This window comes from Lathamus discolor, chromosome 6 (genome assembly GCF_037157495.1).
Source record: "Lathamus discolor isolate bLatDis1 chromosome 6, bLatDis1.hap1, whole genome shotgun sequence".
Classification (NCBI taxonomy): Eukaryota; Metazoa; Chordata; class Aves; order Psittaciformes; family Psittacidae; genus Lathamus; species Lathamus discolor.
In genome coordinates, this window is record NC_088889.1 from 55,914,041 (window position 1) to 56,202,398 (window position 288,358).

Sequence of the window (288,358 nt, forward strand, 5' to 3'; positions counted from 1 at the left end):
AATTTCTTTCAGCTCTGTCAGGATACAGGGTAATTAAATGCTCAGTATCTTGTCATAAAAATGCCACTTTTCAGAGGAATTGTCTTAATGAGCCTGTTTTTCAGTATAGCAGAGGCTCATCTATTAGTCGAGTGTATATTTTTAGAGCATGGCATTAGTTAGAAAAGCCCATTAGATCGTTATACAAGTAGCTGAATCAGCAAACTGTATCTGCTGCTATCCTGTCAAAGCAATAATGTTAACGTTATCAAAGTGATTAAAAGCCATTCATTCATTTTGCATCTGAGTTGACAAGTTCATTCCTGTAGAGGCATACAGTATGAAGTTGTAAGAAAGGAAATCAAAAAGCTCATCATATTGCTCAGCCCTAAAGATCCACCAGTGTGTGACAGACGCAATCAAAACATGACAATTGAGTGAAATATTGGATGCCTGTGTTCTGTCATATGGCAGTTTGTCACTGGCAAAGCAAAATCAGTCTTAGCCTGGACCTTTTTTAAGGATGCGCATCTTTATGCAGTGAGTTTAAAAAGCTGTGTATGCTTGAGCAGGGGCAGGGTTTCCACGAGAGACATTGCCCTTCAACTCTGGGTCACTCTCCTGGAGCTTCAGAGCAATGATAGTGCTGCTGGTCTTTCCTTGTGGGAGCTTATGGGGTGTGTTTGTCCAGTGGCTCCCTCCAGTCCCCTGCAGTAGCTGTTGAGGGCTAGGGTCTTCAGTTGCAGTTCTTGGCCTTGGCTGTGGGGTGGTGTTTGTCCGGTGTTATAGATACACAGAGTAAAAGTTGCAGGGTAAACAGGCATTGGCATCATGACCGTGACCTTTCTGAGACAGCTGAGTGGAGAGAAAGGTTCAGCTCCTGAGGGCTGCCCTGAGGAAACTGCTCAACAAACGTGCTTGTAAAGGGTGCAGCATATGCAGATCCTTCCTGTGGATAGGGTGTGATTGATTGTAAAATGTGTGGAAATTCAGAAGAGCAGCCTGTGGGTCTGAGACTGGAGCGACAAAATACCTGTTGGCTAGAGTGGGGGATTTGCATGTAGAGAGCTGTTTTCCACTAACAAATGTAAAGCAGCTTTGGTTCTGCAAATCAAATCCTGCATCAAGGAAGGAAAAGGTGCAGGGTGGGAAGGCCAGGCCATTACTTGGTAAAAATCCAACACCTGCTTTCACTAGTGATCCCACCTACTCAATTCTGATCAGCACATGAATGTATTAAATTGCATTAAGTCCCCCCTCCCAAATGTTACTGATCCACTGAGTTATCACGCTGGAGTCAATACGTTTAGCTGACTTTTTTTCCTCCACTCTGGATTGTCTTAATTGTTCTGGTGGCCCTTAATTATTGGTTCCTTTTAGTGCCATGAGTCTGTTGTGGTAAAGTGTCACTAATACTGTATATCTGGTTTATATGTCTCATAATTAAATCTATATGAATTTGTCAGACTTTTATGCTGTGTATGCTTGTGCATGCATGGTCAAGGGAGATTTGCCCTTTTAATGGTGGTTGTGCGTGCTATGCACATTTGTTCTTTTCCTTTGATTTCCATTAGTTTTGGGTGACATTTTTAATCCGCAAAGAAAAAAAGTGTAGTAAATCTGCTGGTTGATGTTTCTCCAGGGAAGAGTTTTTCCAGAAGCGTACCAGTGGTGTTCTCAGAGCCCACAAAGACAAATATCCATAGAAACGGGAGGTGGTTTAAGCATTCTTAGATATCTGTATCACTATGAACTACAACCTGGGGATCTCTCTCCCATTTGTAAGCATGTGCTTTCTAGTGACTTGGCCACAGAGTCCTCCTGCTCATGGAGTTTGTGTCCTCGTTGTCACTCTTCAAGTAAATTAATGATTGAAGCTGTTTATTATCTCCGCTAGCTTGCTAATATGAATCATGCAATAATTTGTACTGATTGTGAAGAAAAACAATTAGGAGGTGGCTGACTTAGAAATAAATGGTGAGTTCAAATCATCAGGTAACTGTGAGGGTTAAAAGACAGGAACAGCGACGTTCCATTTTGAGAAGCGAGATTTGAATTCCTGTCGTGGTTTAAGCTGAACCCAGGACCATTTCTGACAGGCATTTGAAAACGCACAGAATGGTTGTTAGGTTTGAACCGATAACTGTATCTCAGTAGAACAGGCTGGAAAAGAATTTGTAGTGACAGTGCTTTCTGTGCAAAATCTTTGCATTGATACAGGCATGAGGACAAACACCTGAATATTTTATACCCAAAAAGACAGATTTAATGATATGTTGTTGCTTTTTGTGTAGTTTATCTATCAAAAATCTGAGAATCCATTTTTATTGGTGATTTGCTTTGTGTATACCCTTTGCTGAGCAGATTGGATTATGACTAAACTGTGGTAGGTACAGCACAGGAGATTAATGTTTCACTTTCTGTGTCTGCCACAAGAGAGCAGTGTTGCTGTAATAAGCTAGGAGAGTCTGCCTCTGGTAGCTTAATTTTTCCATCAAAAAGTACGCCGAAGTACTGCAAGAGACATTCAAATACAGTACAACAAATCTTCGTGGAGCTCAGCAGGATTAGCAGATGAAAATAATGAATGGTGCCTAATTTCAGGGATTGAGTTTAAAGTTTCTTAGAGACAGAACCAATATGACTGTGGAATCCGTGAAATTACAAGGAGTTTGTACAAATTTCATCACACTACTGATAATCCAGAGATATTTGTTCCCACATTTGCCACTGTAATGCCACTGAAATCAGTGCTGTTTCCCCTAAGGGTGTGACTTGGTGGTGCATGCATATTTGTGTATGGTACAGCCGTACAGCCCCAGCCCACTGGGGAGGGACTGTAGTGACAGGACAAAGGGTAACGGGTTAAAACTTAAAGAGGGGAAGTTTAGATTGGATATAAGGAGGAAGTTCTTTACTGTTAGGGTGGTGAGGCATTGGAATGGGTTGCCCAGGGAAGTTGTGAGTGCTCCATCCCTGGCAGTGTTCAAGGCCAGGTTGGATGAAGCCTTGTGTGGGATGGTTTAGTGTGAGGTGTCCCTGCCCATGGCAGGGGGGTTGGAACTAGATGATCTTGAGGTCCTTTCCAACCCTAACTATTCTATGATTCTATGATTCTTCAGATCTGCAGGAAACAGCTTCCACTGAGGACACTGAAAGGTGAGGTTTCTCCAGACTTCTCAGGGCTGAGTCTAAGCTCTGTAGAGTCATGGACTGGAAGTTCTCTGTGGATGAGTTGTAAGCTTGATCGGGCTCATTAGCACCCAGGGTTGGCTTCAGTTTTAAACATGCAATTCAATCTGCTGGGCTGTGTCCTCTTGCAGAAGCTCAAAACTACTGCTCACTGCAGATGCCCAAATCCCACTTCTACTAAACAGGACTGTGCCAGCAGGTTTGCTGCTCCCTACCCTTTCCTGGCTGAAGACCAGAGCACAGCAGTACTTGAAACCCATCACTGCCAATTTCTCAAAAAAAAAAAAAAAAAAAAAAAGAAAAACCAAACCCAGAAAAAATAAAAAAATAAGTATTTATTTAGAGATTTTTTTTAAGGATTAATTTGGAAGTAATCAACCTGGAGTTGTGCGCAGTTTCTCAACAGTACAAAAGATAACTGCATTCAGATCTTGATCAAAATGACTCATTTTCCCTGAAATGTACTAGAAATCTTTTTTTATCAACAAGAATTCATACAAAAACCTTAAAGCATGTGCCTGACAGTCCCTGACTTGAGAGCCTGGACACTGATTTTAAAACTGCCACTTTACTCGGTGCTGTCAATGATCTCTTCCCATGTGACAGAAAACCTTCTATCTAAAAATGACAAGGCAAGTATGTGTCAAAATGAGGTCCAACAGAAGCCAGGCTTCAGCCAAAGAAAGCATGATGGATTACTTTAAAGGCAAGCTGTGTTTAAAGGAGGAAAGGACGTAAAGGGGGAGAAGCTGCTAGAAAAAAAAGAAAGAAGAAAAGATGACAAATGATCCAATCATGGAAGAATATTTTAAGCCTGAAATAAATGGAAGAGATTTAGTAAACTGCATTATCTCTTTGTGCCATGAAACGCTGAACTTAGCAGAAATAGATCTGCAGATAATTTGATCCATTTGGAGGGACCAACAAAAGCAGTTGGGTGAAAGAAAATTACAGGAGAGCATGGCTGTGCTATGTCAGGGTCTAGTGGACAAGACAGGTCACTGGCTTATCTCCAAATATGTGCTACTGGATGCTTAGGAAGGGGTAGCAGAAATCCTGTGTGATGAGTTTATGACTACTTTTCTCCTGCTTTACCTGTTATTCAGAAGACAAACAAGGAGAAGGGGTCAGAGAATGCAGGATCTCATAGGTTAGAATGAAAGCTGGAATAAAACGTGTCTGAACTGATTAGCCAAGTCAGTGCACTTGCTAATGTAGCCAAAACCAGCTTCATTTTGGCTAAAATTAGTTGTCTTATCTAAATATGCCATGTATCTACTATGCCTTCCACTTCCGAAATGTTATCGCAGCTGCACTGTCCTGCATCCTAAATTTAGACCCATTCATTCGACTGAATTTTCCAGTAGAGCTGATGGATGCAGCAGCTCTTTTAGAAACTAAACAGTAGAAAAGGTTAAGAATAGCATAATGCAGAGCTGCCATACCAAAATACTTGTGCTTAATCTGTGGTAGCTTTTACTGCCTTTAGTTCTGCTCTTGTTTTAAGGAGTGATTGTACAAAATGTAATCAGTTATGAGTGATGGTTCTGCCTTTTTCTATCATACTGACAACCGTCCTTGACACCCCATTGGTACAACAGTGTCTTTGACTTCAATCTGTGAGTCACACAAGACATGAGCTCTACTGGCTGTTTATTGCCGTAAGTCAATTTTGAACGTGAAACATATGCCTGATAGGCAGCAAGATGAGACCAAGGATTTCCAGAGCTTTATAGATCTATGTCTTTGAATGAGCTATCCCAAGTAGAGATTGTTTGGGATTTAGCTGGGTGTTTTCCCCACAGGTACATGAAGAAACAAGGTCACAAATTCTCTTTTTACAAAATTTCTTTCTACTCATACACAGTCGTCAGCACAACAGCCCCTATAGTATCTAATAGCTGATATGCTTACTTTAGGACTTCCCAGAATACCTCTGACTAAGCTGAGGTTTAAATTAAAAGCGCATACTGTTTTAATAGTTTCTGCTGTTAAATGGTTGCAAACTCCGTCTTTGTATTCCATCTAATCAAGATATAAGAGGTTAAAAAATATCTATACGATAGGTGAGTGAGGCTTTATGTTTAGATTAGTTAAAAGTTTTCTTATCATCTGATAAGCTGAGCCAAGTTTTGATACATCTTGAATTGTTGTTAGATCTATTAAAATGCATATGAAATGTTGAGTTTGTCATAATGTTTTTCCAGTTCATTCCTGATTATCACCTTAAAAACTTGGTAATGCGTGAGTGTAAAGTGCTAGTTTATAGAAACAAGTTGCTTTTTGTATCTGACTAAGGATGCAGAAATCTTGAGGGACTTGTAGATTAACGGTAAAACTATTGATTTCCTATAATGTTTACAGCTGTTTCCATTTTTGGAAACTGGAAACTCTACTGGTAGCGAGAATCAAGTTCTTAAGCTGGATTCCTAAGGTGATTTAGAACATAAAGGTCCTATGAATGGTACAGGGAAAGGGAAATAAAAAGTATTTCCTGACAGTTTGCAGCTTCTCATGGTGGCCAAGCCAAAGCAGTCTTTAGGCTCAGCTAAGTGGAGCGAACAGTGCTCAAAGTGGATTTCATGCTCACATGTCCTCCTTTGTGTTGCTGAAAAGAGAGGCTCCTGCCCAATGCGGGCAGTGGGACTCGGATGCCATTCTCAAAGTGGGCTGGCTGCGAGAGAGACTGCTGCTTTCCCTGCGCTGCCTGCTCGCAGAGAGAGGCAATTTTGTTGTCGTCTGCAATTTCAATGCTTTTCAGAGAGCTGCAAATTCCTTGTAGAAAAGTCATTGTCATAAAAGTCAGTTTTACAGGGAACAGTTGTAAGAGCTCGCAGGCGGGTTGCTATTTAAGCCAGCAGGGATTGTGTGGGGCTGCGGTAACAGCTGGTTTGTTTGTGGAGCTGTTTTAAAATTCACACTTTGATACAATTTTTTTTTTTAGTATTTCTTCTTATTTTCAGTTTGGATAAAAAGAAATAAAGGAAGAGCTGGACTGAGCATCTTCCCTAGGAGGTGATGAATTCTGCATCTTAAACCAAGCTGTTCTCACCTAAACTGGATTTAATGGTGATTCGTTTTCTGAAGGATCAGAGGGGTTTGATGCCTATCTGAACGCTGCCATTATCTTCTAAATCTCCAGGTGTAACCTCTGACCCTTCTCCTAGGCAACTCTCTGCTGACAAACCTGAAATCCCAGTTGTTAGCTACCTCCCTCAGGTTTTCAATTCTAATTCCTTAGCTTTTGGGTGAGCCAGTGAAACCTGGGTCCATTTTGCTGATTTCTGTTGAGAAGGGCACGCTGCCATTTTCCAACAACTTGGCATTCTCAGCGAATTCTGTTTTGTAATCACCCAGGCTAACACTCTGGAAAACAAGATTTGGTTGTTTCTTTCCTAAAAGGCAACCACGGTTACCTCAAGCAGTTCCGTGGCAGTTTCACAGTTATGGCAATCATTAGGAATTCTTTCATTCTTGATTGTACTTGCGTTTAGTCAGACATTAAATACACATTGCTCTCTGAAACTCTGCAGCTCTCTTTGTGCATTGTATGACCCCATACCTGGACCTTTAATCAGGCTGTGGGAGTGTTCTTGTATCGCACTTCCTGAGATGAAGAATAGGGCTCTGTAAGAGAAAATGACTCAGGATCAAAGATTAATAATCGCCCTTTAGTTGTTGCTTTTGCTATTTGCCCATTTCAGAATAAAAGGCATAGGATTTGAGGGGAGGGAAGACAGAATTTCAGGCAGTGTGAGTTATTCCTTACTGTATTTTTTAAGTACTTTAGTAAAAAAGCAAGAGGTTGGTAGAATAAGAACCGTGAGATGGCTGGCTCAGATGCAGAAGTCCATTTACAGCAGGAATGTTCTTGCTCCTAACAGCAGATCCAGATCCAAACTGTTGTAAAGATTTGAGGTGGGCTTTGGTTCAGATTTCTTGCCAGTTATTTGCTATTACAACAGCTACAGGCCCCTGCTGAGATCAGAACTTCCTTTTGCTAAGTAGCTCATATAAATTAAGAGGCAGATTCTCAATATGAAGAAAAAGGACAGAACAAGAGTGCAAGAAAGGAAACATTATTTTCCTTTGTGTACTTGTAAGATGACAACAGAGTCTGAAAGTTTATGGAATATTTGGGAACTGAACTCAAATATCCCCAGGCCACTGTTCAATCATAAGATATCCTTCCTGTGGTTTTTGTATTTACTGCATGGTTGGGATGAGGGTAGACTGAAACAAACTCTGAACTACTTTGTGTGCGTTTGGCAGCTCTTTCATGACCTTCCTTCTGTACGTGCTTCTCATTGCCCTTGCTCCCCATTCCCACACACTGAAATTTCAGTGCTGCAGTAACAAAGATGTTCTGAAAAATGACAGCTGACAGGTAAAGTAAAGGTCTCTGCCTGGCCTTTCACCCAGCCAGAATTTGTCTTTTTTGTCTGCAAGTAAAATGTAAACTCAAAGGTTTTTATTAAACTTTGCTTTCTGCTGTGCCAGACAAGTTCTTAGAAATAGAATAATTTTGGCTGTCAGCTTTGTGGAATTTCACCCTGAATTGGACATTGTTAGTTTTCATGCTTTATCATGTATTTCATACCCTTCTCCCCCCTCCCACCTTATTTTCTTAGCGCCCTGGGGTCGTGTGATTAAGCTGGAGTGCCAGATTTATTTTGTCAGAAAAGGAGATGCTTCCAGCTCTCATGAGGGTGGTTAGGGTCTCAAGCATGGGAATCTGGGGCTTGGAAATCAGAAAGCCCAGAAAATAAAGAATCCTAGATTATTATTATTATTATTATTATTATTATTAAAGATTTCTAAACTGCTATTGTTGGTTTTAGGGACTAACCCAAGTTTGAACATGTAGGCTTGGCAATACCGTTGTATATCCTGTTTCAACACAAGACCCAAAGTACAGTGATGTGTACAGGTCTGTGACCCCTTTATTTCATGAGAACACCAGAGGCATGAAGCAGGCGTTGCGCTTTGCTAGCAAAGGCCCTTACTTAACACAAAGTGGTCCACCACAGGGTGCTGAGCCTGTTTTAGCTGCTTGTCCCTCATGCAGCAAGCCCAGGCGGGGTGGGAAAAGGAGCAGGGGAGCAGTCAGGAGCAAGGAGCGGCCTAGCTGTGCTATCTTGACTTTCTCATGTGCAACTGATAAACCGAAGCTGCAAACTACATCAGCCTTAGGGGGTGAAACTTTGGCGAGACCGGATCATGGTGTTTGTATAAAAATGAGGTAAAGCTGTGAATGAGTGTGTTCAGGAGTGAATACAGGCCATGTGTCTTGCCAAGGTGGTGGAAAAATCTTTTTTCCTAGATGTCTTTTTTGTCGAGTAATAAAGGCAACCTCAGGCAAATTGGTTTTGTTTCCATTCATCTGTTGTATCTATTTTAAGGAGTACTCTTGTGGGAAGTTTTACCTGCATTAATAATGTCTCTTACTGTTGTCTTTGTCCTCCGTGTCCCCTGTCACTGAGAGCAGTGTGCCAGGATAATGGGAACTGGGGCATTGAGCACATCACAGATATCAGTAGGAATTATGTTCATGCATCAGAGCAAGAACTTCACAATGTTAGAAACAAAGATATTCTTGATCTCCATTACATAAAAGGTGCATTGTATTAAATTTATGTGGTCATTTTGCATTGTCCTCACATCCTTACCATATCAGTGAGGGATAAACTCTTCTTTCAGATTTACCAGACTCAGACCACAGAACCTGTGCTAAAAGTGTACAAAAGTTGACCTAGAATGTCTGCTACTGTCGGGTCTCCATTAGCACAGTATACAATCTGAATGCTGTATAAGACAGGAGCTATAGGGTAACAGTCTGTCAACACGATAACTTTGCTTAGAAAAGCTTTAGAAAGTGCTATTGTTTCTCCTGCTGTTTAAGACTTTCCTAGGGGTTAGTATCAGGGATCATTAGAGAATACACCGAAAGCATCTCATGTAGGCCAGCAGGTAAACTAACTTAATTTCAGTAAATTGGCTTGGGTAAGCAAGAAGAGAGGCAGCATCTTTTGCTAACCTTGGAGATGATTTTATTAACCTTGGAGCTGAAACTCATTCATCTCAGTAGGTGCCTGATAACCCAAAATGAATTCACACAGTCGCCATTAAGTAGAAAGCAAGGTCTTGGAAAAACGTTCTGGGATTATCATAGGTCAGCTTACTCCATTGATAGTCCCTCTAGTTTTATACACATACACCAAAACCAGACTTCATACTACCTTTTCCTCTTACTTGGTGACAGAGTCTCTTAATTTAGAGAGTGTGATGATGGCATCATCTGAATAGGACACCTCAGTAAGCCCTGTTCCCTTTGCCAGGAGTTTCGAGGAAATGCAGCTTGACTGCCTGCCTGCCTTCCACAGCATTCACTGGAGAAGCCAGTGATGCTCTGATACTGCCAGTGTGATGCACTAAGCTTTGCAAGGGGTGCATGTGCTGGTAGAAAACTCAGCAATGCACAGAGGGAAGACTTCACCACAGAGAGAGCTAGGGACTTCCTACTCAGCAGCATCAGGACAGCTATCCAGAGCAGTCTCTTTCAAATCCGGGTGCCAGGACCCTCTCACTTCTCATAGGTGCAGACAAATCAGACCCGTATAATGAACTGTGTGATGGTGTGCTTATGCTGTGTTGTGAAGAGTGATGAGCTTGGATGGTCTCCTAAAGCAACGGTAGAGGTCCGTGCGTGGAACAGGTACACTGGCAACTTGAGCTGTTACCCAGAGAGCCCATTTCATTGAGAGGGAGGCTGTTTTTCTGATGAAAACACGAGCTCTGTTTTTCTAGTGGAACTGCGTGTACACTAGAAGTGTTTTGCTGTGACAGTTTCCTGGATGAGTGAAGTGGTTCTGTTGTGCAAAAAGCCTTGAACTCCTTGTCTCACAGCACGCAGCATTTTATGAGTACATAATGCACACAGCAGCTCCCAGCTGCCTGCCTCTGACCTCACCTCAGCCTCCCTCAGTCAGACGACGTGCTAGGACTCTCCTATCTATCAAATCTGCTTCAAAAAGGCAAAATTACTGATGGTCATGGCAAGGAGTTTGCAGACTGTGGTTGGAAACAGTCTTGTGACTTTAGGACACTAGCAATTGGGTATAGCTGAGTAAAGCTTGTGATAAAAAGCTGTTGGCCAGTCTTGATATATGTTAGTGAGGCTGCACTGTAAGCTTTAGCTTCATTGCATACTGCTACTTTATGTTTTCTCTCTTCATAAGTGGTGCAATTAAATCCACATTCTTTAGCCATCTGATTTGCATGCCAAGTTTTTTCACATAAAGACCATTTTCCATTGGCTTGTTAGAAGCTGCACTTCAAAACGTACTTACAGGGAAAGAGGATGTATGAATTTGAACTAGTTGCAAATCAGGCTTTCTTGGCCCTACTCTATAAGGGTCAGTGTGTTCCTTTAAAAACAGATATTGTGAACTTCAGGCATAGGAAACTGGGAAAAATGCCAGCACAGGATAGAATGAAGATTAATGCAGGCAGCTCCTAGGCAAGTTTTCCACATTTCCTTTACAGGATGTCAATATGTTAAGATTATTTATTAATTTATATAGAATATTATTATAAAGGCTGCCAATAAAGACTCTCCTTCTTAGCCTAAACTGGTTATGTTTCAGCGTGAAGCTTCTCCTGCACAGAGCTGCTACTGTGCTGCGCTGTGTTCATGTGAAGAGAATACATTTCTGAAGGGATTATGCTGAAATTGCCCAACTTGTTTCCTTTTGTGCTTAAGTGAGATTTAAGTTTTGGCTTGTAGATGTGAAAAACAAACACACTGATTTGTTGATTGGCTTCCTGCTCCCAGGAAACGTTTTCAAATAAAGATGAAATCCTTTTCACGCTCTTTTGCTCACACTCCTAAATATAGGGGTGAGCTCCTGTGAACAGAGCCGAACCTGCTACATTAGGATAAATATTAGCACCTCACACGCACATGTCCCAGTTTTCTACGGATGCTCCAGTTTTTCCATTGTAGCCAATTATGTTTGAAACTAGCGGTTTGTCCCAGTTTCACTAAAATAACACATTACATTTATGAAGTGCCCATTATCTCAAGTTCTTCCAGCATTTTACAAATGACAAAAATATCCCTTAATACCTGTACATGCTGGTGGGAGATGGAGGTGGCAGTTGAAAATGGAATTACAAAGACAATAATAATGATAAGAAAAAACAACTGCTGGTACTTTGGATTGTTAGCACTAATGAAGAAGTTTGAATCTACTTGAGTTTTACAGGGTCTGAGATCAAATACTGAGTCAAAGTATACAAGAGCAGAAAAGGTTAAGATTCTTTCTTTACATTTCTGTCTGAAATACCTTTGAATTCAGGACAAAAATAGCCTGATGAGCTTTGCCAAGATTCCCTGTGGATTTCTATTACACCTCCTAGTAAAAATCCATTGTTCTAAATGCTTTTTAGCTATGGGTTTTCTTCACTTTTGCTCGATTTTATCAGCTTAATAAGAAAGCTACTGTTCTGTCTTTATTTGGCAAGCTGTGTCTGCCAAGTGAAAGTTCCTCACAAATTAATTACAGATTATTTCCTGCTTTGCCTGGCATTCCTCAGTAATAATGCCGTTTATTTCAGAATTCATGCATGACCCTTCTCAGCAAAGCTCTGTGGAGCAAAACCCCACAAAAGCCTGTCATAAGTGTATCTTTGACTCAGTGCTATTCAACACAACACAGTTCCATTTCTTATTTTCTTTATTCATTGGGTGAGACAGGATTATGCTTAATCCCTTCAACAACCTCATATTTGTGATGTGCTGGCATCTTTTCTATGTATTATGCTCCGTCAATTACTACAGAGGCTACTAGAGAGATGTGTATAGGACATTTCAAATTGTTGAGCTGGCAAATGTTTACTCCAAGTGGCTTTTGATTCCTAAGGAAATTCCAAGTGGATTTGAGTTGGTCCTTCACCATTTGCCTTGCATGTTGATCTTCTGTTGTGCTTGTTTTTTTGTCAGGGTTACACAAAACATTTATGTCAATGAAACTTAGGTGAAAAATGCCACCAAATGTAAATCAAAGTGTCTCACAAAGCAACTTCACAAATCACGCAGGTGTCTCTCCTGCCCATGTAGGAGCAGTGTTGAATAGTGTTATCCCATTTCAGAGATACTAGCAATTGTAGGTGGCAGCTTTAAGAGTTGCATTTAATTCTTTTCAACTTGAGAGTCCTAATATTGTTCAGCAGAAATGATACATCAGGTTGCAGAAGGCTAACAAGGAGCTGGGTTGTCTTTGCAATGGAAACAGCAGAAATACGGCTTGTTTCACACTGGGAAACCTCTCCCCACTTTGCAGAATTCCCAAAATCTCCCAGCAGGTTTTTAGGATGTGGGGAACTGTTGCTTCTCAGAATGAATCCATTGTTCTCTTCTCTCTTCCACCTCCAGGCATACGGAATACAGTTAGAGCTCAGCAAATATGGTGCAACTCTTTCCTGGGAATCCAATCCCCCTTCATGCAAAGGTTGGGTGGATATTGTACCCTTTGCAGAACAATCTACATATTGCTCCTTGGTTCTGAAACTCTGCATTTTTCTGCCTCTACCCTTGGCTCCCGATAACCACCAGATTCCAGCTGGAGTTCCACTGAATGGTTTTGAAGAATTCGAGGTAGAAGGAAGGGGAGTGAGGCAAAAGAGTTATCTAGTAGACAGGGCACTGGCCTTACACTCTTGAATGGTAACCTGCCCTTTAGGGTAAGCGACTTTTAATTTGTTTTCTTGCTTCTTGTCTAGCTTGTCTTTTTAAAGGCATATACTCTTCCAAGTAGGAATGAGCTCTTAGCACTCCTTTTCATAACACACTGTCAGTAGCACCTTGGTTACCATTCAGATCTCCAGTCCTGATAGTACCATAATTAATAGCTGATTCAGTCTTCCTGCTGCTAGGAATTGTGGATACATTGCCATCCCTGGAAATATTATCTCCCCTCTCCCTCTTTTTCCAAGATTGCTGCGTGTCAGGAAATGGAGTTGGGCTAGAGAAGGGGTGGGGTTTTTTTATATTTTTCAGTTTTTCTTTCTTGATTTAAATATTTTGTTATTCTCTGTGGCAAAGGAGACATTACGTGGCAGTGACTGCCCTGGTCCTGCTGGATCACGTGCTTCCCTCTGTAAGCTCCAGCAGTCCAGCCACGGAAGCCACGTAGGACATGTGTTGGCTAATGTGTAACCAGCTGTTTTCTGCCGTTCTTTCTGAGGCTCAGCTCTTTTGTTTTTATCAGGACTTCAGTGCTTTTGTTTTCTTTTTTACTTTGAAATACAGGATCTCTTGGATCATTGCATCCAGCCTACTGTATTATTGGTTTGTCAGTCCTGGTGCAGGCAGGGTGGCAGATGGCCATGCAGAAGATGCAGCATGTGACAGAGGGAAGTTTCTCTGCTGTGCTTACTTCCCATTTTCCTGAAGGCCATAAAGTACACCAACAAAGTATTCTATACTTTTGCCAATGTAGCCATACAGGATATGTGGATTTTATTTTTTTCATGTTATTAGCTGACACACAGTATCATCAAAGCTTTGTACACTAGACTGAGCCCCATCTGCAGACAATTGTACCATTTTGCAACCGCATTTTTTTAAGCTGCTTCAAGGTATGGGTCAAGTCTGAAGGCAGGATTTCCTTCAGGTCAGTTGTGGGAAGGAAGGTGATAAGGGAGGAGAGAATTTAGGTCGCTGACAGGTGGAAAGAGAAAGAAAGGTTTGGGTACCTCAGGTCACCTCAAAGACTGAGAAATGCCATACAAGGGGCCTGGGGAAAGAAGAGCATTTTTTTTCACTTGCAGGTAAAGCAGACATGCTGTTCAGCTCCCCAAATCTTTTCCTCATTGCTATGCTGCTGGCATGGGCACACTGACCCACTGTGACTGATAACAAGCTCTAACCATGCCCTTAGCTTGCCTCAGCTGTAGATGGCATTGCTGCGGTAACCAGACCCCCCTCAGTCGTGTGCCTTTGCTCCTTGTATAAAAACAAAACATCTGTTTTTTTTAGACTGTCTTAAATAATCTGACATGCCCCCACAGGAGGACAGCACTTCACCAAATAAGTTGCTAAACAAATTTAGTTACACTGATATCTCTTTATGTGAACAAAGCCTTAGCAGATGCTTAAGCTTACAATTTTCTAGAAAACACTGACTGTGACCTTTAGTATGCATCTGATTTTTCTTGTTCCTTGAAGAAGCCTTTCAGAGAGAAGCCTTTCAGAGCTCATTGCTTCAGGGAATGGGAAAGCAGGAAGTTGATCAACAGTTTTCTGACATTGATTTGCTGCCTCTTTAGATTACAGCTACTTTCACTGAGAGACTTTCCTGCAGGAGCTCAAAAGCAGGTGATAGGAATGACACTCCTGCTTAGGCAAATGTCAAAACAAGAGGATTTTCAAATGGCAGAACAAATTCAGGACATGTAAAACTAGCAAAATTCAAACAATGGTGAAAATCTGCCTGAGCCCCTCTTGTGTTAGGGAGGACCTGCATTTTTTGTTTTGCTCCCCTTAACTGTCTGAAAGCATTTTCCTCGTTGTTCACTATGTACTCACAAGTCACCCCTGTGAGACCTGTGCTTGCTGTGCTAACATTTATTGCACTGATTACTAGGAACGGCTAAGCTTGTGTCTGAATTTGAGGAGGCTGCCTCTTTAAAGTATCCCCAAGAATGAACCCTGGCCACAGAACCACAGCACATGCTGGTACCACAAGCTGTTTTCAACCATGATAGGTTCTAGGGGTGCCCAAAATACACAGAGGGATCTGAGTAATCTTTATGGTGTGCAAAAAAGGTGTGAAGTTCCAAAATTTCTCCCCCATACACTTCATAGCTCTGCCTGCCATTGTCAAATGTTTTGGAAGATTCATAGTACCTATTTTCTTTTAGGAAAATAGAAATAAGTCATAGAGTCCTTTTATGTGTTGGGAGACAATTGAGACTCAAGACCCTGATGCTATAGGCATCTCTATGCATAGAATCTTTGAATGGTTTGGGTTGGAAGTGACTTTAAAGCTCACCCAGTCCCAACAACCTGCCACAGGCAGGGACACCTTCCACTAGACCAGGTTGCTCAAAGCCTTGTCCAACCTGGCCTTGAACACTGCCAGGAATGGGGCAGCCACAGTGTCCCTGGGCAACCTGTGCCAGTGTCTCACCACCCTCACAATAAAGAACTTCTTCCTAATGTCTAATCTAAATCTACCTTGTGCTGTCTGGGCGAACAGCCTCATTGACCTCAAAGGTTGAATCTATGTACAGTTAAGCATGTACTTCAGCATCTCCAGGGCTGGATGTAACTTTGGTTGTCGTAACAGTAAATTTGGACAGACTAATTCTGCTGGCTGTATAGCAGATGAGATAAAGGACACATAGACTTGTTTTAAGTCAGGATGAAAAGAACTTCAGGGAAACTTGAGCTTATTTTTTTTATCCCCAGCACTGACTACTTGTGTTTAGTTGGTTAACTCCCTTTGGTTCGATCCCTGTGAACTCAGGTCAGCAATGTGATTAATTAATATTACTTAGAAGGGTTTGAGACTTATTAATATTACTTAGAAAGCTGGAATGTGCTGTGTGCTACTGCTACCAGTATTATTAGACACAGACATTCTGAACAGATTCATGACAAACCACTGCCTTTTCTTTAAACAGATAAATTGGTTACAGGTCTTTGTGTCTCTGTGTATCCATGTCTAACAGTCAGATTTTCTCCACAGAGTTTCTGCGTGCTTCCAAAATATTTGAGAAGATGAGATTTTAATACACTTTCTCAACAGTGATCAGGAGGTTCCCACCCCTCAAGGAATTAAAGGGAAAGGTGTTAGTTATTATTTAATTCACATCTTATTCACGTAGAATACTTTGAATACACAATTTTCTGTGAAATGTCATGCATGCTTTTATATGCATTTACAGTATGATTCAATATGAAGTTTTCATAAGGAATTGTATATTTGTCACAGCTGTGGTAAAGCAGCAATAATGCAATTGAGAACAGTATTGGGCTGTTGCAGTAATTTAGCATGGGTATTTGGAATTCTGAAGTATACTGGTTATCTGGATGCATGGCTTTTATTCTGGACTAATGAAAAATTAATTACAGTTCCTGATGTTGTATGTGCAGCTGTTTTCTCTCCAGAAAAAGAGAATCCCACTGGGGCAATTATTTAAAAAAAAAGAACACTGAAAGATCAGGGAATTGGCACTTGTGTTTGCAAGGATCCGAATAACTTCACAAGTAGAACAAGAATCCAAATCTTTAATGGTCCAATTGCAAAAACCAGTAACTTCAAGAGGAAATCATTAGACATGACCTTCTTGCAAACAGGAATTAATAAACTGTAATCTTAGGCTACAACACATTCCAATTAACATAATGCCTCCTTCTGATAGATGCTAGTTTCTATAAATATTATCTGCATATATAGTACTGCTAAGGAAACTGTATAATCTTGAATTCCAGCCATGTTTCTCCTGGGCAATATTTTTGCTATTTCTTACTTTTCCTTCCCAACAGAATGCAGGCTGACTTCTGGGTATTAGATTACATTTTAGCCAAACTATTTACAATGCCTGGCTGGTGAGGAAAAATGACATTTAACTTCAAAGCTGGCTATTTAATAAAAGGAATGTAATAATAATTTGTATCATCTGTCCATGAGGCTGCCATGAACCACTGACAGCTTTAGATTTTGTTGGCATATTGGCATACAAAAGAAACTGTGCCTTCTCTTGTGTCCCAAGATGCAGCATAAACCATGTGTGAGAAAAGCAGCAGCCACTTTAGAATTAATGGATCTATACTTCACCATGGCTAGTGTTATATTGGTTTTTATCATTAGAGATAACACAACTGTCATAGCGTGCAAATAATGAAGAAAAAAAAGAGTTTAAGAAAATGAGCACTTTGGGGAATCTCATTTTTTTCAAATAGAAATTTAACCACTTAAAAAGGCATATAGCATTTTTAACAGATGCAATGGTACTGCAACAATGGGCAAGAGAATCACATTGTCAAGCAGACAGCACATAGAAACATGAGATCAGCTTGTTTGTCACTTCTGCTGGTAGAAGTCCATTTCAAAAACCTGTATTTCAGAAAGCTGATCTTCCAAGGAGAAATATGGTCATGTAAGGAACAACAGCTGACTTCAGTAGCGTCCCAAGGTGGTAGAGATGGGCTGAAAGAGCTCAACTCTCCCGGTGTTCCAGTGCTCTCTTCTTGATGTTAGTGATGGTGATAAAAGTGCCTGAACTCACAGGGTATATTATTTTTTTAGAAACGAAGAAGAGCTATTTCCAAAGGGAGCACTATTGCTACTTAAAGTTGTTTATTCTCTGAGAAGTTCTCTGAGATGTGGTGTAGGATTGTCCCATACGGGGAAAATAAGGGTGAAATGGGGTGACAACAAGAGAAGAGACAAAGTTACATGACTTTTCCTTTCTGTCTGCACTTTAAAGTGGGTTCAGTGGCAGGAAGCACACTTAGCCCTTCAATTTGGACAGGACATTAACAGAGGGCTTTCCTACCTGGTGAAGTAGTACACCCTTCAAATGCACATGTTGATGAGCTTTAGGGGCTTTTTTGAACCAGTAACCTACACTACTTCATTCATTGTAAATGATATAATATTTTGTATTTGAGGAGTGCATTTCAGCCAGAGCTTTACAAATACTCATTAAGCCTCGAAACACTGCTGTGGAATAGATGAATAAATTATATGGGGAAAGTAATCATTAGAAACTGTGTTGTTTTGTCAAATGGTGCGCAGTTTTCATGTAACAAAGGACTTAAGCGCAGCAAGTCCTTGACACCTATTTTCACTTTCCTATATGAATATTCATTTGGCTTAAGTTAACATTTCATCCCCACGTCTTATCAGAATTAAAATTCATCCTCCTCTAACAGAAACTGTGCTGTTGCATGGCTACAGACAATGGCTGGCATCAAATAAAATTGTTCTTTGTTCCAAAACTATGGTTAGAATTCAGTGGTTAATCAGATGCTGATAGCAAACACTCAGTTTCCTTTATATCCATGTGACAATACAAAAGGCAACTCATATGTGGCTAGCACAAGATTCACTCTCGATATTCCAGCACGCTGGGCTTTCTCAAGATATCAATATACAGCTTGTCATTGTATGTCACCTTACTTTGAGTTGTGCTTCTTTCCCCTAGTGCAAAATGGTTGTGCACTGAATTCTATTATAGACATATCTTAAGTACATGTATCTTACATGTAACTACATATCTCACACTTGGCTAGTGCTACATGTTGTTCTTAAAATCTCTCTAGAATCCTGAAACAAGAAGAAAGGATGCTTCCAGGGACATATGGTGGGTTATCATATGTTTTTTTCTAAAAACCCATCCAGAATCTGACCCACTTTGTTAATATACAGATGTCTCTTGTTACATTAGCATCATCTTAAACGAAACAAGTTTAGTTGGCGTGCTCATACTAAGTAAAAAACAGTATAATTTTTGCTACTTATCTGCATGAAGCTAATATTTGAACGGCCAGAGTTCTAGGTGCACTTGATCCTGCTATCGGGTCTTTCTACATTGTAACTTACATGTTCACAGAGCCCAGGGTGAAAGCCTGCAATATCCTAACTCAACTTGTAGCTGCTTTATGAACTGTATGTACAATACCTGTTCATCTTGATCACAAGCAAAAAATAAGCTTCAAAAAGTAAATATTCTCAACTCAGCTACAACTGAAAATTTTAAAGCTCTTTTCCCATCTACCAAACTAATTATTTTCCAGATTTTACATGACCATATCATCATCAATACCATCAATATTACTCCAGAGGATGTAATGCTGATAAAAAGTGGACTTTTAATGTGATTTAATCTGATTTGCTTTAGCAGCAACAGCCCCAAAACAGGGTTAATTGGAGTAATGACCTTTGGTTGAGGCATTTCTTGGGAAATCCACCAGCAAGTGTAGAGAAGTGTAGTGAAGTGAAAAATCTAGCTTGTTATCAACCACTGGAAAAGCCTCAGGCTACCACTGCTACTAGTACAGCAAAGCTGCACCCTCCACTCAGGAATTAGCACATTCCCTACAGATTTGCATCTGATGGAAGTAGTTGTGATAGTTTCTCAAAAAAGTCTTTGTTTTCACCATGGCTTTGTCAAACCTGAGCCAGAAACATGTCATCTAAAGAGTCATTTATGTACTTGAAAGATGAGTACTGCTTTTATACTGTTGCCATGGGACAGCTATAGCAGGAAATGAGCAAAACACCCACATAATTGTTGTTGACAAAATACAGTTCCCATTTTATCAAGTGTAACCCCTATGTGATACGTTGTTAAGGCAGCCATCAGCATCTCAGTGAATGAAATAGTGATTTGAGAAGTATGCAGTGCCCAAAAGAATCATACAGTTGTTATGTCTGAAAAACAGAATGTGTGAAAGCCTGAGATGATATGGGAGTAATCACTGTTAAGCCTCTGAAGAACAATTAGTAGGTTTTTTTATTAAGTTTTCATGTTATGATTGACATTGGAACTGAATGAATCAATTTGTAAATCCAGATAACAGTGATCTAAATAAGTTATTGAGAAAGATGAAAACAGACTTCACAAAGTCTGTGGAAAGACTATACAGTGCTGAGAAAAACCTACCAATTTATCATTTTGCCAATTGCCTTGCTTTTGTTCTTTCTTTGTATTTAATCTGCTTAGCTACTATTTAAATTAGATTTCAGAGGAGTCTGTAATTAAGAAGTGGGATATAATTCATAATTTGTAGAGGTCACATGTATTAGGTATCTAAATAATAGAAGATATTTATAACAATGTTTTATATCAACCTTAGAGAGTTCAAACCATTAATCAGTAACAATGGAGAGATGACAACGTATAAAACTGAATCAGGTATAACCATATTGCAGTTTGATTAATATCAGGACATAACTTGCTGAAATACATAATTCTCTTTCATTGTGTGGTTACTTGCTTCACTGATTAAAAGGAAGTCTATGTCAGGTGGGTTCTGTTATGAATAGTAACAAATTTGTATATATTTAAAAGATAGATGGAATAGCCCTACAAAAGGAAGTCTCAAATAAGAAAGAATCATTTTTTGAAAGGTACTACAGCAATAAATGAAGGTTTCATTTTTAAAAATGTCTATAAAATGATTAAGTTCACTCAACATCTTTTTTGTACAAATTGGGTCCATATTGCTTATCAGTTTCAACATGTGTATTTTAAAAAGCAGGAATGAAAAGATGTGACACATATATCAGCATTAAATTACTGAACTATGTTTTGTAACCTGCTGACCTTTTTAGTGGCAAAGTAAGCTGAGGCACTGAGCCTATTTTGGTCTTCTCTGTGGAAGTCCACCTACACAGGCTCTAGAGGAATGAAGAATATATGAAGGTTAGGAAAGGCATCTTTTCTTCAATACCTTAACTCAGTCCAGAGTTAAGAGTTCTTCTCAAGAGTTTGCAGAGGGCTCTATGTTTTGAAAGTTACCTGTGTTATTTTGGATTAGTAGAAATTGCTCTCCAGTTTGTGCAACAATGAGCTGGGTTGCAGTTTTGCTGTGTGATTATTTATTTATTTTCCTCCTTAAATCAGGCAAAATAAAGTTTTATTTCTATCTCACCCTGTTTTGGGCTAGGGGGAAGATACAATCAGGTGAAGATATGCAGGCGGGTATTTATGGAACCTTGCAATGTTTGGGGATGGGGAAAAGATGAGCGATACCTCTCAGGTTTTTTTTGTTTCCGATTTTGTTTAACGTATGCCTTTCTGTTACTATAGCTACTGGCTCTGTCATGCTCACAGACGGATGCTTTATCACATTGCCTTTAGAAACAGACTGATTGCTGTTGCAAACCATCAAAGCCAGGAGTGGACGGGATACAGATATGTAGCAGGATACTGGAAAACCGGGGAAGGACCTGAGTCCAGCATATGAAAAGGCAAAATCAGAGTGGAGGATTGGCAAGAGGGCATACTTGCTAGGGTTGTAATAGAAAGCAGGAAGAAACCGGAAAGAAGTAGGATACTGGAAAACCTGCCATAAGGTATGTACACTTAATATTACCAGAAAAATCAAAAAGCCTGGTTAACCCTCAGTTACCTCCTTCTGGAGACAAACAGATAACCAATATCTTAGGTTCTCCTGCAATGAGGTCTTTGAAAGATGGTCTTGGAGACCACGGTGGGAAGTGATTGTTCCGACTGGCAAGAGATTATTTAAGAAGAGGGCTGAGACCTTGGTGAGTTATAAGCCTGCTTGGAAAATAATGCCTCTGGAAAGACATGTCAGAAAATGCTAAAATTGAATCTTGTCTGGAATTTTGTGTGGGTATAGTTATTAAAGGGATTCTGGGGTGAAGTTTGGCTTCTTGCAAAGCAAACAAGGAAAAAAATCAGGAGGAGCCTAGATAGTGAATTCTTTCAAATGTAATGAAGATTACTGGGAATATGTGACATTCTGCTTGCCCTGAGTGAGGTATGCAGTTGGAGGAAAAAAAAAAAAATAAAGACAAATATGGTAACCACTGGAAAAGGATAATGACAGTCATGGTCTATTATACAGAATAGGGGACTCAAAGCTGTGGAAAAAAGCTTTGATGGGAATACAGAAGTGAGGTATCTTATGTTAGTAGAGTGCATAATCATTGAGGAAACCTCAGAGAATCCAACAATTTGATTTAAAATGTCAAAGCTTTTGGTGTTACAGGTCAGAGATGTTCATCTTTCCATTTGCCTTGTTTCTTTAAGAAGGTTCTCCTCTTCATATTCAGATGCCCATGGCCATGGGATGACAGTGACTCTATTTGTGTTCATAAACAAGGAACACCACATGTCTGCTTTAAAACAAACCAAATGTTGATAGTCACATGTACATAAATGTTGAAGAACTGAGGGGTTCTCAGTGCTGCCAGGCCTACAGTGTTCTTTGCCAAAAAGTAAGGAAAAACCTCCTAATTGTTCATTATAAAAATCTTAGTTAAATTTCTGGAAATGATCCTGTAAGGGACTTGGCATGGAATTATTCTTCTGTGTTTCTCCCTTCTACAAATATCTTGAACACTGTACAGATATTTAACTATTGCCACTTGTGTTTAGAATGCTAAGGCATTGTGTTGTGACAAAATTATGATTATTTGTTATTTATTGATTACAAAATATACCTTAGTACAAGGATTCTAGGTGTTAGGTATGTAAATTATTGGGACTTGGTAAAATGCAAATGACAGAAAATGAAGAGAAGCAGTGACAGGATTTTGTTAAATATAGCAATCATAAAAGCTGGTGTGACAGAAAATTGTAAATTGACATAGTCATTAGGAAACATATTCATTTATTTTTGCTTTTGCATGCATCTTTGTGCATTTCAGGGAACAAGCTTGACGTGATTCCCAAGATATAAATCTTTTGGGCAATAGGATATTCAGGTGAGAAAGGTAATTGGATATATTCAGATATTAGCATCTGAAAGGTAAAATCAGCAGGATATCTTAAAAAATGAAGGAGATCTGTAGGAAAAATAAAACAGTTTTGAAGCTATCTTCTGGATTCTACAAAAGATACTTTCAGCATGAAAATACTTTTAAATACTGACAGTGATTTGGAAAAGAAAACCTTTTAACTAAAGATAATTACCATTTTCCTTACTCCTGGGAGAGTTCAGCAGGTTCTGGAAGGAGTCTGGATTTGTTACACAGCACGAGAGTTGCCTTCTCAGTGTCATTTTCCCATCTGTCTTGCTCAACAGTGTTACAGTCTTGGCTGATCCATGTGTGCAGTCATCAGTCAGATCATACTGCATAGAGTTACAGTGAGCCTCAAAACTATTCTTGTACAATATCTGACATGCTCCATATCTTCCTCAGAGGAACTGTGGATACAGTTTGAACTTGTTCATATTATTTCCAGTGGCTAGCATAATGAATAATACCTTTTTCTGTATTTGGAATTCCCTCAAAATAGATTTACTATTATTTAATCCTTCTTACTTTATGAACTATATTTATCTTCTGGTAGTCATAGAATTCTATTGCTTGACACATTCCCATGGAAATTTAGGGAAACATCTCAATCTATTGCAAACAAACCAGGGTCAAAAAATCTTATTTTGGCTAAAATTTCCCATCACTTACTTTACCAGTGGCATAAATTGCCCTGTGCACAAAATGGAAAAGATGTTTCATTTAATGTCAATGCTTATAAAAAGAGAACACAATCTACTGGTGACAATACCTTTCCTGTTCTATTCAAGATTTATTTGGCATTGCAAGCAATATTTATTTATTCATCCTGCCCTGGAAAGTATTTATGCTGGAAGTAGGTGATATCTTGATGATATGGTTTGCCTAACTTGTGCACCTATCTCGTGAGTCTTACCTTTGCTTGCGTCTAGGTCTCCTGACTTCTGTGGGTTGTGGGGTTCAATTGAAAACATTCCAGATCAGAAATGAGCATGTGCTCTGCATTTAGTCACGTCATCAGTAGTACCATTCTGCAAGTTGCTGTCTTTCCTCTTGTAAATAATAGAGAACTTTTAATTAAAATGTATGCCAAGTATTCTTTCTGTAAGCTAGATAGCCACTTGATACTGGTGCTATTTAGTAGATAGCCGGTGATGACAATTTTTGATGCCCACCTATTTCTGAAAACCTTAACATTTTGAATCAGTTTTTATTTTCAAAGAAACCTAGGCGAAAAGGGATCTTGTGAGATCATCTCTTCATAGCTCCTGATCTGACATAAAATAAGCATACTTAGAATCTCTCTAACAGAAGTTTTGTGTGGACTAGCCTTTAGAAATTGGTGATGAAGGGAATACCATGGCATTTCTACTTACTTCCTGTTTTAATGCTACTTACATTTAGGAAAAATTTTATGTAGTATCTGTCTTCAACTTTATCTTGGCATAAATCAAGCTGATATCTACTCATCCTGAAATGGATAAACATGGAATAAATTGAGGGGTATGTATTAAAACCCATTATGAACTATATTTTCATTTTGAAAGAATACAATAATCATCTTTTTGTTACATTGTTTGCTTTCCCTACTAAGTAAGGTAATATTTAGTTTTGACTTGAGTATTTTTAATTTGCCCTCTTCTTTTTGTAAACAATTTTTGGACCTCAGACTGGAAAAAAAAGTCTTTCTGTATATTGGATCAGCCTACAGCATGACACTGTCTCTAGCTTTGCATGACCATTTTTTGTTTTTTTCAGGTTAGTGAAGTGTTCTCTTGATGTCACTAATATTTTTATTCTGCACTGAAATACTGACATTAGGTAATCAACTACATATATTGTCTTTTGTTCTTTATAATTCATTTCAAAGAGAAGCTACCCAGATATGTCCTAAGTGGCTGAAGTCTACCATTTTTGAGGGTTCACACTTACAGCAATTTGGGACCTCAGCATGTCTCCTTGAGTTACCCAGGGACAAAGGAATCTATTATTCTTATTGTGTTACTTGTGGAATCATTAATACCATCCTCTTGAGATGACTTTTTCCCATGCTGTTTGAAAGTTCAACAGTGAAAGCTGTTTTCCCTAATTTGAACAAATACACCATAGTTATTCCTTTGTGAAGTTCCCCCCCCCCAAAATTTTTAATCTGAAAAAATATTGCAGTTTTGGAGAAATGGCATCAGAAATTTTTCTGGAATGTGGATTTGCCTAATATCTCCAAGATGTCTTTCCTATCTCCCTTATTGCTTGATTAACATATTCTTCTATCTTGATTTCTGGTCTCTTAAGCCCTTGCTACTGCTAGATGGGAATCTCACTGAACAATCTTGAAGAACAATTCAGTTGCACAACCTATATTTTGAGTGTAATCAGAAAAAGAATTGGGTAAATTGCTTTGAAATTGTATTGCAAATGAACTGTCTCACTGTGAAACCTTTTGATATTTTAACTCTCAGCTGTTCTGAGCAGAGTTGGTAAATCAGGCTAAAAGGCATATTACATATTTTGTGTTATGGATTATGAGCTTTCTTAACTGGGATTTAATAATTCAGATTCATTGCTTCTCAAAGGCTCTGCCTCTGTCTGGCCTTGCACCTATTATAGCTTGTGCTTGTCCTTTAAAAAAAGCACATGCCATGATGAAAAAGTCATAACTAGCATATGTATGCTTCTCTATGGTTTATGTCTCACAGTTTCCTGAAACAGCAGCAGCTTTTGACCTTGAATACCATCAAATTCAATTATATTCAATTCTCTGAAAAATAGGAATTAGATCATTAGAGTACACAGCAGCCTGAAATCCAGCTGTGATTCTGTAACCTCCTGAATACGGGATCTAATTGTGACTGATGGAAATGATATACCAGGGTTGTGGGGTTTTTTTTTGGAGATTCTTATATAGCATCTAATTTCCAGATCCCTATTCTGTGTTTTGTTGTAAACTTATAGCATATGAAAGGTTGAAAAAGTACAGGGAAACACATGGATCTGAATGGGACAGGGGGTGGTGATTTGTGTGGTAAAAAGGAAAAAAAAAGAAATGAGAAGGACTGGATATTGGCACTGACAGGGTGAAGCTGTGTTGTAAAGGCTTCAGAGAAAAAAAAGAGATGAGGTAGAAAGGATGTTCATATTAGTTGTTTGATTTTATTCTGGAAATAGCAAAGTGTAGATACAGATTTCGGTGTACTTTAAAATATATCACTGTTCTCCCAAGGCAGAAGAAACTTAATGAAGTCATCCAAAACAGTGCTCCCAGGGAATGCAGACAGAGCAAGTAACACTAGTAATGCATTCATATAAAGCTGCCAAATGTGGGTTCACACTTGCTGTATTTGGAGACCTCAGCATGTCTCCTTGAACTACCCAGTTATCAACAAAGGGAGCCTCAAATCTTCTTGTTTTATTAGACCTTTAATCATGTTGAATAGCATATTTCACTTCCTTTAGCTGAATTCCTGATATTGTGACTTGAAACTCCTAATTTAACAACAAATAGCTTTTTCCAGTGCCTCTAGAAAGCAATGAATGCTATGTAGTAGAAAATAGAAGTATCTGAGGTCAGCCAGGGAGGACTGGAACCAGAGCTTGAGCACTAGCTGTATGGGGGGAGGGGACGGACAACACCAAAACCAAATCCAGAAGAATCCGGTAATCTTACTAATGATTGATGCCTGTAGGCAGTCTTCCACCAGGGCTTATATCACAGACCTACCCCTGGATGAGCCCAACACAAGTCAGCTGGTGAACTTCAATGAATTTGAAGTAAGTTTTCATCTTGGTCTTAATTTTAGAAAGGAGTTCTGCAAATTACTGTAATAAAACATGCTTTTTCAATAATGCATTTATCTGAAATTAACATGTGTATGTGATAACGTGTAATGCTGCAGGCATCATGATACATCAACTCAAGACTTGGTCATACAAGGGTGATAAATTGAAATGGAGAGCTTCTAACTTGATGTAATGAAAGTATTTTTACCACAAGAACATGGGAATGAATTGCTAAGAGAGACTGGAATTTCCATCCTTGGAGGTTTTTAGATCCTCATCTGGGCAAAGGCCTGGGCCACCTGGTCTAAAATCGATGCTGACCCTGCAGGAAGTTTTTTAACTAGATGACCATTCTATTTCACTGCAAGAACTGAGTGAATCAATGAAATAGGAGCTCAGTTCAAAACAAACAGAAGGAGGTGATTCAGGTAAGATGAGTATTAGGGACACTTTGCTAGTGGCTATTTTGGATGATAGAAGTTATATGGGTTCTAGATCCGTTAGGGGTTACACATGGAAACAACACGTCGTTCAAGAGGTTTCTTAGCTCGCAGCTTCTGAAGGCAAGCACCAGATGTAGATACTAGAGTTAATGAAGAAGCTGGAGAGTTGCATATGATTGTCTGGCTCTTGTGCCCTTTCCTGGCACCTGCTCTTACTGAGATCTGAGACAGAGATAAGCATTTAATTTGACCTGGTATGGATGCTTTTAGGAGCTGAAATCCACAACACAATAATGTTTATTCAGTTAAGCTACTATTCACTATAAGCGGAGAACCCTATCTTGCCACAGTGGTCTAGTGGTCAAAGGGTAGTGGAGTTACAAGCTAACTTTGACGAGTTCATGCAGCTGACAGAGCATGAAAGACTTGCTTCATAACATCTTTGCTATGAGATAGTTTGTCTTATTTCTTCTGCACAGATCTAAATGCGCAATGACACTAAGGAACTTGTATTTGATTCACTTCATAATTGCATGAGAACTGCCCTTATTGCAGGTTCTGTGATAACACACATTACCAGATCACAACATTACCAGAATGACTCAAAATTGTTGGGGTTTTAAAGAAAAGCAGCACAAAAGTTCAAATTTTAGAAGTTTTTATAAAAATTTTGACTCTAGGATAAAGGACTAGAAGACAATCCTGCTTTTTAATTGTGCATAAACTAAAATTCTGGGAACTGTTGGAAGATGATCATATTGAAGAATTTTTTATGGTGTAAAGTCAGGGAAATTAGCCCACAGAACTTAGCAATAGATCTGCAGGTGTAAGACTCTGCTGGACTTTAACAAAACTCCCACCAAGCTCTTGATTTCAATCCCATGCTTTCTAATGTGCAATTGAAATCAAACCTCTTTTGAACATGTAGCCTGTAACATGTCCCACAGTAATGACTGGTTTTAGTGTAGTATAGTGTCACCTTCTCAAATGGTGACCAAAAAAGGACAGCCACACAGTGCCAGCCTGCATGTTGTCTGAAACTCCTCTGAAATAGACCAAAGTCCTCTCTCTTCCCATTGCTGCTGTTTTTCTTGCCTTCTAATTTATTCCGATGATGCCTTTCAGTTATTTAGATGAAAAAACATACATGTATTATTTCCACTGTACTGCAGCACTCTCCCCCCTTACATCCTCCCTACTGCATGGGTTCTCAGTCTCCTGCACAGCCATGCTGTCAGTTCTCTATTTTCCGTTACTGCTGTACTCTAGTCAAGCTCATCTGTCCTTTCCCACCCCTCCTTGCAGCCTGTCTTTCCTCTGTTTAACACTCCCTCCTACCCCAAGCCAGCAAACATCCCATTTCCTGGCTTTCTTTTTTTTTTTTTCTCATTGGAAGAAGTAGGGGCAGACTTCCCCACCCTGACCCTCTTGGCCCTTTGTCCCTCTCTCTCCTGCTGCAGTTACCACTCCTGTCAAGCCAAGGCACAGGCTGGGACTCGCCATTGCCCACTGCTTGGCATAGAGGACTAGAGGAAGAAGCATTAAGGCTCTGCTGTGCGGCAGCCCTGCCACAGCACCCCGTGCCTGTCCCGTCCACTCTGTCCCTACTGCATATTCCCAAGTAACCTCAGCTTTGCCTGAGGCACCCACCTGTCCCTTGCGCAGCTGTAGGTTCCCCCTGCACAAGCACCAGTAGAGACCTAATGCCACAGGTCTGAGCTGGGAGAGAGTAATGTGTAACTTATATTCACCTAGCAGGTTTTCTCATGTTACCATTTCCTCCTTTTCCAGGTCATTGATGAACACAGGGATTGGCACAGGTCCCTTGTGATACCAGCGACAGCTCTACTTTGTCAACTGCCTGCTATTGACTCTTCGCTATCTGTTAACCTTGACAGCGATTGTCCCCTGTACCTGAGGTTCGAAGTCCAGACGGTCTTTCCCTCCTCACCTTCCACCACTTGCGGGAGTGTATCCCGGGACACGGTAGAAATCAAGTACTAACACACCTGTACTTATCCTCCCCTTTGACACCTCCTCACAGCGGCTAGGGCTGGGGCAGGCGATTCACCCGGCCTCCTCGTGCAGCGAAGAGCGTCCCTAAGGATGTGCACCTTCCCCACCGGACCCTGCAGCCGCTCTCTCCCGCGCGGTACGCTGCTCGCTTCCCAGCCGCCGTGCCCCTGCGTCCCACTCGGTGTCCTGCGGCTCGGGGGCGGCCGCGGGGCCGCTACGTTCCTCCCGGGCGGGAGGGGACGAGGCCAACGGCCCTTGGCGGGACTCTGCCGGGCCGGGCGGCCGAGTGCGGGGCAGCGGCGGACAAAGCTGCCGGCGTCACCTCAAGCGCCCGCCTCCGCGGGCTGCCCGGGACAGGCGCCGGCCTCCTGAGGGGCAGGAGGTGTCGCCCCTCACCCGCGCCGGGGCGCCGCGCCTCCAGCGGCCGCGGTGGCGCTGCCGAGCAGAGCCGGGCGCTGGGCGCCGAGCGCCGGCCGCCAGCCCGCCCGCACTCCCTCCCTGGCCGGCTGGCTGGCTGCGCGCACGGCGAACATGGCGGCGACGGTGGGGCGGGACACTCTACCTGAGCACTGGTCCTACGGCGTCTGCAGGGACGGGAGAGTCTTCTTCATCGAGTAAGGGGGAAGGGGTGGGGGGTGGCCCTGCCCCCGCCGCTTCCCGCTCGCCGTTCTCCCTGCCGCCCGGCCCGCCGGGGGCCGCACGCAGTCACTAACAGGTGCATGTTTTCCGCTTCTCCCTCCCAGCGACCTGACCCGCACCACCACTTGGCTGCACCCTCGCACCGGGGAGCCCGTCAACTCCGGCCACATGATCCGCTCAGGTGGGTGCCGGGGGCGGCGGCAGGGCTGCCCCGCTCACGGCTGCTCCGCTCGCCCTCCTCACCTCCCTGCCCGCCCTCAGCGAGGCGCCTCGGGGCCGCGGGTGAAGTTCTCACCCGTCCTTCCCCGCTTTCTTTCTCTCTCTCCCGCCGCCTTGCAGACCTGCCCCGCGGATGGGAGGAGGGCTTCTCGGAGGAGGGCGCCAGCTACTTCATTGAGTGAGTACTGCCCTGCCCCGCGCCGTCCTCCGGCGGTCTATGGCGGGGGGCGCTGGCGGCGCGGCCCCGGCCCGCCCGCGGGGACGCCTCAAGCGTCGCGCTGCTTCCGTTCCCCCTTGCGCCCCCCAGCCCGGCACGTCCGCCGGTTTCGTTAATGATCAACGCGAGGGAAAGTGACATCGCGGTGGGTGCGCGGGGTCGGCGGCGGATGGGGAAAGCTGGCTGCGGGCAGCGGGGGGATGCGTGGATCCCCTGGCTGCTGCGCTGCGGCTGAGGCTGAGGCTAGCAACAGGTTTCCCTGGAGGCGGCTCTTCAGTTTGCTGGGGGTTTTGTGCGTTGGTTTGTCCCCCCCACTGCGCCCCCCTTCTCTCTTCCCGGTATTTAAAGTGCGGTTTGTGGCAGGTGGAGCGACGCGTTGCTGAGCGCGGGTCATGGTTGAAGGTGGATGGTTGGGTTTGGGTTTTATTTTCAGTGGCTCGCGGCTGTGGGTGCAGCCCTGGGAAGTTTTGCAAGCGAAAAGGTTTTTCGGTGTTTCTTAACAGACACGGCTGAACGCACGGAGTTGACTTGCCTGAGCTGGTGGTGGCCACTGCATCTTTCATGTAGCATATCTTATTCAGAGAACAGTTAAAAACTTGAGATGTTCTGCCTATTTAAGGCTCTTTTATTCTATGAGATGCAAGCAATTTGCAGTAAAATAGGGTAATTAAAAGAATTTCTTTCAAATGTTACATATGTAAGGCTTTTACAGGTATGAGCACTGATGTAACAGTAGAGGTTTAATCAAATCAGTAAAACTCGGTTGCTCTGTTGCACCCTGGATATAGAGTTGTGTGTCGCGATGTTTTCGCATTTTCCTTTGGAAATCTGAGTGCATGGTAAATTCAATGAAACTGACAGAAAGGTACTGTGAAACAGTGTATCTTATTGCTTCAGTGCAGAATCGGGCAGTTAACCCAGGCATAGTCCCCTATACCTGCTGACAGCTGTCTTGCAGATGTCTGCTTTTGAAATGCTTGTAGAGCGTACTCCAAAACCTTTGATGAACTTGAGGTTTTTGTAAAGATCAAACTTCAAAACCGTACTGGGTTAGGTGAAGGAAAACATCATTAATAACCTTGCATGGTAGGATGTTTATTAAATAAAATTTCCCATGATTCTAGAATGTTGGGTGTCGCTTTCCCTACGAAGGACAAAAATGGTAGTCAGTCCCTCTTTGGCAGAGCTAGAAAATTCTTTACAGTGCTGGTCTGGGCAGTTAGTTTAGCCCTTAATTTGTGAGTAGGAGATAACAGCAAGGCATTGGAGAGCAGTTGAATACCACTTATAGCATCCACCCTTTAACTGTGGCCAGCCTGTTGAAAGAAGGGAATAGAATATTCTTCTGGTTCCATAGGTGGACAGTGGAAGTCTCTATTAAGATAACTGTAGGGGTCTGTAAATATAGTGTAAACAGATCCTTTACACAGGTACAGCAACACAAACTTCTTTTCTTCTTAGGGATACATCTATGTGATTTTCTGTCCTTTCCAGAAGCTTACTAGTGCAATTTTAGAACAGCTTAGATGCCTTTTCCCAGCTGCTCTATTTGAAAGACCATTCTTATGCCTTGTTTGTCAGGAAATTACGAAACTTTAAATTTCTGATTGTTAAATTATAGTTGTGTGCAGCGCATTGCCATAACTTGTGCTAATAGCATTCTTTAGCTTGGGCTGGGATTGCTGCAGGAAAGGCGATAAAGAATGGAGAGTGTATTTTACAGAGTAATTGGATAAACTTGACTATCTCTAGCCAAGCAAAGTTTTGTGAGGAGCATAAATCTGTTCATTTGTACTACTTCAGACCAGAGATTCACCTGATACAGTATCCTCTTCAGCAGTAGTGCTTCCCACACGGCACTGCTCTAGCTTCTCTATTTTCAGCTCAGAGGCTTTCTGAGCCTAGTGGAGTTTCTCAGTTTTATTTCCGTGAACATATTGAGCTATCCTTGTGTTCATGTAAACATCAGCATCCTTAGATGAGGCTTTCTGTACCTCACTGCTCTGTTCCTTTCTCCTATGTTGTTTCCACGTGATGAGTTCTCAGCTTGCAGAAAAGGTTACTGGTCCCTAAATGCATGATTTCATATGTTGTACTCTTTGGTTTTCTGGCATTCCAGCTCACAAACCCGTGAGCTCTCCCTTGTAACTACCCAGTCCTCCTTATACTGGTGGCAATTTCCAGTCTGGTGTCATCCACAGAAATTTCATGAGCACATTGTCACTCCATGGCTACTGATTTATTGAAGAGTGTCAGGAGGAATGCTACAGATAACCCCTCTCTCTTGTGATAATTTCCACTATTAATACAACCTATTGTAGTTTTTCCTCTTTGGTCAATTTCTTTATGAATCTTATAAGTCATATTTCTATTTTAAGTATTATTTATTATTTCTTTAATGAAATTATTTCAATTTTAAATAATTTCATGTGGGACACAGTATCAGACATTTTATATAGGCTAACTCCACTTATGTAAGTGATTTCTGGTACCGCAGTAATCAAAACATTAGCTATAACATTGGACGTAAGCCATCTTTGACTTAAAATTAGTGAATCCTATGTCCATTTTCCATGTCTTTATTACTTTATTTGGTACTACAGACAACCTTGAAACATCACATAATAAAATAAAGGTTTATAAGGTGGTCAAGCTTAATATCAAAATCAGGTACACTTTTCTTCCCTTTCCACATACAGCGAATTTGAAAATTGTTGGAACTCCAGTGGTAGAAACTTTCCAAATTAATGAGCTCTGGTTTATAATGGTTTTTGTATCTTAGTGCTGCGCTATAGTTAAGCAGCTGTGTTGTAGTTTTAGGGGGACTATTTTCTGTTTGGTTATTTGCTTGAGCTGTTTATCTGAAATCACATCTCTTAGTTTTGCTTTGCTCAACTAAATAAACTGTGTTCTTTGTCCAGGCCTTTAAAAAGGACCCTCTGTCTGATTACCCTGAGGTTATTCTCTATACCTCTTGCAAAATTAAGTCATCTTTGTTGTGTGTGAATGAACAGAACCATACATTGGAGTGAGCTGTTGTGAGACTCTTAAGCAACAAAAGTGCTTTCTTGGCTCTAAAAATGTCTCAGTTTTCTACATTTTAGGTTGTTTGCCTATTTGGGGAAGACACCCACACTGACAGCACATGTGAATGCTGTCAGTTTACTGACAGATCTTTCTGACATCTTCCTTTTCCTTTGCTGCTTTAACTTTTAAGGTTGTAATTTATATTAGGAAGCCATCTATGAAGCTACATTCTAGTTCTTCCCATATATGTATGTGTATGTCTTCCTGAATGATTTTCTCTGTTCTTATTCTTCAAGTTTTCTTGATAGTGGCAAACTCTATTAGTGCAGTGCTTCCTTTTATCCTAAAATCACTAAATAAAACATTAAATAAATAATGTATAAACTGATTTTTCTCGGTCTCCGTTTAGTAGTTTTGGTAAAATCTCTATGTCTAAAAGTATCATGGGTATTGCGTTTTCTGATTTTGAGTGCCAGGGACAACTTCTGTTACTCTTTTCCATCTCATTTGTTTGTTTGTTTGCTGGTGTTTTTAAAGGATGTTGGATTTGTTGGGCAACGGCTTTATGTTACCAGTCACTGTAAAAGGGTTATTGCTGAGCATATGTGGAATTGAATGAGAAACTGACAATGCTTGGTCTGGTTTGTTGGGTTGCCAATGTGAAGTGGTAAGTGATTGGCAGACTCTTTCTGAGGAAGGAAATGTGACATGCAAGAAAAATAGTGACTGATGGAAAAACAGCGCATGTATGCATTGTAATGCAAGCTTTTGTTTCCATTTGCTTTTTATCTTTTTCTGATCATCCAGAAGATGTAGGGAAGTTGGAAAGCTTTGGAAGTCTGGAACGGTTCTTTTGTTACCTTCTTACACCTTTGAAAGATTGAGATGAGTGTTGATGTCAAAGAAGCCATTATTCCAGTATTAGATACCTAACTGGCTCGTATTAAAGTATGTTAAAAAAGTGTACTACTACTAGAGAAGTTGTTTTAGGATGCTGCAATAATACTGCACATCTCAAAGGTAATACTGCATTCAAATTGTAGCCTAAAATAAAGAACAAGAAAATGGAAATTAGCATTTAAATATCTGAAGTTAACCTGTTACTTATTTATGAAGTATTTTTTTGGTCCAAGTTGGCCTCTTCCTTAGTTTGCAGTGGATGACCAACAATAAAACTTTTTATGAAATCACCATTGTTCATGCAATAGTCTGTAGCTCTTTGCAACTGTTATTCTTTAATTCTTTTATTTAGGTTTTACTGTGCTTAGAAAATATGAGTGGTATGTGTTTCAAGTAATTGGAAATAGTAAAAGAGCAAAGAACACCCAAATTGAGATCTGCCTTTGTAACTTTGTTTCTGCCGTGCCAAATGCATACTTTCAGTACCAAGTCACTGAAAACTATACAAGGGCTCTGATTACCTGGTGTGGGCTATAGATGATACCCAACTGATGATTTTTTAATCACGGAAGCCCAAAAGGAAAGAGACCATCTGGATTATTGAGTTCAGTCCTTTTGATTATCTAAGAAGATTGGTTTAGAATCTTATTTATAAATTTAATCAACAGGTTTCTTCTGCCCTGCAGAAATTCTTGTCTTCCCCACTCCTAGTTGGGTATTGAGGACTGTTTCTTTTTCGTGGCTGCTTAGATGGGTTAAGCACTGCTTACTGTATTACCTACTTACGTGTTTCATGGCCTGTTGTAAACATAAATTGTGTTTTAGTTATTTTCTTGCTCTGTTTGCCATGATGGTTATTGCTGTACAAGCAAAAGCTACTGGAACACTTAACTACTGTAAGGAGTAGTGATGTCCTTCATCATGAGATCTTCAATATAGGTTATATCCTTTGTGGTTCCTGAACCCATGTTTAGATAAAAGGTCTCAATTAGTGTTTAAGTAAGTATATGAACCAGTACGAAATCCACCTGTGAGGGACTGGCCTGTGAGGTACTTCACTTTGATGTTGATGTGTATAACTAGTTTGAGTTGTGTGGCGTTCCTGAGGTGAAATAAAAATTATGTAGTTGGAAGCACATGAGAGCACACCAACCACGAGGGAAGATGTTTACATGATCACTGGCAAATTTGAGGACAGTTTCTGACAAAATGAAATGACTTTGTGTGCTGCAAAATGTCATGGAGAAGCTTTCAGGGAAAGAAGTCTGGACTAGTTCCACAGCAATGGGTAAAGCTCTAGTTTGGGTAAGTCTTGATGGGCACCATCTGCAGCAATCCCTAAGTTATGACTGATTACTAGAATTCAATCAGGAGTTGCCCTTGAGGGGATTAGACTTCATAGAGGTAATCTGTACTGGTGAAAAAGCAGACATGAAATTGAGAAGTGAAAGAAAAATGCTAGAACTGGCTTTTGTGTTGAAATAGGAGGGCAGGGAAACTGTCCCATCCTGCAGTTCTGCAGAAGCGATGGATGGTCTTGAGCGGCCTCTACTGGTTCACTGGCAGGAAATGAGGCAGCCAGAGAAAAGCTCCCACGATGCGGGTGAATCTGTGTTGGTGTTTATTGTTACTATTTTTTAATTTCTCATAAGACAGTGTTCCATTTGGGCAGTGGGAGAAAAAGAGAACTATATACAGTAACAGTAAATAGTATTGCTTGTATGAATTTCTTTATATCTCTCTTCTTGTCCTTTATTCTCTGGTTCTGGGCTTGATCAGATATCCTGTTCGATAAATTGCGTTCTCCTGGGTAGTGAACAGACCTGAGCTGGGGATATTGGACCTGCTGGGTGAATAGAACAGCTCTGTTTCATTCAAGTGGTGTAAACAAGTGTCCTTTTTCAGTGACAGTTAAAATGAGAGATTGTTCAGTAAAGAGTGAAGTAAATGCTGATAAATTTGTACTCATGCAGAGACTGCTGATGAGTGCAGACAGCAAAAGAAGTACTTTGTAGTTTAGCTCCCAGAATGCGGGAAAAGGGTATACTCATGCTGCCTGAATTTCAGAGCGCCCTCTGGAAAACCAAGCTTGGAACTGTGCGTAAGGAAAATGCCATGCACGGTTTGATTTAGTGATGTATATAAATGAAGAGTAATACTGTGTGCGTTCCTTGCAGGAGGGAGGAGTGTATAAGGGTAGGTGCTGGGTTTTGTTTGTTTTTAAGGAAAGGCTGCATCAAGAAAGTACTTAGCTTGGATTGTGAATCCTTGTTTGCCTTCCAAAATACTTGTGTTGGAAAACAGAATTTTGACTACCTGGAGGCCAGCAAGGATAGCATACACTTAAAGCATAATTCCCATTAGCTTGAGATGTTTTTTTGAGTGTTGAACACTTCTGGAAATCAAAGTTGGCTGGGAAACAGAGGAACATTCTTTTGTTCTAGTTGGGGTTATACGGCTTGCTTGTATTGTAGCTCAGAAACAAGGGTATGAACTGGTTCTTCAGAGCTGCCAGCATCCACATTTTGTTCAGTATGCATTCTAGCTTCTTTAACATGAATCTGTCTGTCATTCATTCAGCCTCTTTGCCAAAGTAGTGTCAGCTTCTGCTTTCATTGAACCTTTGCACAGGTGAACATGCACGTATGTTTTAGGAAGCTGCATGTTGCAGTGAGGGTTTTAATATTTCTGAAAATGTGTCTGAAATGTAGAGAGTAAAAATAAATACAGTTGTACTGAGTAGGTATTACTATAATCTTAAAAATAGCTTTAATAATATTGTGTTACATTTCAGACTGCTTTTAGAAGTGTGCAATAGTCTACCGCATTAGATGGGGAAATAATCTATTCAATGCTTTTAATTTTGTTTTTTTACCCGTCATCTACCAGAATAGAGAGAATCTCAAATATTTGGGATAGCAGAATCTTGATATTAATACTACAAGTTTTGTTGAATACTGGTGCTTCTTCAATATATCGGTAGCTGTTAAACACTCTAGCAACTGGACCTAGCTAAAAGGATTATCTGTCTGCGGGCAAATGTATCATGCAAGATGTTTTTGTATTTTATAATGAAGGAAACAAGAAAGTACCTTTTCCAGGCAAGTGTGGCAAGGCTAAGCAGTCTTAGCAAGTGCTTTAGTGAGAGAGAAGTGCATGATGTGAAGTACATGGATGAGTTTTTTTTCCTTGGTTTTTTTTTCCTCCCAGGTTCTATGCCCTGCATTTTCCCATCATCCTGTTTGCTGCAGAGGGGTTATACTAAAATGAGGGATTTTTTACCTCGCAACCGATCAAAGTTTGCCATCATCTCCAATATTTACATTTCATCGGTATAGATTAAGTGTACTGCTTCAGTATTGTACTGCTGCATCCCTGCAAAGGCCAGCTTGAATAATGTGGTGTCACATTTACTTAATATCACGTCCAATTCTATCCAGTATGACTGTACTTTCTAATTTACTGTTAGATCTAATTTCTTTTGTCTTTGCCTCATAGATATGCTTTTTCTTAAAAAATGGTTTGGTTTGTGGTGTTTGTTTATTTATTTATTTTTGACTTTGTCTTGGATAACAGTGAAGTATGGGGCTAAAACCTCGTTTTATTTCTAATTTAATTGTCTTTTCCTGCAGCATTATTAGACAGTTTTATGAAGTCTGCTTTGAGATACTGTCCTTAGAAACAGAACTTGTAATTTAAAAGCAGATTTATAATTAAAGATGTTAAAATCTAAGAAGAGTCTGGTAACATGCCCAACCCTTTTTTTTTATTGCCTGCCATGTAGTATTTGGCAGGAATGTCACAGACTTGTCTAGACAGGTGTAAAAACTTGTTACCAATATGTAGTAGGTATGTGCCTTTCTGCCTAAAGTTTTCTGTTTAAACCCTTGTTTTCCTTATTGCTTATCTGTATCTTTAAAGGTTTTATCTTTAGTTTAGTAGAAAATACAACCAAACCCACCAAAGCTTCTGGAATGAGTTTTGGATACACTGCTGAAATTAAGCATTTGAGTACTACTAGATTTCATTTACAATTCTTTGATAAGTGAGGACTTCTATTATATTTTATTTACTTCCTAGAGGCCAAATATCCTGAACTGAGATCAGAGTACTGAGCATTTTGAAAATACCTGTTGATTCTGCAACCTGCAGGTGATTTTTTTTTTTTCAGAAGCTCTGCATAGACTGATTGTCAAGTATGACTAAGCAGAAGAGCTGCTGTTAATTTTCTGCTTTATTTAATCTGAAAAAAAATGTAGTTACTGGCTTTTTGCAAACTGCAGTTGTTTCAAAATGTCATAGTTTCACAGTCATCTTCAAACAGGAAAAATGCTTGAGCAGCAGCTTGCATTGAATTTTGCGTTTATCAGTTCTTTACTCTTTGCAGTTACTCCCCTGTCCTTTTCTAGGCAGAAGAAAGACTCATTTTGATTAACGTAGAGTATCAATATTAATGTAATGGAGAGAAATGAAAAACTGGAATTACTTTGTTTATGAAGCAGTATAAATCAGAGTGCAAAAAGCAAATGTAATTTTTGTAAGTAAGTGTCTTTTTAGGCTAATTTTTAGGTGTTTTATGTGTGTGCTCTGCACGTTAACCTTTTAGGGCTTCAGTTCAATGCCTACTTTGGATCAAATGAAAAGAAATAAGGCTTATACTAATACCTCAAATAATATATCTCTTAGATCTGTTTCAGCAGAATGTTTAAACGCATCTGCAGACAGAACTATGCTAATGAGTGTGATTCATGGTATGTGATTTTCACTGATTGGTCAAGCAGCATTAGTAATATTTTCTTTATATTTTTCTTAAGATCAGGAGTTATAACATTAGCTGTTTGCATGGTGAGATAAGACTGACAAAATCTGGATGTAAGAAGTTGTTCCACAGAAGACATGGTGGTTCAAAACCATGTTCAATTGCCTGGGATAACTTAAAATTGAATTAATAAAAATTAGCTGCAAAATGGTGAAAACTCTTTTTCTTAAAGGATGGTTATCACACACTTCATCTTTATTGTTACCACCTCATGATCCTTTTATTATCCTTTTTATTTTTTATTTAAAGTGAGCAGTTTGCGAACATGCCATTTTTTTAATGTGAAGTTGTTCCTTGTTTTCCAGTTAAGACAATGATATTGTCAAGTGGCTTGAGTAAATATTTTTATTTCCTTCCTTGCAAATCATAGGTTGACACTGTTCTTTAAATGTTACTTCTGTGCTTTGTTAGTGCAGCGATTTATTCCTTCAACACTGTGCATGTTATTACTCCCAGTATTGAATTTTTAAATAGCCTGACCTCTTTCCTTTTGCTTTTCCACTTAGCTATGTAGTGAGTTGCAGTTTGAGCTCATTTATATTTAAAAGGAGAATAAAAATCAATGACTTATTTTTACTTGCCTCATGGGAAATCATTATATGAAATTCTTTTAATAAACAGATGACAGGTATCAAGTTAGGCTTTGGTATGCTCCTTTAACAGTGTATTTAGTCCTTTCAGTTGAAAAATGAAGTGATAAATCTTTACTTCATCATGGTGTTAGTATTAGTGTAATAGATACACTTCAGTGTCACTGGCTGTTTTTTCTCCTCTTAATGCTGACTTGTTTGGGAAGGTGGACAGTCTCCAGATGAAGAGTCTTGTGAGTTGCATTTCCCTGCCTTTGGAGACTATTGAATTGTCTAAGGAAATATTGAAAGAAGAGAATGGAGGAAGGATAATTGAAATTACTGAGGTCTATGACAATGTCCTCTGACACAAAAGTAAACCAGCATTTGCTTTTATAACTTTCAGTCAGAAGCAGTGTTCATGTTGGATACTATGGATTGTTTCAAGTTACAATAGCCCCTTCCCCTAAATCTATGTCCTCTTTCTTCAACTTTTGCTGCGTGAATACTGCTTATAAGGAAGTTCATGGTGTTTTGGTTTTTCAGTTGACCATGTGCAACAGTCAGCTATTGTGCCTGAAATCCTTGTCATTTCACTGGTTAAACATATGGTTCTGGTAGCATAGAGGTAGCTGGGTCATGAGGTACCTGGAAAACTGCAGAGATGAGCAGGTAAGGCTCAAGTGAACAATGGAGCTAAATGTATTAGCCACTGCTGGGGAGAATTAATTCTTGAGTGAGCGGTGGACAGGATGTAAAATTTAGTAACGTTGAAGGGTTGGAAAGCATTGGCTTAAACTAGCTGCAAATAAACTATTAAATGGTATTGATAGCTAAGGTGGGTTAAATACAGAAACCAAGGAGGAAAATCAAAGTTTGTGTGTATGGGTACTGGGACTTGAATAACAGGTACGAGGTCTTGGAAAATACGTGGGTCCCCCTTGCATTTCACTTCTGAAGTGAGCTAAAATAAAATGTCTCTTATTAGTATGTGATAAAAAATGATACTTTTTTTTTTTTTTGAGTGCTTCAGATAATTTTAAGTAGCAAATCTTGATTTAATTTTCTATTTTCAAGCTGATTTTAATCTAGAACCACGTAATTTTTTTCTTCATTCCTAGTGGGTCATAAGTTGCAAAAAGAAAAAGCAGGGTGTGTTCCTAGTATTTTTTCTGTGCTTCTGACATAGCTGTTAACTGAATTAGATGAGTAAGAAGAGGAAATATTTCCTCTGTGCCTGTCCAGAAGCTAAAGCAATAAAGAGACTTTTGAAAACTGTTTAGAGGTACAAGAATTACTTTATCACAATATGTTATGGGCAAGTTAAATTAACAAGGATGATGTTAAAATGCAGAGTTTGTGATACAACAGGAAGGGTTTGTGTTGAAATAATCATAGAATCATAGAATAGTTAGGGTTGGAAAGGACCATCAAGTTCCACACCCCCTGCCATGGGCAGGGACACCTCGCACTAAACCATGTCACCCAAGGCTCTGTGTGACCTGACCCTGAACACCACCTGCGATGGAGCATTCGCAGCTTCCCTGGGTAACCCATTCCAGTGCCTCACCACCCTTACAGTAAAGAAATTCTTCTTTGTGCATGCATATATTTTGAAAGGCTCCTGATATGGTGTCACATAAAGGTCTTGAAAGCAACTCTTGACACTTCATCTGCTGTTAGGAAAAAAACAACCACAACTGCCCCCCTCTCCCTGGAATTTTAAAGGCTATATGTAAAAAATGGTTATAAAAAATAATTATTAAAAATAATATTATTAGAATTTATCTTTGTCATTCTACATAAGATTGCTTTTAAAGTGGCTTCCATTTTTTAAGAAAGATGCAGGCTTCTCATCTTGGAAGATTCGGACAGTGAAGTTTTTCCCCTCTGTTTAATTACTTTGTATCAAAGTGCATTTATGTTAAAATACATTTGTAATAATGTAGCTAGCATCTCCTCCCCAGGCAAAAGGCTCAAGCAGGTCACATACTGTCTAGTGGAGTGTTTCTTTGTATCTCATGCTGTATTAATAAATCTTCTGAGATGTGAACACTTGCTATCTTTGTAAAACAACATTATAAATATGCTACTTATTGGGAAATGGCTTTGAGGGAATATTTCTGTAATGGGTATTTTTATTGATGCTAGGAAAAAACAAGTTGAATCTCTTTTTGAAAAGCCTTGGAAAATGGTGGAGCAATCCTGTCATAAGTCTTTCCTGGAATTTATGCGGTTTCAGCTACTAAAAGGTCAGTCTGAGATTTACAGTAAACTTTTAGCTTGCAGATGTTGTTCTGTTGTTTTCCTTTCATTTTTAAAGCATGGGCCTTTACCATTGATTGGGGTAAAGATTCTTTTCACTAACTCTACTCAGACTAGAGTCACTCTTGCAGTGAAGCTTAAATTAATATTTTTATTTTTAAGGTGGATAATCATGAGGATGGCTACTTTCTTGTCAACAGGTGTAACAATTAGGACTTTGTATTTATTCCCCTCCTGTTGTGTTTCAGATTGTCCTTTAGTTTTCTAGCTCTCAAGTTGATACCTCCTACACCCCACCCTCTGTGTTGAAAACAGTTTCTATAGGGCATGAAAAACAGCTTTAAGTTTAGGTAATGCTTCTCTGGAAATAAACTTATAAATGACTATAAGAAAAGCAGTTTTTAGAGATGTTCTGTTTTGGAATGCAGCTATTTGTGAGTTTGGAAGAAAGGCAGACCAACCCACACAAGTGGGATACTATTTAGTACATAATAATAATAATATGAGGGTTTTTTTGTATAGGCTTCTCCTTAGATTGCCTGCTAAAGAATCTTACCTTAAATGTCACAGCTGCCTTTTTGAAGTTGACTTGTATAAGGATATCCTGTGTACTGTGTTGTCTTAATTGCTCAGAGTAGCTGCAAACAACTAAGGGGCCTACAGCAGCTGAATACTTGCCTTCTTTACACAATTGGTACTAGGGGTGGTGTAGATACTATAACTGATGGGAAAAGGTTCCTAGTTTCAGGAGAATCAAGGTACTTGTGACCCGTGTAATCAATGCCATTTGTTTGAACATGCATACACTGAAGTGAAATTGTAAATGACAGACCTTCTTAGCATTCAAGTGCTCACCGGTTATGAGGAGTTATTTCCTGTAGGGGTTGGGAAATGGTGTTCTCTGCCAGAATGGGTAGGCTGGTGCTCTGGAGAGATTTGCTGAGTCAAGATGGGTGGGTACAGAGATTGAGAATTTCCTTCCAGGGTCAGAAGACAGAGAGACTAAGACAGCTGCAGACATCCTAAGGTATCACTCTGTTAGTGATTTGGGATAAAATATGGAGAGAGGAATTTTTGTTAGTATATTCCTAAGGAAGGCTGGTTGAAGAGGAAGCCTCACATGGCTTCATACTACTGACTGGAGACTTCTCCCTTCCCTTCTTAGGTGTGGCTTAACAGCTATTCTAAGGTAATAAGGAAACATTCTGATTTCTTTTCTTCCCCAGCCCATACTGCTCCTTTTATATGGGTGTGTGTGCATACATGTTTTTCTTATATTGTGCAGGCAGTGGAGGAGAACTGTATACAGCTGTATGGACTGCAGTGTTGGTAGGTTGGGATCTTGACCAGATAACTGTGTTTGTAGACCTTCCTGTGGCTTTGTTGGCTTTGTTTTACTGAGTGTCTGATAGTTAATTTTCCTTTTAGGTAGCAAGACAAGGATGTAGAAATAGACACAAGCTAGGATAACTCTGGGAGGAAATGGTGATTTATTGGTTTATAAAGGGATGAAAAGCTTGGTTGTACAAAAAAAAAAAAAAAAAAAAAAAAAGAGGCTGTTGTTGGGCTGTAATACCTGTAAGAATGCAGCTTAATGACTCCTGATTTTCTTCCCTTTGAGAATCTTTACTGGAAATGTGGCATGAGCAGAATGATAATAAATACCTCAAATCCTACTCATCTCCCATGTTGTCATGCTGTGTTAGTAAACTCTCTCACCATAATCCTGTGTGGTTTCTGAACTGTCTGAGCAGCTTTGCAGCATGGCTAGCAGGGCTTTGTCCTGAGGAATCTGCACTTATGTTCAGTGTCAGCGATGTGTGCGTTTCCATGACCATTGTGTGAAGTGTTCTATAATCTGGGGGGCCCAGACTGCTACAAAAGTATGGGTTTAGTGCATATATCTGACTCCTCACAGGGCATCTTGCATCTCAGCTACATACAAACCGAGTTCTGAGAAAAAGATCAGTGACACTTATCAAAAAGGGTTTAATTTGTAAAGTCTACATCTGTGCTCTTACAGGTGAAGTAACAGTGATTTCACTAAGGATTGAATGACTACTTTAAAAGACATTCTTTTTATAACAAGTATCTCAAAAAAAAAAAATCTTGGAACTTGAAATTTCAGTTGTAAACTTTGAAAATACCTTTGTATAAACCAAACACGAATGGTTTCTCTCTGAAAAGAGAATGTTTCAGATACTCGAATGATTAAAATGTTTTGTTATTTTCTATTGTCTGTCTATTCCAAGTGAATTTTTTGGTTTATAATAGCTTGTGAAAGCGTTGTGTGGGTTTTTTCCTCTTTTTTTAACTGTTGCACTGAGGTAAAAATACTGGTTGAATGTTTTCTTGTCTGACGAAAATGCTGTGGGTTTTTTTTTCTCTCAGATTTAACACTTTCAAACTTGCCTATCCACGCCCGCTGCCCAGTGCAGCGTGTATACCCCCACCAGCTCGCTCTGAGTACTTGTTACAAGCAAGCATCCGTGAAGTATGACCGTGCTCTGGGTTGTTGCAAATTAACTGGCAGCTGAAATACGGTATTCCTGTGCTTACAAACAATTGTTCCCTACTTGAACTGTGTCTTTCAAACACAAAGTAACACCTTTCACAGCCGACTGTTTTCACAGGAGCGGGACGAGGGAAACAAGCTGTTAGTGACTATCCTCATGAATAATCTGGCCGGCTGCCCAAGCATCCCGAATTGCCATCGGGTGGGAAAGTGCAACCAAGAGTGATCTGTTAAAGAATGTGCTCTTAACTGTGCTGTATTGTAGACGCAAGATGTAGATGCAAGACTTCCCCCTCCCCTGGCTAGGCATTAAGATTTTAGTGCCTGGTGAGGTTTGGCCTCAGTTGAAAGGCTCTCTTAGTGGTTTTTCCTTTCGATTTGCTTGCAAATGAACTACTAAATTAAAGTTATTTTTGGCAGACTAAGAGTTAAAAAGCAGCAAGAATAAAACCTGTGTGAAAGATGCTGCTTTCAAATAAGGCAACTGTGGCTGCCACAAGTCACTTTTCTGTTAACTGAAAAGTTTGCTGTGGGCTAGCTTTGTTCCATGGGAGAATAAATCTGCTCGATAGTTGTCTATGATTGTAGTTGTCTTTTGATTTTCCTCTTATGTCCAGTGGTACATTTCTGAGAATCCGTGATCTATGGGGATGAGAGTGAAGCAGCCTTACAAGTTGCTGCCTATTGTTGGAGATGTCAAAGTGCACAGATATTTCCCAGTGAAATTGTTTTTACACGTATTCCTTAATACAAGATTCAAACAGCACAGATTCCCTTTCCAGGAATGTGCCGAAGTGACAGTGCTCTGTTCCCAGAACAGCTTTCACCAGGAATTTTATTATGCTTAGATTTACAGGAGGGACCAGATGCTCTCACACTAAAACTCAAAAAATGGAAAATGAAAGAACCGCATAGAGAAACTGGGTTCAGGCACTAATGGAAACTCTGAACAATGCCAGCAGTTCTAGTTTAGCTTATTACGAGCTTTCCTTTCTCATTTTAGTTTCAAAATAAGCCTTGAGTAACACAGTCTTGCCTTAAAACTTACACTGAAAAACCCGGGGGTGGGATCTGCAGGGTTCTGCTGTGCCACAAGAGGGCAGTTTTGGTGCCAACTGTACAGCTACTAAGGAATAAATGTGCCTCTAAATGTCTCACTTTGGATAAATTAATCTTGAAAACCAGAATTGAAATGATGCATCATTTCTCCAAGCTCCTTAGTTTCATAATGAACAAAGTTTGAGATCTTTGTTTTCGTAGTTTACAGGGAATTGTTGAATGGGTTTTGTAATTACATAAAGCCTGAGAATTCATAATAGTTGTGTTAGATTAATGTTTTGTGTATGGTGAAGTTTATTTAAACGATCTGCATAGTATTGATTGCAAGGAATTAAGTTGGACATTGAAGAAAATAGGATGCAAAACTGTTTTCCTTTTAGAACCAGTAACTTAACGTGGTTCAGTGTGGAAGATTGTGATTATAAGAACAGTTTATCCTTTTGTTCTGTTTATATGAAATACAGGACTAATGAAACTAGGTGAAGTGTACTGTAAATACAGCAACATAAAGCACTTTAAATAGTGCAAGATATCATCATGCTATTTTGTGGAGTTTGCATTTTATCACTGAAGATCAGTGATACTGTAAATGGGAGAAAAAGCCATGCATAGTAAGTTCAACCTGCCGTTTAATTCAGATGCCCACCCTTTGTAGTGGGGCAAGCCAGTTTCAATAAGCCCTAGAAGACCTATCTATGCTGGTTGCTTCCTCCTTGTACATGAGGATGTCTGCCTGAGATTGCTTCATCACAAGGGCCTGGAACATGCATGTGCCTGTAACCTGGGAGTGCATATCCTCTTAAACAACACGGAGGCGTCCTCCAGCGTGGGCTCTTCTCAGCTGAAAGGCTACATTCATGTGCTTCAGTTGTTTGTCTTGATTCTGAAACTTGTCATGTGATAAGGGGGCTGTTTACTCATGAAAGAGAGTTGCAGGAGCAGGATGCCAGAAGAGTTTATCCAAGTTGGAATACGCCTGCCTTTGAGCATTCCTCAGGAAATATGGCTGCAAGGAATAGCATATAAACCAGATGAATTGTTCTGGCAGGTTCGGTTTGTTATGCCAGCTCAACTAATCTTCAGGGGCTTTCCAATCTCACTAAACACAAAACATAATTGTGGTAGGATTTTGTTTGTTTGTTAATTTTGTAGATTGTGGCAATGTAAGCTCATGCTCTTAGGTTGGTGGGCCGAACCTGGGATGAAGACATTAACAAATACTAGGAAAACAACATAGAGAATTTGGAAAGTTGATCCAAAAATTCTATTGCAGCAAAATTTGGCTAGATCGTTTTAATGTAATCTATTCTCCACCAAATTCACATCTAAAATAAAGAAATAACATTTCTTTAATAACTAGCCCATGCATTATTAGCTTCAAAGATAATATCAGGCCTTTGCCTGTAAAAACTGAAGTTATGGAAATACCTTTAGCTTTATTTACTTCAGTCACTTGTCATTTTTTGCTGTTGTGTTAACACACTAAAATACTCCAATTCATAAATAAAATTGTACTGAAATTGTGCCTTTAAAAGTCAGCAGTTTGCTGTGCATCAGGAAAACAGACAACTGTGTTTTTATCATTTGGTTCTGCATCATGTCTGCATGATAATGTGAAGGATGGTTGAAGCCTTCTGAATGCTTTATGTGGAGGCGTATGGTGACACCAATAATTTTTGTACATCAATTAAATAATGGGGATGCTTGTTTTTAATAATGCTATTCATTTGGATTTGGGATGGTTTGTATTGGGAAACATTAATTCTTCTGCTGATGTAGTTTTCCATTGGGAATTTTAAAAATTGTGTTGTATGTTTTCCCTGAGATTTATGTGCTTTTGTATATGATGTGCCTGGTTTTGAGGTTGGCTTGCTAATAATCAGATTACTTCATTGCTCATTTGTGGTTTTGGTTTTTTTTTTTTTTTCCTTTAAAAGAAAATTTACCTCACTGGCTTTTTTTAAAAAGAAAGTTTGTGCAAACACTGTTGTAATGTGTGTGCTTTGTAAGAGGAGGGAGCAAACCTGAATGTTTTCTGTTGTGTTTTTTCTTTTTTGGGGCAGTTCTGCAGTGCTCCTTCATTTGAGGTTGTTAAAAGAATGTTAATCTTTTTGCAGTAAGAAGGTGCAAGTGCTGGTAACTCCTGTTGTTTACCCTTAAGGAAGAGGGTTTCAGTTGTTAGAGTTTATTAACACTAGGATGGCGATTAAGAGCATTTTACTGATGTTTGTTTTTAAACCTTTCTAGCTTCTAGTTCCAAACTGAAGCTCTATTTTTTTTTCACGGTGTTAGGGGCAACAATCAAAAATGTAGAAAATTGCTGGGGATTTGGGGTTATACCTGCTTGTAGAGAGATTCTGTTAAATGAATAAAGGCCAAGTATTTGCAGTCTTTGGCTAGCCCTTCTTGGATCTATAAGGCATGTTCATATAAAAACTACTGTCATAATTGGCACCAAGTAATTATTGTTTTGAAAGTCTTAATTGAGGTTTGTATTGGATTACTCATGGAATCTCTGTTGTTTTCCTCTATAAATTCTGCTATAAATTGGTGTTGAACTGCAGGGGAAGCTGGTAGAAATCCAAAGGTATACACCTCTGCAAGAGACGTACTTGCCTGCAGATACATACATGACTTGGAACTCATATTGCCAGTAAAACACTTTTGAAAAACCCTTATGTCCTAAATCTAGAGTCTAGGAAGCATGACAGGTTTTGCTAGCTGTATTGAAAAACAAACATACCCTCCCTCTTCCCACACATGCACATGTAGAAATTACAGAACTTAACATTTGCTTCCGCGTAGAACTATGGAAGTTGTCTCCATACACGAGGAAAACCCATGCAGGTCAGAAGTCATGTTTTGGATGGTAAGCTTTTACAAAGATGTTGCTAGTATTGTAAATATTTCCAGTGGAGACCTATCCAACAAATCAAGCAGTAGATTCTGGGGAAGTTCCATTAAAACTTCATGGTTACTTCAAATTAGTAAAGCTCTTGCATGGTACAATAAAGGGCCTTTTGTAGTGTAAAGTATTTGCAGTCAGCCTTATTCAGACAAGACAATGATTGCTTTTGTTTGCATGTGTAATGCAAATGGCACTTTTCAAGTAAAGATGTTTAACTTCTAGTGCCTTCAGAATGGCTTTGGAAAATAATATCTTCAGCTAGAATGGTGGATTATTTGACTAGATTGTAATCTATAGACTGGATATTTTTCATAATAGAGAATTTAATATCAAAGCTTCTATAGAAAAACATTTGTTTGAAACATCTTAAGTCATAAATGTTTTTTTTTATGTTTTTGAACTGTTAGAACAGTGAATGGTGTGTGTATGTGCTGCCCAAGAAATTTTTACTTGTTTGCACTTTGTAACAGAAGAGGGAGATAATTGTGGAGGGTTGTGTGCAGAATGTGAGTGACTCTTCCTAAACATAAAATGTTTGGACATGAACTTTTCCAAGAAATTATTATGAGATTGTTGGGCTGTTTACTGGTCTGTGAATGAGTAAACATTAATCTCCTCTGTTACGGTTGCTGTATTACTTGGCATTGCAAGAAAATACAGTAGTGATCAAAACAAGCAATACAGCATTATAGGATATAAGTAGAACATGTCTACTTTGTGGCTTAAAGCTGGGGCCAAATCCTTAATTTGGCCACGATGCACATGTTCTTACTTGCCATGCTTTTGAATATGTCATATGCTGACATTCTGTTGTGAACAAAATTAGTGCAGAGAGCACAGTACTTAACTATGGGCACCATACTTTTGAAAAATCCTCTGTGTGAGGGTTCCTCTATGTCCAGGGTTTTAAAAAGGAGAAAGATATTTAAGCTGGAGAAAGTATCTGTTTGACTGGAACTAAATATTTTACACAAAGTGTGAGATGTCCCTGCCCATGGCAGTGGGTTGAAACTAGATGATCTTAAGGTCCTTTCTAACCCTAACTATTTTACGTATCTGTGATCTCTATGTTATTTATTATATTTAGTACAAATATAATAAATAACCAGCACAAAATAAGGTGTCTGTACTGTCTGTATGCTAGTTATATACATTGTTACAGATGTGGGCAGTTGTGTTTACTCTCCTGTTTTCCTTATGGTTATTATGGGAGGGCAAATCTTGAAATATAGTAGGTGATGTCTGGATTTGTTAATGAATATAAACATTATTTAGTGATGATTCAGCTGGTGATCTTGAGAGTACCTTTTTACAAAATGAGATTTCTTTAGCAGTTAATGTTCAAACTTGTTATTCATTTTGAGGCATTGGTTTAGGCCTTAGGTTTTTAAGCTAAATAATTAAATTAGTTGGTAGATTATTGCTTCACAATTTTGAATGTTATCAGAGTTGGGCTTCTGTCAGTACTTACACCTACCAAATTTATATAGCTAAGCTACTCAAAGTAAGGAAGTAGTTCTTGTTTATTTCTGAAGAACATAATAACCGTATGTATTTCTTAGGTAATTAGATCCTAGTCTAAAACTTTGTAGAAAGATAGTGTGTTGGTTTTGGTTTTGGTTTTGTATACATGCATTTAATTTTTTGTAGAAGACTTTAGATAAACTACCTTGCTATGGCTTAGATTAGCATGCCTTATGGTAGTACTGATGTTCACCTTTGTCCTGTCTTACCTCTTTTAATGTCACTGTAGTATACTTGTTGCCTTGCACATTGGAATTTGCAAGGTCTGTGTAATTGTTGCAGTAGCTGAGATTGTGTGCCCATAAATTTAGTTGCATCATGTGAATAGAATTAACTCTAATTATGTGTGCCTCAAAAGTTCCATTCAGTTATCTGAGTTGTAATCAGCTGAAAAAGTAGTGGAGATAGTGTGTTCACCAGCTACACAGAAGAAATGTAGGAATGTGTAAACACTGATCTGACTTATATTGGCAAGTGCTGGACCTCAGTTGCCTGCATTGAGTAGCCCTCCAGGACAAGAAAATAAAGAATTGAACAAAGATGGAATAGTATCAGTAAGTCAGAACAGTACTGACTGGCACTACAGGTAGAGGGAAACACATGGGAAAAATGTTACAGTGTAAAGGAGCAGGATATTTTATAGCATTTCTTATTAATTCTGTAGCTATGGATGTGCTCATTGCTCTGCTAAAATGATTGCTGAAGTACTCATTTCTTCACCACACTTCTGAGATCCACAACCCTTCTCTCCAGTGAGTCCTCCTTGTATATGTTTTTCCAGAATGTGTGTCATCCTTTCTGACTGATTTCCTACCAAGTTACCCATAAACAGTGAGTATTAGCAAATAAATGTGAAGATAGGAGGCAAAAATTGTGTGGGAGAGAGAGAGAAACTTTGAAGAACCATGTTTACTTGCATGCTAATAAATTAGCATATTTAGATGATCCATTGAATGATAATTAAAGGATTTAGTTTGCAATCTTTAAATCTCATGCATTGACTTTTTCCAGAAACTGTTTCTGTTATCTGAGGTAAGCTCACAGTATCTATCATTTTCTTTATATGAACTTTAAACAATAGTCTTTCAAGTATGCAGAGTGTGCTGACGGTTGTGAGAAACTGGGAATGCTTGACTGTCAAGAGTTCTGCTGTAAAACAGAGTATTTTTTAAAGGAAATATGATTTCTGGTCTGTGTAGAAAATATTGTACTTTAACATAGCCAAACATCTTGATAAAGAATTAATTTTTCAAGCTATGTGGAAATTGTAGGAAAGCCTGTGGTTGCCAGTACAGTTCTGTTTTTAATTTGAAAAGGTTGAGAATAAGTGAATAAGGGACAGAAAGGTATTTGGGGAACTGTCTTAAAGCCAATATTTTTCTATTTTTAATTAAACTTTGAGCAGTTTATGCTTGTTATGTGTGTGCATGCATTTCTGTCGGGAAACATAAAGTGAAAGTGGGAGCTATGTAGAGTAAGATTTATTATCAGGCAGAGTATTTGCTCTTCTCTATTTGCTTCTTGTTGGGCCTCCTACCCCATCCTCTCCTCTCCCTCCCCTTTCAGATTCCTTTTCTCTCTCTCCCGCCAGATTTTTTTTTGATTAATAATGTGTTAAACAATGCCATTCCAAACTAGGTATATTTATTTAGACATCTTTTCCTTCAGTGTGGTGACTAAATGTTTTGGGGTTCTTTGTGTGGTTTTTTTCTTTGAAAGTTTGAACCAACTGTAAATATTCAAGGTGACTTTGTTACAGGTACAATCAAATACTCAGAGTATAATTCAGTGTGCTTCCCCAATGCGTATTTGGAAGTTACACAATGTGTAATGCCTTCTTTTTTAAAATTCTTTCCAAATTGGAGTGCTGCTATATAGGACTACTGTACTCCCTGCTGATCTAGCATGAGCTGCTGTGCTGCCTTAGAAAATGGACAAATGCTCCTTGACATTTTGAGTTTTCTGATTTGGCATAGATAGTTCTAATGGTGTCCACTTCCTTTATACTCTTGGATGTTACTGACAGAGTCTGATCCTGAAGGCTCTTTAACAGAAGGTAGCAGAAGAAAAGCATTTCTCGGGCAACTTCATCTATCTTAAAGTTGACATCTAAAGTGTTGTCTTTCTTAAATTCATGTTACTATTTCAAAGTGGGTGATTGCTTCTGTGTTGCTACATTTTGAGGGGTTTGCTCATTTACTTGTGATAGTGTCTGTGATATTCAAAGTTTTGATTCTAAATAGAGTCTGAACACAGATTCAAATATTGTGCTGTTTTTAAATGTTCAGTTTGGCTCTAAAACGTATTCTGCCTGTAAGCTGTTCAACAAAGTCTCTAGTTTTGCTTCTCATTTGTGACAGTAGCTGCTATGAGCTTTCAGATTCCAAACAGCTAATAAAACACTGTCAGCCGCAGTATCGAAGTGAAAGACAAAGCACTGGAGTGATTTAAGTCAGAATAAAGCATTAAGATTACTGCAGTACCTATTTTGTAAGTTACATTATTAAGAGATGCTTCCTCATTTTTTCCTTCAATAGTTGTCTTTGTGTACCTTTTTCAAGTTATAAAAGTGCGGTGAAAAGAACCAAGACTTTTGAAAGCAACTGACCTTGGGTAGTTTTGTACTTTTGTCTTCTCTTTGGTACCATTTCCCAAGTCCACTCCCTGCACCCCATCCTAGGTGTGTGCATTGTGTATTCTGAGAAGTTTTAAATGGTGCCCTGTAAAGGTTCTTCTTGCTTCTTAAAATTTGGAATTAGTTTCTTTCTTAGGTTGCTGTTTTTGTTAGGGGGCTATTACTTGCTGGTTGAAGTAGTTGTTGCCACCAGACAGTTGGCCACTTATATGCAGCGCGTGGGAGTGGAAGGGTCAAAGGAATTAACATGTGCCCATTTCTGAGCATTTCTGTAGAAACAAAGGACAAGAAAAATAAATTATGTGCTTTCAACACTCCAGGACATTAAAGGTCTAATCTGAAGCTTGCAGGTTTTAGTGAGTTTTGGAATACTGCATGACTGAGTTAGAGGCCAATTAATTCAGCCTTTTCAGTTTCATTAGAAGAGTAAGTTGTGAAGTCCTATCCTGATTGCTGTGAATGAGAGGAACATGAATAGATAACCTAAGTTTCAGAAAGGGCTTAAATTAATCTAAAAATGAGCTGTCAATGAAAGGGATGCCAACATTTCTGCTGTATCTTTGCATCCCTTTCCTGACCAGTCCTGGAACACTTTTTTAGCAGTGCAATGCTCCAGCTCACTTCTGTGATCTAGCTGAAATACACATCCTATAGGAGACTGATTCAGCTAAGTAACTTGCCCTTCACTTTGCTGCATGGCTGCACAAGCACCAGTGCTGGCGCAGAGGAAGCATTGGGAAGGCAGGAAGTGGGATTGTTCTTTTCAGGAGCAATGGAATCTGTTGGATTTAAGCTCTTCAGAAAAGTGTACATTCAGTGGAGCTGCATGCCAGATAGGAATAAATAGAGCGCATATTAGCGATTTAGACCTCCCAGGAGATTAGACATTCCTTGAGACAGCTGTCTTTTGAGAGTTTGGTTTATATACTTCCCAGCTGAAGTAATTTATTTTATGTTGATTTTTTTTTTACATTCACTTACTTAACATACTTCTTACCTAACCTTTGCTTTTTATGCCTGTCACATCCCTAAGCAGAACTAAAATAGCTCCAGTCAAATGAAAACAATGTGTAATTAAATAGTTTTATCTGTGAAAGCTTACCTTGGATTTCATGTGAATTTTGAAATTAAGTTATTATGCCAAAACTCCTTTGACAGAGATAGGAAAAATTAGCAATTTACTAAATGACACCTGTGTTGGTGTCATTGGAAGAGCATTAAGCTTTTGTTTTAAAAAATGGGCACTTAACAAATGCTTATAGGCAATGTCTTATGGAGTTCTGAATACAGATATTTATGCATGCTTTTAATGTAGTTTAGGCTTTAAAGTACCATTTATGGAGTCTGCGTGTGATATAAGGATATATGGACACCCAGGCTAGATCACTGGTACGTTCTCTTACATATTTATGGGACATAGACTTCCCCGGGGACATGTGATAATGTTTGGCACTTGGTTTGTTTTGCTACCCTGTAAGATTGGAAAACTGAGTAAATTTGCAAATACTAAGCCATTGCTTTGGTGCATGGTGAGTTAGTTACTTTTGTAAAAAACTGGTTATTTTTATCCTTTTTTCCAAACAAGGAGCACAAAGGAACATTCAAATCTGAAGCTGTGGTGGGAGGCTGTGGTTTCTGCAGGGACACCACGTACATTCCGTCTCATGGAATGCACTTGGTATGACATTTAACAAAACGTTTTGCTTAACAGCTTCAAGAAAGACTGTCTTAATTGTAAAGATGTATGCAATGGGAACACTTACTGCAAGATGACATGCCTTTCCTACAGTTCAGTAGGGGACATTTATTGCCAAGGTAGAGAATGGGACTGTGGTGCTGGAGGGTGTTCTTGAAGTATTTGTGGTTTAAACCAAACAGAAGGAGGCATGCTCCTGTGAATCCCAGAAAGCAGAAGGATTACCTGGCCATATATAGTTCCTGGTGAGCAAATTGAAATGATTCAATTAAATAAGTAAGATGAATTGTTTATTGTTTGTCAAATGCTTATGTAGTCATGTTGAAAACTGCAGCTAATATGCAATCTTCCACTGTCTGCTTTTTATGCTAATATGGTGTTATTTGCAAAGGTCTAGGAAGAAAGCCTGTTATTGGGCTTATTGATCTTTGTGGTATTGACTGGCTGCAAAATAGCTTCTGTAAATGGCAAATCAAACTGATATTTCCAACTTGAGGTGGTGAATTAAGATGTTGTCCTACTTTTTCTTAATGAAATCCAACAAAGAGCATAGGCATTGTGAGTTGGTTTTTGGTGTTTTGTTTAGTTGTTTGGTTTTGTTATAACAAACCTTACAAAATATTTGTTAAACTGTAACAGTTTGACAAAGTATGTCTATTTTTGTGGTTTTGGGGAGAGGGAGAGTTGGTAACAGTAACTTTTTATTTCCAGAAAGGAGCTATATGAGTAGTATGTGGTAGCAATTGTGGCAATTATGTAATCACTGAGAGATAATTACAAATTTAAGCTCCAGTGTATCAGTTGTGAGGATTTCTAGATAGCAGAGTGCTGTTTAATGTACAAGTAAAAAATTTTATAGGAGTGATGGATTTCCTAAGGGTCAGCCTGTCATGCACTCTATTATCTGCATTTCTTCCTCACTGGAAACATCAGATGGTATTTAAAGCAAGATGACAATTGGTTTAGGTGTCTCTATTTTGATGAGGGGCTAGAATTTTCAATATTACAGAAATAGTTCAAAAGAATTTAATAAAATTGCAGAAGCAAACAAGATAATAAAAATTAAACAAAATATTTTCAGAAATGGCAGTCAGGAAGAATTTAAGAATTGATGTTTAAAAATGTGTTTTAAAGAATAGATGTTTAAGCCAAGAAAATTTCTTGATGACTCTGTAGAATACAATGGTGTGTTGTTATATCCATGGTTCATGAGTACTCCTGAGACACTGGGAGAACAGCAATACTGAAATAAAATGTAATGTAAAAAATTCTTATCCAAGCCTGTTTTAGAGCAATATTGTATATTTTTAAAGTAGAAATACCTTACAGATCTTCATGCTTCAAGGAGCCAAATGTTTGTACCTTTCTCTACTTTTGCTTTTTTACCTTCGTTAAAGCTTCATCTTTATTCCGAATGGGAACACTCAGCTTCTTGAAAGTAATGGAGGTGTGCTGCTCTTCTGGAGAGTGCAGCAAAAGATTTCTGTGTGTGAGCCAGGGTCTTTTTTGAAACCGCAGAAGCTGAACCTTCTTGAAACTGACTTTTGTCGGACCTGTTTCAGGTGATAGGGACAAAGAACTTAGACTTGGCAAAATATATTGAGGCTTTCATAGTTGTTTTTGTCAGCCTGTGTTTTTCTGCAAGAGCATGTCAGTCCTTATTAGTGAACGACCTTATTTTGATTCACTGGTTCATGGTTTGGAGACAAGGGCTATCTGTTCCTTTTTTCTATTTTCATGGTACTGCTTGTTCTAGAAAACTTAAAATGTGTGTAATAATATCTTGGTGTAAATTCTGTCTTTTGCTGTTTGTTTTCTGCATTTCCCTGTTGTAAGGATAGTGGAGAGGTCAAGATCTAGAATGAAAATTGTGTAATAAATAAATTGTGTTTACCTTCTCCACCCAGATCCATAGCTCCTTTTGTACAAAGCTGTTTTCTAGCCAGTTGGCTTCCCATCTTTACTGCTGTATCGGCTTATTCTGTCCCAGGTGAATGAGCCTGCATCTGTTCTGGCTGAATGTCATGATCAACATGGTCAGTGTATCTCCCGGACCTGTCAAGAGCCCTCCAAATGGCAGCTCTGCCCTTCAGTCTAGTGTTGTTTAAAACTGATTTTTGTAGTAAATTTAGATGGTTTATTAAGCATGGCTTTTGGTGAGCTTTTGCATTGGTTTCCTCTTTAGTTCTGTGTTATGAAGAATGGCTATAACTAAGTGTGGTAAATTGACAGCCTTAAAGGCAAGCCTGAATTTTAGCATCTTATTGCACTAGTGGACAAAGTGCTCATCTATTCTGTCTCAATTTGCTTACATAATATAGTATAAGTATGGAACTTTGTAAATTGGACAGAGAAGATGAATGCTTGGTGTATAGGACTTTTTGATGTGTATGTGTTGAAAGAATGGTAGATAGCTCTGTAAGTCTGTACGAGATTTGCTGAAATCTTCATTGTTCATTGTGCTTTTCTGTGTGCAAGCTAAAATACTTGTAAGTAAATACTTAAACTTTCAAAAAAAAAGCCTCTTTTTTTTTTTTTTTCCCCCCCTAATTGAACCACTGTTATTGAGGAACTCTGTTACTGTCAGTGATACTATAGCAAAACTTCAAGCCAAGTTAGAAATGCTGGTGCAAGCACCTGTGATTCTCTTGCTCTAATTATTCTTCAAGACTTGACTGTGCTTGGCTCAACTGCTTAATTGTACATGTGTGTTTTTTGATCTTCATTGTGAAGGACTACAACAGCTTTGTGAGAAAATCACCAAATAGGCTTTGTTTGTGCAGAGTTTACTTGAATGGAAGTTCTTGCACTGCTTATGCCTGCAGTTTAGATGGCTTGCTCATTTTTGTGAGGTTATATACTAAATTAGGGGAATGGAAATGGAGGATGCATAGAGCAGTTGAGAAACAGTGCAGCCAAAAAAATGCTCTTATTTTATGGAAATTCACTTTGAGTTTGAGTCTCTAGAAGGTCAAATTTTGATTTTGATTTTTTTTTTGGGGGTGGGGAGGGATGTAAAAGGATCACACATGCACAAAATGGTTAAGGCTTAAGAGTTATGAAAATATTCTAAGTAAAATGCAAAAAAAGAGAGGATTTTAAAAATAGCGTATTTGTGGACCTTGTTATAATTTTTCTGTGGAGTACAGAACAATGCCTGGAATGTATATTTCTAGAGTAGAATTGCATAATGATTTCTAGATTTACTGGCTCTTACCCTCTATTTATACCCACATATTTATATCTGTTTCCTGAGCCTGTTCAGAACCTGTTTTTTTATCTCTAACTGTAAATATCAGGAACATCCTTATAAGATGAAAGCAGGCATTCTTAAGTCCTTACATGATTCCAGGAGCTGGGGTTTTATAAAGTTGCATAAATATCACTTCTGTTTGCAAATGGCAGCAGTTTACTAGCTGCCAAAACCTTTTAGTTGCATTAAAGACATGGGTGGCCCAAAGTACTGCAAATGTGTATATCCCTGACTAATACTTCTATACATTAATCTTCTTGCTGAAGTGCTAATAAGCAAGTGCCTCTTTAGCCAAATATATTTTAGTGTGATTGTTCTTGTCAGCTGTTCTTAGGCTAAATCTGGTACTTAAATTGATTTGGTTAAAAATGTATTAATATTTAACATAATATTTATTTCTAGCATAGGTAAAAGCTTACTGAATCTATTCTCTTTCCCCCCCCCCCATTTGACAAATGCACACATGAGAAAATTTGTGCATGTCAAGGATTGTGCTTAGGTGCTTTGAGGCTTGAAGGGGCTGTATAAGCACTACTCTCTACCATGGAAGTATAGTATTCACAAGCCTTCACTGTTGTCTTCAGTCAGCCAGGAGAGGTGATTCTGCATTGTGAGAACAATTAAACGTTGGAGTAGGTTGCCTAGAAGAGGGGTCAAATCTCCCCTCCTGGAAATATTCAAGACTCAGTTTGGATGATCCTGGATCACCTAATCTAAGCTCTTGCTTTCAGCACAAGGTTGGACCAGATAATTGCCTGAAACCCCTTCCAGTCTAGGCTTTTCTATGTCTCTGTGATTCTTAACTGGGAAAGAGTAAGGCTTACACACCAGTCTTCCTCAGATTAGTTAGAGGCAGGATTTTGGGTATTGCTAGTTGTCCTTTGATGGATGAAGCAGGGTTTTCTTCTTTTTGTTAGATAGAGTTTGATCATTTGAAGCTTTTAACATACTTTTCTCAGCAGGTCAGGCATCCTGACCCTGTATGGGTTGAACTGCAATAGATTTTATACTTTTGGGATAATTTAATGATTCTAGAAGAAATTGTGATTCTTCACATTCTGGACTTAGGATCGTATCAGAAGAAGGTGTATTCTTAATGAAATTGTGAATAGTTGAGGCCCTACTTTACCCGGCATAAGATGCCCTTGTCTTTCCTCTTGTTGGAGAGACAGAAGGAGGAGATTCTAGTACTGTTGCTGGAACCAGATTGATGAAGGCAGGAATTCAGGTCAGATTCCTTTGCTAGACAAAAGGCACCACAGGTGGAAGATGATAATACCATGTATGTTAATTAATAAAAAAAAAAAAGTTACTTCCTAGCTGAGGAAAGCATCATGGTCTGTCTGAGACATCCAGCTGGACAGATCTTGAACTATCTTGATCCAAGATACATTGCCTGATTGGCAACATACATTGCCTGATTAGTAGCAGTATGTGTAAGTAGACTACTGTGGACATAAAGTAATTGTTTTCAGAATAGAAACAGTTTTTAAGTATTACATAATGCAATGCTTACATGACATGGGAAAACTATTTTTGTCTGCAAACTAAAATGGAAAGTTTAAAGAATTTGCTGACCTCTGTTCTATAATAACGCTTGTTAGCTCCTGCTTACTGCTTATTTGAAGGGCAGTTTAAGAAAAAAGAGAAAAAAAAGAAAGAGTTAAGTCTTAGTTTGCATAGTAGCTTAGCATGGTAAACTTGTAACAAATTATCTTCCAGTATGCCACAGGTCAAAGACTTCTTTTGAATATTCTTGATTCAGAAGTTTCAAAGTTCACAAGTGATATTTTCACAATTGGAGAAGCTTTCAGGCTTGAGAGATATAGAAGAATCCAAAATACTTATTGATACTCACAAATGGCCATGGATTCTTTGCATGAACATTGTTATGAAATACTAATAAATATATGAATTAACTTTTATTTCTAGTTTTTCCAGACAATGGGCTGGTGTCTGCAAGCGGGTATTGACTCAATCATGTCTTCTAATTTTCACCACATCATTTAAACTATCTTATAGACTGAATAATCTGCATCTGTTTCTGGGTGTTTGCAATTTGTTTTCTTCCTTTTTCCTGTACCTAGTAGGTTGCATTAGAAATAAAGAAATTTCAGGAGCTTTGTTTTAGTTCTGACTTGTATTAACAAGTGGCAATCTTGTGTCCGTTGCACTCCTGCCATTCCTATTGTTTGACAAAGGCAACTTTCCAGCACCTATAATAAATGCTCAGAGCAATGTAGAGATATTTTAATTGCCCCAACCAATGAGCTGGCTTCATTTGGAGCTCAGCTCAGATGCCTCTATACAAACGCCCGTAGCATGGGGAACAAACAAGTGGTATTAGAGAGGTGTGCATGTCTACGGGGGTATGATATAATAGGCATCACAGAAACATGGTGGGATGGCTCCTGTGACTGGAGTGTTGGAATGGAAGGTTACAGGCTCTTTAGAAAAGACACGCTCAGCAGATGGGGAGAGGGAGTTGCTAGTTATGTTAGGGATAGGCTGGAGAGTATGGAACTCTGTCTGGGGACAGGAGAGCAGTTAACAGAGAGTTTGTGGGTCAGGGTTAAAGGGAGAACAGCGATGGGAGACATTACTGTGGGGATCTGTTAGAGACCGCCTGATCAAGAGGACTCTGTGGATGAAGACAGATAGGAGCACCCTCACGCTTGCAGGCCCTTGTTCTTATGGGGGGCTTCAACCACCCTGATGTCTGTTGGAGGGATGGTACGGCCTGGCACAAGCAGTCCAGGAGGTTCCTCGATTGTGTGGAAGACAACTTCCTTCTGCAAGTAATGGATGATCAGGGGACTGGAGCACCTCCGTATGAAGACAGACAGAGAAAGCTGGGGCTGTTCAGCCTGGAGAAGAGAAGGCTGTGTGGAGACCTTATAGCAGCCTTCCAGTACCTGAAGGGGGCCTATAGAGATGCTGGGGAGGGACTCTTCATCAGGGACTGTAGTGACAGGACAAGGGGTAATGGGTTAAAACTTAAACAGGGAAGTTTAGATTGGATATAAGGAAGAAGTTCTTTACTGTGAGGGTGGTGAGGCACTGGAATGGGTTGCCCAGGGAAGCTGTGAATGCTCCATCCCTGGCGGTGTTCAAAGCCAGGTTGGACAGAGGCTTGGGTGACATGGTTTAATGTGAGGTGTCCCTGCCCATGGGTTTGGAACTAGATGATCTTGCTGTCCTTTTGAACCCTAACTGTTCTATGACTCTATGATTCCTTTCTCTGGTATCTTTATTACTGATTGATTTGTTTGTTTTTAAACAGAGCAGTCCCACACCCTGCAAAATAAAATGTTGAATAAGTTTCATGTAAATGCTTTGTGCAATGTATTGAACATGAGGCCCAGCTCATATACCTGTGTAGCACAACACAAGACATAGGCATTAGTTTTCAGCCAAAAGCAGTATATTCATGTCTGCACGATGATGTGCCTTGTGTCTTGTAGTGTTCCATCTTCAGTTGGTCTGGTTCAGACACTAGCTTGACTTGATTTGGCTCAAGTTTCTCTGTTTGTGCTACGTTTTACAAAGTAGATGTGCTCTAGCTTCTTGCAAATGACAGAGTACTTGATGTGTCCTGATCTGTTCCGCAGATACAGAAAGCTTTTTTTACGTGCACCTATTTGACATTTTCTAAATCAAGGTTATCTTGGATGATGCATGCTATTCTTGATAAAGTCTTGCTGAAACACTTAAAGGCTGCTTGAAATATTTCCTTGTCCCTTCTGGAAATACCTGTCACGATGTATCCTTGCATTGAATTTTGTCTTTCACTGCCATATTACAGTGGTGGTTTATGCCAGGGTACCTCCTGCTTACTGATCAGTTTACTGTCAGACATACATTATGCATTATCTCTGCATTTCTATACTTTCAGTTGCTAGATCATACTTTGGATCTAATTTTGAGTGTTCCATTTTCCTTGCTTTTTAAAACATTTTTTTTTAATTGTTTCCTACATATAACGCCTTCTGTCTGTTAATTTAAAAAAAAAATCTTCATGCTGTATTTATTGCACAGTTAGATCTCTGGAAAAATTAGTCTTTTCTGCTGGTCTTTAACAATGAGAGACAAGACTAGAGGAAAAAATTTGGGAGTGAAAGTTTGTCTTCTCAAATACACCTTTTTATTAGAAGTTTTTCTTTTTTAATTGACAGGCTGTCATACAATTCCCCTTGCTTCTTTTAAGTTGGTTGTAGGCTCTGCTATCACAATATGGCCATGAATATTTCATTATATGTTTGAAGAAGTGCCTTGCTGAAAATGGTGAGAGTCATGGTTTCTAATTACATCTGGGTATTTCTTTTACGTAACTCAATTGACCTCATCGTGTTTCTTGAATTAAAGGACTTAAAGGAACAAGAAGCTGTTAATTCAGATAGGGCTCCTAATATTACATTGTTGTTGTTATATAATAAACCCCACCAATGTACATACCATGAGCAGAGTCTTGATTTCAGGCTTTAATTTTTAAACCTAGTAACTTGTCTTTTAGATGTAGACCTTGGCTTTTTCCTCTGCTTGATGTGTTCTGTTTGTTGCTACTAGTAATGGGACAATTCTCTTCTGGAGCTCCAGCTGTTCCCAATCTTTGTTGCTCATTTGAAAAATCCTGTTAGCAGAGGAAATGTGGTAAAGATCTGCTTCTGTCTTAGCCAAAATAGGTGTACTATAAAAGTGTATGGAAAAGAAAAATGTGAGGTCTCTGGAGGAATAATGATTCTGTTAGTTCGGATGGGCTTTCTTTATAAAGCTGTGTTTTCTTTGATGTGGTAAATGTTTGCTGTGCAGTGAATGTATTGCTTAGAAACAAAGATGCTGCTGGTTTGTTTTAACCTTCTTATTGTGCACCCTCAAATTAAGATACGGTCAGTCTTTTCAGTCAGTGTAATCTGAGTCTGATTTGAGAAAATTGGTGTTAACCACCCTCCTTACTGTAGTGGAGATAAAACTGTCAAGACTTGAAAAGAGATGAGGAAATGTTTAACTTCAGCCAAAAAACCTTCACTGCTGCTTTTGGCTGTTACATTTGTGTGCAAGCATGTTTGTTTGCTCTGTCCAGGAATACCAAGCCATGTGAACTGCCAAGTTGTTCAGGCTGTGGTATTGCCACATGGATTGCAAAGTAAAATTTTGGAAGGAATACATTCATTCTGCATTTCACAGGTTAGAAACCCATTTCACTTGCGTTTCTTCTAGCTTCTGTTTTATCTAAATGAGACTGTTTTGTGTGTGTCTTGTGGATCTTTTTCCTTTCCTTCCGAATGTTTGTTCTTTCAGTCTTCAGCAACATCTAGAAATAGGGTGCATGGCAGTTTGGCATCTTCAGTTTGAGGGAGTCTCAAGATTGCTTCCTTTAAGGAGTTAACAATTAGTCAGAGATGGTGTAAAACTACAAATAGTTAAGGTTCTTAGGTGTATTTAAGCATGGCTAGTCAGTAACATGAAGATGAAATAAATTAAGATGCACTTATGATGCTTAAATTCTGTGGGGGTGTTCTAAGAGAGGAAGTGCTAAGCACACCTTTAAAGGCTGTAGACATACATGAAGCTTGGAACTGAGCAGGACAGTAAGGAGGTCACTCATTCTTAGTTGTCTGTCTTTTCTCCTTCAGGAGTTTACTGTCCTCTTGGATCAGCCAGCATGACTGTGTGTATTGTTTCTTCCTAACCTGGTGTCTCAGTGATGCAGGTTACTTTACTGCATGGTTTTAAAAAACTAAGTTTGTTTTGGTAGAATAAGGGTAAGGAACAACTATGAGTACAATTACAGTGGCTGATCTGCGGGGGATATTAACTAAACTTTTGAAGTGTGCAGTGATGAGCTTTTTGAGGTAGCAGCCTCAGCAATGCCTCATTTGCAGTATAGTCTGAAAAGAATGAATTGCACTAGTAGCAGCCTTTAAACAAAGATTTTCCAAGCATGATGATCTTTTAATCTTGAATCTGTTCTAAATAGACTTAGACACAAACTTAATTCATACAATTTATTTATAAGCAGGAATCTATGCAGATTTTGAACTAAGTGTATTTCATAACTTAAGAAAGTATAAACTGGCTATAAATACTTGTAATTTGTAGACTATGGAAGGTCAGTAAGATACAAAGCAAGATTTTCAGAATCCTTCTGTCTGGTTTTGATATTATTGTTACTTCCAGGAAAATAAAGGTGTCTTGGAGTCATGGTATTGTCCTCTTTATAATGCAGAAACATTAAAAGCAAACAGAACTTGATTGAAGATCATTCTTCAGAAGAATTTCATAGATCATGATTGAAACCTCTACTTTGTGATTCATACAAACGCATAGATGATGCAGTTGTCATAGACATTTCAAAGTGGAATATACATATAACACAAAAATCGAATGGAGCATATGGGGTATATGCATAAAATTATTGTTAAAATATTCTGTAGGGTGTTGCCTTTTCTTTCTTGATAGGTTTTACATGGGGAGTAGAATAATACTTGTATGGGATTCTGGGGACTAAATAAGAAGACTGAAGCATTGTTGAAATAGCACTTCGGAGAGAGAGAAAATTAAAAGTAGTGACCACTATTGCTGGAGCAGTTGAGATCTGACTGTTTTGTGTGAGAAGGAATGTGTGTCAGTTAGCACTTCATCAGAATGGTTTATACTGCCATCATGAGGAAATTTTATTGCAAGTAGCTGCTGGTTTCTTTCACCAGTGTAGTACTTGTTCGTGATTTATACCATTCAAAGTTAAGACTGTTGAAGCACCTTCTAAATTTCCTCAAGTATGCCTATGGAATTAATAGCATGCTTTGAATAATTTAATTAGTTTAAAAATATTTTTTTAAATCTTTCAAGCACAAGCATTTGCAAATAAGGTGAAGTGTAAAAGTGAATCTGGGTATGGCTGGCATTCAGGTTTCTGCGCTTCTGATGATCTTTATTTTTCTTGAAGAAATCCAGAGAATCCTGCAGTACACTTATCTTCTGACATTTTGAATTAGAAACCACAAGACATCTTCTGTAGTCTTAATATCCTCATTATGCTGGTTTTAGCCTCCAGTGCAGAAGGAAACATCTAGAATAATACCACATCATTTATGATGTGAAGTTTGCGATATATGTTTAGGCTGAACAAGCACTTGGAAGCTTCTATAATGGAATTGCAGTGCTTTTATCTGTCTTAGATGGCAAAACTAATCTGTTGGAACACAATTAAAGTGGGAATGGCTTTGACATTTTAGGCTGTTACATCAAGAATAAACCAGAATTTCAGGTATCATGTGTGATACTGTATGGCAGTAGTTTCACAGTCTCTGGTATCCCAGCTGTAATTTCTCTACAGTACCAAATGTGTCATGCATGAGGGGATTTGTTTTCTTGGTTTAGAGAAGTCCATTGGAGCTTTTTTGTGTCTTTAAGTACTTCTGGAGCCATGATAATTTTAATTTGAACTTCTTACAAAATTACTTTTTCTGTACCAAAAGCTTAAACATTATGAAAGCTGTTCACACAGCTTCACTTAGCTTCAAAGTGTTTCTGTATGCAGAAAAGCTGTTTAGCATATTGATACTTCCTGAGTCTGTTTCATTTTAGATGTCATACCAGAACTAGGAGACAGGCCCACAAATCATCACAGGCATCTTACATGTAATCTTGTCCTCTTTACAGGGCGTCAGTAACACAGATCCCATAGTTAAGGTTCCCATCTATTAGTTTATTATAATAGCCTTCTGAAAATCTGAAAATTTTATCTCATTTTATGCTTAATACTTCCTTTTTCACCATTAGTGTAAACAGTAATCTGTCTCCTCTTCCTTCTTTTTTAGGTGAGAAAGTTGTTTAGGTATAATAGAGTAACCATGAACTAAGTTTGAGATCTTTAGCTTGTTGAATCTAAATGCTGTGGGAAAAGAGGTGGTCCTGTTTCATGGGATTTTTTTGCAGTATATTTATTAACTATTCCCTTTTTATTAGGGAATAAATTAGCATGTAAAAAGTTGAGTATTTCTTGGCAATGAGGCAGTTCTGATTTTTGAAGAGTGATGAAGATACGAAACCTAGCATTTTCCACAAAGCCAAATTAAAACTTGAAACAGGTTGAGAAGAAATACTTCCGTGAAGATTGGTGAGGATTTTTTAGTCTTGTATGTGTATAAAAAAAATAATCTAGTTTGTGGATGCCTGGATATGATAAGAAGATTTCATATTATAGGCAGCTCCTAAATTTGAAAGTTGTCAGGGACAGAAGCAGCAGCTGAAGTACTGGGGAGATCACAAGGAATCTAGAAAAAGGGAGCAGGAAAAAAAAGTAAGTCTCCAGGGTGGTGAAGTTGTGATAAGGAGAACTGGGGGAATTTGGGAACAGAAGTGGTTACTTAAATATCCGAAATAAGTGGATAGAGCAATCTAAAAAACCACTACTTAGCAGATGTATTGAGTAAAAATTTCTGTAGGTAAAAAGACTGCTTGCAGGTGTTCTAAGAATTGATTTTATTAGTGGCTCAGTGTGGAGAAGGCATTTATGCCCGGTTCTGAAAAGTGAGCAGAAGGGTGTGACAGTGGGATTTCAGCAATTATGTGTACCACCGCACCAAGAAATCTGTCCCTTTCTGCCCTATGAGCAATGTGGGAACTGGTATCAGGTTATGTGAATAATTACTGTTACATTTGTATAAAACTGGAGAGTGCAAGTTTGTCAGCGCTGTGCAGCTGAAATACAACGCCTTCTTTCTGATGTTGTTCTAAACCTTGTATGCGCTTGTTTCTGGTTTGAATGTACCCCTAGGAAGTATGTCTGGGATGTGTTTGCTGGTGTAACGTTATGTAAATATTGCTTCAAAGCAAAAATAAGTTACTTGTGACTCATTAGTGTTATGATTCCAGCTTAAATATTTTGAGACTCTGTTATTTTGTTACAATTTGTGAGCACCTGCTAGTAGATGTAAAGTAACCAAAAACAAATGTTGAATTAGGATGGATTGCCACTTACTATATCTCATCATCTGGTAGGTTTTAAAAGGGACTTATATAGCATTTACTCCTAGAGCCACTTCTTTGCATGTATTTTCATTCTCATTTATGAGGTAAATAAGGAGTAATGGGAGTATTTCAGAAATGAAGGTTTTAATCTTGTGGTGATGAGTAAAATAAAAGCTTAGGAAAAAGTTTAATTCTCACACGTATGTTTGGTGAACTATAAAGGAAACTGAAGGCTCATAGTTTCACAGTTTTTTAAATTTTATTTTACCTCATTTTAAAATTGTATCCCTTAATAAAAAGAGCATAGTAATTTTGCCTTTTATTGTTTGCATTGCATTTTCTTTCAGTCAAAACACTTTTAAATGTATACTGTATGTAAATATAGCTAATAAATGCTTAAGCTATAAAGATGGACCTCTTCAGTTTTGTGTCATGCCTTGCGTGTTGCTGTTTTGAGCACAGGCATAATACAAATGCAGGAAACAGTGAAGATGACAGGAGCAGCAAAGAGCATTTCAATGATGAGAGTAAAGTTATAGCAGCTTAATGAAAAATAGCACCCCCTTCAGCCCCTTCCCTTCCTAAATATGGAAGGAGTTGCAGTTGTGTAATTTTAAATGATGGTATTTTCGAAAAAGCTTCTCTGTGTGTCTCCAGCATAACAAAATTCATCTAAAATACACGTTCTGTCCTTTGATATAACTGGCAGAGAATGTGTTGAATCTCTCAAAGACTGTGGGTTACCTAATGTATAATTTTAAATGAACAACTTTTTAGAGGAAAATAAGGCAAACACTTCTCTTCCAATTAGATTTATTAGGAAGAGCTTTAAGGCAAATCTAATAGAAACAGTGTGACCTAAATTACCATAACATGTTAGATAATTGTTTTAACACAGCATATTGTTGAGACAAAATTTAGTTACTGAGAATAGGGACAGTGCATTTTCTTACTGGTTTGTGTGGAAGTTTGTTACAGAGATGTTTTAAACTTGCTGAAGTTTTCGGACCAGAAGTCATTTTGTGATAGGCAGTATTTTGAAGAGAGTTTTAAAATAAAGCATAATAATTCCTGATAATCTTTGAAGTAGGAGTTGTGGAACATGTCAAGGCTCTTTCAATAAATTAAATATTCCACAAAACTGCAGAGATTTTTAATTCATACCTCTGAGCAGAAATTTACAGATTTAATCCTCCCATTCCAAAAGTGCTCGTTTTCTTAAGAACTTCCATTAAAATCATGCTTGCAATAACGGCTTCTGCTTTCACTTGAAGAATAAATTTGAGGAGGGATAATTTCTTGAATGATTATATTTAATTTGGCTTTATATAACAAGATGATTAACTTGTTCTAGATGGGAGGAAACCCAGAAGGTGATTGTCTGCAAATGTAATTATGCAAAGCTGCTGTCATCTCAGCCACAGAAGTTGTGTGGCCAAGGACTAATGTTGAGAGCTAATTAAAATAATGCATCATTGAAACATTAATTTCTTGGTTTTAGGAATTATCTGGGATATAATATCATAATTATAGTTTCTTGATACTTGGTATTTAAATTTATTGCCTTTCTCTTGAAATAAATATGCAAAAGACTGATGGCAGTAAGTGGATGTGGTCATGTTAGGGCATCTCCAGGAGCAAGTGGTTTTAACATTGGTGTAAAATCAACTAACACTGAACTTAAATCAGTTATGTAAAATGAGCTGATTGCGATTTGTTTCTCTTAAGCCAGTCTGAAGCACTGAAACCGATTTAGAGGCCAGGTTTGTCTTTTTTTCTACGTGTGGATGACCTGTTGGGAGGAAATGATGGCAGTGAGGCAGGCGGTATTCTGCTCTAATCATCTCCCCTCCCCTCTAATCATCTTCCCTCCCCTTTCATGCCTTTCCAAGGCAGAAGGAGTGGACTGAAGGCGTTAATGATTTTTTTCAGCAAGTGGGGAAAGGGCGAGCTCCGTCCTTTTTAATGACCCTGCTTTGCTTTTGAATGCTTATGAATGCTTTAGGCTTAATCATGAGAACAGTTAATGACTGACTGAAGCTGACTGTAACAGTGCTATGAGAAAGTACTATCTTAGGTATGTATCAGTGTTCAGTCCTTGCAGAAAGATTGTAATGTTTAAATTGAAACCTTGTGGGCTTTTATGTGTTTCATGTACTGAATGCCAGAGATAATATAGGGATTTTGTGCTTATTTCTCACTAACCCTTTTGAGTTTTCCATCCTGTAACTTTAAATGTGCCGTATTTACTTAGTACTATGTTTTTCAAAGTTTGCTTTGTGTTTAGAATACCTGCCTGAAAGTTGAGTACTGTTATCTTAAATAATTAGAGCAGTGCATGTTGGATATTCCTGGCACATACTGTTAACACAGGCTTTCTCTTAGTAGTTACATTCCAGTTTTGTGAAAGATCCTGATGAGAAAGGAAGAATGTTTTTTGGTCATTGTGGACTTTACCTTCAAACTGAGGATTAATTCTTATCAAAGAGAATAAATATTTATATTATTTCAAAAGTGTTTAAACAAACGTTATTATGAGGGATGAAGAGTGGAATTATTTGTAATGGCTTCTGAAGTAATGAAATTGATCTAGGAATCAAAAGCTCAGTTAAAAATGAAATCATGCTTTATCTTGGCTATTTTTAATAATGTCAAGTCATAGGTGTTACTGTCCTGGTTTGAGTCTATACCCTTTGCATTTTTATCCTTGTTATTCTTGGGGGGTTGGGGCGCGGAATGCACTTCTGTTTTGCCAAGCACCTGAGGTTGGTCAGGTGTTGTTTACATGAATCAGGCTTCAGAAGATTAATCAATATATAATTAGTGATTTTTATATTTGTGTGTGTAAGTCAGTGTAAGTTTTGTCTGCTCTGTTTTGCATAGAAATGCATCCCATGCCCTTGAAAAGCACATGGCCCTTGTTTCCTTGTACACTGCCATTCCTCATGTTCCTGGGTATTTTTGTGTTTCCATAAATCTCATTGTTCTTTTAGAATTCTCTGCAGACTGGTTTAAAAATGTGTCTGTGATTCAAATGTGTGTTGTATATTTTATCATTTCACAGTTAAGTTTAATTTCTACCATTTCAAGACTGTGTATGGTAATGGAAATCATAAAAATGTAACAGAATACAAAGGATTCCTTAGCACTATTTTTTTTCTGAGATTAAAGTGACCTACCAAAGAACATGCCAAAAGTAAAAAAAAAAAGTTCTTGCACCAGCACAGAATTAAGAGTTTAAATGACTGTTTAAAAAGACTAGTTTGAAATATTTATATTTCGGAGAATAGGTTAGATTTACGTCTTCTTCAGTTTGTAGTGCTGAGTTGCTGTATAGTGGCACAAGAACTGACCTAGCAAATGAAAAAGTTTTGCCATGCGAGTTAAATTTCTTAAGTTCAATGAGCAAATGCAAGTATGATAAAAAATGCCATCTGTCTAATTAAATGAATGTTTCTTCAGGGAGTCTGGGATGACAAGAACTATGTATACAATGTTTCTCTTTCAACTAAAAAACACAGGCTGCTTTTTAGTAGTCCAGGTGTGCCTGTGGGGACAAATAAGTAGAAGTTAGGAGAACTAATCCAAGAATTGATGGATACATTGTTTCTTTTTTTAGTGCTTAGATTATAATACATTAAGATGATAGTTATAAACAATCTTGAACTAATTGAAGTACAGAGTTCTCAAAGTATTTTGTGTAGTGTAAGGGATGAATTTGTTATCTTTCGTGTGTCTGAACTTTGGTGTTTTTTTTCATCCTCATAATGACCTTCAACTGATTTTAATATGCTGGAGTTGGTACTAAAAATATTTTATCAAGAATATTTCAGATTACTTATAACAGTGCTAGTAACTGAATGCAAGCCAGCTCTGGTTCAGAAGCCTTTATTAGGAAAGCTTATTTTGGAAGTGGTTTCATTTATCACCCTGGCCTCAGGAGTTTGTACACCCTAGTTTTTCTTTTTACTCTTGTTCTTTTGAGGTACATTGAATTACAAAAATGACTAACTTTAAAGTGAAATGACAGTGTTTTATTTGCCTCTAATTGTAACACTTTTCTGTAATCTGATACACGATTTTCACAATTTACAAGGTTACAGTTTATTTGCTAGTAAGGATTTTGAATAGGTTATTCTTATAGATTAGAATTTATCGGGACTGTTAACATCAAAGCTATCTGAGTTAAAAAGGACACTGTATGACAGTCCTCTTATATAGAAGACTTTGTCTTGTTATTTTTGATCATCGGGATAAATATCAGCCTTCTGTATTTGTAATTCTACAAGATGGAAATTAGATATTCTGGAGTTTCAAGGGCCAGCAAGGTGAAGTTTGGATACTATTATTATTTGGATTGTATTAATGAGTTATGTCTGTTTGAGAGAGTAACTTGCTACGTTCTGGTAGCTCAAGCAAATTAAGATTTGTTTGGGTCATGATAGAGAGGAACCTGACTTTTAAATTCAAAGTAATTTTCAAAATTCTTCATAAGATCATCTTTGCAGCTTCTATATATATTTGTAATGACTATTTTTATTAAATCACTTCAGCCCAATTTACATGCATCCATACTCAGTGAAATACTAGATTTCCTGTTTGCTTTTTTGTAAAAGTTTGTTCCTTTAAAGTTTACTTGGCTTACTCAGGGGGTTTTGTGGGGCTTTTTTTTTTTTTTTTATAAATTATTTTGGTTAGTTTTCTTTTCTGTATTTTCATGTCATTTGGCTGTAAATATTTGTCTCTATCCAGTATTCATTTTTAAGTAGGATAAAGTAGCTTAATCCCATTTCAGACTCTGCTTTTTTTTTTTTTTTTTATATATATATATATATATATATATAGTAACGTCTTCACGAATGCTTTTTTCTGTTCTTTAGAAGACTTATTTCAGATTTAAGAATATGGAATTATTTAACAGAGTGAGAGAATGTAATATGATTATGCGATTTTCTTTGAACTGAAATGTGGAATACCTGCTGATTCTACAGCACACCAGATTAGTGTGTTTACAAATGCAGCAAGCAGAAAATGGAATGATCTCTCCCCAAATGGTCTTTAAAGATAGTCAATACCAGGTACAGGCCTTAAAGATCTTTGTTCTGTAGAACTTTTTGGAAAAGTCTTGTGCAGATAGGTGAAGTTGAACTTCATTTTAGGAACTAAGTGGGATTCTGTTTTGATTTGTGCTTCTTTACTTTTTGTTCTTTTGGGGGGTGGAGGGTGTGTGGGGAGTGGAGTGTTGGGTTTTGCTTGTTTTGTTTTGGAGTTCTTTTCTCTTTCTGGCCAGTGATGAGGCTGGCATGGATTCACAGCCTTGCAGCTCTGATGACACTGGATTTTCAGGCATGTGAATCGTACAGCCTTTCTCCACCAGACTGGTGTCCCCAACATGAGCTTCCTCAGTGTATTTTTAGGCGACAGCCCTTATGACTGTGCATAGAATCATAGAATAGTTAGGGCTGGAAAGGACCTCAAAATCATCTAGTTCCAACCCCCCCACCATGGGCAGGGACATCTCACACTAAACCGTGTCACCCTAAGCTCTGTCCAGCCTGGCCTTGAACACTCCCAGGGATGGAGCATTCACAACATCCCTGGGTAACCCATTCCAGTGCCTCACCACCTGCACAGGAAAGAACTTCCTCCTTACATCCAATCTAAACCTCCCCTGTTTAAGCTTTAACCCATTACCCCTTGTCCTGTCACTACAGTCCCTGATGAAGAGTCCCTCCCCAGCATCCCTATAGGCCCCCTTCAGGTACTGGAAGGCTGCTATGAGGTCTCCATGCAGCCTTCTCTTCTCCAGGCTGAACAGCCCCAACTTCCTCAGCCTGTCTTCATACGGGAGGTGCTCCAGTCCCCTGATCATCCTCGTGGCCCTCCTCTGGACTTGTTCCAACAGCTCCATGTCCTTTTTATGTTGAGGACACCACAACTGCACACAATACTCCAGGTGAGGTCTGGCAAGAGCAGAGTAGAGGGGCAGGATCACCTCCTTCGACCTGCTGGTCACGCTCCTTTTGATGCAGCCCAGGCTATGGTTGGCTTTCTGGGCTGCGAGCGCACACTGAAGCCGGCTCATGTTCATTTTCTCATCAACCAGCGCCCCCAGGTCCTTCTGCACAGGGCTGCTCTGAATCTCTTCTTTGCCCAACCTGTAGCCATGCCTGGGATTGCTCTGAGCCAGGTGTAGGACCTTGCACTTGTCATGGTTGAACTTGATGAGGTTGGCACCAGCCCGCCTCACAAGTGTGTTGAGGTCCCTCTGAATGGCATCCCTTCCTTCCAGCGTATCAACCGAACCACTCGTTACTGGTCTCCAGCTGGACATTGAGCCATTGATCACAACTCTTTGTGTGCGGCCATCCAGCCAGTTCTTTATCCACCGAGTGGTCCATCCATCGAATTGATATCTCTCCAATTTAGAGAGAAGGATGTCATGTGGGACAGTGTCGAATGCTTTGCACAAGTCCAGGTAGATGACATCAGCTGCTTTACCCTTGTCCTTCAGTTCTGTAGCCCCATCATAGAAGTCCACCGAATTGGTCAGGCAGGATTTCCCTTTAGTGAAGCCATGCTGGCTGTCACCAAGCACCTTGTTGTTTTTCATGTGCCTTAGCATGCCTTCCAGGAGAACGTGCTCCAAGATTTTCACAGGCACAGAGGTGAGACTGACTGGTCTGTAATTCCCTGGGTCTTCCATTTTCCCCTTCTTGAAAACTGGGGTTATATTTCCCTTTTTCCAGTCGTCAGGAGCTTTACCTGACTGCCATGATTTTTCAAATATGATGGCCAGTGGCTTAGCAACTTTATTCGCCAGCTAGCAACTTGCATTTGCCAGCATGCTGTAAAGCTGAGGGAAGAGGTATTTAGTCCCTTAGCTGCCTCCTTCCACAGCCTGTGTGAGGGCAGTGCAAGGCCAACCAGACTGGTGATGAAACACTGTGTTATCGATGCTCACTGCTGCAACCTGTGCTGTGGCCCATGAACCTTTTGCTTTCCAGCAAGAGCAATATCCCTCTTCCAGCCTACTGACAGATGGTGAATTGCTGGTAATGACTGTGTGTGGCCAGGTGATAAGTTTGCTTTGTTTCCTGGGTGAGGGTCATGGGGGTGAAACAAAGTGAACCTGGTGGTGGAGCGAAACATTTCCTACTAGCATGGATGGTGAGGTCATCTCCCAGAGTTCATGTAGGTTAGAATCCAAAGATGTACAGTACAGACTGTTCATGTGCACAGGTACAGAATAACTAAAATCTGTGTACCTCTGTTGGTAGAGCTTAGGTGAATCCTAGAAGTTAGCTTCAGATTGCAGGTTACTTATGGCTAATTGTTTCAGCTGGAATTGCAGTTAGAGAGGAGGCAAGGTCTTAAGGAGGGTACTTCCCCTTCCTGTCTGTGTCATGGTCAATGGCTTTATATCTATGAGGTTTCATGAGTTGCAGTTGGTTAATTTACAGCCCAGGTATTCTCCTTCTGCCTCAGAAGAGATCCTGATGTTTTATTGTTGACCAGAATTTTTCTTTCTCATTCTGCAGATTTCTTTAAGGCAGAATGGCTTGGTTGAGAACACAGTAGCTGGATATATAGCAACTCCATTGTGATTTTAGGCTTGCAGGCAGGAGGATTCACTGCTCTAGTTCAACAGGACAGGGTTATCTCTGACAGGCAGGATGCCAGCTCTTTTCAGTTACACATGAATCAGTTGAGAACCTTTGACTGCAATGATGAGCTGTTTAGCTTCTGTCTGAACACTTGCTAAACAGTGAAGAAACATGCGCTGGTAATCTGACATTAGATCAAGATTCCACTTTATTAATCTCAATTTAAGTGTGTGCTTTATTCCCATATTTGCTATCATGCAATATTTGTGAGAGCTGTTGAGAAGTCTTGGCTGCCCGTTGAAACGTCTGGTGGTAAAAGTTACCTAAGATGTAGAACAGGTGAAATACTTACACGAAATTTGTCGGTTACAGCTCCAGGCTCCCTAAATGGTTTATTTTGGTCTATGCACTTTAGGTTTTTGCTCACAATTGCTTATTTACTCATCCAGCCTGAAGAAGGATCCTGTCTTTTGAGCACTCAGAGGAGAATACAAAGGGTGGAGCTTATACTTGTAAATGGGGAGTGGCAACTTCCAGGAAGAGTGGAAGAGGCAAGAGAGAAGGGAGATCTGCCACCTTCAGTTTTCACACAAAGGCTGAGAAGATGTGCTTTCAAGTACTAATGGTGATGTGTGATTAGTACTTGAGCTGTGATTTTTGACTTGGTGTAGAATTCGAATGCATAAGGTCAAGGGAGGCTGTACAGGCTGTACCATAACTGCTTCCAGCTGGAACAGCTTTAGGGTAATGCTGCTCAGATTGCCTTGCAAGTCAGGACCCTGGTGCTGATCTTCTGAGCATCTTTGTAGCTTACCTAGAAGTGAAGTAGCTAAAAGCAATTTTATGTTAGGGCTAAAAATATAATCTTGTTTAGATGGGAATTTAATAATTTTTTCTTTTTTATTCCAGATTGGAACAAACACATCATAAATATTATTTTGTAATCCAAGTAAGAATGGAAGGAGTAATGTAGCAAGCAGATGTCTCTGTCCTTGTAACTCCACTGTGGATTCATAGATACTTAAAGTAAATTCCAGGTTTTGCTTCAGGTGCAAGAATTTTTAAGATCTAGTTTCAGACTCTGACAGGAAGACTCAATCCAGATACACTAGTTCTTTAAATCTACCAAATAATGTACTCATTGTGGAATTCTTCCAGATCCAATGACTTTTTCAAGTAGTACTTAGCTTTTTATTGTATGCTTTCTGATGACTGATTCCTGGAATGATGTTGAGAACACACCATTCTGAACAAGCCTGTGTCTGTCTAGAGGACACTAGTTTTAAGCCGGTGCTGCTGATGTCTGCCTTCTATGTCTCTGAAGAGGAGCATGGAATGAAACAGGTTTGCTTTCACATGTGACACCTTAAGATTAAGCTTCGTGCAGAAATGTGTCTGTACCTGAAATAAAAAAACTATGGGAAACTATGCTGAAAAAATAAGTCTTAGCTCAGTTGTTTGACTAACCAGTTTAGAAGTGCAGCAGAGGTTATGCATTGTCAGTGAACCCACTAGTCTGCCTCAGAAAAGACTGAAAGGCATCTTCAGCAGCTAGATTAGATGGTTTGCTCACATAGATGTTTTTTCTCAAGTTCTGGTGTTGTTTTTAAGTCGTCTTTCCTTCCAGTGTTTTTTTGTTACCACTTTGGGTTTGAATTTTTTTTGGTTTTGTTTTTCCTTGCATAAATATGTAGCTAGTCTTTAGCTTCTTCAGTTTCAAATTTGCTGTTATTCTTTGGTGTTATTGAATATTTTCTTATTCTTGTGTTTCATGCTGAAAGGAAAAAAAGACTTTCCATTGTGTCTTCTAAGCACTGCTCATTATATCAAATATCTTTGTAATATGTTCTTTGTAAGTAATAATGTTATTTTCAAACCCCAAGTAATGATTTTCTCTGTATTCCCTATAATTTTTTTTTCTTTTTTCCTTATATTTTAATGTTTAATGTATTTCTTAGCAGGCAGGAAAAATACCAAATTTACTTTTTATGGAAGTAAATTATTGATTTATGGTATTGATGTTACAATAATTTCTACATAACGCTTATTCTGTTTTTATGAATACTAAACATTTTATATTCATTTTGATATATCATCACGTAACTGTCTACAGTGTGCCAGCTCTCACTTTGAGATTTGATGAAGTTTATTTAGGTTCCAGTAATGAGGTTAGTTTCTGTTTCTCCTTCAGTCTGCCTGTTTAAATGAATTTTCCATTAGTTCATCAAGGGTGCTACTTGTTTGAAATACCTAAAAGTGGTCATGAGCGTTCAGCCTATCCTTGCTCTTTGAAGTGCAGTTATACCTCAGTTAAGTATTGCGTAACAGGTCAGTTACTTCAGTATTAAGGTCACTGTAAATTCTGGAACACATATTATTTGAGTGTTAAACTTACTTTCTTTGTTTAATTTTGTTCCAGCAAAGTAGTAAGTACTACCTGGCACACTATGCCTAACAATACTAATGTAGTTACTTTAAAGTAACTTTCTTGGCACTAAAACACGGAAGTAAAATTCAAACAAACATGACTGCAGTTGGAATGAAACCCACTTGTCTCTTTCATTGGAGGTGATGTTTGGCAGGTATGTCTGGGTCCCAGTAGTTCTTTACTGTAATTAAACCTGCATGTGAAAAAAATTAAAGGAACACTTGGTAAATGTTTGGTATTGTTGTGTAGAGGCCTTCTTTTTGCTCCTTATCAGATTTTTCTCTTCCGTTTTTCTTCCTATTACGCCACACTTTCCCTTCTGTTTCCAGATCATTAAACTTGTGTGATGCTTTCCAATGAAGGGTTCTGCTTCTGTAAAGATAATCTTAAATTCAGTTTTTTGTCATCTCGCTTATCCCTATCTTTAAATGCTGTGTAATGCTGTCCACCCATCTAAAAACTATGTAGTTTCCACCACATTTTAAAATTTAAATGGCTTTTACATTTAAATTGAAATTTTGGAGCAATAGTGCTTCGGTTATGTTAGAGCTAGGAGCACGGGACAAAAAGAAAGCTGTATTCTGAATATTCCCACCTATCTTTTCCCTCAAATGCTACAGCTGTTTTATCCCTTCATAAATTTTTAATTGGAGGATTTCAGTACTTAATCACAAAAAAAAAAAAAAAAAACCAACCAAAAAAAACCTTGCATCATTCCTTTGCTGCCAGCCAGTATTTTCCTTATTATGTGGATAAGTTAGGCATTAAAGGGCTAAGTGATTTTTGCAATATGGCATAGCGAGCCTCTGGCAGCGTCTAAAACTCCTGTTTTATAATCCTGTAATCTGCTGATTTGACGTGAATGCTCTTTTCAGCTGGTGTATCAAATGGAAACACCCTAAATCCTGGTTGGGACTGAGAAGAGTTATTCTGAGATGAGAATTACTGCATAAATGTGTTAATGCTATGATTATCATTGTCAAGGAGTTACCAAATAAAAAAATGAGTGAATACACAGAGTAGAAATGTAAGTGCTTTAGGGATGTGCACACAAGATGCCTTAGGAGACCCAGCCACTGCAGTGTAGCAAAATGACTTACATGGCCCTCAAAAGATGTGGCAGTGGGGGTGAGAGCTAACAGTACTTATCCTAGCATCCCCAGTTATGTGACAGGGAAAGGTGTCTTGGACAGGTCTGGTAAGAGTTTTCCTCTCACATGCACACAGCTATTTTTGCTGTTAGTTACTTGCATGGTTTTTGTGAGATGTAGGGTTTGAAAGTAATGCTCCATACCAGACATAAGAGAGATTCTGCTTATAGAAGCTGCCTTTCCAGGTCTGTTTGTAAAAAATCAGCTGATACCACAACGTCATTTGTGCTTAAATTGCCTCTTCAAGCTTTTTCTTTACATCTGAGGGAGGTATAAAAAATTCTGTAAACTGATGTGCCTAGAATCTTGTTTGTTTTTCCAGACACATCAGTTGGGCTAATAAAAGAAAACCTACTTCTTTGGGCAAAATGTGCTCTCCTTGTATTATCCTGGCATGTTTATAGGCAGAAATTGGTACCATGAGCAATGACCTGTGGTATCTGCATGTTATTCTGTGTCGAAGTGTATGTTGCATTTCTTGTATGAACTGGCCTGGGATTCCCCAAGTTGTAGGTGGTCAGTTAATGGCCCAAGCCCTTATTCTGTAGCCTGTGATTGTTTGGGTGATTTTTGTGATTATTTTCCCTGCAGTTTCATCTCCCTTTGAAATGTTGTTACCATGTTTCACTAATAAACTGCCCTTTTTTTACACCTTGACGAATAGGCAATGGAAAACATTACTGTTAAAATGCTATAGAAACAGTTGAATTATTTGAATGAAAAGCTAAACATTTCACTGAGATCGGATTTAGTTTTAAATTTAAGATACTTTTCAGGTAGAAGAACAAGCTTACATTCTTTCCAAGTCAGACTTCGAATGGTACCTAGAGTAGTGGCGGACTTTTGTCCCATTTTCTACTAACTGAGATGTTGATTATAAGGTTGTGACAAACCAAATGAAACTGATTCAGTCTTTTTCCAAAACTGAGAGACAAAACAAGAGTAAATAGTATGTCATGGGGTAGAGCTAAATGTTAAATTCAACCTTCTAATGTTTTCCTGTGCAACTAGCACAGATAATGAAATAATTAAAAAATCTGTTTTATGTAATGTTTTGCATGAACTAAGCATGTGTTCTTGTGAGGGCACTCTACACCTTCTTTATTCCAGGAGCATTACTGTAGATAGATAATAATTCAAGTCTACTTGACATTAGTCATGCCACTGGGCTATACTGTAGCTACTCACATGTCTTCCTGCTTTCCAGCTGTATTTTCCTCTACTAAAAAAGGCATACCGAAATAAACTTTCACATAACTTACCATTGTACTGTATATCAAAAGAAATCTAGCTTTTGATATTTCTTTAATTTAAGCTGTAGTAAAATACTACAGGAATGCATGTGCATAATTTTATTTCTATAGTCAGTAGCTTAAATAATGTGGTTTAAGATCCCATCTCCCAGTCTTCCCTCCTGCTTTCCCATGGCTGAGAGTGTAGCGTGATAGGATTTGGTTTTTTAGTGGTGGAAAACTCAGTGTGATTTTTCACACTACTGTGACGTGCAGTCCAATCTGATGCTTATAAAACAGTCGTATGCATTGTGTATTTAACTGAAATATTTAAAAGATTTGTCATGAAGTTCAAGGTCGTGGATCTTGTGTATTTTTAAGGAAATTGTTGTCATGGGCTAAAATCGTGTTTCACCTGCAGTCTGGCTCCTCATTAGATGATAGGAGGGATTTGCGGCATTGGCAATAAGTTGTGCTGGCTCTGGCTGCCTGCCAAAGCAGGGCTGCTGTTTAAGGCAGCAGGTCTCGCTGCCTTTCGCCAGCCTGAAAGGCACGGGGCTTTCAGGAGGAATGCAGTGCAGGATTTTGTGTCGAGTCAAAACCGGCAGGCTGTCCTTGCTTTACTGAAACAATTGCGTGTTTATGATTTTGTAGTATGTGATGTCATGAGGGTGTTGGCTTTCAGGAATTTCACTACTGAGGAAGCAGTTTGAAATGCAGGCAGAATCTTCAAGACCTTCGAAAATGCACTTGGTTTCTTTTTAGTTAGCTTTGAACAGATGTACAGATGGATACATATACACGTATTTTTTTGGTAAGAAATTAACATATGGAATATAGAAGCAATTTAAGTGGATACAATACCTGAAGGCAATGTCAAGTCAGTCTGGATTTTCAAACTCTCTTCCTCTACCGGGATATCCATTCTACCAGGTGTCATGCAGGTATATCATGTTTTAAGTTTTATCTTTTAGTGCACTTGCATAGAGAGCTGCAGCATGATGCTTGTTTAACAGATATTTTGTTTCCATTTCTTTGTTCTCTGAAAAAAATATGAAATTGGAGAATTTAGAAGCTGAAAAACATTAATGCAGTTTTAGAATGCTTTGTGCCTGACTTAATAATTTGGTTTGCATTTACTTAAAGCAAATATCTTTATTTCAAACATACTAAATATATTGAGTGTTTTTCCAACGGGAAAAATGGTGTAACCTTGGAGATTTTTAAAGTGAGTTATGTATTCGGATGTATTCAGTTATTAGGAACAGGTATCTACAGTGTTGAGAAGTGGAAATTATACAGGTTTCTAGAAACATGACTAAATTTTATGTCTTTTCATGCAGAATTGCATAAGGCAAATAAACAGGAGTACTTATTGTCATTATGCTTATAAGATAATTTGTAAAAAACGTGCATGTGTGGAAAGGTGATAAATGCTAGCATTGTGATAAAGCTTAATCATACAAGCTTCTCAGTGTTTTGTCCTTTTGACCCAACAGTCCAGTTTTATTAAAAATCCTTCCTTCTGAGAGTGCTGTGTAACAGTTTCCTAGTGAATGGGTTGGATTCTAACCATGAAATTACTGTTCCTGTTGTGGAAGACTGTAATATTGCATAATAATTAGAGGGAATGTGTTACAAAATTCTTTGGCTGAAAGATCTCAGGTTTCTGGCACACCTTAATAAAGGAATGTAATCTCTGTTTATTGTGTCTAAAGCTGAAGTCCCTGCCTCTCATGCTGCAACAATAACAGAGGGAGGGGAAAATTGGAGTTGGACCAGGAGTTTTGTGATATTACTCATGTTTCTGTAGCACGTTTGAAGAATAGGATAAGAGAGTAAGTTGTTAATTAACACTTTCATATCCAGAGAATGAATATGGCAAATAATGGTTATAAACTGCAGCACACACAGTGGTGTGGGTTAGTTTTGTAAGGCTGCAGGATAGCCATTTGTGAACAGAAACAAAAATGGTTCTGCAGAGTTCCTTTAACCACTTTTCTGTGTGTTTCTTGAAAGAAATTTCTGCACTTATTTGCATATTTTTATCTCTGTAGCACTACGAGGCTTTCTGATCAAAGGTACCATAGGGTTATAGAAACCAGAGTTAGCTATTTAGAGGTCAATCAGAGTCATTGCTCATGGTTGATGTCCTTTGGCCTAACTTTGGAGAATGCTGACGTCTAGTAGCCTTTCTTTTTTCTGGTTTTGTTTTTGTTTTTATTGGTGATTATGGGCACAAATAAGCTGGAAATGTAATACAACAGAAATTTAGTAAAAAGCAGCTGATGTAAAAGCCTTCTCTTCTCAAAAGTAAGTTAGATGCTTGGTCAAACAGACACCTTTCCACTCCTATTTCTTAAGATCACAATGACCGGAGCCTGCCACCCAACTCCCTGAATTGCACAGTGGCCTTCTGGACATAGGGAAGGTCTCATGAGTGAGTACCAAATCCTCACCTTTCTGTTGTGAAAAGAGATTGAAGTTTCTGAACTCTTGGATCCCTGTTGTTTAACTGCATTTTGTGTTTTAATCCTCCCCTCTCTGTTTATTACATGTTTTTAAATAGTTATTCTGCATTTCAATGAAGCCTGGGTTTAATAAATTTCAGATAAGATAATGAGTTTCTGTGGTACAGAATTGAGAGTATTAAATACTGTTTTATGTATGTAGAATTGGGTGGACTTCCTTTCTTCACTAAGTCAGCCTGACTTTGCAACTTTGTTTCTGTTCTGATACCTATAAAAAGAAATTTTTTACATTGTGTAAAAACTACTGGTAACTTGGCAGCTCCAGCAATGTAAAGTTAGCATCCTGCTGTCATTTCAGAGCTCGTCTTCAGTGCAGAATTTTCTTTCAGAATGGTAACATATGTCAGTTTCTGTCTGGGTTTACAGAGACAGAACTGAATTATGACTCTTATTCCACTCTAGTTGTCATATTCTGGTGATTATTTTTGAGTAAAATAAGCAGGCAGTGAGACTACTGTTTATCGTAATTGGTTTGTGATCTCTAGAATGGGAAGCTAAGTTTGTATGTTGGCAGAGCCATTAATCTAATGGCAAAGACTGGGGTGGTATAAAAGTCTTGAACAGAGTTCTGGAAAAGGTCTTTCTTCAGGAAACTTTGTCTTTTGTGTAGAGAAGATGAATTTTCTAGAGATCAGAATTATTGTTGAAATTGCATGGTGTTTGGAGTGGATTGTATTTTGTGTTATGGATAAGGAGTAAGAGATTTGGTATGATATTTTTGTGGAAATGTAATAGGAAATATCGATGGTAAGCCTGTTCTGGAGGAGTGTGTGATAAGTGTCTTGTTCATTTCTGCCTTTCTAAAGGTTGCTGGGGACATTGTTTATACTTCATCTTGGAGATGACCAAGAGACAGTCTCCAAAACTAGGTCACTCAAGGTGGCATGGTCTCTTGGCTGGCTGTGAATTATGGAATTGCATAACTCAGGAGTTTTGCATGGGGACCTTGAGCCACATTGTAACTCATTTTTGGTGTCCATGAAATGCGGAATTGGAGTTTCATGGGAGCTTTTCCATATCCGGATAAAATTTACAGATTAAGAGAATTTATTCTGAGGAAGATAACAAATTTCTTGTTTCCTTCATGGCACAACATGGGAGATCTGATCTAGATATTGATTGTAGAAAATACTCCACGTGATTGCAAAAAACTCATTTGAATAATTTATCATCTTTGGTCTTTACAGGTTTGGTGTGTGACATACAAGTTGAAAGAAAATACTACTATCTCTGGTTCCTGTAATAGCAGCAAGTTTAAAATTAGTGTTAGTGGTTAAACCTTGAATGGTAGTCAAAGCATTCAAGTAAACCTGTTGTGTGCCATTTTACAGAGGCTGGAATGGCATTAGCCAGGTAGCTTGCATTTTTTCACCTGCTTAATTTTGTAATGTTACTTTTCCTTCATATATCATACAGTGTAGAAGGAAGTCTGTTCAAAAGTCTTTGAAAATATGCTTATAATATTTTGATTTTCATAAGCTTAATCAGTAGAGATTAAGAACAAAGGTGCTCATGTCTTTTTCCCAGTTATCCTGGCATGGCAAAAGACTGTTTTTCTAAGAACGTTTGCTATTTCTCAATGCTTTATTTTGCTAGAGGGAGATGGTAGCCTTATGAATTTTCCTTTAGCAGAGAGAAAAGGAAGAGATCTAGTGTCATAGTCATGTTTGACAAGGGAAGCCAGAGTTTTCAGCTCTACTGGGGTATTAGCAGATTGCAGGCATTTTAGCAAATTGTTATTGCTTTTGTTTGCCTCAAACCCACAATTCAAACCCATTTTTAAGTAGGAAGACTTTTTTTTGAGTAGGAGGATTTACACCTCTTTCCTCACATGGAAACATGACATAATGCAAAACCCAACCCTGCCTCAGCTACAGAGCAGTTGCTCTTGTTTCTGTGATGTAGATGGAGTTCTGCTGATGGGCTGTGGTACTCTTCATAAGATGATTCCTCTTTAGGAAGAATCATATTGTTTCTGACACAAATGCATAGGGGTCAAGACATGGGTGCTCTGCATAGCTGAGAGATCTGATCATTTTCGTGCTTACATTCAAAGTAGCAAAACAGTGTTTAGGGTCTGTAAGGGCTGTCATAGTGCTTAGGCCTAACCAGTATCAGAACCATCTGCAGCCCTTTATAATACTGGAATTTCATCTTCTAGGGATGTTGATGGAAACCATGTTCACAACAAAAGGCTGCTGTTCAGCTCAAGACTTCCTTGGAATCGCGCATGCTATTACACTTTTTCTGTCTGCTAAAAAAGAAGAGAAAAAAGCTATCCAGTGGGGGAGAGTGAAAAACTTGTAATATTGTGAATTGAAGATGAGTCATTGCATACGACCAGTTGATTCCAAATGCAGTAATGCATATCCCATCCAGTCTTAGCAGTAGCATAAATAAGCTATTATAATTGAAACTAAGTGACAACCGGATAGTGCTTAACTGCTTCTTTTGAGGAGGTAGCCACTGCCCTCTTCAAATGTTGCTCTGCAATTAACATCCATTTCTTAAATTAAAAAAAAGGGGGCAAAACCAACCTATTGTGTTTTAGATAGAGAAATAAATCTTGCTTACTTCCATGTTACAGAGTTTTCAGAGACAGCAAGTCTTTTAAAGAAGCAAAACAATTACTGACTTTTTCTTTGTAGCATAATCTGACAAGTTCAGTTAAACAAAAATCTTTTAGAAATAATGAGGTTAGGCAAATAGCAATCAAGAATAACAAAAAACATACTAAAATATTTGCTTGTTTGGTAGTGTTAACCAAAGTCCTGCATAACTATTTAATGTTGCTGTTCTGAATATTCAGCAGTATGCGTGTGTGTGGCAGGAACTTACAGTTGCATTTTTCTTGGAATAACTAAATCAGTTGAACAGAACTGCCTGTGTATTTTGTTCTTTGTTGGTTAAAAACGGTTCCCTTTCTCCCGTAGGGAGGAGAACAAGAGGAGGACAGAATTCTTGACAAAATTGGCAAAATATATGCAAGAACCGGGTGTGCTAAATTCAAGCTGGCCCATAGAATTTGTTTTTTATATATGCCGACAATAAAATATAACTTTCCTGTTAAGAAAGGTAGATCAATTGTTCTTAGACGCTTCTTAGATGGATAATTCTTTTTTCAGGACTTAGCAAGAACTAGTGTAGAAAGGTGATGCTGCTATCACTAGCTCCTTTATGTCTAAAAAGGAATATGTTAAATTCAGATTTCAGTAAGAGAGGGAATGATTAAAATCTGAAGATGACAATTTTCTATAGTTTATCCTCTGCAATGTTTAAAATGTGGGCAGGCTATTTTTATATTAAAATGGTTTGAACATGCTGTAGTTGCTTTACAGGAAAATGTAAAGTTTGCTTTTAAGCAAAAAACATTTTTTCTTTCTTTTTTTTTTTTTTTTTTTTTGATTTTCCAAGGGGCTCATGATTAGAATGTCAGCAGTTACTTGGGCTTGACAGAACAAACAACGCATTAAAAAGCTTCCCATAATAAAAGGTAGCTCATTAAGCAAGATTGAACTTGAAAAAAGAGTTTTGCTTGCAGGGAATAAATCTTGAGTACAGGCTGGTCTCTGAGAAGACAAAAATGGTAGAAAACCTGTTAAAGATGAGGCAGGTCGCAAGATCACCATCTCCAAATTTTGTCCAGAAGACACAAGCACAAAACTGTGAGTGAGAAATGTTGATTAAGGTGTGGGCTGGTGTTGCAGTTCCCGCCTGATTTTCCTCAGTTGCTTCCTTGGAAGAGCAAGGCTGGGTAAGAAGGCTTTTCTTCAGCAATGCCTCTGATACGGGAAGTCTCTTCTCTCTTCCTTATCTCGTACCTCTCGTCTTACCCCAGCATCCCTTTTTGCCTCACTCTGTTCACTTCCTCTCCCCTTATTTTTAATCTCCCCTGTTTTGTCATACCAGAACTGGAAATGGAAAACCTCAGGGCTGCGCAAGTGATCAGTAGATCGACACAATCCCATACGTGGCTGCCTTGTGATTTTCAGGACCAGCTGTGAAATTGCATGTGTATTGATACTGTCCCAGTGGTAAACTGAGACCTTGTGAAACAATTGGCAGGGGTATGTTCCTAGTTTCACCTGTGTTGAGTTATACTGGGTATTCCCTTGGCATGTGTGTCACTTCTGGCTTTCCTAACGCAGAATACCTTCTGGCTCCTGAGGTCTCTTTCCACATTCCTAGCGTAGGTCAGGTTATGCTTGCTGGGTAAGGGTGTAATCAGATGAATGGGTGGCAAATTGCAACAATTCACTATAAATCATTCTGTCAGAAAAGAGGAAACTCTGAGGGGAAAATGTGAACATTATGATAATGTTATCTATTAAGCGTCCTTAAAAGGACACAAGAGTATAAACCGCACATGGTGCAAAGCAGTAGCTCTGATGTGGATTAGTTTTCTCATGAATTCTGACTGAAACTTTGAATATTTCGGTTTGTTTTGTGATATCTGGAATTTCAGGCTCTTACACACAGAAATGCAATTTTAGTTCTGACGACACTGATACTTGGCCAGCAGAACCAGTTACAACAAGTTCTGCGTTACTTTTTTCTTAACAGGTATTTTCTAATATACTCTTCATTATTAAAAAAAGAAAACGTCTACTGTAACTAGAGATGCAGGTATAAAATCTTTTGTATTTTCATTATTCTGAGGATTTCAGCATGGAAGAGCAGTTTGTTTCCTTATTTTTTGGAACATTGTGCATTATTTCTGTTGTTTTAGAAAAATTTGTGCATGTGTGTGTTACAAAACAAAATTGCTCTGTTGGCATAAATACACACTGACTTGTTTTCCTGAATGATGATGGTTGTTCAGATTTCTGTTCAGTTCTTCTTTCCATTACTGTTTCTGTCTCAGCATTTGGCTAATCTGCTTATGGAATTATCAGAGTTCTTAGTTAAGTAGTGTGCTTCCCAAGATTTACACTGTAATTGCCTCTCTTAGAGTTGAAGCTGCCTGAATACCTCTTGGATCCTTTCAGAATCCTTACAGGGATGTGTCTGGAGGTTTTCTGAGATTTACTCTGTGTATTTGGGGGTCCAGGTTGTGCAGCAAATTGTACGTCAAAGAACCATCCTATGATGCCGAAATCAAAGAAGTGGTAAATGCTCCATCCCTGGCTGTGTTCAAGGCCAGGTTGGACAGAGCCTTGGACGACATGGACCTAGTGTGAGGCGTCCCTACCCATAGCAGGGTGGGTTGAAACTAGATGCTCTAAGGTCCTTTCCAACCCAGACCATTCTGTCATTCTATGATTCTTAATACGTTGGGTTTGAAATTAAATATGAAAACTAACTTTGTGTCTTAGAAAAACACCCTAGAGAGAAATACTGTTCTTTCTAGTATACGTAAAGGACACCTTGACTAGTACCAAATCCTGCAGTTAAAGAATGGTCCTAGAAATGGTCCTGGTTTGCACAGCATTTAGTTGATAATATGAAAATGTAAACTGGGAATTTGTTACAATTTGGTTTGGAGAAAAATGTTGAAGAGCTGGCAGGAAATTTGAAAAGCATAAATTTGCAAGTTTCTTCTTTATGCAAATACAAAACTTATTAAATCAGAAATGAGAGCACTGCAGAAGCTTGAAAGTTATTTTCAGAACAATTAACTATAGGAAAATTATAACCAATACAGTAATTTACGTTAAAATTTGAATAAGTGTCAGCTAATATTTGAATTATAACAAATTGTTAAATACAGATAGTATCTATGCAAATAAGAAGTAGATTATATTTAGTCTCACTTTTTATGCTGTTACTTTGGCAGGTGTATGATTTATGACATTGTTAATCCAGTTTTTTGAGTCCTGCAATTCATTTGAAGGACATCTTCCAGCACAAAATGAACGTAAATTTGAGCACTTAGTAAATGGATACTTATATATTCCATTTTTAGATTTTTTGTGCAGAAAATAGTCTACTTCTTTCTCACATGCTGAGGAGAGCCATCTTAAATTTAAGAGACTTAATTGAAACAGACGGCCAGTGCTGTTGACGTGTAAATGCCTCTGTACACTGCTGAGATGACTGCAATGCAGATAATGCTGATGGTGCTAGCCTTTTGAAAATTTACATCAGCTTTTCAGCTCCTGTAAGAGGTTTCATTTACTCATAACTTTAGGTGAGGAATAATCATCTGCTGAAGACAATTACAGTGGAAAAGATTGTAGTGGCTGAGACAATGACCTCATGTGGGGAGGCTGCCAGAGCACTGCATAGCCTTTCTGCTTCCCCAGTGTGTCTGTCTCAGATACAGCTTGCCCTAAGTGACAAATCTTATGGCATAGAGCACTTTCACAGAAATTAAGACCTGAGTAATTTTCAAACATCGTGGTGCGTTACTTTCATTCCTTGGAAACTCTTGGATGTCAAGTTATTATGTGTTGCTTGCCGTGACATTACTGATATTAGCCTTCCCTGCAGCTTTCTGCCTTCTTTCCCCCAAAGTGGGACAGTGTCTCTGCTGTTTTGTTTTACTGTTCAAATTCGAACTGTGCCTGTACTTTACTGCTCCTTTCCCTAAAATGTGGAAGACCTGTCCCTTTTCCCTTAGGGTTTACAGAGCCCCCTGTTAGAGGACTTGTACCTCTGAAGGGTTATTGCAACTTCTTGGAGCTCTGTAGCACTTCCCCTCCTCTTCCTTATTCTCATGTAAGTAATCCACATTTTACCTCCTCCTTTAACTACATCATCCATTTAAAAAATCTGTTTCTTGGCTCTCCTGTTAAACTGCATCAAGTTCAAGCTTGTCTTTCTTGCTTTAAGACATGTAGTTAGCTCTGTCCCCACTCTGGTTTCTTACCAGGTTACTCCCCTTCTGTTTAAGTCTATTCAAATGTGTCTGTAGTAAAAATTATTTGGTTTACACTTGTCTGCTGTTGACTACGTGAGATTTCCAGATTTAAAATATACCCTGGTTTGCAGAATTTGTAACTCTTCTTGTGTTAAAGTAATTACTGTTTCGAAAACTTAATTGTTTTTGTCTTTCTCAGCCTATTTTGGCTTTTACTGATCTCTCTCCCCTTCTCCTGTCTCAGGTAAAAACTAGAGTATTTACTTTGTTTTTTCTGCAGCCATTCTGTCTTTTCCATTGCTCTAGAAGTTGCCTGAAGTAAAGGATAAACTTGGAGCATTACCCATAATTGTGGAGTCTTTTAAATGTACCTTTGTCTTCTGCTGGTGTGATGGGAGGAAGATGGGTTCCAGGTGATGTCAGAGACCCAGAAACATTGTTCACAAGAGTTTCTCTGTTGTAATTGTTCACTCTAATGAAAAGTCAGCATGAGTATATCGATTTGAAGAAATGCATGTATGTTGTCTTGATGGTCAACTGGATTTTAATTAGAATAATTTTCAGGTGTGTCCACTTGATACTTCTGTTTTAGTGAGCTGTTCTGTGGTGTCTGAAGAGTGATATCAAGTGTTTTTAGAGCTTTTGGATGGGGAAAGATGCAATTGAGTCAGTCATTAGGATTCTGGCTATTCGTGTGGAAATCTTATAGGCAGGTTTATTTATTCCCTTGCTGTCTTCCCAAAGATGACTAAAATCCAGAATATTTAGTACATGGCCTGTGTCAACTGGTAATACTAAAATCTGAGTTCACAATTCACAATTGTTCCAGTTGAGGAAAAGCAGCACCTATGTATTAATGCCTAAGTCTTTTATGTTCCTTCACTGGCAGAGTGTTTTTTTCTTTTATGGATTTATTGTTGCTGTCTGCCAGGCTAGCCTTCTTTCCATGTGCTGAAAACATTAGGCAAATCTGCAGTGGATTTGCAAATGTAAACTTTTCTATTGCTATGCACCATGGGCCTTGATTTCAGTCCATTGAGCTTTCTCTCTATATTCTTTTCTGCCCACTCTCACCCTGCTGGGTCATGATTTGCTGTATTTCAGATGCTAAAAGCTTCTAAAGATAGCCCCCCTCCCTTTATATTCCTTTAAGCACAAGCTGTTCTGAAAACCTCAGTTGCTTAAATGTCATAATTCTTCATAGTTAAAAACCTAAATTTTCTTACCAACTAAACCATTGAATATTTTTACTTAGTAAGCTTTCACAGTCTACAGCAGTGGTTTGAAAGAAAGTTCCTATGTAGTTTACTAACGTTAACTTACATTAAAATACTCTTCTAAAATATTCTCTACTCATTCTAGATTCAGCTTGAATTTGATAGAACATGGTTTTGCAAAGTTCACAAGCATACTGCCATAATATACTGTCTGTTGTGGGGTTTTGGTGTTTGTTTATTTGTTTGCCTTTTTTTTTTGTTTTGTTTTGGGTTGGTTTTTTTTTGTTATGACTGAGGTTTTGGGAATTGGAAGCATTACAGATATGTAGCAAGTTGCAGAATTTATTCTTTCGTACTTCAGTACGGGGTAGGTCGGGAACTGCAGTAAGTGTTTGTGGTTAGGTTTTTTGAAGCAGTGCTGTTGCCTAATCTGTTCTGTTAAGTAGTTGTGTCCACATGAATCCATTCTCTGATCTGTTATTTTTAAACTATTGCCTCTTCATTGATTGTTTTTGCAGTTGTGAATATCCTCATGCTGTTTGTTTTTCCTGACAGTTTATTCAACTCATCATTGCATCACATGTAGCAAGCATATTAAGCGCAGCTTGAACATCAGCCAGAACTTTTTTAGTGGAATGATCATTGTTAATCTGCTGATCATTGTTAAGTGCACTGATGTGAAAGTGTAGATCTGCAAGTGTTAGGACATATGTCTCAGTTCCAAGCAGTAAATGTTTATATACTTCATAGAAATCTGATGCAATATTGGCAACCTTTGCTGGAACCCAGCTGGAGGCATTGTGCATTGTGCAAGCTTTTGTGGTTCAAGTAGAATCACATTCATTTAGAAATGTAACTCAGATGGCTGAATTTATTTTTTTCAAAGAAAGGTTCCCTTTCTGGGCAGTGAAAAGAAAAACTGATTTAGAGCGAATTCACAAACTCATATGGCATCAATTGTCCTGTATGAATGTGCAGAAAGTAGTTTGAATGTAAGGGTTGCTTTTACTGGGCCATTCTGTCAGCCTTCTGATGCATGACAGTACGTATCTTTAAAACCTGCAAGTCAGAACTGTTCAAACGATGGGTACTCAGTTCTAAGGATATCCTTTTGAGCTTAAAACATTGTCATTAATTTCCAATTGGCATCTGTTGCTTTCTTTCAGCTGTTGATATATTCTGGATTCAAAGTTGTCGTGATGGAGCTCAGGTCATGATGCACTTATTTGTGCATATTGCTGTGTTCTTGTATGGAGAATTCTCATGTATACAGAATCATAGAACAGTTTGGGTTGGAAGGGACCTTAAGATCATCTAGTTCCAATTCCCTTGCTGTAGGCAAGGACACCTACTAGACCAGATTGCTCAAAGGCCTGTGTAATCTGTCCTTGAACACTGCCAGGGATGGGGCAGCCATGGCTTCTCTGGGCAACCTGTTCCAATGCGTCACTACCCTCCCAGTCAGTAATGTCTAATCTAAATCTACCCTCTTTCAGTTTCAAGCCGTTACTCCTTGTCCTATCATTTTACTTTGTGGTAAAAAAGTCCCATTCCAGATTTCTTGTCGGTCCCCTTTAGGCACTGGAAGGCCTCCCCTGAGCCTTCTTTTCTCCAGGCTGAACAACTTTTCTTGAAGTTTTCTTTGGTGATAAAGGGCAGAAAGCAGAAACATGAGATGTCGCTATGATAGAGGTGACTTTGCAATCTTCGTATCAGACAATGCATAGACTTTGATGAATATTTTCACAAAAATTCCACCATAATTCTATTACCTTGGGCAGATGTGATTGGTAATTTCGTTTTGCGTAAACAGGCATCCTCTTGCACTCTTCTGGAAAAATGCTGACAAAGTAGTGAGGGCAGAAGCAATAACTCAAATGGTGTTTGCAAAGAAATTAAGGTTGTTTCTCTGCATCCTGAATTCCTCTGTCATCATGCTTCCCATCCAGTTTGCTCTTCTTATCCTTAGCCGTAATCTGGGTTTCTTGTTCTTTTGTTTAAATGAAAATGGTAATAATTTAGTTTTATTTTTGTTGCATGTAGCACATTTATTTTGTGAAGTACCAATGTCATGCAAGTATGTTCCGATGTGTACTTTGTTGCTGCCTATTTGCATCACTGTGTTTTGATGCTAGCATGTGAAATTGCATGGGAATCTAAACTGACAGTAAATGTATGGAGTTGCTGAGTAATGGCTAGGAACCCTCCTACTGAGAGTATCTTCAGATTAATCCCTTGAGGATTTCTTTATTGCTTGATTAGTGAAGAGCAACAGATTTTTAAATATCGTTTGTTGTGAATGTAGAGCCAAAAGGGCTTCAAGGTGAGAAACAACAGATAGTGTGTTTGAATATGCTGATTTTGTGCAGTAAACAATTGAAGAACGTTTTCTCTAAATATTAGAAGTACTAAGTACAACACAAGATGGACTATTCTTCTATTTGCTTCTTGGAAAAAGGTGGTTAGAATTTTAACTTGGAACTTGCTTTCCCTGAAGTTATAGCGTGTGCTGAATTTTTGCACCCTTCAATCTCTAATATTTGTATTTTGCTTTAATATGCTACCTTGTCTTGTATAACACGTATCCCGATGTTTGGGAATTTGGAATTTCTTTGTGTTTATGATTTTTTCAGGAAAATGAGATAATGATTGAAATACTTTCAGTAGCCCTTGGGCTAAAAACAGGTAGTCTGATTAATATTGCTGGTATCTGGAAGCTGTTCTTACTGAGTCACTGCTCCCTTCTGCAAGTAAAACTAGTGTTTTTCTTTCTGATCCAATAGAAATTAAATGCTTTTATGTATAGTACAAGTTGTAGCAAAAAATTGGAATTACTGGCTTTTATTTGTATTTATTTTTAGTTTAATATTATGAATTCATGTTGATAGTTGATACTGGCTTCCATCACTTCATAATTTTCTCAGTAAACTTTAAAATATCAAGAATCCAACATGAAAGTGTTGCAGAGCACAAATGTTATTAGATATTGCTAATAGATGAGGTCTGTTTCCCAGAACAGAGGAAAGCCAAAGATTGCAGTGATGGAATCTTTCTTCTTATCCCTTGTATGTATTATGTATATGTATATCATATACAGTATATGATTAAGGTTGAAGTCAAAGTGCTAAAGATAGTGAGCAAAATGTTTAGAATGATTTAAGCTAACAATTAGGTAGTCAGCAGGATTAAAGTTTATTCCTTTATTTTAGATACAACTTTCAGGAATGCTTCATTTTGAGTTAATTAAAAGTATAGTAAATCTCCATGGAGCTAGGATTATTTCTTTCTCACCTGACTTGTAATACTGATTAAGCTTTAAATAATGTAGAAACAAATTTTAGTGCCAAAAGGAAATTACAGCTATGAGATATAAGTGTGCGTATAAATCTTTTTTTTTTTAATTACAATTTAATAGTTATCTCCAAAGATATATCTCTAACCCCACTTTCACAGTGTGGATTGCTCATCTTGAATTCTGATTTAAATTTTTTTTGTCTAGAAAAGTTCAACAATGTTCATCGTTGAAGTGAAGTCCACTGCATCTTAACAAATTAAGTATTCCATAACACGAATAACTTGCACATCTCTGTATTTCTTCCCAATAAGCACAGCTATGAGTAACCAACTCTAAGACAAATAGCTGGTTCTGACACTTCTTAAAAAGGCTTGGATTTCTCAAGTGATACTGGCAATTGATACCACTTGAGGCTTTTGTGATAAGGATTGATTACATTAATATTTCATAAAAACCTCTATTCAGTCACTATATGTTAGTGATTTACTGTGTTTATTAACCCAGTCTGGATTCAAGATACTGACATAAATAATTCCACTAGTCCTCCAAAATAATTTGGTCCCAGCAGGAAACTTGATTTAAATCAGGGTTGGGGGGTAAAGCCTCTGCAGGTTTTGATAATTAACTTCTATAGTGTGATGGTTTAAACAAAGTAAATACTGGTTATCAATGCTATCGATTTTTATATAGTTGATTTTTCTAATCAGTATACATGCCAGGACTTTTTTTTTTTTTTTTTTTTTTTCTGATTTAGAACAGTCTGCCTATGGAAGTTGTGTTAATAAGCCTGCCCTTATTAAATGGTGCATTTGAGAAATGCAATCAGCACTCAGCATTGCTTGCTCATGATTTGGAACAATATGCAGAAATAAAGGGCTTTGACTCTATGCCACTTCTTGCCCTTGCAGAAATAAGTAATTCAAAACTAACTCTTTGTAGAACTTTTTTTTTTTTTTGGGTTTTGGTTTGGTTTTTTTTTTTTTTTTTTTTTTTGCTTTTTAGGAAAAATATGTATGGAATTTCTAAGAACAACCAACTGTATTTTTGTACTTTGCTACTTGATTGAGTGCCTTAGCGAATTCTGGATGACAATAGAAATTATGTCCTTGATTTAGAAAAAATGGCAAACCAAACCATTCAGCTGCTAGGAAATTAAATACTGAGAAGAAAAAATTTTTATATTCTGTATCTAACAGCAGTGGACTTATTTAACATGTACTGTTCTTTCTTTTTCCATCTGTATCCTTCTAATGATTTAGGGATTTAGGCATATTTCTGTGCAGAAGTTCTTGGGATATCATTGCTAGACAGATTTGAGGCTTCTGTAGTACTAGTGAAGTACTTTGCTTCAGTGCTGTTTTTGACACTTTTGATCAGGTTCGCTGAGTATATGTGATTTTAGTGAAACTGTTTATTTGGTTCATACTTTAATTCCTCAAATGCTCAATTTCATGCTTTCTCCCAAAATTTTGAGTTTCCTGTCATCTCTCTTACATTCAAGAGATCAATAATTAATTCATGATTCTCTGTGTAACACTACCTTCTCGTTGATGTGAAGATCTTACTGATCAATAAAACCTTACTCTTTCTTACTGTATGGAGCACGTATTCTCCCACTGAACTTGAAACTTTTCAGTATTAATGCTTTCCACCTGTCCTTCTTGAATATTTGTTTTAGAAATCTGTCACCAGAAGTGCTTTTCTAGATTGAATCCATACTTGCTATTAGGACATTCTGTAATATCAAAGTAACCTTTCTTTGTTCCTGTGTGTTTTTCTTCTGTTGCTTTCTTTTGGTCTTTGTATTGCAGTTCATCAAGCTGCTGTGGTTAAAATGTTCATCTAGGTTTCGTGTCCTAGAGAATTTGAATTCATTCTCATTAGTTTTCTCTTCCTCGTCATCTTTTTTTGTTGGTTTTTTTCTTTTTTTTTTCTTTTGTAAACAGCTGTTGTTAACTTGTTTCGTTGTTCAAGCAAGGCGATTGAAAATATCACCTATTCACATATTCTGTAGTTGTTAAACATTTCTGTCTCTGTAAATGTACACATCAGTGTATAATAGAATGTCTTTTTGGCATCCATGAATACTTAAGAATCTGTCTGAATGTAACTGTTACACTTCAAATATGTATGCATTAGTAAAAAAACATGGGAGGAAGAATCCTTCCACTTTACTGCTTAGGATTGCATATATTCCATATGAATTTATTTGCATAATCTCAATTTACATGCCTAGTCGTCCAGGGTGGTGTGGTGTGGTTTTTTGTTGTGTGTGTGTGTCCGTGTCCCTCATCCCCTTATGGTGTAAACAAATGTCCTTAATATCAAAATAAGAAGTAATTTTTGTTCCCTGGGCAAACTAACTACATTTCCAGTTGATTCATATCCCCTCTTTGTAGCTTATAACACTTTTAAGCAATGTGATTACTCTGAAACCTGATACTAGGTTTTCTGCCATTTGCATTTTTATCTTCGCTTATATATTGCATCATATGAGTGAGTTTGGGGTTTTTTTATGTTTCCTGGTCAGACATGTCATGGTAGATTTAGGCCAAGAAGTAAATTTTCTTCATTTGTTCCATGATGTAGCCTGATGTTCCAAATGTACTTTGAATACAATTGTCTGATGACAGGCTGTATTAGCTGAACAGCTACAAATAATAGCAAATTATGAGATTATCAAGAGGTATCCATTTGCCAGCTTGTTAGAGAAAAGCATTGCTGTGTGGTCATACAAAATAACACATGTAGTTTGTGTTTTGTGGTAGTATAGGGAAAAATTACCACCAAGTGCTTCCCTCTTTATCCCCTTGTATATTTTTGTCAGGGAACTGAAGTATTTTCTAATCTCCAAGATTGTTTATGCACACTGTGACTAATGAATAGCCCTGTCAAGTTAGGGGTTTCTGTTAAAGAATCTGCAGGATCCAAAACATGATGGCTTTTTTAATTTATTTTTTAAATAGTATCTGGCATATTCTTTTTAAAAACCCCACAACAGCGCTTAAATTTGTCTTTATTTTCCCCCAAAGCTAAAATGTAGCATTCTGTTGGGGACAGTTGGAAAAGATATGAGATGCTTCATCCACTGCTGCGTCTCCAGTCTTTCGCAGTTAATCCCTATGTGGTGATCCTGAGTTAGACAGCTCAGTCTCTGAGAAACTTAGTTTGCACTGACATGAAAAGAGTTCTGCCAGCCATCCTAAAATTCATATTCACCACAGTATTTGATAAATAGCAACCGTGAAATCTAAACATGGGGAAAAACTTACAGAGCAGGATGTTTGAGGTGAAAAAATCCTATTATTCTTGAAATCTTAAACTGTGATTTGTAGTGTGGTGGGGTTTTTTGGTTGGTTTACTTTTTTTCTCTTTTTAGAGTAGAATTTTGTTTCCTTCGAACTGTCAGCAGAATGAATGTCAGTAATTAAAATTCCCATTGTCTTCTCTAGGCGTGAAAAGGTTTTTGTTGTTGTCATGGTGACAGTTGAGTGACAACTTCAAAGTGAGTAATTGCTGCTGGGAGCTTCGTTATGAACACTTACAATGTTTCAGAAAGGATTTCAGGACGAAATAGGATTTCTTTACTGGGCTTTCAAAACATCTTTTTTTAATCTGGTGGTTTTGTATAAAGAAATAGTGTCTAGATGACTTTGTTTCAGAAGGTTCTTCTTAAAAGCCATGTGAAATCACTGCTAATTGCTTTTTCTTGCCCTGCTCTGATGAGAAGGGCCAAATTCACAGGAACTATTAGCTGATAAAGTCGTTTAGAATCTGCAGTACCCTGCAGGTCCTCTGTACTGAATTGTTTTTGAGCACCCTTTTATGGCAGGGGTGCGTATGTGTTTCATCCTAGAAAATGCATGTTGTGTGCATGTGCAGTGCATGTGCAGTCCATGTATATCGTGTTGTATTTACTGCCTTTGGATGATTTGTAATATGTTTCAGATGCTAAGTTTTAATGAATCATTCATGAAAAGAATAGCATTGGATTATAAAGGTTTTCTGTTTTTCTTATAGTAGTAGGTAAATGATACATCTTTTTTTTTTTTTTTTTTGTTAAAGTTTCATTGTGCTTCTGTTCGCCTATTAAGTAATCCAAATATTTTCAGTTAGACTTTCAGGTGATGCCATTGAGAGGTTTGAGATATGCAAAGGCTGTTATTGCACTGCTGTAAAAATCCTTGGAACCTGTGGCATCTGTCCCTGCATAATTTTTTTCTTTCTAATGAAGGTATCACACTTTCTTGTTAATCATTTAAATGGTATTTTGTTTGGTTTAAACTATGTTTTGTGCATGTGTGTTTCATTTTCTAACTAGCAAAATTGCTTCTGGTACTATAGTCGTACTGTCCATTATAATTAGTTTATGTTAGAGCTTTTGATGTGATGAGTTGTTTCCAGGCATTTTAATTCAAATAACATACAGAGTACTGGTTCAGAAAATACAGTGGGTGATTCTAGTTTTGTCTTGACTACAGAGAAGAGAATGCACACAGAAGTTTGTTATTTAAAGAAAAATAAACTGAAGTATGTCACAGCAAAGTTTCTTTTAATATGGTCAATATATGCATTATGAAACAAAACAGGTTTGTGATCCAGTCAGCAAATGGTATGATCTTGGCCTTTTGTGTAAAATAACCATATTTCGTGATTGAATATGCTGATAAGGGCCTATAACCCTAAGCTCTTCTGTAGTCTTCTGTAGGAAATCTGCTTCTTGCCAGTTAAATAATGTGATTAGACATTTAGCAACAGTAGATTAGATGGACAAAAGCTTACACAAGCCAAGAAAAATTGGCATCTTACATGTTCTGCCTTAATCTGTATTTTGCTATCTGCATTGTGGTAATTCTTGAATTGTGATCAGGAAGTGTTGCTATAATTCAGGTGTTTGTGGATACTTAAGTAAATTAAATGGATTTAGTTGTAATAAATGTTATTCATGCTTTTTAGAAGTATTAGCTGTTAAAATTTGTTCTTGGAAACTCCCCAGTGGAAATACTGAGATGAGGTAGTACAGTTTTCCCTCTTAGGTCATTCTGTGTTTTCAGTAAGAAGAAAACATTTGTGAACAAAACCAGCTCAATATATAAAATCGTATTGTGACAGAGGTGAATAAACCAGAAAGCTCAAAAGGGATGTGTCTTGAACTTCAGCTGGTTTTTTGGGTTTTTTTACGCTATAATGTGTCTCTGCAATCTGTCTGCTTCTAATTCAGAAATTCTATAGTGACCACAGGGCTAAGGCAGGCTGGTTGGACTAAAACTGAAAATCCTGTTCAGAGGTGAATAGTTTAAGGTGTCTGGGAGTGGGAAAGCCTCAAGCAATATGTGCACAGCATTGTTGTAATATTTGGAGATAGGAGTGTCTGAAACTTCTCATTTACAAAATACTGTAAATACAGGCCCTGGGAAAATTTAAGACGAAAAGTTTTCTAAGAGTACTGTATAATGGAGGTTGCAGTAGAAGTGGTGCCGTGAAGACTGAACTGAGAATTCCATTTTAATTATTTCTTGAGAAGTCTGCTAATTGATACCATTGAGATTTGTAGAAACAACTGCTGCTGCTAATGCCCCACATTCAGCACTGAGAGTATCTTTCATTTTAAAGTGTCTGCACTATTTGGAATCTCATAGGTCCATTAATACTTTGGTTTTAATTCTTGATTTATAAAATATATAGTGATCTTGATTGTAAAAGTTGTTGATTATATATGAATATGTTATAACATGGTTATAAAATGATTATAATATATTTTTATTAGTTACTGTGTGCAGAAAAGGGCAGGATATTTCTTTAGAGAGCTGGAATTACCTGTATTTCCAGCTGCGGGGAACAGTTGGGAGGTTAAGGAACAGAAGAGAGCATCTCAGTTGTACAGAATTAGGAAGTAAGGAAAATCCCTGTAGTGCTTATATGACTTCATTGCTGGAATTTGGTTTGCCTGAGGTAAAATCCTGTGAAAAGCCAGTGGCCTGGGCTGTGTGTTTTGCAATGCCACATGCCTGTTGAAGGATATACACTTTCTTGCTTGACCAGTCCCTCGTGGTGATTTTAGGTAGTAGCTGGTTTCTGAGCTTTAATGATCATTTTCCTGTAATAGAACCAGAACTCTTACGAACTTTTAATTCCTCAATGGCAGCTGCATGTAATTAATTTTGTCGCCCTGTACGCATGCTTCTACTTGCACGTGCTGGACCTTATCGCTCGTGCATCCTCACTCTTCTTTGCTCAGCTGTTTGCACTGCAAGATAGCATAACATGAAGAGCAGATAAAATTAAAAATCTCTAGCTGCCTTGAAGATGTTATGAGAAGAATTTATGGAATGCCTAGTTCATAAAATACACATAATGCTTGGATACTTTTATCAAGTGTAGGAAATCTCGAGCAATATGCAATACAGTTGTTACTGATAAGACTATGTGCAGACAATCTATGTTAAGTGTGCATAATTTTAATGTAGGTAAACACTGGTCAAAATACATTTTAAATTAACTTCGTGAATTTTCAGTGGGCAAATTGTAGCTAGCAGGTTGAGGGAGGTGATTCTGCCCCTTACTGTGATCTGGTAAGACTTCACCTGGAGTACTGTGTCCAGTTCTGGGGCCACCAACATAAGAAGGACATGGACCTGTTGGAGTGAGTCCAGAGGAGGGCCTCAGAGATGACTGGGGGGGCTAGAGCACCTCTCCTATGATGACAGCCTGAGGTTGTTCAGCCTGGAGAAGACAAGGCTCCAGTGAGACCTTAAAGCAGCCTTCCAGCACTTAAAGGAGGCCTTCAGGAAAGCTGGAGAGGAACTTTTTACAAGAGCATGCTGTGATAGGACAAGGGGGAATGGCTTTAAACTAGAAAGAAGGTCGATTTACTTTAGATATTAGGAAGAATTTCTTTACTGTGAGGCTGGTGAGGTACTGATACAGGTTGTCCAGAGAAGTTGTGGCTGCGCCATCCCTGACAGTGTTCAAGGCCAGATTGGACAGGGCTTGGAAAAACCTGGTCTAGTGGAAAGTATCCCTGCCTATGGTAGGGGTCTTGGAACTAGATGATCTTTAAGGTCCATTCTGGCATAACTACGTTGTAGTGACATTACTTCCTAATATATGCATCCCATTATATTGACTGAATTTTAATAGAATCCAGATAAAAAGATGTGAAATGTGTGGCCTCCAGCTTATCAGTACACTGGTTGTGGAGCTGCACTGGTGCTGGAACTATATAATGCTGTAATTATCATATGGATTGAGGTAGTTTGTTGTCTGCAAAAACTTCTCAACAATTATATAAGGTAATAATGGAAATAGTGTAAACTTGATATTTTAAGTGGCCTCTTTCTCTATTCCACCAAATACATGGACACATCAATTCGAGAAGCATGTAATGACTTCAGGTTGTGTAAACTGCTAATGCAGCTTAAAGGACAGTCCCTGAAAAAGCTGTTATTCCCTTGTATTTATTTGTTAATATTCTTCTTAATGATTTAATGAAAGAAATCCTTAATATTTTCTCCTCTTTTGTTGGGAAGCAGCAGTTAGAAAACTGGCATCTTGCACGTGTCTTTGATACATGCCACTGGCATTAAATGAAGCTTCCTTGCTTTCAAAAAGAATTGGTGTTACGTGTCATGTATATGGATTTTCTTCTTTTCTTTTTTTTTTTTTTTTTTTTTTTTTCTCTCTTAAGAATCTGCTCTTAACTGTAGCTGGAAATATTTTTAAAATGGGACTATGGTCCTTACACTTGCTATTTTGTGGGGTAAAAATGGTACACCTGTTGGTTTTCGTCCTTCAGACAAACTTCTTCAGAAGACTCTTAAGAAATGTAATGTGATTCTTGGCCCTGTTGTCAAGCATATTTTTGTTTGTTTGTTTGTTTGTTTCCTGCAACAGCACTTCCAGATAAGATGCAGGCAGGTGGTCTCACAGTTCACAGCAAAGTACCTGACTGATTTCTTATTTCTGTCGCCCTTTGCTGTAGGGCATCCTGACTAATCAGAAAAAGTGTTGGAACTTCAGTCAGTGACACTGCTTATTTTCTTTAAATCATGTTACTTAAAACAAAAATATAACAATTTCCAAGTAGAACTCTAGTGTGTTTTTTCTTTCCACAGTAACTCTCAATTGTCATTTTCTAACGCATCAGCAAAACACCTTTTGTGTCTAGTTCACATGCAGACAAAATTTACGTTCATATCAATAGCAATATTTGAGAGTGAGAACAGGTATGTAGGTATGTAAGGAATGTAGGACCAGACATTTCAAGGTGCCAGAAAGTTTGAGCTGCTTTTTCTTAATGTCTCAAAAATACAAGGTTTTACTCTGCAACCTGTTCATGTCAAGAATGTAAAACATGCACATGGTATTTGCAGAATCTGTGAGCTGTCTGAGTTAAATTCAGAGGTATTAAAACTTAAAGTCATGCGGTGTAACATGAAGGTCCCAGAATGCTGGATATAAAACAAAGTGTGTTGTACAAGATAAGAATAATTAATTAATTTTATTTTTCCTAGAGAGTATCTTCCTATTCAGAAACGGGGCATTTTCCCTCCCTTCACTCTCATTTGGCAGGCATTTGCATTACGATGTAATTATGTCTTTCCAGTGTTGTACATTAAGATGAATGAATATTGCAACTCATCACTTCTGGAATTTAATCTATTGTATTAGCATCATTAATTTAGATTCTTACATTGTTTTCAAGGAACAGTACTAAGAATAGAGTATGTGGTACCACAAAAGCAAACATAATCTGGGGCATGTTAGCCTGAACTTGATGTTTCAGTGCAGTTATAAATTGTACCTGGGTGAGTTAAGTTGATAGCAATTAAGTGGTAAGTAACTGAGCAGAAAGATTTTGATTAAGTACTCTAGGGAAGTTAATCTTGGAGTGTTTTGGGGTTTTTTTTTGGACTTATGTCTAGAGATGGAAGATTTCAGATGGCATTGATTGATTCAGTTTTGAAGAACTGGTCTGGCAATTTAATCTTGCCAAATAATTTCGACAAACTTGCTTTCTGGGTGTTATATTAGTGGTTTAGTGGTGATCTTGGCAGTCCTGGGGTAATGGTTAGACTTGATCTTCAAGGTCTTTTCCAATCTAGTTGATTCTATTATTCTATTTTTGCCCCAGTATGGTACAGAATTGTATTGTGTTTTAGAGTGTGTTACCTCACAGCTGTGAAAAAGTACACTAGTATAAAAGGCAACCTTATTCTTCCCACATCCATATGCTTCATACTTAAAGTGAAAAGAGTGATTAATGTAGCCAAAATGTTGTCTTCAGAATAAAGGTGATTTTATGTTTGATATAAGTATTCCAAAGGACAAACATCTGTGCGTTGGAAGAGATTTGCTGTAAATCTGTAAACAAACTTGGGAAGCAGCAGCATGTCTTGTTGAGCTAGATTCAGAAATTTCAGCCTGTTCTTGCCTCTCAGGTTTATTGGAACTCTTTAGGAATTGAAAAAAAATGGATGTTGAAAAAAAATGCAGCTTTTGCTAGTATGTTTTGCAGTATCACCCCAGAAGATGCATCTGAGGTCAAGACTCTAAATTGGTAGAATAAATCTTTTCTATCCTTAAAGTCTTAAATTTTGATAAAATGGTGATTTTACAAAAATAGGATTACTCAACAAGAAATCTGCTTCCAAGCTAACACCTGGATACTGCCCTCCCAAATCCCAACATAGTAGTGCCAAAATCATTAACTTCTTTTATCCTTTAATGATGCAGAAAAGCTTACTGCAGTTTTTGTAAATTTAGCCACTTCTTCCTCTTTTTCTTGTGGGGGAATTCCAATTCTCTGTAAAGATGCATTTCCAAGTCCTAATCCAGTATCCAAAATAGCTGAAATGTCATCACTCAATGGATTCAAATTGTTTCAACTTTATAATGCAAAACTGATTAACATAACCTTGAAGCAGAGTCCCTCTGTGAGTCAGTGATGACTTATTTGGCAGAAATCAGTCAATCTGAAGTCTTACTCTTCTGTGCTACTTACAGATTTAGTATTTTTTTTCAAGTGCTGTAATTGCAGTGTTTATTAGGTTATGTTTTAGGAATAAGCATCATTTGTTGGTCACTTTATTAGTATGAAGTAAGTATGGGCAGCAAATGTTCAGAGTAATGATTCGTGACAGTGATTGGTTCCGATAGCTGATTGGGAGACATTAAAATAGAAACTAATCTGAAATTAAGTTTCTGTATGTAGAACATAAGAAGAAGGTCCTCGGGAAGAAATAAAACAGGGTTTGCCCAGTTACTTACTCATCTTTAAGAGGAGCTGTTCCCTATCTGGAAGTTTTGACTTTCTCTAATCAGAGAAAATCCCAGAGAAAGTGAATGTGGCAGTCACAGCTAACCAGCTTCCAAACCACAGGTGTGGAGCTTTTGTTGGAGGTTATTGCTATAAGCTGCAGCTTTTTCATAAGCACGCCAAATTCATGTGTCAGAATGAGAGACCAAATAAGTAGCTGTACAGACGAATTATTTTATTTTTTGTAACTACTTAGGAAAGCAGATAGGATGCTTGCAAAAGAGTAGTTAGCATATTTTAGTCATGCAAAGCAAAAAGCAAACAAACGTAAGTACATTTTGTGAAGTTAAAGCTAAAAATTTTTCATGTAGCATACTGTCCGAGGAGGTAGAAAGAAATCTTTGCTTTGGTTTCGATTGCTGTCATGCCAAATGTAGTTTTGCAGAGGAGGAGAAAATCACAGAAATTCTTGAGAAAATTCTTAACAATGTTGTGGTGTGTTGGTGGTTTAATTGTACTGAGGGGTCAGTGTGCAAAGCAAAACAAACACACCAAAGACCCCCGCAACTGAAATCCTCGTCTGCAAATAATTAAATTGCTAGATTATACATTTATCTAAGTGGCCTATAAAACATTGTGCATGTTCACTAAGTACTAAATTAAAATGCAACTGAAGCATTGAAAGCATGAAAAGCTGCTATGCTGCATGTAATGCTCCTGAGCATATGTATCCATATAATATTCATCATGTTGTGCTTGGTTTTTTTTTTTTTATTTATGTTAAAAGTTAGCATTAAATAAAACCATTTTTACTAGTGCTGCTCTGAACTTATCTGGGGTGTCTAGCTCGTAGTCTGGCTCTACTCACTCATGTGCTTTGGAGCACTCTGTTTTTGATCTTGCTGCATCTGAAGGGCGAACAACTCTTTTAATTCCCTGAATAGCGAAGGACTGTTTTTGGACTATATTTCCAAGAGATTACAGAATTTTCTGTAAGTGGAAGACACACATTTTTCAAAGGCATTCTGTCACTGTATGTACTGTTAAATAATTACCTAAAGAGCAAATATTATTTCATGTGAAGTTACTTCACCTTCATAGCTGCCAAGTTTCAGTCACATGCTTGTTAGAGCCTTGCTCGGCATTGAAAGGATTTAATGCAGGATCTGAAGAAGGTTTTGGAATTTCTTTCAATCTCTAATCCTGCCAGCGCTCCCTGTCCTCACCCCAGGCCTCGTCAGCATTGTGAGAGCTTGCCTGCTCCCAGATCCTCTCGCTTTGGGGTTGCCCTTGCCTGTGTGTTGGCTGATCGGAGGAAAGCTGCTTGAGCGGTGAGACATGAACTAGAGCACTCCAGAGTGCTCTGGCCATGTTATTTGACAACAGCAAACAGTGGAGGTGCTGTGAAGTCAGAAAATGAGCCAGCATAGAACTGTCCTGCCAGGTCACTGCCCAGTTTGGGGAGATGGCCGAGAACTAGTCCTTGCATTACAAAGGTGAGAGGTGGGTAATACTGGCTGGGCATATTTCTCTGATATTCAGCTAAGAGAACTCTGTCGTGGAGTTGTGTAGGCTGTGAGAAACCCAGCGATAAAGCAGCAGCAGAAGCAGTGCTGTTGTGCTCTTGGAGGTGTTATCTGCACAGGCTTCACTTTAGTGGGAAAGGAGTGCTCCAGTGGGGGCTTCACTACAGTGGAGCTACAGGACGAGAACCAGACAAAGCAGCCATAACGTGCTGCTCAAGTGGTGCAGGAGGAATGTAGCTGATAGCTCTACTATATATAGCCATGTATTAAGAACTACCTTTTGGCTGCATTTTGCTGCAGCCTTGCGCCCTGAACCAAAGTTAAGGAGCCTGATTTCGTCTGATTTAGCTGCTACATTTGGCTGTTGACTTCCAGTTGTTGACTTCCAGTGAAAGGTGGTAGTTGCTTCATCCTTCCAGTTACTTTGACAAATAATAACACTCGTCATGCGTTTAAGGGAGTGGTTTTCATCTTTCCTGATGGGATAATGTGGTTTCACATGGAGTCTAATTCAGACCTGATTTTGAAGATTCATGCTGGCTATCCGGTAATGCCTATTGATGTCTGCTGATATAAATGAAACCTCCAAACCACTTCATAGAAGCCCAACAAAGTAGTTTTAAAAATGTGTTTGCTAGCTAAAGCTATTTTTGAGATGGAAAGAGTGAAGATTTGTTTCTTTATACGTTCCTCGTGCTGTTTTCCTTAGCAATTAGATCTTCATATTGTCATCAGTAGTGTCTACTGTGGGCTTTTTTTCTGAGCTGGCTGTTTGGGCACTGTTAATGTGTCTACTCAGTGACATTAAGAAAATGCAAATGTTTCTTCCGTGCCTGGGTTGTTTTCAGTACTGCTTTTCTCACAGCTGTCTGATTGTATTTTAATATCTTATTCTCAAATTTTCACCTTCTGGTCATGCAGTGTGTTGAGTCAAGGAATTAAACTGAGAATGTGATTATATGAGAGTTTTGTTAAAGTTTGTTTATGTTTGGTTTACATACTTAGATATTCAATACGCTAAACTTAGCATCGTTTCTGCCAATAAGGTAAATTGTTATTAGCCCATAGCTACAGGTTATGTTGTGACTTAACATGCTTTGATTACTTAGTGGTGGATTTGGGGGCTGGGGAGGAGACACTGGATGACTGAAAATAGTTGCCTTTGTTCTGCAGAATTCATTCATTGGTTTATGTTTAGCAAAGAACATCCTGGCATTACACACACTAAAAATGTTCATTTTCAAAACAGTTTGCTTGGGTTTCTGCATTTAGTAAAATAAGGAGTATTAAAACCAGAAAAGTTTTAGAGATTGGAATTGTTTTATCCAATGTTGAAATTCTTAATATCTTAACGGGTTTTGGTTGGTCGGTTTTGTATAAATTTTTTCTTAGTAGTGTTATGTGTTTTCCGTTTTATAGATGCCAAAGGGAATACTTTATACCAAAATTTCTGTGATTGTTTGGAAATGTCTTAGGAGTTTTCCTGCATGTCTTGGGACTTGGAGCCACGGAGTATTTCTGCATCTCCATAAGGATGAGTTATTTCTTTGAGCAAGTTTGACTGAAGTCATCAACAACTGATAGCTTTTTTTCTGTTGGTATTTTTGAATTTAAAAGACATTTGTGGATAATTTATAAACTCTATGCATAATCTAAAAAGGGAATCTTCTGTGTCTGTTTTACAGTTCCAATCCCTAAAATGTTAATCTGGAATTAGTTTTAGGCTATGAATTGCAGTGGGTTTCTCAGTACACAGTGGGTAACTTCTGTGATAGAAACATTTGGGGAAATAACATTTTAGTAAGGTTTTATCCACTATATAGCTTTGGCCTAAGAAGCATTTTATATGGTATGTGGTATGAGTGTGATTAATACACAGTAATTGATAGTAGCGCATGATTAATCTCATTGTTAAATTTTATTTTAAGAATTACTAGTCTTTGACAGTGCAAATAATCGCTTAAACTTGGCTCTGGGTTGGCCTGGATTTGTATGTGACTTATAGTAGCGTTCTGTGAACTGATGCTAGCATCGTGGTTTTCATATGTGTCAATATTCCAGTGTGGTATGTGCTGGGCTTCTTTGGAAAGGAAAGAAACCAGTAGGTGTGTAATTCAAAGCAATGAAGAGTCTGGTACTTGTTGCTGTCAGCAAGATTATCTTGTATTACTAGTCTTTTCAAGCAAAAGCTTGATGTTATGTGCCTTTCAGGAGTACTGTAGTCCATTTTATATGAAGATTTGATGAGAAAAAATGTTTTACAAATGCATTTAAATTTGGAGGAGATGCATCATGTTTTATCCAACATAGTGAACTGAATGAGATTGGGGAAGGAGAAACTCCTCTTAAACCGTGAGGAATCACACAAGCCAAAGGAAATAACTTTGTTGCCATTTTTTTTTTTTTCTGGCTTAAGCTGAATATGAATAGAGTTTGAAATGTTCCAGAATCAACCACAAGATAGGCTGAAACAGTTAGTTACTAATGAAGGAACTTTTATTAGCTTATGTGCCAGTAAACATGAACAGCCAACCCACATGAATAGGTGTGCACTGTGGGAATTGTGATTTCTTCATATTAAACTGTACTTCAGCAAATATAATACTAATGTCCTTGTTTATTCTTTATCCTGGTGTCTGAAGGATTACAGTCAGTACCTCAACAGCATTGTGAAGCAGTAGAGGATATGAGTAGGGCTAGAGAGGGACTGAGACAGACCCATGCCCGTTTTGAATGACCTTAACTACAGGAAAAGCATTGGTTGGAACGTGTGTCCTGTAAGATGAGAAGCACATAGCCGCAGGAACTCGGGCTACATAAATTCTCTTCTTTCATGGAATACTTATTAGTAAAATGTAGACTTTGGATGTAATTATTTGGTGATAAAGTTAATTCATGGTGTTATTAAAGGTTGAAGGAAGAGACCAGGTAATGCTATTTTGAGTTTTTCTCCCTATGTGATGTGGAGTTTTTGCATTATTCTATTCTGTGAAACTTGTGTGTGTGTGTTTTGTTTGCATGGGTTTTTTTGGTTGTTTTTTTGGTTGCTTTGTTTCACTTCGTGGTAGAAACAGGAATTATACCCAACCTTATGGTAATAGGACAATTTCATTTGGGTGAGACCTGAGGAGGTCTCTAGTGCTCCTGTTTAATGCAAGGTCGGTAGTGAGGTCAGACAGGATTGCTCAAGTCTTTCTCCCTCAGGTGTTGAAAACCTTGTGGAGACTGCACAACCTCCCTGGGCAACCTGTTCCAGTACTTTACCATCCTCGTGATACACCTTCCTATCCTCATGGTGAAAAACTTTCTCCTACGTGCAGTCTGAAGCTCTCTTGTTTCAGTTTGTGCCTGCTCTCTCTTGTACTCCCATTGTGCACTAATGTGAAGAGACTTCTTGATTACCTCCTTGCAGGAGGCTGCTGGTGGGTCCCCCTGAAGCTCTTCTTTCTCCAGGCTGAGCAAAGCTGGCTCCTTCAGCCTCTCCTCAGCACTCCTCACTGTCTTGCTGCTCCTATGTTGAATTTGCTTCAGTTTGATGATGCATTTCCAGTACAAAGAGCTTTGAAATTAGGTCTTCTAGACTGTAGCCCTGAGAGAACTTGATGGATACCAGCTGTAATTCTTTAATTCTGTTATAGCCGTGTGATTTTGTAGGAAAACAGTATTTGTTAAAACTTCATTCCCATGGTATAGGTTGTAGATAAAACATTTCAATTTTAGGGAAAGGGGTAGTGTGTTTCCATATTGTCCAAGCACACACCACATGGCAAGGTTCAGTCTGCAGTATTGTCCTCTGATAATCACTTTTTCTTACTACGCATCAGAAGTGTGTTTGTCTTAAGAAGCTGAAATCTGTCTTCATCATTAAAAAGCCGATAAAGAGGAAACATTTCGAGGTTATATGTCTTACATGGCAGAGGCATAAAGTTTTTTGGAAGCTGTTTTATTCAGTTTTCATAGATGTTGTATTAAATTGTTTCAACTTTTTTCACTGTATGGCTTGTTATTTAGATGAAAGCTGAATGCTGGAAAACTTGTCTTTGTTTTCATATTTAGAACAGTGTGGATCATAGTGTCTATTATTATGTAAGTCTTTGCAGCAAAGTAAAATGTGTTCAAGTAGGACTGGTGAGGGAATTTAGTGTCCACTGGGAATTTTAGGTACTATGCATATGAATATTTCTTTTATTTTGAACAGTTTTGTTATGGCTTAAAAATTGAAATACTTTTTTTGTGTAAAGCTTCCCTTAGGTACTTTTCCCAAAAAACTATGCTTATATGGCAATCCCTGTTGTCCGGCTTCCTCACCAAACTCTTTAAATTGCGGTTGACATTGGAATTTAAGGGTATGCTACTTTTACCCAGGGTGTTTTAATCATATTACTTAGTGATATCATAGAATAATTAGGGTTGGAAAGGACCTTAAGATTATCTAGTTCCAGCCCCGCTGCCATGGGCAGGGACGCCTCACCCTAGACCATGTCTCCCAAGGCTCTGTCCAAACTCTGCCAGGGATGGAATCGTTACATTTTTTGTTGTTAGTGAATTTATTAATTTAGTTTGTGTATCAGATCCAGAAGAAATAAGTAATGTCACGTGTTGCTCTCTGTATGTTGTTGCCTTGTGGCAGGGTTGGTTTATAGCAGCATTTCACGTCTAACTGTTCTGCAACTCTGCTACTGTAAGGTGGTTACATTAGGTTTACATAGTTCTTTTGTGTGAATGGCTTTAAGGCAAATGCTGCTTTATGTGTAGTACAAAATTGAGTAGTGAAAAAGTTAAGTTGCTGCTTTCCTGTCATACCAATGACCCCCAGTGGAAAATCAAATACCACCGTACTTCCCAAAATGTTTGATTAAAAAAACAAATTTACTTTCAATGTGAGCATCTGTCTTCGGAGCTGCTGAATGGAATTGGACTGCTGGGACCATTTGTCCCAAACCTTTAATCCTATAGAAGTCATAGTTATTGCTGAAATATCTGTGCCAGCATTGGACATGAGAGTGGGGTGTGTGTGTATTTGTGTGTGTGTGTGTGTATACACATATATAGGCATATGTGTGTATATATGTTTATATCACAGATGCCTGTATTTTACTGTTGAATCTACTCCTATTTCTGTTTCAAACTGTAAGCTTTGGCTTAGATGTTCGCATGCTACTTGTAAGGAATGTACAATTGATGGAGTCTGCCGTTCACGGTGTGACATTAGTGATGTTTCATTGTTTCTAAAAGATTGCTTTTGTTAGGTAGTAAAGTTCCAAATTAATTTAGATAGATAGTTTTAAAGGTACTAGATTTTATTTTGGAGTTTGATGGAGAATTACCTGACAATCTTCAAATACTTTAGTGGGAAAGAAAGGAACAGTCTTAAGTGAGTTCCAAGCCTGAATTAGGATGATGTGATATAATAATGTGAGGATATACCTTTATAATTTAATTTTTCTGTGATCAGAGGATTTTAAAATTTAATTTTCAATTTTGAAGGCAGAGACTGTAATTTTCCTAAAACTGCAGAAGTAAGGAAATAGAATCAAATTTCACTTTTCAGGAATGTTCTGTTTTCTGAGGAGTTCCTTGTCTTTAAAACTTTAACACACTTCCTTATTTTCAAGTTACTCGAATGTGGTTTTTTTGAGTTAATAAAAACCTGATGATGCCTTCTGATATGCATCAAAAGGAATTGAGAATAAGCAGATGACTTCAGCCTGTATTACTTATGGAAATCAGTGATGATCCTGTGATGATAGTGTACTCATCTTTTTATCTATTCTTTTAGTGATGGAATATCTCTGTAGTGATTCTGTGGCATTTTTTGTACTAGCTTACCATTGATTTATTAGATCTGTTCTAACAACGATGTTCATTAACAACAAAACCTTTCCTGCCAATATTACTATTGGGTAGTATAAATTATTTTCGGTAGTTCATTAAGACAGGAAAAAAAAAAATTTACTTAGTTCCGAAGAAACTTGCAGTTCATTTTTTACCTTATCATAAGTGAGCTAGGTAGAAGGAAGGGTGCTGTGTAAGAGCATGACTGTCAGTTTACAATCTAATCTGATGTCGTGCTGGCTGTCCACTTAGCTGACTGTATAAGCACAGGCTCTTGAGTTGACTGATTGTAGTCACTGACTTTGCTGCTTAAGATAGTTACAGAATTGTATTCTCACTAAATAACTAAACATTTGTGAATTCTCAGGGTGATAGCCTAAGGAGGATGTGAGATTTGAAAGAATCACTTTGTGATTCTCATGCAGTAGTTTATAGGTTAAAACACTGTATAAAGGGGTGAAATTATGGCCTTAAGAAGGTCTCCCAGACACTGATTACAGTGCAGCAAGGGTTATACTGAAATTCTGAGGAGACACTCTATTATTTTGAAATGGGGATAATGTTTAGTATCTTGAGAAGATGGGGTTTTGTGTGCTTCCATCTTGAAGTGGTGCTATTGCTTGTGTAATAAAATTTTTTTTGTTTTGTTGTCAATTCTTCCAAATTATATCTGTATTACACTGTGTTTTTCTTCTAATAACATTATTTGCAGAACTTCTGATTTTGTTGGACTAGTCATTGATATTCTTTCTAGCCAATTCTAAAAGCAAGTATCTAAAAGATACTCAGAAGGCAATGCTGGAATTATTTTGAAGCTATTAATGTATTTCAGAAATATTTTATGAAATAAAGCATAGTATGCCTGGCTGTTTGCCTGGTCGGATACAAGCACTTTCTACTGTTTGGAATAATAGTTTCCCTGTTGAACAGCAGTTCTTCACTGTATGAGTTCTGCTTTTATACCAGTAACTCCCTGTAGAAGTGTGGGTGCTCCTGCATAGCTATCATCAATGGGAATTCAACATAAATGTGTTCACGCTTATCTGGTCTTGCAGGTAAGTGTAAAAACATCAGCCTATATGGAAAATAAGTACTCTAAAAAAGGCTTATAATTTATAGAACAGTCTGTCCAATGACAACATGAATTTTTCTTGCAACTATAGATTTGTTAATGTGATGTTGATTCAATCAGTAGTTGATTTGTACGTTTCAACTTCATCTGCTTGGGCATGTAGATTACTCTAGAGGCAATCTATAAACTTGCTTGACTTCAAATGAAAGGTTATCAGCATCAGTCATGTCCAAAAGTTAATTATTAAAACTTGGCTTTGAATTGAATACAAAATGAAATAAAACTTAAAAAAAAAAAAAAAAAAAAGAGAAAAAACCACAACCCGCTGAATAGGTGAAGTTGTGTTAAAGTCATGTTAGTTAGGAGTTCTGCAAAAGGATCCATGCAGTTAAAAATGCCTGCCTATGTCAATTGCACTGTAGGAATGGAGACTAGATTGTAATTGTGTTGTTTTCCTGTGCTTAAATCACTTAAATTTCATCATATTGGAAGTTAGGTTAGTGCAAACGAAGGATAGGCAATGTAAAATTTGCAGACTTGCTTAATCAGCACCTGAGAAATGTTTTAGGATGCGTTCTCATGGTGAGCAGAAAGGTGTTATCATAAGATACAGGTGTCTGTCTGTGCACTCCCACTCAGCAGGAGTAAGCATCCACTTTGTAAGGTTGTCTGGCTCTACTCCCTGAGCACAGGTCCAACTTAAAAATTTACATGACGTGCTCAAACAGCATGCTTTCACATGTGGCTAATGTTAGCCAGATAACGCTGTTCACATCTTGAAGGTCTTGATTCTTTCCAAACTGCTATATTCTGTAAGTCTTAAAGCAGTAGGTGACTGCCCACACTTACGTCTGTAAATGTTGTGTACGCATGCTGTGAAATGGTAGAATTTGTCTTGTAATATCTAATGAGAAAGAATTGGTGTTTGAACTGTGACTCTGTTATGAAAAGTCTGAGTTTTAAGTATTACAAACTGTCTGGTTTAAGCCCAGGCCGTAAGTCAGCCGCGCAGCCCTCTTGCTCACTCCCCTGCTTTCTTCCCCCCACCCTGCTCCCGGAGGGACGGGGAGGAGAATCGAACGAATGTAACTTTCACAGGTTGAGATAAGAACAGTCCAGTAACTAAGGTATAACACAAACTGCTACTGCTACCACCAATGATAATAATGATAAGGGAAATAACAAGGGAAGAGAATACAGTACCATCCGTCAGTACCCAGCCCGACCAAGCAGTGAACCATCCTTTCCAGGTAACTCAGTTACATCCTGGGCATGACGTGCTGTGGTATGGAATACCTCTTTGGCTAGTTTGGGTCAGGTGTCCTGTCTTGGCTTCCTCCCAGCTTCCGCTCCTCCCTGGCAGAGCATGAGGCTCAGAAAGTCCTTGGTCAGACTAAAACATTTGAGCAGTAACTAAAAACATCGTCATTATCAGTGCTGTTCCCAGGCTGAAAGTCAAAAACACAGCACTGCACCAGCTACTAAGAAGGAGAAAAATGACTGCTACTGCTGAACCCAGGACACAAACCAAGAGCAAGCCGTGGAAAATGGTGTTCTGTAATTTTGAAATTCAGAAGTACTTTTTAATGGTCTGTAGTGTAATTTAATAATGATGGTAGCGGTAGATGCTGGTGAATGTAATTTTTGCATGAATTTTTGATGTTTTCATACTTGCTTTGCCTTGGTGGTTAAGTTGATTAATAATTATACAAAATCAGAGTAATACAAAACTGTTAAAATTAAAAGATGATTACTAGGGAAAATGGCATAATTTATCACACAGGAAATTCATAGTTTTACTAGAAAAGTTAGCTTGGCATTTCACATGCATGGTGGTGTACCAATACAGGTTAAACAGTGTTCCGAATTCGCATGGTGAAGCATCATAAGCTTTCCCAGTTTTGTTTTCTCTAGTGGGAGATAAAAAAAAAAGGGGGGGCATGAAGAGTAAAGCAGCACACTGTGTACTTTTATTAAGGCTCATTTATTGTGCCTGTTATAAATGGTAGATTTCTGGACAATAGAAACACATTCAGCAGTTGCTATTTGGAGGAACTACTGAGAGGCTTTATTGGCTGATGTGTCTGGAGAGCAACTGGACTAAGTCTTTTCTTGGTTTGTGCTTGGAAAGGAAAGAGAACTTTCGCTGCAATAAGTTTACTAGGTCACTACCACCTGGAGACATTATTGTAAATATTTTTGTGTAAGTGGGTACTACTGTGAAGTAAATATTTAAAGGGTATGAAAACAACAAAACCCGAAATCTGAATCTATAAATCTAATATTACAGTTTCTCTTGTTCTGATCAAAACGAGGTACTACTGATATTCTTAGAATATGTCTATTTAAATACTGGGAAGGCTTCAAAGGTGTTTTAAGATTTAAATTATATTTGCAGAGAAGGATGGAGGGAGCAGCAGAGAATGACAGAACAGAATAGTTTCAGTTGGATAGAACCTCTGGACCCCATCTGACCTAGCCACTCCTGTTCAGAGCTAGGCCAACTTAAAGCTGGAACCAACTTACAAGTTTGATTCAGTTGCTCAGGGTCTTACCTGGCCATGTTTCGGACTTTTTCCGAGGATGGAGATTCCACGGTCTTGCTGGGCGACCTCTTGTGTGTTTGACTGCTCTTATTGTAGACAAAAGTCTCCCTGCTATATAATTCCTTGTTGCAGGGCATTAGCCATCTGTTGCATAGATTGTTTTAAATAGTATTGCTTATTCTTAATGAATCCTATGAGGCAAAACACTTAAAACTCTCACTTTTCAAGTTCAAGTAAACCACTGTGTGTCTGTAACACTAACTGTTAAGTGTCGGTGGTTTAATTTCTGTCTTCCCAGCCAAGTCCTAAGTATTGAAGCTACAGATTTGCAGAAAGTTTTGGTGTTGTATGCCTTCTCCTTGGCTGGGAATCACCATATGCATTTTATGTAGTAGAGAAATTATCCTTCTGTTTCACTGCTCTTACTATTCAAAGTGCAAAATTTGTCCCAAAACGCAGTTCAGATATTTAAGAAATGTTTACTTTCCAGCTGTAACTTTTATTATTGGCAAGTAATATTTAGTCTGTTAGTAATCGACTTGCTCTTTAATTCCAGCAACAGGGCTAATTCACTTTTGGAAGTCTTGGCGAATTTATTTCATAGGAAATAATAAAACATTTGTAAAAGTAGTAGTGTGGTATAATGGGTAACTTAATTTCCTAAATAACCTGTGATTTACGAAATATAATCCCTTTTCTTAATCTTAACTGAAGAGTGAGTTGTTAAAGACTAGAAGCCTTCAGATGAGAGATTGTTGATAGTTTGTTTGCCTCTAGAGAATAAAGCTGACAAGGTACTTTCTTTTTTAAAGCTAACAAGGTATCTGCATTTTAGTTAGTACTCCTAGCCTAAATATCAGAGGTTAAACAGACTGCTTCAGTCCTGATTTGAAAGGAAAGACTTTCAGCTTAAAACGGGGCTGTGGGATAAATATTATTTTTATACTTACGTATTATTTTCTTTGAAAACATCTTCAAGTTTCTGTTTGTTTCTTTGGATGTATACCCAAAATTTGAATATGATCTCACATAAAAATGCTTGTTTAGAAAACAATACTTCTCAGTCCTTTTGTGAGAAAAATGTGATGGTTGCTTTGTACACGTTGCACTGCAGGCTTAATGGAAATACTTTCTCCTGATCTCTGATTTCAAAGGAAAACTGAAGAGTTAGAAACCGCAAAAGAACTTCATTAACCCACCTCTGTAGCAGAGGTCAGTTCTCACCAGCCTAGGGAGTGAATGCTGTTGCTGGTGCCATGGGGTAGTTAATGAAGTAATATCTTGTTCACAGTTTTTAGTGGCTGTAGGGTTAGGATTTTTGCAATAGGTGAGGCTGGAAAAAGTCCTTCCGGTGTAACATAAGTTGTCACAGCTTTCAGTTTATTATTGAAAATGTTCACTTTATTGGTCCCTTATATACAACATCTTGTAGCAAGGCATATTGGAAAAAGGGGTGAAAAGTTCATACACAGAAAACATCCTCTGCCGTTCATGGTGAAAGTGGGACTTTATGTGAGCAATTTGTGGGTTGATTGTGATTTGTTTGATTTTCTGGTGGGGTTTTTTATTTGTTTTGGAGAGGGTGGTTTTGGAGGTGTGTGTGTTTATTGCATTGGGTGATTGCTTTTGGTGGTGTGTTTTGCTAGGTTGTGTTTGGTTGTTTTAAATCAAGGCATGTTCTGAACTATTTACGTTTGAATGTTACGGCTGCATGAGCTGCTTGATTTTTAGCTGTCCTTTACTGCAAGAGTGTTATTGCTTTGGAATTTCATTACTTTGAAACCCTGAAATTTTTTTTTATATCTTACTCTGCTCCTCGTGGAAATCCTGCAGTGCTAGACAGTTAAACCCAAATCTTCTCTAAAATGAAAAAAAAACCCCCAAAATTAAAAAAAAAAAAAAAAAAGAAAGGAATGATGAAATATTCATTTTTGGCTCTTTGAGGTCTTGTTCTGTTTGTTTTCTGAATGTACTCAATAATATTTTTCTGCCTTTGATGGGAATTCTAGCTTTGGATGTTGTTTACCTACCTATTGTGAACTAAACCCATAAAAAATCAGAAACTTAAATAAGTGAGCTCTTTGTTCATTACTTTTTATAATTCTAAGTGTCCTTAACTGCATGTCAGCCACAACCTTTATAATTCTAACCAAAGAAAGAACTTTGGTTTCTTATTTCTTTAAAAGTTGTGATTTTTATAGGTTTTCATAGATGTTTCTTTTGACAGGCCTGCATAATAAAGGGCTTATGACGTATGAGAATCTAGAAATTCTTATGTTCTCTATACAATTAATTGAAATGATTGACTTTGGAGAGGAGGGCAGACTATCAGTTTATCTTGAAGTAAGCTTTCTTCACTGTAAATTCACTCTGTAAATCACAGATAAAATAATTGTCTTTAATGGATAGCACTATTTCACTGAACACTGCAAAACATCTAGATAGTACTCTGAAGGGACAGTTGATGGAAAATCCAGACTCTAATTCAACTCAGATGAAATATTAAATTATGTTGTTTTATATTCGCCATGGAGCTGAACAGCTAAGGTTATATGAACCTCTGCATTGAGGTGTAAGGGAAATAACATTGAAGAAATACCATACTAGAGGAAAAAAAAAAAGCATGAAACAAATGGCTTCTACAAAATCTGTCGGTGATCTTATTAAATATTACAAATTGTGTAAAATGTCAAGTGACATTTTTAATTATTTTACTGGTTCTAGTCTGTGACATTTACGGAAGAACAATCAGTAATTTATGTGGTGTAATTTCTGTGTTAGTTTAAATAATTTGCTGACCGTCAGGTGTAGATAATCATAAATTCAGCTGTGTCTCCCTAACTAAGGATTGCAACTAGCTTACTTTTAAAACATTAACCTGTTTAATAATTAAATGGTACAGTGTGTCATTGGCAAAGTCAACAAGAATGCAGGAAGGAGCTGAAAACATTTCTTAAAAGTACATCAGGAATATGTTTCATTTCTGGAGTAGCAGCAGCAAAGCTTCAATGTAAAAAGTTTTTCCTTTTAGAGATCATAGATATATTTTGCCGTATTTAGCAATATTAATTTCTTTTTTCTTTTATTTATTTTTATCTTTTTTCCCTTTCAGCCATAATCAGCAGACCACGTCATTTAGACATCCTGTGACAGGACAGGTGTCTCCAGAAAATATTGAATTTATTTTGCGAGAAGAGTAAGTAGTTTTACCTGCCGTAGTTTAGTAGTTTGACAGTTCTTCCTTTTGTAGAAAAAATATCATTGATACGGTTTATGCTTAAAAATTTACTTCTCACTGTGATGTTTTTGATTTTAGCACTGTTCCATGTTAGGGCTTCAGAGAAAATCTTTACCAGATCTCTAAAAAAACCAAAACCAAACAACACCCACTCTTCCATAAACAAGCCAAAAAAGCAATATAAATAGGATACTTAGGCAATGCTGCTTTAGCCTTATAGAAATATCAGACATACGGAGCATAAACGTAAAGTGTCTTTAGAACAAACTGGTAGGTTTGTACTGAAATTGAAATGCACAAAATATTACTTGTTTCCATTATAATTCTGTGCTTTTCTTAGGTTTTAGGTTTTCTACATTCCCTATCTTGGGGCTGGTATTTATAAAAAAAAAAAAAAAAAGAAAGAAAAAAAAGGTTGATTAGGCATTTTTCAGTTTATTCTGGAGCAATGGAATAACATCCATGGGTTTCCAGCACATTTTATCTTGGTTGTCTGCTAAAAAAAAAAAAAAAAGAAGAAATGCTTGTGTTCATAGTGGTGTATCTGGGCATTTGTTGGTTCATTGGATCACTCTCTGACTACTCATGTCATCCTTGCTGCATACTAGATTGCTCCTGTAATCCCTTGTGTAATGGGATGACTGGATATCTTCCCATAGATGGAGTCTAGGAGACAGTTTTATATTACTTCTAAAACCACTCCAAAGGGCAAGAGAATGGGACAACACCAGATAGCTTTTCCTTTTCCAGCCTAATCTTCCAACACTGTTTAAGCAGCCCCTTCATGTGTCTCAGAGGCTGGCATCAGGCTGTAATGGCTTAGATTGGTGGTTTGTATGGCTGACCATACAATTCTTAATGCTTTATGTTTCAAATCATGTGACATCTAATTTGCTTTACATTTCATTTAAAGCACTGTAAAATCAAGGGAAAGGAGGTCCAGAGAAGGAGCATGCAAGACTTCCAGGAAACTGAGGACAATGTCTTGTGGACTTGGAGAGGAAAGAAGTGGAGCATGACTGTATAGGTTTCTGCTCAGAGGTTCTGGAACAGCCTTGAGAAGTGCTTCTCAAATGGTTTAAAAACCAAACCAACCAACCCAAAACAACAGTAGTAAACCCCCCCCCCCCCCCCCAAAAAAAAAGGCAAAAAACAACACTGAACTGCCCTTCCCCAAGCCCAAAACAAGTCCAAGGGCCAGTGATATGTTAAGGCACCTGCTGCGAACCAGCATGATATAGGATGTTGAACACATTTTGCAGTGTATGGAAGAGGCCTTTGCACAAAGACTGCAGGACAGCTACTGAGCTGGAGGTCACCCCAGGTATTACATGGTATGTGGGTGGCTTGCTGCTCGGAGGGGTTTGGCTCATGATAGGTGTCCAAAGGAGCTGCTCCAATTCATTTAGTGAGGAGAACATATATCTTGGAATGGAGCAAATCTCAAAGGCAGTCTGGACAGCAGCCACTGTGCATCTGTGTTCCAACTTCCACCTGTTAATTGATTTTTTTAATTACTCTGTTGTAAAGGTCCAATCAAATTTAATACAAAGATTTGTACATGTGTAAGGAAAAACAGGTGTTTGGCTGGAACTCCTTTGAGTGCCTCCCTGGGTTTGTCACACTTCCCTGGGTTGTTTCTGCTTTTGTAATCTTAGTAGCTGGTAAAATATTACAGGCAGAACTGAAAGAACAGTGTGCTGGTGATGACATGGTTTTAGTGACTTTTTGTGTATGTTAGAATTTTTTATTGAAGAGAAATGAAGGTGTTTATTTGGAGGGCAATCAGATGAATGGGCATAACTTGTCATCTCTAGACTTCAGTTACTCATACTGAGGTGGTATCAAAAGCAGGAAAATCTTACAGTCTAGTAAGATTAACAGAGACAGGTGGTTTTATTCTAAAAGAAGAGGAAATGGGTGAAAGGGTATAGAGAGGAGTATGTGAATAGTAACTACTCAGGAGACAGTCATTGGAAGAACATTTTTCTAAGCTTTATTATTGGCCTGAAGTACATAGAGAGTGTTTTTAAAATTAGATGGTTTTAATGTATCAGTTAAAATTGCTTTAAGGTGTCATTTTCAAGTGTGTGGGAAGCTCTGGTTTCCTAAGTTTTGTACTGCTTCTATGCAACAGTGTGGGTTTTACACCAGTGCTGTTTATCACAGTCATATCTGAATTCCTGTCAAATGACACTGTTGACGTATTCTGGATGTCTGCTGAAATCAAAGGAGCTATTAGCACCTCCCTGTCTTTAGGCCCAGGAATTGTAATGGAATTGCGCCATGTTTTCGGTTATTTTCCCTCAGGCGTCAGGGATTTGTATGGAATTGGTGGTGGTGTGTGTTTGTATGGATTGTGTATTAGTTTGGAATCAGTGTTGCAGATCATACCTTGTGATGAAATGACTTTCACAAACAGAACACAGTTGAAGGATAGTCTCTGGATTTACAAGGTCTGTGGAAACTTTCCATCGTGGGATCCTTTTGACCAAGCTTACTTTTGTCTTAAAGAATCCTCTCTGAAGTAGTAGGATTTCATAAAAGGCAATTTGTTCTTCAGCGCTGTTGTGATGTTACGAGTTGATTCCAATTTATGATTAGTGACAGATCCAGGAGCGGGTACCAGATACTGACTGTGAATTAGTGGCGGGTGGGGTGGGGTGGTAAGCACAAACTTGTTCAGGCTGCAACAAACTTATCTATTGAAAGGACACATTTAACATCAGAAAAGTAATTTGCAGTAATTAGAAATGACAATGTGTGGACTGCTCTGACCATTTGTTATCCAGTAAGCAATCTTCTGTCAAAAAGATTTGAAAAGTTTTGGAAAATTATACCAATAAATAATGTAATTTTAGCTTGATTATGAGTCAGTTGTGAACCAGATGCCCTTGCTTCACTTGATCAAATGACAACTGCATATTTTCAGTAGAAGGCTGAGACTGTATTTCATTACTGTTTTCCTAAGGCATTTCCCTTTTTAAATAATAGCACATCCATTCTGCTTTTTAAGCCAAAGTCTGATTTCCTTGACTCCTTTGTAACTGGAGGATGAAAACAAAGCATATTGCCTGGAATCTGTAACTTGAGCTGCGTTATCTTTTGCCCTGCGGAGAAGGACTTGGGGGTGTTGGTCGATGAGAAAATGAACATGAGCTGGCTTCAGTGTGCGCTCGCAGCCCAGAAAGCCAACCGTATCCTGGGCTGCATCAAAAGGAGTGTGACCAGCAGGTCGAAGGAGGTGATCCTGCCCCTCTACTCTGCTCTTGTGAGACCTCACCTGGAGTATTGTGTGCAGTTCTGGTGTCCTCAACATAAAAAGGACATGGAACTGCTGGAACAAGTCCAGAGGAGGGCCACGAGGATGATCAGGGGACTGGAGCACCTCCCGTATGAAGATAGGCTGAGGAAGTTGGGGCTGTTCAGCCTGGAGAAGAGAAGGCTGCGTGGAGACCTCATCATAGCAGCCTTCCAGTACCTAAAGGGGGCCTATAGGGATGCTGGGGAGGGACTCTTCATTAGGTACTGTAGTGACAGGACAAGGGGTAACGGGTTAAAACTTAAACAGGGGAGGTTTATATTGGATATAAGGAGGAAGTTCTTTACTGTGAGGGTGGTGAGGCACTGGAATGGGTTGCCCAGGGAAGTTGCGAATGCTCCATCCCTGGGAGTGTTTAAGGCCAGGCTGGACAGAGCTTAGGGTGACATGGTTTAGTGTGAGGTGTCCCTGCCCATGGCAGGGGGGTTGGAACTTGATGATCTTGGTGTCGTTTTCAACCCTAACTATTCTGTGATTCTATGGTAAGGCTGCCGGACAGGTGTCAGATTTACTTTAACCACATTGTTACATGTGCACTCCTTTGAAAAGTCTATGATACAGTTACTTAGGTTAGGTGTATGTAATGTTTACATTTCTTCTCTTTTACCTTTCTTTAAGTAACAGACCTTTAATAATCATATACCAAAAAGAAGCAGCGTGCGCTTATAGCCATGTATTGAATTGTACCTGTTGCTAAGTACTAGTAGTTGTGTATTAGAAGCTTTGCCATATATCTGTAATGGTATGTTTGCAAATGAGAAGATAGCACTTTAAAGTTAAAAAAGGTAAGATTTTAACATAAATATAGAAAAATAGGTAAAAAAATATTTTGTGCTTAATCCAATGAGAGTTATCCTCTTTTTTGTGTGTTTTTCATGCAGCTGCTAAAGCCCGTGTATCACCTCTGTGGAGAGAGCTGTTTTATTTTGTCTTTCGCGTTTGGTTACTACAGCAGCAAAAATATCAGATGGAGAGAATGGAGGAAACTCAGACAGCCCCCAGAGAAATATCTGCCATGTTTACATGTATAGAAATACTAGGACAGATAATTTTTTTATCTAGTTGAATAGAAAATTTACTAGAATTAAAACTAGATTGACATGATATTTTTGAGTCATATGTGTTTCCAACAAAATAAACTTTTTAAGTTGCTGGTATGAATGTGGATCTTCTAAGTCACAGAATCACAGAATCCCAAGGGTTGGAAGGGACCTCAAAAGATCATCTAGTCCAAGCCCCCTGCAAGAGCAGGGTAACCTAGAGTACATCACACAGGAACTTGTCGAGGCGGGCCTTGAATATCTCCAAGGCAGGAGACTCCACAACCCCCCTGGGCAACCCATTCCAGTGCTCTGTCGCGCTCACAGTAAAACAGTTTTTCCTGATATTCACATGGAACCTCCTATGTTCCAGTTTACACCCATTGCCCCTTGTCCTATCACTGGACATCACTGTGAAAAAAACCTAGCTCCATCATCCTGACACTTACCCTTACTCAGATCTTTTAGAGAGAAGGAGTGTGTTCTGTTGTGAGTATTTTGTTTTCATTATGGGCTACTTTATTGTTGTTGTTGTCATTGTTCAGTGTTTGTTTTAATAAGCCAAATATTGGCCTTGTAGCTATTTTAGGTAGTAAATGATTTCTGTAGCCTTACTAGCATTGTTTAAGTAGAGCAGGATGTTGCTTGACAGGAGGTACAACATGAAGTGTTATTTTCAAGTATTTTAAAATATTTACAAGGGACTGGAGCTCTGAATGTACATACTCCAATTTGCATATGTACGCACACCCTTGGGGGAGGCAGTAAACAATCTGTCCTGAAAATAGACAGAAAACATCACTATGGGGAAGACAGAATGGGCTGTTGGATAACAGATGTTATCAACCATCATTGGTAATGGTGATTTGAACAAATGTTTCTGAATGCAGAGAAATAACACTATAGTCAGTTATGTTTAAAGATGAATCTGTAAATACTATCAGAACAGTGTTAACTCCGTTAACAACCTGGGATATTTCAGGTAATTCTGCATATTTTTATTTGCTTTCAAAACCAGACTGAGAATATTAATTAGCAATTAAGAGACTTGAATTCTTGAGTTTTGTTATGTTTTGATTTCATGCAACGAATCTATTTTATCCTTGAGATAGCATATGCAAATAATTAAATTAATTTTCAGTATTGTTTAGGGTTTTCTATTACATATCATGTACTGAAAGTTTGGATCTCAAGTGTTGGCTGCCAGAAATGTTTCGTAGGAGAATAATAATGTGTTTTCTCTTTCAATGGACTTGCTGTCTCTTTTGCTGGCTATTTGAGTTCTTCCTCATGGCATCAGCCTCACATTTTTTAAAAAACATCTTTTCCCTTGTGAATTTGAAGTTCATCATTAATCTTGATACTACTAGAAAAGGACAGCTTGATTTATTGGCAGTGGTCACTTTCGGTAGCAACTAGAAGAGAAACTGCTTAAATGTCAACATTACAAATGCTCGGAAATTGAGTTTATTGTTCTGTATTTCATTATGATTTTTTTGATAGTGATGGTCTTGTTAAAAACATATAAAGCTTATCTTTCTCTCCAGTTCTAAATTTTTTACTATCTTTCTTTAGCTGCAGTATTTTAACCTACATTGTAACCTTATCTTTTGGAATGATGAAAATCTGTTCAATCAGAGTTGAACTTGTAGATTAAAACCATTTCTCTGGGGTTATTTTTCTTCCCATATTAATTCCCATACAAATAATTTATTGGAAAAATTAATTCAAATTTGTTGAAATTTAAATGTTATTGTTCTTTTTTGTCTTTCCTGAGACAGTTGGTTCTCTCTGAAATAGCTACTATGTAAAAGGAAAAAAAGTTATTTAACCAGGCTATCTATTGTCTGGAAAGCCTATGGATTTTCTGATCATGTATGTTAAATCCTCACCCCTCTTCCCCTCACTACTTTCTTTCCTCTCTCCTTGCCACAGTGAGTATCTGGACAGTATCGTGTGACTGTCCTATGGAACAAAACTCAATAGTTTGTGGTGGGGACATTGTAAAGAATATAAACCTTAAGGAAAGAAGAGAAATTTTGTGTCTTCTGAGCCCAAACCTTTTCTTTGGTTATGTTTTATTTTCATAGGTTTGCTACTCATTTCTAGTGGCCTTATTAAAGATATTAAGCCTAATGCTTTCAATTGATCTTGAAACAGATTAGAAGTCTCTGTCACATCCCTGTTAGTGTTCCTCCCTTACTGAAATTCCTACTCTCAGTTTAGTTGCCTTGAACAGGGAAATGGAACCTTTTTGATGAATAAATATTAAGAACAGCCAAGTAAGATGCAGGCATGTTGCAAGTCTTAATTTTCTGTCTGTTTTGAAAGTCTATGAAGTGAAAAGGGAAGAAGTAAAAACTGAGTCAAAACCAGATAATAAAACTGGTTGATCAACAGAAATAGCTTTGTCAGCATTAGATATGGGAAGTGTCTTAATCTGCCCTTTGCTGAAACTCAATATTCCTAAAGCTGATTAAACACTGAAGTAGCAGACTAACCTATGGGATGTTAGGCAAATTGACTCAAACTGATGTAATGAAGCTCTTGTGCATTGAAGGCTGGCCAGGGATTTTAGGGACTTGCTGTAGCTTGTTCTCACATTTTGGGCTTGGACTTACATATAAAAGTTAGAAAGAAGGGATTCATGCCAGATAAAGGGAGGCATAAAGGAAATGTGATCAAAGTTGTGTTATTTCCTTGCAAGCTTAATTGAAACTTTGTGGTCACAAATGGAAAAATGTGCTTTCCCTGACACCAAATCACCTATAAAAGCTTTTGGACAAACAATTGTTTAGGTTGTACCTGAGGAAGAGCAATGATGGCAAACACCTTGTCCTCAGCTCAGCCTTGTGCTGAGCTACCACAGTCACGAGTTCTTCTTCTCTGTTCTTATGAGTGGTAACTGCTCACGATTACTCTGTATTAAATGGCTTTGGTGACTTGCTGAAATAGGAAAAGGAAAATCATAGATGTTTAATAGTTTGATTTGTTTTGTTTCCCTGATGTGACTGTATTGCCACTTGTTCCTTACATATAATTCTCTAAACTATGTTGTTATTTATTTTGAAAATGCTGCCTGTGGGTTTAATTGACAAGTTGGTGTCAAGCTTGACTGCTGAGGCTTCTCTTCACAACCTGCATGTGGGATTCCACGGGATTTTGCACTACTGTTTATATCCCCATTTTGGCACTTGGGCATTTGTTCTGAATTCTTACACATTGAACAGATACTTATGGTAGGATTAATCTCATCTATGATTTAAATGGGTGTCTGCATCTGAGCTGGTTTCTTAAATCTTTGTATGACTCAGAAGTTATTTATTTATGATAATACCTGCTATTAATTATGCCATTTCACTTAAAATGTGTTTTAATAATTCATTTTTCAGTATGAATCATATGTTGGGCAGATTTAAAGATCTAACATGAAGTTAGTGAAAGATCTAACAGTAGGCTAGTCTGGTATTAACTAAAAAGTCTGTTATTGCAAAGCGCTGACTCCTATCCTTCCCTCCCAGTACTGGCTCTTTCACATGTTTGCAGCCAGAACTCTAAAATTGGCAAAATTTTGTTTCTCTGCATTAGCTTTATCTTCTCAGAGTGGTCTTTTTTGTATCATGATTCTCTGTTAGGTTTGGCAGGTTTTTCTTCGTGATACATAGAAAAATGCCAATCATCAAATGTCACTGTCAGCATCTGCTCGAAAAATACTGGAATCAAAATAATAGGAGTGGTACAAAGGAAGTTGTGGATGCATGGGAAATGTTTGAGTAGCCTGTCATTCATTTGCTCACTGTGATTCTTAAATATGAAAAGGCAAAGATGACTGTTTGAAACAATGTGGTTTTGATTATCTTGTTTTGTTTGTTTTCTAGGCAGAATTCATCTATGTCAAAGCAGCAGATAACGCAAAGACCTTCAAGCATGGTCAGTGAAACATCCACTGCAGTAACTACATCTGCTGTTGATACAAAACCTGTCTCTAAGGTAAGGGAAAAATGCTATTGTTTCAGCTTTGTGAATAGAACTTCAGTCACTTTAATCCAGTCATATTTTAAACCTGATTTTAATATGGCTATGGGCTTAGACTGGGAGTCTAATAACTTACCTCAAAGAAGAGGTGTAGGAGCACTGTGTATCCACGTGATAGTGTTGAATGATAATTTGAAAAATAGTGATTATTGTGAGGCTTCTTAAGAACAGAAGTAAGTATATGTAATACTGGTATTCCAGCAAGTCTTTTGACAGTCCAGTGTATATGGCAAAAGGTTCTGCAGAATAATAGGAATTATAATTTGCAGTTATTACTTTTCCATGAAATCTTACTGCTGTTCCTCTTTAGTAACAACTTGGATCCCTTTCTGCCATCACTATAGTGCACGGGTAGGGCGGACACCAATTTCACACATAGAATGCTTAATAATAGAAAAATCCATTATTTATCATTACAAAGGGCCTGTGTTTGTTATTGCACAAACTGTAATCAAGCACTGTACTTGAAGTGTCAGCAATTATCTTAATGCTTCCTTGAGCTTGTGCTAAGTTACAATAGGAGGGGGTTGAATACTGTAAGAATTAGCAGAAATAAGATTTCTTAACTTTGTCTGCAGTTTTTCAACTTCTCAGTTTTGTTTTGTTTTTTAACTGCAGTAGTGCAAACCTGTTAAGTAATTTAGTTGAAGATAGGACTTTGCCAAATTGGCTGCAAAGATATTTTTATTGAGTTGGAATCACTTAAAATCTAATGTTTTGATATGCTTGGGTGAATATCGGAGAAGATTAAAACAGTTCTATGAAAAGCTAAAAAAATAACATAATAATTTTTTTCTTAGCTCCGAAGTGTATAGGATGTTGGATCAACACAAAGATTGTCATGTGTCAAATCTCAAGAAGATATTTATCTTTAATGTGCTAAAGTTATCACTTAAGTTAATATGATGTTATCACTGAAAACAGTAAACTTAGTAGGTTACCCAAATTACTTGATCCATTTCTTTCTGATGTTCTAACAGTTGAACTTACCAAAGTACTTGGGACTTGGGCACTTGTATTTGCTGTATTTATCCTCTTTATTCTGATTTTTTTTTTTTTCTGAAAAAGCAAACCCCCAAAACCCCAAGCCAGCCTCAAAGGCAGAAGGCTTGTTTTTTCACTCTTCAAATCAGCAAACTTAATGGGGGCCTGGTACTTTACTTTCAGCTGGGGATTTGTCTATTGTTACACTTCTGCCAAAAAGCGTGCATCCTCTGTCACCTGCCCCTCTGCTTCCCTTTGTCAGCATATTTGCACTGATACGATCAGGCTTTGCAAAGCAGTGGGATCAGAAATGGTGACTGGATAAAACTTACAGGGTCATCCACATGCTAAAGGCTAGTTTGCTGGAGATACCAGAACTGCACAGCTAAAGGAGGTGGAGATGGAGAGCTAACGTCCGTCTTGTGCATGCTTTGTTTCATCACTGCATGTGTTTCCAGGCTCGAAATCACTCCTGGAAGAGCTGGAAGATCTATTGAATTCCTAACGCAAAATTAACTGAAGTGAGCTGGTAATGAGAACAAAGGCTCTAAAGTGAATAACCTGTGTCCTCCATTTTGAGGTTGATTCTTGGCACATTGAGAGTAGATTTTAAGATGCTTTTTTCTATTTCTGAATGTTTTCTTCCATAAATTCTATAATCATTCTTTCAAAGACTGAGTTCCCAGATGCACACTTGAGGCACAGTCTCAAAGCCAGAGACATATTCTGTTTGTCATGGCAAACGTTTCTAGCTACCCATAGCTAATTATTATCTTTTACTAAATGCTTTCAGAATTTTGCCCTGCAAATGCCATCACAAAACTGTGTAGGTATAGTGTTGGAATCCCAGCCAAATTCGAAATGATTTTTATATAGAGCTATGCACACTGAAGTAGTACCAAATCAGAAAATGCAGGAACAGGTATGTGGCTTTCCACGTGATTCTTCTGCAGAAAGTTGACAGCTAAGAATTAATCCATTTGGGATGGAGGGTGAAGGTAAGCTGTCAACTGTACAGCAGATTTGTCATTCTTAGTTCAAGATGAAAGAGATGAAAACATCTGGCTTGCTTGTTGCTGTGTTCAAAGCCTGAATTTGGATTTAATAAAACTTCTGAAATAAGTAATTTTGTGGAAAGAGAAATTAGCGTGATCTTTCGAAGTGTCGCTTGTACCATGTACAACAGAAAGAGCATGTTGGAAAGAACAAAAAGAAAAAAGCCAAAATGAGGGTTATACTTACCATAATGTCATGTTTCACTGATGTGCATATAAATATACAAGACTTCATTCTGTAAGACAGCTGACATGGGCTGTTCTGCAGAAATGCACATAGATTCTTGGGGTGAGCCCCACCGTTTTGATGCTGACACTAAGTTGTCTGCAGACTTTATACAAATGCAGTCTACCCTTCCTTTTGAAACTTGAGGAGTTGAGAGAACAAAAAGAAGAAGGACAGGCTGATAAACTACAATTGTTGTCTGTCCCAAAGATCTACTTGTTCACTGCCAATTCAATTACATTATTAACCATGTTAAAAGCCATTTATATTGATTACAGATGAAGGATAGGTAGGAATAAAGATCTGTTTCAGTACGTTTGGAATTTAGTCCGTTAAAGCATCTGATGATCTGAATGGAAACTTGTTAATGTTACTGTGCTACACAGCACTTTGGCCAAGTCACAAGCATAAAGGATGGCAGTGTAGTGCATTCATTATTACTTACATATGTTGATACGCTGGAGGGAAGGAATTCCATCCAGAGGGACCTTGACGTGCTTGTGAGGTGGGCTGATGCCAACCTTATGAAGTTCAACCATGCCAAATGCAAGGTCCTACACCTGGGTCGGAGCAATCCCAGGCACAGCTACAGGTTGGGCAGAGAAGAGATTCAGAGCAGCCCTGAGGAGAAGGACTTGGGGGTGTTGGTCGATGAGAAAATGAACATGAGCTGGCTTCAGTGTGCGCTCGCAGCCCAGAAAGCCAACCGTGTCCTGGGCTGCATCAAAAGTGGCGTGACCAGCAGGTCGAAGGAGGTGATCCTGCCCCTCTACTCTGCTCTTGCCAGACCTCACCTGGAGTATTGTGTGCAGTTCTGGTGTCCTCAGCGTAAAAAGGACATGGAACTGCTGGAACAAGTCCAGAGGAGGGCCACGAGGATGATCAGGGGACTGGAGCACCTCCCCGTACGAAGACAGGCTGAGGAAGTTGGGGCTGCTCAGCCTGGAGAAGAGAAGGCTGCGTGGAGACCTCATAGCAGCCTTCCAGTATCTGAAGCGGGCCTATGAGGATGCTGGGGAGGGACTCTTCATTGGGGACTGTAGTGATAGGACAAGGGGTAACGGGTTAAAACTTAAACAGGGGAAGTTTAGATTGGATATAAGGAGGAAGTTCTTTACTGTGAGGGTGGTGAGGCACTGGAATGGGTTGCCCAGGGAAGTTGCGAATGCTCCATCCCTGGGAGTGTTTAAGGCCAGGCTGGACAGAGCTTAGGGTGACATGGTTTAGTGTGAGGTGTCCCTGCCCATGGCAGGGGGGGAGTTTGAACTTGATGATTTTAATGTCCTTTCCAACCCTAACTGTTCTATGATTCTATGATTCTACATTTTGAGAGTGTGTTTTGGGTGGATTCTGTATAAGAGAAGCAATTGAATTGTCAGTGGTGCTGATTGTTGCAAGTGTTTTTCCAAGATGAGCTGGTGAGGATTACAACAGTAAAAAAAGAATGGGTTTAGCAGTTGAGAGCAACAGGCACTGATGCCAGCTCTGTGAGACTGTCTGAAGCTGGAGTGTAGAACACAGAGTTTAGTTCAGGGCCACTGTAGATGAATGCTCAATATCAAGAGCAGGAATTTCTTAGTTTCAATTTTAACTATGTAAAAATAAAGGATTTTGTGCTAGTTTTCTTAGAGATACTGAAAGGATTCATGAGTTCCTTCATCAGTGAAAATGGGATTATTTTCAATGGAAGAGATTATTTTCAATGGAAGAGACTATGATTTTAAAAGGTGGGCGTCTTGTGGGATGGTTTTTGGTGTTGTGTTTTTTTTTAATTCCGTGTAGGTTGCAAGTTAAGTGTTCTCTTATGTGTACATATTTGCATATTTTTACCAAGTTACAGTCTTCCTTTCTGCTGTTTAGAAAATCTGTTCCAAGGGGAAGGCTGTCTACATTTGGTTGGGGTTTTTTTTAGGTTTTTTTTTAATGTCCGCTTTAGAAAAAACAAGAAATTCCATTTTATAATTAAGTTATTATCTTCCCTCTTCAGCTAGAGGTTATTGTAAAGAAGAAGATGAAGCAGTGATGAAAAGGGGTTTGAAAATCTTGGCTCTTGACATTTTGGGACTTTTACAAAAACTTACGAGTCATTCACAAACAAGCCAGCATAACACACGTACTGAAGTCAAAAGCAACTTCTTTGTCTTCAGTGATACAGGCAGCTGCTCTGACCTGCGTTTTCAAAACATGTGACAATGATTTCAGAATATTTTAAGTTAGGAAAAGGCTACTGAAGTACAGACAAATAGTTCTAAAAATATAATTTTTTTTTAAAACTGTCCTTTTATTCCAGCAAGGTGTGACATTCAGTATCTGTTACACTGTCTTATTCCAGAGCATAATGAGAGGATTAATACTGTAGATGATAGGAAAATGTTAATTATATAAAGCACTATAGAATTATTCTTTGTTTCTACTATGGATATTATATTGATATAGAATACACACCCTTAGGAGAACTTTTGCTTCTCCTATGTAATAGAAATTGTTTGGTCTTTAGACCAAGTCCAAGGACAACTTTTTTTTTGTGGTCTGCATGTTTTATTTTTATTTTTTAAATTAAGTAAGGTCAGAGAATCAAACTGCTTGATCACTGACAGGGGATCTGATAAAAAAAAATCAAATTTGAACCCTGCCGTATGTGTAAATCAGCCATACTTTAGTTGTTCCTTAGTTCATTCATCCTTCATAGGATAAATATGAGAAAGAAAATTCTGTACCTTTTGTAAGCTGATTTCTGTTCAGGTGCAAAGCAGAGATTTTTGACTTTCAAAGCCTTAAATAGTTTGGGCCTCGTAGTTTTTCATCACCCTTGTAATGTAGCTGTTACATCCAACATTTTGCAACAGGTTTTTTAAAATCTTGGCTCAATTGATTCTCATTTTTCTCAGAGGAAAATGCGTATGGCTTAGCCTGACAGTCTAGAGCTTGGCTGTCCTCTTTATGTGGTCATTTAAAGTGATATTTGAACACAGGTTCACATTTGAAATATTTTCAGTAGCAAACACGAAATCCAAAATGTCTTTTTTCTTTCTTCCTTTAGTGTCAGATTTGCTGCTTGTAGATCTGTGAGTTAGTACTGAGAAGTTTTGTGGTCATAATTGACATGCTGTATTTTCACAAAGCTCTACAGCCTGCTAGCTGATGCCTTAGCACATGCATGGCAGAGAAATGGGCTGGGAGATCTTGGTGATACCATTCTCAGCTGGCTTTTACAGTGAACTAGTTCTTGCCAGCGGAATGGCAGGGGCAATGGCCGTGACTAAGTCTTGGCCAGACTCCTCTGAGGTATCAGGTAAGGTGTCTCCGAAGTGTCACAGCATTTCACAGAAATGACCATGACGTGCAGCTCACCTGACTTCTCAGCAGAGCATAAATCAGCATGCTATTTCCTGGTAAACACACCTCAGGGAAACTATCTAGTAAAATCTGCCCTTTGATATCTCCTTACAAATGTTAAATTAATGTTGCTGTTTTATATGCTATAGCACCAAAGAAAAAGTGTTTTTTTTTTCTTACTGCTTATTGCCATTACCTTAATCCTGCATTAAGATGTGTGCTTATGTCTACTGAAATGTGTGAAATTCAGTGCAGCTTGGTAAAGTCTGTCATCAAAATTATCAGAATCCATTTAAAATTATCATATTTTGCTAGCATGTTATTATATATGCTGTCTTCTGATACAGATGTTGTTTGACTGGCAGGAGGCAGTACACTAAAATATTTTTATGGTGTCATAGAATCATAGAATAGTTAGGGTTGGAAAGGACCTCAAGATCATCTAGTTCCAACCCCCTGCCATAGGCAGGGACACCTCACACTAAACCATGTCACCCTAAGCTCTGTCCAGCCTGGCCTTAAACATGGCCAGGGATGGAGCACTCACAACCTCCCTGGGCAACCGATTCCAGTGCCTCACCACCCTAACAGTAAAGAACTTCCTCCTTATATCCAATCTAAACTTCCCCTGTTTAAGTTTTAACCCGTTACCCCTTGTCCTGTCACTACAGTCCCGACGAAGAGACCCTCCCCAGCATCCTCATAGGCCCCCTTCAGATACTGGAAGGCTGCTATGAGGTCTCCACGCAGCCTTCTCTTCTCCAGGCTGAACAGCCCCAACTTCCTCAGCCTGTCTTCATACGGGAGGTGCTCCAGTCCCCTGATCATCCTCGTGGCCCTCCTCTAGACTTGTTCCAACAGTTCCATGTCCTTTTTATGTCGAGGACACCAGAACTGCACACAATACTCCAGGTGAGGTCTCACGAGAGCAGAGTAGAGGGGCAGGATCACCTCCTTCGACCTGCTGGTCACGCCACTTTTGATGCAGCCCAGGATACGGTTGGCTTTCTGGGCTGCGAGCGCACACTGCTGGCTCATGTTCGTTTTCTCATCGACCAGCACCCCCAAGTCCTTCTCCGCAGGGCCGCTCTGAATCTCTTCTTTGCCCAACCTGTAGCTGTGCTTGGGATTGCTCCAACCCAGGTGTAGGACCTTGCACTTGTCATGGTTGAACTTCATAAGGTTGGCATCAGCCCACCTCACAAGCGTGTCAAGGTCCCTCTGGATGGCATCCCTTCCCTCCAGCATATCAACCGGACCACACAGCTTGGTGTCATCAGCAACCTTGCTGAGGGCGCACTCAATCCCACTGTCCATGTCAGCGGTGAAGATGTTAAACAAGATCGGTCCCAACACTGATCCCTGAGGGACACCACTCATTACTGGTCTCCAGCCCGACATTGAGCCATTGACCACAACTCTTTGTGTGCGGCCATCCAGCCAGTTCTTTATCCACTGAGTGGTCCATCCATCAAATTGATATCTCTCCAGTTTAGAGAGAAGGATGTCGTGTGGGACAGTGTAAAACACTTTGCACAAGTCCAGGTAGATGACATCAACTGCTTTACCCTTGTCATGCCTTGCATCAGATTAAAGTGATTGTTTCCAGAGCTGCTGTTTGCTTGCATCTGACAGAGCATCAGTACCCTGACCACCTGGGAGGAGAGATTCAAACAAAGGAGTGGTATTGTAGGAAGGAGAAAGTGAATCTGGACAGCTCTTTCCTTGCTGTGAGAGCAGATGTAAAGGTGATTTGTGCACCTGAGGTTCCTAAAGCAGCTGAGGTAACAAACTGTGCTGAGCTTGGAGGAGAACAGGCAGATTATTCATCCAGATATTCTTGCTGTCTTTTTCACAGACCGATAGACTTTCCTGGTTTGTTTTTGAAATAGTTTTGCTCACAGGTGTTAAAACTGAGGTTGCAGTAAAACACAAACCATTGCCTAGTTTGTGATTTCCACTTGCTGCCATCTAGGTTTCTTCCTTAACAGTGTCACTCTGTCTTCTCCTTTTGTTTGCAGGATCAAAGTCCAAGCATTTATTAAGTTATCAATGTTTGAATTTGAACAGGAAGGAATACAAAAAACAGCCAAACCCCTCTGGGACAATGAAGAACAAGAGTAGGATTCATGTAGAATTCATGTAGAAGAAGACTTGTACCATGCTGCAGAGAGAAATGTGCATGCAGCTCTTGTAGTACAATCAAAAATACTTCCCAAGCGTACTGAAACTTCAGCAGTGCTGCCTTTCTGACTTGACTCACCAGTGCTGCTGCTGTTCAGCTGGGAGTAGGCAGACCATCCTGACACTGATACGCTGATGAAAGTGGAAGATTGACTTTGCTATGTTGTAAATATCGTCTATTTACTTGCCCTTGTAAATGCTATAAATACTTTGTTACTGTGTAATGAAGTATGAATTATTGCAGTGAGGCTATTTGTAATAAGAAATCAGTACAGTTTTAAAACCTCCACTACATTATACTTTTTTACAGGTTGTGAAGGCTGGAAACAAAGTTCATAGCTTTGGAAAGAGGGATCAAGCTATCAGGAGGAATCCCAATGTTCCTGTTATAGTAAGAGGCTGGCTACATAAACAGGTATGCATGTAATCTTCTGTTTCTATCCATATACCATTGCAATCATCAAGCAAAAGTAAGTGTCTTTCATGTAACTGCAAAACAGAAGCATGAGCATTGGTGATGCAAGGCAGCATTGGGTGCTCCCACAAGCTCCTGTCATGAGGGGCTTGTGCTCAGCAAGTTTGAAAACCAAGTTCTATGTAGAAGTTTGATTCAGAAGTGGAAACAATGATAAATGGACATGACCATCATGGTTAAATGTTGAGGCTATAATTTTGTTGTCTAAATCTTGTTATTTTCCCTGTTTTATCCTGTCAGCTTGCTTTCATGCTGATCTTGATCTCCCTCAGAATGCACTGTAAACCTGAGGTTGGCTGTAAAGGCCGTATTCCATTTGCTTGCTTATGCCCTTATACCCTGATCAAAGGCTTAATTCTAACCCGTATACCTTTTGTTCTTCGAAAGCTGGAGGGACAAAATGGAGGGAGACAGGGATCCATTCACTGCACATTGCTGTGATCCATGACCAGTATCCAAGCAAAGGCCGGATTATAGGATTTCACTCAACAACGAGAATTTTACAGCTGCTGCATCTTGAACTCTTAAGCTGACACAAGCACATTCTTGCATGCAAAAAGTAAAACAAACTGTTGTATGAGAGTACTTCACTTCTTCTGATTTGGCAGTCTGCGTCCATTAGATTATCACCAGAGATTCAGGGGCTAGGTGTAGGGATGAGGAGGTGTGAAGGCTGAAAACTGAGTCTTACAATTATGATTCTACATAGACATGAAATTGCTGACAGCCATTGGCTTCCTTCTGCATGGAGAACTGCTGTCAACTCTCTTGACATCCACTACCCAAGTCCATTAGTTTTCAGGACAGAATTAGAACTCAGATACACTATGTGTTGACAGCATTGTAGCATAAAAAAGGAAAGAGAAGAAAGTACTTGCATACTTAATATGACTGCAGAAATAAGGGAAATAGTATCTGCAACATTGCTGTAGCTATTTCCTGCTCTCTTCTTACATCTACTTTTAACCACTTAAAGCCTGAAGACACTTTCTGTGCTACTGGTTTCATCAAGGCCTACCTCAGCTGAATAAGTTGTACTTGCTTAAGTTATAGTCTGGCAATTTTGCAAGCTTCCAGCATTAATTTGAATGTAAATATTACTCATTTTGACAAGATGATAGATATCTAGAGAAAGAGACGTAGATCTTTACCTGCATAGTATATTATATTTCATTAAAATTTGCACGTTATGCAGCCTGGTTTATTTCCTAAGGAATATTTGATTAAATTAGATTTTAAGCACAGGTAACATATGGGAGAGTGACTGTAAAATTATAGGGGATGATTGAAATCTAAGGTCATAATTCTCAGTGGTGTAGTGATTTTCATCTTGGTGTACGGGCAATCTTTGTTGGAGTTTGTGCCACCCAGATGCAGACTTTTTTTCTTTCTTGCAGATCAGTCTATCTAGATAAAATGTGTTTGTTGTGTATAAGGTTAATCTGAATGCTGTTTGGGATGCAAATTTAATTACTTAATGAAAATTAGCAGTTTGAATATTCTACACTGATTATTTTATAGCTGTATGTTTTGCCTCTTATCTTTCTTAGTACATAATATTTTGCTAATAAAAACCACTTGTTTTTGCAATTAGTACCATATTTAGGTAAACTTCTGGTAAACTATCCACTAGTACAAAATTGTTTGATAAGATGTTAGCTTTCCTTAAATGAAAAGTATGTCACATTTCTTGCATTTCAGGATAGCTCTGGAATGCGATTATGGAAAAGAAGATGGTTTGTGCTTGCTGATTATTGTTTATTTTACTACAAAGGTGAGTAGATGCTCACTCTTTTGTTTAGTTCACCTGTTCAAATCTCATTGCAAGCATAAGCTAATTGAACTCTTCAGATACTGTTAGGTATTCTGAGAATATGCATAGTGAAACAATTACTTATCCGTATGTCTTTAATGGAAAGCGAATTTCAGGCCAGAGCTGGTGAACAAGGGGGTGCTGTATGATCTTTTGTCACTTAATTTATCCTTGATAGATGCCAAGTTTTGCGTTGCAGAACATTTGGCAGCAATACCAGTTTAAGATTTATTCTGTCTCTGGCTTGTATTGTGTTGCCTACTTGGTTGCACTTGGACAGGTGATTTTTTGAGAATGCAGTATGGCCAGATCATGGTCAGGGCATTGGTTCAGCTTTAATCCAGGGGTCAGTGTAAGGGTGAGAACTTCTGAATCCAGTATTTCTACCAAAAAAAAATTAGATGTGATCTTAGGCTGAACTAGGAATAATGGATTGCATAAGCTTATTATTAAAGTTTTGAATACTGTGTAGTGTGTTAAAATTTCTGGGAAGCAGTATGGAATATGAAACTCAAATTCATGCTTCTAGGCACTGCATTTCTCCTGCTGATCCATGTAGAGCCAGCAGAAATAGAGGTTTCCTAATTAAAGCAATTAACCTAGATGTAAAATGCTAAATGGAAGGTCCATCATGTTATTCAGCCTGTCAGAGTTCATTTGTCACAATAAGCTTTATTTTCAAAGCATATTCTTCTGTATGAATTTAAAAAGTTACCACCCAAAAAAACTCCATAAGAACCCCCTCCCCCCAAACATTTTCTTTTTTAAAAAAATTCAATCTTCTTTCTTTAAAAATAAAACATTTTTCTCCATGTACCATTGGTGTTGAGTCATAAAATTCAGGTCAGGTTGGACTTCAGGAAGCGTCTAGTCCAAATGCCTGGGGAAAGCAGGGTCAGGAAAGAAGTCAGCCCAGGTTGCCCAGGGTTTAATCTAGTCAGGCATTGAAAACCTCTAAGGATGGAGATGGCACAGCCTCTCTGGTCAGCCTGTTCTGCTGCTGCCCTGTCCTAATGGGGAGAATGCTTTCCTTTATATTCAGTCTGAAGCTGCTCTTTTTTCTGCTTAACGCCTGTTGTCTGTGTGCTCATAAAGGAGAATGTATTGTTACCCTACTGTAAAGTGCAGTGAATTAGATTCTATTTTTTTTATTCAACAGACAGCAGAGAAGAATCTGTTCTGGGCAGCATACCATTGCCTAGTTATGTCATATCTCCAGTTGGACCTGAAGATCGCATAAGTCGCAAATTTTCTTTTAAGGTACAGTTACAAAGCTTATTAGCTAATCAGATTTTATAGTGTGTATTTGCATTAGAGAAACTGCTGTTGTAAACAGAAACATTATCTGCTTTCCTATTTATTTTTTTTTTTTTCAAAGAAGACAGGTTTATTGACTGCCTGTTCAAATGTGACAGCACTTTTTTGTTGCTTATGAATTGACATTCATTAATAACATGTCTATGAGTAAAGATCCTGTTTCTAAACCCAGAAATTAGTATTGATAATTTGTTCCAGTACTGTATATGGATTGAAAGGAAAGTTGTCTCTTTTTCTTTATAGAATACTTGATCCCATAGTGGACTGATGGTCATTTGGGTTTGGTTTTGTTGTGTTTTTTAAAAAAATAAACTCATCAGCTCAGTTCTTGCAGTTAGAAAATGACAACACTGTAGCTTTTAAGGTTTAATTTCCTCATTTCAAGGGGAGAAAGTGGAACCAATTTTTTTCTCCTTTTTTGGGAGGGAGAAATAGTTGTAAATGACATGGACTTTTTCAAGAAAAAATACTCTGATATAGTTTGAGGTTGTTTTTGTGTTTGGGTTTTTTTAATTTGTTTAATTTACAGTTCTATGTAATAAAAACATACTAAAATTAAATAAAACATGCATCCCTTCTTGAAAGTGGAAAAACCTGACTCCAGTTGATTGAATTGCAGCAGTAAGGCAAAGTTTAGAAACCTCAATGTACATTGTGTGTTTAAATTCTACTGATACTTTGAGCAGAAAACCTGTTCTTGTATCAAGCAAATGAGATATGTACTTAAAAATAATTTAGAGATCAGATTTTGATCTGGTACACTTTAGGAGATCTGGAGGGAGACTTTCCATTTGAAACTTTTCTTAACTGAAATTCATACGCTCAGTTTACACTTTCTCTTGCATTTTGATTTTTGGAGTGTTTTAAAATTATAGACTGCCTTTTATTAATTTTGATTCTGTCTTCAAGTGGGTAATGGTTTTAAATTTATTACACAAATATTAACTTGGGAAGTGTGTTTAAAAATGACCCAGTGCACTTTGTGGAAATGTTTATTGTGCTTTTTCAAATGCATCGAACATGTGATAGCAGAACAATCTATAAAGGAACCTTTGTTTAAGAAAAACATTCCACTCCCAATATTTAGTGAGGATAATTCATAACGCCCTCCTCTTCTAGAGCCTTTTCCTAGGAGGAAGCACATACTAAAAGAGGAGGACCCAATGTACTTCTAGGCTTCTACTTCTCCTGAATAACCAGGGAAGGTTAGTGCAGACAGGAAAGGAGATAAAGTAGTGATAATATCTAGATGCTTGAGAGTTAAAAAAAAAAAAAAAAAAAAAAAATCTGCTTTTTATTTTACTGGAATGGTGTTTTTGAATGATAAACAAATGTATATTAGGACTGTTAATCACTTGAACACTATCAGTGATAATGGCAACAAAACCCCTACGTGTGGTATGTGTACATGCACACACGTTTTCCAAGTAGTATGTTCTGTAGACAAGCTTTGAAGTCACCACTGCCAAGTTGTGCCTGTCCTTCTCTGTGGAGTAGAATCCATGCTGTGATCATGGTTAGTCCTTTTCAGAAACAAGTGCAGACTTACCCTAATCCTTTTAGGGTATCACACCCATGTGAGCTCTACCAAGTCTTTAATCTGAGTCTTTTTCTGAAAACCAGCATGAGCCAGTAACTTGAGACTTTCAGCACTGGGTCATTACTGAAAAGGTGATATATAAATAGGGCAGTGATTGCAAAAGGAACTTTGTGTAGAAATCTATATACAAAATGCCCAACATACATTTCAGGTATTAGTTTGTTGGGTGAACCTTAACTGTGCTTTAGGTGTTTGATTGACTACAGACTTGATGCTACAGTTTCATTTTATTTAGAATCAACTCCTAGGGCAGCAGGAGGATTTTGTTACATTCCTGTCGCATGGCCCCATCCAACACTGACATTCAGTGGTCATGGAGTTGGCTCTGGGTACACAGTGGCAGGAGTACTGGCATTCTATCACTCACCAGCCATTACCTATATCTAATCTCTTCAGTACACTTTGATATCCAGAGCCTAGATGGACATTCCATCTCATGGCATAGTACAGCCAGAAATAGAAAACGCAAGCAGATTAAGCCCAAAATAAAGATAAGACTTTTTTGCATTGAAGTCCTGAATGAGTGGGAGAATGTGCCATGTCAATTTTTACATTTGTCCTGCCATTTATTTAGATTGCTGTAAATCCTCTGTTACAATAGCAGTATTGGCTACCATTTTAAGAAGTTGCTTTAAGTTACAATGAGTTTCTGATGCTAGGGAAGCAGTCAAGCTGTAAAAAATGTCAACATTTTGGTTTGTAGAACTAAAGGAAGGAAATTTACTTAGCAAAGACATGGATGCTTTTTGTATATGGTTCAGTTACAACAAGTTTTTGTAAAATACATGCTCTCTAGGATGTATGTTAAATCCTACTAACTGTTAAAATGTACACCGTAGGAGTCCTCAGAATTCTTTTCCTTTCATATCCTGAGGCGCAGCTTTAAGCTTTTGTGTCTCTTCAGGTGTTTAACAATTACAGGCCTGCAAAACTGCACACAGGCTGCACAAATGCTATCAAAAACCTGCTTTGAAGTGTAGCAGTATGTATGTTAAATTGTTTTATTTAGAAACCCTGCTTTTGAGTGTTTATCTTGACAAATTTTTTCACATGGTTTGTCTGTCCCAAGCAAAGTGCTGTGACTAGCTGTAAGCTACTGTCATTTTGCTGTGTGGCATCTTTTTAGAACTCAGGATCCTTGCTGCATATTTAGTTCAGTAGCTAACATCTTAAAGATATTTAATCTAATTGTTACATGTTTTTAATACAGTAATTCTTTGCTGATAAAAATGTAAGGGGGCACAAATTCAATGGATAGATTCTAATGTGAAAAGGTGTGCACAACATCAATATAAAGCTGGAAATGCTCCCTGTCGTTAATAGTGAATTGACTGTACTATTTTAGTAATACCATATTTTTAAACATAAATTATATCAATTTATGTTCATGTCATCACAGTCTCTTTAGAAGGCCAATTGTCCTCAGTCATAAAAACTGCTTTAATTGGTCTTGTATATGTTAAAATATATAAGAGAATACTGAAAGTAAACTTATTTATATGAATCTGACAGTAATACAAATTGAGACAGATGGGAGGCCTACCAATGTTCCATGTAAAGAAAACAGAAAACTTCATGCAGAGGCAATGTATGCAGGTATATGTTTATATCTAGGGGTGTTCTGATCCTGTTAGCATTGGAGATACAAATTACTCATTATTTTGAATACTACCTTTTAAATTTTTTCCGGGATATACTCATTCAGCCTGAGGGCATTCAGACCCTAGGAAGTCAGGTGGGATCATTACTTTTAGAAGATGCTATTACAGCTTGATTTTAAACATCTTTTCATTATTGGCACTCTAAGACTTGCTAATGGCAGTATCCACTCATTGCTTAGACTTGCTGGGACCAGGGCAAACTTTTTATCTGTTTCTTTGATCTCACTGGTTTTCCTAAACAATGTTGACATTGTTTGTTTATGTTCTCTGGGTCATTGTTGCTTCCTTAGGCTACCGTAGGGCTTATAAAAATTCTCTGGGTCTGGGGATTCAGGTGAAGAAATGCCAAGGGCTATGAATTGGAGGTGCCATTTTAGGATTTGGAAGAGAGAACCTTTTAGCTTCTAGAAGTCCTGAAAAAGCTTAATATTATTTGCGAGCGAAAGATGAATTATAGTGTGCTGTTGTTGTGTTTATAGTGATGGCTGAGAGTCTTGTTTCAATTTTTGCTCATAAATGGTTCATAAATATCAAAACTCAGGAGAAAGAAGACTTTCTTTGTATGTTACAACTTATCGAGAGGACAAACTTTGAAAGATTACAGTTACTAGAAAACTCTTCACCTCCCCATCTCTTTGTGCCCATCTCATGTGCTGTGGCTGCTTCTCCTCAGAATTTTGAATGACTGGAAGTAAACATAACAGCTCTAGGCATTAGTTACTTTTAGTACAGTCTTTTGTTAAGTATTTTCTTTGGAAACATGAATCTTTTCATGATTTTAACTTGTTTAACTTTTTGTCCTTGTCTTGTCCTATTGATATGCTCTTGGGGTTTATTGTCCATTTCTCCTTCTGTGCATTATGGGAGAGAGACTGCTTTTCTTCTCAGTCTATCCAGATTAAGGCACCTGAATGCATGAATAGGTACCAGTATGATTTTTTCACTGTTGTGTGTATGGTGTACGTGTACTGTGTTTGTAGGCTTTTTAGTATGCTATAGTCATCCTAATAGCTACTGCTTTAAAAAAACCACCACCACCAAAAATCCCTTCTAGCTTGCGTCTGCTAGCAGTGGCAACTGCAGGACATTGGCACAAAGTGGCATTCTTGCATATAAAACATGCTACTAATAAATAACTGAAATATATTTGAACTTTCCTGTAACCAGTTTTATATATGATGAACTTCACAATGTTGTGTTTGCTGATGACAACACACTATCTGCATTACCCCTTCTGAAGCTACGAATGTTTATGGCTGTGACAGCTTCAGTCTCTCAGGGGAGAACGGTGCACCATACTTCACATTTTTATACCGTTTTCACTTCCAGCCTTTTAGGCGATGCTTTCAGCTGTGCTCGTCATGCACCACTGAAAGAGAGCCTCAGAGGTGAATGAGTTTTCTTGATCAGGACATAGAGGTCAATTAAAACAGACAGCTGTTCTATCCATTTATTGTTGTGTTATGCAGTCTCCCTAGTTAAGTTACCCAAGGTTCTGTTTTTTTTCCCAGCAAGTATATAAGCAATGAATGGTAGGGTCCTACTGTGTCATCTGCAGTGGGGCAGTCTCATTTTCAGCAGGAGTCACTTCACTTCTAAATTCTAGCATCTACTTCTATGGGCTGAACATGGTCTGTGAAGGAACCCTGCAGTCATAAGATCTAACATTAAAATCGCTATTTTACTTTACATCTGATGCTGCTAATTTTTAGTTTCTTCTTTCACTGGATGGTATCTATAAATGGCAATGAATTAAATACTCCTAAACCATATCTCTTCATCAGGGGACTAGCAATAGGACAAGGGGTAATGGGTTTAAACTTAAATAGGAGAAGTTCAGGTTAGATATAAGGAAGATGTTCTTTACTGTGAGGGTGGTGAGGCACTGGAATGGGTTGCCCAGGGAAGTTGTGAATGCTCCATCCCTGGTGATGTTCAGGGCCAGGTTGTACAAAGCCTTGGGTGACATGGTCTAGTGTGAGGCATCCTTGCCCATGGCAGGAGGGTTGGAACTTCATTATCTTAAGGTCCTTTTCAACCCTAACTATTCTATGATTCTGTGATTTGTTTTGACCATTTGTAATGGTCTCAAAATGGGGGAAAAAAGAAAACCCCAATACCAACGAAGAAACCCCAAAGAACTCAACCAGGCAAACATAAAAAAAAAAATCCTTAAATTCCTAAATGCACAGTTGATCAGGGCTACTGATTTTTATATGTAACTCATGGCTTGGTTTCCTCTGTTTAAGACAGGTAGCTCATGGTGGGAAGGGAGAAGAAACCACCTTGTATTCCCTTAGCAGCCAAAGCTTTTGGGGAACCAGACACTTTCTCTTAGCAGGGGAATCCCTTAGATTTCTCTGTGTAAACCCTTCCTCCTCTTCCTTCTTTCCTCCTCTTTTTTTTCTAACTGGCTGTTTTGCTGCAGTCTCAGCCTTTCCACTACTGGGGTGATGGCAGGCCAGGGACTGACCCCTCTGGAGACTGTAGTACCAGAGTTTTCAAAACAAACTGAGGCTTCCTTGCTTGAAGTTCAGAAGGGAAAGGCCACACTTCACACATTCACAGAACTTAAAGCACTGTAACAGCAAGCAAATATTTTGCTCTTTGGAGTTGTTGATATGGGTCTCTAAGGTTATGGTAATTTGGAAAATTGAGGGTAAACAACTGAAATTTTAACATTTAGGGAGGCCTGCGCTGGATTAAATAGCTTGGGTTTTGTTAAAACTATTGCTGTGTATCTGAAGCCACCTGTGATTGTAGAGTGTTTGGGTTTGGTTTGTCTGATTGGGTTATTTTACTTCGGAATAATGAGAGGACCATTCATTTAGGGAAGATTTGTGAAAGATATTTAACATTTAACATTTAACAAAAGTTGTAGACAAAAAGTTGAGAGAATTTTTTTTCCTTTAAAAATCTCCAACAACCCAACCCTGCCTCAGCAGTGTTTCAATATCATTAGCTTTTGTGTGGGGTAGCAGAATTAGTTTTATAGACAGCAGTTTAAATTACTAATTTTATTTTAGTATCATTACAAGAGCTTTCAAGCCAACTATATTCTCTTCAGTATTTTGGAAAGTAAGGAGATGAATCTTTCCCTGTTAAGCTGAAGTACATCTATACAGTAACTTTGAGAAAATATAAGAAAGTGTTTCAGGATTGATATGACTTAGTAATAGCCCTATTATTAAGTAGATAAATGTGGATGAGATTTGATTAAATTAAACTAGCCTAGTGTTACAGACATTCTACATTGAATACACTTGAATATTGAATATAGAGGAATTTCCAAATACCTCTAGTTTGCAGTGGAATTTCATAAATTATTTTGGTGTGCAGAAATACTTGCCAATATTTTATGTGCTGTAATAATTCAATCAGTGTTACTAAGTGTATCAGTAAGTCTTGTGGTTTTGCAGCTAATATAGGGGTTCAAGTGCATGCTTTAACCAAAAGCTCCTAACGTGCATTATAATCAGTTCTTAAATAAGCAATTTAATTGCTTGAATTGTAAGATACTGTCTGTGTTTTGTCTGAATAAATTGCTTTATTAAATGAGCTGGGAAAATTGGCTTGCTTATGCATGTCTCAGTGAGAATTTCTTTAATTTGTTCTGTATGGTATTTATGGCAAATGAAATGTATCAGTTAAGTGAAAATGAAAAGCTGAAATTTCTTACTATGAAAAACAGATGCACTGCACTTTTAGTCCTAATAGTGTGAAAAAATGATACGGGAATTTCAGTAAAAATCAGAGAGTGCCTTTAGAGTTTGCTGCACTAGCCCATTGTGGCAGTGTAACAGTTTTACCCAAAATTCAAGAAACAGTCAAGGAACCTGAAAAGGTAATTTTAAAGGTATCATGAAAAATTACAGTAAATTTTCGTGGGGGGGCAGGGGGAATGAAAGGGCTCTCTGACTTCTTTTTAATTTCCTTTACAGGCTGTTCATACAGGTATGCGGGCATATATTTATAATAAGAATTCTGTTATTGGCTCTCAGGCAGAGCATTCAGGGATGCGGACATACTACTTCAGTGCAGATACCCAAGAGGATATGAATGGCTGGATCCGGGCTATGAATCAAGCTGCCCTTATGCAAACACGTTCTTCTTCACTCAAGAGGCAAGTTCACTACAGAAATTGTTAGCCTGTAAAATTTTTTCATCTATTTTATACATATATGTAAAAATCAGATTGGTGATTTCTGAAAGTGTATGCAGGAAAGCTTTATGCATACATTTGTAAATGTGTGCGTGAAACTCATTCCCATTTTAAGGAAATAATTATTTTTAATTTACATTCTGTTGCAAATCAATTAGTTAACATAAATTAAGAAAACCTGGTGTTCAGTATTTGTGTGTACACTTAAATTGTGTGCCCACATTTAGTGACATGGATTAATTTCTGTGTTTATATAGTTTTTTTAGGGAATTACAGTTGAAAAGTTGCAGGTCTTCTGAGCAAATTAATACACCTTTAACAGCCAGTTGGTAGCCTTGAGGAGAGGAAAGTCAAAAGGGAAAGAAAGAAGAATAATGAGTTGTTTCAAATGAACTAGGACTTTTAGAACTAGGATTAAAATGCTGTTAAGAGTGAAAGAATTTAAAGATGGGTAAATTGTAAGTACATAATTATGGATATGAAGTAATTTCTGAAGGTATTAAATGCTTATTTTTCACTTACTTTGGTGGCCTTTAGTACTTGTAAAAGGCTTTTTTGCTTTTTTTCTGTGTAGAAACAAAGCACTGTTACAAAAGGAGGATGTCCTTTGTCCTGTTGTTCTTAATTAGTGCTAGAGGCAAACAAATTCAGCTGTGCCTTCTTGTGCTTCCAGTTTTTCCCTTTTCTTAAAATTGATACAGCCTTCTTGATGTTTTGACTTAGGAATGTGATTCTTTCCCTACAACTCCTTGTGAAAGAAGACTCTGTACTGTAAGGCAACCTTGCTTTTAACCATTGGGGCTGTGAGGATTAAAATGTCAGAGTGCAGTTTCTTAGAGTATCTTGCACTGGTGCTTGCTTTTTACAAGTAAAATATAAGCAAAGGACCAACATCTCTCCCACAGCTTCACATCCTGTATTATTTAATATTAAGTGTTTCTGGATTTAAATTCCAAAGAACACGTAACCCGTTACCTGGTTTTTTGTATTCTTTATAAGGATAGAAATAATTGAAAGAAAAATCGGGGAAGTCTGGCACGTTGGAAGTATTGATCCAGTGTCCCTGCCCCTAGTCGACTCTTCATTTTGAGACTGAAGTGAAAATAATTGTTTGATGGCTCCCACTCAGAATTTGCCTTCGATAAAGCTATAAAGAAGCTGGACTTAGTTTCAGAGAAGATGAGGTGCTACTCTGAGATCAATAATACTCCATTGAGTTGTAAGAGAAAAAGAGAAGCTTATCACTATAAGCAGATGAAGAAAATGGCAAATTAAGTGTGTTATGTGTCAAAACCAACATAAATCTTTCAAGATCCTTAGACATTATATAATGGCTTGTAAGTTTATATCAGTGTTTCTGGCACAGGTTTTTGGAAATATTTATTCAGTAAGGTAAATATTCAGAATGGTGTCCATTGCAGCATGTATTAGGGGTGATGGAGATTATTTTTAATTTTATTTTTTGCAGGAATAGCTTCAAGGTTAGAAATTCGCTGGACAATGATAGTACTGACTCAAATGCAGATACTCTTCTGTCCTGTTGGCCAGAAATGAGTAGTCCCTTAGGCATCTACAAAGATATGAAAGACTTTTTTTACTTTGCAGTGAGGAGTTGGCAGTTTGGTTTTGTTTTTTCTGGCTTTCAGTGTTTCCTAGGATAGAAAGACTTTCTTTTTTTCATTTTTTTGACACAATATGGGACAAGTTTAACACTTCTTTCATACATTATTAGTATTTTCAGTCATTTTTACAGATGCATATAAATGATTTCTGCTTCCTTGATAGCACTGTAAAGATAAATTTTGTCTTAATTGGACTGATAACTGAGTTTTGCTGAGCATATCTATCTTACGTGTCAAACTAAGCAGAGCATGGAGAAGGTGCTTTTGCGGGTATGTTTTCTAAAATAGTAACAAGACCACATCAACCTTTCACAGTTAAGCAGTGTTCATTATTTTCTTTTCAGAGAAACTGAAAAAGTGGATCAGCAAGCTGTTCCCCAAGTCAATCATGTGGATGCCTGTAAAGAATGTGTGAAGGCAGAGATTACAGCAGATACAAAAGAAAGTTATCAAAAATCGGCTGAAATGGTTGGATATGATAAGCGTGAGGAGATAAGAAGAGAAAAAGCAGAGGAGGAGCGTTATATCCACAGAAGAGAAACTACAGAAACTAAGAAGGAAAAGGCTAAGCATGCGTTAACAGAAGCTGATTCATTATTTCCAGACTTAACGAATGCATCATGGTCCCATGTATCTCACTCTCAGCCAGCTGAGAAGAATGGAACACTTCCTAGTTCATTAAGTATGAGTACTGGCCTAGTGGAACAGAATGGTACCAGCTCATATAAAAGAGGGTTTGTTCCCACAACAAATCCAGATAAACAGATTCAAAGAAAAAGTAACATGGCTCAAGTGGAGCACTGGGTAAAAGTCCAAAAAGGAGACACAAGAAGGTTAGTAATAAGCCCATCTTTAAATAGACTGCCAAGTGGCATTTTCTTAAATGCAAGGAAAATGTGTATTAGTAATATGTTTAGTGCAAATCAGAATGATCTATAAGACAATTTACTTACTCCTCGAGTGCCGAATGGTATTTTTGAAATGTTTATCTCATGGGAAGGTTCAGTATGGAATTGGCTAATCAAATCCCTTTAATGTTCTCGCTATATTGCAACTAGAAAAAGTGAGATTAAAGTGCTTATATTTTTTATTGCTTTTAATCACTATAGTTGCTTAAAACTTAGAAAAATTTGCTACAGTTGAAAAGCCAGAAAGTGAAGTGCAGCCCCCAGTTACTTCTTATTCATAAACAATTACACAATACAAACTATCCACTTAAAAAATGCTGGGTTATTTTTTTCCTCTGCTTTCTGTTCCTGTCCCAAGCATCCATTCAGTCTTCTGTATCAGATCACTGTACTCAGAGTCACAGCGTGTGCGTCATACCTTAAAAGGTCTCCGCATATTCATTTAGTTAATGAAGAGGTCTTAGGATGTTGCCATGGTCTCCAGGATTCTGATTTCCCTTTTATGTTGATGTTTTTCACATTAAAAGTGCAGGCAGTAATGAGGCTTGACTGATAGCTAAATAACTACTGTTTTCTTCCTAATTACTTTTTCCAGTAAATCAACTTTAGGTGTGTATCAGGTGTAGTGTTAAGATAGTGCGGTTGTAGGTGCTAGGTTTTGTTCTAGGTAAAACCAGCTGCTCAGCTGGAGCTGCTAAGCATTCAGTGAAACTTCAGAGGAGTTAACTACAGTTACGTAACCAAAATATACCTATATATAAATAGAGAAATTTTCTTCTTACCTTAACAACTTAGTTTATGTTCTGTTTTATCTCAGTTGACCTTGTTTTCTTTGTCTTTCCCTGCCAAATGCTGTTATATTTGCTATATTCAGAATAAATTGCACATTACCTTCCTGAAGATTGATGGATAGATCTCTCAAATGACACCTTCTCTTAAGCTGCTGAAGTTGTTGCAGTGCATTTAGCTGATCGATAGAAGTTGCATGCTAGTTGTCAAATGTCTTCTTGATTACAGGATATAGAAATTTAAGATAGAGATGATAATCTGATTGACATTCCATTTTCATTTTAATATGTGCATTAATTTCTTAATGCTCCATGTTGACTATTTCCACCTGAAATATTACAGATGAAGAACCTCTGAAGAATTAGAAGCCTTTATAATTTTTGAACACAGAATAAGTACAGTTTTACTTGTTTCCTGTCAGGTGTATAAAGTTACAATGCTTGCCAGCAAGTTGATTACAAAAGGAAGAACCCTTCACACAAATACAGCCGTTGTTTGTGTAATTATTTGCAGGGATTGCACCTTTTATGTAGATATTTAGATATTACAAATAGATATTTTACTTGCCCTTTTTATAAATCACTCAGAACTGTTTGCCTATTTGGAGATTCACTTCTCTTGGACAATGACACTACAGTCACATCCAGTGTAGTCATCTAACCCTACTCTGTTCTCAGTGAAGGAGAATACCTGCTTTGATGAGGTTCATGCTAGCCTCTGAGAGTGATCTGGAGTATTGGAAGAAGGTTTGAGAGGAGGCTTTTAGGAGATTTCGGTTTTGAGTAATTAAAGGTCAGGACCATTAAAACAGCAGCTGTCCAGAAATTATTAGTCTTTGAACTGATTCCTGTGCCTGTATTGACATAGTGAATGGATAATTGTAAAAAATTTGCTATTTCTAGCAGTTCGTTTGCACTCACAAATATATACAGAAATCTGATAAATGCAAGCTTAGTATTTCCCAAATAAATGCCGTCATGTTGAGGAATTTCCTTCCTTGCTGCAAATACAGTGTTAAACATTTCTTGGTATGCAGAAATTTCCATTCCTTCCTGATCTGCTTAAAGAAGAAACATGTCTGTGTTAGCTTCTGTGCATTCCCATGAATGGGCATAGTGTTTCCAATAATTGTATTTGTTTTCTTTTGAACATTTGTCTTCTTTTTGCAGTATCTACTGTGTGGTTGCTTCCCATTGCAGACTCCTAATGATTTGCATGGCCAGTAATCATATAATATGGCATGAAGCCATTTTTCACTCTTCAGTGTCTGCTTTCTTTTTTATATTCTTTATACTTCATTATTCAAGTGATGGAGATGCTCAGGAACAGCTGCTTTTGCTCATTTTTACTCTTGATCCCTGAGAAAGCAATTGTCCACAGTCAATTGTGGACTTACTTGGGTCATTTGGGACACTGTTCCTTTCCTATTACTAGGAATTGGTATATCATCTTAGTGCCTATTTTTATATAATGCTTGAAGCCTGTCATCTTAGCTGGAGGCTTCTCCCTACTTCATATACTGAGAAATTGCAACCTGCCTATATGTAGGCAGTTGCCTCTAAAGTTCAGCTTTGAATATGACTTTCCCTATGCAATGTCATGCATGTGCACTTCCCAGCTGCTCTGAGTGCTGTTTCCATCCAGTTTTTAATTCCTCTTGCACAAATTCTTCCTTTTCTAAAAGAAAGGCATGATTTCCACCGCCACCCGTGCAAAAATAAACCCTAAACCCTTCAAAACCAACAACAAAATAAACAAAAAATCAAAACAGACCAACCAAAAATAAACAAAAAAACCCAACCAACCAAACAAAAAAAAAGAAACAACCCTCAAAACCCCAAAACAAAGAACCTCCTAACACTCATGGGGTCTTTGATTTTTTAGACTGTTTTGGCTCCTAAAGCTGCTAGTCCTGATGACTTTATTGACTCGCATTAGTTCTGGGCTGATTTCAGTTCTTTACCCTTTCATGTCCAATTAGAAAATAACCACGTACAGATGGTTTGCAACATATTCCCTGCCCATGGCAGGGAGATTGGAACTAGATAATCTCAAGGCCCTGTCCAACCCTAACTATTCTATGGTTGAATAGTTTGTCAATGCCTTCATAAAGGCTGCATCAGTTTGGTGTGTAGGAATGGTCAAGCTCTCTTCCCCATTTTTCCACAGAGAAATCACCAAAAGGACCTGTCATGCCTGTCTCAGATGTCATTTCAGGGCATAACTGGCTCCAAGCTTTCTCAGCTCTCATTCCTATCTAGAGAAAACACATTTCTACCAATCACTGTGATTTTTCATGTGGAAAGAATTGGCAGTACAGTGCAGAACATACAGAGTACTCATGAGGTAATGAGCTAGGCAAAGAGGTTACTTAACCACTGAAGGCTGTTCTTTGGGTTGCCTCTGTTCATACTACCTGCCTGCCTTCACTGTGAAATTTGAGATAGTACCGATGCTCTGTGGTATGAGAGAAGAGCTTTTACAAATCTGTAATCCTCCATGCAGCACAGAGTGGTTATTCTCCTTTTTGTCATGAGGAATTATGTATCCTTTCAAGAGGCATCCATATTTCAAGACAGCCCAACAGTGCCAAATCCTGCAAATAGAAGGAGGTGGGGGCAAGAACTGGGCAGCAGTTACTGGTATAAATTCTATTCCTCCTGCTTCTGTTAATCTTGGATGCTGAACAGAGATGTTACTTTCCATCCTGTCCTTTCTTTTATGTGGAATTCTTGCAGAGAGTGATGAACGTGATCTGAGTTTCTGCATTTGTGGGGTTTTTTTATTGGGTTGTTTGTCAGTTTTGGTTTTGTTTTTTTTTTTTTTTTTAATATCATTGCTCTGTAGCAAGTCTAGCAGAACAGTTTCTGTCTGGAGATCCTGAATTAATGGAAGAATGACTGCATCTGCAGAGATCCCAGATGTTTAACTGGAGAATCAGAAATTAGTTTATGCATGAGGCTACGGAAAGATTTTTACTTCAAAGTAGGAAAGGGAGCTAACTACGGTTTGTCAAAGCTTTTGCTATCTTAACTGCCTACTAAAAGATATAATTTCTACAGTTTAAGTATATGATGGATGCAGTATTAAAGCCAGGATGTAAGGCCTCTTTATATTCTAGTTTGTTAATGAGTTTTGTTGCAAAAAATCTTGTTGCTTAAAACAGTAGAAAGAGTAGCATTAGGTCAGATGAAGGTAAATCATACAGACCTGAGGACTTTGAGCTGTTTCTTACCTTCTTTTTGCTTCATTTATGTGAAGAAAAATTAGCCGAGATACTCATTCTGTAGCTTGTGAGATTTCCTCTTGCCCATCAAGGTAATTTTTTCCGATGAGCGTGCATGTGTTGTTCGTGAACTGCACCACCTAGTGGCTTTCGGTGGAAAGAAATATTTTTGTTTACAGATCTGCTCTTCAAACACAACTATAATTCCTTTCTTCATGTTCTCGACATTTTTTTTTGGCCTAAGTACATAATACTGCTGTCCTTTAAGTTTATTTCTAGTAGGTCATCCTCGATTAGACACCGAGTTAAAAGCCTGTATTTATACTATTTGCATCTTTGCATGAATACAGTGTAATGATTTTGTGCAGGGTAGATTTCATTAATATTACTTTGTTAATATTTTTGTAAATTCTTTTTAAATAACTCTTGTGTGTTGTGTCTTGTAGCGTCTCTACTAATGTTGTTAGAGATTTTGTATTTTTTCTATCATTCCCTCCTGTTCATGAGTGTATGCTAAAATTTGCCCTTTTTTACCCTCTCCGTTACAGCCTCGCTTCTGATCAGACTCTTACACGTCAGGGTCCCAATCCACCTTTTCCTGAAAACTATCACACTTTGCCAAAGAATACCAGGCAGCCTTCAGGGAGCTCACCGCCACCACCAAACCGCAATTTGCCGAGTGACTACAAATATGCTCAAGATCGTGTCAGCCACTTGAAGATGTCCCAGGAGGAAAGGAAAGCAAATAAGGATGGAACTGTGTGGCAGCTGTATGAATGGCAGCAGAGACAGCAATTTAAACATGGCAGTCCCACTGCCCCACTTTATGTAGGTTCTTCAGACTTTATTGATCGTGGTAAGTCAAAAAGTTCATTGGATGTTCCACGATCAATATCTGTTCCACCCTCTCCGTCTGATATTCCTCCACCTGGACCTCCAAAAAGCTTTCTCCCAAGGAGACCACACACTCCTGCAGGAAGGCTTACAGTTAAACCATCTGATGAAAGACAGACTATAGACGTTCCTTTTGCTGGATCGCCCAGGAAGATACGAAGTCATGCTGTGAAGGTTTGTATGCAGTATAACTGATTTCAAACTATTCTACATGTGGTGCGATCCACTGATAATTTTATTTAGTGATTTTTCATTGCACACAAGATAACGAAGTTAATACAGTGGATAATGTTCTCCCAAAGCTCTTTATCTTTCTGATTCTTTCAGATTTTTTTTTTTCTGGAAAATTCATGGCACATCACATTGAATATTTTTATTCAAAAACTGGAAGGCATATGTTTATATGTATAAAATATACAAATTGAAGTATTTTAATGTATAGAGTAGATAAGCAAGAATTTAAAACTCAGCAGGATGAATTCTTCATTGATTATTTACTTATGCTTGTAGCCCTCATTGTTTGCCGTGTTTGTTTTCTCTGTATGTTTCTCTTATTGCAGTTAGTTTTACAGCTGATTCAGATTTTAGTTATGGCTAAAGCCATAATAGCTTTTCATGCATTTGATAGCTAAAGCTCTTTGCAGAGCATTATCGGTAGGCTAACCAGAATCAAATAGTCTGAAACTTTAACCTTCTTCCGAGTTTCATTGTGGTTTTGTTTGTTGTTTTTTTTTTGTAAGCACTGTGCTGTGTTGTAGGCACTTCGTAATCAGAGGTGACAGAGGTTTCCCTGTTTGGTACTCCATGTAACTCTCCTTGCCTAAGGAAACTGGGGAAATTCAGGATTCAATCAATGTAGGATTTGCTTCTCTTGGTAGCTCTTACACTGGAATAAGTGAAGATGAAAGCCTCTGTATTCTTTGACAGAACCATGGGCTCTGATGGCAAAAGTATTTGCAATGAAAGAGACTTGTAAATTCAGATACCCAGCATAGGTTCAGAACCATGACTTCAGGTTTCGTGGCAGTTTCATGCATAGTTTAGACTTTTTACCTAGCGTATATGTGCTGTAGGTGTCAGATGTCTTTCAGCATTTACAGATGTATAATACACCATCAGAAGATTAATTAGCGATGTGCAGCACTGGAAATTAAATTATTTTTTTTCATGCCTGGTATTGGTTTCTCCGTGTGTAAGTTGAAGAAGCATTACATCCCTTTCAAAGGAGTGTACAGCAGTCTTTTCCCCTCCTGTGTAATGATGCTGCATATATTTTACTCATACAACTCTTTTATCTCATCCTGGTTTTACTAATATAGGGAAACACAGTTTTCCTCATCTGTAAAACCTTTCAGTGAAACTTCTGCAAAAGTTTCTGGAGAAAATGCCCATGTTTCTGTATATAAGCACCCAGTGTTATTTTACATGTAAAGGTATATGTCTTCAGAATTTTGTGATACTCCCTCCTCCCTGGAATTCTTTATTAAATTCCATTCAGTTAGATTAAAAAAAAAAAAAAAAGGCAGAACAAAACAGGATTCAGTGAAATTCAGGTTCAGGAATAAAAATAAATCATGAGACATTTAGTCTGCCTTGTAGAAAGCCATTACAGTTTAGCATTAAGAGAAGCATGGAAGGATGGATGTGCAGTAGGTTTTCATAGCAGAAAGGGGCAGATCAAATATGATTATTTAAAAAAACCAACAGGTATTAATGGAACCCATTGCCACAAGGTGTCACTCGTGTTAGTAGCTTAGTGTTCCCTGGGTAAAAGAGGCCATTCGCAGTTGCTGTGTGGAGTTCAAACCTGCATAAGCACACCAGCCTTTCTCTGGGAGACATTAGGGGTGTGTGTGGGGGGGACTTTATAAGTATTTTCTTTACCTGCTGAAAGCCACTTTGCATGTTCTGCTGAAGCATCTTGTGCTGCCAGAATCCACTGATCTGCCCAGCATCGTAGGTGCTATATTTGTGTTTGTTCATTCGTAAGTTTTACATAATCATCAAAGGTTCTGGCTGGTCCATGAATGTTACCCTCATCTAAGCATGCCACAAATTCAAATAGGGAATCTGTGGCAGGGGTGTATATCTTCTGAATTTTCCCTCAAGTTCAACATCCGGCTCACTTGAGACAACCCTTACAATTCTGGCTGTGGCTTCTTACAGAGCTCAACTCATATTGATCGGCGCTCTATGCCTGCCATGGGCTACATGACACATACTGTGAGTGCACCCAGTTTGCATGGCAAGTCGGTAAGTTGAGAGAGCAGATGCTTTTCCCTTTTCCTTTTGTGTCATAATAGTACTGCAATGAAGTTTTAAAATACTGCTCATTCCATAGTAGTTGTATTTTTATTAAATAAAATATTGCTAACTTAGAATCATAGAATGGTTCAGGTTGGAAAGTACCTTAAAATCCTCTAGTTCCAACCGCCCTGCCGTGGGCAGGGACGTGTCACACTAGACCATGTCACCCAAGGCTCTGTGCAGACTGGCCTTGAATGCTGCCAGGGATGGAGCAGTTACTGTTTCTTTGGGCAACCTGTTCCAGTGCCTCACCACCCTCACAGTAAAGAACTCCTTCCTTATATCTAACCTGAGCTTTCCCTGGTTAAGTTTGAACCCATTACCCCTCGTCCTATTGCTATAGTCCCTGATGCAGAGTCCCTCTGCGGCATCCTTGTAGGCTCCCTTCAGATACAGGAAGGCTGCTATGAGGTCTCCACGCAGCCTTCTCTTCTCCAGGCTGAACAGCCCCAACTTTCTCAGCCTGTCTTCATATAATTTGAATGAGAGCTTAATCTTACCCAGCTCCCAGTAAAGCCTGTAGGAATTTTCCTGTTATCTGCAATGTGAACAAGGTTGAGCTGTCTGTTATTACAGGACCCAACATTTTTATGTTTATTTGACCAAATGCAGAGTTAATTAAATAATTGCTTAATCATCTCAAGTAACTGCTTTCTGGGCACTGAGGTGAAAAATGTAATTACATTTACTCTCCCTGAAGACTGCTAATTTCCTCTTTACAATGTGTCTAAATACCTGCAGCCTGAAGAGCTAACATTGCTTCTCATTCGATTAAGGAGACATCAGGCTAAGTTGGCTAGTATACGAAATTACACAATCGCACAGTTACTGCAGCACTTGCCAACTAATTCCACCTATCAGGTCAGCTGCTGCGTGGCTCATCTGTGCCGTATGACATTTTGTGACTCTGCAGATGCTTTATTAGTGGCATGCTTGAGTCTGTGCTTTCTTGCCCATTCTTTGGCATTCTACAGTTCCCAGGTTTATTTGTGTTTTTTCTTTGTTGCTTTATTTGCTATAAAAGATGAGCATTTTAAGTTACAGGGCACCCTGCTTATGTTTCAGTGTTATGTATACTTTCTTTTTATATTATTTCTGAAAATGCTGCACATTCAGAAGCGTGGGTTAAAATACTAGAAAAGTTCATTTTAAAGCAAAACCATTTCTTTGTGCTGCTTTCATGATGAGATTGGCTTCCTGTGCCACATGCTGCTTCACCTGCCAGTTGAAATGTATTAGCCGGTCTATACATTCATATGAGCTTCTAACTGTGTCAGTTCTGCAGGTGAATGTTGGTTCATAAAAGCTCAGGGGCATCTTGGATTATCAACAGTGCTCTCTATTGCACTCATGTATGAAACTTTTAAATGTGAGATCAAACAGAAATGTACTTCTAGAGGTCTTTGGTTCATGTTAGAGCCTCAGAAATGGAGCCACCTGGGAACAAAATGTGGTGACTTGTCTTGGAATCGAAGGCTTTATGTTGGCCCAAAACTAAAGCAATTTTTTTTTATTTGGAAAAGTTTTATTTCCCAACTTACCTCACCCACAGAACAGTTGCACTAAGATGGCAATAGCAACAGGGATTTCTCAGAAAATGGGCAGACTGTCTAGTCTCAGCCAAACTTAGAAGCTGATTGGACCAGAATTTTAAGTGAACACCTGTAAAGAAATGCAAGTGTGATCTATTGATTTTATGGCATAAAAGGTTTTCTTTGCTTTTTAAACTACACGTTGTTATTGGCTCAGAACTTGAAAAAAAGTTATAGTTGTGTTTGTCTTTTAGTCAGAATTTTAGTGTACCGAGGATATAAAATCTTGTCAAAATAGCAGTAAGAAATTTAGGAATATCGGGGCATCTTGGCTGACTATAAGCACATTTGCAACAGTTAAAATTTGTTTTGTTCTGATATTCCAAATAAAAAATACTTTTGAAAAAAGCAGAAATAACTTTTTTACGACTTCTGCGCATGCTTTTCTTGAAGTAACTGTAATGAAGATGTTGCTAGATAAACGTAACTATAAAATTAGGGTGATAGCAATTACAGGTGAGCCAATGAAAAAGAAAGATCAAGTTGAATACTATCCCTGAAAAGACAAAATAGATTCTCTAATCATGTAGTTGAGATCTTTTTCAGTATATTATTCACTAAACTTATTTTGTACTTTTCCCTGAATAAAGGAATTAATATCTTAAAATGTGTATGAAATATGATCAAAAGTATTCTAATGATTTGTTATATGATGGCTTCTAGTTACATCTGATGTTCAGTTAGGTGGAAGTATTTTTCTTCTAAAGAGACATATTGTGCTGGAGGACAACACAACTTTTTCAGTGAAGGGATAGTCAGTGGAAATTGATCTTGAAAAAATAACTTTTGAAAATGTACTGTTTCAGGTAGTTACCCATGTCATGAGAAATGGAAAACTCAAATCTGTATGTTTGGAGAGTGGGCATGGGGCAGTAATATTCTTGGGAAACGTTTTGTCCATTTTTCAGCTGTAAATAGCAATATGCTGGTGGAGCAAATGTGCTTTTTTTGTGTACTTCCTACTCTGTTATTTTGTTTCCTCTTTCATCCATTTTCTTATATATAACTAATCCAAGTATTCTAAAATTGTTTCAAATACTCAAATACATCATATTGTTTTTTCCCTATGTACTTACCTGAAGGCGGATGACACTTATATGCAGTTGAAAAAGGATTTGGAATATTTGGATCTAAAGGTAAGATTTTATAGGAGTCTACTTCCATCATTTTTTTTAAGCCAGTGATCTTTTGTGTGTCATCTTTGTACCTGCAGGTTTTCAAATCACTGTCTGTTGAGAAATGGAAACTCTGTATCTTTTGCCATCACTGTTGTACTTAGGATATTGAGTGTCTTTGTTGTAGCGCCTATACCATTAAAGTGCAAACTCAAAAACTGTAATTGCTTCAGTTTGTACGAAGAACTTGTGTAACTAGTAGTCCAGAGGAATGATATGTGGGTAGTGAAATCAGATAAAATTGGTTGGACATGTTTCACTTCAGGCCTTGCTTTTCTTATGTTTGTGGCTTTGCCAAATGTAACTGTTTCCCAAGCCATCAACTGAATTTTATGATAAATTCCAATTTAAAGGGGCCCACACTTCGAGAAATTTATTAGTAAACATAGTATTTTGTCTGTTATTAAGCACAAGAATTTTCACATTTAAAAGTGTCCACAATTTAAGTGTTATATTCTTAGCAAACTTATTAGGATGGGGTTTTAAATATTTAGTGGATTCCATCCAGACTTATTTGTTGCAGTCCTGGACATGAAGAGTTATTTGGTCTCCCCGGAGCTCCCTTTGTGCCTTCCTATAGCATGTGTAGCACCTGACAAATCCTGCCAAAAAGAGAAATGTATGAGGGATGCCTGACGTTTCTGTGAAAAGAAACTTAATTTTAGCATTAGTTCCCATTTGGAAATCTTGACAGTCAAAATGTCAAATGTGTTTCCATAAGAATGATGTAATTTTTCAAGATGGGCAGTTCTTAATAACCTTCTTTTGCTACTGGTCTGGAGATGTAAAAATTCACATCAGGTTGCTGAGAGACTAAAGAGGCCATGTGAAACTTGAGAAGGCATCTGTATTGGTTACGTTTGTGTTTTGCCACTAAATGTAGAGATTCTTTGTTTTGCACTGTAAGGAAAAAAATAAAATGAAACTAAGCAAATTACGTATTGATTTGATAATGGTGGAATATGGCAAATTCACAGTTAATATATGTGGTATCTTTCGTTTAAGACACTGAAAGCTTAGACAGAAAGCCTATTAATTCAGGTCTCTCTTTTAACTTCATTGGGCTTTGAGTTAGACCTAGTCGGATAACATAATTTCAAATAGGACTGAAGATTTTAGAACTGGAGTTAAACTTTTTTCATTTCACTAAATCCACTATTTCCGAAGATCCCTTTAGAGCTTTCAGAATATAACTTTCTAATTTGGAATAGTGATAAATTGCGTAATGCATGCTATAGTACCAAACCTGACTACAGTAACCTGTTACACAGCATTTAGTAATTTTACTCACCTGTTTTGTCTCTCCCTTGCTCTTATACTTTTCTATGAGCTGATTTTTTATTATTTAAGAGTTTAAAATATTATCTAAGAAATAATTCTTATGTTAATACCACGATGATACTGTTCAACGTTACAGTGAATTATAAATTAAGGATTAATGAAATAAAAATGCTGTACAGATACTAATCCATTTCAGTAGTTTTCTGTTGCACGTGAGCTAGTTCTGACATTAAAAAAAAAAAGTCTAAAGGCTGTGTACTCACACTATAAGGAAAAATTATTGATACTTTTGAAGTTGCTAAATACCATACATTCTGGAGGTTTCCTTTAATAATATTGCCCTTAGATCGTGAACATTTCCCCCCCCCAAAAAAAAAAACCACAACAACAAACTTTTGCAATGACTGTAATTTGTTCTTCACTAGTGAAATAAGAGTATGTGGAGCATGAAGGAAATGGTGTACCTGTAAGCTAAATTTAACCTCTTCTGCAGATACTTTTCCACAGCTGTTTCCAAAGTTGTTGGTTTTTAATCTCTAAAGTGGATAGACCCTGTATTAGAAAAGCAGTAATGAAAAGCAGAAGAAATAAGACTGTGCTTTTCCACACAAGCTTCCGAGATGAGTTTGCAAATAAGGTGAAACACAAGTGCTGGAGCAAACTTCCCTTTTCATGACTATGAAATCATGTTCAAGCAGGCTACAGGAGGGATGGATGGGCAGCCTCACTTCTGAATAATTTACAAACATTCCTCAGCAGGAATGGATGAGGAATAAAGGAAACTTTGTATAAAGTATAAATTGTGCAACCAGTTGAAGCAAATCTGTGGGCCTTCCCAGTGGTTCAGCAGTGGTCTTGCTTTATTCTTTTGCAGTGATACTGTAATATCTGAAGTTGTTTAGTTAAAAGAGGTTTCCAGTGCAGGCTGGTGTCACACATAAAATGAAGGAAATAGTGCATGGCAGGTACTTGTTATGGGAGGAAGGGTTAGTGTGATTAAAATACCTTTTTTTTACCGAGGTTTTAACTAGGTTGCTGACATGACCAATATAGAGCTCTTGGTGCAAGTGTTGCTACATATTGCATGACAGAGAATTTCGTGCTGTAGTTCCCAGCAGTCTTGAAACTGCAATTGGACATACCTGAGCAAATTTATTTTGTGCTGTGTGTTTGTGTGTGTTTTGCAAAAGTAAAGAAGTCCTATGGTTGGATGAGCGATCTACCCACAATATAACAAGATAGGTATATCTAGTTGTAGCTTCCATAATGGCAGATTATATTATATACACTATAAACCTTAAGATTGGTGTGACATAAATGCATGTGATCATGGTTGCTCACAGAGTGTTGAGTTGTAAGGTTTCGGGATTTTAATTTTTACATCTATAACAAGCTATTACTAAACTTTTGTTTGAAACAGATAGAAAATAATGGACCTCTGATCAACATGATATACAAAGTGCTGAAGAACTCAGCACAAGGGTTACTATCCAGTATACATGTAAGACTGCTTGCATCTGAAATGTGCTCATCCCATTGCTTTTTAAAATAGCAGTCAATGTTTACACATTCTGGCTTTTACAGGTATCTTATGGTAAACAATAACGCTTTTTGTAAGATTTTACTTTTTTTTTCCTTCCTCTCCCCTCTTTTTTTTTCCCACCCTTTTGGAGTCTGTATGCAAAATTATGGCTGCCCTTAGTGTTTGGTTTCATTTTATCATCTTTTGAAAATTACTGTGTCAAGTAGAGGCTCCTACGTGTAATTTTGAAAATGTGTAAGCATGCTAAATCTTCATTATGTTCTCATGTTCACTGCTTGATAATTAACAAATTCTTTACATTGCTGAGTATGCAATTTAGAATATCTTCCAAATCTGTAGGCTCTGTTTTTTACGTTAATTCTGTTGCTTTGAAAAAGGCTTTTGCATTCTCTTAGCTTGCAGGTAATCAAATATGCAACATTTTTACTTTGATATGCTAGTATTTATGCTTATATTTACTTGTTGCTATTATATGTAGGATACATAGGATTTAGCATTTAAATAATTCCATTAATACTTTTGAAAGAAAGGATTTTTCTTATATGAAACACATCTTTGTTGAAAAGGAAACATCTGAAAATTCAAAGTTTTGAGACCCTGTAAATGCTTTCTGTTTTGGTGGTGGGGAAGTAACATTTCACCACATGAAACTTAATAAGTCTTTGAATGGAGTCTGCCAGTGGAGGAGAGAAGACGATAACCATAAATGATGACCATACTCTTCTGTCTTAAGCCTACTTTATTGTTTGAAAATAGAGTGTGGAGATGGCTAACTTCATATAACGTATTAGAGAGAAACTGAGGTTGTATCAAAGATTTATTTATTCTTACAGCAAGAATTAATGACTTTAAGAAATCTAGCATGATCCTGTAGGTGCATGTTAGGTTAATAAGCAAACCATGTAACTTCAAGTCTGGAGATTGCCATTTAGTCAGTACAAAAGCAAACTACCCCTTCTACCCCACCAAAAAAGCTACCAACTTCTGTTCTTGTATTGAAACCTCTGGTCTTATATTAATTTAAGTGAATATTACTTCATAAACTCTTAACTGTATATGACTAGAAATATACCATATATGACTACTATACTTCTAAACACTAGATGTTTCTTTGGAAAGATAGTATTTGCTTTAATTAATTCTTAAATTCTAATATAATATTAAGTCATTAAAGTTTAAGGCTTTAAAAAAATGTGTGATTAATGGACTGTATTATACTGCCATTTTCTTAACTTCATTTATTCACAAAAAGGGTCCCACATAAACAGTGGAAATAATAAATGTTATAAACAGAGACAGACATGCCTTCATTTTAAGATTGCTGTTAAGGTTGGAAGTATGATATAGTATAGTTTCTGTATTGATTTAAAAACTATGTTATGTGAGAAGATAATCTTCTCACCAGAATTGGAATATGAAACCAGTGATTTATGATATGAGAGATGTGGTATGTTGTAAACATGTCAAAATAGATTAATTGCATTTAATTCCACTGTAGCATTTTTATAACAGTCTGTCTTTAATAAAATTTACCCTGTACTATGGAAGAGACTATACTTTGTAGAATGAAATACTTGCCAAAAAGTTGTATTTTTAGTCATTAATTAATGCTGTTATTCGTGCAACCACACATTTAAAGGAACTATTCAAGTCCTTTGGCTTCAAGAAACCTATTAAACCTGAACTGTTAAAACTATTAGGTTTTGCAGGAACAGAACCTTCATAACCATAGACAGGTGGGATTGTGCTATTTCGTACAGAATTTTAAGCTGCTGTAAGAGTTATTAAATAGCCTAATATAACCAGTAAACCTTTCTGATACCGTTTTTTAAAATAAAACTAAAACCATATTTGAAAGTACTTTTATCCGACATTTGATTAATCTTTGTTAATAACCATGAATATTTAACAAAACTTTCCATTGCTGAAGCATAATTAGGTTTTGCTTGCAACAAATTTCTCACATCTTTAAAACCTGTTCCTCTTAGATGACAGGGCGTGACACATTAAAAGAACGAAGTACCAAACCTGTCAAAATTGCAGAAAGTGATATTGATGTAAGTATCAAATGCCACTTCAAGTTCTTGTACTATTTTGGCTATTTATGGTGTACTGTAACATGTTACGTTCTTTGGGGTCAATATTGCTAGTGGAGACTTTTCTGCTTGATTTTTATTATCTAACATTTATTCATATAATTTCATTTTCAGGTCAAGCTAAGTGTTTTCTGTGAGCAGGACAGAATTCTGCAGGACTTGGAGGACAAAATAAGAGCTCTTAAGGAAAACAAAGTAAGTAGATTAAAAGGTGGTTTATAAAATAGTAACGTGTATCTAATGACAAAATAAGGATTTACAAACAAAAAAGTCAAATTGCTAAATGCTGCTTGTATTGTAGTAGTTTTCTGTGGACATGTGTGTAAACTTACATAAGGCAAAAATCAGTTTCTGTGGTAGGATTGAGTATCTACTTCTAGAAAACATGATTTTGAAAATGAATGTTTTAAAAATGTATACATTTACTTTTCTGGCCATTATGAAAAATTGGGCTACATACACTTTTCTGTGTAGTTTTGCATTATGTCTTGATACGTATATGGCTAGAGGCTGAGTCATGTTTCATTTGCAGTTCTTCCCACCTGCACAAACATTGTTTGCATAAATAGCAGTGTGCTGCCATACTGGGCTCTTGCTGTAACATGTGTGGTGATTTGTATTTTGTTTTTTTCTTTAAAAAAAAAAAAAAAAGGAAGAAAAGAAAAGGAAAAAGGAGTGAGAGAAGGGAGAGAGATTCAAGCTTGTAATTTCAGAAACCTATGCTGGTTTAAATGTAGTGCTGTGAATTTAGTTATGAGGATTATGACTAAAATACTGGAATATCTTCTGTGACAAGTTTGTAATTGGAATCCACCACTTTTCCTCTGTGCTTGTTAAAGTCAAATAGTAAACAATAACAAAATGCTTTGCCTTTCCCTGTCTTTCCTTGTTTTTATGGCTAATTCAACTATAGCAGTGCATCCTTAAATAAACAGCTAATGCCGTGCTGTCACAGTTCTATACTGCTTGAGGGGATTTTTCTAAAACTGTAGATTTAAGTTTTGTACAGACGGTAAATAAAATTCCCCTCTCAGTGCTTTGTGTTTTTCACAATTTTGGCTTCTTAATGGAAAGATTTAATGGGAAATATCAGATAAGTTTGGTTATAATAGTTAATACTCTTGCAGTTTTTAATTTACGTCTTAGTCTCTGCAAGAGAAGGCCAGTCCTAAACTCTAGTGGCTTATAGGAAAGACTGAGAGCATGGAAAACAACTTTTACATTCCCACAGGTTCATCCATACAAAATTTTCATGTAAATACTATAAGCTTACTGCCACCTTCTTCTTTGTTAGGATCAGCTGGAATCTGTTTTGGAGGTTTCGCACAGGCAGATGGAACAGTACAAAGACCAGCCGCAACACGCAGAAAAGATTTCTTACCAGCAGAGACTATTGCAAGAGGATCTCATACATATCCGAGCGGAAATATCTAAAGTTTCAACGGTGTGTGGTTTGTGGTTTTTCAAGGAAATGTTAATTGAAATACCAGTTAGAGTAAAACTGTATCGTTTGTTGGATAGGGCAGTTAAAGCCTGTTCTGAACTGATTTGGTGAAGGTACAGGATACTAAACCAGAACAAAAAAAAAAGTTAAGCAATCCCTCCAGCTTTCCTTTTCAGTGCTCTTCCCTACTATCCCCCTAGAGAAAGCTAAAAAACCTTTTTTCTACCTTTTACATTTATGGATGGAACATAAATTGAAAGTCCTTCCGCTGGTCCTTTGAAAATATATATGTGGTTCCAGTGTATTTTTTCCAGGGAAAAGGAATTGGGAAAGTCTGTTGAATCTGTTGATACTATGACTTAATAAAATTCAAGTGCAATTTGACATTGAATTTTTATTAATAAAAATACAAGAATTGGCCATGAAAGAGAGTATATTAAACCTGAGTGTTTTGTACTTACTGTGTTATTCTTACCTCTTAATGAGACTAGCTCTTCTTAAAATTGTTTTTAGAATTGCATGAACACCTTTCCTATAGTACGATCTGACCATAAAAATCCCAGTATTATTTAAATGTATATATGCAGGTGTTTGTGCCTGTCTTTCACAGACAGCATTTAAAATTTAATTGTGGGCGTAAATAGCAAGTAATTGTAGGAATGGCTGTACTGCTCCAGTCCAAGGCTCCTTCTAGCCCAGGGGTCTGGCTTCAGCAGTAGGCATCAGCAGATGCTTAGAGAAGAGTAAGGATAGGAGAGGTGAGTACTATTTCCTGTCACAACCAGTCCAGCTTCTAGCTATTTTCTGTTCATAGAATTCCTGAGGCTGGTATTATTTTGTCTATTTAGTAATCCTCAGTTTATCTCATTTCCAAGAACCTGTACTGTCCCCTATTAATGTCTGTGAACCTTTTGCATCCAAAACATCATTTGGCAAGGTATTGCACAGATCTTTTCCCCACTGAGTGGACAGACACTTTGTTGTTTTTTGGGGGTTTTTTTGAGGCTGACTTGTGCATGTTTCTTGTGATAGAACCTTCCTCCTGCATAAGAAAGGATGGGGAACGGTCAGTCATTGTCTACTCTCTCCATGTTACTCATGGTATCATAAGCCTCCATTATTTCTACCTCTCAACTCCCAAGTGATCTCTTTTCCAGAATTCAGAGAAAAAGCCAGTTCCATCATTCCTTACATAAAAATGCTCCAGACACTTGATTTTTCTCAGTTTGGGGTCGGAAGGCAGACTGTGGTGCTATGGATGCTGGAAATAATGAGGGTGATTGGATAGCCTTGTTTTCTAGGTGTCTGCTTGTGTATTCACTTATAATGCCATTACAACACAGTCTGTAGGACTTTTAAGGGATAACATGCTTTGTGTTTCAGAATGTGAGTTCTGGTTCAGGTGACTGGATTTTAATTATAAACATATTTATTATTAAATAGAGAAGTAAAGGAAAAGGAACTGGAATCGACTTGATTCCTCCATAACATATTAGTCATAGTTCAGATTCTATTACATGCCAGTTTTATGCTTAAGAAATAGTTTTGTGTAAGGAAGCTCTCCAGAGGTTTTACAACTAGGGATTCTTGACTTAATCTTGCAAGCTATAAAGTGTTTTGAAGTTTATCCTCAAGCCTAAGCAGAGGTGTAGGCTACAAAATGGATTTTTCTCTTATTTTTATAATAGAATACCAGTATCTTTAGAACACTTTGCTGCTTAATTAGTGAATTTATAGAGGTATTATGAAATTTATTGTAACTTTTATATTAGAGTATTCCCTCTGTTAATAGGAAATGGAAAATGCTTGGAATGAATATCTGAAATTAGAAAAGGATGTGAGCCAGCTGAAAAAAGCCTTAGAGGAAAAGATGAATAGTTCATTGGTATCTCAGGTGAGTCCATTTCCAGATGCTGGTTTTCATATGAGATGATTTTGTCTGAACTTGAAAGCTATCATCTGCTAAGAGAAATTCTCTGCAAGTTTTGCACTGTATTCAGCTGTCATGTAGTGTAGTTTGCCAAGTTCAGACACTGTCACAGCAGAGCTGTGCAGTAGCTAGCTATCTTCCAGCATGTGTAATAGTTTCTCATAAGTTCTCTATGCAAATCTGTCATTATTTTATTATGTTTTCATTACATGCTGACATCTTGACATTGATAACGTATTTAATTTATAGCACTGTGCAGGACTTCTTAGTCTTCCATTTATTTGATCTGACATTGCTGGCTTCTTTACCCATTTTTGAGACATCAGTCACTGGCTCAGTATTGTCATTACTTGTTCTTTGTCATGTTCTTCTATTTATGGAAGATTTATCTCTGCAGATTGTTTTGTGAAGTGGAATAAGTGTTTAACAGCCATCAGTAATTGAAAGGCATCTCAGTTTTAAATCAATTATTCAGTTTCGAATTTTACAAAGAAGCTTTGTTTGAAGCTAAGTTATTCTGGTTGCTGAACTGAATGTGGCACACCAGATTATTTCTACGTACCTGCTTACAACTGGTGATTTTATTATTAAAGCAGGGAATACAGTCCAAATAATTTTTCCTGTGTTTAAGCAGAACAGTTTTATTTAAATGATTAAATATAAGGAACAAAGTTAATGTATATATTTTGCTGAAATCTTAGCCTACTGTTCCAAATACCCTGACCAGAAGAACTCACTGGTTGAAATTTATTTATTTGCAATAAATATCAGAAACAAATTGAAGTCTGTTTATTTTCACTATTAATGGATATGTATTTTGTGACAAAGCAAGAGCTGTAAAACTTTCACTTTTAATTGCGTCATGCTTTAAAGTCCATTTTCATTCAATTATGGGCAGTGGGGGAGTCATTCAGTTTCTAGAGCGAAAATATTGTGTAATTGAACTCAGCTGTAGAATCCATCCCCCCAAATAATCCCAGGGGTATTTTAGAATACAATCTTCCCTGTATAAAATTATTTTGATTAATAAAGGGAAATTACAGGCTTAAGCAAAATACACTTTGTTAAAGTAACAATTTCCCATTCTGCATTGAGCATGCTTAAAATACTGGATGTGTGGTATGTGATTCAGCAATGCAGTGAATTAACAGAGTTAATTCAGTTTTATTAACACCTCATATTATCAAGTGCATGCATAATTTGAACAAAATGCACATGCGCACACACAAGCATGCATGTTGTGTGTTTTGTGTGTGTATGTTTATGCATATGTATGTATGTATAGATATGTTTGGCTAAGATTTAAAAATGTGTTTCTGAATACGTTTTTTGGAGATATTAATGGCAGCTAATTATTTCAGAAAGTACTAAATATTCTTAAACCTATATTCCTTCAAAAACATCTTACTTGAAGTATCCATAGTTAGAGGTTTTTTAATCTCTGCCCAAGGGTATGTAGACTCGAAGTCCTTTATCTAGTATTTTCCAACAGCACTACATTAATACATACTGTATTTAAAAAAAATGCAGTCTTCCTGGAATATTATTAGGAATTCTGTAAATGTACAGGCTTGAGTTGCTGTAGTAAACAGTTAGTGTTGTTTCTGTATAGCATTAATTAAGAAGTTAAAAATTGAATGTTTCAAGCAGCTTGGTCAGAGTAAATCTAGCTTATAAGTGTAGGTTCATTGTCTTTTGCTTAAGGGTTGGGGGATCTGAGCATGCTGAAACGAACTGAGATGTATTTTGTCAGTGATAACTTTTTAGCTGGTGTTTCTCCTCTGGTTTTATAAATCATTTGAATTATGTTTCTATGTGAAGGAAGTTAGAGAAATCAATTTATCTCTCCAAGTTACCTTTTAATGCTTGCCTATAAAGTATATTTATACCCTTTTGTAAAGAACAATCTTGGCTTTTGTAATTTAAAACCAAATTCATCTGTTTATCTTTTAGATCTAGCCCATTTTTTATCTAAAATATTCTCTTCACATCAATATTTAACTAATGGGAAGAAATAATATTAGAAGATATCCTGGGCTTCATATATTACTAATAGAACATTTTCTGAGTGGTTTCAGAAGCAGGATTTTTTTGTACTCGTAGGTTGTTTTGTTGTGTTTGGTTTGGGGTTTTGTTTTTTGTAACCAATTCTGAGGCTTGATTATTGTAAATCCATCATTTGGTTCCTTGTAGTATGATTAATCTCAGAAAAATGAAATGAAATGTGCAAATTTATAGTTTGTATCCTGGCAATCTTTCAAGATAAGTCCCATCTATCGAGTGAGTTTACTACAGGCAAATGACGTTTTCCATCATATAAATGTTTGTGTTCTTGGCACCCTGCTTGCTGATCTGTAACCTGGCTGAACATATTTTCTGATCAAAGACAGAAAGTGGAAAGCAATTTATATGCCTTCCTTAGCTCTAAGAGGTGTAAGAGCTTTTACTGAAGTTTTTCTCTTTCAGGCTTATAGGATTAATTAGTGGTTATTTTGCAGCTCATGGCAAGTGATGGATTTCTAGTTCTTGAGCAGTTTGTAAAGCAATTCTTAACTGGAGTGTTTCACTGCCTTCTGCTTTCCTTAATAATACTGGGTTTGTCTTGATTTTCCTAAGTTTATTCTTAAAGTAAATTTTTGAAAGCAGAATTACTAGGCTTTGATGAAGTAGATGAGAATAGCTATTTACGATGCTTGCAGTGAACATCTGACTTGAAGTGGTGGCTTCAGTAGCCAAGGCCTCTAGCTGCAAGATGCAATCAAAGGCAGAGTCAAGACTGTAAACAGAGCTTCCCTTTCTTTCCTCCTGGAAATCTTGGTAAAGCAAATAGGATGCAAGATGACACCATATCCTGGAACAGCAGCAATACATTGTTTCAACCTGTAATACATCATGTCCAGTAGGCCTAGCAACTCACATATAAGCAGAAATTAAATTTCTCAGCCCTTCTGAGTTAGTTCTGGTTTTATATTTCATCCAATAAAAGGAAGTGCATGGCAATATTTAGGGTGACTATACTTATTTTTTGCCTTTTTAATGTTGGGCATTTCCCCTAAATATATTAAGATGAGTTTGGTATAGCTGCCTTCACAGTCTCAAGTGTGATAGTATAGGATTTAAGAACAAAATTCAAATGAAAATGTTCTGTAAGCTCATTTTGTGCAAAACATTAAACTAGGTTTTTGTAGCCTGCATAAGTTTGTAGAAAAAGAAGTAGAGATATTTCTTTCCCTGAATCTTCCATAGGAAGTTTTTCAAGACTCAGAAAATACTCTAATAAATTTTATGGGCAAGATATGTTTTTTGTGTTGCTGGGTTTTGGTTTGGTTTTTGGTGTTTTTTTGGTTTGTTTTGGTTTTTTTTTTGGCTTTGGTGGGTTTGGTTTTGGTTGGTTTTGTTTTGTTTGATTGTTTTTTCTTTTTGATTTCTAATTTTAAAGTAATTATGTAACTGATTTCGAGACTTCTAAGTTTTTATGTAAGTTCTGAAACATTAGTTTGGTTTTGATACGAAAAGGATAAACCCATGGTAAAATAACATGGAGATATAATTGCCTTTTCTGTTTTTTCTTTCACTACAACCGTCAGGAGAAAACACAAATACAAAAAGACTTGTGGAGAATTGAAGATGTTACAGCTGGTTTGAGTGCAAATAAAGCAAATTACAAAACCATAGTAGACTCTATCAAGAATCCCGGTAAGCCGAACATAATCAAAGCATAAAAAATATGCATCTGAATCTGTGGGTCTGCACAAATAGTCTAGAAGTTTGTTCTACTGCAGAAAATCCAGTTAATTTTGCTATAGGTAGTATCAGTAATCTCTGTTGACTGATCATGTTCACTTGGTGGTTTTTTGTTGAGGTGGCAAAGAGTTTTTTAGCTGGTTTTTTTTCACATACTGATGAACAAAAATGTAACAAGCCATAAAAAGGGAACAATAATAATGGTCTAAATTCTTCAAGTTTCAGAAAGAGCTGCTGTCACATGCCAGGCTAACACCAGCAAAGTATCTATTCTGCCTTCTGCCCAGGGGCTGCTCTCTGCGTTGATGTAGTTACTTTCTCCCTTCCTCCCCTTTCAGGGAGGTGTTTGGTGGGCAAAGCAACAACATCAGCTGTGGAAGGCAAAGTGTGTGTGGTCTGCATTTCAATTACCTTACGTTTCAAAGAAAAGACCTAATCATTGGGGCAGCAAGACAGTTAATACCTACTGTAAATTCACTTTATATGTAAAGCATCTTTGCTTACCTTTTACATACAGAGATAAAATAGTTCTGAGATGGTGAGATTTTGTTTAAGGTATGACTATGAGTGTTTTGCCTTGTCCAAATCTGTAGGCATCATACAGAATCTGTGGCATGGGGCCAAATGCAGCCTATGAACTGATATCATATGACTCTTGGGCTTTTCCTTCCTTCCCTCCCAGTACCATCTCCAAGGAATTTTACTGGATGATATTAAAGTGTGTGTTTTTATATTTAGCCTGAAAGAGTTGTTTGAATCCTCATCAAGAAGATGTTTATACCCTTGCTGCAATCTGACAATCAAACATTTTTATGTCAACCCCCCCACCCTCCCCTGTTTGTGATCAAAGCAATGTGCAGAGTATTAGGGCTGTTTTATGAAGTCTAAGGATGTTAATTGCTATTCTTATGAAAATTATTGATAAGAAACAACACCTAACGCATTTGCATATTTCTCCCTTAGAGAGAAAAATAGTGCCTTCATTTTCTCAGCCATCAGTGCCTTCCTTACCAGCTTCTCTTGCAACTGCGGACAGCAAACTTTCAGTTCCGCAAAGCCCTCCACCCAGTCCTGTTAAATCCTCTCTGGAGGTTAGGCTGTATCCACAGCCTTATTTCCAGACCAGAACACAGCACCAAGCACAGCAGCTGAAAAAAATCGAGCCACCTCTTCAGTCACCAATTAAGCTCAAGCCAAAGGTTGTAAGTACTGCTCTTGTGAGATCCCTTCCCCAAGATTTCCATGTACTTCTGGCAGAAACAGCGAAGGTTTCATGGTTACAAAGTGCACACAGCATGGAGGCAGAACAGGGAGACTCTTAAGATATTTGTATTGAAACTGAGCAATAGCACTTGCAGCAGAAGAGATACGTGCAGAATCTAGAGTTTTATGTAGTAGCCATATGCTGGTTTAGGACATACCAATGCAGAATCTTCCTTGGTAATGCTTTGTGGTTGATTAGTTGTTTACTTTCTTGGGTCTTGTTTGCTTTTTAAAACCCCAAGCTGCTGGTGTGGTTAGAGGAGAGCATGCTAAAGCAGTCACAAGTAACTCATATAATGTAGTAAAATTTCAATCAGTTTATGCCAGACTGTTTTCAGACTGTTTGCCAAAACCCTGTGTTTTTATGTTACCAGGAAGATGAAGCACCGCCCAGACCTCCTCTCCCTCAATTGTACAGTCCTGATGATCAGCCACCAGCTGTTCCACCTCTCCCGAGAGAAGCCACTGTCATAAGACACACATCAGTGAGGGGCCTGAAGCGTCAGTCAGATGAAAGAAAAAGAGACAGAGAACTTGGACAGTATGTAAATGGAGATTACAGGGTGAGCACTCATACATCTAAACACCTGCACTTTAAAGATGTGTGAACCTATTATAGGTATGAACCTACAATAAAATATATTACCTGTCTGTAAAACGCAAAGACCTCTAGGTCTTGCAATAAGGAGAGGGATATAATGGCAGAGCGTAATGGCAGAGAGAGATCTATACCATGTAATAATGGCAGAGAGAGAATTAGTAATCCAGAAACAAAGCTTTAGGATTTGTTTTAAGATTATTAAGACTTGATGTTTGTGATTTCATTTGAGCTGATGAGTATTTTTCTGTATAGGTGGAACTGCGTTCATACATGAGTGAACCAGAACTAGCAACAATAGGTGGTGACCTCAGCCAACCTTCCAGTGTTTTAATAAGCTCTGACAGTAGATACCAGACATTACCTACCCGTGGTAAGCCAGGAATTTATGTAGTTAATTTTTAACAGTACTTGTAGCTGATTTTTAACAGTACTGTGTACGTGGGAGCTTTTCTCTCCTAGGAGTTTCTGAAGACGGTCTTTGTCATCAGACCATTATTTTTAGATTAACTATACAATGCTTTGAAAGTCTAGAGATTTTGTTCATTTTAATGGTTTAATGTTACAGACAACCAGACTTCTGCAAAGCAACTTAATATATAATGCATAGCAAACCATGAAATTAACTGTTAGAATGTTTCCTGTATTCCGAGTGATTTTTCCTCATAATTTCATTGTGATCTTTTACAAACTCGAGTATTTTATAAAAACACTTGTATTGTCATTGAAATAAAAGCAATAAAGAATATGAGTACAGTACCCCCAGACACTAAATGTGACTTGACATTCCATCCCCACTGAGCTACAGCCCTGTAAGTTTCACAAATGAGGACAGAGGGGATACTTGGGGAAAAGAAATTAATTTCTTAGCCATTCTATTCTTATTTCTTTCCTGTGAATGTTGAGGGTTGATTTTCTTCATAGATGTGATTATTTGTATGGCTTATCTACTGTTGTACAGCTGAGTTCACCTCGTACCTCATGTAATATAAGCTTCTAAATTACTGTATATCTTTCTGAATTTTGATCAATAATGACCTGAAACCTTACTTTGGGCTGAAATAAAGTTCATGCCTTTTGTAATCTTCAGAACTGCAAAATGTGAAACATGAGCTAAAACAGTAACCAGAATGTTGCAGGAAAAGCATGGTAACTTAAACATCTGACACTTCATTACATCTGTAATTTTGGTTTTAAGCATTCTCTTTTTCCTTATAAAGGTTTATCTGGATCAACTTCCAGGTTGCACCAATCATCCACCATTTCATCATTTGCAACACTTCGAAGGGATAGGTCCAAGGTAAGTTGTAAATTAACATCTGAAGGCAAATGTCTGAACCATTATAAATATTTAAGCCCAGAATATATTTTGCACAGCAGGAAATGGGATTGTAGTAGCGTGGGAGAGGGCAAACACCTGTGATCTAACACAATCTCCATTTTCACTTTCTTAAATGAATTGGGAAGACAGACAACTTAATGCATTTGAAATAGATATATAAAACAAGGTTTAGAACCAGAATCAGCACTATTAACAGAAAATGTGGAGTTGAAAAGAACAAAATCAGGTTAATTTAGTAATAAGGTAGGATAAAGAGTTAAATTTTTGTATACTTCATATAAACTATTGATTACAACATGTGTTTTGTGTGTCTTGTGACTTCTACAGGAAAGACCAAAGAGTGCCTTGGAACGTTTATACTCTGGAGACCACCAAAGAGGCAAGATGAGTGCAGAGGAACAACTAGAAAGAATGAAGCGACATCAGAAGGCATTAGTTCGTGAACGCAAGAGAACTCTTAGCCAAGGAGAAAGGCAGTCTGTTTCATCTCGGTCTTTCATCAGGCCAATTTCTGCAGACATAGGCTCAGTATGTTAGATATGCCTTAAAAGGACTAAACTAAAAATATCTTTGGGTTTTTTTTTCCCTAGCAAGCACTTTCACTTGAGTGTGTGTGATGCTTCTAGTCTAATTAAATTAGTGTTATACAGTATGAGTTAAGAGAGTGAATAACAGATGATCTTTTCTTACTAGTAGTTACAGTGTATGTAGCAGGTTCAGCAGGTAAGTTGGTCAGAGGTTAGTGTGCTGAGTGGAGATGGGAGTATATTGGAGTGATTTCAGAGACATGGTTGTTTTTTATTAGGATTGTATTTAGCAAGTGTAAGAAGCTTGTACAGTTTTAAAACTGCTTCATAATGGAATGGGCCTTTTAGAATGTTCTTTTTCACCATGGGTATTTTTCTTTCTAATTCATAAATCAGGCTGCAAGATAGTCGTGGTAATATCAGACGCAGGTAGTGTTTGTTTTTGTAAAAAAGCTGATAAATGTATAATCAACTTTAATCATGCTGGTTGGAAATTTATGTAAGAGCTAATGTGTTTGATACAAATTCTTCTTTAAAGCTCAAAATGTAGAATATTCTAATAAGGCTCAAATTTAGGCTGCTGAAGGAAAGGATTTTTGTTGCGTTCTGAGATAAAATACTGTACAGATAATAAGTTTGTAATGATACATTTTTGGATACTAACCAAAGCAATTCTAATTGGTGAAGTTACCCAGTCACTCACTTGGTGCTAAACCAAGATTGTACTGTAATTGCACTTATGCTGTGGTCTCTTAAATTATTTTTTTATTTGGTCCACTAGAGCTTTAGAATGATCACCTTGTTTTACCTAATTCATTGCACAAGATCTCTTGCTTTTAGATTTGTCACTCATCATACCTAATGCCTCTTTTTTTTTTTTTCTTTTGTTTGCTTGGTTTTAATTTGCAGAATTTTGTAGTTAATTTAAAATTTCTAACTGGACTACTCAATTTTTACCAGGCTTAATTGCATTTAGTATGTGTATCAACTGCTAGCATTAAAAACCCTATAATATTCAGCCTTTCATTCCCACTGCTCAGTAGCACTAATTTACAGCCAGTTATTTGTATTTACTTTCCCAGTAAATACGAGTGCACTACTGGGAGACATTCATCTATTTTGTCTTCTGTTTTGCAATCACAAATTTATTAAAGATAGCGCATAATGTTCGGGAACCTGTAGAACTATAGTATCACTCTTATTTGCATATTTGAATGAAAAGTAAATCTGAGCTTCTTATGTTTCCTGATTTACATAACACACACAAGTTGAATTTAAACATTTTTGCAACACTCCTTATTAACATTTGTGGCAAACGCCTTATCTATAAATTTGGGTGCCATCTTGGTCTTTTTCTTGCTGTAAAAATTTAAAATAGAATCTTTGAGCCCAAGCAATGTTTTGTAGAGCTCATCTCTTGTACCTATAGGGCTTCAATACACAAAAAGCATGTTTGATAGCACAATTACTTACAGCATTACAATTATTTAGCAGCCAAAGTGGCAGACATTTAAATGTGTAATTGAAGTGCTGCTCAGTATGTAACATTTGCTTTAAACATACATTGTATGTGTAACTCTAATTTTTAATCGGTCAGTTCTCAAGTGTAGTATGACATTTTAAGTATTGATCACAGTACATGAATTTATTTGTTATATACAATGCCTTTTTAATGTAAAAGTTGCAACATCAAAGCCAATAAAAATTCTGCTTCGTAAGAATGGTTTGATGTTTTTCTTATCTATATACAATAACTTGAAAGTAATACTGTGTATTTAAAATATACTATGTCAATCAGGCCTGGTTCGAATATGAGTAGAAGAATGAGTCTGGAGTACTTGTATGAGAAAACATTTTTTTCTCTTTTGAATTCTGTAAAGAAAAAAAATCTTAATTTTTGAGATATAATTGCCTTTTAGCTATTTAACTTTTTTAATATAAATGGAATATATGTATCTTCTGAGTGAATATTGAGAGCTTGTGCATGAATAGGTTTCAATTAGATTTGTTAATGCAGGTAGCATAATGAAGTCTAAGGACTTCACATGGAGTTCAAGCTTCAACCAAAGATTTGTAGCAGAAATCCTGGGGATACTTTAAAGAAACATAATTATTCTATCATTCTCTTATTGATACCCTCAAATGCTTGAGGGGATAATTTGTTTGTTGTTGTTATTTTTGTCCCTTCTCTTTCCCACTGCTTTTAATACCGTGCTTCAAATCTGTATGGCAAAGCCGATGAGATCTGCTGGATGGAATAATGCTCCGACTGAACTTAATTTTTTGAACAAAAAAGTGTTGCTAGTGTTCTTAAGCATGAATTTATATGCAGCTGCATTGTGTGCAGTTGTGAAGGAGCTACTATGCAATGATTTGGGAACTAAATTATGCTGCTTAATTTTAACGTTCTGAATTTATTATTGCTCCGTATTTACCTTGTAAAGACTATGTGAAAGATTTTTTTTATCCTTGCAAGTAGTTAGATACTGCGTTTACTAAAGTCAGAAGAGCTTAGAAGTTACTAAATTTTTATTTTTGAATTCAAGGCAAGTTAATGCTAGTACATACAATACTGTCAGTTTTAAATACCAGGTATTATTCTATAAAGATACATAACATTTCCAAGTTTTAAGTCTCAACCTGCAATATAAATACCATTTCAGTGTAGTGATTCAAATTCACACTGCACTGCCTGTTTAGAATGCCTAGGACTAGTCTGTCAGTCTGTAGACTCACTTGTATTGACGTCTGGCTTCCAAAAGTGTTTGTGTAGTTAGTTCCGTGTTAATCAGCGTATGTGAAATTGTGATTAATGTATTTGTTAGAATTTAATACTGCTGAACATTAACTGCAATCTCAAATAATCCTCCGAAATCTGTGTAGCATAGCTAAATACCAGATTTCCCACCTGTGTATGCCAAAAAAGAGTTGTATTTTCTCTTTCTTGTCAGTTAAGGGGTTTGCTCTGTGGATTCTTTCAACAATATATTGCAGCAGTAGTAATGTACATTGCTACATGATGCATTTGGCAGTATGGTTGAATGCTGTTAATTGTTTTGTATCTATTACCAGTGGAAACGAGAGCAAGAATTTGATTTGCAGTTACTTGAGAGGGCAGTTCGTGGAGAAGACAAGGATGAAAATGAATGGTTAAAAGTTCAGCCGGCAGCAGTGACAGAGACAGACCTGGAACCTCAAGACTATGATTTAGATATTAGCAGAGAGGTAACAGTCACAATTTTTTGCCCTCTATTCTATGCCCCAAAATATGAACCTTTCGAAGTTTTAGGCAGTGAATTCTCTTTTATTTCAAAGTTAGCTGGAAGTTTGAACTAAAAGGAGTCTTTTGGGCATTAAAAATTTATAGCCTGGCACTTAGAACTTCTGCCAGGTTTGTGTTTGTGTTGTGTTTTAGCAGAAGAAATTGAAACGTTGGCTCTACTGTTTGAAATATGTATTTCAGGAAAAAGTGATTAAGTGAGGGAATGTTATATAAATAGAATAAATAGGGGAAAAAAACCCCCAAACATCCAGAGTGTTTGAAAATAAGAAACAGCAATGAAGGAAAAGTTATTTCCACGCAGCTACCTTACTGTTCATGCTGATGGTAAAATATGGCAGAGAAGAGGGAGAGCTGCTTTATTCTGGTCAGAACAGAAAACACCTTTCTGTCAGCTTTTCAAATTACTTGTTGGGTGTTCTTGCCAGTAATTCTTTTTCAGCGCTTCTAGCCGAGTAAATTACTTGTTTGAAATGCGATTGAGCCATCTGGTGGAAAAGAAAGACTATAGCAAGTGGAAAGATTTCAGTAGGTACTGTGCATTGTGTAAAATGCCACTGTAGACTGAAAATCAGTAAAATTATAGTAATTACACTACTGAGCACTTATACTCTTCTGAAAGATGTTGGCAATTTATGATTTTATAAGAAGAGATATTTGTAAGAGATGGAATCTGTGAGCAATTAGCTGTTGATCTCTATGAATTAATGTATCTTTCAATCTGTACATTTTCTAGAGAAAATGCAGTGCTCCTGTAAACTTCAGAAACTGAAAATATCCTTCCACTGTATCGCCCTCCCTTGTTGCACTCTCCTATTAATTTTTTTTTTTCCAGAAGGCCTGCAGGGCTATGTGAACCACATTATACATCTGAATTAGTACCTTAAGCCTACAGTAGGAAACATTTTTGCTTATAGGCATTTCTGTTCTACTTCAGAGAAACTGAAACAAGTCTGAAGCTCTGAATGTAAAACTTTTCTCAGGTTACCCAGGTTGTCTCCTTTTCCATTTCATGTACCCATCCTCTTCACCTTACAGACATTTCTGTACCTGAGGTATTTCTATGTCTCCTATGGAAATGTACTCAGTTGTGTCCTTAAAGCTAATAAATCTGCTGTTCATATGGTAACCGAGTTTGTTATTCTCGAAGTGGCAGGATGAGCTGATCTAGCTTATTTATAGCATGGAGATACTTATATAAATTTGTTTAAATATATATATATGTATTATATATATATCTATAGAGCTCTGGAGAGGAGTTGGATTTGAAAGTAAGGCAGTGTAGTGGAAATATAGGATTTTTCAGGAAGTGTTAGCCTTGGGTTTACTGAGAAAGAAGTGTAAAAATTTGAGGTTGTGGTTTTAATGTGGTTGAGTTCGCATGACTGTACTGTGTGCTTTGGGCCTATGATTGCCTGCAAATTACTGAGCCTAATCACTGGGGGTTAGGTCAGACCACTTTACATATGCTATTGAATTAATGCGAGCTAAGATCAGTAGTGAAAAATTTAGGATTATTTTTATTTGAAGCTTTGAATTTTGAGAACTTGCCACTGCATGAGCGTTCCAGCAAATATCCAAAGAGGACAAGAAAAGAGGGCTCTCATTTATATATTTTTCTTTATTCACACATGCTCTATTTCTGCTTTTCAAAAGTAGTATGTTCTGTATAATAAGAATTGGTCTTCAGAGTCCATTTGCAAACTGAATTTTCATTGGGTGATTTAGTTCTGTTACGAGTAACAAAACTTTCCCACAATGAAACTGATCCTAACAAAAACTTGTTGCTAGCTTTTGTAATGTAATCATATTAAAATTTTCAATCTACAGGGTTCTGTGTATGCAATGTGTTGTTAAAATTGCACAATGTTAGTGTTTTTCTGGGTCAGTTCCCTAGGCAGCTTTTGAATACCTAGGATTTCAGATTTTATAGTCCAGGTATTTCCTCAGATGATTGCAAATTACTGTTTGCCTTTCCCTCCCCCTCCTTTTTCCTCCTCTGCTGCTCATAGAAGAAGATTATACAGTCTCAAAAGAACGATACCCCTGGTCAAAACTTTAGGTGATAATTCTGTTCAGTTGTAGGAAGTCCTTGCTGGCATGACATAAATAGCATGACATTAAAATCTCAGGTTGTCCAGTCAGTCTTGTAGTGGTTGCTTCTTTGTACTGTAACAGCTTTAGGCAGTGTCCAGCTTTGGGCTCTGTGCCTGAGCTGAAGAAGGGTTCCTTGTTGATTCTGATTTCTTTTGTAATCCCTTTAATATTTGTTCTTCTAAAGTAAAATGAATCAGAGGTAAAAGACACTTAAAAGGGCATCAGCTCGTATCCAGAGGGAGTGTTTAGCATCAGGTACATGTACTGACTGTGAAAACCCATGCTTTAAAAAAATTGAGAATTCATCTCAATTTTTAAAAAAATCTTTATTATTAAAAAGTTGATGCTTTTTTTTCCTTCCACAGTTGTCAAAACCCGAGAAGGTTGCAATTCCAGAACGCTACGTTGAACTAGAGCCAGAAGAGCCTCTTTCTACGGAAGAGCTGGCAGCAAGGCAGCGTAAAGCAGAAAAGATAAAGAATATTCTTACTAAATCAAGGTCAGATTTTGGTGTTTTTCCTAAATCTTATGTAGTGCCTGGTGTTAAACACTGGGAGCTAACTTCATACAATAGTTTAATTCCTATTGGATTATCTAAGTGTAACGTGGCTTTTAGAAAATGCACTCAGAATTTATGTAGTATACTTAAAGCTCCTTTTTAAAACAGGGTGACAGAGATAATGACAAATCTTGTAAGTGTCCATTTTCTTGTTCAGATCATGCTAAAATAGTAGCAAGTCCTTACCAAACAACTGGTAAGTGAGGAGGAAGGAAAGGCCAAATCTGGCCAAAAGCAGAATAAAAGTCAGCGTGAAATCAAGTTCCTGTTGTCTCCAGAGAGCTGGAGTTCTGAAAGAACACTTTTGGCTACTTACAGCTAATGTAGAGTCAGCAAAAACATTCAACAATTCGATTACCTCAAATATCTGCTGTCTAAGAGGCTGTGCCTGAGTACAGCCAGGTTATATGCATTCTCCTCCAGGCACTACAAAGAACTTTTATTAACAGCTTCAAATAAATAGCATTTTTGGTAGTGCTTTCATGTAAACACCGTATTTACAACAAAGGACTTTCAGATGTAATGAAGGCTATGCAGAAATTGTAACTGTGTAATGGCTGCACCATTTGTCTCTGCTGTAGTCATTAACATACAATATCTGACACTGCTTTAGAGAATGTTAATAAAATACGGAGCTTGATAGATGAGATCTGAAAACTGCTGTATGAGTTCAAGCTTGTTCTCATCTGCATAGTGGATTCTTCTTTACGTTTGTGAATGCTAATGTTGTTTTGCACTTTCCCACTAGTATGCACAATCTACAGCCTACTGTTGCCCAGGACAAACACAACTCAGTTGATTTAGATTCACAGCTGCAAGAGCAGGAGCGCATCATTACCATATCATACGCTTTGGCTTCTGAAGCCTCTCAGAGGAGCAAGGAGGTGGCAGGTAATACTTAGTTATTTACAAAATAACAGCTATTTCTTACCAGCTTCTAAAGTTGTGTGGGGTTGTTGCTGAACTCCTAGCGAAAGAGAGACTTTCATATTCAAAATAGTGAAAAGTGTGTATAGATAACAAAAGAATTACGTTGAGTATTTGGCCTCTAATAGACAAAGCGAAGATGTATACTATCTACATATCTAGAAGCCAATATGATCAGTAAGTTCAGAGCTTGGAAACTTGCTCTTACTAATAATATTAAAAAATATAAATTTCAATTAATTAATATATTAAATAAGATATTTCTATATTCATTTTTAAAAAGTAAATTGAACTGTCACTTAAAGAAATCAAGACAAAGGAATTTTTAAATTTTTTTAACAGAAGGCTTCCCTGGTGTGGTGATGGAGATTAGAGTGCAATCATTTGCAGCTTGAGCTCTAAGACAACAGGCTAGAAAAGACATTGTAAAATAGGTACTGGCATGTTTCTGTCTGGTGTCCAAGATTAGAGGTCAGAGCAAGACGCCATGCATGAATTCTGCTTGATGCCTGGAAATTAATAGATCCTTTGCAATATGTTACTAAAAGTGATAATTTCACTCTTGATTGCTTTACAGTTGAAATAAGTAAAAAATGTCTAGAGATTTGTATCACACAGTAATACACGCAGCAGCTATTCTAGCAGGTATCTGACTGGTCATTTATAACTGGCACAGTTCACTGTTCCGGCGGAGAATGGAAATAATGGAAACTTCAACTATGATGGAGAAAAAATACGCACATTTCTCATCTGAAGTTGTCAGTTTAAACTTATGGCACTTGCCACAGAAACCCCTAAGACCTTCCCATTAAAGACAGATTATTCCAATATCCAGATGCATAACATGCATCTATGGTAACAGACTGTTGATTGATAGTGGCTGTATACTCACAGATGCAGTGGCAGCTAAACCTGAGGGGAATGTGATTCTGAGGGGATCAATTTCAAGATACATCTTGAGACTGCAGAGTTCTGTGGGTAATTGACTGAAAGGGATAAAATGATTCACTGAGGAGGCTAGACATTATGAAAAACCTAAAACAAGCAAACAAAACCAGAACTGTAGAATCTTGGGAGCATTTCAGGAATAACCTTTTGGACATTCAGGCATCTGTTTCAAAAGCCTTCTCTTCAGGCAATCTAGTCCCAGTTCTAGAAGCCAGGTCCTTGTAACAGAGACTCACACTCCTTGGTTATGGAGCAAACTCAAACACAAACTCCTTGTGTTTCATGAGGTATGACCCAGCACAGCATTTTGCCACATGAGTTCTAGCTTCTACTGGGAAAATGTAGCACCAAAATCCAGATCAGCCAGGATGAATGCTGACCATACTTGAAATTCTTCCTTTGTGTTAGTACAGGAGCAGAGTGCCTGCCACACTAAACAGTCTTCATCTGGCTAGCTAACCTACTTCTGGTGTGCATGAAGTTGCAATAACTGCACACTACTGAAGTAGATTTAATCTTTTTATGTTGTATAGTGAATGTAGTAGCTATGTTTACTAAAGGGCTTTTTGTTAATATTTTCATTTTTGTATTGTAACTATTTCACAAGTGCGATCATCACATATTCTTAGGTATCCATAACCACAGGAATCTTCTTAATTCTTTAGTTGTCCCTTTCAGACACTTAAAAAACTCTAACATAGTGGCCAGTTTGATTCTTTAAGGAAGCAGAAACCTTTATGTGCATGCACAATGTTCCTTGCCACACTTGTGTCTCAAGTCTTCAGTTTTTGTAGCATGTCTCGTTTTGATTTCAATTATTACTTACTCCTTTAAAAACAAACACCTTTCAAGGAATTCTAAAAAACCCAAAACCCACAGTGGTTTGATTTTGATAGAAAATATACAAACCATAAAAAGAGTTCAGGTTTTTTAGTTACAGCCTGCTTTCTGATGGTCTAATGTGATCAAAAGGAAAAGCATTTGATGCTTTGCACATTACATTATACATTCTCATTTATTTGAATTTCACAGATTCCTTCACATTTTTATTTTTGCAGTTTGATTTTTAAAGTATGGGTTGTCATTTGCTCCTTGTTGACAAAGCAGACCTTATCTGAATACCCCAAACTAATTACTACATTTTTTACAAAGATTTGCTTATAGAAAAGACTGTGAAGCTTAACTTTTCCCATTTTTCAAGAGGAAGTAGTTAAGATACTATGATAATATAAATCTTTTAATATAAATTGTACATTTATCTAGTCCTTGTAAAGTAGCATTTTAGAGTTCCTCTGTTCCTAGTAAGAAATCAACCTTCTAAATGGAAATCATGCCAAGAATCTGGAAGATTAAAATCAAATGCAGGAGTATCCAGAATTGATTTCCTAAATTGTGTGGTTTGGAATTAGGTCTGCCTTTGGCCCTCCAAAATGTGAAAGCAGAATTTAAGACTGAGTTTCAGTGGCTTTAGTTTTATGATTATTGACTTTAAAAACTATGCCATTACTCATTTATATAAACAAGGATACTTTTAATCAATGTATTCTTTATCCTGAAGTTTTCATCTGAGACCTGAAAATGATTTACTATATCAGGCACTGTACTAAGCAAAATATGTAATTTTTCGGTAATTTTTCTATATATTCTTTCTATTTCTGCTCATTGGCATATAACAAGGGAAATTTTGAAAACCTGTACAACCTGAAGTGAAATCTTGAAATCAAATTAGCAAAGAGAGGTGCTATTCCAAAAGTGCAGTTATAAAAGCAGGGCTATATTAGAGTATATCAGTGCTGTGTGCCTTAAAATGTTCCAGTTAAACTTTGCCTTTAAGATAGATTGTCCATATTATCATCAAACAGGAATGTTTATTTTCATAACTTATGCAAGTAATAGAAAAAAATAGTAGGTAGAAAGGTTGTTGTTTAAATTGTGCTCCATGTAACTATAATAGTGTAACACCTCATTGCGTTACTAATCAAGTTTCCTGTTCATGTGGTAGAAAATTTAAGGTCACTCCATTTATAATATGAATGTTTGATTGTGCAGTCTAATTCCTGTGTGTGATCCCTTCTAGCTCAGCAGTTGACCTATCCATCTAAAGCACCCTCACCTTCTGTACCACAGCCACCTCACTCTCCCTTAAGCAATGGATTTCACTACACATTTGTTTAAACACCTTAAAAGTAAGAACTAACTGCTCTTGGCATGTCTGATTTGCCATTGTGCCTTTGCTGTGGCTTGCTAAATTTTAACATTTTTACTAAACCTAAATTAGATCCAAATGAACGCATGCATCTATTTTTCAGAAACCTATTCTTGTAAATACTGCTTCTAATGAGCTAACATATGGGCTGGTAAAGTCTTCAAATAACTGCTGTTGCTTTACAGATAAGATGCTTCCATAATCTTACTGTGGTGAAGGAAAGAGACATCTGTACTCTCAGTAGCATGGGGCCAGATTTTCAGCAGTGGTTTGTACTCTGGTGGCTAGTGTTTGTGACTCCTGTGGCTAATGTAGGGGTGCATAGGTATTTGTGCCTGTGTGCGGCATATACAGTTGCTGCTCAAATGAATCCAAAGTGCAAACTCATACAAGCAGGGGATTCAGTTGTGAACTGGTGTCTTACACATGAACTAACATCAGAGTCTTAATTGAGGTGAGCTGAAAATTTGGCCCTTCGTAACTAATTCTACAATGTTGTATATGACTTTTTTATACCTTTGATATGGTTTTCATTGAACTGTGTAACAGAAAACTTGATATTTGTCTCAAGTTACTTTGCCATTTCAAGTATTAAAATTGTGATAATTTCATTGTCCTTATAAAAGAAGCATATCTTCTCTTCCCTGTAGTATTTTCAGGATTTTTTCTCTTTGAACTAGGAAAACCTGTAAATATTATACTTGACTGTGAAGTGTGCCCCTAGTTAAGGCACTCACCAGGCTTCCATAGTTTCCTTTGAAATTATTCTCACCGTTCTGATTTCCTTGGGCCTAATTTTATTGCCTGATGTTGGACAAAATGGTAAAACATAAATTAAGTAGAAAAGAGGGTTGATTGAGTGAATAACTCAAACAGCGTTAACCTTTAGATACCTTTGTTTTCATTGTCACTGATCTGAGTCAAATATCTATGTTAAAAAAAAAAAAATCTAAATAAAACTGAGCACATACAGGAAAGGCCCAAACAGGCAGTGACCTCCTTTATACATGGCCTGTGAAAAAAGATAAATTTACATCAAGAGGTGTATATAGACATTAGAAGCCTCTACAGAGCTTGAAGGAAATAGATATTTGCTTTTCTGGTTCAGTTTATCTTTCTGAAAACCAGATTCTACCATTTTTGTTGGGTCTGAATAATACCTGACTCATATCCAGGGATACGCTAGTTGATTGTCACTATCACTTAAGATCTTTGCCTGTGAATAGGGTACTCATGTGTGGCCTCAAGAACCCAGAAAAATAACCATATGATCCCAGGGTATTAGCTTTGAGAAAGAGCTTGGACCAGATGACCTCCAGAGGTCCCTTCCTACCCCAACCATTCTGTGATTCCAAACTGACTTTAAAACCTGTGTATCACATGTCTATATAAACATACATACATGTGTACGTATAGTTACATATTTACATATATATATGAAAACATAAATTTTCTTCAGGAAAAATGTGAAGAGAATAATTGCAATAACCAGTGATATGCAGGGGTCACAAGAGTTTGAGCATCAGTGGCATCATAAGATAATCATTCACGTGTCCATAGGACTTGTTCATTCTGTCAAACTGCAGAAGGCTTTAATAAAGAAATGTTTCCTGCAATTGCTTACTGCTTGGCTTAGTGAGCTCATTTGAATATTTAACCATGTTTTATTTCACTTCATGCTAGCCAAAGCAGTGAGTGAACACTTGATGTAAGACTCAAAACAAATCCCTCCTAGTGGCACCATGTGGAAGGAAGAGGAGATTCTTTACCACCTTTCTTGGAAGATGCGCATCGGCTGATGACATGTTCTTCTGGAAATACATTGAGCATAATAGGAGGATTTTCTATGAAAATGAAGAGATTTGCAAATAATTTTATTTTTACTTCCGTTTAGTTCAGACTTTTTATATGAATAAATGGCACTTTTAATAAACTCTGTAAAATACTGACAATGTATTTTTAGAACAATGTATTTTAGATTTTTTTTTTTTTTTAATCAAGGGCTGAATTCATTTTAAGAGAAACTACTTGCATAGATATTGAAAGATGCTGTTACTCCCCCCTCAGGCTCAGATGCACAATGTAAAGTTTCATGGAAAAAGCAAGAAAATTTGAACAAGCTAGAAGCACATTCATAGGTTATGTGTAGAGCTAATGCAAGGGTGCTAAAAGGGTGTTTTGGATTGAGTATTTTTGTAGTTAAGCACCCACCCTTTTGCCCATTAAGTAATACATTGCAAGAACTTTTAGCTTAAATTTCTAAACATCGGTAACCACTGTATAGCTGAAGTTTCCAACAAAAGCCATAATGGAAGCCAGTTTTAACTCCCATTTCCTTTTTTGATCCCATATGATTAACTTGGTAGTATCGCTACACAGTGTGCTTGGGACCCCTAAGAAACAAACAGCTGGCAAATTTTAGTTTCTTTGGAAAGATGTGAAAGAAGAAAACTTTTAATTAAAATATGGGAAGAAATGAAAAAAACAATAATAGCACATGTTATTTCGCTAGTAAATATATATTTCTCTTTTGAATTCTTTTTTTCAATAAACATTGCAGTATGATGTATTGGCTAGTATTTATCCTGGAAACAGCAAAACTAATGTAATGTGGCGCCTGCTAATTTCGTATGTGTGGTCACCTGTTGCTCAACTTTGCCAAACTTTGAAATTCAGTGTTTTACTTATGTACAGAGCAAAGGGTGAGGTAGTTACCTAAGGAGAAAATACGATTAAATGAATTGCCGCAGCTATGTTACTTGGAACTTGTGTATGCATTGAAGGCAAGACATGCAAAAATTTCCCAATATTATGCAGTTATTAGTTGAGTTCAGCTCTGGATGAGAAATTACTGAGAAATACTTCTGCAGTATTTTGTGAAACCACTAACTTGTTTATTTGTTGTATCCGAGTAATAGCTACAAAACTCTTGAAAATGATTGACCTACAAGTTTCAGACTTTAAGACAAATCATATTAACACTATGCTCAGAAATATTCTTAAAAGTATGTATTTAGCTAATGCAATCTACTTTACCTCAATACTGCCAGTATCAACTTCAGAACCTTTTGCCAAAATAATGATTTATTTTTGCCTTTATAAAAAGTTTTGAAAGCAGAAATGAGTATTTTGCAAGAAAACATTAATTTAAATAAAATATAACAGTGTGGAAAATGGTATATGTACAGATTAAAATATTAACATAACTGCCTCCTTTTGCCTGTGTCTTGTCTGCCATCTTAGCAGTGTTCATGTAGTTGAAAATCCAGAGTCATTTGTGCTGTTACGTTTTGCTCTGCTTTGGTTCAAATGCTGCTGAAGTTCCCCAATTTTGCATGTACTTCACTGGCATTTGGATCAGGTTCCCCCTACACCAGTGTCATCTTTTTTTTTTAGTTAGAGATGTTTCTTAGCATTTGATTTCATCTCTCTTTATTCTTGAATAGAAGGATTTTCCAGGGTTGTGTTCTATACATAATGATACAATGCTGTCCTTTCTGTCTCATAGATACGTATGTTTGTCTGATACATTCTTAGCCATTTAGTTTCTGGTGAAATAAAGTACCCAAAGTAACTTCAATTTAAAAGCAGACAAAAACCTGGAGGCATCACACAGTAGCATGTGCACTGTATGTGAATGGGGTACTGACCAGCAGGGATTTACATGCTAACAGTTCCCTCAAATTACACGAATTTGATGGAGACCAGTGGAAATGTTTGATTCTTCTGAAACTTAATCTCTGGAACAAAATGTAAAGAAGCAGTTAGGAGTATTTCTGTGACTCTGCGAACTTGAGAGTGACTATTTGAGACTGCGAGTACTTGACCTTTAGATGCATGCAGCAGAAATTCAGAGCTGAGCTGCTTATGACATGCTTGTCCTGTTTCTCAGGCACACAAAGGAGCCTTTGACCACATGTTTCATGGCTCAGTGAAACTGCATTCTTTGTACAGCAGCTTTGTTAGGCAGGAGGGTAGCCTATATGCCCGTAATTGTGGGTGAGGAGCTCAGCCCGTGGGATCTTGGACTACAGCAGCCATTGACTCCAAATTCTGTCTGCTGCCCTCACAAGGAAGGGAAGGGATTGCCCTCACAAGGAAGGGAACCCTTTTGCTCTGCAGGTTGTGGGAGATGTTGATTTTCTTTAATCACATATACAAAATCTGCTCATACCAGCTTGCATGAAAGAGGAGGATTTTGCTGTATATAGAATCATAGAATAGTTAGGGTTGGAAAGGACCCCAAGATCATCTAGTTCCAGCCCCCCTGCCATGGGCAGGGACACCTCGCACTAAACTTCAGGTTGGCTTTGTCCAACCTGGCATTGAACACCGCCAGGGATGGAGAATTCACAGCCTCCCTGGGCAACCCATTCCAGTGCCTCACCACCCTAACAGGAAAGAGCTTCCTCCTTATATCCAATTTAAACATACCCTGTTCAAGTTTTAACCCGTTACCCCTTCTCCTGTCACTACAGTCCCTAATGAAGAGTCCCTCCCCAGCATCCCTATAGGCCCCCTTCAGGTACCGGAAGGCTGCTATGAGGTCTCCACGCAGCCTTCTCTTCTCCAGGCTGAACAGCCCCAACTTTCTCAGCCTGTCTTCATACGGGAGGTGCTCCAGTCCCCTGATCATCCTCGTGGCCGTCCTCTGGACTTGTTCCAACAGTTCCATAGTTATACCATTAACATTGTTAACAAAACCAGTCTTTCTAAAGGTTTTGGTCTGTGTCTATAGGTAATCCCGTATTTGGGAAAAAAATCATGAAGATAATTTTTCTTCCAAAACTTTTTATTAAATGTGTGAAATGCTGTTCTCCAGTCCATTTCACACATCCATCTTTTTTGCAGTGATGGGTGTAGCTTTTAAATAATGAGGGTTAATTTTCCTATACTTACAGCGTTTGGTTTGGGTCAGTTTCCTTTTTCAGTTCTGTTTCTTTTAATCAAAAGGTTCTTTTGTAGGTGTTAAACACAACTCCCTAATATTTATGTCTACTTGCAGATCAGTATCATTTTGGCCAGAAAGTGGCTTTTTTTTTCCCCCACCTATGCCTATTAAGTGTAAGTGTTTGGGACTAATTATAATTAAAGAAACAGAAACTTGTTAGAAAGCAGCATCAGTTCTTCTTTTGAAGGCACTGTTTTCTACTTGGTGTTTTGTAATGTTATACCAAGCAAGAATGATGCAGACTGACTTCTGTTCCTGTATGCATCTGGTTTCAATTTCTTCAACTACAGTTACTATGATTTTACTGCTGAGCTCAGTTTATAAAGCTACAGCCTGATACTCCTAAGTAGCCCTGCTTTCACCTTTTCGGACTTGCCCAACACCCGAACGTCCCCCACCCTGTTTCTCACTACTGTTCATGAGTTCATGTGTTTTGCTGGGCTGCTAGGAAATCCTGGTGGGCTCTAGCGCTGGTGCTTGTCTTTGTGCATCTATATAAAGCTATTTATTTTGAAGGACTGGACAAGTAATGGAGGCATCCAGAATGGTTTTGTAAAAAAATCCAAACAAACAACAAGATTAAAAGGTTTTGAGGGAACAACCGTATTAATAGACTCTATTCTGGGAAGTTCCTTATGTGTGGAACTAAAAGCTATTGAAAAATACAACTGAAGTTGTGTGCTGCTATTTCAAAAGACTGTTTAAGGTCCCGTGAGGTGGTCTCAGGTACCCCTTGGTCTCTGGAGAGAGACCTGGGCTGCTGTTTGAGAAAGCAGAGCCCACCCGGTGTGGTCTGGTATTGTTTCCACCCGAATTTTCCCACCTGCATCACCTGCTCCTCTGATCTGCAGACCTTCAAATGCATGTGTGTGTGTTTTAGATTGGTGCCTGTTCCCCTCCGTAAAACCACAAATTTCCCAAGTATCTTAGCAATTAACGCCTGGGTGTTACATGAAGGAAAGACCAGATTTGCTTGGTGTCGAAACTTGGAAGATACAGAAGGCACGGTCTGATGTTACCCCTCTGATTTCTGGCTGTCTTTGGGTATTTTAAAGGTTTTGCTTGTGCCGCATGTGTTTCTGTGTGTCTGTGTATTGCATAGTTATAAAAAAAGAACAAAGCCATGCACAAGAAAAACATGAAAAAATGCTGTATTTTTTACACCTAGTAAACATTCCCATTGGTTATTTGGCTGTATTCAAAAGGCTAAGATTTTTATTGCTCTACTAGCAAAAGCAACCTTTCTTCATAGTGGAGCAGTACAAAGAAAGAGCACAAAAAATACACACATCACAGTGCTGAAATTCTGTTTGAACAAGTGTATTGATTGGGTCTGACCCCTTTACATTTTTTTTCCATTATTTGAAAAGGTGCATCTAACTGTAGCTGAATTGAACCAACTGAGATGAACTTTCCATGAAAACTTCTGGAGATACTTCTTTAGTTCAAAGCTTTGGAATTTTAAAGAGCATTTTTAATACAAGTCTGTTGAGGTATTCTGTGCAACAGCCATACTTTGAATGTTAAACTACAGGTAAACCTAAGAGAGAGGTAAAATTATAAAGCCTGCCGCAAAATTACTGAGAGAGGGCAAAATAACTTCAAGTGCTAATTATAAAAGTGAATAAAAGCACAAAGTATTGCATATGTGCACATTTGTGCAGTGTTTACTTGTTATTTACCTGTCAGTGCTCCCAGTTGCCTTACAGAGAGCCTCCAAGGAAAACACCTGGGAAACTGAACAGCATTTTTGGAGCAGTTATTGATGAAATAACTGCTATAAGACATAACCTTGAAGGACAATGATGTTTTCTTGTTGCCCACTAGAAGAAGCCTTTACAAGGAGCTATGGTATAAGAAAGCACAAAAGGAAGAAAGGGATTAAGAAAACAAAGGTGAGTAGTGAGTTTGTAGGAAATAATGGCAGAGAGGTATCTGCAAACAAGACTGAGTAAAAATAAGGCTGAGGGTGAGCGTGGAGAGCAGTCCAGTGGTTAGAAGTTAAAGACAGTATAAAGGTTGAAGGAGCTGGAATACTTAGAAGCAAGATGTTTTAACAAAGGGACTTGACCTAAATTGTGGATGGGGAGGTAAGAAGAAGGAATAGCTGGCAAGTGTGAATACAAGTCTGGTATCCTAGTACAAAAAATACCTTATGAATGGGAATCACCAGACAGTAGAGTGTTAATGGTGGCAGTGGGTGAAGGAGAGAATCACTGGTGAGTCAATGTAGTGTTTTGGTAATGGGACAGTCACCTTTTCTGTTGCCAGCTTATGGGCTCTGTTCTTTTAAGCCAAATTGCAGTTGAAAATGGCTAGCATGTGTGAAACTCTTTTCCCTGTAGAAACACCTTGCACCAGTGCCAGGGGTGATGAGGGTCAGTTCTCCTGGCACAGAGCCTGGTCCAAGCAAGGGCTTCTGTTTGTGCGGTTGTGATGTGTTAGTGCAAGACAGGGTGTTGTGTGGCCTGCTGCAGCCTCTGGCCGCAGTTCTGTTATGTTATCAAGGGGTTCGGGCTGGCTTGATTTGTATCTCTAGAGCCGTAATTGAGAAAAGCTTTAGCATTGTTTTCTGGTTCATCTCTTGAGACATGGGAGATTTTTGGAGGTTTTCTGAAACCCTGGCTGATGGCTTCTGCAAGATGTAACCCTAATGAAACGGCTGGTGACTCTTCGTTACAGTGTTATACCACTCTAGGAGAAACAGCTGAGACTAGAGAAGTCCCTGCTAATTCTGTTTGTCTCTTGTTATTGTATGGATTGTTGGCTTTTCTGACTACGTAGTTCACACTGAACAGTTCTATGTCTCTGCTCTGCTTCTTCTGTATTGTGCCTTTGGGCATCATCTTCTTCCATATGGAACAGGATTTTGTCTTCTGCTCAGCACAATTGTAGGGTGTCTGTGTATGGGTTGGGGCATGAACACATATGCACACACATTGAGCCCATTCTCTTTGGTACTGAAGGACAGAACACACAAAAGCTGAGGGACCGCAGCTGAAATGAGCAGCAGAACTGGCTGCTCGGCTCGTTTCCCAAGTCCTAACCTGGCTGGGAGTCTCGGGGAAAAGAGAGCAACATCTTGTGAGTGTAGCTGTGTCCCCTGGGTTTCTCAATGCCCAATGTGTGCCCGAGGATGCTTCATTTATCTTCACTGAACCCAGTTTAGAAGTTACTTGGCAAATTATTTTATCTGCAAATTTTGTTCCATATCTGGGTAGTGGCTGCATGGGTTGACTACTGAATAAATTTGATCTTTAGTTTGTGTGCGTGTTTGTGTGTGAGCAGTATGGATTTGTTATGTTAAGAAGTCTTTTTGACAAGAAAAAAAAGAGTTTTGGAAAGAGATGTTCTGCTACTGCATCCTTACAAACACATGACAATTACTAGATTTTAGAGGGTGTCATGGAAAGAAAGAGGCTTGGCCCCAACCAGTTAAGGATGAAAAGCTTCACCTGCATTTGCTTTAAAGCTTTAGCAGTAAATACAAGGCTGAAAAGGAACCAGGTTATCAAACCTTTCTGCAGTCATTAATACAGCTTGATAGACTTGCGATGAAAATTTACTTACTATACACCACTTATGGTAATGCTTTGAGAGAATTTCTCTGCAGGTCAGGGTGGGCAGCTGTGGAAAAGTTCAAAACAAGGAAGTTGGTTTTGTTGGTTTTTTTTTTTTTTAATATGAATCCCTGGATTGCTGGACTGAAGATACAAAAGCCTCTTCTGATGTGTGTTACGTTCCATTTCTTTTTCTTCTCAACTAGATCTTCCTGAGCTATGGACACCATAAATGGTACTTGATTTGGATAGGTAATAGCACAAACTTTGTGTGACCTAATTCTGCATCTGCACATCAAAATCAAATCAAATTAGATTAAATCAGTAAGAAGTACTTTATTTCATGCTGTGGGAAAACTAAGGAAACTTTACCTGTTGGGATGCTGTACACTTGTGTGCCACTCATGCTGTACACTTGTGTGCCACTCATGTGTACCACCTTTCTCACGAGAAGTGCAGTTGAGGTGGCAGTCTTAAAAGCAGACAAATCCAACTTCTGCTTTGTCCCTTCAATGAGGGTACCTCGGGACAGGTCCCTGCTCTTAGTCCCCTGACAGCTTCCAAGAGGCTGATGCAAATAATTGTGCCAGGCTTTGATTATGAGTTATTGCACTGCCACTTATTCTCTTTGTCTCCTGCAGTTTACAGAGGCAGCTTCAGTGCATAATTTAATCCTTGTACTGGGGACTGTAGCAAATCCACAGAGATTTCTACCAACCATCCTCTCTGGCATCAGAACATGTGCATGTCTCCTTTGATGTGAATTCCCCAACCAGAGCCTTAGAAGGACCTATAGCTTTGAAGCTGGCCTATAAATTGTGCTTTCAGGAATCAAGTTGTCAGCCTCCTCTTCAGGAAGAAAGGGAGAGTAAACTGTAAAGCAGTTGCATAAAGCTACAGGGCAACTTATAGATCTGGTTTTCTTGGCCTTGAATTCCTGTACAATGTTGAGAATCCCTTTTTGCCTGGCTTAGCATCACTTTTTGTAACTGCAGGACCCTGTGGGCAGTGGTCTGTGATGGTGCTTGTCTTGAGGGGTTCCCTATGCCAGGGCAAATGGAAGGGGGACAGGCATGCTGGGGCTTGTGACCTGTTCAAGTGGTTTCTGTTTTCCAAAGACAAGCACTGATAATGTGCCTGCACTGGCCTTTGTATATGTAAATTATCTGCATGGTTTACAAACACTAACTTACATCAGATGTTTCCTATGCCGCAGGAGAACAGGCAGACTTCCGCCTTTCTATTGAGATGGAAATAAGCTGGTCTTTGAGTTGAGGAATTTCAGTGGCCAAATCTAATTTGAAAAGACAAATACAGTTGCCCTCTTCAGGATTTGATGCCTGCTTATGTGTTCTGCTATCATCTCTGGGAGCTCTTTCTATACCAGCCTGAAAAAGTGAAAAACTGTCTAGAATCAACCAATGACACTAACTTTTTTTTCCTGTGTTCTCTGTCTCTGATAAGTACAAGAGCTGAAACCATTCTGCTACTGTCCCTGCCACTGCTGCTAATGCCATTATACCAAACATTGCTAAAACTGACCATGAATGAAAACATTTACTGCACTGATCAGCCTTTCTCTATATACAGAGCAGCTTAGCCAGGCTCCTTCACAGCTAAATTGGCAAGTTATTAGTATGTTTACAAATATTACACAGAAACAGACTTGTGTCTGCTTCTCCTGGGTCTTTCCAGGTTGGTTCCACCATGGAGAAAAGCCCTAAGGGGAAGTTTTACTGTGCCCTTGCAGGCTAATGGAAAAGCAGCAGGGTCCTCAGCCCAGCAGAGAGAGTATGCAGCAATGGATTCCATTGCCTCCTGAAAGTGAGTTAACTGCACGCGTGCTGGTGGGGAAGGTCAGAGATCCACATGGATGTTGAGCAGCTACAGAAAGAAAGGTTGTGAGAGCTCAGGGACAGAAGGCAGAGGTGTCAGTGTATATGCAGCATTCTGCAGCTCATGCCTTAATTTGGTAATGGCCCTTAAGGCAATAAAAGGCAGCAGCTGCAGCTAGAAGAACTTAACAGTGAAATGCTGGTTTAAATAAATGTAGCTTAAGTGTCTAAATAGGAATAAAGTGGTATCAGTCTATTAGGCAACTTAATCATTTATCTTTTGGGGAGGGTGCCTGTCTTCCTAGAAAGAGCAGCTTTCATAAGTCATGGTGAGGTTTCTTCAAAACATGTACAAGGAACTTTAGTTTCTATGTATTAGAAGCTGGTAGTATCAGGAAAACAAAAACAAACTCATACAAATCACTGTTAGTGACTGCTGTAATATTGGTCTTAAAACCAAATTACTTTTCCAAGTTTTACTTCAAAGAATTACTTTGATAAACTTTGTATTAAATGCAAATATAGTAAACCAATCAAAATCTACACTCAGTTTTTATTTACAATCATACTACTTTTATTTTTTCCATATTCCAAGTTCTCCCCCAGTAAATGATGCTGCTGCCGTGTTTACATTCAATAAACCTATACACTGATAGTACATGCTGCTGCTTTCACATAAGCAAACTGGCTTGCATATGTTGTCTGCATGTCATAAACTTGTGTACAGACATGGAAGATTCTCCACGAGCATCCAGAGTGTTTCCTGAAACACTGTTGTGGCCAGGGGTACAGATCAGCTGTTCTGCTCTCCCAGTACAAAGAGGCAGTGGATGTGTCTGATGTACTAAGAGGAAACTAAGTCTAAAAAGTTACAGTATTTTACTAATTACTTGAACACAGTAAACTACAAATTTGCAGAGGAATGGGTGTGCTTAATTCTTGCTGGAAGGAGTTACTGGAACTCCTGACTCCGTTACCAACTTTACTTGAGAGGTACAACCTTTTTTGTGGTAACTGACTCAGACGTCCAAGGGATGCAGGACTAAAAGGAAGAAGGGCTTTAGTACTTAATTCTGTATTCTCTGTTTTTAAAAAAGCTACATTTTTTTGCATCTCTTTTTCATTATCAAAGTATATCTTCTCTTTCAAAGTAAATTGGTTTCTTCATAGAATCATAGAATAGTTAGGGTTCTTCATGACAAGTTATTGTTCATAACAGCTCAGTGCTATAACCAGGAGACAGTAATTCAAAACTCGCTCCTTTCTACTTAAAGGTATAATGAACTACAGCTTATCCTGCTCCTTATAAAGCCAAAGAAGTAATTAGAACAATCTGTTGTATTATGCATTTCTACAAAATCTTCTCCTGTGCAACTGCTGTAAGACCTCAGGTGGACGCAGCGATTAACAATGTCACAACATTGAGTGACTTCTCCTCTTAACCCTGTAAACACTAGCATCTATAGACAAAATCATTGCTTAAAGCTTTAGTACATCACAGAATGGTGCTGATACCAGTATTTTACAACTAATGCAACAGCAAGTAATTCACATGTAATCTTAACAGTTAAAAATTCAAGACTAGGGTACTAACTAAAGAAACCACTAACACGAAGTTTCCTTATCTGGTATGGAATAAGGGGAGGGAAAGTTAGGTAACATTGCAGAGACTGGGCAGGAACAAAAAGTTTATTACTCCATCTAGTATTTTATATGCTTTACACAAAAACCAGTAATATCACTGTGCCTGTAAAAATGTTATCCATGGCAACAGAAAGCAAATACTACTTTGTCATCTAATAGGGTCTTTTTAAAATCATAATACAAAGGTTTGTGCTGTAGCAGTCCTCCACTTTGCACTGTAACAATAAGGCTTACTGTACTTGGAATACAAAGCTGTTACATCTGCAGTTATGAACCACTGGCTTTAACAAACATCATTTTATAGTTGCTTTTTGCTTCTTTTTTGCTTTCTGGAACCTCAGCCTCAACATGTTTTTCAGCAGCTTGTAGCTCTTCTGCAGACTCCTCTTGTTCAGACTCAGAGCCACTTTCGGAGTCCTCTGAACTCTCTTCAGAGGAGTGTCCAACTGCCTCTTCATGTTCTTCACTTTCCTGAAACTGGAAGTTCAGATTATGAGACAGATAAACCATTATTTCCTGGCAACTCCACTGCAGCTTTTAATATTTCACAGTGAGAATGTTTTGCTTAATGGCTCCTTTCATTTTAGTACTAGAATGGGCTCTATTGCTAAACCTAAGTCCTTAACATACAAGTTAGTATACAGAAAGCAACTCCACTGAAGTGGTTAACCATATACCAACCATGACACTCATGGCTTCACCAGCCACACTCTTATTTAGTTACAGCAGAAATCCTAAAAGCACCATTAAATGAGTTTGAAAAGTTTCAGGTCACATCAGTTTAGTAAATACTTACTTTGGTATATGCAGTACATGACACCTGAACATTTGTCATGGAGAAAACATAATGAAATGAACAGCTATACCGCCAAGAATTCACATTTGTGACTGATCCCTGAAATTAAGTTTTGCACACTGCAGCATGGGGAATGCTGAAGTAATCCAATGATATTGCTATCAATAACAAATGACATTTTGTTCATGGTCCTGACAAGCAATGCCTCCATGGCTGTAATATTAAGAATTCCCAGCACTGCACAGGTGGCTTTACTCACTCTGGAAAAATAAGCTATATTTTTATGCAGTAATTGGTGTTAATAGGTAGCAAAAAAATAATTATTGCATCTTTCAATCAGCAGATGAAGACATGTTCCAAATAACCTGATTCTCTGGGTTTTGTCACGCTTCCTGCTCACTCCTATGGAATTCCCTACAAGTACAAGACCAGCTCACTGAAGGACTCTATACAGCACATTCCCCTTGTCTGACACCTCTATAGCCAGTTCCGTTTCAGGCCCAAAGAGGTATGTGCCTCACCACAAGAAGCAGCTACGACTAATTAGCTCTCAGCAACAATGCAGATGGTTATCCTGTCTTCTTATGTATTACATGGCAAGACCCTGATTTAATATCTTTGTCACCTTCTGTCCTCATCAGTCTTGACTAGTATGGAGTATTACACGTCATATCACTTTTCAGAACAATAAGAAACATTAATAATTTTCAGACCACCACAACATACACAATTAGGGGTAAAGTGGCTGCAGTAAGTTTCTTTTATAAATCAAACTGCAGCAGTTTGCCAGCAGCTGTAGTGATGGATTTTTAAACCACGTTATCATCTTGTCTTAGCGGACTGAAAGGCAAATCGTTATGGAAATAAACAACTTACTACCTCACTGAAACCAAGTCCACAATGACGGCGGTTTCGTCCAGACATCGTGCTGTCCATGCTTTGTTGGTACTGAGACTCCAATTCTTCATTCATTTTCTTGTCTTCTTCCCCTGCATTGTCCAGTGTACTTTGGTTATGGTTCATTCAAATTAACAAAGACATCAAATTACAAGAAGTCACATTTTCAAAGTTTTAGCAATATATTTGTGAAAAAAGCTTAAATCTAGCCATCTTAAACTACTGGACTGAGTATTACTGCATACAAACCATCATATTTATAAGCAATCACATCAGTGTGCAAGCAAAACTGCTTTGATACAAAGATGGGTTTGTAAGTTTCCAACAGCTGATGCATTCAGAGAGATGTGCTATGCATGGCTTTATGTTCTACTAAACCAGGTGAATGTAACCAGTATGGCTTCTCTGTACTTCCTGAGAATGCTACAACATGTCACAGCAAGGAAAAAGTTTCTGACCTTCACTTCATATGATTCTATGATTAAACCATAATATATAGCAACAGAAGTTGGGACAATACTACCACTCTCATATACAGAGATGTATCTGAAACTGTTTTATGATCCTGAATTACGAGGGGTGGTTACTACATCTCTGTGTTTTTCCCATCTTTAGAAATTAGCAGAAAAACTGGTTTTCATGAGCTACTTCTACATGCCCTTTTTACTTACTTGAGTATGCAAATAAAAAATCATTTTTACTGGGGAAAATATGGTCTAAAAAAGCTAAGAAACCTTTTCTTTTAAAGGGTAGGAATCTCTTAATTCTCTCTCAACAGGCCTGTAATAGTCTAATTTTCAATTTTTATCTCTGTAAAATTTAAAAAAAAAAATAAAGCCTGTATTGCAAATTAGTATTTCCTCATTTGGAAGTTAGAGCTATGCGTTATTATAAAAGGACAATAACTGTATGATGGACAAGAAAATGTTAAGAAAATAGCTATTCTGATTTTTTGTGAAAAAAACACCATCTTAACTTTTTGCTAATGACAAAGCAGTAGTGATTTCTTACGGATCCTCAGGGCAAACATCATCTCCTTTCTAGGAAATTCAGGTATAAGGAAGTGATTCTCAGTCACTCTGCAAGCAAAGAGCAGAACCTGGAACAAATCCCCAGGCTTCTTTTGGTGTTTTGGCCCATAGATAATTTTTCAACTGAAAAATTACTATTGGAATGTATCAGGGAAAGGAGCTTTCTGGAACTCTGGCAGTTGCTATTCTACACAGCTTTATCAAAGCTTCTCTCACAACAGTCAAGCTCAGCCTGGTTTCAATGTATTTTGACTTACTACCTGAACAAGCATGACAAGAAGTTACCATGGTCATACATTATATGACATCAAATTACTGCTGACAGCCAAGATGACCCTGCAGATCTTTTCAGCTTCTACCTCACTACTTTAAGGCAGAGATCTTTCTATTCAATAGGTAATCAGGTAGGGGCAGAAATCAAGCCTGTTGTTTTCCATGCCCAACAATTTAAGAGGTGTCAATATTCATTCCTGACTACAAGGAAGAAGTATAATACTGCTAGGTACCAATGGCAATAAAGCTTTACTTTCTTATTTTGACAGCAAAGTAAAACTGAGGACCTATAGGCTGATTCCCAGGGCACTTGTACACAAGTTTAACTGACCACCAAATATGTTGCTGAACCTGGATTTCAGAAGACAAGAAAGCAGTTAGAGAAACAGTCAGCAATCTAACGAGAACTTAGGAACTTCTACAAATCCATAGCATGAACTGTCTTGAACTCCAGCCACAAAATCTGAAGTCTCCCTGCAGTATCTATGAAGCTCAAAGTACTGGTATGCTCCTAAATAAGGGTTAGATTTCCAACTTTGTATCAGCTGTTGGATAAACTGACCTGTCCTGAAGTGAGAGGTTGATCTGTGGTCTCCGATAACAAGGCGGCCAGTATGTTCTTTCTAAAAGAAAAGGCAGTTTGTTTTGGAGCTTTAGGGTGCACTGATAGCTCTGCCAACATTCTGGAAATCTTGAATGGAAAAGGTTTGCTGCCAAACCTTGACAATGAACTATAGAACTGTAAGTTACACTAGCTCACAACTGCTGCCTCTTGATGAACTTGTTTCACCTTCAAATTTTCTGACAAAGTAATCCCAATGACTAACTACTTCTTACTCTTCCCACATCCCAAAGCTGGTATTTTTCTATTTCTAAAACTATTTTGTTCTGTTTCTTGCCACTGATAGGAAAACTACACTAGACAATGCTGGACATGTGTCAATTTCGGTTCTGACCTCTCTTTCACTGGCACTATGCAATACTTCAGTTGGTGCAGCTCACAATGATCCTGCTTTTAGACTGGTCACAATATCAAGCAAGACCTTCACAGTGCTCATTAATTAACTGGTTCAGCAGTTGTTCATTAGCAAATGTGTTCCTATAGGTAAGAACTGGAATTACATAGCAAGCAGCATTAACTATCCAAGCAGTTATTGTTAAGATTAGTGGTAGTGGGATGCTTTAATAGGGCATTATATTCCTGTCCCCTAAGAAGTATAACTTTCACCTCTTTAATACAGTAAAATATTTTACCTTACAAAAATACTCTTCAAGCATAATAAGCTAGTACAAGTGAAAGTATATTTCTTGTAGGTATGTAGAATTGCAATACTAAATATTTTTTAGATGGAAAAAGCACAATTTTATTTTTTTTTTCCTCAAATGAAAGAAAATTTTACAGACTTAGTGTGCAGGTTTGTTGATCTATAACAAGTTTTATTAGCTGGTCTGAAAGGATGAACGCGTGGGAGGAAGTTGCACGGCAGACACTAGACTATTTAAGACCTATGTTTTGCCTTAAACCGCTGCCGACATAAGACCGCTGCGGCTGTGAAACCCAAATCCTCCTTAAAGCAGAGTCCCAAAGCAGAATTGCCTTTGAGTGTTCTCTTTTTCTTCTGAGAGCACTGCGGCCTGCAGCAAGCCTCCTAGGGAGGTTTCGTTGCATTGCAAATATAAAACCCCACGGAGCGGCTGGGGGGGGAGGGGAACCTTCTCCCACTCGGGTTCCCGTGTGCTCGCGGGGGGCAGCGGCGCGTCCTCACCTTCCCAGCACCCATGAGCCGCAGGAACTTCTGCTTCCGCTCCTCGTTGCCAAGGTCCGCCGCCTCCCAGCTCCTGGAGCCCTGCGGGAGCACACGCTAACTGCGCCCGCCCGCACCCTCCGCCGCGGTGGGCCCCGTGGGCCCAGCTGCCCCGGGCAGCCCCTCAGCCCCCGGCGCCGCTGTTTCCCGGACGGCTTTCAACGCGAGGAAGACGGCGTCCGGGAAGGCCGCGGCCTTCCCTGCGTCCCGCGCAAGGCTCGGGGACCGTACCGGGACTCCGCCACAGTTTCCCTCCCAGCCGCCTCCTCCTCCGCCCCCCTCCCGCCGCCCCTATTTACATCAGGGGAGGCTGTTCGCTTGCGGCCGTGGTGGCCCTGGGACTCCCTGGCCGAGCTCATCGCTGCGGCTGGGTGACCAAACCCCTCTACCGCCTTCCTGCCGCAGCCGCTCCCTCGTCAGCGGCGGGTCACAGCGCCGGGTCGGCGCGGGGCGCGCCGGGAATGGTAGTTCTCACCAGGCTCGTGGCGTCACGGCGAAGGCAGGTGGGGACTACCCGTCCCACAGGCCTCCGCGGTGGCGGCGCTGGCGGGGGCTGTCTCTGCCTCCGCCTCCGCTCTGCAGAGAGGCGCTGGCTGGGCAGCTGCGAGAGGGTGGCGGGAGGCGGGGAAGGAGAGACGTTACCGTGTCGGTGCCTGTGGAGTTGCAGTCGGTCACCGAGGTTTCGCCTGGCTGTGGCGTCAGGCGCGGCGCAGCTGCCCCTCAGGAGTGAAATGCTGCTGGGGGAATGAGGGGAGTAAAAGGGGCTCCCGGCCCGGGGGTTGTGCCTCTGCCGTCCTGTGATCGCGGCCGGGAGGCTGCTGGCTTGAAGCCTGAGGTAATCCCTGCTATGGGACGGCGAGCTCTGACCGTCGTATAGGCAGCGGCCGGTCCCCCTGGGTGTGCTGCTGCCGACGTTTCAGGTTGGGTTACAATCGCCTTGGAGGCAGCGGTAGTACCCCGCGCCCCCTCCGCGCTCGCTTCTCAGGCAGCGGTCGTGGCAGCGAGGACACCGCGAGCTTCCGGCCGCTTTCCGCACCTCAAGGCGCCTCTCCCAATGGCCTTCTTGTAACGGTCTGTGTCCCGTCAGCGCCAGCCTCACCAGAAATCTCACCACCACACCCGAGTGGCTCCCTTCCCGCAGACCGGCACTGCCACCTCGTGTGGAGAGCGGCAGCTGATGGCCTGTGCGGAATCCTGTGTCTGGAGCCCCAAATGTTTCCATTTAACCCTTCAGTTGCTCTGGTCTTTCGCTGTCACTGCCATTCCTGGAGTCCCAACTCCACATATGCCGTGTACACAGCAGAAATTCACTTACTGACCCCAAGTTAGTATTTCCTCACATACCCCTGCTTCAGAATTAGATTAATTTGAGCGGTTTGCCATTGAACATTAATATTCTGGAGCTTTTGACTCTTGGATTGGAAGATGTGCGCAGTCACGCTTTAGGTCTTCTGACCTTCGTGTGGAGAAAAGCCCCTTCTGTTTTCTTTCCTCAGTTACAGTGGCTCTTTCCCCATGATAAAATTGTAGAAGTTCTACTAATGCCAGGAAGTGAAGGTGCACATGCTGAAACAGTGTGTGCCAATTCATGTTGGCAGCTTAAACCTGTCTAGTTTAAGATTAAAGGTGGTTGCTTAAGGATTTTCGAAATTAACACGAGGTAAACTACTTGAGAGGAAAACAGGTATAAGCGTACATTAAGTGTATGTAATCTCACTGAAACCTCCTTAACAACTGATTTAAAACAAATTCTTACAATTTTCTTGTTTAGGCTAAGAGCTAAAGTTAATGTCTTAAGATCTTTTTTGAGTAGTTGTCAATCAGTATGTTCATGTTGTCTGTGTGCATAAAAGCAGTCACTTCAGCCATCGACTTCTCATCTGCAGCAGTATCCATAAATTATGTGTGCTTGTTTCCTCAGTCTTCTTGTGTGCTTTGCACATATGTTATAGGTAGTCAGAATATGCCCCAAATTTTCAGTTCTTCTCAATAGTTAGCTTGAAAGAGCTTTCTTTTAAGTAGCAACAATCTAGGATGCATTTCTTTGCATCTGGTTGTTGGGTTCTTGGGGTTTTTGTGGGGGTTTTGTGGTTTTTTTTGTTGTTTTGCTTTTTGGTTGTGTTTTTTTTGGGGGGAAGGCTTGTTTGGGGTTTCGTTTTTGCATTTTGTTTGGTTTTGTTTTTTTGGTTGATTGGGGTTTTTTTGTTTGTTTGTTTTTGTGGTTTGTTTGGCTTATATTCTTCTAACCACAAGTTTTTATTCTTATTTTTATTGATTTTGTAACTACAACTATTAAATATTTTAGATTTCAACCAGTAAGTTTATCTGCCCACCTGTATAGCTCAGTGTTCTATCAAGGAAACTTTTCGATTTTTTTTTTTTTTTTTGGAAGGTTAGAGGGAAAGAAGGAGGCTGAAAGAAGGAGGAGAAAGAAAGTAGGCTGTTCCTGCTAATGCCAGGTGTAGTCATTTGCAAAGGCAAGAGGACCACACTCTGCAAAGAGTGATCAGGGGCAAACAGAGCATTGAAAAGATACCACAAAAGTCCCATAACACATAGGTCTACACACAGTGTAAAGATACCAACACACCTCATAAAGGACTACTGTTCAGTTCCTTGCAGGTAACTTCTCTTTATGCTGAAGAAGAGTCCACTCTTGGGGTAGGTGATGGTGGTAGATCTGGTTTCTTTAACTTGCTTTTTGCTGAGGTGATCTGGCTGCTGGTCAGAGCTGAGTTAATCTTTCAGACAGTTTGGGGAAGAACCTGCAGTAGCTACCTTCATTTTTCTGTATGCAGTTTTCCTATGCTCCCCCTGTAGCAAATGGAAAGTTCCTGTAAGATTTTTAAAGTTGGGCTTCTGATCTGTCTCTCTTTGAGAGGAATCTTTGTGCTTGGGGAATGAGCTGCTCCTAGCTAAATTTCCTCCTTATAGAGTTGAAAATGTGTCACTACAATGTTTTTTGTGTGTATGGCAATTAAGCTTTTCAGTCACTTTGATACTTTTTAAGAGGTTCCCTGAGTCTTGTTATTCAGATGTTACCCATTGTTCTTTTGTAGGGCTGAAATACAGTGAAAGAAGAGTTGATTAAGAAAATATTCTGGAAGATGGAGCACAGAAGTTCAGCAGATCTAATAATCTAGAGGTGTCCTGGGTAGGTAGATTCAGAGTTAAAGACATATGTAGGCTATCATTATTTTTATTATTATTTATACAGAACTGCATTAGGACAATGATGTTTAAATTCTTGTTCACATATATTGCACTGCTTGAGTGTGTAAAATCAAATGGAAAGGCACAGCTGTTACACCTGCTTTCTGCAACTTCTGTAGGTATTGTTTGGCAATGATGAAGAGTGGATGGGAGCATTAATATAAGAGAATGGCATATTTAAAACTTTAAACCTCATTTTAATGTATTTAAATATATAGCATATTACATAATGACTGTAATAGATCAATTTATATTTTGGTATTTAAAAATTATTTCTAACTCAAGGGGAGTAAAAATGCAAAGCCTATAAAAGTAATATAAATTTAAAACCTTTTTTTTTTTTTTTTTTGGAATGGTATCTAGGAACATTTTTAGTCTGTTGACTTAGTAGAAATTGTGGTAATCTAACACCAGTAAAATTGCACCTTTTTTTTTTTTAAGTTAAAGTTTTATTACAGTTTCTGTGGGGTTGTGCCTAAAGACCTGTTCCTTAATAAAAACAAGTGTGAAATTTTAGCTTCATGGCTACACAAAGTTCCCTTATGGGACAAATTGAGAAGGTTTGCCTTTGGAAAAAAAGAAAAAATGTGCAAGCACTTGAACTCTAAATCAGCTATCAGAATTGGGTCTATAGTTGTGGCTTACTGTTAAACTCAGGTTGTTTTCAGGGCAACTAAAATGTGCTAATGTTTATGTGGTTTGGTAATTTTGGTTTTGTTTACATTTTGAATAATGATATGCTGATGATATTTTTGTAAGATTTTTTTTCTTTCCCCCTCTCCTCCTTCTCCCTCCCCCACCCTCCTCCCCCCCACCCCCCCCAGTTTTAGTGCTCATTTGGGATAAAAGTGTTCTAGTTTTGCAGAAAAGAGATACCTTGGTAAACAAATACATCCCTCACACTAAATGGCATCCAGCTACTCATGGGTTAACTTAAAATGAAGTGGTTCAAATGCTAACAAAAATGTGGAGTCTCTCAGTAGCAGGCTGGTTATGTAAAGGTTTCACTTATCTTTATTATAGATATCTTTATATTACAGATAATTCTGAGGATGTGTGACTCATGAGCTGTATATAATTCCAGTAACACTAGTAAATGATAAGAAAGGAGTTCTGAAAATCTTGTCAAGCTAGAATTCAGTGTTATATTTGCTGTATTGTTTTGAACAACTGGGAAATAAAATGATTCACAGGAGAACAAGACATGTTGGGTTTCTAAGAAGGAACCTTGTCGTCTCCAGTCTGTGATACTGTTTGAGACCATAAAAAAAATACGCATATGGATCCTGGGAAGTATTTGTGTGAATTTTCCACATTTCTTTGACATAGCCCCTCTGAAGATACTATCCTGAAATTAACATTCAGTTCACAAGTGAGATTTTTTTTCAGGAAGCTGAAACTGGTTACAGTGCAGAAATTAAGACCTCAACTACATTAATGTCTGTCAATATAGCTAAAGCACAATAGGGAGGAATGTTGGTGTTGGTAGAAATTAGCAGAAATAGTCAACAAAGTGAGAGTGAGCTGAGGTGAAATGACAAACAAGGCAACAAAGTTATTCATTGTCATGTACAGTTGTACTCTGTCTTAGACTTTTCTATACATTTCTGTTTCTGTAGTGACCTCCAGTCTGTGGATGGGAACCATCGCTGGGGTTGAGGGTAGGTGGACACCAGCTCTATAACAGAAAATACCAGAAAAACTTAATGAAGATTTTCCCTTTTTTTTTTTTATCCTCAGCAATCTGTATTATAAAAATTTTCAGGCAGACAACCACTTAGGAAAGCTAGGTATGGGAAAGCTGAGGCTTAACTAGATCTTGCAGAAGCAGTTTCATATTTGAAGGACCTGATGTAGAATCTTCAGGTTTTTATTTGACTTTATTTTTTGTTTAGCTCTCTCTGTAGAGTTAGGGTAGATTAAAGTAGAACTAGGTCCAACAGCCAAAAGATGTTTTTCACTGTGTAATGCAATAAGGATGTCTTTGCTGTGCAGTGATCAACTATGCTGCAGTAATAAACCTGTCACATGGTGACCAAGATATTGGACAGTTCTGGCTTGGAAGCCATGGTTTCAGAGTTGACTCTTCCCCTGTTATAGTCCTGGATCCACCCAAGGCTAAGTAGCCTGTGGCAAATTATCTCACCTTTCTTTTTTATCACTGAAATGAGGACAATATTTCTACATTCCACTGTTAAGAATTAGTTGAGAGTTGCACAGTGTGTGTTCAAAGCAATGTATAAGTGCTAAATACTTGCTATAGTGTAATTGGACTACTGTAATTTATAATATGCTGACATTGGCATATAAAATAGGATCAACCTCTTCTCAAGTGCTGTAAAATTTTTAATCGTTACTAATGAACTTATGATACTCAAAGTAGCTATCACTGTGAGACAGGGAATGCTGCGAGTATCTCTAGGAAAGCTTAACAAGGAAACTATCAATTTTTTATTTTTTTTTTATTGAAATAGAAAAGGTATGTATGTACACATGCACCTACTTTATGTGCACAGTTTAAATTTATTCTGTTTTAGGCAGAAAGCTTTATTTCTTTAAAATAGAAACAGGATATTACTCTAGCATTTCAAAACTGTTTAATCTCTTCCAGCATATTTTAAGCTGACAATGCTTCCTGTTTTCTGACCAGATTTGCTTAGTAGTTGTCACTGCAGTGTACAGATGTTGCCCCAGAGAAGAGTTGAAAATGTTCTGTATATCACTGGAGGTGGGGAAAGAATTTTTTTTATTGAAATCTGACTTATGTAACACACTTACTTGATGTGTTTTAGTGGTTTGATGTCTGCCAGAAGTTCAGTTCCAAGCTCTTGCTAAGTTTTGTTTTAAGGGGTTGGGAAAAAGGAGAGACAAGCTAAGAGCAAACAAAGAGATGTCAACAGAAGGATTGCTGAGAAGGTAGCATCAGTTGAGGGAAGGCAGTCATAGATGTTAACATTTTAAAAGCCCTTTCAAGGACTAACAAAATAAAAGATAGAGATGTGCTCACCCTGAAATGGCTTTTATATTTCTGAACCTGTTATAAAAGCTTTTCTTAGAACATTTCCCTTCTAAAACCAAAATAGTTTCTATCATAAACAAGACAGGCAGCGCATCAATACAAAGACTATCTTAACTTACTTTTATTTCTGGGCTAGCAGAACAGGCCATTATTCAATACCAAAGGAAAAGGAATTGTTGCCTCAGTTTAATGAATGAAGAAAACAAAGAATGAAGAAATTATGTCCTTGAACTAGTACTATGCAAGCTGCCAGTATAATTTCATGTATTAGGCTTTGTCCTCAATACAAAGATTTTAAAAATCCCTGTATTTTATCATCATAAAAGGTATGTTAGGACACCTTTGTCTAGGTACAGCCATAGTGGAGACACGACCCAGGTAGGTTTTATACAAGTGTATCAGTCACAGCCAGCCAACCATATATCTCTTGGAGTTGGTGTAAAACCAGCTACAAGAAAATAAGGAAATATAGCACTTTGCTTCCCCTAAGATTTTACATCATATTAGACTGACTAGGCCTCTTCATTTACCACCATATATGGTACAGTGCTAGAATATTGTACCTGAGTAAAAATCATTTTTATTGCAATGAAGATACAGCTTTATATATCTCACTTTCCCTTCTTTTTCTTTTGTGCTTGCTAACACATAAAAGCACCAATAAAGACATTTCACAGAAAGTGTCTGCCAAATACAATAATTCTACTGTGAGTCTGAATGATGAGAAAAAAATGTTCAGTATTATCAAAATGAATTGTGTTTGTTTAGAGTGAAAACTCAGTTGTTACTTCCTTTGGTATATCTTCCTTTGGTATATCTTCTGTTTCATTCATCTGTGGTAAAGCAGAATACTTTAAGGAAAAGGGGATCTAACATCTGCTTCTCTTAGGGAATTTAAGTTGTTGGGCAATATGAAAATGGCATGGACAAACCTTAACATACTTCAGTCACTAATACTCTGAACAAAATTAATATTGTCCTTTTTTTTGAGTCATGCAGTCCTGTGAAAACCAATCTCTGAAGTCAGGTTAAAGATGTCTGTATACAGAATTTGTCAATTCATATGATTAATTATTCTTGTTCCTAACACCTTCAAATCTTTAGCTCTATTGGCAAAGAGAAATTAGAAGGAAATGTAATTGATATGGGAAAAACAGTGCTCTGTGTGTTCTCCTTCCTAATCCTGTGTGATTGTAGTAGTTGCTCCTCCTTAGGGACTTCAGTAACATTTGTGGAAATGGTAAGGGGAAAGGAGTAAAAAATTACATCAAGTGTCTTTATACTGCTGGTTTTCACTTGCTTCAAATTGCTTTGAGAAAGATTTTAAAGATTTGAAAAAAATGGGTGTGTTAAAACTTTGGAGTATCTGCATAGCTCCCAAGTTAGACTCCTTTTTGAAAAGAAGTGTTTCTGCTTAACATTCATTGTCAGCGGAGCACATAGATTTTTCATGTGCATCCAATGTTCAAATAAACTTTGAAGACTGCTGAAGATTTTTCTTTTCTGACAATATCTGCGTCTCCATGAGAGAGCTACACCACAATACTGTCTGCTGCCACTGCATCAGAAAGAGATTTTTCCTCCTGCAAAAGCATTTTAATACATTTGTGTCCTGACAGTATATATTCCAAATATGTGATTAGTCATTACCCTTCTTATTTACAGGAGCTTATAGGAGGATTAATCAGGTCCAGCAGCCAGCTTGTATGTGTTCTGGTGACTTGCGTTTCTTAAAACGTAGGCAGCATGTCTCCTTGGCAATGCTGATTTTTGCTTATTTTAGCTACTGGAAGATCTTTACATACAAAAGAACATACAAATACATATTGGCTTTGTCCATGTAGTGGACTTATGGATTATTAATTGTGTATCCATCATGGCCTATTGGCTTTGACTGACTGTAATAAACACAAAAATAAAACACAAAAAATCATTACCCACTTTTACCTGTTTAACACCAACATCTTATTTCTTACGTAAGGTCTTTAAAATTAAGGTAGTGATCTTTTCAAGCTGTACACTGTTTAATAAACTATAAACTATCTGGCAACTTTGCTGAGAACCTACAGTGCTTTCTGCCTATACTGAAGTTACTTTACCATTTTGTATTTTCATATAAGTGACATTAAGTTGCAGGTGCAGTAGTGCAGCAATTTATGTACATTTTGACTTCGAGCATAGAAATTTGTAGCCCAAGCATCAGGATATTTTTAATGGTCTGAAATAATAAATTTTAAATAAATTAACCTAGTCAGGAAAGATCATGTTCTCTTAACATCATGATATTTATGATAAGTCTGAGGCTGTCATGGAATTGTAGTATCCTGCCTAGAGGAAGGACAGTATCATTTACATTAGGACATATACGCACAGTGTGCTGATAAGAAAAATATGCTGTTCTACTGAGTTTATGCCGCCTTCCTGGTTGGTTCGATTTTTTGGTTTGTTTGTGTTTTTTTTTTTTTGGGGGGGGGGGGTGGGGGATGTTTTTTGTTTGGTTTTTTTTGTTTGTTTCTGGAGGCATAACAGGTGCCCTTTTCTATTTTTCTATTTTAAGTAATGCATTACTTCTAAAGCATTTAGAATTTGAAGTGAGAAGGCTTAGTATTCATGCTGTGTGTGATGCTGCATGATGCTGTTAATTTACTAGAAGTAAGTTCTGTACAAAACACTGAAGCCTTTGTTTAAATAAAAAGCTGAGAACAGCAAATGTAAGGCTGTATACTGTCCATAAAGTTCAGAGTGAGATACTCATAAATATTCCTGTATATGACATTGTTAAAACTGGTATGTGTATCATACAAAATCCTATCACGTATATCATAGAAACACAGAATTATGTAGATTGGAAAGCACCGCCAGGGCTCGTCTGGTCCTACCTCTTGCTCGATGCAGGTCCAATTAGAGCAGGTTGCACAGGGACATCTCCAGTCAAGTGGGAATACCTCCAAGGATGGTGATGCCACAGTGTTTCTTCACAATCTGGCCCAGTGATTGACCACCCTCAAGGTAATTTTTTTTCTTTATACTGAATTGGAATTTCCCATATTTCAGCTTGTGTCCATCGCCTCTCATCATGTCACTGTGCACCTCTCTGAGGAACCTTGTTCCATCTTCCCTACACCCTCTTAATTAGGCAGTTGCAGGCAGCAGTAAGCTCTCACTGTCCCCAGCCTCTGCAAACCCAGCTCTCTCAACTTACTGTGTATCATGCTGCAGCCTCCTAGTTGCTTTGGTGTCTCTGCCGGACTTGCTCCACTGTTTCAATATGTGTCTTGTACTGGGAAGACCAGAGCTGGAGGCATTGCTCCTGACGCAGTCTCACAAGTGCCAGAAAGAGGGAAATTATCAGGTCCCTCAATCTGCTGGCAGTGCTCATGTTAAAACAACCCCGGATGCTGTTGGCCACCTCCGCTGCCAGGGCACACTGCTGGCTCGTGATCGTCTTGTTGTCCACAGGGACCTCCATTTTTTTCTTGCAAAAGGACTTTCTAGCCAGCTGGCCCCAGCCTGTATTGTTGCATGGAATTATTCCATCTCAGATGCAGAACCCTGCATCTTAATATATTGAATTATAATTGTAGAATTCACTGTATTGAGTTCTAATTTTGTGCTAGTAAGAATTAATAGCTTTGAGTGTGTCATTTGGGAATGGCAGTGGTGTGCCTTCTAAGTAACCTAAATAATGCAGAATTATGCATAATATGACTCATTTTTGGATAGTCAGCTCAACAAAATCACCTAAAGCTGATGATATATCAGGTGCATCCTGAGATAAATTAATTACAGAAATCATAGTAAATTACCAAAGAAGGGATAGTGAATTGTTTCCTGAAAGCAGATAATTTTTTTAGACTAATGATGCTTCATTTTTGGTTTGTATATTTATAAATAAAGTAGGCTATGCTAATTTGGAACCAAAACCAACATTACTTTGTGGTTATTCTGTTTATTGATCAACTGAATATTTAACTTTTTTTGTTAGATTAATATAGTGTGGAATATTTTCACAAATGAAAAGGTTCAAAATATACTTTATTCTGAGGATACTAAAACACCATTTAATATTATGCAGTGTTCTCATTGTGCATTGAATGGTTTCCTAGAATAGTTGTTCATGACTAGCGTGCTTTCATGTGTACATAAATTCTAAAACTAAAAGCTAACTTAGCTTTTTATATCATAAGTCTGTTTTCAGAATAAAATTAGTATCTTATTATCTAAGAATTTTAGAATTATATGATGGTTGGTAACAAGTGGTTTTGGTTTAGTTTTTTGGACAGTCATAATAAGGTAGTTTTCTTTGTGGTGTTAGCAGACCCCCTTAGGGGTAACACAAATCTTTACTTATACCTTTCCCCCACTGTTAATTCTTTTTCCCTTTTAACTATCTTGGAATTTGTCAAAACGAGTCTGGGAGCATGAATTCAACAGTTCTCTGTCCATGGTCTGCTGCAGCTTTCTCAAAAAGGCTGTATGTTCACAATGTTACGAAAATTTGGCTTATTGTAAATGAAACCTCAGTGCCGAGGACTCTCAGCTAGGAGACATTACACAGAAACCCAGCATTGCTGGTGCTGCCTATGATTTTCAGCTGATGAACCCCTTTACTAATGAAGCATGCAATCCTAATTTGGCATGGGTCAGAGGTAGGACGATCTTCTTGCAGGTGAAATGTCATTTGCCACATTTTGCAGAATATTAGTCTGAACCTATATTTGGTTGGCACCTGTGCTCCAAAACTGGCATCCCACCTTGTGAGAAGGCAGAATGCCACTCTGACAGATGGGGAGGAATGCAAGCATGCCAGCAAACCAGTGTATGCATCAAGGGGTCACATTTCTCTCCAGGAATGTTGAAATACCGGTACATGCAGAGCTTCTGTATCTGAGGCACACGTGTTTCTTGGCAAAGACCAAAGTTCCTGCTGAATATCTTGGCACAGTACGTAAGGAAGCTTAGTGAATTTTCATGGCTTTCATAGGGTTTCTACACCATGGGAGCCTGCATATAATTTCTGCTAAGAATGGCCCTATGAATATAAACAGAAGAGGGAATATATTTTGTAAATTATTCTTTCTTATTAATAGATTAAGAACTGTTAAAATGCCATCATAGCTTTCATGGATAATGACTCTTTTGATTAGTTAATGGTTGGTTTATCCTGGTCTGAGAGCAATAGAACGTGTGGTTTGGCAATCACCCTGAAATGTGAATATCACAGCTTGAACTTCTACAATTTATTTCTTGTATTTTATTTTAACTTAAAAGTAAATTCTGGGATCCCATCACACTTTTGTGCCTCATCAAGAAATTAGGGATTTTTATTGTGTTGACCCAAATAATATAATGTATTACAATTAACTCTGGGGCTTTCCTTTCTTTTGCTGAAGGTAATTCTGAATAGTTTATTTCAGTGTTTTTACTTTTTTGCCTCCAGAATTACTGTAAAGCTTTTCTATTTCATCCATTACAGCACAGTGTTTTCCACATTTCAATAGCTGCATCAACATGAATCCTTTATAAGGACCTTAAAAACAAACTTTGCCAAGTCCCAGAATACAGAAGCTAATTCACATCGCAATACTCAGCTGCCTCATGAATAAAGGCGAGTCTGTGCCTGACACTTTGAAGCTGTAGCTGTTAAACCATACAGACTATTTACCTCAATAAATCATTATAAGAAACTAAGGTACAATTATACCCACAGAGAAATAGAATTCAAAACACTGATTTATGTGGTTCAGTGCCTGTTCCCTTTTCCATCATGTTTTGAATTTTATGCATGTTTGTCATCTTTGGCTGCTTCCATGTATCTTTAAACTAATGGGTCTTGCTTTTTTAACATTCCTCATTAGGTTTGTTATTTTACTTTGACATACAGACATGATTTGCACGCTGTACAAAGTTTTGCATTTAAAATTAACTATCTAATTTCTTATGCTATAGACCAAAAATGGAACATGTGAGTAATTTGTTTAAACTAACATACACCCTTCTCTGGTTAATTTGTGACCATCTAAGCTGAAATTCCATATTAGTTAAGAATTTTTTTGGTGTTTATTTCTGGGATCTGAAGAGAAACACTGTGCAAAGGAATCTGTCATTGTGCTTTTCAGAATATACATGCTAATCTAAAGGGTTATCATGGAAGTCACATGAAGTTATATTTGGAGTTAGTGCCTCAATTTCTTTATCACTTGAAGAGGCACAATGAATCTAATAGATAAAAACTAATAGAATGAAAGCGCTGTCTCAGAGGAAGGAATGGTGGAATGAAACCGACAAATAATTCCGTATGAAATAGTAGAAGTAAGGTAAATATATCTAGTGAAGTCCGAGAGCAGCCACAGACTCTATTAGGCCACCCAAGCCTTTAAGAGCATGCAATGTTGTCCTTGTAGAGCAACAGGGTGGGAAGTGATTTAATAACCAATAAATGTTCCTTAATAAAACTTCAGAAAGTTACAAAATATTTAAAAGCAGATTTAAAATATGAAGAATAGTAAATACACTACAGTTCCAAATGCTTTATGCCTTGCTAATAACTTTCAGCACTGATGCTTAGATGGATCTAAACAGTCCTGAATGAGGGTGTATCATACCACCTGTCTGATCCCAGTGATTTGGATTATAGTAGCAATTGTCTGTGCTGTTGAGAGTTATAAATCCATCATTATTTCTGAAGTGATTTATAACATGAACGTTTTTAGACCATGTGTAACATTTATGTATCTACTTAAAAAGGATATATCTTTTGAAGACATGTTTGGTCATTTCAGACTATTTTTACTGTACACTGATTAACAGAAATTAGATTGAGAAGCCTAAATGCTCATCTGCAAGTCTGTCTTTTCATTATCTTGCACTAAATTTTGTAAGATACTAAATTCATACATAAATATGCATATATACTCTGTATAGACTACATGTGTAACAGCGCATGATCTTTTGAATGCACTCTGTTCTTCACATCTATACCTAACCTTACACTTTGATGTGTTTTTTGCCTCTCTGAATCTACAGGCATTTTGTGAGGAAATAATATTATACCTATAATTTTCTATATGCCAACAGTGTTGTTTATCCAAAATAGAAAACTCATATAAGATATTCCATAACCTGTTGCCCATTATTCCGGGAGTGAATAACATACTGCTTTTACTATGACAGCATTTAAAATGTTTCTGGTATTTTACCCATATAGTTGATACTGTTTTTATGTTACTGAAGTAGACTTATCAATGGTGGTAGAATTTAACAAATCCATGGATATAACATCCTACTATCAGCTGTTGTGTTTGTACAATGTAAGACCTGTTGTATTATCCAGACAAGGAGACAAAGATAGAAATCTGGGAACAGAAAAGCAGGACAGCCACTTGTCTCCAGAAGAAATAGATAGGTATGTATTTCAATCTCATTTCTGATAGAAACACATCTGCCAGTTTGTATCTCAGAAAACATTGATTTCAATAGAATTTGACAGTGGGGCAGTGTCTGAAATGTTTCAAGTGTTATGAGCTTCAGAAAAACTGGTGACTAGATGGGAAAAGAGTGATGCAAAGTGTTCCTCCCTGTGTAGCTAAGCAAATGCGGCGGTATCTATAGCCAACAAGGCAGCTTGGCTTCAGTTCTGTATGAACCATGCGTTGCATCTTGCCCAGCTCCTAGCTGAGCACCCAGCTGTGTTCCCTGGTGGAGTGGTAAAGGAAACCAGAGCTCGTGGTGTTATCCGTGGTCAGGGGAAAGTGAAGGGAAAGGCCACAGCACATACATGCAGCAAGTGGCAATTATTGTGATTGGACCCACATGAATGTGGTGCAGCACAAATAAACTGGTAGCCACACCATGAACATTTCTATTGCTGACAGAGGAATTTGTTCATTAAAACAATTTATATCTGCTGAAATTCTGTTAATTAAGCTATTTATTATAGGCCTTTAAAATAACTAAATGTTTTTCCTCTGTTGTTAGTGTCCTAGAATGGAGATCCCTGCTCAATAATAAAAATAGCAATGTCATCAGTGATTAAATTTTATTAGAAATTTCCATTGAGAAAATTTCAAATTATTAATGTTTCACACTGTTTTTATCATTCAGTGCCGGTGCTACCATGTAGCAAAGAGCCATATTTTGCAAAATACTGAAAAATCTCATCCTAAGTTGTAAGAAATTCTGGGACGTTTTCAACACTTTCTGAAATTTCAAATGTTTACTAGGATTTTTTGGCTGAGGTAACCTTGTATCTTCAGTCTTTCAATTTTCTAAGCAACAAATATAAGTACATCCTCAATGCTATTTAAAAGCATCCAAAGTTAGGGATTGTTTATTGTGAAAATTGAAGCACCTTCTCAGCTATGGAGATGAAACTTAGGAAGCTGGTTCTACCAGTACTCATGCCATTTTCTCTTCTAAATTCAGATTGACCATTATATCTGTCACGTTACATCAGCTTTAAAGTAGCACACATCAAAAATAAGAGTATTTACATTCCTAATGAAACTTTTAACCAAATTTCCAAAGACCATCTGTTTACTCTTTCAGATATTCTGTTCTAAACATGGATTCTAGAGCAGTGTAAGTACTCTGGCTATGAGTTCTGCTGTACTGAAATAATCATGCGGGTGTAACCAGGATGTGGATGCAACTGTAATAGTATAAAAGAGCCCTATTTGTCTTCCCTAACAAGAGGAAGTTCACGCATAGAAAGCAACCTTATGAGCTCATCACAGTACAGGGCTTGAGCCGATTAAATTAAATCAGCATAATTAATCATATCTTTTGTTATCTCATTGCATGCTTAATGATAAACTTGCTTAGTTTACAAAAGACTATTAGTCTATCACTCAGATAGGGAGAACAATTTCTAAATAAACTTACTAAGTTAATGATACAACTCTGTATGTGTTAAGAAGGGCAAGATATGTCCCAGGAAAGCACTGTGAATGTTAATCTTCAGCACCTGAACCAGTTTGTTGAGGTTATCTGGCATGATTTTTTTGTGGCTAGTTTGCTAAAGTAGTAACAGAAATGAAGTACAGTTTGCTGCACTTTTTTTCTCAGCTTTTCTTCCATTACCAGATGCCTTTCACTCACCACAACTTTAAGTTCAAACAAAGGTTCTTTAATTTTAGCAATGATTCTTCAGGACATCCAGGGATTACATATAATAGATTGTGCGTATAGCATGAGCAAACAAGGCATCAGTAATAACCTTCTAGCATGGTTTTATCTGGATGTACTGAATTACAAGGAAAACAGCTTTGGATTTTTTCCTAAGTCTCATGGATCACAGATTGCGTGTTTAAAAGTGAAAAGGGAGTAGCCAGACAAAGGAAAAGAAACAAAATAAAAAGCCTTAAGTTTGCATGAGTTACACTATGCTGAAATCCTGACCTCAAATCAATAAGAAATCCTTTTTCTGACACATATTGAGGGATTATAGACTCAACATTTTAGAGGATGTGTTTGAACAGCATTGACATCAAAACCTTCTGAAAACACCAGGTGGATTATGAACTGTATACTGTTTATATCTGTAAGTATAAGCAGCTGAAGAGTTGTTTCAGTCTGTGCTACAGTTTTTGCAAGCGCGCTACATTTCTTAGGAAGTAATTATTAAGGAGCAGGGAGGTGTTTATGTTGGTAAAATTCTGAAGGCCTAAGGACTCAAGAGGTCAGTTTTCCTTGCAGTTATGCTACAGACATTGTTTGTGAATGGGGTAAATCAGGTCCTTGTTCTGTATCTCTGTTTCTCTGTAGGTACTGCAAAGATGGTATACTGGTAGCACTTGATGGGATATTACATGATTTGTTTTATTGTTTTTGAAAGGTGCATGCAATTAGTTTTAAAGATACAATATGGATGCTTCAGATGTTGGGATTTCAAAAATATTTCATAATGGGCGATGCTTCTCTTCCAAAAGGTGGTATCTTTCAGTAATTAATGCTTAGGGAGTCTGATAGCCACACTAATGGCATGCTGTTTAAGTATTCGTATTTTAGGTGTAGCAATATGGGCTGATCTCTGCATTTTAAACTGATTAAACAGATTTGCTGCGAAGAGTGTTAAAGATACTTCAATGCAGTAGCCATTTATTTGGGTATTTTGTGAACTATGTTAACATATTTTAGGACATTTGGAAAAGTGTTTATCAGACGAGCTCTTGCCATATATTCTGAGATTTAAGAAAGGGAATAGATCCAAATGTGTACTAAAGTAAAATCAAACAAACAAAAAAACAACAACAAAACAAACAAATAAAAACCCAAACAAAAACCCAACATGAAAATAGAAGGAAAGGAAAATGACTATAATAAACAAGCCATCGGACTCTCTCTCACATCTTGGGGAAAAGCTGTAATATTTGATTTAGGAGACACCCATTTGAGAAAGCCTTTTGCAGTCTGTACAGTGTCCTGTCAATTATTTTAACAGTTCCAACCCTCTATTGCCTACTGATGGCCAGCTGTCATGGAGAAATGCAGGTGACCTGGACTTTTAAAAAGGACTGTAGATAATGAATGTCTATTGTCTCCTTGATATTTAGGAGGAAAATGTTTTGCATATTGAAAAAAACCCTGTGTGATGTACTTGTAAAAGGATATTTGTAATATTCTTAAAATTAGTCTTCTGTTAATTTTTCTGTCAAATGCAATAGCAAAGAGGTTTACCAGTGGCAGCAATCTTGTTAACATAAATCAGGAGAACTGTGGACTAGTTAAAGAAAAAGGAACAGCACTGGATCTGCTGTTATAATATTCCTTCTGTTTGACAAGTCTAAGCATTTTATTTCATATATGTACTTTCAGGTTTTAGATGAAGGAATGTTCTCCTTCAGTACCACTGAGAAATGGGATATTTAGTTCTGTTTTACAGTCATGGTACTTTAAAAAGAAAGTTTTAAACCTCGATTTGCTCATGTCTATGTCAGGATAAATAAAAACTTTCTGTTTTAAGGACTGACAAAGTTCAAAAACATTCCATTCCTGATCAGGCTTTAGCAAGTAAAGTTTTAGCATGTCCAAGGCTGTTTAAGGGGAACTTATTTGGAACTGTTTATTGTTCTGGCCGGTGCCTTTAGGCAACAACAATAACAGCAAAATCTCTTCTAGACAAAACAGCGAACATATAATTAGGTGATACATCTATTACAGCAGTGGGCCTGCAGAAATACGGCAGAAGAATAAGGATAGGTTATATCTAAAAGTCTTACCTTTGGTTGAAAGACTGTTCTGAATTTATCTGTCAGGGAAAGTAGGTACAGCACTGCAGAATTCTTTCAGGGCTTTGGTGGCTGTGGTAGTATATGGAGGTCCTCAAGAGAATAAATAATTTACCCTGTTTGGCATGTCCACTGAATGGTATTGCCATTATTTTGGACTGCCCTTAACAGCAGTTTGATGACTGTGATACCTGTGCACATGTGAAGCAGAAAAAAGATGTTGGTCAAAGATTACAACACAGAGGCAAGAAAGGAAGCTTTGTCTGAAGCTGTGTTAAAGCACGGTTCTGGGTTTTGGACTGGGCTTTGATTTCCTTATTTGCATGTGTTTTTTGACCTTTCCTGAGAATACATACGAAGTACTGATTGTGGTTTTGCTTTGACCACCACAAAAGCAGTAGCTTCTGTCATGGAGGCAAGGTTTAGGATTAGAAAAATAATAAATGAAAGAGGCTGCTACACAGTCTGACATAGGAAGAGTGTGTCAGAAAGACCATAAAGAACCCAACTTCTTTTTTTGCTGTTCTGTCCTCTGTGAGCTATTTTTATGATAGCGATTGATTTCACTCCGAAGTGGTAGAATGCTATGAATTGTTTTTTACTTATGCAAGTATTATTTTTGAGATTACAAAAGTTAAAGCAGTTAAAATGATATATCTATTATTCAGATAGAAGAAAAATGTTTAGTTTATATTAGTGGAAGTCTGCTGGACAAAGGTTTTTCTTTAAAAAAATCTGTATTTTCCTAAGAAATCTGAATTAACAGCTAGCAGGAAATTACTGTGGTTAAGCAAGGTATTTTTCACTTTCAAAAGGTTTTGATTTCTTCAGGAAGTATACTTATCAGATACTATATATATATTTGTTTTCCTGTGTCTTCATGCATATAAATATAAATGTATACATATATATATATATAATCAGTTAAGAATGCAAATGTGTGTGTACTCTAATGCAGTTATTATAGTGCAGTGGAATTATATGTATTGTAAGCTATGTATTACTTGTTAAGTGAATGTGTGAAATAAGAATTAGGAATACACTGAAGACAGGATTAATGCTAGCAATTAATTTCTTTTGACATAGTTATGTGATCCCCATATTAAGATGTCAAAGGAGTCTTTCAGATTGTATTTTCTTCCTTTACTCACTGGATGAAAATCTGTTACTTTTTTTTTCATACACACTGAGTGAAAAAAAGCTATTAGTAGCAAGTAAGAGACAAGCTTATATTGTTGTCTTGACAGGTGGTGCTTGGGACTTCCTGCTTACCCTACTAATGATCAGATTTTAATTTGAAGAAGTGAGTAAAGGTCCTAAATATCTTTTTTATCTCACTCAGAGTTTTAATAAGGCCTAAGACCTGGAGAAGGGCAAGCAAAGCCATACGTATACAGACAGGAATTCTTTTGTGTTAGAGGACAATGTGAGATCTGGTGTAATTTGTGGCTCTGCCAAGGTCTTCCTCTGCGACCATGAACCATTTGCTTACTTTCTCTTTGCCCCACATTCCATACTTTTATTGAGGCGTTACATTTTTTCCTCACACCTTCTGTCTCTCTTTTCTGTTAAACTTCAGACTGTTCAGGACAGAATCTACCTTTTACTGTGCATCTTCTCTCTAAATGAGCAGTGCCTGGCAGAATGGGATGCAGTTGTGAGTTGGGTTGTCTAGTCTGGTCATTCAGTAACACAGCTAAAAATGGCTAAATTTATTATGCTGGATTCTGAATGTTGAACTGTTGACCAATTGAACAGAGATAACATGATCTTTTAGAGATGTGATGAAATTAACATATAGGCAAAATCTGTTTTTTATTTTTGATGGTAGTTTTGTTGTTTGTAATGTACTTTGTTGTTCAATTTCATTTTGTTTCAATTAAACTAATATTTACAGTATTATTAAAAGACAATTATTTTAGTACTTTATATTTTTTCTTGGTGAAAAAAGGTAAATTCTAAATTTAAGGTTATTGATTACTGGTTTGGAAGTGTGTGATAATATTTTGAAGATAATTAAAGCTGAAATATGAAAGGCAAATATTGTAGGATAATATTTTTTTTTTTGCAGTCCACTTTAATGAAGTCTCTGTGTGCAGTAGGTATTTGGAAGCGAGGGAGAAAGTCATTGATAGTGAAATTGTTTACTTGACTTATAGAGCACCTTTCTAACTTTAGTTCATAAACTTCTGGTCAGAAAAATTTCTTGAAAATGTTTTTCTTGGTGAAGGCTAATAAAGCACAGTGCCTACTGGAATTATGTACATCTGTTATTTTTGTATGTTATGAGTACCAGATTGGAACCATAACCGTTTCCATTTTAAAGTACAACTTTTCAACATGTAAATACGCAGCTACTGTATTTTTAAAATTACTTTTGTATCCTAAGACACCAAAAGACATTCTGTAACTATGTATAATTTAATTAAGAATTCTCAACTTCAGATGTTAAAACTTATAATTCCTGAGAAGTGTGCGGGAAGTATGTATATTGAAAGTACTTTTAATAGTTGTGCAGAAAAAAAAGATATTTATGCCTAGTACAGGACAGCATGCATGAAAAATTAACCTTCAGTGTAGAACAGTTTTAAGTTTACCCCCTGCCTATAAGCAACTTAGTTCATATTCTTGCATTGTAAACAGTTGATTTGTAATCCTGGTGACAACTTAGGATGGAGGAATTTGTCTGCATTTCTCTTTGCTGTCTAGAGATTTAAATGTATATGTCTTTCCTCGAGAGAGCTAAGATTTTGAGTGAGTTGAACATGACTCCAGTCTGTTTAAAAAAAAAAAAAAACACAACAAAACAAAACAAACACCCCAGCCTTAGTTTCTAGTGTCCTAGTATGTTGATTATCTACTTCATGGTTTTTATAAGGCAATTCCTACTTGCTGCACTGATATGCATTTGTAAACCTTAAATTCACTGTGATTTTTTTTTCAAATTTATTTCCTTCTTTTTGACACCAAAACATCTAATCAGGAAAGGACATAATTCTTAGGATATTACAAGAGGTGAGTGACAATCCAGCAGATTTTAAAAGATTGCTGATTACCCATGAATTCTCCCAGTGACCAACATCCAATAAAGAGGACGTTTGATACTGTGAACTGATTACAAAAGGAGACCAGTGATAACCTCTCAACTAGTAGCAATCTTCTACATTTTAGGTAAGGAATGTGTTGCTGTTTTGTAATACTATATGTGATCTAATAAATTAGGGTGGTTACTTCATAATTGTGTTATTGTAATGTTTTCTGTATGCATGTTGTGATTTATTGTGATGGTAGGACTGTGAGGAAGCACGTTGGGTTGAATGGCTGTGTGGTATACAGTCCTGTGTTCAAGTTGTATTGTCAAAGCCCGTGTTTCCTTTTCCCAGCCTCAGAGGTGCCATCCTTCCCTTGCCATATACCTTTCCCTTCCCAGGATGCTTTCTGCTTGCCCAAGAAGACAGAAAGCATGCCATAGTAATGCTGCTTACAACACCACCAAATAATCAATATACATCCAAATTGGATTAACCCAACTATGCTTTTATTATCTCAACCAACTTAGCTTTTATTATCTCAAACAGGGCAGGCCAGTAATGAAGGCTTCAGAGAACGAATTTCTTACCTTCCCTTTCCTCAATATCTATACATAGGGCCAGGTGACAGCCATCCATAAACCTATTTCTGAGAAACTTTTATTGCTAGAAAAATGTCATCCAATAGTTCTCCAAATATGAAAATGGATAGATTGCAGGTGAATTACTTCTGCTCACTTTTCTAATTCCTTTGACAGCTGTTTTGTAGCATTTTCCCCTTGAAGTATCCTTTACAGTATTTTTTTGTGGTTCTCCACTGCTGTTCTGCAGAACAGGCATTTATCACATCATGTGTTCAAATATTTGTGTTAACCTTTAACATACCTTGACCATTCTACTTAACTTTTGGAAATCTTTTTATGCATTCGTATCACTTATACTAATTTCCTAAGTTATCAGCAGAGGACCCTAGAACATTTGTAATTTAGTAAGGGAAGATACTACAAAAGTAGGAGCACAAATGTATCTGTAAATACTGGTTTATCCTAGTTAAAATCCAAAAATCTGCCTGCTAGTCGATGTATATTCATGGGAACAGAAATTTCACAGTCCATGTGTCACTTTGTTGTCTGTTGGTTCTTCATTCTGGGCCTTTTTGGCAAGTCAGGCGGTCAATATCAAACATCCTAATATTTTCTTAGATGTTTTTCCCAAAATTGGTGACAGTTTTTATCTTCCTTCTTACTAGTACAAGCAGATGGGAAATCTAAACCTACTAACTAATATCTATTTATTTATGTACTTTGCATACTAATCAAATGTCTCTATGGTTTCGGTCAGTCTCCATGAGGCTGGCCTTACTGATGTAATCAGAGTTACTTGCAAATACCCTGTTCTTTCAGGAACATAACATGCCAATCCTCTATAGCTTCCTTTCAGCTTTTGTCTATAATTTCCAAAGCTTTAAGAAAAATCTATCTTTTACAGAGGTTTTTTTTTCTTAATATTGTTACTGTAGCCAACATATTAGACTTTGTTTCTTTTATTTATAGTGTGACTGCAATATTAGAAATATTTTTGGTTTTGATTTTATTTCTCCTTGAATAAAGATTTTTCTCCTTTCTTTTAAATTCAGTTTCCCAGTACTTCATCATGTCTACATAGTTGCCCTTACACACTTATGCTAAGTCAAATATGTTTTTTCTATAAAAAGTAACAAAAGATTCATGTTTTTGTGGATGTGAGATAGCAGAATTTAGATGTTTGCATAAAGAAAAAAGTCCTGTCTTCTGCATTATTAATTTTCCAAATGCTAGCTCCTAGTGTTCTCAGTTTCAGTCTTTTCCAATCCTTCCCAAAGCTGTGTCTACCTTATCTTCTCATCTCCATAACTATTTCATTGCAAAGAAAAAAAAAAAAAAGGAAGTAGAATAATGTATTTTATAATGATGATGATATGGAGTCCTGTGAACTACAAATAATGCTTTCTGAAGCCACTGTGAATGTCTTTCTGTCGGCCAAAAACTATACAATGAAGGCTTAGAAAGTAAAAATATACTGAGAAGTGTGGTCTGTAGAGCTGCAATATTCCAGTCAGGAATGATTTGTCCTTGCCTGTTACATTCTACAGAAACTCTATCTGAGTTTTTTAAGACCATGTTCTTTTTTCTTGCTTCATGCCTCATTCAGTGTGTAAGTGCCCTGATTTTATTTCTTTGGCATCTTGGTAATTTCAACTCTGTATACTTACTTATTCTATCATATTGTTTTCAAAGAAAGAGCAGAGGTTTTAGTGGAAGCTTGTAAGCGGTCAGGCTGGCTCTGGCTCTGGGTCCATCACAGCTGGAGTTGATCTAAGTTTGGGCTGCTTTGTCCTCTTCTCTATTGCCTCTGGCTCTGTGTTTCCACCTTCTGTGCTGTGCTGGCACTAACTCTTGTCTGATCATTCTGTGAATTGCTTCTTGGAGCAAATCTGGCTGAAAAGTATTTTTGTTTAGTTGTTTTTTCACTTTTGTGGGGTTAGCTTCCAGACAAGTCACCTCCCTCAGCTGGCTCCTGCACACTTATGTGGGTGTTAGTGCTGATGCAAGGGAAAGAATAGAAATGCTTAGTTGATTGATAGAGAAAGGATGCAAGGTAAGGCTTTGTCAGCCTGAATGTTTGTTGGTTTAAGATGCCATAGGATCCTACCTGCAGGCTGCAATTCCACTCTTTCTTTAAGCTGGTATGATCTCCACACCAGGACCCATTCGCTCATCACTGTCCCCTCCTGTGCCAGCACTAGTTTTTGTGTAGCTGTGTTACTCCAAATCACAGCAGATGTCCTCTCTCTGTCTCTCAAATCCAGAGCAGTTTCTTCAACTGACTGAATATGTAGCCACTTAATATTACTCTGGCAGTGAGGATGAGGAAAGAAAAGTAAATTCTGTGGTGCCAGCCTTCATGCTTTGTAAAGTAACCATTGAATTGCAGCTTGTGAAATATATATATTACATTTTACAAACGAAACCAATCTGTTTAGCCTTGATATGACTTCTAAGACTGTTCTTATATGGAAGATTGTTTCCCCCTACCTCCTCCTCCAACACATAACTCCCAATTTAGGTCTTTTGACAGACACCTGTAAGTCTGTGTCAGTATAAAGCCCAGATCTGGCATTGTTCATATTCCAGAAGTTAGTATATATACATATGTATATGTACTCCATTTGTATATACATAGAAAATTAAGAAAACAACAGGGTTATGAAAAACATGGCTTTAGGAGATTTTAATTGAGAAATACTTTTATATGCTTCCCTGAAGTGTGCAGCTGAAGGCATAGGAATGGAATAGGCAAACCCGCCTACGGTGTAAATGATTCCTTTAGCATTTTACCTAGGTGATGGCCTGCCCCAAGATTCCCATTCTCAAGTAACACAAAGCAGGAAAATGACAAAAGGTAAATGCTAAGACCAGACAAAGATTGCAGTAGTTGTGCAAAACAGAATTAATCTCATTTGCTTTAGTCACAAGAAGATAGTTATCTAGCTTAAATTAGTTGTTTACAAGTCCTTTTTAAGTTCGGGAGAAAGGGACAGACTCCTTCAGTGGCTGGTTTGTTGCTTCTTATTCAGGAGCAAAACAGAGCAATATTGAAACATATTATGGAGATACCTCTCTGTATGTATAAAGGAATTCTACACAGTTAGCTTAGACTAGAGATCTACTTTTCACTTCCCAAATGAGATACAATTGAGCCTCAATGTTAGTTTATCACATGTACAATTTTATTCCCTTTAAGTATAGAAAACCTTTATATGGCTAGCAGTTTTTCTGTATTAACAAATTTCAATTATTTCATCAATTTATCAGTTACTCTTTACAGACAGAACTACATCCATTTTAAAGAACTTTTAAGTTTGTACGAAGTGTATTGATTTGGTCAAGAAAGAAATTCTAAGCAAACATCTGAGAAATCAATATTTTTAATGTTTTCATACACAAAAAAATCTAATTAAAATAATGCTGGAAACTTTATTATGTTTTTATCATAGCTTGGTTATTGAATGTAGAGCTGTTTATTTTGTCCAGTGAGTATGTTCATGAAACCTTAATGAATTTTTAGCATAAAGCTTTATCTGGCTAATAATAGGACATCATCTGCATAAGTGTTCTAAAAACCATAAGGTAACCAGATCTTAAGGAGTAGTATCTCTGCATCTAAAGGGCAAGAGTCTAAATCTGAATGTAAGTATAAAAGCTGGAAAAGATTGAACATATGCTATTTCCCACCAGCACAATATTAAATGCAATTATTTTCTTTCTGCTAAAATCTTGAATATATCTTGCAACACGACCTCAGAGAGTCCCCTGCTGCTGTTGATTATAGTGAATCCCACTTCCTGCCACCCAGTAAGTCTTTGCAATTTTCTCTTTTTCGCCACCCTGTGGAGATAAATAATGTATATTAATGTGAAAGTATCAACAGTAAAATCCCTTAATATTCTCCATAAAATAAAGCTTCTCTCTAAATCAAAGGATTTGTATCTTTCATTAATTTTTTTTGAGGAAAAAGAAGCAAGTTCTTAATGTAAAGGCTTTGAAAAGTTTGACTCTCACTCTTGGAAAACAAGTGTGCCAAATACTATATAGGAGAGAGATGGGGGGTTTCTAGAATTGAAAAAGGATTTGGTGTGGTGTACTACATTTAGAGTGCAGATATTAGTCTTTTCCTAACTTAGTCTTTCATTAAACAGGCCTTAACAAATCTGTGTTCCACCTCCTTTGACCCAGAACCATAGAACATATGTCAGAGTACTTTGTGTTGTTTCTTAAGAACTGATACCTGTGCTAAACACAATGATTACAGAGGATATTTTAAAAAAGGTTCATCATGTGTGGCTACAGTAGATGCATGCATTCAAATCTGATACACTGCTAATTACACACTCGACTCTTCCCAGTTTCATACATTAAAAATCGAAACATGACAAATTTTCTTTGCAACTCAGTTCTAGAAAGGACAGGAAAAAGAAAGGCAGAAGCTATGACAGCTTGAATACAGCTTTACAATCTAGGTTTAGGTTTCAGTGTTTAAGTGGAAAACCACTGTACTAAAGAAATTGTTGCTTGCTGATCATAAGAGTTGGGGATTTGGGGTGTGTGTGACCATATTGTTTCTGAAGTGCTCTCCTTTTACTCAGTGTATTTTTCTTTTTAATTCCAACTTCCATGAGCATGGGCTCCTTTGCTGTACGTTTCCCAATTTAGATTTATTAAAAACAACTATAATGTCCACCTTGGGCATACCTTTCTATTGCATACATTAGAAAGCTAATTGATAGGTGTGTTCCAAACATAAAAGAAGAAAATTAAAAAAAAAAGAAAACCCCACAGAACAGAAACCTTAGTCACAGACATTTCAGATAGTTGTCTGAGAAAACTAACCATTCCATATTATTAAAACACCATCAAGTTAACAGCAAAATACTGAGACAGAGACAAATTGTGTCCCCTCCTCTGTGGTTGTGGCAGGCCAGCATTCAAGGACGCAGCCAGGAATACAGTTTCTGTGGGAAGAAGGGGAGGGTGAAGGGAAGATACCTTTTCTGTCTCTGGGCTGAGGAACATGGTACTAGAAAAAAAGGACAGTTGTGAGCTGCATTGTACTAGCTGGTTTGGTACTTGGCATTAGTGCAGTACAAGCACAGGCTGTTTCAGACTGAGGGAGCGACTATTTTCTTCTTTCACCTCTATCTGCTCTACCAATAACAGCTGATGGGAAGCTATTTTCCCCATAGAGTTTTTTGAAAGGTAGACAAAATATTTTCAATTATGCCTTGCTGCTAGATTTCTGTGTAAATAATTTGTGTTACAGTAAAAATCCATCCAAATCAGGAAGACTGTTTGATACTTTCAGCCCCAATTCTATAAACATTTATGTGCATGTTTAGTTTTAACTGTGTGAGCAGTATCCATTTGGGTGAAGTTAAGTATGGCTGTAGCTGCAAGTTGGAAACTTGACCTACTTTGCATATCATTATGTATTTAGTGTAATTTTAGTCTGAGAGGGTAGCCTGTAGATGGGAAGTCTGAGTTGTGGAAGAGTCCATCGAAGAAATGAAATCTGGCCAACTAATATGAACTAAGTATTTTTGCACTTTAGTGTAATATATTCATTCACAACTGAATAAGTGGTAGGAATAGCATAAGCACTAACAGAAATCAGAATTTATTCAGTGTCTGAGGCAAAAACCAAAACCAACTTGGATGGTGGCAACACGCAGGTTAACATAAATACCTTTTATGATTAGAACTGAAGGTTTGGGAATTATTTTACACTTTGCAAAGAGCTTTTTATAGAATCATAGAATCATAGAATAGTTAGGGTTGGAAAGGACCTAAGGATCATCTAGTTTTGAAAATGTATATACAATAAGATAGCAAAATTTTGTTAATGTCAAGTCAGTTATGCATCCTTTTGCTTGTACCTGAACATTAGAGAAGCAGTATTTTAAAAAAATCTTTCTATTGAAGGTGATATAAGGCTTTAAGCATGTGAAGCCTGAACCTCATTACTAACTTGTATGAGTATTTTTACACATTATCTATTCCATTAATGTAGTTCCTGATACCGCAGAAGTTTATATGCCTAGAATTATACATATAATGTATATGAGTGAATAATTCTATTAGAGTAAATTGGACTACTACAAATGTGTGAAGTGAAATGTGCATATGAGCCTTTGCAGGGCTGGCACTTTTAATGGTAATCTTGTTACGCATAAATATAATTGATATTTGAGGAGTCTTTTATGAATTAAATCTCCCAACAGTCTCTTTCCATGTAGAGAAATAGAATAAGATGAAAAGTCCCGAAAGGGTAGGCCCCATCTTTTCAGAGACATATGCCCACATTCGCATACATCCAATATAAGCAGATATGGATCTGTCTAAATTGAGCTTGAGGCATGCATTCTTTGAATTTTTTCTACTCAAGTGACTTGGTGAAAGTGACTTGTTCAAAAACACTCTGTAGGTTTGTAGCACAGCCAGGAATAGAATCCCACATCTCCTGACTCACAGCTATAGACCAGACTTCTTCCTAAATCTGTGTGAAAAGTTAATTTGCCATGTTTCTATATGAAAGGGAATTTATTAATATTGTTGCTACCTTCCAGTGTTTCATAATTTTTTTTATATTATCCCATTCAATAAAGGTGTAGAACTAAATGTGGCCTTACCCTGGGTAGATGCAGAGCATCTGGTTTATACAAATGGTTTCCTACTAAAAAGAAAAACTTAGAACTGTAGATTAAAATGCACAGTTCTTGTGCTGTTGCAATGTTAAGAAGTCCTCGTTGTTATGAATGTGCATTATGAGTATATTGTACACAGTCCTGGTATGCAAATGTGTAGCATTCAGAGAAGTGAAATAATTCTGTGTTATTATTATCTTTGTAAATTGCATCTTAAGAGTTTGCTGAGGACTTTACGATGGCAGTTTTCTATAGTCACAGCCATACAGCACAAAGTGTTTCTTTCATTATTAACAATAACTGAGCCAATGAAAATGCTTTTAAATATACACCAGACAAGCAGTTATCCAGCTCTTCCTTCTCACCATCCACAAACCATCTTTTAGCATCTTATAAACGAGCATGTAAAATAGCTTTGTAAACATCTGCTTTTCATTGTTAATTGTCAGGGAAAACTAGAGATTTAAATGCTTCTTTTGTAGCATTCCTTAATCCTATCAGAAAGGATAGCTCAAGATGCTTCTCCTTTCTTCAGTGCAGATATCTTCTCCAGGCTATGGATTTGCTTTTTTTTTTTTCCTTTTAATATTGATACTTCTTGTTTACTTATAAACAGCTTGTTTTGTGTCTCATTTTGGAAGGTCTTGCATATTGTAGTCTGTGGAGCAACTCAGTAAATTTAAACAAAAGATACTATGTAATTATTGATTACTGTGTAAAATGTGTTGAAACGACATTTTTTCCTCATTAGGATCTGTTTAGTATTTTCTTTCATGTTTAAACTATCAGATTACATATTGTATCATGCATATTCAGTACGAAAACAAGTGTACATGTTCATACTGTCCTAAACCAGCAAAAATAAAGAAATAAGTTTTATACTGCTACAATACAATAATTATTAAAAAAAAAACAACAAACAAAACACTGCATTTATTATGGTTAGCTTTTCTGTTCTAATAATCAAGTCATTAATGTCAGTTGAGTGTGTCTGGCAATGATTTACCTAAGGTAGCATTCATAACACACAGTAGCTGCATTATACAGGAAAAATAAATCTATTCGTGTTACATTTCCTACCTTTAAATCTGTTTGTTTTAATCTTGTATTATGTTTCTGGGTTTGTAACATTTGACTTTTTGCTGCTTGCACACACTAAAGAACATTCATGGTTTAAAACTATTTCATGTTTTATATTTCTTGAACAGGAATAAATATTTTTTTACATATTTTTCCAAATCTGCTTCATTGGGAAAAGATACAGATTGTTTGGGGTTGTGGTTTGTTTTTTCTTTCCAGTTAGAGTTTAAATGTTTCCATAGCTTTCGGGTTTTAATTTTGGTGGTTTTGAAGTCAAAGTCTGCTTAACTACTTTCTCCAGCTTGGTTACAGTTTTAAAATAATTTAGAATTCTCCCTGGTTTGTTAATTAAATAATAATTGAAGGGGGTACTGTTGCCTATTTATATTTTTATTCCTGGTTTTCAATACTTACTTCTACAACTTCTTAAAAGAATTCTTAAATGGACCTCAGCATCACTGCATGTAAAATTAATTGAAATGACATATTGTTGCAGTTTCTATGACAACCATATCATGATGCCGATGCTCTCAAAAATTTATAAACTACAATTTCAACTATGCTAATACCATCGAGTGGAGCTAACACTTATTTACTTAATATTCTTACTAGAATTAAGCTTTCAATACTTCATTAAAAAAATCAGAAAAAGGTGTACGTCAGTGTTTTTCATTTGATGTTGGTTTTTTGTAAGGGAGTTCTGATTTTTATGAAAACATTTCAAAATTTAGCTCAGCTACATAATGTTGATGAAGAGCTTATTCACTCAAAACAAAGAAAATGTATGTCATCAGTCATAAACTTTTAAACATGACATTCCAAAATAACTCTTACAGCGTAATCCACTGCAGTTGATTTACAAATAGTCTTGTTTTGCTAGTGGAATATTTAAAGCCAATTTATTCCTATTCCTACTGTCCTGGATACTAAACCTCAGATGCTTGTGATATGAGAGTACTGATTCACTGGCATGACTTACATAGAGTCACAGAATCATAAACCCCCTAAAAATATCTATATGTTACTGTCTCATTATACTGTAAAGGTTAAAAAGGTTTGCCTGGTAACTGGAATTTTTTCTTTTTTTTTTTTTCCATATTAAATATATACCTTTAGTATAATCATGTTATTCCATCAATCTGCAGGCTTTTAGAAGTTAGCTGATTTTAACAGTTTGACAGGGAACTCTATTACTCAGGCAACACTCACACTGGAATCAATGAGTGTTTTAGTTGAGTAAAAAATTTAGGACCAATGTAAGATGCCTTATTCAAGTTACTTCATAATTATATAGATTGCAGTGACCTAAAAAATAGTGAGTTTTGCTCTCAAAACATAGTTATTTTATTCAGTCTAGCTTGCACTTATTAAAAAAGTGTGGTTTCTATTTAAAATGCGTGATTCTCAGGTATATGAGTTATTGATCATTGATTCAAATAGGAAATAAAACACCTTGATCTTCAGTCATTTGTCTTAGGAAGATTCCAAAGCAGTCAAATCACATTTACTTTACCTCAGTCTTAAATTTGATATTATGTTAGAAAAACGTTTTATATAATTGAATGTTCAAATATGTTGAGATCATGTCGCATTTTAGTTTTTAGCAGTCTGAATACTTTCAGCAGTTTCTACCCAATGTTCCTGGTTTAGTAAGCTATATTTAAACATGTTTTGAAAGATTTATACAGTGATTTCCTTCTTAGTCAACTTTGTTGCAAGAAGTTACTACTGTGTATTTTGGTTAGAAAATGTAAAGTGTGCTAAGAGGTGATCAAAGGGAAGAGACAGCCATACTACCCGTTCAGTATGCCATGATATTTATAAGCTCTGGGTAAAATGGGACAGTCTGAAACGACTTTGCACCCCAAAATTTCTTTGTAGACATTTTGTCTTATGCCTTTTTATTTTCTAAACAGCTTATCCTTTTTTAGCATCATCATTTTGATCCTCATAATAAGAAGCAGGCACTTTATATGCACAGGACTTGAGCTTCTGTGCAACTGACAATGGCATGAGCCTACAAGATTAGGCCATATTATCACGGATCTACAAGAATATCTTAAAGTCAATGCAATTTATAAATGCACAGCAGTAGTAATATGAAATGCAAAATAATTGGCCTGTCTTGAGGGTTCCTTGCATTTCTGTTCATGTGGCTTAGTGGCAATGCATTTATTTGCAAGGTGGACCAGTCCTTGGGTCAAACAAAGCTTTGTATATTTTTTCTAGCCTTCAGGGTTTTGTGGGTTTTGTTTATTGGCTTTTTTTTTTTTTTTTATTTTGTTTTACACAGTGTCTTGTTTGTAGCATGATAGCTTGGTCAGGAACTTTAAAAATTACACTTTTTTGTTGGAATTTTTTTTGGGGGGGAGGGGTGATGGAACAAAACTAGGTAGGAATAAATACATGTTATAATATAGTCTATACATTACTCTGTTGAACTCCAACACGTGCTGCCATTGCCAGTGAAAAAAGAAAAGCCCTGTGGTGTGCTGATAAACCTGTACAATACTTCATAGGAGCTTGCAGTCATCATGTTAGCAAAGGTTTTTCTGTAACTGAGATTCTAGGGAAAAATATTTAGCAACCTTTGTGTTTATACCACTGACCTACAATTTACTCTGAACTGTAATATAAAATAGGACTGCTGTTGGCTGTAAGAGGGTCTTGTAGCATGTGTCCCCGCACAACTCCTCAAATGTGTGGGTACAGACAGGCCAGCCTAGCTTCCCACCCATCCTCATTCACAAGCTCAGCTATTCCCAGCTCTGATTTCCAGCTGATAATATCAGTATAATCCGGAAGGCCACACAGGGTCAAGGAAGAGATGCCTCAGTACAACTGCGATGATTGCTGTAAGCATCTCTTGTGTGGCTTTGGGTTACTTCTGAAAAAGTATATTTAAAATCAGTGCTAATCTTGAACTGCTTTTTCAGTTCAAGTTAACAGTGGGTTAGGGTCATCCTATTATACAGAGATGGGAATAGAAAAATTCTTGAGACGACAAGTAGGCAAATACAGCTGTTAGGTGAAATACCTGGAACAGGGGGAGCAGATGCATTGCAGTGGAAATGTCTGCACCTTCCACAGCCATGCTACTGGTTTTCTTCTTTTACTCCATACCTTCGAAGTATCAGGTATCCAATCTTAATGTGATTTCTAATCACAGCTGCATGTAATAGCTTTTTCTCCCCCCCCCCCCCCCTTTTTTTTTTGAGCTTGTTGTTAGTGTTGTTGAGATTCATTTGCAGAGCTTACTCGGCCAGTGCAACTTGTGTCCGAGAGTTTGGTGACTTCACCTCTGTGGGTGCAGTTAAGTGCTTTTCTGGGTGCCAGAATGCCCTGATGTGATGATGAATGCTTTTCCAGTGGCTGGGGAAGAGCTGCTAAAAGTCCCATGAGAGAAGCTTTTCCTGAATTAAGGCTTTTTATGGGAGTAGGGCTAGCAACAGCAACGTATTGTGATGCACTGTGCCCCTATATGCCAGGATCTGTCTGCTAAAGCTGATCCATACCTATAGCTTTTTTTGTGCCTGGAATGTGCCTGAGAAACTCACCATACTGAGTCTTGCCAGCAACTTTTAGCAGTGTGACCCCAAGTACTGTTCATGGGTAATAACAAACTAGTCTGTCTTCTTTTTTTTTTTCGTTTTTTTTTCTTGTTTCCATTCCTTTACATTAAGGGGAAAAAAAAAAAAAAAAAGAAAAACAAAAAACACCACCAAACAACAACAACAACAAAACCCCAAAACCACCAAAACCAAAGAAACAGCCACAAACTCGAGTGTAACATAAACCCCAGCCTCTGACTCGAAATCATCTGAAAGACTTGAGACACAAAATCCTCCAGGAAAGCCTGGGCAGTGCAAGTGGCCTGGCTGTGGCCGGGAAGGAGGCAGAAAGAAGCTGCAGAGAGGAGCCAGCAGCGCTTCCTGGCACACGCCCGCGAAAGAAGCTGCCCTTGAGCGGAGACGACGGATGCGTTTGCGGGGCGAGGTGCCGGGGGAGAGGGGCCTCGGAGCGTTCCCGCATCCGCCGAGTCCCTTCTCGGGGGGAGAAGGCTGAGCTCAGCGCTAACGAGAAAGGCAGAGGAGGAAGAGGGACTCTGGGCAGACTGCTAAGGAAACACCGTTGTTGGGGTCTTGCTTTGTGTATCCCTATCTCCCTAAATTCGCCTTAAGTTCTACCCTTCTGTTCGTGTGCTCGCCCGGGGCGGAGAAGACTGCCCGGCGGCGTTCCTGCGTCGTAGCCACCGGCCCCGCGCTCGCCGGCAGCGGATTCTTCGATGACTTTCGCGCTGCCGCAAACGCTGTTTGTTTTGCTTTGCGAAGTGCTAATCCGAGAGCTCCTTGGCTGGCGGTTGCTCTCGCTGCTTTATTTGCACTCGCCTCACGGTGGCGTTTTAAGCACATAAACAAAGCCCAAGTGAGCGGGAGAGAGGCAAGTGTGTTTTGTAGTTTACCTTTATTAGAATAACAGTTCCGTTAATGCTTTGGATAAATCAAAACTGTCTATTAAAGCGGTTCAAGTATAGGAGATGTGCGATGCTCTACGTCAGTGGAAGGCGTTTTAGTCTTCCCGGCCGGCACAAAGCCCGGATTAATTAGGGCGAAAGTCTCTTGTCATCTGAACTGCACGCTCTCACCTGGGGTTGGTTTCTCCCTCTCTTTCTCCCTTGTCTCTCTCCTCCCCCAGCCCCCCAGAAGTTTACCGTGAATGTGATGGAAAGCGTAAAGCAGCAGATGCCGACGTTAAACTCCAGCTTGACTTGAGTGTAGCGATCTGAGAAGCAGCCCTGAGCCACCGCCCTCATTAACACAGAAGCATGCCCCTGGGACCTGAGTTACCCGGAGAGAATAAACACAATATAGAGTCGTCTTACCTCCGAGCCGAGAGAGTAACGTTAGAGGTAGGAGAGGGCAAAGCGTGGCTCTCCTCCGTCCTACCTCGGCTGGTCTGTGATGGGCTGAGGCAGCGCTGCCGCCGCCTGCCCAGCTGGGATCCGCTCCCCAGCGCGCTCCCTCCGCCCCCCGGCAGGCAGTCCCCAAACTCAGCCCAGCGCAAATCCAGAAGTCAGGGGCAGCGTTTCCAGTCCATCTGTGCCGGTGCAAATACCCCATGGCTTCTCCGCCAGAGCGTGGAACAAATCTGCCGGTTGCCCTGAGTTTTTCTCAGGCTTTATTGGCAGTGTAGGAGCAGGTAAGGCGGCTGCTTGCTGCCAGCGATTCCCGTTGCACTTGCAGAGAGCAGCAGAAGCCGGTGGGAGTGTGGTCTGCGCTTCATTAGGGAGGGGGGAACGGACCCTGGAGGTGATGCAGTGAAACACTTCTACCTCCTTGCATTATGATTGTTACAGATCACGGGCGCTCTCCTTTTGTAACATTCACTTCAAGCATTCTCAAATCCAACCGGAGTAAGTTCTGATCCTCCCCTTTAGTTTACATTGGGGTTGTCAAAGGATTAAATAAATGAAACTTTATTTGACCGTGGAGTTTACAGACCCTGGGATCCCTGCGCGCTCTGGCCTTATTCTAATTCTATAGCGGTAATTACCCTTCGTTTCTTTAAGTGCAATAGATTTATTGCCTTAGAGACTATGCACAGTTTGATTGAATTATTCATTTTTTTTTCTTTGGTGTAGACTGCATCTGGGGACTGATGTGACGTGTAGATTTTTTTTTTTTTTTTTTTTTTTTCCCCAGGAACAAAGGGAATGTGGAAATGAAAGAGAGAGGGAGAGAGAGGCTGGCAGATGTGATGAGATGCGGTGAAGGTGTATCCAGCTTGGCACTCCCACTCCTCTCTTCTCCTCTCATTGCAGCCCTGGGTGACTCTCAGGCTAACACAAACAGCTTTTCTTCCGCAGCCTGCCCTCTGTCACTGTAAGTACAACAGCCTTCTCTTATCAGCATGCAAATTCCAGCCACACACTACCTTAGCCTGGTGTTTGCACTTTAGATTTACAGAGGGGACGTTTAAAATGAACTTTCCGAGACAGGAAGGGGTTTTCATGCCGAACTTGCTTTTATTTTCTTTGTAAAAGTTTATGTGTTTTTTTCCAGTTCCCCCCCCCCCCTTTTTTTTTTTTTGGAACGGGGGGTGGAGTGGGGAGATTGTTGCTGTGGCTTTTTGTCTCCCTATCAAGATGAGGCACAGTTTCAAATGAAATTAAAATCTCCTTGATCCTCTTTCTGCCAGGACAATACATTGTGTTGGCAGATGACGCTGTAAGGAATTCTGAGTTTTTGTTTTCAGTCAGATCTTTAGCTTTGGGCGCTACAAAATGTAAACGTCCCCTAAATTTTGAGGAAATCGCCAGAGGTTCTTATTCTAGGGGAGCTCGGACCAGCTGATGGGTTTGATTATGAAGAAACGTGCAGTACTTACATCTAGTCTAACAAAACTTTCTCCCATTCGGATGATCAGGCTTTAACTTCTTTTCCTTTAGCTTTCTTTCAGATGCTGTAGATTGTTTTGCAAAAGTTTCTCTCAACATCTCTAACAAGCCTATAAAAAGTCTTCATTGTTGGGGAGTGTCAGCAGAGGGAATTTATAAATATGCCTGTTAATTGTCCGGCATTAATTGGTGAGAGGGGAGTTTAGGATTGGACGAATGACTTTTAAGGTAGACTTTCTTGCCCTTTGAATCAAAACTTCTGAGACTGTTCCACCAACTCCACGGGAGTTTAGGTTTGCTCATCACCTTAAAGATGTGCAAGTGAACACACAGACAGGTTGCTTCACTTATTAAATGTTGCTTTACTTTAACGTATTTAATGAGGGAGACGGCGAAAAATGCAGTGACAGCTATGAACAGGTAAGTGCCCCGACGTGAACTGAGCGCCTCCGATCCCTTCCCTCTGCAAGGACCCACAGCAGTTCAGCATCCCATCCCAACATCTGTTTGCGCTCCCTGCTCCGGTTGCTTTTAGCCTTAATGAAGCAAGACCAAGGGAAGTAGTTTAAAACGCGGGCTCTAAACGTATAATAATGCTAAAAGTAAAAGCGTTTTCCTGTTTCTTGGCATGTGTATACGTTTCTACACGGCGGGTGTTCACATATGCAGACAGAGGGGACCGCAAATATTCCTGTGCAGCGCACATACCCGCACATTTACATACAATGCCCAGTGAACCCTCTTCTACCGCGGAGAAGTTACAGATCTCTGGCGCTGTGTGCTCCGTCTGTAACTTAATTGATCACACAGGGGAAGCAACAAGCTGGAGTGTCTACTCGCGCTCCGCCTGGGAGCGTGGATGTATCTCCGCGGTATTCTGCCCCAGCGAATGTCACTCGCTGCAGAGGGCTTGCGGGAGCGCAGCGAGATGCTCCTCGATTTAGAGCTAGGTGGGCGGTAAAATTTATTTGACGCCTTAATTATCTCTTGTCCCATTACCGCCTCGTACTTAATAAGGAGGATGCTACATATTGAGGAGTGTTTGTGGGGTTTCTCTCCCCCCTTTTTCCCCCGTTTGTTTATTGAAAGAAAAAAAAAACAACTTCCAGTAATAAATTGATGGGGTTGCAAGATCGGTCAGGGTAGTTCATCCTTGTAGTCTGATTACATCTCTTTTCTTACAGAGCTCTCTTTTTATTTTATTTTTTTTCTCCCGCGCCAAAGCTACTAGTTATGCAAAAAGTCAAGGTGTTTCTTTTACTTGCAGCAGGCTTAAGTGTCTTACAAGGAACGTGTTAGTGACCAGTCACGGGAATTCTTGTAATTAAAGATGAAAAAGGACATAGCAAGAACTGAAAAGGCAGCTATTTCCTGTTGTTAAATCCATAGCCCAGATAACTGCAGCAAGGTGAATACTTTGAATTAGCTGAACGCAGGTGAATACAAACTCAGTATTTACAATCTTACAATTTACGCTGTATCTCCAAAATTCAGGTCTTTAGTATCTTTTATTAAAATTGAAAGAATGCACAGAAAGTAGATGCAGTGCCCTCGGCCAGCTAATTTGATGGTAAAGCTTTACTGGATAATTTCAAAGTTCTGTTTCAAGCTGTTTGCCGAATAGGACTTGATTGCTCCTTTCGTGTAATGGAATTGCTCAAAATACTGTCTGAAATAGGTCCAATACTCCAAGAGGTTCTGACTTAAAACTCATTTTCCTTGGACTCGACTCGAGAGGAGCAATACTACCTCTGATAGTAGGGAAGAGGATGCAGTGTGCACGACTCCAGAAGTGTGTGGAGTTTTACAGCATGTTAACAAAATGAAATAGAGCCAGATCAGATCAGTCTTGTGCCATCATGTCCATGCTGTTTTCATCACGCTCTTATGAAGCCAGGTTCATTCACAGCTGGGCTGAGTATGCTTCTGTGTCTAAACTATCCCGCAAATTTCTACTAGAGAGAAGAGGAAAGCGGAATCAGGCTTTCTCCACTTCTTTTTGGCCTCTAAGTTATGAAGCTATTTTAAAATTAAAAAGTTTCTCTGTTACTAGCTGTTCCAGGCGCCTTCTGGAAAATGGGGAGAAAGTGCCAAAAATACAGAGATGAATCAACAACTTCTCTCTCTCTCTCATTTTGTGGGCTTGAGGTTGCTTCCCGCACTCCCATCTTAACAACAGTTTAGCCTAGGTGTGAATAATATCAAAAGAGGGAGACATTAGCTTCGCAGCACTGTTTGCCCACCTGACCTGAGGGCCCCTGACAGTTTGAAAGACTCTTTTATGTTTACCTTTGGAATGTAAAATTACAGCAGAGAGACTTCTTGGATTTGCAATACTTTGTGCCACTGGCTGATTTTCTCCTCTGCTTCTTATAGTTTTATCTTCTTTCTCCCAGATCCCTCTTCCCCCCCTACCCCCACCCCCCCTTCTCTATTAGCACTTCCAAGGGAGCGCGAGTTCCTAAATTGGTATTCAAGCTGATATTCAAGTCCCTATCTGCTGCCTTTTGGTAGGCAGAGAGAGATATATTTATATATTGCCGCTGCTAAAATCTCCCGTCCTCACCACGAGAATCCTAACTTCGGCTCCAGTTCGTCCTAAATCAGTTTTTCTTCTCCGGTCATACCTGTCTTTACCTTTTAACGGTGCTCACGTTTTACCTGTCTGTTGAACGCATCACTAAACAGTTTGTGGACTCCGAGTGCCTCCTCTCCCCTGGGTCCCCGTAGCCGGACTCCCATCTCTAGTGTAATTTATACTTTACATTTCATCCGGTCATCTGGGGTTTTTCATGGGTTTTTTTCCTTTTTATTTTTATTCTTATTTTTTTTTTATTGTTGTTACCCCGACAGGGCTACGGGATCGGGCTCCTTAGAGCCCCATTTATCAATTGCCAGTGAGCGCTCGCCGAGTACTTTGCTCCGCGCTTCCCCCTCCAGACTTTCCCATGTCCTGCGAATCGTCTTTCTCCCGCTCCCCCCCCCCTTTTTTTTCCTTTCCCATTATCTGGGAGCCGGGTCCCGGTAGGACTTATGTGGCGGGTGCCTCCCCACGCACTCCCGGGAAGCGCCGTGCCGGGCGGGGAAAGGAGGGAGGGAGGGAGGGCCAGCGGATAACATGCTACTGCTCCCCACCCGCCCACCCCGCGCAGCCCCGGCCCCTCGAACCGGCTCTCCCGACTCCCCCCCCCTCCTCCCGCTCCCCCTTCTCCTTTTCCGGCCCCCGCCTGCCCTCACCGCCCCGCCCTCGCACCCCCTCCCCGGCACAACTTTCTAGTACCTTTCCTCACCACTCCGGGCAATCAGTGGTCATTAGAAGAGAGAGGTTTAGGGTTTCATTTGTCTAATAGCAATGTGAGTGGTGATAGCTTCTCGGGGATGCGGCTGGCAGCCTGGGGTGATTTCACTTTCTGTTTTGTGCTCACTTTCTCGGCAGTTGTTGCTTTCCCCGCTCGCTCCGAGTCTCTCTCTCTCTCTCTCTTTCTCTTCCCCCCCCTCCCCCCCCCTCTCTCTCTGTGTTGTCTCATCTTGCCTGTGCTGTCTGGGCGGGGGAGCTCTGCCTCCTTTTGCCTTCCTCAGATCAATGCCCTGGCCACTCACTTTCTGATGTTGCACGACGGGAAATGCTTTGAATACTTACGACATGGCCGCTCACATTGATTGCCAAGATTGACAGCAGTTAACCATCGCCTTCACTTGTTTCAGGAGGAAAAAAAAAAAAAATGAACCTGATTGTAACCAAATCTCCAGGCAACCCATCCGCAAACTTCTAACGATCGGGATCCTGCACCACATCCATGGCCCGGAGAAACACCAGCAGACTCTAGTTAATTTATTTTTATTTTGCCGACTTACTCCCCATTTATTCCTTCTTCTCTTCCCCTTTCACCTCCTTCCTTTTTTTTTTTTTTTTTTTTTTTTTTTTTTTAATGAAAATTACCGAAGCGCGTTGCAAAAAAAAAAAAAAGGAGGCTCTCCCAGTGCTTTGTGCCACACTGGATCCCGAGGAGGTAACCAGGAAAAAGAAGCCCTATTGTGTTGTATACCTGTTGTTTGCTGTGGTGTGTAGTGCTGCGTGGCTTGGCGGTGGCGGTGGTGGTTTAATGGGGTTTCGCTGGATTTATGTCGCTTTGCAGGAGAGAATCCGGTTCCCCCTGCGCTGTCTTTAATGGGTTATTAGTTGCAATTGAGTGAAGCAGCAGCGTCCGGAGGTAGATCTGTTGTTTAGCGTTTACCATTGCTGAATTCACCCCTTCCCCCGCCTCCCCCTGCACGATTATTTACTTTTATACCACGAGGGTGGTGTTGTTGGCTTTTTTTTTTTTTTTCCCCCTTCGTTAGGGAAAAGTAGTTATAGTCTCATCCCCGTACGAGTTTCCGGGGCTGCTCGAATCCCGAGGTTTCCGAGACGTTAAGGGACCCCAGTACCTTGAAATCACAACACTTTCCCATCCTTCCCGAGTAGAGTTTATTTTAAAATGTAGTGACAGATCAGCGTTGTATTTTAAGATCACCCACGGCAGGCGAACACATGGTGCGGGAAGATATTGTACGTAAGGAACTAACACGAGAGGGAGAAAGAGAGAGAGGAAAATTAAAATCTGAAATAAATCTTTGCGAGCAGAGAGCTGCTGTCATTACTCTGGAGTGCTCGCGTGGGTTTTTCTTCACGGGTAACCCCAAAAGACACGAGGTGGAAAGAGACGAGGGGAGTTCAGTGTCTCTTTTAGATTCTCCGTTAAGTTTGAGGTGGGTAAAGTGGTTTGGAGTTCGCCACAAGCGAGTGCCAGCCTCGGAGCCCTGAGAAGCGCAGAGCTCCGGGGGGGAGGCGGCAACGCTGGTTTTGGCCACAGCGGGGCACTGTCCGGGGAGCTGCCGCTCCGGGCCGGCTCCTTATCTCGCCAGGCAGAGGCTTCGGATAAAGTTATACTGAAAACTTTAAAATTGATATCGCACCCTAATTTGTGATACACAGGGCGGGGGAAAGAAAGCAGTCCATCATCAGAAAGCTCTGTTTACACCCGGGAAGGGAAGATGTGTGCTGCTTTGTGGCAACGTTCGGCTTGGGATTTCTTGCTGCCTTAGCTCTTTGCCGGAGGTCATGCAAATCGACCTTAAAAGAATGCATAAGCCATAAATTAAAATAAACCCTTAGCCAGAGGCTGATCCATAAGTAGACAATACCTAACCTGGACAAAACGGCTTCCTTTGAGAGCTGAAAAAAAGAATAGTGCCTAAACTAAATGCAAAGTAAGTTTACAGGAAGTATTTCGCTTACTATTATTATTATGATTATTATTTTAAAATAAAATAGTGGCAGTTGCAGCAAGCCAGCGCAGCTGTTTACAGACCGTGCTGTAGGATACAAGCAAGGCAAGGTGTGTCTGGTGGAGAGCTTGTTCTTTTCCTGGCTTTCACTACCTTCGAAGGTGTTTGGGTCTTGATGGGGGATAAGAAGCCTCTTAAACCGTATAAGCAATTTGATGTTTGATATCGGATAATGCTGAAGAGTTTACGAACAAATCTGGGTTGCCTGCAACTGTCACATGCGCGCACACAAGCTGTGTCTGTGTATAATAGTCTCGGGGCTTGGTTTTTTTTCCCGCAGTTTTTGACAATTGTTCCATTCATGATCCTGAAAGGAATCATCAGTGGGAGCTAATGAGTGTGTGCCTCCGCGGCTCGCCCTGCTCCAGGGAGGCGCGGGCACCGGCGCGGCCGCCGAGCCCGCTCGTGTCATGCATGCACGCGTGTACCGGCGGCTGTGTGTGCATATGTGAGACATAGTTGTATGTGAGACATGAGTTATAGGCGTGATGTGAGCAGGTACTTCCACGCATGCATTAGCGACTGCGCTGCCAGAGGGCTGCTCCTCTTCAGAGAGAGCTCCCCAGCTCCCTGCCCGAGTTGTGTGGAGCAGCGCCGAGCAGTTAACCCGCTGTGCAGCAGGGGTGTGTGCTTCAGCAGAGCAGGGCCTTGAGGTCAATCACAGGCGCTGATCATATCGATTTGATTGCTGTCTTTGCTTACTGCGACCCGTTTCACAGGGGTGTGTGTGGGTGGGTGTTTGGTGTTTTGCTGTTGTTTTTATTTTTACGGACAGGAAGAAGTGTAAGTGGCAACGTGCAAAGACAATTAGTGTTGTGGCTGAGTGGCAGGGGGGCTGAAGGGAAAATCAGCCTGGTGGAAGCCTGGGGACGGCAGATTAGTGCTGTCCTAGGGGTGTTTCCCAAAAACATAGACAGTGAAACTTTCTGTGATAAAGTAATATATCTTCGCCTGCTGTTTGCAGATAAGTATATGTTTATTAAGCTAATTTAAATAGCCTTTGGCACATGAGTGGCGCTTTGTTCCTACTGTTTTCTTTTACCCTCGTATTAACATTCTTGGTGTTTCCATCTCCAGTGCTGATCGAGAGGGCAGAAGAAGTTTTATCCAGTCCTGAGTTTCAAGTCCAAAAATTAACGAATTTCCCTTTCTGTACTCGTGTAATGGAGTAATATTGAAACCTGTTTTGAGACTTCGACTTGACTTGACTTGTTTTATTGACGTGCTTGTGCCCACTCATTTAATTAAGCCATTATACCATAAAGTAAATAATAAGAATGAATGTGAGATATGTGCATGTAGTCTGCCATTATATACAAATATTTCCCCGGAAAAGACGCCTTCAAAAAACTTCTTTTTTCAGCACAGTCATGATTCTTTGGCAATATCTTATTGCAGGTTTTTGTTTTGAGCCAGGATATTTTGCGTGTTTCTGTGCTCACAATGTTATATGCACACTATGCTCAGAATATAAACAGCAAGCATACCTAGCAGCTCATTCTAGTAAAACTGAGAAATAATTATTTATAGTGAGTGTATTTAAAAGAAAATAATGAGGTCATTTGGAGTATGCTGGAGTTCGAAGTAGCTTGACACCTGGCAGAAACTTACATGAGCGTTTTCTTCAGACCCTGCACTATCCATAACTTTTCCTTATAATACATTCTTGTGTTAAGTGAGAAAGGCTGTTTGTAAAACAATCCCCTGGCTGGTTCCAGGGTTGGGTGAAGCTGATCCTGTAATGGCATTTTGTTTTGAACAGTTGCTGTAGTTGAAGTTCCCTCATAAGGTAAGGTGGCACTGGGTCTGAAAGGAGGTCCAAATGCCACATTTATAATTAGACTGCCAATTCAGCACATTGTATCTATTGCTATACAGGGATATACTGCTGTGTCTGGTCTCTCAATAGACTGTATTCAGAATTAGCCAATTCAACTGCTTAAACTTTGGAGTCAAATTTAGAATAGGCAATGAGAGAAGGAAAGAAAGAAAACAATAATGCTTTCTTTTTTCCTCAGCTAGCTATTAAAAGCCAAAGAATATACGGAAACCAAACCAGGCACTGCACTTGGAATCAATGCACCAAGCGCAGCCTGGCCAGCCTCGCCTGCAAAACCATTTCGAAGCGCGCTTCTCTGGGGGGAGGGGAAGGTGAGCCCCGCCGACCGCTCCGAGCACCGCTCTCCGGGGCGCCTCCCCGGCCGCCGCCGGACTCCCGCGGCCGGCGGACGAGTGGGGAGAGGCGTGGGGGCCGGGGCCCGGCTGTGTGCAGCCCTGCCCGGCGCTGCCCCGGCCGCGCTGCGGGGCCGGGGCGAGTGCCCTGATGCCGCCGCCGGCCGTGTCAGTGGGGGACCCCAGGGCTGACCCGCCGCAGCGCCCCGGCCGCCGGAGAGACTCTCGCAGGCAGCTCTCTTCCAGGGGCGGTAGGGGAACGGGGGGGGCTGGCCCTCCGCGCCCCGCCGAGCCGCGGCTGCTGTCGGCAGGATCCCGCCCTGTGGCGGGAGGGGGCAGTTGGAGCCCCGCGGGGAAGGAGCGGCCGCCGCCGGGGGACCCTGCTCCTCCCAGGGACGCCGGGCCGCGGGCTCCGGCCGCTGGCGTCTGCCCGCGTTGTCCCCGGATTTACGATTCCTGGCTCCTTTTCTCCTGTCATACTTTTTGTTTGGCTCACTCCGGCCTCCTCCCCTAGAACTTTAATTCATTCAGCGGTGAGAATGGAAGAGGTTCTTCGGTCTACATTCTCGCATCCTCTGCTAAAGACATTATTTTTTCTCTCTTCCTCACAGTTCAGTACTGATTCAGTATTGCTGGGAGACTTAGCTGGGCTTCTTCAGAGCTCACTTAGCTCCTTTTGCTGCTAGATCATAGGGTGCAAACTAGTGCCATGTGTATAACACATAGCATAAAGGGAGTGAGACAGATGGCTGTCTCTCCTTGCACAGTACTGATTCTCTGCTGAACTTAAGTAATTCTGCTTCATTTTTTCCTTCTTAGGTTTACACACACAAGAAGAGAAACAAAGTGGAGCCCATAGGTTTCCTCCGTAATGCTGCTAGTGCCTGACTTGTAGAAAATAATAACTGATGTCCTAAATTAGTTGCCTTAAATCTGATTTTGTTCGCAAGTGGGAACTGCCAGTGCTAGTTCTCTAGCCAGTGGTTTTTAATATGTGGCCAACAGCTGTTTGTGGTCACTTCCAGCTGAACTTCTTTTACTCAATGAGGAAAAAAAATCCCTTTGGACATGTTTTTTGCATCTTTGATTGTATTTTTAGTTGAAAGTGTCTGTGTATGTTTGCAGTTCTTAGAGGCCTTGGAATATCTTGTGATAATAAAGGCCCAAACTTTGCCTGGTGATAGCAAACCCAAATATATTTTTTCTCAGTGAACATTAAAAAGTTTCTTTAGTCATATCTGCTAAATGCTGTTATCACCTTGGGAAATACCACTTCAGGAAGCATATCCATTAATCTTTCACACTTGTTTTCATTTCCCCTTTAGAAGTGTATAGATCACACTTAAAAGGCTTTCGTCAATCTATTTATTTATTTATTTATTTCTTTATTTCATGGGACTAAAATTACTTGGGAAAGAGAAGCCACGATGCACTTTCCTTTATCTCCCGTACAATAGAGTGATGTATATATCTTTTTCCATAGTGTGACTTTAAAGATCTGCAGGCTGATTTGACAGAGGTTCTGTGTAATGACTAACGTTTTAAAAGTTATGTAAATAGGGGTGTTTGTGTATATAGAAGCTACATCAACTGAAGTGATACAACGACATATTTTTAAAACATTTCAGTTAATATACTAAATCACAGAGACAGAACTTTGAAACATTTCTGCATGATGTCAGAACCTGTGAGAGAAGTACAGCCTTATGATGTATTCAGTAGTTCACATAGAGCTTATCTGTCAAGGAGCAGCAAAACACAAAGGTGCACATTTGGAGTTTGTGCCTTAGGAAGCAGTTTTCTAGCCATCTCTTTCAATGGCTTTTTGTGTGATTTTATTTACATCATTTTCTATTTTCTCCTTAGGTAGAACAGCAAGAACAGCAATTTTAGGAGACTTGTTACCTAACCACAGAAACTGCATTTGCTTTTATTTTTTATATGAGCCATTCCAATTTTTTTAGACACATGGTGTTCCCACGGTATCGATTGATGTATCGTTACAGACCACGGCATTGTATTGTGAAAACAGCAAAATATGGTAAAATCCTGTCATTAAAAAGGTTGTGTACTGGACCAGTGTGATGCCTATATGAAATACATATATGCTTATTTAGATGTAGTTCTGCTCAGAACGGAGAGATCTAATAGATATATTTGCTGGAAAGCAGCCGATTTCTACAGTGATAAAACTGGATAATTACATGTTCCCAAAGCCTTTTCAGCACAGAAGTAGGTGTTCTTTTAAAACATTATTCTGTGGCAACAACGAATATTTGTGACATCATTGTAAGAGATTTCCTGCCAATTTTTAGTTTACTGTCTTTCAGAAAGTCTAGAGTTCTTTGGCACTGGTGAAACTGCTATACGCACTATCGTATATTCAAGTATTCAGTGAAGTTTTAAATAATTCTCTTTCAATTAGTACAGCAGGAACCTGAAAAATGGATTTTCTCTTAAAGAAAAAAGAATCAGTTCATAGACATTTCTTTCCTTCTCTTGTATGTTTTAAAATACTCATATCAGTTCTATGTTTACTGTTTTGTCTCCTTAAATTAAGAAGAAAGAAAACAGTATCCCAAGTTTGAAAATCATTGCTTGGAAATTAGTGTAATCAAATATTTCTTGAGCCTTGTGAATTGGAAAGAGTAATATAAAATTAGATATACTGGTAAATGAGGTTAATCAGACTCATTCATTTCTAGTGGAGAATGAATATCTATCAATCGATGTTTTTTTTGAAGTCAAGCGAAACATTCCTTCAAGTTAATGTGTTTAAGGGTATCATATCAGGGACAGACAGGTACTAGAAGTGATAAAAACCAGATAACCTGCAACAAAATGATTCACAGATGGGTCATTATCTTCTATAGAGAGGTTACACAGATCATATTCTTTATAAAAAGCAAATGTAATTATGTAGAGCTAGGGGTATTATCTGAATAGGTCTGAATATTTAATGTTTTTTCTGAGTGACTAGTAGAATTTGTCAAAGCAAAATTTTTTGGCTTCCTAGAGGCAGCATATGAATGTAAGGTATAGAAAAGTACTTGATAAAGTAAAGCTTGGGAAGCATTTTGCTTCTTCCGGTGTGAACGCTGTAGCACGTACCTTTAAAATATGCACAAAAATGTTATGTTCAAATAAAAAACTAAAAAATAAAGCTGTAAAGTTAGATGTTAGTGATTTATTACATTTCAGAGCCTGTTTCAAACAGTGAGTGGCTATGTGGCTTCTTTTCTATCAGTGGTAAGACAGGATGTCATTTAAATATTTTTTTCTTTCTTCTTGAGCTAGACAGAAAGGTGTGCAGTCAATTGTTTCTCCAGTCACTGGTAGACTGACATAAGGCAACAGGAAACTCTGAAACCTCAGAGGTGCAGTATTGATTTGATTCCTAACTGCAAACCCTTCATATCATTGCTCCAAATATCTAACTTTACACCAATATTACCCATTCTTTTTATAGTGACACCATGCTTAGTAAAAAACTTCTAAGCACTGAGGTCAGGTGTTGAGATTGGATTCTAGTTTATTTTTTATGAATCAGATAAAGATTTCTGTGCATGAGACCGTATGTGAAGATGAGAGAACAAGAACATTTCCATATCAAAGGCAATATATCTGAGGCTGCATAGTAATTAAAATGCAGTGGTTTGGACTCTGTGCACTAGCACTTACACAGAGCGTTGTTGGGACCTTGTGCAGCATGCAAGCGGTTGTCTCTTGCATACTTCTAGAAATATACTTATAATTTTGTACAAACATTTATGCCAGTCCACACTTTTCTGTGGATAATTTGTATTTCATCCAAACCATTCAAAGTAGAAGTTATTTTTTGAGCAACCCCCTCATTATGGCTTTTGTGCATCAACTATTTTTATTCTGGTTGTTTGTATTTCCTCTTACCAGAATGATGGCTTGTTTATAGTCGTATTTTTTTTGTGTGTTTCTCTGAGACCCCTTCCATATACCACTGAAATTTTACTACTTGCTTGAAATATCTTGTATTAGAAACAAAAATGCCACTATCTTTTTAGGTTTATGGAAGATGGTGTGATTTCTTGCATACCATACTTTATGGCAAATTAAATGCATGTGCTGGAACATTATATTTTTAATGAAACAATATGTGTTTACACATTCCAGCTAACTGTCACACTATGTAAGAATTAATACATTGCGCTAAGAACCTACTGATGTGGGAAAATCAATATAAAATACTGCAGGCCTCTCCCTATCTGGATACTCTTTTCTGGAATAAATAATGATTTTAATTCCTGAGTAGATTGCCCTGGTGAGGAGCTCTTCCAGAAAGGCTGCTGTTGAATTGTTTACTTCATAGACTGTATTGGTCAGTGTCCCAGTGAGGGGGAGGCAGCTAGTGCTGCAAATTTCCTTATTACTCATAGACACTCATTCTACAGAGACTCTGTCCATTAATGCTCCAAAGCTATTGAGTTGGAGCATTTAGGAAGTCTTCATATTTAAACAGATGTTTCTACTGTGAAAGTATTGTTTTACAGCAATCTTGCAATCTCACTTCTTTTTGTCTAGTTTTGGATTACAATTGATGTATGAAGTCCTGAGTACTTTGAGCTAGAGTATCACACTTTCAGAGGTTGTTCTGTGTGCTTTTTACATCTGTATTATTGTTGTGGTTGGGCTTGTTAAATTGAGTTCCTGACCATTTGTGGTTAGTAAAAACCCAGGGTATTTTTTCACGAGTAGGGGGGGTTAACCTCAATGTCATGGCTTAATTCCAGCTAAGATAGGAAATAGTTGCCCATCTAAATTCTTCTTACAGTTCTAACTGGCTCAGTTAATCCTCGCTTCCTTTCTTCGTTGTGGTAGAGTAGCGTGCTAAGGACACTTGCAGCATTTTACTTCAGAAGTACCAAATCCAGCTGTTGGAGTAATACGTGGAACTAGATAATGAATTACATTTTGGGAGCTTTCTGGATAAGAGGGGTGCCATATGCCTAATTAGCTTACTATTATTAGGATTAGCATTTTGAAGAATTTAATATATATGGTATTTGAGTATTGAGCTATTTCAGAAGAATGTTTTGATATTTGATAGATTCTCTGCTGGTATAAATGAGTGTAACTCCATTTACTTAAGCGGAAGGGTGCCATTTTGCCCCAGCCACAGGTACATTCCTTAGGATGCAATGCAGTTCCTTCTGGATTCAATGGAACAACCTTTCTCTGATGATGGTGGGAGGGGTGGGGGAGGTCACATGTGAAGGCCCTGTTTGCTTTGGATTCACTGTAGAAAATAACTTGGCTTCAGTTAGAGTGGAATCATGTTTATCTACATGATGTTGCTTATGGCTTTAGGATGACATTAACAGGAATTCATCTCATATAAACTACATATTAGACCAACTATCTTTACGTTTCTAGTCTTCCAGTGGGTCTTCTGGTACAGTATATGCAGTGTGTGTTGATTCTAACTGCTGACTTACTATAATGGTGGAGGTTGTGGCTGTACATTTTCTCTTTTTTCTTTCAGTCACACCTGATCTGCCAAAGGCAGATTATATTCCTGCAGATCCTTTCATATTTTTCTTCTGCTAAGGGATTCATGTAGGCCACTACATTAAGAATGTACTTTATTCAACCTGTAGTGCAAGTATAATTAGATGTGTGCATGGTTTTTTTTTATTTACTTAAGTAGACATGTTTCAACATATTTTTAGTAGTTTTTTGTTATGGTAGTGCCTATGATTGAGATTTTGTATTCACCTCTGATTTACATGCGTATATGATTACATTCTGCTTTCTGTGTCTGTTCTCATTGCTTGCCCCAAGGATCAAAGATAAATTCTAGGAAAACCCTTTCGCGTTTTCTGGTTACCTTCTATAGGTTCTAGTTCCCATTATACTGTCCATTCTTTCCACATAGAAATTATGGTAACTATGGTATTTCTCTTTGAAAGTAACAATGGAATCTTTTCATTTATTTCAAAAGAAGTTAGATATAATCAGCTTTTTATCTTGATATAATGAGCTAGATAGAAGATAGTTAACTGGTGTTGGGATGAGATGACAGCTACACAGGCTGTGAAGAGTAAGTTTAGAGAAGTGTAGTGAGATGATAAAATGTGAAACAAAAGAGATCAAGAAAGGAGGGTATTGCCATCTAATGTTCTAGAAAAAGGAGTAAGATAAAACTTACTCTGGTTTCTGCTGACCAGTAGTACAAAGGATCTTTTGTGCTGTGGTGTTATTTATGTATTTTGATCCCTCTTAGAATACCCCAAGTTACAAATGTGTCAGCATACCTGCCAGAATAAAAAGGAATGTCCTTATGCTAGAAGATCTGCCTAGATTTAAAGTACTTACTGGGCAATCACTTTCCTGCCTTAAGGTGTGAGAATGTGCTAATATTAGCCATTCTGGCACCTGGCTACTTTGGATTTGGAGAGCAGATTAAGCCATTAGCCTTTCTGCTTCAAAGTTGTTGTTGCTGCAGGTAAATAATCACAGGTTCCCTTTATTCTTCAGGAATGACTTACACAGGTCAGGGATATGTTAGTTTCTGTGGTATCATGCCTTTGGGCTTCTGCACCATTTGCACGATGCTCCCAAGAGATGGCAAGTTTCAGGTAGCCCCCAGTAGGCACAACAATCCCTCTATGTTTGCACACTTCACTGCCTCTGTATATGAACTCATATAGACATGATGGAATCAATTCAGGTGTGTCTTTATGCTCACTCACGTGCTCAACCTAGACTTCAAGGGATTATGTCTAGTGAGTATTCCAGTAGGTAAGTGGGTCTTTGTTCCCTGCTTTGTAGATCTTCACTCAGCCTTTGGTGAAGGCCAAAAAAATTCTGGCTTGTGTATACAGCCTTTCCTTGCGATTCCTTTTTTTCTTCTGTCAGTGAAAACTCTCATTATTTTAATCTTCACCATTGCCTCTAAAAAATAATGATTCAATCTGTAATGTTTATTTTAAGAATGTAACAAAAATTTTAACTAGTGATGGTTGTGGAGATAACACCGCTCTGTATTTTAGTGCAGATATACTGCCACACATCTTATGGGTTGAATGGGTGTGTCCACTAGCGGTTGATTTAAAAACACCGTTGCACAACACTCTGTGATGGAAGGGGATTGAATTACAGACCCAAAGTCATGGTGAAAAAGTGAAAGGTTTTGAATGCTGTGTCACATAGTCTTTTCAGGGAAAGAGGAAAGATTGATAGGAGAGAGAAGGTAGTTGAGGGACCTAAAGAGTAATTAGTGAGGATTAGCTGGAGTTTCTAATTTATGAAGCTCTCCCTTGGACAGGCTGGATTAAATTTTTCATGATATGAGTATATTGTCTCATATAACTGAAAGCAAAAGGAACAGGAGGAAATGGTTTTGATGAATCGTACGTAAGGGAGATTTCTCATAGAAGTGAAAACTTCAAGGCATGAGCTATTGCCGATTCTACTTCTGATGGGTGTTTTTTTTTTTTTTTCACCTTAGTTGAAGTGGCACAAAAATGCCTATGATAACAAACAACCAGTAAGAGACCAGTAAATCCAGCCCCAAATTGTTTTTCATTACTGCATTCCTCTCTTGGCAGACTTTCTATTTCAGTAATTCAGCATGGGATAATTAGATAAAGAAGGTGAACGCTCGTTTCCCCTCATGTTGTCTAAGAGTGGCTCCTGCATGATATTTCCTGTCTTTCACATATTGTCTCTTTAGTATCGATAGCAACTAGATGCAAATCAGCGTGGCATCTGCTAGTTTGTTTTCAGCTGACCGGGCTAAACAGCACATATGGACTTTATCGCCAGGAGGCTGTGACCTCATCACAGACAAGTGGCATTCCCACAAGTAGGTAATGAAGCACCCCTATTGAGTGTAGCTAAAAGTCCAAATCCTCAGTAGAGTTATTACATATACGCTTTAAACAGCTCTCCCAAACTTTAAAGCTATCCCTTGGTTTTTTTAAATCCACTCACTGCTGTAGCTGGAGCGGCAGCTGTTGCTGGTCTGTGCTGATGCCACACTGTGTTGAATCGGGCCTTCTTGAATGTGTGGGAGAAAAGAAGGGATGAAAAAACAAAGGGAGAGGAAGAGGAGGGGAAGGGATATGAAAGGATAAAGATGGCAGGGAAGAGGAAATGTGTTGAACTGAATAGTAACTTTAATGCTCTTACTGCTGTTGATCATGCATATAGAATTTCTGTAGTCAGTATTTGGTAATAGCTTGATATATTTAAATTATTAAAATTCTCTATATAGATGGTGTAATGGTATCTTTTTAAGAAGGTAACATGCAGTGGTCAAAAAAAGTCCCCTGTAGTGCTTAATGTATTCAAGACTGAACTCCATATTCTTTTTCTGTTGGTTATCAAGTTGTTCACGACAAATACATTGAGAGGCAGGTTATCTATCCTTGCTGTCTGAGAAAAAGTGGATCAGTTTGAATGGGACAGTTTGGTCATTCGTTGGTATTTTTCAGCAAGTGGACAGAAATATTATTTTATATGAACAGCCTGTGTATACCTAGCATGAATCTTAAACATTTGTGTGTTTTACTGTTCCTTCCAAAAAATGATTGATAGCAAATATTGTTGAAAGGATTTAGAGATTCTGAATGATCAGTATAAATTAGTAATCCCAATACTCTTGCACACCAATTTGTGGTCTGAATGTTGAATGTGAAATGAAATTGTATTTCATGTCTTTTTGATCTTGTTAGCAATGAAGGTTTGAAACTAGCTAAAAGCAAAGCAGAATTTAAATAGATGCTTTAGAACCTGCAGTAGTCATTTTCTGTGGATAAGAAGGGAGGGAGAATGCTTGAATGAAAGGAAATGAGGGGGGGAAAAAGGAAGAAAAAGGGTAGGGTGAGAACCAAAGACACAGAAAAAAACCTAGGATGTGCGGGGGCAGATCAGCATTGGTGGATGTAGCCTTTCAAGGCATACTTAGTGACTTTATTTTTCTTCTTCTTCTGTACTCTTCTACTTTCTAAGAAACTGAGGATAGGACATCGAAATCAGCATTTTTGTCACTCACAATCAATTGGGATATTAATTGAGCTTAGAGTGGGAGTACTGACTGAACATCTGTTGACAACTGGGATGTATAACCTCCAGAATGGGGAATATTTTGTTATGTAAAAGGGAAAAATAGTTTTCCTATGTTCTCAGCTTTCTGGAAAGTTGTACAGTTCTTGTACTTTCAGTGTGAGGGTTTGTTTTTGTTTTGTTTTGACATGATAGACAATTCTTTTAGACAAACTAGACCTTGCCCTGTAGTCTTCTGTTTGTCCATGCTAGGCTGTTCAGGGCCTGCTGCACCATGTTTAAATAACTGTGATGCAGGCTGGCCTGCTAGTTGTGTTCTAGGGGTAACAAATAGGGAGCCAGGCCAAAAATACGAGAAATATGAAGCTTTATCATAAAAGGCATTGAGCCACTGAAACTTCCAGGGAAAGATATGTCCTTAGTATCTCTCCTAAGAATGTCCACAGTTAGTAGGGTCATCCATTACTGTGGCTTGATTGGAATTCTTGAGCACATAAAACTATGCCACAGTGCATGCCAGCTCTTGGTGAATGCTGTAGACCAGGGTTTCCCATAGCAATGTTCTGTCTACTTAAAGCTGGTACATTGTGGCAGTTGACTGTCCAGTAATTTTAGGGTCACTCTATTACTGGTTATACCTGTTCACTATTTCATTTCTGTGCTATAAGGCAATATAGTTGTCCAAATGAGGCACAGTAGCCACTACATTAAATAGTCTTACACTGTTTGTTTTGAACCTTGCTTCAAACATGAAGATGTATGTGATTCTTTCTATTCCCTTTTAGTTTCTTTGTGCAAATTCTCACTTGATTAATGTATCAGCATCTTATTCAGCTTTTTTAAGAATTCAAATTCTAATAAAATACCTTTACTCATGTTTAAAGTTTTTCTGCAATGAATAGGGCCCTGAAATAAAAAAAAAAAAAGGCAGAACATAAACCACATAAAACAAACAACCCCTTTTGCACACAGATAAAAGGCTGTTTAACGCTAGCCATTACTACTTTGATGTGAGAAATTAATTTATTTGCATTTTTGTTCTTCTGCTGTTTTGCTTGCCTGAAAGCATGCTTGGTGTCACACCAGTTTTCATAGGTCACACTTAGGCCTCAGTCTCGTTGTGGTGAATTCCAGAGCTGTGGTGAAGCCAATTGCTGGGTAAAAGATTCCCATTTGCCAGAAGTAATTAATAGCCACAGGCTGCCTGTTCGCTGGTGTTGGAGCTGTAGCAAATATGATGAGATGTGTGAAGAGCAGTTTGTCTCTTATTACAGTTTTTTGTACTAAAGAGCAATGATGAATTGGGTAGTTGGCATTAATTCCCAATAATTCAGGCAATGAAGATTCTTACAACTGAATTCAGCAGCACATGTTTCTTTCTCAGCCACAGGACCTGACAGGCTTTGGTCCTTTTTCTTGGCCTAAAGGAAAATCTTTGGGTTTTTGTTTTTGGACACCCAAACCAAAGGAAAATGTTGCAGTGGATCGCCAGAATAGCTGCTTAGCCTTCATTCTTCTACTTCTGGTTGTGGAAAAGGGTAATCTGAACTCATAATCTCTGAAAGGTTCACATGTTTAGAATAAAGTTCAGAGTTATTGACTAAGGCAGGTAGAAAATTAATTTGTTTGAGCTCTTTCAGGTCCAGCTGATAATATTCAGGGTTCAAGTCCTGGAAGATACCAAGTGCTTTGGTCCTAGCTCAACAGAGTATATAAGCACATGCTGAGCTTTAAAACTCTAAATCTCAATGGGAATGAGACTATGTGCTTAAAATTCAGCATGTAAGTTCAGTATTTTATTGGACTGGAGCCAGCGTGTTTCGCACTTTGGAGGACTGAATCCTTATTCACTAGTGCTGGTTTATATGTTTTTTTGGCTTATGAATGTCCTCACTGACCCGCTCCTTTGTTTAATGGTCAGCCTGCAACATGGTCAGGATTAAAAGCTTCTGAGGCTTGTTTTGTCTAGAAGGCTAAGGATAGTCTTTAGAGGGAACGGCTCATGTTACATAATTACTGATACTAAATAAATGTTCTTTATAATCAATTTATGTTTAATATGAAATTGCTAAGATTTTTGATCTGGAAGCCAATGTTTGACCCAGATTTTATTTCTTTCCTTGTTTAGAACTATGTTGTTTATCTGCAGAAATTAATAATGTGTATGTACAATTAGTATATCAAGTTCTGAAGATAAGTTGTATTTGCTTATAATGACTTTTTCTGTTCCCAAGTTCTCTTTGCTTTCTATCAGCTTTTTTTTCTCATTCCCAAAGAAGTGTTCTTCAGGCGATAATTAGCAGTGGGCTTTATCTGAACTGAGATCTCTAGGCAGTTCTGTCAGATATGTGGTCTTGACTCAAAATGTCTTGGACACATAGCGTAATGATTGTGATTGTTTTCTTCCTCCTCTCACCTGTTCTGTTACAAAGCGTAATACTGACACTACCTCAATGGTGTTACTATTTAGACACCAGAGAACATTTTTCTGGTTTTGAGTGATCATTCCCAATCATATTTTTCAATTTTTAGCTACATATTTTCTGCAAATTAATGACCAAGCATCATAAAGGATCTACTGAACAAACTGAATTAAAAAACCCCAAACAAACAACTTGGCAAAAACCGAGATAACACAGGCAAAGGTGGTGGGTGCAGTTTCTCCTCAGTAGGGACAAACCTTGGTCTTTTCAAACCAGTGAGGAAAGAGAATTTCATTGTCTCTAAGAGTTTTTGCTTGTTCCCACCAAGATGGAATAGGAGTACAATTAAGTGCTAGTTTAAGTCTTGATTCTTTGTCTTTCTTTTTGTTTTCCATCTTTACAATAGCTGAGGTAAAGTGTACATATATACTTTAGATTAAAGTGTAGACAGGCATGTTGTTGCATGTCTAGCTGGAGGGACAGAAGAAATCATATGTTCAGCTCTTCTTTCCTGCCTCTCAGCTGAGGCGCAGTAAATGACTGTGTGAATGCTTCAAATGTAATGTCACTGTGTGGCAAAGGGTGTTAGTTGAAACCACAGCTCAAACCATGCAATGTCTAAGTGGAGGAACAGTAAGTTCTTAGCAGGGAGAGCAGTGGCTTTTTAAACAATTCTGTTGCATTCATAATGGAACAACACATGCCTGTCATGTAGCTCAGGGAGTGGTGGGTGCCTGTACTTAAGGCTCTGAATGGGAAGGTAGGAGGAATTGGCGTTACCTATTGTTTTGATGCTGCCACAGACAGTGATTACAGATATGCTACTTTACTCACAGTATTCTTCTTTCCTCTTGTGTAATCTACTTAGACTATAAGGTATAAAGAATGTCTCTAACTCAGTGTTTGCACCATGGATATCGTATTTAAGTGTGTTCTGGGAGCAAATGGTAAGAGTTGCAAATATATGAGCAGAGACCTTTTAATGCTGCTGTATGGATGTGTGCTCTGAATCTGCACGAAGAATCTAATTTCCAATTCAGTGTCAGTAAGGTCCTACATGATTAAAACACTATGAATTATTTTTTGCCAAGTACCAGAGATTCATTGAAGGAGGATGGTTAAGCATAAATACTTCTAAAAACATCTATCACTTCATGACTTTTAAAATTAGATGGCCTAAGAATGCTTTTGAGAAATTTGAATGATAAAAATGTTCCCAGTTCTATATGTACTACCAAACACATCAAAAATTGTGCCACTGACATTTATATCTCAATCTGATTTCAATTTTCTATTAATGATGACTGGGGTTTTTGTATTTTTACTATTATTCTAAAGGTTTATTCATCTTGACAGTTGTAGGATTAAGCTTTACAAACAAAAGGATAATATATCCGATGTTTACAAGTTAGCCAGAGGCCAGGTTTTATAAACTTTACAGCTATTGCTAGTTTATAAAATATACTAGTCAGCTTTCTAAGAGAGAAAGTAAATCCAGCAATGAAGCTGATTTCCATGGGAGCTTGGTACTCTCATGTATGATAATATATTTTGACCTAAAGCAATGTTCCACACAAATCCTAAAAATGTTTCAAAAGAGGTAAAAGTAAGGAGTGCAAAGCAGAGACATATGGGGCCCGATTCTGTATTTTATACCTCCTGTGAGAGCCTGTAGTTACGTTGAAAGGGGCCCTGAGCAAGTGACATTCAGTACCATTCAGAACAGGGCCCATGTAGGTTTTAAGAATCTCATCTTTCCAGTGATCTCTGTCAGATGCAATGGTTTTCATTAGTTAAAATCTGATACTGAGTTCAAGGGCAGGCCTGTAATCACCTGTGTTAGCAACAGAGAAAAGTATTTCATGTTTTCTGCTGAAAGCCATCTAGCAATACTTTTAAAAGTTAAACTCAAAAGAGATTCAAATGTCATAACACGCAAAATAATAAATTCAGGAAAATAATTTAGGCTGCATTGGGCAACAGAAATATTTTTTGTTTACAAGCTATGAAATTTAAAGAAATTCCACGTGAATGTATATTCCTGTTTTACCATTTGCAGCATAGGAACAATTCATCTTCACATCAGAACAGTTTTATGTACAACAGAAGAAGAGAGCGTCTCAGATGAACTGTGGCTGCATTGCTGGGCATTTTCATTTAGTGTTTGGGATTTTCTTTTTAGTAATGGTGATACATTTAAAATGATGAAATGGGATTTGCCAGTGACACTGGTGCACAGGTCTCCTGTAGCACTGCGGAGGTGCTGCCCTGTTAGTTCTCAATCTTGTCACTTCTGGGGAGCAGGAGTGAAACTGTTTGTTCCTGACAGCAGACAGCCCCACTGCAGGGCCCTGGTTTCATGTTACATTAAGTGTTAGTGCTGTTCTTTCAGGAGCTATTATGCTGTGACATCAAAGATTTTCTGACAGGGCAGTTGTAGGTTAGCACTGAAGTTGTCTACTGAAATTTTTAAGAATGGAATTAAATATATATGATCAGATTTAATATGAGAAATCAGAAACTGCATATAAAATGGAGTTAGTGGTTAAAGAAAGCTGCAAGAATAATTATTTGGTTTGGCCTATTTGTCCTTTCTTGTCCAAGGCAATTTTTATTGCCTTTAATTTCTACAGCAGTTCCAAAAATACTGCCATATGTTAACATTTTTGTGCAACTGCTTATTTTCTGAAAAATGTTGTGTGGAAGAGGAGGAAAAGGACTTGTATGGAATAAGTGCTCAGTATAGCCCCTGCAGTGCATATATAAATTAAGCCTTGAACAATCATTGTAATAGCCCAAATTCCTTTTTTACTGATTGCCTAATTACTTAAAAGGATCAAGATACATTTTAAATGGTAAGAAAGCAATTTAAATGGAAAGCAGAACCACAATAGTGATTTTGGAGACTTGAGTCTTTTTGTAAGAGAGAAACTATAACTGTGTCTAGATTGCAACTTCAACTATTTTTATTTGGAATTCTGAATCCAGCTTCTCTCTGACTTAAAGGGAAGATGATAGGAATTTGAAACTAACTTGCTGTGTGGCTGTTCAGGACAAAAAAAATGTAAATTCTTGAACATGTGCAACTTCAAATGTTCCTGTAGATTCTTATGTGATGAAATCAGCATTGCTACAACTATAAAATTACTATTATGCTCTGATGAGGCAAGTTTAGTGACAGGAAATATCAAAATTAATTTTGGAAACACATGCTGCATATTTTTGATTACGTTACTAAGGCATTTGTTCCATTTAGTATCAAGCAAGTGAATCATCTATTAAAAATGAAAATACATACAATAAAGTAATACTTTTCTGGTAAAAAAAAAAAAAAAACAGCCCACAATGAAAAAGTTGAACAATACAGTTTAGTGATAAACAGGACAGCAATCTAATTTGTGCTATGTATTTAATACTGTCAGGCATGAGAAAAAGTACATAAAGAATGTACCTCTTTCTTAACAGTGTGGTTTTGTGTTTTTTTTTTCCGCATATAGCGAGGAATAAGAGGTATGATTCTGAGGTCAGTGCTCAGGTAAACAGATAATTTGATTATTTTGGGACTGTTTTGTTAACTAAAAGCTTGTAGGGTCAATCCTGGAGTTTATATTGCAGTGGAGTATGCTATGTATGCTATACTAATTGACCAAAACTAGCTGTAGGATAGCTTTGACCAGGCATAATGATCTTGGTTTATTTGGATGACACTGCTTGACTTCTTCTTTGGTTTTCCTACATTGCAACACACCTATCAGCTGATCAAAATCTTTATGGCTGAACATTCAAAGGCAGCTAGTTTAGAATGAAAACTCAACCCTTTATACAATATATACTTTATACTTATATGTGAAGCTATGGGAATGGTGGTACTACCTTTTGGAAGTATTCACTGACAGGTGGCAACAGTGGAATACAAAATTATCCTTTTAGGTCTATAATCTCAAATCACAACATTTAAAGTATATATAAGAAAAGAAAAATGTGGGTAGTAGAGCTGGGTCTTGCAGAGATTTTTTTGAGTGATTACAAAAGTACATGGCAAAATCTGTTTAGCTACTATGTCTGTACTATTTGTTGATCAATAGTTTTCATGCTGTAGAGAATGTAAGATTGTGGATAGATTTCTCTTCCTTTCTTCCATGATTTAAAAGTTCTGATGTAAACCTGTGTGTTTTTTTTTTTTTTTTAATTTAGGAAACTATATGAACTATCAGGAATCCATTTAACTATTTTAGTGTTTCGGAGAGAGTATCCTTTCATTTAGTTTGCAATCACAATGCCTAAGGACTTTGATACGTTCAAGTAACGATGCTTACCAGTGTATGTGCACTGTATCTATCCTGGCAATATTTTCCTTCTTGCAGCTTCATTATGTTCTTCCCCCACCCCCCCTTGACTATTAGAGATGTTACTGTACTTCAGAAAAGGAAACTGTTTAGGGAGGACTTGTAAAAAATTCTCTCATTATAGGAAAAGCTAGAGCCCTCTCAATTTCCTGCATAGATTGCCTGGAGTTTGCTGAACAGCTAATATTTCAATTTCTATTTAAATAAACAGCAGTAGAACTGACTTGATAAGTGTGCCACTAAATAGATCATGTTACCACTTAACTTAGGGCTAATGCTTAACAGCCTGGTTTGCTCCATTTTGGTGGCAATATTCATGTAAAGGCCAGGCAGTTCCAACAAAGAAACAAACAGTAGCATTATATTGTATTGAAGCAGCAATTATATTTGGTTGTCTGCAACTGAAAAGTTAAAAAAAATCTAGCATGTGAATGTACATTAAGCAATTTTTTAATTAACTAGAGGAAACAAAGACTAATTCTATTCTAAATCTAAAACATATTTAAAATCTGTGATTGCATGGATCCCATATATCAAAAACTAGGAAATTTAGCCTTCTGGTAGTTTAGTCTTCCATTAGCTTTTCCTGTTACAGAATGAAAATGAGAAGTACCAAGTCATTAAAGGTGTGGTGTGTACACAGACAGGCAGTGTTCCCTGGCAGCTTCAGACAGATAGCTCTTGATTTTCCTGGCTTTTGTTAGACTCCACAGTACCTAAAACAGTTCTGAGAAGTTGCCTCAGTCTCTTCTTTTATGCTTAAAATATATAAACACCACCAGGAAAGCACCAGTAGAAGCTGATAGATTTTCTTCTTTCAACCATTTAATTTTGCTTTAGTAAATACATAAAGAATCAAAATGTTAAACCTGTACTGTATTATCAGGGTCATTCAGGCCTTGAGAAAACAGAATCAAATTCTGTGATGCTGATTCTAGAGTTGCAAAACGTTTGCATGTATGTTGCACATGAGCTAGATGTGTGCGTGAACAGTTTAGAAATTAAGTCAATGGAGAACGGCCACTTAAGGGTTCCCATTTTTGGAGTTGCCAGAGATGCTGGCAATACTGTAGACAGGTCCTGGAAGGAAGTTGCAAAAACCCGTGTACACCATCTTCCAGAATTGAGTCTGAACAAGATCTTTAGCTGTATCCTGGTATGGGAGAAACTGTGGTTGCTTCAGGTCTTAGACGTTGAATGGCTGCTGAGCAAACGTGAGTAGTTCAGCCCTGATGGAGTCATGATGGGTCAAAAGTTGGTATCTGATAACATATTATTTTTATAAGTGAACAGAAATTTTCGTCTTCCCACTGATTACAAAGCCCAAAGAACTGTCAAGGCAATGCTTGCTGTATATGCTAGGCATCTATGGACCAGCAGACATTGCTATGCAACCTGTAAGATCAAAAAGCAGGGAGAGAAAGCATCCTGGTATATGTTACCATGCTGGGAGAGGGACAGATTGTTTTCTCTTGCTATCCAGTTCCGTGTTACTTGTCATTGAAAGCTCTGCTGGCTTTTGTGAGAGGTACCTGAGGGCTTCTGATGACAGGCGTGTTCCTCCAGGCTTAAAATAATGTTAGTGCTCTTGTAAGAGTAAGATTCAGAAGCAAGTAAATGCGGACCTTGGAGAAGCTTTATTTCTGATTCTATGTAACTTTTCCATGCGGTTTTCTCTTTTCCTCTGAATCACCTATCTAACCACATCTAGGTTAGAAAGTTCTTGTATGTAAGAGAGAATATACAACTGCTATTTGCCTTTTATGTTTGTTTAGGGAGGATAAGGGACATTAGAACTTCCAAATAGACAGGATAGTACACTGTTTAATTAATCCTCCACTCTTAAGAGAGAAATACTGTAGGCAAGTATGTTTATTCTCACTTTTCCAGTTGGGAAACTGAAGCAGGAAGGTTTCAAGATGGTTTGGGCCCTAGCCAGAAATCGAACTTGGAAGATATGGCTCATTTCCAGGCCTGTGCTTAAATTGCAGACCATCTCTCTTTCTTTTTCTTATGCAATATTTTGTAATAAAGATAAGACTTTTTATACCATTACATATGCAGTTAGAAATAGTTCTTTATATGCTTGGATCTGCCTTTTCTCCATGGCTTTTGATGGAGCATATGTCTGCTTGATTCATGCTCTAACGAGGATGCAGACTGTTCATAACAAATCTGTCGTTTATTCCTGTTTTCTTCCTGCCTGAAGGGGACTGCTCTCTTATGCAGTGGGCCATGCCACTTTATAACATCAGTTGTTCTGTTGCAGTGAATTCAAGATTACAGCAGATTCTGGCAGGCCATGGAGTTCACCCGTCTTGCTCTTGCTCTTAGTTAACTAGCCATGAGCTGCCACCATATATATAACTGAACATCTGTATCTCTCTTATTTGTGGCTATGCAAGTAAGGCCTGAAATACAAGCCCACTCCTTCACAGCACAGTGAAGAAACAAGTTAAGTTAAACCTCCAGAAACTTTCTTTTAATTCATTTTGTCCTTGCATTTTTCTGCATTTGTTTCATCCTGTCTTTCTGTTTTACGACTCAGCAATATATTCTGTCTTGAAAACAACATTAAGTGTAGTTACATGCACACACACTGAGAGGAGAATATCCCCCCACAGTGTTTACAGCAACACCTCTAGGTGACGGCAGGCAGTAAGCTTTCTTTTTATAGAGCTCCAGACTACAGATCATTAGCTTGATATGGTAGCTCAGTGGTGCAAAGTCATTTGAATATTTATTACCCTGCTTCAGACTTTCGCTTTTCAAGTGGGAAATAAATGTGATAAGACCCCCTTTCTGTCCTCTTGCCTGATATGCTAAAGCACAAATATATATAATGGATTTTAATTGTATTTCCTGGAATCTCTGTATTAGAGACCAGCAGCTTGGATATCTGTAAGCAAAAACGCGTGTTGAACAGCTACTTAAGTTACTCAAGTTTGCAAAGTCTTTTTACAACCTTCCCTCAAAGTTTGATAGGATATTCAGCTCCAGAAATGAGTTGAATTTTCAAAACTTAATATATAAATATTAATGTATAATATACAAAAAGGCAGCTTTACAGATGTGTATTTGAATGGGGCACTGTTACTTAAGTGAAGTACAAATTTAAAGGCCCCTTAAAACTGGACTTTGCCAACAGTAATAGATTTTGAGAAACAGCGACAAACCAAACATTGTGTAAATGAAGGTTTGTGGGGGGAAAAAAGCCAAGCCTATTACAATATGATCAGCAAGACAAGAAAGCCAGCAGCAGGCAACAGAAAGGCAGAGGCAGGCTCCTGAATATATTTTAAAGGTAGAATGTTGTCAGTGTGTTTTCATTTAGCTATTTTAAGATGTCCATGTTTCACTTGCTACAGTCACAAATTCTAACTATGAATAATAGGAATCATTATATGGGTGTAAATGGTATATTGACTATGTTTTTCAGACTCAAACACACCTTCCTTGTTGGCAGGGGAAGGCAATGAATGAGGCATTTTATTAAAACTGGTGCTTGTGGTTCTAATCAAAGGTCACTGGTTAGCTCTCACTTTTCAGTCTCAGATTTGTCTAGATGTTTGATCAGGGGGCTGCAATGAAATTATTATGACAAAGACTTTGTACTGGGCGGTATCTGTCTGCTGAAACTTGAAAGTCTTTGCCACAGTGATGCTGACAGTATGTGAATGCTGAAAGAATGTGCAAGAAATGTTATGTCTTAAAGAAACCTTTACTAAGTATCATCTTTCCTTTGTGATAACGTTTGAAATCATTTCAGTTGCTATTAAGGTACGAATGAAAAGGTGTTTCATTGATTAAAGGTGGCGTGTTTTTTTTTTGAGTGTACTGTATGCTTTAAGTCAGTCTTCCCATTACTTACTCTGCTCAGTCCCTGCTGCACACAGCAAGTTCATTAACATGCAGATATGCAGTGATTGAAGTCGGGTTGCCTTTTACATTGGAGTTGTCTCGATATAATGAGCTTCTCTTTAATGTTCAAAAAACTGTTGTTACTTTCTAAAAGGGGTTTGTTTGTGAATTTCATTAAATTTAATTCCATCTTCAAACAACTTCAGTATTGTTCATTTTACTACAATTAACATGCTTGCTGCTATTAAAACTATTTTTTTTTTTTTTAACATGCATTTTAACTTTTAGGCAATGTATGGTGGGGGTGTCATTAATGTTGAATGAGACATTTCCTATTTAACTCATGGATTCAATATTTTAATTGGTGCCTATGTGCAAAAGTAGTGGAAAAAAGTAGGTTGGGGTTAGTCTAACCGTTTTTCCTCTTGGACTGGATAGGCAGCATTCAGTCAGGGAGAAGAAAAAGCCCCACTTACTATGCCAGCTTTGTTTTCTTTGTTAGATTAGGCCAGACAAACGGAGAAGGAAATGCATCAGTCAGATAATCTGTCTTTGTTAAAGAGAACATTATATGATGCAAACTTAGAAGGGATTTTTGTAATTTTGTGCTCAGTATTTCTGATTTAAAAAGATTTGGTCTTTCAGGAAACATAAGGTAGAAGCTTACTTGCTGAGGTCAAAAGACAGTGAACATCCAGTTGCTAAGATTTTGAGTCTGAGCCCTCGATGTAGTTTCACAGTTTATTTGATGCCAGTGCCTCTTGGAAACTGTCTGTAAAAGAAAATGAGACATAGCATTTAACAAGTGATTTGCTTGGAAAAATGAAGGTGATATCAGACTGAAGGTGGAGTGGGAAGCAAAACTAGACTGGAAATACGTTCACTTTTCAATAAATGCAACTTCAGCACTCTAAGATACATTGTTATTGTCCTAGAAGTCTCTCATGGATTAGAAAGCACCTGACATTATATATGATAAGGGTGGATAACAATAGGGTACAGAAGCAAACAGAACCAAGTTCTTTAACTTGAACAAATGGAGCAGGGGAAATAAGAAGTAAGTTTACATCTTGCCATATTAACTTTTTAAATCTTTTTTTTTTTTTTTTTTTATAAAATTCTAAAGCTCTGTTGCTGAAAGAGATTTGTGTGAACAGTCTATTTATAAAATAGTGTCATTGACAATTGGCCTTGATATGAAGGTAATGCTATCACCTGAATTTTAATTTTCAGATCTACATGAAGAAGGATTAATTACAGATAACTCAGGCTACTATGGTATAGGTTTTTGGTCTTGTGAAGAGTGCCGAGATAAAGAAGTGCTGAATGTGATTTGGACAACTGAAGAAACTCTGGTACTGGCTTTGGAGCTACTAGCTTTTGTAAAGTTTTAGATTAACTTCTTGTTGTAGCTAGCAGAAAATCTGGTACAGATTAAAAATGACAGCATTTTGTATGCATATGAAGTTGAAAGCAGTTTGTATTTGCAATAAAATGGGATACTACTTTGTTACTATTTGGATACTATTGCAGTACTTTATAGAAAGAAACATTTTTGTTTCCATTTGTGCTATTAACAAATGGAAGTGATTAAAATATTCTACGACTATTAATATAAATGTTTCTTTATTATCACTGCAATTGCAAAATATCTGTTTCTTATCTTATACCTTAAACCTTTAGTATATTTTTAAACGTTCCATGGAGTATTTGGACTTTCACTGCTGTCTCTGGGAAAACATTCCTCAGGTTGATGGATTTATTATCACAATCTGTTCCATCAGTATTGAATTAATTTCCTTCACTTAACTGATTTCTCCCTTGGTGAATCTTCAGTAATAACCTGAACAACCTATGATGAGAATCTGCATTTAAAACTTACTGAAACTTCCAAGACTAACTTCTCTCAAAGTGTAGTTCTGAACTCTGTGTTCTGGATTTGGTTTCTATAGCACTATTCCGTTTATTTAACCTGAGATTTTTTTTTTTTTTATGTATTTTTTCCTCTTGGAGAAGCTTTGTTGTCTTACAGATGAAAATATTCTCTGTGTAGAAAGCACAGTTTATCTCAACTTCAGGCTCTTTTATGCAGTGAGTAGAAAGAGAGGGTCTCCTATTTGCATTGCTTTTATGATTCTGGGAACGTCAGTACAGAAAGCCCTAGCTCCTAATTTAGGCATTTACACTAGACATCTGAAGTGAAGTGGTGTGAATATTCCCTGATAAGAATTTATCAATTCCTTGGTAATGATAGAGTGTGAGAGTAGCTTTATTGCTGCCAATGAAGTTGATGTTAGTGAAAATTTCCAGGCAAGTAAGAGTAGCAAATGGGGCATCTTGGTTACAGAAATTTAATTTCAATACAGACATCTGCTGAAAATGAAAGACTTGATCTTCATGAATGTTCTCCTTATCTGTTACAGGCCCTTAGGCACATTATGGAGTCCCATTAAAACCAAGTAAGGCTTTTTTGGGCTCATGACTCAACTGTAGTGTAGTTCCAATTACAAAATCAGACCATTAATTGAGCTGGGCCTCACTGATTTCCTTTTTTCCCTTTTTCTTTGAGAGATTTTTCCGTTTTCCTCACTCAAAACCAGTTGTTAATACATTGCTCAGATCAGTGATCTCTTTGTTTTGCCTTGCTGGTTTATCACCATCCTGTTTAAATGTTGGGTTTTTTAAACCTTAGAAATATTTACACGCTTGCACAAGAGAATTTTGTTGAAATAAACTAGAGACTCCAAGTAGACCGGTAGCTGCAAGGATATGCAGTGCCTGCTTGAAATGGCTTATAGTTTGTTAAAATCAAGTGACATTCAGTACGGATACTATGAAGAGAAAAATCAAAATAGACACCTAATTATAATTACTTTTTTTCCTGTCATTATATCCGTACGTGCAGAACAACTGATTTGAGATCACAACAGCTCGATTCAGTAGGTACAAAGGTTTTTCCTTCCTTTTTTCCATCATCAGCAGGATGTAGTGTAATTTCTTACACTGACCAAAGTCTGAAACTTCCTCAAGTCAATGGGTATGCTACCTGAATTAGTGGAATTAATTAACAGTTTATGAATGCCATTTAGGTTATAGACACTACAGATTATTTATGCAAGTAAAATCCAAAGGCTAAGCCTCTGATTTGGTCTCATTTTTCACAGATGGCTCTTCCAGGTGGACACAGTTGTTGTGATAGCATATACTTTCATTCCTATTGAGGAAATGTAATTGAGACCTAAGGGCAACACTTAAGTGAAAGGGGGTAGGATACATTTGTGATAAAGGCTTTGCAGTTTTTGAATGAAGAATCCATTGGCTTTCTTCCAGATTTTCATGATCATTTTGAAATTTTAGTCCGAACTGCCAGTTCCTTTTTTTAGGTGAAAAGTAAGGTTTATTTATGAAACTAGCCATTCATGCCTGTAACTCTGTGTGATGTGGGACAGTCAAATAGGAACAATACAGGACCACTTCAGTCTGAATCTTATATAGTACAGAAGGACTGAATGCAACAGTTGTCTGTCATCTTTTTCATATATCTTTGGATGAAGTAGATCTTTTTCCCTAGAAAGGGGTATCAGCTCTGAGCCCCTCACTACAAGAGAGACATTGAGATGCTGAAGTAGGGCCAGAGAAGGGCAACGGAGCTGGTGAAGGCTCTGGAGAATACATCTTATGAGGAATAGCTGAGAGAACTGGGGTTGTTTAGTGTGGAGAAGAGAAGGCTCAGAGGGAACCTTATCATTCCCTACAACTGCCTGACAGGAGGATGGAGCCATGACGGGGCTGGTCTCTGCTCCCAGGGGGACAAGGGACAGGACCAGAAGAAACAGCCTCAAGCTGTGCCAGGGAAGATTTAGACTAGAGACTGGGAGCAATTACTTCCCCAAAGGGTGTTCAGCCATGGGAACAGGCTGCCCAGGGCAGTCGTGGAGTCACCGTCCCTGGAGGTGTTCTCGCACTGTGTAGATGAGGCCCTCAGTGACATGGGTTAGTGGTAGCCTTGGCAGTGCTGGGCAATGATTTGCCTTGATGATCTTAAAGGTCTTTTCCAACCTTGTTGATTCTATGATTCTGTATAGTACTTCATTATTAAAATCTGTGTGGGCACATGCATGTGTGTGATGTTGAAGTAAATGCTAGGTTTGTTGTTAGATAACAGCTTGTTTCAAAGCTGAGCCAAAACCCCCAATTAGTGTCAGATCAGTAACATACTAAATATGGGGGCATGTAAGCTCCTGTATGAAAGTACAGGAGGTTGGGATGGGTGGCAGAAATGAGTCTGTTATGATACGTATTGATCAGGGAAGGTATCGGGAAAAAAACCAATCATATGCTGAAAATACTTTCTAGGGAAGTAGTACCAAAATGATCCCATGGACACTGATGTTCTCAGAGTAGGGACATCTAAAGGTAGAGCTCTGATTCATGGTGTCACTTCAAAGTGGATGTGGTTGACTTCTGAAAAGTGCTTTCCCTTAGAATCAGGAAGGAGATGTTTGCCAAATGCCTCTCAAAATCAGGCCCCCTGTAACTTGGTCACCACAACAGGAATTTCAGTCTTCCTTTCAGTGCTCCTGTTAAAGCTGCTTTACCAGTTACGTATTAGAAACAGCTACCATAGGTGCAAGTCTTACTTTAACATTATCTTTAATTCACCCTACACTTAAACCAAACCTGATTACTCATGGATTGTCAGAGGAACAATCTATAGTGCAGATGGGACCATACCTGTTTCGAAACCATTTGTGCAAAGGTTCCCCATTTTAACTGTAACATAGATAACTCTTTGATATGAGCACTGAAGAAACTAAACATTCAATTTAGTGTGCCAGTACCACAGAAGATGTAGAAATAGCTGAATTGTAAATACTGTAAATCTTTCAAAAGATTGTCCAGAAATGACTGACCTTTTGTAAATCATATAAATCACGTTATTAAAATTAAAATTTTTCCTTTGATGTTTTCATTATTTATGTTAGGCCTTCTATGTAGAATGCCAGCTACATACCATGTTTTAGATTAGGTTCATTTAGCTTTACACTTCCCTGGGATATGGGATGCAAAAAGCCTTTTTACCACTTTATCACTGTGGTTTTAGATAATTTGTCAGAAAGTACTAATTCATCCTAAAGTTTACAGAGATAATTAGAGGACCATTTATTTATTTATTTATTTATTTATTTATTTTTTAAAACTGCTTTCAGTGTTGTGCCCACAGAAATGTAAGCAAAAAATGAAATACAAATCCGGTTATCTAAATTGATTGGAATAATTCCAGTAACTTCTTGGAATTTTTAGGTTAAGCAGAAAGAGAGTGAAACACATTCTGTTTGGTCAGGCTGTGCTTTCAAGATGCATTTTTTTCGAGTCTAAATTATTTGCCTGCCACTACTTTAGCACTTTATAGATAAAGATTTTGGCATACCCTGTAAACTGGAGAATACCACACATTGTGTGTCTGTATCAGATATACTGTAACTTAGGAGACTTTTTTTCCCTGACCTGAAATGCTTGAGATCCTCTGTACCCTTGCCTCACCCAACATGGAAATATACTTACTGATTTATGTTTTAGGATTTTTAATATTAGCACATCAAGCTGTGAGGCGGGAAGAGTAAGGTGTGAAAAAGTGTGAAGTTGCAGCTTAGCATTTTCAAGTCATGAGAGAGAATTTTTTTTAAACCTCTTAAGGAAGCACATGACAAAATAGTCTGTCAGAAGTGCCAGCAGGTGTGGCTCTCAAAAGAAATGCATTGTCCTAAAACTTATAGGAATGGGGGGCTTCAGAGAGTGAGGCCCTGCAACGGCTGTGGCTGCTTTGCTGCCAGAATGCAAGTCATTTTGCAGACACAACATGCCCCAAGATGAGCTTTGCACATTTAGGTGACAGACTGATAAGCAGCTAATTTTTTTGGAACCAAACTCAAAAGTCATTCTAGCAGGAGTATTTTGCATTCACAGATAGCTGTACATTGTTCCATGCATTTTCTGTTTCCAATAGCACATGTTGTTTTCCGATAACAAGTTACTGCTTTGAAGAGCAGGCCTTCTCTTTGTTGCAATAATATCAAAAGGGAAGGCACTGGACTGTTACTGCCACTGCCTATAACCTGTGCTATTTTTGAAAATAATGTTTTAGGCAAAAGGAAATATATTTTATACTTTTTGTTTTCAATTCTGTGTTATATTCAGCTATGGTCACCCTAAGATGGGGATGCAGAGCAGCAAAAGAAGGCACTGGAGAATAATCTAGCCAGAAAAAGCCAAGAAGAAAAGCCAATTTACTGATCATTATTCAGCCTAGAAATATTTAGGAATCATTTAGAAATAAAGTAAAATTTAAGTTAAAAATTTTTAAGGAAGGAAGCCAAAAATATTCACCATTTTCTCTGAAATAGATGTTAAAAGCATCTGACGGATGTTCTTTTAAATACAGGCCTTTAATTTGTATTGAAATGTGTTTAACATGGATGGTATATCCATGAAAAATCTAAACTGCAAAAATAAAAATGCTTTCGTTACGTGCAAGAATATGTTGCATTTACTTTACACTATACACCTTTGCTGTCCATGCTGGTGCACTGATGAGAGTACAGGTGTGTATGTGTGTGTACATACATGTGCATTGCAAGCAAAATGGAGCTGGTCAGTTTGTCCTGAAAACTGCTGTGAAAGGGTCTAATATGGTTTGACTTTTTTACACCATGTCTGAGTTATGACTCTACTTTAATTTACCATCAGGACTTGAACAAGGTGTCTAACTACTTCTAGGTACCATGATTTGCTATTATACTAATGACAGGAATTACTAAAAATCTTTGCCGCCTTATTGACCATTTAAAGTGCTTAATATTTCTAAGTGAACTCATGCTTTGAGGAGGTTTGTCCAGAAAAACATTTCAAAAAGCAGTTCAAAAGAACAGTGTGGAAATTTGCGACTCAAACTGTGATTTATAATATTATTTTTCTAAGCAGCAACCACAAAAATAATCGTGCTGCTGGATCCAACAGCAGTATTTTGAAATGGTAGTATCTAATGTATGAGGTTATTGCATATGAATGGAGAGATATGTTATTGCAATGATATATTTTATTACTTGCTTCTGTTTTTATTAAGGATAATGAAAACCTTCTGTTTGGCCCTGTGAACAAAACTAATGTGACCTTTCATGTGACCCACCTGTTGTGCTTTCACAATCGATAATAGTTACCTCATGTTAGGGTGATCTGGAAAATAGCAGTGTGCTAGCACCACAGAAAATAACATCTGTGTTTCTGTAGTTTGAATTTGTATTTGCCTCAGATCTGAAATTAAGGAAAATATAGGTTATCTAACAAAATGCTTAAAAGGCAAAGTATTATTGTAAGAGCATTGTCTGTGTTATTAGCAGATATGTTTACAAAGGCATTCAGCTGCTGAATCATAGTTGTAAATCTGCAGAGTTAGCTTAAAATCTGTAATTTTTAATGGTATCAAAGATGGTGGGAAAGTTCAATTAAATATTTTGCAAGTTAAGAGAGTACGTGGATTAAAAAAGTCAGTGTATCTATAGATGCAAGCTTTCCTGCTTTTTAACTGAAAAAAATCCTTTTTTTTCTTTTCTGTTTCATGTAGTACATGACTTTTATTTGTTTGGAGTGGAAATTCCTAGAAGGCTAAATTATTTCTAGACATTATTTTTCCAGTTGTATTTAGATCTTAATTCCGGAAACAAACATTTAACATGGATAGTGTAATGTTGTTTTTCCAGGGGTGTCTGGTAACTGTGTTAGACTTGTTTTGGGATGACTTATAGGTTATAGGCGTAAGGATTTGCAGGATCAGGACCCTAATTTCAAAGAGGTTTTTACATGTGGGTTTGAAGTGCATGTGCTACTGCTGAATTTGCTCAACAAACCAGAAAGGCTCCTTCCCTTTGGAGCCCTTATGGTTTATCTTGTCAATGGCTTGCAAGCTAAGAAGGATTTACACATTGGATCAATGATCCATGAAATAAGGGGGATTTCCACAGTGCCTGTCAGTGACAAGTTAGTGTGACCACACAGTATGCATTTTCAGAATTAACATGTATGCAGAAATATATAGCTGTATAAGGGATTATTATGAGATACTGCCTAATGGTCAGGGAAGTAATAATGTATTGTGTATTAGAGGGAACCTTGTCATTCCCCCATTTCTTTTGGCTAGATTAAAAAATGTGTGTGTACATTTTGTGCCAATAGTATCTGTTGCAGATGCACCAACAAAAATTAGACCCAGTTAACACAAGAGGTCTCTCAGTGCTATTTCCCTCTAGTCACATCAATGAAATTTTTCTCTTCTCACCAAGTAGATGTCCCAGGTACTAAAGATCAGCAATAGGCTAGAGTTACAAAACTGGTCAAATGTCCTTAAATGAAAGTGTTCTCTCCCCAGCACCTTTGTAGTTAAGCCACGAGACTGTCAGTTTGAGTGCCTCCTCATGGCAACTGCTAAGTTATGACATGGGGAGAGAGGTATCCTATTAAGTAGGCAGGGTTTGATCAAAAGCCCCTTTGAAGTCAATAGAAAGATTCCTATTGACTTAAACAGGCTTTGGAATAAGTCGTTAATTATGAGGTACTCAATCAGGCACGTAATAAGCTTCTTATTGCCTAATTATGTACAACGGTAACTTTGGACCTGTGACCTGTCTGTAAGTTGGACTCCTTATCTTCCAAAAGCTCTGTACTACAAACTGCAAGAGCAACATCCCAGGTCCTTTTCCTTATGTCCTTTTCTGTATGTCCTTTTCCTTATGTCCTTCCCTTGCCCTAAGGTTCTAACCCTAAGCTGCAGTTCAGCTCTTCTGCTTTGAGTCGTCCAGCAGGCTCATACCTTGTGTTCCACATTATTGTACTCTAATGATGAAGATAGGGACCAGACTGTACAGTAAACCTCAAATCTTGTCCATAAACCTGTCAAAGTTCTTGGGCCCAGCAGCAGACTGAGCATTGCCATGCAGAAACCCTACCGGTCTGGATCTGATCTTTGTCAGCATGCCTGTTTCAGCTATACTAGCAAGAACACTTTTTGGTTAGACTTCTTCATTACAGAGGAGGCTAAATAGTGCAAGTGTTGCAGCCAGGAGCTGAATTGTCTGCTGTAAGGAGTCTCCATGGGAACATCATCCAGGGAGGTGATACGAGCCTGTCTTGGTCTTCTGCCTCTTCTTCAGCCCATTTGTTGACTGCCTGGTATGTACAAGAACGCCTCTGGGGGTACATAGCTAGGGAAAGCAAATATCGTTAAGAAAGATAAATGATTCTTGCAGAAGACACTTGACAAATAGAGTTTTACTATAGTTTACCTTGAGCAGTGTGTAAAGGATCACTGAGTATTTGGAAATAGGAGAGTGTTAGCATCAGGATGAGCAAGTTGTATGTTGAAAAGATAGCTTATAGGGTGCCTCAACACAGCTGTTTTAAAGTCATCTGGATTTCAGTATTGCTGGTTATTCTTTTGAGATCTCTCTTAAAAAAGTATTTGTTGTTGAGACAAATTTAAGTCATGAATTGGCAGGCATGTCATACTACAACACCCCCCTACCCAACCCCTCCCCCCCCCCCAGTCTGTAGTAGTGTATTTTGCAGCTGTTTTTCAGTAACGGTGTAGTTCTGACACTTTGATATAAAAATATTTTTCATGACTGCTGGCAGTAGTGCTCTTAATCACAGTGTTAAATAAGTATGAATTTAGAGAAAGCTTGGAAGAGAGGGACATACGAAACAATCCTTTTTACAAGTTTTTAATGGGCATCTATTTGGTATGTTCTTTCTATCTGTGAGGTTTGAGGGTATGGTCAGAAAAAAAAAAGAGAATGACAGAGATTTGTATTGTGCTTTTAACCTCTTTCTTTGCATTTTGTCATTACTTGTCTTATCAAAATCTAATTTAGATTCTGAGCCGCTTATATTCCAAGCAATCTATGGCAGGACTTGTGTCTTAAATTTTCAAAAGACAATCCATTTTCACTCTGCTCTATATTTGGTTATTCAAGGTCAAGATACCCAGAAAGACCTAATTTTTAAATGATGAATGGGCAGGGTTTTCTGGCAGTCTGGTATCCAGAAGGTATCTTGCAGCACTAGTGTGGTGTTTGTTCTTTTTTTTGAATTCTGAAAAGACCTATGTCTGTTATTTATCTTCAAAATACTTGGTGCGTGTTGAAGATGATTCAAGAGGAGAGTACAGATTGGCATTTTCACTTAGGACAAGTAAACAGCATTGGTTTTTATGCTTTGAAAAAATAATACTGATATTTGGTTAAAAAACCCCCAATGTTTTCCATATACTAGAAATATTTCTGTCAGCCATTCATCTAACACGTGTTATTCTCTTCCCAGATCTTTTCTCTGTCGTTTCCTTATTGCAACAATCATCAAAACCATTTAAAGAGTTTAATTTAAACTGAAATGATTCTCCATAGAATAAACAGAATATCTCACCTGTGAAGGATGATTACATTTTCTAAATTTGTTTAAAAAGGAAGGACCTTCATGATTCACAGGAGTCCTACTTGCAGTTTTTATGGTGGAGAAATCTTGCATACTTTAGGTCTGAAAATAAAGCACTGCTGTATTTGAGTGCTATTAGCAATTTAGTCTTTCATATGTTTGGCACTGAAAGAGTAAGGATCACCATTTTGATTTGAGCCATCACCTGGCCATATATTGATATATTGCTATTCTTTTATTGTGAAAATATATATTTTTTTCCTAATTATTTGAGTACTTATGATGTGCTGTCTTAAAAAAGGACATTTCAGGTGTCTTCTATAAATTACATGCATTCAAAGGCAGTTGTGGTACAGATATAGCTTAGACTAGACAAAATCAGGGCTACCTTGTTTAAGTATTAGCTTAGAGTTCTGATGCATCTTCCTCATGTGTAGGTACTTATCATCCACCTTTGCATACAGCTGAGGCTATTGACTTGCTGTTTAAACTGCTCTATTTTGGTGAGTAGTTCATTTAGGCACGTCGCTTGTGCAAGTCTAAACGAATGCATGTAAGGATGAAGAGTCAGATTCTTCACCTGCACACATTCTGACTCTCCCCAGCAGCAACGCTGGTACATATTTGCTTTGCAAATAAGAGTAGGCTTGCCAGGAACTGTGCAAATGATTTTCCATGACATTCATGGCAAGAACAGAATCGGAGGATACTGTGGTACGTCTCAACTGTCTCTTGCAGCCCATACAGAAGTTGAATGGCTTTGCTAGCTACTGAAGCTGAAGGTCCTCAGTGATGGCCTCTAATCAGGCCTGTGGCCCTACCAACCCTCCTACTCCTCCAGAGCATCTCAAGCTGTGTAGCATACACAAACAGCTAATCCATTTATGCAGCAGCATCTGGCTACTCCAGATTTCCAGTAAGAACAGGGTCTTTCAGTAAGATTTCAGTTTCCCTGATTTGTTAAATACCCTATGCTCTCTCCTCTGTAATTAAACAGATATTTAGATATCGTATTCCACATATCTGCATATGTGAAAAGATATATTTCATGTATTTTATGTCTGCCTGAATTTGTAAATTTCCTTCAATTTCTTTAGAGGATGGAAACCTTTGCTAAGGGCCTGAAACAGGCCAAATATGCTACTGTTGGTATTTCTCAGACTTCTTGCATGACCCGGCTCTTTTCTTGAGTCAGTTACATGGTTTTTTCTCTCTATAAAGCTATATTAAAATTGCATACTTGAATGAATTTGCTATGGGTTGATTGTTCCTTATATCTGTTACCTACCTTGCAAGTTCAAGGAATTTATTAAATATATTCCAAGCATCTAATAAGATATGAAATGTCAACATTTTCAAAGCAAAATTAGTTGTGTGCGCTTTTGTTTTTAGGCTTAAACTGGAGACTATAAAAGCAGTTTTCGGCACCACCTTTAGGAAAATCAGGGTTATCTCAAGATGGAATTAGTCGCTACTTTAAGAGCAGATTTACTTTACTTTTAAATACAAGCTGCAGTTTGGTACAGTTGTGTATATTATGTCAGCTTTCTTTTCCATGAAAGACTAGACTGTCCTTTTTTTCTGCATATTCAGGATTCCCTGTGTCTCTGCTTCTTTGCATTGTCTTCTGCCTTTTCACAGGAAGAGTTCTGTTCATCCTGTCATATTTGTTCTGTATTAAAAACAGCATCCAGAAGTCAACGGGCAGGTTTGAATGCAGTAGTCTAGCCAAAAATATATTGGTGTGACAGGATTTCTCTTCATAAAAGGGGAGAAGAAAAATAAATGGCGGGGGGAGGAGGTGAGGGAGAAGACTGAGCTTATACATTCCTTTACGATTTTAGAAGTTGAAGAAAAGTAAACAGTCATGTTCTCATTTTTCTTGAATATCTCTCAATTCAGGAGTATTTTGCATGTAACTGGCTGGTTATGATTGTAAATATATGTGTTTAAACATGTTTTATAATTTGAAGTTGTGTAGTCTGTTAACTAAAATAATACCCCCAAAGCAGCTGGTCTGTCATAGATGACATAGCTCAGCTTTTATATTCTCTGTTTGTCAAAAGAACCAATGAAAATTCCATTCTAACTGCCAGACAAATAGCTTGAAAAATAAACTAAAGGCTGCTGATGCCAGAGCGTGAGCAACACAATAATTTGCTAAAACTAATATGGCTGGCTGTAATCTGATCACATGTGGATCAATTGATTATAATCTAGATTAATTTATCATGTGACTGACTCACACTTCTAAATTCCAGGAAAATATCTGCACTGGGTTTAGTGGAAAAAATAACCATATTTAGTTCAATATAGATGTTTTGCAGCCATACAGTGATGGGAGTGTTTCCTAATAACACAGGAAGTTGAGAAACACATATTAGAATAGGATAAATATATTTTGTTATTGGCAGTCTTCGGCTTTTTGTATTTGAGGTTTACAAAAAGGTAATAGCTTTTCCCATACAATTTTGTATTATAATTAATTATTAGACAAGGAGGAACTTCAAATGCATTCAGAACTAAACAGAATGGAATAAATTTTGACCAGACCCTGAAAAAAAAAGTCTTTCTGGGCTATACTGTTAAGTATTTATTTCCTTATCCTTTCCTTCCTTTTTCCTCTTTGCTCCTTCCCTGTTCCTTGCCAATAAATGGAGGATTGTTTTAATTGTCTAAGGGAGAGGGGATTGTGAATGCTTCTGGAATGTCAGCTTTAGTACCTAAGCCGTGCTGATTTACCAAGCTTTTCCAGTTCACTGATGCAAGTGCAAGCATCGAACAGTTCATATACAGCTCTAATTCCAACTTATTTAGCAGTTATTTCTTGAATGGCCTAATTTTACATATGATTAGGTTTTAATTCTTAAATCACAACATAAACTGTGTGTATTATATTACTATAAAAGTATGTTAATACAAAGGATATGATTAATTTGAAGCGTGAGTTCTGTTTTTCCTGGTACACCAGTGTGCAAACACTGTGGCTTCTGTGGGAACTCCTAGTTTGCAGCTGAAGGCAGAATTCATCCTCAAGCAAAAAAAAATTGGTACAGATTTTTAGGATGTGACAAGAATAACATTACAAGATATATAACTATAGCAAGGCATAACAAGAAAATGATGTTTCTGTGAAAAGCAGGCTGCATTTATTTCTGAGCTGATCCTGGTTTCTGATTCACTGTTGTGAAGGCCAAAACACAGAAATGCATATATTTGTGCATGGGGAGGACTTGGGAAGTGTCTCCTGGGTCCTGTTCTCATTTGGGTAGGTAAGAATGGGGCCAGACAATAGATCTTGCTCTGTTTTTATCCATCAGCTTCTTCTCACTTGCATTAGAGCACAACTGTAGAAACAACCATGCACTGGGCTCATGATTAGCTCCTAGGCTTTGCAAAAACTGTCCATTTTTCAGAACTGGCAACTCAGTCTTAATGTGCTTGAGAAATTTAGGTCTCTTACTATTTCATATCACTGTTCGTACAGAATTTGCATCAAAAATATGCCAGAATGCATCACTGTATAAATGGTAAACTGCTAGTTTTCAAGAAAAGGTAAAGCAAGGACATATTATATATGGGGTTTTAATTTTTTTTTAAAGTGAGATGGAGATGTTAGGATGCCTCTTCTCTGATGTAGACATTAGACCTCTTTACATTATCTCATAGCAAATGAGACTCCACTGTATCTGTGAAGTTAACATGTAATAAAACTGAAGTGACATGTTAGTGAACCTTCTCCATTGTTTGGCCTGTTCTAGATGCTGTGAAATTTAAACCAAAATATTAATTCCACTATCCTGAAAGCACCAGCATCTTTCCCTGTAAAAGTTTCCCTGATATAGTTGCTCAAGATTCTAAGGTGTAAATTGACTGATTTCTCTCTTAATTTTTATGCATTTTGACTTGATTGTTCCTTTTTGGGGTGGTGTATTCTCACCACATTGTGGTTGTTGTATGTTGCTGTGATGACAGTAGTTGAAATGAGATACCCCATAATGCTTTTGTAAAGTGGCAGTAATCTGATTATCCTTCCTAAAAGTAAATACTTTCATTCTTTTAAGCTGTTGATAGAGACTTAAGAAAGCCATGCTGATGCTCAGAAGATACGAGAATACGACTTGATAATAACTTGCTACTTGTTACAATATTGTTAACCACAATAAAATTAAAGGGAAAAAACTCACAGGAAATATATAAACTGTATTTGGTTTTGAAATCTCTGATGTTAGGAAATCTGCTCTGAGTTCCTGTATAAGTATGTAATGTGCAGTTTATTTTTGCCAACAAAGGAGATACGTACTCTATGGAGTGTCACCTAATGAGAATGACACTCTGTGTAATAAAATGTTTGTTTACTTGCCCATATATTCTATTTTGTCTGTCTATTGGTTCGTCTAATAGGGATGAGTACAATTGTGATCCCTCAGATTGCCGTATGCACTCATAGATCTCTTCACCAAATTCACTGTTTCTGATTTCTCACTTTCATTAGTTCTACTGTCTTTTATTATTGTGCAGATATATTTTAGTGTCATTGCAGATTTTATCCATCTCTTCTTTGCACTTTGTGATTATAATTTCATTAGATTTGTTTCATTAGAAAGTTGTTTTGAGAGACTAACCTTGCAAAGCTACTTGTAATAATAGCTTATTTAAATTCCATTCAAATTTCCTAATAATTTTTTGTTTGTAAAATTTTGTTCAGTACTCTGTGTCTGCAATTATCTAAACTTTTACTCTTTCACTGTATCAGCCCAGTTCATGTCTTTGAAAATGCTGATGGGTGCAAATCCATGTCCTAGTAGAATCGTTTTGATTTGAAAACCTGTGTTTTCTGGTTTATATGGTACTGTTGTACTTTAAAGGTTTCCGTGCAACATGGAGTGCTGCAGCTTATTTGTTTGCTGTGGAACTTGTAGTTGTCATTTGGGTTATATTTTCTACACTGTGCTGTTTTTAAAAATATTTGTGTATTGTTTTTTAAATTATTTTAATATATGTATATTTTTCATATATTTTCACTGATTTCAGAGCAGTTAACCCATTTTGAGCCCAATCAGACTAATACTATGTATATTCAATCAGTTGAAGTCCTTGAGATAAGCATTTTATTCTACCTGGGGTATTAATGTAAATTCCTTAAAATGTATGCTCCAATAAGTTTGCATCATTTTGTGTCCTTGAATATGGGATGCTTGTAGGTGAGGGACATTAAATGTAGGCCTGTCCTCAGAATGTAACTGAAATGTCTAGATTTGAGAATTCTAGGTCAGCACTTCAGTTTGAGGTTTTTTTTTTGTTTTTGTGTGTTTGCTTGGGGTTTTTTAACGCTGTCCATACTGTCCTGAGAAAGCTGAGATTAGTGTCATCACTGCATATAAATTTTCACCTTTTGCCACAGATTTTGCAGTCAGAAATGAGTAAAATAGGTGCATTCTGCAGGAGAGGCTTCTTAGTGCTCTTTGGAGTAATTCAGTGTTCTCATCCTGTATTCTTTTGTGTAGATCTTGAAAACTAAAAGCCAAAAAGTCTAGTAGTATTCAAGAGTTGTCCATATTCTTGCCTTCTCCCTTTGTTTTTCAAACTTTCCTACATTTACAGCTGTGCTCATATTATTATTGTATGTGCAGGGACTGAAAAAACTGTAATGGGAGAGTCTGATGTGAAATATTCTTCATACTGCTTTTCAGAGTATTATTGTGAAATGACTTTGGTTCCTTCTACTTCTAACGGTTTAATTTCTGGTGGATTATTAGCTTGATTTCAGAGCCAGACATCTTAAAACATGCTGAGCCTCGAAATAGATACAAATCATTTTACCCTTAATCTGTTAGATAATGCTCTTGATAATCATCAACATATAAAGAAAATATAGAGTAATGAAATTGGTGAGAGCTATCTTGTACGTAAAGGTGAGAGCACTAGCTGAAGGGGAAGACGATCTTTCTTTCTATACTGGTAGGACTTCCTAGGATAGAAGTCAGATTGTGGTATGTTGAAATTTCCTTCTGTGGCCGTGCTTTGGCAACATAGTGTCTTGTTGCTTATAAAATGACTAAAATGTCTCCCAAATGCAAGTGCCAAGTCAAAATATGTTCTGTATTTTGGTAATTGTGCAGAAAGAACACCAGATGGTTGTGATGATGAAGCGCTTTTGGTGGGATCACCAAGTTTTAATGGATGTCAAACTCCAAAACATTAATTACCAACCTCTCCAGCAGCATAGTTTTTATCAGAGTGGACAAGAAATTTTCAGAAACAGGAAAGAAAGAATCATGTATTTCTTTGCATGTAGCTGAATAAACCCCACTTAGCTTCTCTATAGAAGCATCTGAAACTCAGAATACTTGGGTCTAATAGAAAGGGTGCTAAATTATGTTTCCAAAGTAGAAAATCTGTATTAGGACCAATACAGGTTTTGTTCAAGTAGCTAGATATTTTCCCAGCATGCTCAATTTTCACAGTGTGCTGTTAATGTATAATTCTCCTACAATATGAATATATATCCTACATTTGGGTTCAGGTGTATAACGATGTAATTAATTTTCCACATCCAGTCTGAGATGGTTCAAGAGTGAAGATTTTCTTTTTAAAAGATTTTCCCATGTCCAAGAATTTGGACATGCCACATTTAGAGAGCAGGGAAAAAAAGAATTAAATAGGAAGTCACACAGCACATTTTATAACTCTTGCAATGTTGCTTGATTTCATGAAGTCCATACGAGTCTGAAGTGTTGATTTATTTTCTTCTGTAATGTAAAAATTTGACTTTTAATATTAACACCTTCCAGCCAGCCCTATGAACATCACAGCAGTAATTTGTTTGCTGTAATCACACTGGACTTTGTACATATTTGAATTAAGTGTTCTGCATAGGATATTTTTTTATGTTCTTTTTTTGGTCTTGCATTTGTATGATATGTTTCCTAAATCCTACTGATGTTAGAGAGCCTAGTGATGCCACTATTTGCTTCCAGTTTTTATACAAGGACCCTCATCTGAAAGTCTAGTTGTTATTTTCATTGAACTCATTGGAAGTTTCACTATTGACTGCAGTGCGATTATAGGGTCAGCTTGCTGAAATACATCTTGGATGAGGCATAGTTGAGATAATAAGGCCAAGTATAGCCATCACAGCATTCAAGTTTTTTGGCTTCTGTGGGATTGGACTGGTGCAACTGTGAAATGCTGTGAAATTTGAGTTTTATAAAATGTGAGAATCCTGCTTCTCATGTTGCCATACAACAGTGAACAAAACCAGAAGAGCCTCATTTGCTATGTTTTTAGACCCTCAATCTGCAGAAGCCAGGTTTTAAAGATTGTTGGGACTTGCTGTTGAGCACAGCTGCTTCTCCAGGTAGGGATAGATATCAAGGAGAGTATCATATATGATTGATGGGAGACTGTCTTGTTGGCATTGAGCCACTTTGTGAATTTTTTATACAATTATCTCTTAATTTTTGTACTTGCGCTTAAGCAGCTGGTAATTAGTTCATCTTAAAATCGGAGTCAGCATGCTTACAGAGAGGATTCAGCTGACTTCTGAGAGTAACATATTTTTTTTATACTTACAACTTTTAAATTGTTTTAGAAGTATTTTCACTGAATTTTGCAAAGCTCTACATGGCTTAGACCAGGATTCAGCTGTCTCTGATCTTATTGAGTAGAATATTATTTCCTGATTTTCAAGGAGGGGACTTTCTATTAAGCTGTTTCTTAATTGTACAAATAACCACAGTACAGGGTGTTGGTATTAGAAATGTGTGTTGCTTGATCTCCCTCCTAGATCCTCAAGTTATGGTTTGAAAGTTCCACAAACTTCATGTTGGCATTCTGTACAGAGAAAAATATCATCCAACTACAGTATTTTTAAGTATTTATTTTTCTGGGAAGGTACTTCAAAATTTCATCTGGACACATATAGGTGCACAATCTATTTTTGTGATTAATATTGCTAGTGTCTTGCTTTACAGTGTATTATCAGGTATTGATAACTCCGAGAAGTTCTGAAAATTTCTAAGAGATTCATTCCTTCACTGGGGTGGCAGAATAAAGAGCAATATCCTAGATCCATTAAAATCATTGTTCTGCAACAAAACAAATATAGTTGGTTTTTAACCCTGTGTTCCAAAAATAGCCATTCCTGTGAGTTCAGGGCAGTCCCTAGGGGTTGATATATTTCTTTGAGGGACCATCTTTATTCACACTGAATAATGTGGCTGGTGATATTTTCAAAATGCATATCCTCTTAGAACTGTACACTTTTAAGACCCTTTGCAGCCATGTACAGTGCACTGAGAACAATGGGATCTTGAATAAACCTGCAACCTGCTGTGCCACCCTAGTGTACTGTCCTTGGTTGTATCTTACTGTCCTCATTAGTCCTTAGTTGGAAAGAAAGTGGATTAAGTTATTTGGAAGCAAAGACTAGTTAGCAAGAAAAGAGCTGAAATTTTAAACATGTTCGTTGGAACTCTAAGCTTTTACAGTTTCTTAAATGGAGGGAAAAATAAGGATTAAAATCTTTGTCAAGTGGAAAGATCTTCTGTGAATCTGATTTGGTTCTTGAGAGTGGCATTAGCTAACATTTTAAACATTTTCTTTTTCCTTGATTTCCTGGGAAGGTTTCTTATATGTTCACTTATACATAAGTAACTTCACACTGCATTCCAAAGGGTGCATATGCCAGAGAAAGAGGGCAGGGTCACCTGGAAGAAAGAAAATTTCTAGCTCAAAGAAGCAAAGTATGTCTAGTTAAAGTTAAACAGAGGAATCAGAAAATATTACCAAAAAAAAAAAAAAGAAAAACCCAACCAAAAAACCCAAACCAACAAAACCTACATACTTTATAGCTGCCGGGGAGTAGTTATAACTTGTGCTCTAATGATTTCTGATGGATGTTGCTGCAGTGTTCACTCTGGTGTTCATTAGAAAGAAAACGGAGAAAACACCGCCCTAAAATTCCACAGCAATAGCTGCTTCATTTAGTACAAGACAGCAACATATTTGAAGCACTTCCTAAAGAACTTTCTTTTTAAAGAAATAGAAATCATTCCCTGTATATTTTTCTTTCCTCCTTCGATTCCTTTTGTTTAGTTAAACCAATGATAAGATCTTGTAATGAGACCTGTCAGGCTGATGAGTTAGTTTGGTGAAACTTTTAGTTTGCTATCAGATTAATGCCAACTTTTAGAGTGTATGATTTTTTTTTATATATTTTTTTAAGATCAGTATTCCATTTACATCTTTGAAATATTATATGCAAATCACCTAGTAGCTACCCCTCTAGCCGTCAGCTTTTCATTGCTGCCTGTCAGTATCATGCTGAGGGCAGGTGCAGATAGCCTGAGGCTCATAGATGTTGAGCAATGCTAGTAAATGCCTGGAGATATGGTTTTATATGACTGTCTAAAGAGGCTAGGAATCATTTTCAGCATGTGAAAACCAGAACTCTTTCCCCAAACTTGCCTTTAGGTTTGTAGCTTATGACAGTCTATCCTAAAGTGCAGGGCACCTTTGACTCAAAGATCAACAGTTTACTAATATGTGATCCCTGTACACTGTACAAAACCCAACCTATGAATGTAAGACTTACCTTTATGGACTGGTAAGAAGTCATGCTTTAGCATTTTAACCTGCTTGATTGTTAGTACCCATGATTGGGCTTATCATAAACTGGAGTTAAGGGTTGTTGTATCATTTATTCGATGGGCGGTATTGCCTGTAAGGATTTTTATCTATTATGAAGATATTTCAGTTCTAGTTTCAAAATACCTTGCAGAGGTGAATGTTCCAGAAGAAATAAGAAATAAAAATCTTTAGGTGTTAAGCAACAAGAAAGAGTGTTGTTCAAAATCAGAAGCAAGATTTTAACAGAGATGACATAGGTGAAAATGAGAAGAATTTAGGGCTTTACCTGGTTATGTCTCCAAAACTGGACATATTATCAAACTGATAACTTTACCATTGAAAGCAAATTTCTGTTTCAAGGTGTGCTCTTAATTAAACTAAATTTTTTGCTTTCTTTTAAGCTGATGAAGTAGTCATGTGTTAGGAGAGACTGAAAGGAGGCTGAGAAATTTTTATTTTGAGGACTTGGTATGGTAAAGTGGTTCATATTGTTTCATGTGATTCATTTGTCCAGCAGGTGAGAGTTAATTTTCTTCAGGACTGATTGTTGTAGATAATCACAAATAGAATGGTCCTTTGAGCAGAATACAAAGGTATATCTGTGCTGGTAACACTCTGTGCCCCAGATTTTGGGAATGATTTTCTGACAGAGGATGCATATGTAAGATGGGTTTCTAATTGACTCAACTGATCGTTGAAGAAAGAAGCTTTATTTACTTACGATTCTTCTAAAGTGGAATTAAAATGAGAGTACTTACAGAATCACAGAATCACAGAATCCCAAGGGTTGGAAGGGACCTCAAAAGATCATCTAGTCCAACCCCCCCGCAAGAGCAGGGTAACCTACAGTACATCACACAGGAACTTGTCCAGGCGGGCCTTGAATATCTCCAGTGTAGGAGACTCCACAACCCCCCTGGGCAACCTGTTCCAGTGCTCTGTCACTCTTACAGTAAAGAAGTTCTTCCTGATGTTAACGTGGAACTAACTATGCTCCAGTTTACACCCATTGCCCCTTGTCCTATCACTGGATATCACTGAAAAAAGCCTAGCTCCATCATCCTGACACCTACCCTTTACATATTTGTAAACATTGATGAGGTCACCCCTCAGTCTCCTCTTCTCCAAGCTAAAGAGACCCAGCTCCCTCAGCCTCTCCTCATAAGGGAGATGTTCCACTCCCTTAATCATCTTTGTGGCTCTGCGCTGGACTCCTTCAAGCAATTCCCTGTCCTTCTTGAATTGAGGGGCCCAGAACTGGACGCAATATTCCAGATGCGGCCTCACCAAGGCTGAGTAGAGGGGGAGGAGAACCTCTCTTGACCTACTAACCACTCCCTTTCTAATGCACCCTAAGATGCCATTTGCCTTCTTGGCCACAAGAGCACATTGCTGGCTCATGGTCATCCTCCTATCCACCAGGACCCCCAGGTCCCTTTCCCCTTCACTACTTTCCAGCAGGTCACCCCCCAACCTGTACTGGTACATGGGGTTGTTCTTCCCCAGATGCAAGACTCTACACTTGCCCTTGTTAAATTTCATCAAGTTTCTCCCCGCCCAACTCTCCAGCCTGTCCAGGTCTCGCTGAATGGCAGCACAGTCCTCTGGTGTGTCAGCCACTCCTCCCAGTTTTGTGTACTTGGACCTCCTTTTCTCTGGTTATAGTGTCAGGAGAAACGAATTTTAAAAATCAGAGCTGAGAAAAGAAGTTACTATATGAGGTCTCTGAAAAAAAAATAAAAATTGACTTAAGGTATAATAATTATTTTACAGGGTTTCGGGGATAAAAAACCTCAAGATATGTAGTAAGAAGGTTTTGTCCCTCCCAGAATCCAGAGAAGTGGACCTGAAGGCAGACATTCTTCAGGCTTTCTAATTGATTTTTATGTCCTACTTAACGAGCTCTGAAAATCTGAGCTTCAGTAATATGGTCCTCTCCAGTAGAGAACCCCAGTATTTTGTCTTGATTAACACTACCTTCTATGGGAGCATACATATATGTATGTATGTAATATTACAAAATTGTCAGAAAAAAATGTGAGTTTGTGTACAGCTGACTTAGCTCCTGGCCATTTGGCTCACAACCTGCTTACATTAAATTCTAAAGGTAAGGATAGATTGCTGCATTTTTCTTTTTCCTCCTTTTTTTTTTTTTTTTGTTTTTTAAATTGAAACCACCAAGGGTTTTTTTTGTTTGTTTGTTTGTTTCTTTTTTTTTTTTTTTTTTTCATTTTTTGCTTTGTTTTAGATAGGCCCACAGCAGTTGTGACGGGTTGAGTCTCCCATTTTTGGGGAATTTTCAAATGCAAGTGCTGTATGGTACATTTATGCTGAAATTTTGAGTATCTTAATGTGTTCCCATGCATCAGTATTATTGTTGATACCTCTAAAATATCAGCTAGACATTTCAGCTATCTTACCATTTGTAGCTCTTGGAAATAACGGCAAAAGTGGGCTTTCACAATTAGCACTTCCCCTCCCTCTTCCATAAATATCTCTTTGCTTGAGGGCTTTAGTTTCCTCTTTAAGAGGTTTCTTGTTATTCTTCCAAGCCTTGCCTATGTATATGTAGGTGTTACACTATCAAAAATTATACCAAGGAGTTTGCACCTGGTAAATGTAGCACAAGTTCAATGCAGTAGATGTTCAAGTCAAAGTCCAGTGAGAGAACTCGATGAATATGTGTTTTAAACCCTTTCTGTGTTCTGTGTGGCACAGCTTCAGACTTTGAGCAGTGTTGTACAATGACTGAAATCCTCCCACATTATTTGAGTGCTCCCAATGCCACATAATTTTTGATGCTTTGTCTAGCAAGGGAAAGACAGTAATGGAATTTGGTTTTATTTTTCATTCCAAAAAGACAATTTATTTTGCTCAGAGGAGGTCAGAAGTTGTAGATAAAATATAAAAATATATAGTTAAGAAAATTGGAGATAAAATTAATATGTATCTGTAAATATAGTTAGTTGATACGAATCTCAGATTAGTGCAATTCTATTCTGTTGTGTAACTGAATATCAGTTTAGTCCAATCCAGAGCTCATGACGCTCATTGAAGAGACTGAACTGCATGCTAAATTACAGTTTGAATAATATTTTATACTTTTTATACTGTCCTTTTTGGTCATATGACTGAGCTGGAAGACCTGTCTTTTAAACAAAGACAGTTCTTCAGTAAAATTACATTAAACATTGATCTGAATCTGAAAGAGCGGGGAACCTGACACATTACGTATTCCAAAGATAAAGAGAGTCAAAGACTGCTAACAGTACTGTTAATTTTAAATCAATTTGTTAAGAAAAATTACCTGAGCGTGGTAGGGTAGCAGCTTCTAATATGTGTGTTGTCCTTCTTGCATAATTGAATCATTACATAATGACATTATTATATAATAAACAAACCCATTGTTATTTTCTGTTAGAGTTGTATCCAGGGAGCCCCTGTGAGATTGTATTACAGCAGCACCCTGAGACCCTGTTAGGGTTACAAGTCCCTGTACACATAAAGTAAGAGAATAAAGAGCTGTCATTTCAAATGGGGAAAACTAGAGTTGTGTCACAAGAGAGAGAGAGAGATAAGAGAAATAAATTTGCAAGTACTATGATGCAGGTCAATGTGAGAGCTGCCATATTGGGCAGTGAGGTTTTGCGGGGTTGATGTCCGTGGTTGTGTAACAAATGTGAGTCTAGTGAGCTTGGATGCTATTTCCAAGCCATGCTGCTTTGCTAGGTATAGAAAGTGACTTTCCATGTGCAGTTTGTATTTGCTGTGAAATTTGCTCTGTATCTGAGATATCCTTCTAACAGCACTACATCCTGGAAGGCTTTCTGGTATTTCGAACACCAGTCATACCTCTTAGTTTTTGTAATGCTGTAACTTTGCATTCTGGGCTTCTTTTGCCTTGTACTGCTTTCAGAGTGTGGATCATGAATGTCAATTCTACACAATGATACCCATTTTGAAAGCTTTCTCTGTTTTCCTTAATTCAGTCAGATTGACTAGGAATGATCCGGATTGTGGCTGTAGCTTTACATGAAGTTCAGAAGTGTTTTTGTGCCATAGCTGCATCATGTGAGTGGCAGTGGTCTGGTGCAGGAACTGCTGGGAAATCTGAGTCCCTTGATGTGGGAGCGCAGGCAGCCAGCAGTGCTTACCAGCCCACCCTGGGCCACTGAGGAGGCTTTTGCTATCGCTAACCCATGAGTTATAACTGGAGTTCCACCTTTCCCTTCAGCCTTCCAAGCAGTGTGGTGTATGTCTTGTGGCTCGTATCTGCTTGAAAGTATGCGTACAGAGCTTATCAGATCTGGAATGCTAGCCGCCTCCTTTTATATGAAAGAATAAATGCGCATTTACATATTTCTTTCATCTGAACAGCAAATTAGGCAATTTTGGTGTTTTCAAGTGTAATTTTAGTGGGAGGTGTAATAATATATTGAAAATGGTTGTTGGACATGTGCAGCACTTTTATCGTCAAAATCTTTTAGTCTTAACCTGATGCAATGCTGTGAAGTGATACAGCCCAAAGACCTTAGTTTTGTATTCTGTGCTCAGGTCCTGCAGTGATTGGATGCTTTATAGAAATGCAGGCACACAGCAGAGAAATCTTCACAAACTGCCTGTTGAAAACATAATGCGATTTTGCAAATGCATGGACCTTTACAGAAGAGATCACAAGGAGCTCCTATAGTTATATAATATAATGCTGCCAGGTAATGTGCCCCTAAAGAGTGATATCTCTTTGGGAGACACAGGGAACAACTGTCTTGTGAACCACCTGTAGGGTTTGGCAAAAGTGGTGATGCTTACGGAGTTCCTTTTTTCAAGAGGTAGTTTGCAGAAGCACCAGCTATTGTATGTCTACATTGACATGCTTTTTGTAGGCAGATGTGAGGTTGTTCTAAACTGGAAGTCATGTAGTTTACGTAAGTGCTAACCATAGCTAAACTGAATTAGAGTGGGTTTGTGGCCAGTCATCTCCGAGTGTGGGCAGAGTGAGCTCATATCTCCCTGCAAAATGCTGTGGAGATGTATCCTATTTTAGGTATTTTTTGAGCCTTGTTTCTGTAATAACGACATCACTGCTTCTGGTATGTAGAATTGTAAAGCATCAGTGTTGGAGCAGGAAGAAATAGTAGCTCCTTTTTGTGAATAAGGAACTAAGAAGCACAAAGAAGCTCTTCTGCTGGTGGTTGAGCAGAAAATTTATAACAAAGGCAGTATCAGAGAACAGAGCTTTGGAGACCAATTTTAACATTGTTTGCACTGTGTTGTTGTGACTTCACTGTGATGCAACATGTGTTTTAAAACGACCACTTGCATAACAGGTAGTATGCTCTGATTCCTCCTTTGATAAATCATTTGGCTGCAATCTCTGTTGCAGAAATCCAAGTGAGGATCATTGCAGAGGGACTATTCTAAAATGAAAAGTATGAGGGAAACAACATCGTAGTTGGTTTGGCTGGTTTTTGTGTTGTTATTTTGTTTTTTTTTCTCCCCTTTGCCTGGTGTTTGTTTCTTTGCTAATTCATGGAACCAAGGAGAGTAATGTTTAAGAAACAAGCCAGTAGGCAGTAAAATACAATCCCCATCCATTGAAGAGTAGGGACACAAAGGGAAGATAACAGGAAACTCCTTGTCTCTTTTTTAGAAAGTTTCATCTGTAGTAGTCAATGGCTCTGTTTACTTTCCTCTTTCAAAATGATCATGTATGAAGTGTTTTCCATGCATAAAATATTCTTTATTAAATCATCTTGAAACTGTGCCTTTTACCTGAATTAAGTAAAATTTTTTGAAATCCAACTCAGATTTCATCATGATCAGACTACAGTTACCTTCTTTTTGTGATTGTGTCTGGGGGGTCATTAATGTTTTAATTGTGAAATTTCTCACATTTCAGGGCGTAAAACTGCTGTGTGATTCAGGCCCCAAGTGTACAGCTTAATTCCTATATTATTCCTTTTTCTCATTCCACATAATGCTATAATTCTGAAAATAGTTTTTTAACAGTTGTTGAATGGTACATATTTTGGTCCCAGCAGCCCACAATGATAGGCCACATTCTCAAATGATATAACATGATGCCACGCTTTTTACTAAATAACTGCTTCCATTTTTTACTTGCAGGCTCCTTCATGCTCACTGATGACTGTTCACAGAAAATGCAGGCTACCTGTAGAGGCTCTATCTTAGAAGAATAAGATTTTTTTAATTAAATATTTTATAGAATGACTAATATTATTTTCTGCTTTGCAAAAGTAGTAAAAACTTGTTCTGAAAATCTCTAGGAATTATGACAGCTGATGGTGCTTGGGCAAAAAGAGCTATTTTATAAGTGGCCTTTGGCTACTTACTTTCTTTGGTTTACAACATTTAAGGCATACAAGATCACACAGTCATTCAGTGATGTACATAATTTGTTTTAAGTCCGCCATTCTCTTGGTGTCAGCATGAGTTTGCAAGTCAAGCAAAAGCTTAGCTTTTTGAAAAGTGAGTTATTTTGAAGGATTCTGGTTCTGAAATTTTTTGTTGATTCTGCATTATTCTTAGTCAAGTCAATGAGAGATGTTTATCAACAATTCTTTTAAACCAGGCCTGTGACTTTTTTGGTGTTTGCAGATATGACCTTGGTCTTATTTCGTGTTACTTGATGTTAGGACACCTTTGCCTGTTTGGGAAAAAAGCCAAACAA

The 288,358-nt window shown here is 38.0% G+C and overlaps 2 protein-coding genes and 1 long non-coding RNA gene across 12 annotated transcripts; 1 reads left to right on the forward strand and 2 right to left on the reverse strand.

Annotated features, from left to right (window-relative positions):
- The first annotated feature begins 28,949 nt into the window (after positions 1-28,949).
- On the forward strand, positions 28,950-185,590 carry PLEKHA7 (pleckstrin homology domain containing A7). Of its 10 annotated transcripts, none has more exons than XM_065682928.1 (28): positions 28,950-29,051; positions 29,659-29,735; positions 29,894-29,951; positions 116,746-116,829; positions 125,112-125,223; positions 133,364-133,468; positions 135,230-135,302; positions 136,501-136,601; positions 143,861-144,042; positions 146,048-146,536; positions 151,175-151,694; positions 153,687-153,773; positions 156,502-156,555; positions 161,407-161,475; positions 161,629-161,709; positions 162,809-162,958; positions 164,751-164,852; positions 168,476-168,584; positions 169,596-169,834; positions 170,270-170,458; positions 170,749-170,866; positions 171,714-171,793; positions 172,163-172,363; positions 175,435-175,587; positions 178,105-178,238; positions 179,047-179,189; positions 182,251-182,359; positions 184,063-185,590. In XM_065682928.1, the coding sequence occupies exons 2-27, from the start codon at positions 29,723-29,725 to the stop codon at positions 182,346-182,348; spliced, it is 3,744 nt and encodes a 1,247-aa protein (XP_065539000.1). In that variant the 5' UTR covers positions 28,950-29,051; positions 29,659-29,722; the 3' UTR covers positions 182,349-182,359; positions 184,063-185,590. The 10 variants fall into 10 exon arrangements, with proteins under 10 accessions (XP_065539000.1, XP_065538994.1, XP_065538996.1 ...); XM_065682922.1 differs by lacking the exon at positions 28,950-29,051 and adding an exon at positions 29,354-29,529; XM_065682924.1 differs by lacking the exon at positions 28,950-29,051 and adding an exon at positions 29,354-29,529 and having other exon boundaries at positions 143,921-144,042.
- A 7,685-nt stretch (positions 185,591-193,275) lies between these two features.
- C6H11orf58 (chromosome 6 C11orf58 homolog) lies at positions 193,276-199,607 on the reverse strand. The gene is made up of 5 exons (XM_065682933.1): positions 199,471-199,607; positions 199,133-199,213; positions 197,929-197,989; positions 196,045-196,154; positions 193,276-194,846 (listed from the first exon to the last, which is right to left on the reverse strand). The coding sequence occupies exons 1-5, from the start codon at positions 199,528-199,530 to the stop codon at positions 194,637-194,639; spliced, it is 522 nt and encodes a 173-aa protein (XP_065539005.1). The 5' UTR covers positions 199,531-199,607; the 3' UTR covers positions 193,276-194,636.
- Positions 199,608-223,567: 23,960 nt separating this feature from the next.
- On the reverse strand, positions 223,568-233,015 carry LOC136016168 (uncharacterized). The gene is made up of 3 exons (XR_010613519.1): positions 232,863-233,015; positions 231,538-231,651; positions 223,568-224,087 (listed from the first exon to the last, which is right to left on the reverse strand). It is a non-coding gene; the product is annotated as an uncharacterized LOC136016168 (long non-coding RNA).
- Positions 233,016-288,358: the final 55,343 nt, after the last annotated feature.

Bases quoted from the DNA above. Each gene is read 5' to 3' on its own strand.
- PLEKHA7 (XM_065682922.1), top strand. From the start codon at position 29,447: ATGGCGGCGACGGTGGGGCGGGACACTCTACCTGAGCACTGGTCCTAC. The intron at 146,537-151,174 runs GTTAGTAATAAG...TCTCCGTTACAG, and splicing joins CAAAAAGGAGACACAAGAAG to CCTCGCTTCTGATCAGACTC. The intron at 179,190-182,250 runs GTAATACTTAGT...GATCCCTTCTAG, and splicing joins GAGGAGCAAGGAGGTGGCAG to CTCAGCAGTTGACCTATCCA.
- C6H11orf58 (XM_065682933.1), bottom strand. From the start codon at position 199,530: ATGAGCTCGGCCAGGGAGTCCCAGGGCCACCACGGCCGCAAGCGAACA. The intron at 197,990-199,132 runs GTGAGGACGCGC...CTTTTCTTTTAG, and splicing joins GGCTCATGGGTGCTGGGAAG to AAAGAACATACTGGCCGCCT. The intron at 196,155-197,928 runs GTCAGTTTATCC...TGGACAATGCAG, and splicing joins AACCTCTCACTTCAGGACAG to GGGAAGAAGACAAGAAAATG.